Raw genomic sequence first — 288,358 nt, forward strand, 5'->3', positions numbered from 1 at the left:
CCGAAGACCCAGAAGCCCACCTGAAGATAGGACCCTGGACCCCAAGCCCCGCCGTCCTTATAAGGGCCGGGGCTCAGTGAGGCCAGTGATCAATAGGCTAGGACCCTGAGGATCCCCCGACCCGACGCCCTTCTCAGGGCCGGGTCTGTGTGGGCCAGCGGTCGAGACCCGAGGACCTTGGCTGGCTCGGGTCAGCCTCCCCAAGGTCCCGCTAGCCGGAGGGCTAAGGAGTGGTTAGCCCCAGTAGTTAGGGCACGTTAGCCCGGAGGCCGTACCTCCTTAGGTGGTGGGTAGAAGGGGCCATTACCCCTCCGTGTTAGGGACCTAAGTGTTACTGTTATTGTTGTCATAAATAAATACGTGTTGCCTCCTACGAAGACTCAGTCTCCATACAAACCCACTACATATGCAAAAGAAGGCAGCTGTGATTTATTTTTTTAAAGGCCTAAATTAATTTGAAGAAATAATAAATTCGTCCATCGTGCATTAATGTAAATAGATGTAAGTTTTAACGTTTATTAAACAAATCAAATAAAGCTCTGTTATCTGTTGAAATAAACATGATAGCTCTATGTGGCATGACTTGTGGGCCACGCTTTATAGGCGACGTTATGAAGAGCCAACTGTGATGTGCTCTGAGGAAGGGGCATTGACTGAAACGTCGTTTTTCTATATTTAATAATAATTTATATATGTATTGCACGTTATTATCAGAGTCAGAATATTTATACTGGAGGAATCCGATGAGCTATAAAGCTATTTTTCACATGTCCAATTGGCACGGGTCAGAAGGTTACAACAACGAACAACACAAACACATAATAGGAGTGCAATTTAACTTAATACTGAAATTACACCGTTCTCATTATTCTTAAAGTAACTATTATCATTATTAATATCGATAACAAATCCTGTGACTTGTTCAAATAAATACGATACCTGTGTCCTAACTTTTGGGCAACCTTCTATAGGCGACGTTATGAAAATGGAAAAAACTGATGTACTCTGCAGAAGGGACATTGCCTGAAACGTCGCCTATCATTTTCCTGTAACAATTCCCCCACCCCCGTGCACTCCTAGAGTTGTGATTGGCTGAGCGACGCCAGCAGGCCCCGCCTGCCACCCGGGGCTCCTCCCCCTCACCTGAGGATCCGCCGTCAGACGCGGCCCCGCCGCCGCCTGCGCGGCTCCCGTCAGCTCCGGCACGGCGACCCGCGCCGTGCCTCGGGCTTCATCCGGGGAGGGGGTCCCGGGCACAGCCCCGCGGGATCCCTCGGGGGGGTCGCCAACTGCAACAAGAAGCACAGCGATCACATTTTACACTGCGGATAAACACACGGCTCTACATTTCCCACTGAAGATAAACATGGCACTGGATTCAGTGGCCCCATCCAGCACCCGTGCTGCTACTCTTAACCAGACATTTTGCCCCACATTGAAGTGTAAGACTCAAGTTAGCGACAAATGTGATGTGCCTGTCACGTGGGCCGCTGGGTGTTTTGAGCTCCCCGTGTTACTCGTGAAGGGCAACAGCAGTGGCTCCAACGCGGCCCTTGCGTTGGTGGCTGCCACCCTAACGAGAGGTCACGAGGTCACGTGGTCGCACGCTCACCTTGGGGTGCAGGCAGCACAGACACGCCGATGTTCTCGCGTGCTGTGGCTGTCACCGGGGAGGGTTCAGGCCGGCCATGGGGAAGGCAGCTGGGTTGGGTGCAATGCCTCTCGTCGGCCGCCACCGGCACCTCGTTGGACGAGGTGGGGGCCAAGACCGTGAGGTCGTTACCCGACGAGGTGCCCTCCGCTCCAGCTGCCACAGTCGTGGTTGGGTCCTGCCACAGCAACGCAGTCAACACATCCACAATTACTCCTCCCATCCGGACAGGGATCCCAACAAACGTTGGACTGTTTTATCACCAAAAGAAATACAATTTTAGTCCATGAACCGATAATCGATCTGCATAAAATGTCTCAGAAATATATATAGACTATTGATTTTTAGAGGAACCCACAACTCACAAAATATTCTAAGAAGGGGCCATTGACTAAAGACGAACGAGTTCAGTTCGTTGTTATGCATGCAGAAAAAGGTAGCTGTAATTTTAAAAAGGTGCTAAATGCATTTCAAAAGAGTCATGGATATCAGTTTTAACATTTGTTAAAATTAAACAAAATAACCCTTTGTGATTACTTAAGAAACATACAATAACTTTGCGTGTCCTGACTTTTGGGCCACCCTCTGTAGTCCACGTTATGAAAGGGTCTAACAACTGTTGACGTGCTCTGCACAAGGAACATTGCCCGAAACGTCGCCGATCATGATCCAATAACAATTTCCCCACACCCGTGCATTCCCAGCGTTGTGATTAGCGCCAGCGGGCCCCGCCCACCACCCGGGGCTCCTCCCCCTCACCTGAGGCTCCGCCCTGAGACGCGGCCCCGCTATCGCCGCCTGCGCGGCTCCCGTCAGCTCCGGCACGGCGACCCGCGCCGTGCCTCGGGCTTCATCCGGGGAGGGGGTCCCGGGCACAGCCCCGCGGGATCCCTCGGGGGGGTCGCGAACTGCAACAAGAAGGAGGAACACCGATCACATTTTACACTGCGGACAAACACACGGCTCTACATTTCACACTGTAGACAGACATGGGCCTGTCTATCGCTTCTGAAGAACTCAATAGCTCAGTGGGCTTCATCTGGTTTAATAAAAAAAAGTGTAATTAATTTCGTTTTCGGGATTTGCTTACCTCTCTTATACTTTTCACGTGTATCGTTTTTTTGGTATTGGTGCAACTTTCTGAACCCGTCTCTACTGGACATTTGTGCAAAAAGAGCTTCATAGCTCATCGGATTTTTCCACGAAAAATAAAGTTTATGGTTTTGAATTGATGAGTGACTGAAGATTGGTAACTCACGGGGGTTCATTGCCCCCCCCCCGTGAGTGACGGTTGGTCACTCACGGGTGTCCATTGCCCCCCCCCCCCCGTGAGTGACGGTTGGTCACTCACGGGGGGTCCATTGCCCCCCCCCCCCGTGAGTGACGGTTGGTCACTCACGGGGGGTCCACTACCCCGTGAGTGATGGTGGTCAAAGCGACCGCATAACCCCGACACGAACCACGACCTAAAATGACCACTTGGCCGAACCCAACCACACCCACGCAGAGGGATCTTTAGAAGTTGCTGTTAGTTGCTGACCGCTCGGCGTTTCGGGCCTTTTGAGTGCTTATTTATCGTGATATTGGTTATTTAAAGCGACCAATCACGCAATTAAACCATACGGGTGGTGCTGCTGCGTCGGCAGTGGTGAACAGGTTGGACCAGAACACAACCACTCGGCACTCTCCGTGTCGATAGCGACACTGCGGCCTCCATAGGTGCAGGTGGACGTCTGTCATGGCCCGACTTCAACAGCCCCATCTATTGTATTTGTTTCCCTTCGCAGCGGTGCTGTTGACGTGGTGTAGATTTATTTGCACGGCGTCTTTTGACCAAATATGGACGAATAAACACATTCACGACCGCGTTCCCTCATCTCTCTCTATATAAAAGGGAAATTTGTGAATATGTGTCTGTTCAAAATGTTTAACATACTTCCCGACATGCAACCTACTTGAAATTTGGCATGTGGGTAACTTCCAGATTGTACACAATTTAATAAGTATGAAAATAGAGTGTTGTATTTTGGGGGGGGGGGGGGGGGGCGCAATAATGGATATATTTTGCACAAGTGAGCGGGGTAGTAAAGCTAGTACAATATAATTTAAGTCACGTAGGTATAAAATGTAATAAATTAAATCACGACGTTTCGGGCGCAACACAAGCGTCCGTCATCAGGTGGGACAACCACAGCAAGGAACAATTGCTGAAGTACGTGACTTTACCGACAGAACCAAAGAGTATGGATCCCTGCAGTCACGAAAACTTCAAATCTAGAATATAATTAAACATTGAGCTTATTCTACTGTGCTGCCTGTCTCGTATGTGTTGTGCGTGTGTAGGGATGAAATTGACATTTTTGGGGTAAAAATGTTGATAATTTCCCTTTAAAAGTCCGACGCTCACCTTGGAGAAGCTCTCCTGGCATAATCGGTCGATGGGATTCTCAGCTTGTTGAAAGTGTCACCGCTGTTCACGTTAAAGAGAGCAGGGACGACGCAGAATCACACAAACACGTCTGGTCTTCTCGCCGTGCTGGAGTTCTGTGACCGTTACGGGCCTCACGTGACCATTGTGTCACCTTGACAACGCCCACGCTCATCATCTTGGCGACATTCAAACTCGGCACGTGGTCCCTCGTCATCGTTACGACGTTGGAGACGCGAGAGGCACGTGGGGGGCACGAGGGGTGAGGGGCTCGTGGGGGCACGAGAGGGGAGGGGCTAGGGCAACCCCGTGAGTGACGGTTGGTCACTCACGGGGGGTCCACTACCCCGTGAGTGACGGTTGGTCACTCACGGGGGGTCCACTACCCCGTGAGTGATGGTGGTCAACGCGACCGCTTAACCCCGACACGAATCACGACCTAAAATGACCACTTGGCCGAACCCAACCACACACGCAGAGGGATCTTGAGCAGTGCTCTGAGTTGTTGGCCGCTCGGCGTTTTGGGCCTCTCCGCTCAGCAGCTGCGACCCAAATCGACGTGGATCGGGGGCTCAGGGGACGCGTGGTGAGGTTGGAACGAGAGGCCTCGAGAGTGAAGAAGAAGAAGCGAGGGGAGAGCGAGGCGAGCTTGGGGTGAGACTCTGAGCGGCAGAAGGCGAAGAAGACGTGGAGTGGGGAACACGTGCAGGGTGAGGACATCACCATCATTCACTTAATCATCATCATCAACATGATCATCATCCACATCATCATCATCTACATCATCATCATCATCCACATCTACATATTCTTGGTTCTTTCGGTAAAGTCACGAAGATTAAAAAAAATAAGAATAAAATGACAATAAATTAAAATTAAATTTTAAAAATAAAAATTCTCAATTGAAAATAATAAAAGCAAAAAACCCACGACGTTTCCATGACAACACAAGTGGTCTTCATCGCTTCATTGCCTGATGAAGACGGCTTGTGTTGCGATCGAAACGTCGTGGGTTTTTTGCTTTTATTATTTTCTATTTATTTGTACTTTTTATTTTAGGGGTAGGCCCTCATCCAGCAGTTGATTCATCCACGCGTGGCCGGCGTGACGAGGTATGGTCACACAGCCACACCCACACGGTGCGTGAGAGGCGTTCATCCAGCAGTGGATTGAACAAGCCGCGTAGATGGCAATGTATGGGGTGCGTCATGAGGTGTCCGTGTGTGCACCTGTGTGTGTGTGTGCGTTGGTGTTTGATTGACGTTTCTCTCAAAGCTGATGTTGCAACAATCTTCCTGCTGAATATTTGACCATCTGGTCATACGGGATTCGGATTATCCCAATCGTACGGTGTTGTCTGTACGATACCCCTTGAATCAAAGTAGAGTACAAAGTATGTGGCCGCTGTCAATGCCCACACGATGATAAGCCACGTGGGTGAGCTCTCATTTGTGATGGCCAAAGTCGCTTCCGACAAAAGAGCTACGCAGCTCAGAGCGCCTTACCTGGCGGAATAAAAAATAGTTTAATAAGTTGAGTGTGATGACGCAGCAGCAGCTGCTGCAGGCGCAGCCCTGCAATTGCTTGCTCGCTCCACTGTGGACGCACCGGCCTCCACCTACAGCGAGCTCTCTAGAGTCTCACCTCTCGAGGGATGTCTTTGTCCGGCTCTCCCACCACGGACACACCGACTTCGAAGAGGCGGCGGTACCCACACTTTACCCCACCGCGCCTTGGCGCACTGCTGGGTGGACAGAGGCGGCCGGGGGGAGGAGGGAGAGTTAATAGACGTGGCCCCATCGTCTCAACTGTCAGCGAGTACCTCTGATTATTATTATTATTCTTATTACTATTCCCACGGTGGTCAATAGTAGCTCTGTATCCTATAATGCTGCTCTGTGTGTGTGTGTGTCAAGTGCAAGGTTGGCAGAAGTGTGTAACTCTGTGCAGTGTGCTCCAATGTGCATTCACGTGTGCATTGGAGAAGCTTCGCCCCTTGTGAATGCGTGTCGGTGTTTTTGTCTCCTGGAAGATTAGATGTTATCTGAGAATCAAGCAGCACTCGAGTATTTGTTTGTGACATTTTATAGACGATACCTTTTATTTCAAACCACTGTTTACTTCAACGGCTTCAATATAATTTAATTATGATGATGATGATGATGATTAAAATATAAAAGTCTTCATACACTTTCCGGCAGTAACACAGGAGGTGTTAAGATGCGCAAACACCAAATAGGCACCCCGACTGCAAGGCATCGAGTCTGCATTGACCACACGTCGTGCTCGTGGTCAAGCATCCAAACCGACGTGCTCTGATGATGCACGCCTTGTCCCTGAAACGACATTGGCCTCCAGCAGAGACGTCCTCCGTCATGGCCTTGACCCACCCACAAGTTGTCAGGCCAGAGAACAACGACACGAGGAGGCGAACGGCAGCACAGAGGCGATGCAAACACCAATCCGTGAATGTGCGGCTAATGCAGACTCGATGCCTTGCAATCGGTGAGTCCATTTTGGGCGTCTTAACACCTCCTGCGTTATTGCCGGAAAGGGTAAAACGCCTCTCTTCTGTCTACATCGCCATGTCGATACCGGCAACACAACTGGTGCCGTGGATGTGTAGCTCGTGATGTATGTACAGTAGTGTGTGTGCGGAGAGACAGATATGAAAGAGTCAGTGCCACTTGATCTGTTTCTATTCGATAACCTCCTACCAGTGTGAGACAGGCGAGGGGTTCACTTCCGTGGGGTGCCACGGGGTGGCGAGATGTTAACTTCCTCGCCTGGTATACAGGAGGTCGTGGGTTCGGTTCCGATGCTGACGCCTGCTGCTGTATATTTGGAGTTTGCGGTGTCTCTCTCCCCGTGGTCGCGTGGATTTGTCTCCAGGTCCTCCGCGTTTTCCCTCCACATTTAAACAACACGCGTCTAGAGTATTTGTGTCTGCCATGCATGTCTCCGTGACGAGCCACTTCGTTGAGCTATCATTTGTGATAGCCAGGTCGCTGCTGAAAAAAAATCTACATCACTCAGTGGGGCCTTACCTGGTAATATAAAATATAATTATTTTTAGTTTGTAATCTCAACCAGCACTGCTTCGCATTGAGCTGCATGCCATTGCACTGGCAATGATCTCTCTACAGACACAGGACTCACGAGATGGCTTTGCAGTCACGTCAGCTCATTTTCCCTCGAGCAAGAGACGACAGTGGTGGACTGCACGGTCCATAGCTTGAGTCACGCTGTGGCTGGTCTTGAATGTGCCTCTATCTCTGCGAGTCTCTTATGGGTCTCTACGAGTCTCCATGTATCACAACGTGTGTGTGGGTTTACTCTGCGGTCCCAAGCTTGAGTTGCATGGCCACAGTCGCACTACTGCTGCTGCTGCATGTTGCAGCTCGTCTTTAATTTAGCATTCGTTAAAACGTGCACATCGTTCCGTTGATGTTCTGGTGCGGTTCATGGTGACAGCGGTGTATTTGCAAAGAATTGTCCATGTCAGGAGGTGTGCGGTGGTTGATGTTTGGGTCTCGAACGAGGCGTTCATTCCGGACGTCCGTGCTGTTCCACCGTTCGCTGGCGATCTTCCAGATCTGTGCGAGAGCCACAGCCCCGATGGATCCGAGGTTCATCCACGTACTCGATAGCAGCGATTTCTCAACCCCTTTCGTTCCAACGGGACACTTTCGAGCCCGCTCGATCTTCACGGCGCACCGAACCAAAGAGTCGGTCCTGCTAATGAGCACAACTTTGCGGCGGCACACCGCTCGAGATGCCACGAGGAGGTTGGGGCAGCTCAGAGGTCCTAGCGCCGAGCCGGCGCCACTGACACCCTGGGTTGGAGTGAGGGCTGCAACCACTGCGTGTGATTGAACCAGGTTCTCGAGTTTAACGAGTGGATGGCTTTGGCCCAGCTAAGAATGACTGCACCCATGAAATGTATGTATACATAGAATCAGAATTTCACTTCATTCGGATAAATTCCACCGAAACATGCGATAAACGCCAATGTCATTACGAGGGCCCTTAGGCAGGATAGAGCTGTGGATGAAGAGGAGAGAGCTGTGGATGAAGAGGAGAGAGTTGTGTGTGAAGGAGGGAGCTGTGTGTGAAGGTGGAAACAATTGACTGGACCCCTTCCCTGTCTCCGCGTGTTGGCGAGGGGAGCGTTGGCTACACCTTGCAGAAGTCTCCGACGTTGCCCCCCTGTAATGGGGGATCAGCCGTCAACATTCGTGTGTCCCCCTCTTGAAAGCCTTTCTGGGAACGTGTATTGCTCGTTTTCTTCCATGCAAGGGAGTTGCGAGGTCATATTCGTCTACGTCAGGGGTCGGGCAAACCTGCGGCTCTTTAAGCGACCGCTTCGTGACGTTGTTTATTAAGGACCCACCGTCTCGTATTCACGTGGCATGGTGGCTCTTGAAATTTAGAGAGATATTTTTCAATATAATATACCAAATTAGAAAAAAACAACGGCCCGTCTTGTTATTTTGGCTGCCGATGCCTGGTCCGTGTAGAAAGCGGCGTCCTCTCCTCGCATGTTAAAAATAAATTGCCCGTGAATTCAGAATTGGTTCCACGACTCGTGACGGCCAAAGAGCAGCGTGCTGCCACGCCTGGGAATGACCATCAAGGAGGAGTGAGCAACAGGAGCCTTGCGATGCGACCGTGTCAGCCACCACCACGACGACAGACTCTGCGGGACGCGTGTGTACTTTTTATTCGAAAAAGATTATGTACAAAACAAAGATGAGAGAACACGCCGGTTTTGGAAGGGCATGTCCATAATCATCTCGATGGTCATCTCCATAATCATCTCAATGATCATATCGATGATCATCTCGAAGGTCATCTCGATGGTTATCTCCATGTTCATCTCCATAATCATCTCGATGGTTATCGCCATGGTCATCTCCATAGTCATCTCCATGATCATATCGAAGATAATCTCGATGGTCATCTCCATAATCATCTCCACGATCATCTTTATGGTCATCTCAATGGTCATCTCCATGATCATCTCGATGGTCATCTCCATTATCATCTCAATGATAATTTCCACGGTCATCTTCATGGTCATCTCCATGATCATTTCCATCGTCATTTCTATGATTATCTCGATGGTGATCTCCATGATCATCTCGATGATGATCTCCATGATCTCAGAATGGAATCGTAGTCACGTGCATCTTCAAAATTAGCGGACGGTGTACATCCCTTATGTTTTTCTTCCAATAACTGAAAAATAAAGAGATCGTTTAAATCATCATCATCATCAAAGTTACTTGTGATCTATGTCTCGTGAACGCCTTTTCCAATATACAGGAGCATCCGAGCGTAATTGTGTTAGAGAGTACAATATTATAAATACACGATGGGTAGCCGAGTTGACCCCGACACTGAAGGAAAGTTGTGAACATCGATCGGAGGCCGCGCGGCCCCTTTTAAGAACATGCATGAGTTTTGTGAACTTTAAACACAACCACCCCCACCCCACCCCTTACCCCTCCCCTGTACCGTCAAACGAACACAAAAAAACCGCGTCAAAAACACCCACGAACGAACGAACAAACGGCGAGTGTACAAGTGAGTGAGTGAACAAGTGAGTGAGTGTACAATTGAGTGAGTGTACAAGTGAGTGAGTGTACAAGTGAGTGAGTGTACAAGTGATTGAGCGTGGAGGCGAGTGTACATGTGTGTGAGTGTCACAGGTGAGTGTACAGGTGAGTGTACAGGTCAGTGTACAGGTGAGCGTGCAGGTGAGTGTACATGTGAGTGAGTGTCACAGGTGAGTGTATAGGTGAGTGTACAGGCGAGTGTACAGGTGAGCGTGCAGGTGAGTGTACATGTGAGTGAGTGTCACGGGTGAGTGTACAGGTGAGTGTACAGGCGAGTGTACAGGTAAGCGTGCAGGTGAGTGTACATGTGAGTGAGTGTCACAGGTGAGTGTACAGGTGAGTGTACAGGCGAGTGTACAGGTAAGCGTGCAGGTGAGTGTACATGTGAGTGAGTGTCAGAGGTGAGTGTACAGGTGAGTGTACAGGCGAGTGTACAGGTGAGCGTGCAGGTGAGTGTACATGTGATTGAATGTCACAGGTGAGTGTACAGGTGAGTGTACAGGTGAGTGAGTGTACAGGTGAGTGTACAGGTGAGTGAGTGTACATGTGAGTATACAGGTGAGTGTACAGGTGAGTGTACAGGTCAGCGTGCGGGGGAGCACCTGGAACGCGTCGTTGGCGCACTTGCGGCACGGGTTATGCTGGCAGGGCAGGATGACCACGGGCTTGGAGGACATCTCCAGGCAGAGGGGGCACAGCAGCTGGCGCGCTCCAGCTCCTCGTAGCGCGCCTGGGACTCGCGCAGCAGCAGCGACACACAGGCGGACAGCCTCGTCGCTGCTACAGCTGTCACGCACAGGCGGACAGCCTCGTCGCTGCTACAGCTGTCACGCACAGGCGGAGAGCCTCGTCGCTGCTACAGCTGTCACGTACAGGCGGACAGCCTCGTCGCTGCTACAGCTGTCACGCACAGGCGGACAGCCTCGTCGGCACAACTGTCACGCACAGGCGGACAGCCTCGTCGACACAGCTGTCACGTACAGGCGGACAGCCTCGTCTGCACAGCTGTCACGTACAGGCGGACAGCCTCGTCTGCACAGCTGTCACGCACAGGCGGACAGCCTCGTCTGCACAGCTGTCACGCACAGGCGGACAGCCTCGTCGACACAGCTGTCACGTACAGGCGGACAGCCTCGTCGCTGCTACAGCTGTCACCCACAGGCGGACAGCCTCGTCGCTGCTACAGCTGTCACGCACAGGCGGACAGCCTCGTCGCTGCTACAGCTGTCACGTTCCCGGGCTCCCTATCCTCCTCTTCCCCATGTCACGTGGAGACAGAGACAGAGAGAGAGAGGGCATTCACACCACGAGGTCACGTGGCCCACCCTCCAAGAAGAACGGAGCACAGAGCAGTGACCCTCACAACAACGAGCCAAGTGCCGGGCGACTAAAATACGGCAGTTGACAAGTGGGGAGCGCAGGTGTTGCATCTTCCAGTCTCCCCAGTCAGTCAACCTTTGACACCTGGGCCTGACCCCTGACCTCCTGTTAGCAAGCTTTCGACAATTCACAAGGCCTCAAAGTGCACCGAGTCTTGTACAAGCTCTGTGTTAATTATTATTATTCTTCCCTAAAGGTGAAATAATTTTAGTGGGTGATCTAAATTGGAATTGGCTAAACCCGCCGGCCGTGGCCACAAATTTTACAGATGAATTTAACTTGTTTCAATTAATAAATGTCCCCACAAGACCCAACCTAAAAAATCCGGGACAGTCAACTCTGCTTGACGTCCTATTGACAAATGCCCCTCACAATTTCGCACTGACTGGTGTTCTGGGTAATAACCTTAGTGATCACTCCTTCATTTTTGGTGTGAGATCATCAGCCAGACCCAAAGCCCCCCCTAAAATTGTTGAGAAGCACTCTTTGAGGCACTTCAGCACTCAGGCATTTACAAATGATGTGCTTCACTTGGATATTGATAAGGTCTGTGATATCCCCAACCTGACTATGGCTTCGGAGACTTTCAGGTACGCGTTTCTCCAAATTCTTAACAAACATGCTCCGTTGGTTAGATTTAAAACTAAAGGCAACCGCCCACCATGGTATGATCCTTTGATTAAAAAGCTCATGAAAACTAGGGACAAGGCTTGGGCATGTGCTCAGAAAAGTAATTTGGTAAATGACTGGCTAGAATACAGGATTTTAAGGAATAGATGCGTAAAAAAAATACGGCATGCAAAAAATGCCTATTTTTCCTCCACTCTCCTGGAATGACATGGAAATGCCAGGATTTTTTGGAAAACAATCAAATCTATCGAAAAGGCATCCAAAACAGAAAATCTGCCCGTTGAGCTTCACCGAAATGGGGAATATTTTTCAGATCCCAAAAAAATAGTTGACAATTTTAACCTTCATTTTTCTGAAGCTGGTAATCTTTTCGATAATGTATTGGGAGTCACCCCTGCTCCTGCAAATTCCTACACCCCTGTCCAAACATTAAACGAATTTAGTTTCCAACCAATCCACGAAAGTAATGTTCTGAAACAACTGTCCTACCTCTAAGGGTCCTCCTCTACCGGAGCAGATAGTTTTCCCGTCTTTGCTCTACTAACTGTTGGTCACCTAATATACAAACCTATAGCCCATATTTTCAACCTGTCCATCAAAGAAGCATCAGTTCCTCTAGAATGGAAACATTCCTATGTCCGTCCACTTCACAAAGGGGGCCCTAAAGATGATCCCAATAACTACCGACCTATCTCAATTTTGTCCCCATTGATGAAAATCTTTGAAAAATTAGTGAACTACCAAATTAGCAGTTTCCTGTCCACCAACAATTTACTACATCTAAAACAATCTGGGTTCCGGAAAAAATACAGCACCACATCTGCTGCATTAGACTCTTTGAATCAAATTTACAATAGCCTTGATAATAAGCAGTACTGTGCTGTCTTTTTCTTGACCTGTCCAAAGCTTTTGATACAGTTGACCACAACACCCTGCTTAGTAAACTAAGTTGCCTCGGTTTTTCCGAGAACACAGTACAATGGTTAAAAAAATACCTCTTTTCTCGCACCCAAACTGTATTCACAGATGGTTGGAGGTCAAACAGTGTTAAGATAACAAAAGGGGTTCCACAGGGTTCCATCCTCGGCCCCCTCTTGTTCTCTCTTCATGTCAATGACTTGGGCACTGAACTGGATCATTCCAGGGTAAATCTTTTTGCAGATGACACGACACTGATTACTGCTGGCCGCTCTCCAGATGACGTGATTGCTAAGCTCCAGGTTGATTTCAACAAACTACAACATCAGCTAGTTTCTCTTAAACTAGTCCTGAATACCTCCAAAACCAAGGTGCTATGCTTCTCTCCGGGACTAAAGCAGGAAGTTATTTTATTCACGATGTACTTACAAAAAATTCCGCAGACTACCTACTGGATCTCCTCTCTGTTTCAAAGAACAAATTTGACCTCAGGTCTTCGCTCATTTACCAGCTTCACATTCCCTATTGCCGTACAAAAACCGGAGGAAGGGCCTTTGCTATTGATGCCCCCAGGGTCTGGAATACTATTGCCAATAAACTGCAACTTCAATCACTACCTATGAGATCTTCACTCAAAACTGCTCTAGAGGAGTTGTACAACCCTAGCTGCCACTGCTATTCAGTGGCCTAAAATATGGCTCTGGATTTTGGTGTTATAATTTATTTATGTAGTTTATTGTTAAAAATTCGGTGACAGTCCCTATGATCACTGTTACATTGGATTTATGGCTTTAATTTTGGTAATTTTCGAAAAGTTTTTTGTTTTGGCCATGTTTTTGTTTATTGTAGTACAGAGTTAGACTGATGGCTTTAATCTTAGTTGTCTTGTGGTTGTTGTTTGTTGTTATTTGACTTGCATCCCACTGGGATTTTTGCACACAGCGTTGGTGTACGGTGCTATTTCAGGAATATTTTGATATTTTTCTCCTGGATTTTCTGTTTGCACAGTCACATAATCACTTTAAGATGTTTTCATGTTCATATATTTTGTTTGTTGCGGTTGCACCCGATTCAAGAGCCGAATGGCTCACAGGGCTATACCAAATAAATAAACTATGAACTATGTGGTAATGTTACTGTCACTTATTGGCGAACGACGGTCGTTATCGATGTTAGAGTTGGTCGGTGTTGGTGCGTGTGTACGTTTCGTGTCTGTGTCAGCATTTTTGAGGTGCGTGTGCGTGCGCGGGTGTGTTAATTGGTATTCAAATCGGTCGGGTGGGGTGCGTGTGTACCTCTTTATCGTGAGTGTGCACACGTGTGCATTAGAGGTACGGGGCTCTAGCATATAGCGCCACCCCGTGGTCACGTTATGTAACTGAACACAACTGTCAACGAATACGCGGTGGGGTTAAAGGAAACAACTGAACCGGCTTTAGAGTGAGAAGGTGAGTGTTTCAACTCGAGCGAGGTCAAGTAGATACACAAGTGCAGCCGCCAGGGGGGGCAAGCCGAGTCCAGTGCTGGCACGTACCACCAGATGCTGTGGCACCAATAAATAACCCCCAAGGGGCTTCGAATGTATGTTGAACTTATTTCGCGGCGTACGTAGCCAACAAAGTAAACACAAAAAGCAGTTCGAAAGAAATTTAGTTTGTCATCTAGATTTAAAAGTACATAGCTCCCAGTGGCTTCCTAGAGCGTTCCAGACGGCCACAGAAGCGCATCTGAAACCGCGCGATGCGGTGACCGTCTTTGTTCGATGGCTCAGCCAAAAGCCGCTGCTGCGAGGATGGTCGGAGTTCGCGTGATTGTTTATGCTCTTTGACGAGATCAGCAAGGCATTATGGTTCATTTGTGGCAGGCCCTTTGTTGCATATATAGGTGTTATGAAAATTGATGAAAATAATGAAAATTAAATGAAATTTGTAATTTTCATAATTTATCCGAAATTATGTTAATTGATGTAATTATGCGTATACATTATGCTGATTCGAGAGATAATCTTATTAATTTATGCGAGTGGGCGTGGTTATGATAATCCAGGTCGTTATGGATTATGTGGTCGAGCCTCGGTGACGAGGTTTGGTTATTAATTGGAACAACGCGATTAATCGTATGCAGTGACGCAGGCGTTGTGAGCGTAAATAAGAGAGAGTCGATTCGACTCTGCTCTTTAATTCCGTATTATCGATAAGGATACGATTACTCTCGATTGAACATTATGAATTATGTGTGTTATGGATTATGTGTGGTGATAGGTCCCCTCAAGGTTCAGATCTCATACGCAGAACAATATTATGCAGAATTTCAGAAAGAATCACACACAAACCTTCTGCTTCAATCAATTTTATTTTCTAGCTAACTTTAATTTTTGGATAATATGAAAACTCAATCTCGAGATTTTGGAATTTCAACACAGCGTTAACATGATACCATCACGATTGCGTTGTTTCACTTTGATAACGGCACCTGTGGTTAATTCCCGACGCGTAACGCAATCGATCGGTTGTTGAGAGAGAGATTAAAAACATGCGAACTATTCTATCAAAACCTTAACCTTATAATATGCAAACTCGTATACTTTAATTGTTACACAACACGGCACTCGGTCTTTGATTCGTATCCAATCTTTAACACATTCTGATATGCGAAGTTATTATGCTTGAAATCGTCAGCACAGTACCACGTCGATGTTCGTTCATTGATTCATAACGATTATGCAATTAAAGCGTTCGACTGAAATACTTCTAATTGCCTTATCAACACCACTCAATAGCCGCAATGTTTTCGTCACTTGAATTGTCACACAACACAGCATTCGGTCATTGATCATGCGCGGCCCTTAATGCAATTATTGTCACGTTGTTAACAATATGATGACTGATTATTATGCAACGCTACTCGTTGAAAGGGCACTCCAACCAGTATTATTCTTGAAGGCACAAATATGCGTTTGAATTCGTTATTTCATTCATGGATACCAGCAAGATTATGCAGAAAGAAAAATATTAACGAACGACTCAAGTATTCTTCTTTGGTTCTTTCGGTAAAGTCACGTACAATGAGATTAAAATAATAAATTGATAAAATAAAATAACGAGACTGTCTGGTAGGACAGCGCTGTCCCTTCACCTGATGAAGGCCGCTTGTGTTGTGGCCGAAACGTCGTGAGAATATTATTGTGTTATTTTATTTTATCAATTTATTATTTTAATCTCATTCTACGTGACTTTACCGACAGAACCAAAGAAGAATACTTGAGTCGTTCGTTAATATTAATCATTGCAGTCACGAAAGCTTTTAATCGAGACTCAAGTATTTCTAATTGACTTTCTCAACGCAACTCAATGGGTGGCGATGTTTCCCTTTGAGATCCTTATCTCGGGCCAATCTTTTAATTAATTGTGGCCAGACCCCTGACAGGGAACCGGTTGAACACGCTCTTCACCCCCTACGAGCGGCGCTCCGTGGTGAGGTGCCAAGAATTAATCCTTATTAATGGTTCAGTTGGTAATTTATGCGGTTAGAAGTACAGCCTCAACACAATATTAAAGAGGAAAATTATGAACACTCTTAAAAACGACGGATTATTCACTCGGTCGTTGCGATGTTTCCACAATCACGGATGGTTCAATGGCTTGAAGTTTTAGGCTTTTGTTAATGACCCGTGTGTGTGTGTTGAATGGTATGAGTGGTGAAAGAGTAGGCCAATGTTCAGAATCGATTCTTTGCGTCAAGCAGACGTCTGGATTGTCGTGTAGTGGGGGGCAGTGTATCATACGTATCAGTTGATTCTTCTTTCAGTAGTTGGTTCGGACTCGGCGGACGTTGGTGAACGAGTTGATACGTTCATCTTCTTTGGTTCTTTCGGTAAAGTCACGTAGAATGAGAATAAAATAATAAATTGATAAAATAAAATAACACAATAATATTCTCACGACGTTTCGGCCACAACACAAGCGACCTTCATCAGGTGAAGGGGCGAGACTGTCTGGTAGGACAGCGCTGGAGTGAAAGAGCCACGTTCAGATCACGGCCTTTAAGCTGTGTGAGAGGAACAAAGCGCCTTGACAAAAGAATTAGCATATAATTTAGCATTGAAATGGCTGAATTATCAGCTTGTGACTGGTCACAGAAATAGCTATGTTAATAGTTAAAGCATACACATCCGCAGAGGCACCCCTTGACAATGGAATTAGCATAGAATTTAGCATTGAAATAGCTGAGTGATTAGCTTGTAACTTCTACAGAAATAGCTACGTTAAAGTCAGAGCATACACATTCACCAAGGCACTTAGTACAAATCAAACAGGATAATTTAGCATTGAAATAACTAGGCGAATTTAGCATTGAAATAACTGAGTGATTAGCTAGTGACTGGTCACAGAAATGACTACACATCTGAGCTATTCACAGTACTATATAGTGAACCAACAAAAACTAAAATATAAATTACCTTCATGTTATCAATACACTCTATATTCTCCAATCAGCTAAGCTACCAACAATAAGTCGTTATATATCACAATGCTATATGGCGAAAAAATGGGTGGATTCTTACCCTCAAATTTCAGCACCACGGATAGCTACGGGCCCCGTTCAGACGGACGAGTTCGTTGTTGTAGTTGCGATGACCGTCCGGTAGATGGCGGTAGAAGCACGCCCGCAGCGGCGCGTTGTACGCGGACGCTAGGTAATGCGCGCAGTGCGTTTGCGAGCAGCTGGCACGCTGGTGCTCCGTCGTCGGCGGTTGTAGATTGCAGGCTCACGATTCGCTCGTGGTGGCGCTGGCCGCTAACAGCGGCAGCGGGTCGCCAATCGGCGACACTCGCCAATTCGGCGAGTTTGTAGAGGCGTCTCCGGCGTCGGTGATGGCTGGTCTTCTGCTGAGACGAGTTGAGCGGGTCTTCTGCTGAGATGAGTTGAGATGAGTCTTCTTCTGTTGAGCTGGCCCCGAGGGCTGATGAGTTGAATTCAATGCTGAAACGGCTCCTTTTTATGCCAAAAATCTCTCTCCTTCTTGGCTCCTCCTCCCGAGGCGGAGCTATCTTTGATCTGATCGTGTGTCGGCTGGTAGACCAAGACCTCTCAGCATGGGAGGAGGAATTGGAGGAATTAACAAGTGAAATTCAGGGGAATAGTAACCATGATAGGAGTGACAGAAGAGTGATATGAAGGTGACTGACCACCGGTGAGCAAGAAGCCAGAGTGAATCAGAATCTTTATTTAGACTAGAGGAATCCGATGAGCCATGAAGCTCGTTTTCACAGATGTCCATTTGGGGCAGTTGAGCAAGTTCCAACAGAAAGTCAGTGAGTGCTGGATCATCAATCACCCTGCTTTATGTTGAATTCTATCAAGTGCAGTGAGGTAGAAAATGGGTACTCCACCCCAGATGTGACAACAGTTTTCCAATTGCATGAGTGGTGACACCCTGGGTTGGAGTGAGGGCTGCAACCACTGCGTGTGATTGAACCGGGTTCTCGAGTTTAACGAGTGGATGGCTTTGACCCAGCTAACAATGACTGCACCCATCAAATGTGTGCACACATTTTAGAGTCAGGATTTCACTTCATTCGGATAAATTCCACCGAAACATGCGATTAACGCCAATGTCATCACGAGGGCCCTTAGGCAGGATAGAGCTGTGGATGAAGGAAAGAGTTGTGGATGAAGAGGAGAGAGAGTTGTGTGTGAAGGAGGGAGCTGTGTGTGACGGTGGAAACAATTGACTGGAACCCTTCCCTGTCTCCGCGTGTTGGCGAGGGGAGCGTTGGCTACACCGTGCAGAAGTCTCCGATGTTGCCCCCCTGTAATGGGGGATCAGCCGTCAACATTCTTGTGACCCCCTCTTGAAAGCCTTTCTGGGAACGTGTATTGCTCGTTTTATTCCATGCAAGGAAGTTGCGAGGTCATATTCGTCTACGTCAGGGGTCGGGCAAACCTGCGGTTCTTTAAGCGACCGCTTCGTAACGTTATTTATTAAGGACCCACCGTCTCGTATTCACGTGGCATGGTGGCTCTTGAAATTTAGATAGATGTTTTTCAATATAATATACCAAATTAGAAAAAAACAACGGGCCGTCTTGTTATTTTGGCTGCCGACGCCTGGTCCGTGTAGAAAGTGGCGTCCTCTCCTCGCGTGTTAAAAATAAATTGCCCGTGAATTCAGAATTGGTTCCACGACTCGTGACGGTCAAACAGCAGCGTGCTGCCATGCCTGGGAATGACCATCAAGGAGGAGTGAGCAACAGGAGCCTTGCGATGCGACCGTGTCAGCCACCACCACGACGACAGACTCTGCGGGACACGTGTGTACTTTTTATTCGAAAAAGATTATGTACACAACACAGATGAGAGAACACGCCGGTTTTGGAAGGGCATCTCCATAATCATCTCGATCGACATCTCCATAATCATCTCAATGATCATATCGATGATCATCTCGATGGGCATCTCCATGGTCATCTCCATAATCATCTCCATAATCATCTCGATCGTCTTCTCCATAATCATCTCAATGATCATATTGATGATCATCTCGATAGGCATCTCGATGGTCATCTCCATAATCATCTCGATGGTCATCTCCATGATCATCTCCACGATCATCTCCACGATCATCTCGATGGTCATCTCGATGGTCATCTCCATGATCATCTCGATGGTCATCTCGATGGTCATCTCCATGATCATATCGATGGGCATCTCCATGGTCATCTCCATGGTCATTTCTATGATTATCTTGATGTCATCTCGGTGGTCATCTCATTGGTCATCTGCATGGTCATCTCGATGGTCAACTCGATGGTCATCTCCAATATCATCACCATGATCATCTCCATGATCATCTCGATAGTCATCGCCATGATCATCTCCATGGTCATCTCCATGATCATATCGAAGATAATCTCGATGGTCATCTCCATAATCATCTCCACGATCATCTCGATGGTCATCTCCATGGTCATCTCCATGATCATATTGATGGTCATATCGATATTCATCTCCATGGTCATCTCCATGATCATTTCTATCGTCATTTCCATGATTATCTCGATGGTGATCTCCATGATCATCTCGATGATGATCTCCATGATCTCAGAATGGAATCGTAGTCACGTACATCTTCAAAATTAGCGGCCGGTGTACATCCTTTATGTTTTTCTTCCAATAACTAATATTTTAAATACACGATGCGTAGCCGAGTTGACCCCGACACTGAAGGAAAGTTGTGAACATCGATCGGAGGCCGCGCGGCCCCTTTTAAGAACATGCACGAGTTTTGTGAACTTTAAACACAACCACCCCCACCCCACCCTTACCCCTCCCCTGTACCGTCAAACGAACACAAAAAAAACGCGTCAAAAACACCCACGAACGAACGAACAAACGGCGAGTGTACAAGTGAGTGAGTGTACAAGTGAGTGAGTGTACAAGTGAGTGAGTGTACAAGTGAGTGAGTGTACAAGTGAGTGAGCGTGGAGGCGAGTGTTCAGGTGGGAGTGCAGGTGAGTGTACAGGTGAGCGTGCAGGTGAGTGTACATGTGAGTGAGTGTCACAGGTGAGTGTACAGGTGAGTGTACAGGTGAGTGTGCAGGTGACTGTACATGTGAGTGAGTGTCACAGGTGAGTGTCACAGGTGAGTGTACAGGTGAGTGTACAGGTGAGTGAGTGTACAGGTGAGTGTCACAGGTGAGTGTACAGGTGAGTGTCACAGGTGAGTGTACATGTGAGTGAGTGTACAGGTGAGTGTACAGGTGAGTGTACAGGTGAGCGTGCGGGCGAGCACCTGGAACGCGTCGTTGGCGCACTTGCGGCACGGGTTGTGCTGGCAGGGCAGGATGACCACGGGCTTGGAGGACATCTCCAGGCAGAGGGGGCACAGCAGCTGGCGCGCTCCAGCTCCTCGTAGCGCGCCTGGGACTCGCTCAGCAGCAGCAGCGACCCACAGGCGGACAGCCTCGTTGACACAGCTGTCACGTACAGACGGACAGCCTCGTCGCTGCTACAGCTGTCACGTACAGGCGGACAGCCTCGTCGCTGCTACAGCTGTCACGTACAGGCGGACAGCCTCGTCGCTGCTACAGCTGTCACGTTCACGGGCTCCCTATCCTCCTCTTCCCCATGTCACGTGGAGACAGAGAGAGAGAGAGGGCATTCACACCACGAGGTCACGTGGCCCAGGAAATAACAAATCCCCCCCCCCCTCTAAACCAACTCCCAACATGGACTGGTCCGTCCAAGTCAAACTCCCTCGCCCCCTGTCAAACACCAACTATGGACTCGTCCATCACTGGTCCCACCTCCCTCACGGAAAATCATCGAAGTCAACGTACAGTAGGACAGTCCACAGAAGCGGCATCGACAACAACAACAGCCGTCACCATTCGCCACTAAGTGGCGGTGACGTCCCCACGGCGTTTGTGCCAGGCTAGGTGCACTCTTAGGCCACGCGAAGTGTCGAATGCTCGCTGACAGGAGGTCACGGGACAGAACCCTGCAGGTGCCATGGGTTGACGGACTCGAGATGGCTGGCAGACGCCACCAGCTGTGCCAACTCGACGCATTTTAGCCGCCCGCCTCTCCGCTCGTTGTTGTGAGCGTCGCTCCTTTGCCCCTCCGTCGTCGTTGTTGCTGGAGGGCGACTGCCTCCAACTGCCCGGGAGCGTCCCTCACGAGCCTCCTCCTCCTCCACAGAGGCCGATCTTGACACTGCCGGTACCGCTCATCGGCAAGTCCACTCGGCTCCACATCCTCCAACCAGGTACCTTTGTAGACCCGCAATGATGCCGTGCCGTGTTGGCAGTCCACTGCTGGATGAAGGCTTCGGGTCACCACGGTGGCTAGGAGATGTTAACTACCTCGCCCGGTGTGCAGGAGGTCGTGGGTTCGATCCCGACCCCGACGCCTGCTGCTGCTGCTGTATATTTGGAGTCTGCGGTGTCTCTCTCCCCGGGGTCGCGTGGATTTTTGCTCCGGGTGCTGCGGTGTTTCCATTCCACATTGAGAATCGACGTGTTTCCAATATTTGGCTGCTCTAAATGTCCACACGATAAGCCACTTTGTTGAGCTATCATCTGTGGCCAGGTCGCTTCTTATAAAAGCGGTATGTAGCTCAGTGTGACTTAGGTGGTTAAAATAACTAAAAATAGTAAAAATAAAAGCACCACCACTTCACGCACACAGAACATCTGTCGTGATCCTGACTGCAGTGCTCATCTCGATATGGTCGATGAAAGTGAATTACGTGACGGCCGCTACGTTCAAAGGTTTCGTCACCTTTGGGTGGCATCAGTTGCTGCTCTGGCCCATCGGGAAATACAATAATGCCTTGATGGAGGCTCCATTGAAGATGCGTGCGACCCTCTCAACTGGCCGTCTGACCCGAATGTTCGGTCCAACCCGAGCTGAATATCGAGTGGAACTGTGTGACCCTGGGGCTATTAGCTACAAAGCAACACTTTATTTTTTACTGCCCACGGTCAATCCACTGCTGGATGAAGGCCTTCCCACCATTGTGGTTCTTTGACCATATCCCACCACGGGTGCTCGATGCTGGTCGGTGAAGGTAGCGGGCAACCAGCCCTGACATCGCTCGCCAGTCGTGTCGTTGTTAGCCCTGGACAGGAATTGAACTCGGGTGGAGCCGGTTCGTAGCGTGGCGCGCTACCCATCTGTGCCACTTCTCGTCACCCTCTTTGGCTGTTTACTCAACGACCCCAACATCCGTCAATGATGACCGATTCCATTCATAAAGTGCGCTCTTGCCGCCGTGTGCGCTGAGTAGTACTCAGTATTAAACACGCGTTGACTACTCTATACAGGGTGGGATAGAGATCTCTACTCAACCCTGCAGGGTGACCACTCTCATAGTGAAGGCGTTCACACTCGAGCTGCGGTTGCCCTGTGTCAGTGGTTGCATCATTAACTGTGCGAAATCATTATCAAACCATTACTTTAAAAATGCAGAATTTGCCATTAAGTTACTCTTCTTGGATTTAGCAGAATTCCACAATAGCTCTCTCAATAGCTGTAGCGATTGAGTAATGATTTTTAAAAATTTTTCGTTGTTTAATTGAACGCTATTTAAATGACCCCTTAAGTGTAGAAAAATCATTGAATGTTGTAGTATAAAACTCTGCAATGTTAATTTAATGCTGAGGGTGTTGACAAGAAAAGTAACGGATGTGTGGGGTTGAAATTGTCAACTCGTGTCCGCACTGCATCGTGCGGCGGGTTTCTGACAGCAGCAGCATCGCCACGACGCTCTCATTGCCGCTTGGTGAATATCTGTGGCGGGTTCCTTTTCGTTTTTTATTCATTGAATGAGGACGTCACCCTCCCTGCACCTGGCCACCCACTTGTGTTGTTTGTGTGCCTTCAGGTGTCACTGCAGAGCTATTGCAGAGGGATGCTGCGATTATACTGGCGTGGGGCTCAGCATAGACGGCGGCCCTCTGTCAATCCACAGCGGAGGTAAGAGCCCCCCTCTCTGTCTCAGTAAATGGGGGGGGGGGGGGGGTGTTTGATCATACTTCACCAGGCTGGTCAGTATGAGTTGGTGTGAAGGTGAGGCAGCCCAGAGATCTGTTCAGATGTCACTCAACACCGACGTTAGCCGTGGCCGGGAATCGAACTTAGCTGGCAGTGGTCAGTGTGCGCTAACGGCCGGGCCACCGCTTCACGGGTGAACGGGTTGATTAGGTGAGACGATGGCGTTGCGTTTCATATCAGTGGCTACTCCTCCACGTGGCTGGGCGACTGAGTAACCACACCCACAGCAGTGTCCCAGTGTACCGGCACCCCCCCAGTGCTGGAGTCAACATTCTCTGGGCCCCGTTTATCTTCGCACGCCGCCCTGCATTTGAGCCCAGCAAGAAGCGTGTCCCCACCGAACGCGTTACGGTCAAATGTTGTAAGCGGCAGGTAAATCTAACTTTATATTTGACGACCTCCTCGTCAAAGATATCATGGCCAGTGTGGAGGAGTAGGCCAATGACCCTCACAGGGGCTCTCTGGAGCTCCCGCTCGTGGAGGCCCTATTTGACCTCTTACCCACAAACATTTCTGAGAAGTACAACAAGTGCACGTGTATACAAGTGGACTTGTGTGCTAGTTGCACGCCACTTCTGCTTTTTGTGTTTAGTTTGTTGTCGTTCCCCCATAACTCAGATTAGCACGGTTGGATGTGTGCTGTGCTAAAGAAGTTCAACAAACACACACACACGCATCCACACACACAAACACGTACACAGCCATCAACACACAGACATACAAAGACAAAGATCCCCCGTAGAGCCTGAACAGGCTGTTGGGGCAAATGCTGTTAGCGAGCACACGCACATACATGCACACATACATACACACATACACATATAAACACATTCACACACACATAAACAAACACATACACACACATACACCCACACACAACAACAACCACCATTCGCCACTAAGTGGCGGTGACGTCACCTCGACGCTTGTGCCAGGCCACACACACCGACAAAGACACATACATACACACACATACACCCACACACACCCACAAAGATACATACATACACACACACTGCGATGGCAAAGTAAGAAATGGAAGCGAGACCAGTTTTGTCACGACAAGTATATATTGATGTCAAGTGCAAATACAAAACGAGGTAGACAAAATCTCTGGAAAACATTAATCTCGCTTTCCCTTCCCACACTTTGAGCTGCTTTTGTACAAACGATAAAAACCCCGAGGAGACCGAAGTGTCACCGATCTACATTCACGAGTTCAGAAACCGCTGTTTCTGGAGGCATCATGGAAGATGGAAATGAAGTGCTTGGCGAAGTTCATCATTTATCGTACATTTCACGTGGTATGGATTCCTCATGACTGCAGGAATCCATACTCTTTGGTTCTTTCGGTAAAGTCACGTATTTTATTTTACTTTATAAGCAGCCTGCCTCGGCAGATTTTCCCCTCTTTTTCACCTGAAGACGATTGCTTGTGTTGCGATCGAAACGTCGTGATATTGTTATTATTTTTATAATTTTTTTCTATCTTCGTGGCTTTACCGAAAGACCCAAAGAATATTAATTCCCGCAGTCACAAAATCTTTAAGTAAAGATTTAACAGATATGTAGTTTAAAAAAGTGCCGACGTATTCACAGTTAAATAAATACATTGCAACAGCGGTGACTTTTTAAATCCCCGACACAACGCAAAATAAAAGCCCCGCATTTTAAATTAACGGAGACAAGAACCGTAGAGAATACCTTGCACGACCTCACTGAGACTGCACTCAGGCCTCGCGTTGCGGAGGACACAACCTCTGTCTTCATTTGTTATGGGACGGTTCATTTTACGGTCACCATCACAATAACGTTCCTGGTGCCAACTCTCTTGACGATTGACTTCGGAATAAACAGAAACTCCAAGCCGTAATGGGTTGGTGTCGGCTGCATGGATCTTGGCTCTTGTTTCCCAGAATCATGGCGTAATTTTAAGTGCTTTTGTGCTGGGTTTTTCAAGTCTTTGTGGATTGTGAGTTTAGAGTTGCTTTAAATGTTTTCCATCTCAGCATTTGACAGGTGTGCCATAAGGCCCTGAGGTAGTAATTGCAACTCTTTATTTCTTTAGAGAATGTAGTCGTCGAGTGAGAATGTAGAGTCCAAGGTGATTCCAATGATGTTCAAGTGATTTCCGGGGCTGATGGTGGAGCTGGCGATGAGTACATTTTGGGGCGCCGGCGACGCCATGGTGAGCCGCTGCCTGGTGCCTTTGTAAAATGTCTCTCAAAATTAGTTTGAATTTGAGAGGAAGGAAGGGGTTAGCCACTTGATCGTGTGGAATTCAGGCACCAACCACTATCGGTGGGGCGAGTGCCAGTTGTTACACCGGTGGTGGCTGCTGTGAGACCAGAGTGGCGGTGGCTGCTGTTGGACTGGCGTTGGAAGTGGCTGCTGTGGGATAGGCGGTGGCGGCAGCTGCTGTGGTATTGACTGCAGCTTCTTCCAGACAGGCGGTGGCTGATGTGAATCTGGCGACAGCAGTGGTTTCTGTTGGACTGGCGACAACTGGTATAAGATTTGGGGGTGGTGGCGGCTGCTGTTGGACTGGCAGCGGCTGCTAGGAGAGCGGGGTGGTGGTGGTGGTTGCTGTGGGACTAGCGACGGCTTCTTCGAAACAGGCTGTAGTGGTGTTGGCTGCTGCAGGACTGGCGGTGGCAGTAGCTGCTGTGGTGCTGATGGCATCTTCTCCAAGACAGGCGGTGGCTGCTGTGGATCTGGCGACAGCAGTGGTTGCTGTTGGACTGGCAGTGGCTGCTGTGAGATCAGGGTGGTGGCGACTGCTGCGGAACTTGCGGTGGTTGCTGTTGGACTGGCAGTGAATGCTTGGAGATTGGGGTGGTGGTGGTGGTGGTGGCGGATGCTCTTGGACTAGTGGTGGCGGCCGCGGCTGTTGCGTGCCTGGCGTTGCCGGTAGCAGCTGCTGCTGCTGCTGTTTCTGCTGTCGCCCTTGCAGTTGCTCCGGCAGTTGTTCCCGTTGGGGCGGTTCGCCATCTTGAGTTTCTGGAGATAAATAAGATGAGGGTGCTCAAGTCCAAACCGCTCGACACTGAGTGAATGAAACAAAACTGATCTAAAGTAGAAACAAGAAGATTGCTGTACTTCACCATTCCTCTAATGTAAAATGATGCACTGTCAGGGTTTACATTCTCCCCGGGCAGTTCCACGCACGCGGGGTAACGTTTCAAACCATCCTTTACCTTGCACGCCGGTGAAGAGAGCTGCTGTTCAGTGACGAGGTCCTGGGTCTCCATCACCGAGCGGGAACGTTTGATGCACAACCTAGACTTCGCCTTGACGTGCTCCAGCGGGCGGTAGCTGTCCGCTGGTGGCGCATTCAATTCTGGGGACCTGAATGCCGGCACCACACATCGCAAACTGCGGTTAACACCACCGCTCGCTCCACCGCTGAGCTGTCTGGCCGGACACCCATCGCGGCGCTCAGCTCCAAATTAGTCGGAACAACTCAACTGCCTTTCAAGGAGACACTGCTGCTGCGGCTCGCGCAAGACAATATCTGTGCAGCGAGCTGGTCTGGGGGACGGTTGTAAGCGGAGGTCAAAGCGGATGGGAGAGAAGGGCAACTTACCGAATATAGAAGAGCATGTAGGCCTGCTCATTCATCACAGCCTTGGTGTCGACGAGCCGCACGATGGAGTCGTTCATACGGCACCATTTTCCATCGCTGATCTGTGCACATTTAAAGCACGGCTACACTTGGTTACAATGTTTACAAAACCGCACCCAACATTCTCCGCTCATGTAATAACAACGCACGATACCCTCGAGACAACAAGTTCCTCAAGAGCATCGCCCCAACGTCAGAGCTCCAGAGCGTACTACGGTTGTTATGATGGTGTTGAAGTTACGGTACGGTCTGCCTGAACACATCACTGCATCGATAACCTTGCACAAATTTAATCAAAATCTGAATTTTTATTGAGACTGGAAGAATCTGAGCTACGATGCTCTTTGTCACAGATGTCCAGTAGGGGCGGGTCAGAAAGTTACAACAAACAATACATAAACCGGTAGGAGTGAAGAGTGTAGGAAAGCTAAGCAAGTCACTAAATACAAATAAATAAAGTATATACTGTAAGTAGAAATTGCAGAAATACATCAAAACGCAAGAACAGTTGCAAGACTGGTGGGTTTTATTTATTTAATTAACTTTATTTTTATTATTTTTCTATCTACGTGACTTTACCGAAAGAACAGAAGAATATGAATTCCTGCAGTCACGAAAGTTTGAAGTAAAAATTTTGTTGCAAGACTGTTTAATTTCTTCCTCCCTATTAGACATTTGTAACATTATGGGCGCATTTGCAGATGTGCGTTGTTATTGTTTGATGGTAACAAATGTAATTACCTTATTGTAGCAATAATAATGGCCGCTGTTGGAGTCGGCTCCCTTGTGCACCAGCACCGAGTACAGGGAGTAGATTGCGGGCTCGCCCTGAGACGTTGAGGTGAAGGGTTGCATGTCCAGGTGCTCCGGGTAGGTGATGTTCTACAGGCAGCGCACAGAGACAAACGTTAGAAGAGGAAACGGCAGGGGTGGTGGGGTGGGCAGCAGAGATGGGCACCATCTAAGTTACACGTCAACGTGATGACGTCATGTCTCGCTCATTTGAGCGTTGAAGACGGTGCTCATCTCCTGTTGATAGCCCTGAGCAAGTGGTGGAAATTCTACAGTCATATGACGGGGGGCGAGTCTTTCCGTAGCACTTATTCCAACATGGAGAGGCATTTTCTCCAGCGTTGAACTGACAAGGGCTGTAATAAAATAAATTAATTAGAACTATGTGGAGGGGCAGAATCATTACCCGGTTGATCTTGACGCCGTAGAGGTTGTACCGCTTGATGGAGACGGTGAGGACGTTGGGCAGGCGGTGGAGAGCCATCGTCTTCGTCGCTTCCCCCTTGTGACAGCACCTGCACGACAACAACGCCAGCCATTGCACGCATTCCCCAACCGATGAGGGCAACTTTTAAACGACAAGTCTTCTCATTTTTTCTTTACTATTATTTTAATTAACAGAGAAAACGTATTCTTTATTCAATGTTTTTTGTACAACAATAATTCTGCGTAGTAATGCATTATGTTCTAATTATTTCTCATAATTAATATTCTTCTGTTTATATTATTGTGAGATATATATTTAATCTGCAGACTTTTGAAGCGACAAATGTTTTCAGGGTCACGACACCCGACGGCCCGCTCACCTTGCACAGGTGTATTCATCCAGAATCTCCTCGTTGAAAAACTCCCCAAACGCCTCCACCAGATCCGATGAGTTCTGTTGCCCAACAGAGTGAAAGACAAATGATGACTCTTAAGAAGCATTCCATGAACATCTGCAGAATTATATTGTGACGGCTTCTCCGAAAACCCACATCTTGTATTAAATCGTACGACCGCAATAAACGAGATGACGCACGCTACTGGCAGTGTGTTTGGATGTTAAGTGACTAATTGATGTATGTGTCTGCGTGATGTATGTTGGCACAGAAGGGGGCACAGGTGGTACATCGGCCAGTCATCTCAGTCAACCCATGGCACCTGGGTCTGTCCCGTGACCTCCTGCCAGCGGGCGTTCGACACTTCACGTGGCCTTAAAGTGCACTCAGCCTGGCACAAGCACCGTGGTGACGTCACCGCCATTTAGTGGCGAATGGCGGTTGTTGTTGATGTATGCATGTTGAACCTCCTTCGCACCGTACGTACATGTATAACTGTGAAGCGATGGCTTTCTCATTGCTTACATTAATATGGAGTGCAATGTCCAGGCATGTGTCGTAGGTGTCGGAGTGGTTGCAGCACTGCATGCACTCCACTGCAAAACACAAGCACACATTAGGAAGGGACGTCACATGTTACTTAGTCAAACTAAATGCACGCTTCCCACTGACATAGGTAATTGGTACTTTTCACCAACTGGTAAAAGGTTATTCCGTGGGGGGCACGAGGGGGGAGGGGCTCGTGGGGGAACGAGGGGGGAGGGGCTAGTGCCACCCCCCCCCCCCCCGTGAGTGACGGTTGGTCACTCACGGGGGGTCCACTACCCCGTGAGTGATGGTGGTCAACGCGACCGCTTAACCCCGACACGAATCACGACCTAAAATGACCACTTGGCCGAACCCAACCACACACACGCAGAGGGATCTTGAGCAGTGCTCTGAGTTGTTGGCCGCTCGGCGTTTTGGGCCTCTCCGCTCAGCAGCTGCGACCCAAATCGACGTGGATCGGGGGCTCAGGGGACGCGTGGCGAGGTTGGAACGAGAGGCCTCGAGAGTGAAGAAGAAGAAGAAGCGAGGGGAGAGCGAGGCGAGCTTGGGGTGAGACTCTGAGCGGCAGAAGGCGAAGAAGACGTGGAGTGGGGAACACGTGCAGGGTGAGGACATCAGCATCAGTCACTTAATCATCATCATTCACATGATCATCATCCACATCATCATCATCTACATCATCATCATCATCCACATCTTCGTATTCTTGGTTCTTTCGGTAAAGTCACGAAGATTAAAAAAAATAAGAATAAAATGACAATAAATTAAAATTACATTTTAAAAATAAAAATTCTCAATTGAAAATAATAAAAGCAAAAAACCCACGACGTTTCCATGACAACACAAGTGGTCTTCATCGCTTCATTGCCTGATGAAGACGGCTTGTGTTGCGATCGAAACGTCGTGGGTTTTTTGCTTTTATTATTTTCTATTTGTTTTTACTTTTTATTTTAGGGGTAGGCCCTCATCCAGCAGTTGATTCATCCACGCGTGGCCGGCGTGACGAGGTATGGTCACACAGCCACACCCACACGGTGCGTGAGAGGCGTTCATCCAGCAGTGGATTGAACAAGCCGCGTAGATGGCAATGTATGGGGTGCGTCATGAGGTGTCCGTGTGTGCACCTGTGTGTGTGTGTGCGTTGGTGTTTGATTGACGTTTCTCTCAAAGCTGATGTTGCAACAATCTTCCTGCTGAATATTTGACCATCTGGTCATACGGGATTCGGATTATCCCAATCGTACGGTGTTGTCTGTACGATACCCGTTGAATCAAAGTAGAGTACAAAGTATGTGGCCGCTGTGAATGTCCACACGATGATAAGCCACGTGGGTGAGCTCTCATTTGTGATGGCCAAAGTCGCTTCCGACAAAAGAGCTACGCAGCTCAGAGCGCCTTACCTGGCGGAATAAAAAATAGTTTAATAAGTTGAGTGTGATGACGCAGCAGCAGCTGCTGCAGGCGCAGCCCTGCAATTGCTTGCTCGCTCCACTGTGGACGCACCGGCCTCCACCTACAGCGAGCTCTCTAGAGTCTCACCTCTCGAGGGATGTCTTTGTCCGGCTCTCCCACCACGGACACACCGACTTCGAAGAGGCGGCGGTACCCACACTTTACCCCACCGCGCCTTGGCGCACTGCTGGGTGGACAGAGGCGGCCGGGGGGAGGAGGGAGAGTTAATAGACGTGGCCCCATCGTCTCAACTGTCAGCGAGTACCTCTGATTATTCTTATTCTTATTACTATTCCCACGGTGGTCAATAGTAGCTCTGTATCCCGTAATGCTGCTCTGTGTGTGTGTGTGTGTCAAGTGCAAGGTTGGCAGAAGTGTGTAACTCTGTGCAGTGTGCTCAAATGTGCATTCACGTGTGCATTGGAGAAGCTTCGCTCCTTGTGAATGCGTGTCGGTGCTTCTGTCTCCTGGAAGTGATATATTGAATGTCACAGACGGTCCCTTTCATTTTAAACCACTGTTTACTTCAACGGCTTCAATAAAATTTAATTATTATCATCATGGTGATGATTAAAATATAAAAGTCTTCATACACTTTCCGGCAGTAACACAGGAGGTGTTAAGATGCGCAAACACCAAATAGGCACCCCGACTGCAAGGCATCGAGTCTGCATTGACCACACGTCGTGCTCGTGGTCAAGCATCCAAACCGACGTGCTCTGATGATGCACGCCTTGTCCCTGAAACGACATTGGCCTCCAGCAGAGACGTCCTCCGTCATGGCCTTGACCCACCCACAAGTTGTCAGGCCAGAGAACAACGACACGAGGAGGCGAACGGCAGCACAGAGGCGATGCAAACACCAATCCGTGAATGTGCGGCTAATGCAGACTCGATGCCTTGCAATCGGTGAGTCCATTTTGGGCGTCTTAACACCTCCTGCGTTATTGCCGGAAAGGGTAAAACGCCTCTCTTCTGTCTACATCGCCACGTCGATACCGGCAACACAACTGGTGCCGTGGATGTGTAGCTCGTGATGAATATACAGTAGTGTGTGTGGGGAGAGACAGATATGAAAGAGACAGTGCCACTTGATCTGTTTCTATTCGATAACCTCTTACCACTGTGAGACAGGCGAGGCGTTCACTTCCGTGGGGTGCCACGGGGTGGCGAGATGTTAACTTCCTCGCCCGGTATACAGGAGGTCGTGGGTTCGGTTCCGATGCTGACGCCTGCTGCTGTATATTTGGAGTCTGCGGTGTCTCTCTCCCCGTGGTCGCGTGGATTTGTCTCCAGGTCCTCCGCGTTTTCCCTCCACATTTAAACAACACGCGTCTAGAGTATTTGTGTCTGCCATACATGTCTCCGTGACGAGCCACTTCGTTGAGCTATCATTTGTGATAGCCAGGTCGATGCTCAAAAAAAATCTACATCACACAGTGGGGCCTTACCTGGTAATATAAAATATAAATATTTTAGTTTGCAATGTCAACCAGCACTGCTTCGCATTGAGCTGCATGCGATTGCACTGGCAATGATCTCTCTACAGACACAGGACTCACGAGGTGGCTTTGCAGTCACGTCAGCTCATTTTCCCTCGAGCAAGAGACGACAGTGGTGGACTGTACGGTCCATAGCTTGAGTCGCACTGTGGCTGGTCTTGAATGTGCCTCTATCTCTGCGAGTCTTTTATGGGTCTCTACGAGTCTCCATGTATCACAACGTGTGTGTGGGTTTACTATACGGTCCATAGCTTGAGTTGCAGCACCACAGTCACACTGTGGCTGGTCTTTAATTTGCCTCTATCTCTGCGAGTCTCTTATGGGTCTCTACGAGTCTCCATGTATCACAACGTGTGTGTGGGTTTTCTCTACGGTCCTTAGCTTGAGTTGCATGGCCACAGTCGCACTGCTGCTGCTGCATGTTGCAGCTCGTCTCTAATTTTCCATTCGTGAAAACGTGCACATCGTTCCGTTGATGTTCTGGTGCGGTTCATGGTGACAGCGGTGTATTTGCAGAGAATTGTCCATGCCAGGAGGTGTGCGGTGGTTGATGTTTGGGTCCCGAACGAGGCGTTCATTCCGGACGTCCGCGCTGTTCCACCGTTCGCCGGCGATCTTCCAGAACTGTGCGAGAGCCACAGCCCGGATGGATCCGAGGTTCATCCACGTACTCGATAGCAGCGATTTCTCAACCCCTTTCGTTCCAACGGGACACTTTCGAGCTCGCTCGATCTTCACGGCGCACCGAACCAAAGAGTCGGTCCTGCTAATGAGCACAACTTTGCGGCGGCACACCGCTCGAGATGCCACGAGGAGGTTGGGGCAGCTCAGAGGTCCTAGCGCCGAGCCGGCGCCACTGACACCCTGGGTTGGAGTGAGGGCTGCAACCACTGCCTGTGATTGAACCGGGTTCATCTTCTTTGGTTCTTTCGGTAAAGTCACGTAGAATGAGAATAGAATAATACATTATTAATATAAAATAACACAATAAAATTCTCACGACGTTTCGGCCACAACACAAGCGGCCTTCTTCAGGTGAAAGGAACAGACCCGTCGGGATGACAGAGCTTCAATGAACGTTGTTAAGATTCGTAGCGTCTTTTTAAGCTGGTTTAGAGAAGAGAGGCACCTTGACAAAGGGGTTTACATATAAAACAGGAGAATTTAGCATTGAAATAGCTGAGTGATTAGCTTGTGACTGGTCACAGAAATGGCTATGTTAAAGTCAAAGCATACACATTCACAGAGGCACCTAGTATAAATCAAACAAGAGAATTTAGCATTGAAATAACTGAGGGATTAGCTTGTGACTGGTCATAGAAATAGCTATGTTAAAGTCAAAGCCTACACATCTACAGAGGCACCTAGTACATGGACGCCAAAGGGGCTGCAACAACTCGACTATCATATAGTAAAACGATGTGAAAAAACCTAAGTCTAAATCACATCAATATAATAAATGTACTCAATATATTCTTCAATAAGCTGAGCTATTAACAGTAACTGGGTATACACTACACTATATAATGAATACCATATAGTAAACCAATAAAAATTAAAATATAAACTACCTCAATGTTATCAATCAACTCTATATATTCTCCAATCAGCTAAGCTGCCAACAATAAGTCGTTATATATGACAATGCTATATGGCGAAAAAATGGGTGGATTCTTACCCTCAACTTCAGCACCACGGATAGCTACGAGCCCCGTTTAGACGGACGAGTTCATCCATGGTCGGAACGGAGGAGGGGGAGAGAGCTGCGAGGCGCTGTTATACTCCATGTTGTAAACCATACCATTAACCGTGGTGTGAGAGGTATTAAGAGTCAATGCCAGCAAAAGAGCTGCGGTCTGAAGGTCATCGTAAAATACAATTAATTAAGAACCGAAATGGTTTAAAACATCTTTCCAATGGTTATTAAGCCAGAATCCATCTTCTCGGTTGAAATTGTCTCTGTGCATGTATATGTGAATGGCCTTATGAACGAATCTCTCATGGTAGCCGGTTGGTTTGCAAAGAACCTCCGTCTTGGAGAAGTCAATGTCATGTGTAACCATTGTGTTATTTTATTTTATTAATTTATTAATTTATTCTCATTCTACGTGACTTTACCGAAAAAACCAAAGAAGATGAATCCTTGCAGTCACGAAAGCTTTAAATCGAAATTGAACCGGGTTCTCGAGTTTAACGAGTGGATGGCTTTGGCCCAGCTAACAATGACTTTGCCCATGAAATGTGTGTATACATATTAGAATCAGAATTTCACTTCATTCGGATAAATTCCACTGAAACATGCGATAAACGCCAATGTCATTACGAGGGCCCTTAGACAGGATAGAGCTGTGGATGAAGGAGAGAGTTGTGGATGAAGAGGAGAGAGTTGTGTGTGAAGGAGGGAGCTGTGTGTGACAGGGAAGGTGGAAACAATTGACTGGAACCCTTCCCTGTCTCCGCGTGTTGGCGAGGGGAGCGTTGGCTACACCGTGCAGAAGTCTCCAATGTTGCCCCCCTGTAATGGGGGATCAGCCGTCAACATTCGTGTGTCCCCCTCTTGAAAGCCATTTTGGGAATGTGTATTGCTCGTTTTCTTCCATGCAAGGGAGGTGCGAGGTCATATTCGTCTACGTCAGGGGTCGCGCAAACCTGCGGCTCTTTAAGCGACCGCTTCGTGACGTTATTTATTAAGGACCCACCGTCTCGTATTCACGTGGCATGGTGGCTCTTGAAATTTAGATAGATATTTTTCAATATAATATACCAAATTAGAAAAAAACAACGGCCCGTCTTGTTATTTTGGCTGCCGACGCCTGGTCCGTGTAGAAAGCGGCGTCCTCTCCTCGCGTGTTAAAAATAAATTGCCCGTGAATTCAGAATTGGTTCCACCACTCGTGACGGCCAAACAGCAGCGTGCTGCCACGCCTGGGAATGACCATCAAGGAGGAGTGAGCAACAGGAGCCTTGCGATGCGACCGTGTCAGCCACCACCACGACGACAGACTCTGCGGGACGCGTGTGTACTTTTTATTCGAAAAAGATTATGTACAAAACACAGATGAGAGAACATGCCGGTTTTGGAAGGGCATCTCCATAATCATCTCGATGGTCATCTCTATAATCATCTCAATGATCATATCGATGATCATCTCGATGGGCATCTCCATGGTCATCTCCATAATCATCTCCATAATCATCTCGATGGTCATCTCCATAATCATCTCAATGATCATATTGATGATCATATCGATAGGCATCTCCATGGTCATCTCCATAATCATCTCGATGGTCATCTCCATGATCATCTCCACGATTATCTCGACGGTCATTTCGATGGTCATCTCCATGAGCATATCGATGGGCATCTCCATGGTCATCTCCATGGTCATTTCTATGATTATCTTGATGTCATCTCGGTGGTCATCTCATTGGTCATCTGCATGGTCATCTCGATGGTCAACTCGATGGTAATCTCCAATATCATCTCCATGATCATCTCCATGATCATCTCGATAGTCATCGCCATGATCATCTCCATGGTCATCTCCATGATCATATCGAAGATAATCTCGATGGTCATCTCCATAATCATCTCCACGATCATCTCGATGGTCATCTCAATGGTCATCTCCATGATTATCTCCATAATCATCTCGATGGTCATCTCCATAATCATCTCCATGATCATTTCCACGATCATCTCGATGGTCATCTCCATGATCATCTCGATGGTCATCTCCATGATCATATTGATGGTCATATCGATGTTCATCTCCATGGTCATCTCCATGATCATTTCGATGATGATCTCCATGATCTCAGAATGGAATCGTAGTCACGTCCATCTTCAAAATTAGCGGCCGGTGTACATCCCTTGTGTTTTTCGTCCAATAACTGAAAAATAAAGAGATAGTTTAAATCATCATCATCAAAGCTACTTGTGATCTATATCTCGTGAACGCCTTTTCCAATATACAGGAGCATCCGAGCGTAATTGTGTTAGAGAGTACAATATTTTAAATACACGATGCGTAGCCAAGTTGACCCCGACACTGAAGGAAAGTTGTGAAAATCGATCGGAGGCCGCGCGGCCCCTTTAAAGAACATGCACGAGTTTTGTGAACTTTAAACACAACCACCCCCACCCCACCCCTTACCCCTCCCCTGTACCGTCAAACGAACACAAAAAAACGCGTCAAAAACACCCACGAACGAACGAACAAAACGGCGAGTGTACAAGTGAGTGAGTGTACAAGTGAGTGAGTGTACAAGTGAGTGAGTGTACAAGTGAGTGAGTGTACAACTGAGTGAGTGTACAAGTGAGTGAGTGTACAAGTGAGTGAGTGTACAAATGAGTGAGCGTGGAGGCGAGTGTTCAGGCGGGAGTGCAGATGAGTGTACAGGTGAGTGTACAGGTGAGTGTACATGTGAGTGAGTGTCACAGGTGAGTGTACAGGTGAGTGTACAGGTCAGTGTACAGGTGAGCGTGCATGTGAGTGTACATGTGAGTGAGTGTCACAGGTGAGTGTACAGGTGAGTGTACAGGTCAGTGTACAGGTGAGCGTGCAGGCGAGTGTACATGTGAGTGAGTGTCACAGGTGAGTGTACAGGTGAGTGTACATGTGAGTGAGTGTCACAGGTGAGTGTACAATTGAGTGTACAGGCGAGTGTACATGTGAGCGTGCAGGTGAGTGTACATGTGAGTGAGTTTCACAGGTGAGTGTACAGATGAGTGTACAGGTGAGTGTACATGTGAGTGAGTGTCACAGGTGAGTGTACAGGTGAGTGTACAGGTGTGTGTACAGGTGAGTGAGTGTCACAGGTGAGTGCACATGTGAGTGACTGTACAGGTGAGTGTACAGGTGAGTATACAGGTGAGTGTACAGGTGAGTGAGTGTACAGGTGAGTGTACATGTGAGTGAGTGTCATAGCTGAGTGTCACAGGTGAGTGTCCATGTGATTGAGTGTCACAGGTGAGTGTCACAGGTGAGTGTACAGGTGAGTGTACAGGTGAGCGTGCAGGTGAGTGTACAGGTGAGTGTACAGGTGAGTGAGTGTCACAGGTGAGTGTCACAGGTGAGTGTACAGGTGAGTGTACAGGTGAGTGAGTGTCACAGGTGAGTGTACAGGTGAGTGTACAGGTGAGCACCTGGAACGCGTCGTTGGCGCACTTGCGGCACGGGTTGTGCTGGCAGGGCAGGATGACCACGGGCTTGGAGGACATCTCCAGGCAGAGGGGGCACAGCAGCTGGCGCGCTCCAGCTCCTCGTAGCGCGCCTGGGACTCGCGCAGCAGCAGCAGCGACCCACAGGCGGACAGCCTCGTCGGCACAGCTGTCACGCACAGGCGGACAGCCTCGTCGGCACAGCTGTCACGCACAGGCGGACAGCCTCGTCGAAAAACAGCTGTCACGCACAGGCGGACAGCCTCGTCGGCACAGCTGTCACGTCCAGGCGGACAACCTCGTCGAAAAACAGCTGTCACGCACAGGCGGACAGCCTCGTCGAAAAACAGCTGTCACGCACAGGCGGACAGCCTCGTCGGCATAGCTGTCACGCACAGGCGGACAGCCTCGTCGACACAGCTGTCACGCACAGGCGGACAGCCTCGTCGCTGCTACAGCTGTCACGTACAGGCGGACAGCCTCGTCGCTGCTACAGCTGTCACGTTCCCGGGCTCCCTATCCTCCTCTTCCCCATGTCACGTGGAGACAGAGAGAGAGAGAGGGCATTCACACCACGAGGTCACGTGGCCCACCCTCCAAGAAGAACGGAGCACAGAGCAGTGACCCTCACAACAACGAGCCAAGTGCCGGGCGACTAAAATGCAGCAAGTTGACAAGTGGGGAGCGCAGGTGTTGCATCTTCCAGTCTCCCCAGTCAGTCAACCTATGACACCTGGGCCTGACCCCTGACCTCCTGTTAGCAAGCTTTCGACAATTCACAAGGCCTCAAGGTGCACCGAGTCTTGTACAAGCTCTGTGTTAATTATTATTATTCCTCCCTAAAGGTGAAATAATTTTAGTGGGTGATCTAAATTGGAATTGGCTAGACCCCCGGCCGTGGCCACAAATTTTACAGATTTATTTAACTTGTTTCAATTAATAAATGTCCCCACAAGACCCAACCTAAAAAATCCGGGACAGTCAACTCTTCTTGACGTCCTATTGACAAATGCCCCTCACAATTTCGCACTGACTGGTGTTCTGGGTAATAACCTTAGTGATCACTCCTTCATTTTTGGTGTGAGATCATCAGCCAGACCCAAAGCCCCCCCTAAAATTGTTGAGAAGCACTCTTTGAGGCACTTCAGCACTCAGGGATTTACAAATGATGTGCTTCACTCGGATATTGATAAGGTCTGTGATATCCCCAACCTGACTATGGCTTCGGAGACTTTCAGGTACACGTTTCTCCAAATTCTTAACAAACATGCTCCGTTGGTTAGATTTAAAACTAAAGGCAACCGCCCACCATGGTATGATCCTTTGATTAAAAAGCTCATGAAAACTAGGGACAAGGCTTGGGCATGTGCTCAGAAAAGTAATTTGGTAAATGACTGGCTAGAATACAGAATTTTAAGGAATAGATGCGTAAAAAAAATACGGCATGCAAAAAATGCCTATTTTTCCTCCACTCTCCTTGAATCACATGGAAATGCCAGGATTTTTTGGAAAACAATCAAATCTATCGAAAAGGCATTCAAAACAGAAAATCTGCCCGTTGAGCTTCACCGAAATGGGGAATATTTTTCAGATCCCAAAAAAATAGTTGACAATTTTAACCTTCATTTTTCTGAAGCTGGTAATCTTTTTGATAATGTATTGGGAGTCACCCCTGCTCCTGCAAATTCCTACACCCCTGTCCAAACATTAAACGAATTTAGTTTCCAACCAATCCACGAGAGTAATGTTCTGAAACAACTGTCCTACCTCAAAGGGTCCTCCTCTACCGGAGCAGATAGTTTTCCCGTCTTTGCTCTACTAACTGTTGGTAACCTAATATACAAACCTATAGCCCATATTTTCAACCTGTCCATCAAAGAAGCATCAGTTCCTCTAGAATGGAAACATTCCTATGTTCGTGCACTTCACAAAGGGGGCCCTAAAGATGATCCCAATAACTACCGACCTATCTCAATTTTGTCCCCATTGATGAAAATTTTTGAAAAATTAGTGAACTACCAAATTAGCAGTTTCCTGTCCACCAACAATTTACTACATCTAAAACAATCTGGGTTCTGGAAAAAATACAGCACCACATCTGCTGCATTAGACTCTTTGAATCAAATTTACAATAGCCTTGATAATAAGCAGTACTGTGCTGTCTTTTTCTTGACCTGTCCAAAGCTTTTGATACAGTTGACCACAACACCCTGCTTAGTAAACTAAGTTGCCTCGGTTTTTCCGAGAACACAGTACAATGGTTAAAAAATTACCTCTTTTCTCGCACCCAAACTGTATTCACAGATGGTTGGAAGTCAAACAGTGTTAAGATAACAAAAGGGGTTCCACAGGGTTCCATCCTCGGCCCCCTCTTGTTCTCTCTTCATGTCAATGACTTGGGCACTGAACTGGATCATTCCAGGGTAAATCTTTTTGCAGATGACACGATACTGATTACTGCTGGCCGCTCTCCGGATGACGTGATTGCTAAGCTCCAGGTTTATTTCAACAAACTACAACATCAGTTAGTTTCTCTTAAACTAGTCCTGAATACCTCCAAAACCAAGGTGCTATGCTTCTCTCCGGGACTAAAGCAGGAAGTTATTTTTCCCCAATTACATTCCTTGAATAATTATCAAATAGAGCAAGTCGAGATCTATAAGTATCTTGGGGTCATCCTGGATTCAAAACTTAGTTTTGAAGATCACATTGATTATATTGGTAAAAAGACAAAAATAAAAATTGGTTTTCTGTATCGACACAAGCACTGCTTCCCCCCAATGTTCCGTTTGGAATTGATAAAAGCTACCATATTGCCTCTACTTGACTACTGTGACATCGTGTATAAATCAGCCCCAAGTACTGTACTGAAGAAGCTTGATTCCATCTATCACTCGGCCTTAAGATTTGCATTGAACTGTCCATATAGGACTCACCACTGTGATCTCTACATTGGGTCAAACTTAACATCTCTTAATGTTCGACGGCTTGTGCACCAGATCTTATTTATTCACGATGTACTTACAAAAAATTCCGCAGACTACCTACTGGATCTCCTCTCTGTTTCAAAGAACAAATTTGACCTCAGGTCTTCGCTCATTTACCAGCTTCACATTCCCTATTGCCGTACAAAAACTGGAGGAAGGGCCTTTGCTATTGATGCCCCCAGGGTCTGGAATGCTATTGCCAATAAACTGCAACTTGAATCACTACCTATGAGATCTTCACTCAAAACTGCTCTAGAGGAGTTGTACAACCCTAGCTGCCACTGCTATTCAGTGGCCTAAAATATGGCTCTAGATTTTGGTGTTATAATTTATTTATGTAGTTTATTGTTAAAAATTCGGTGACAGTCCCTATGATCACTGTTACATTGGATTTATGGCTTTTATTTTGGTGATTTTCGAAAAGTTTTTTTTTGTTTTGGCCATGTTTTTGTTTATTTTAGTACGGAGTTAGACTGATGGCTTTAATCTTAGTTGTCTTGTGGTTGTTGTTGTTTGTTGTTATTTGACTTGCATCCCACTGGGATTTTTGCACACAGCGTTGGTGTACGGTGCTATTTCAGGAATATTTTGATATTTTTTTCCTGGATTTTCTGTTTGCACAGTCACATAGTCACTTTAAGATGTTTTCTTGTTCAGATTTTTTTGTTTGTTGCGGTTGCACCCGATTCAAGAGCCGAATGGCTCACAGGGCTATACCAAATAAATAAACTATGAACTATGTACTATGTGGTAATGTTACTGTCACTTATTGGCGAACGACGGTCGTTATCGATGTTAGAGTTGGTCGGTGTTGGTGCGTGTGTACCTCTTTATCGTGAGCGTGCACACGTGTGCATTAGAGGTACGGGGCTCTAGCATATAGCGCCACCCCGTGGTCACGTTGTGTAACTGAACACAACTGTCAAAGAATACGCGGTGGGGTCAAAGGAAACAACTGAACCGGCTTTAGAGTGAGAAGGCGAGTGTTTGAACTCGAGCGAGGTCAAGTAGATACACAAGTGCAGCCGCCAGGGGGGGCAAGCCGAGTCCAGCGCTGGCACGTACCACCAGATGCTGTGGCACCAATAACGAACCCCCAGGGGGCTTCGAATGTATGTTGAACTTATTTCGCGGCGTACGTAGCCAACAAAGTAAACACAAAAAGCAGTTCTAAAGAAATGTAGTTTGTCATCTAGATTTAAAAGTACATAGCTCCCAGTGGCTTCCTAGAGCGTTCCAGACGGCCACAGAAGCGCATCTGAAACCGCGCGATGCGGTGACCGTCTTTGTTCGATGGCTCAGCCAAAAGCCGCTGCTGCGAGGATGGTCGGAGTTCGCGTGATTGTTTATGCTCCTTGACGAGATCAGCAAGGCATTATGGTTCATTTGTGGCAGGCCCTTTGTTGCATATATAGGTGTTATGAAAATTGATGAAAATAATGAAAATTAAATGAAATTTGAAATGTTCATAATTTATCCGAAATTATGTTAATTGGTGTAATTATGCGTATACATTACGCTGATTCGAGAGATAATCGTATTATTTTATGCGAGTGGGCGTGGTTATAATAATCCAGGTCGTTATGGATTATGTGGTCGAGCCTCGGTGACGAGGTTTGGTTATTAATTGGAACAACGCGATTAATCGTATGCAGTGACGCAGGCGTTGTGAGCGTAAATGAGAGAGAGTCGATTCGACTCTGCTCTTTAATTCCGTATTATCGATAAGGATACGATTACTCTCGATTGAACATCATGAATTATGTGTGTTATGGATTATGTGTGGTGATAGGTCCCCTCAAAGTTCAGATCTCATACGCAGAACAATATTATGCAGAATTTCAGAAAGAATCACACACAAACCTTCTGCTTCAATCAATTTTATTTTCTAGCTAACTTAAATTTTTGGATAATATGAAAACTAAATCTCGAGATTTTGGAATTTCAACACAGCGTTAACATGATACCATCACGATTGCGGTGTTTCACTTTGATAACGGCACCTGTGGTTAATTCCCGACGCGTAACACAATCGATCGGTTGTTGAGAGAGAGATTAAAAACATGCGAACTATTCTATCAAAACCTTAACCTTATAATATGCAAACTCGTATACTTGAATTGTTACACAACACGGCACTCGGTCTTTGATTCGTATCCAATCTTTAACACATTCTGATATGCGAAGTTATTATGCTTGAAATCGTCAGCACAGTACCACGTCGATGTTCGTTCATTGATTCATAACGATTATGCAATTAAAGCGTTCGACTGAAATACTTCTAATTGCCTTATCAACACCACTCAATGGCCGCAATGTTTTCGTCACTTGAATTGTCACACAACACAGCATTCGGTCATTGATCATGCGCGGCCCTTAATGCAATTATTGTCACGTTGTTAACAATAGGATGACTGATTATTATGCAACGCTACTCGTTGAAAGGGCACTCCAACCAGTATTATTCTTGAAGGCACAAATATGCGTTTGAATTCGTTATTTCATTCATGGATACCAGCAAGATTATGCAGAAAGAAAAATATTAACGAACGATTCAAGTATTCTTCTTTGGTTCTTTCGGTAAAGTCACGTAGAATGAGATTAAAATAATAAATTGATAAAATAAAATAACGAGACTGTCTGGTAGGACAGCGCTGTCCCTTCACCTGATGAAGGCCGCTTGTGTTGTGGCCGAAACGTCGTGAGAATATTATTGTGTTATTTTATTTTATCAATTTATTATTTTAATCTCATTCTACGTGACTTTACCGAAAGAACCAAAGAAGAATACTTGAGTCGTTCGTTAATATTAATCATTGCAGTCACGAAAGCTTTAAATCGAGACTCAAGCATTTCTAATTGACTTTCTCAACGCAACTCAATGGGTGGCGATGTTTCCCTTTGAGATCCTTATCTCGGGCCAATCTTTTAATTAATTGTGGCCAGACCCCTGACAGGGAACCGGTTGAACACGCTCTTCACCCCCTACGAGCGGCGCTCCGTGGTGAGGTGCCAAGAATTAATCCTTATTAATGGTTCAGTTGGTAATTTATGCGGTTAGAAGTACAGCCTCAACACAATATTAAAGAGGAAAATTATGAACACTCTTAAAAACGACGGATTATTCACTCGGTCGTTGCGATGTTTCCACAATCACGGATGGTTCAATGGCTTGAGGTTTTAGGCTTTTGTTAATGACCCGTGTGTGTGTGTGTTGAATGGTATGAGTGGTGAAAGAGTAGGCCAATGTTCAGAATCGATTCTTTGCGTCAAGCAGACGTCTGGATTGTCGTGTAGTAGGGGGCAGTGTATCATACGTATCAGTTGATTCTTCTTTCAGTAGTTGGTTCGGACTCGGCGGACGTTGGTGAACGAGTTGATACGTTCATCTTCTTTGGTTCTTTCGGTAAAGTCACGTAGAATGAGAATAAAATAATCAATTGATAAAATAAAATAACACAATAATATTCTCACGACGTTTCGGCCACAACACAAGCGGCCTTCATCAGGTGAAGGGGTGAGACTGTCTGGTAGGACAGCGCTGGAGTGAAAGAGCCACGTTCAGATCACGGCCTTTAAGCTGTGTGAGAGGAACAAAGCGCCTTGACAAAAGAATTAGCATATAATTTAGCATTGAAATGGCTGAATTATCAGCTTGTGACTGGTCACAGAAATAGCTATGTTAAAAGTTAAAGCATACACATCCGCAGAGGCACCCATTGTTAAAGGAATTAGCATAGAATTTAGCATTGAAATAGCTAAGTTAAGGCATACACATCCGCAGAGGCACCCCTTGACAATGGAATTAGCATAGAATTTAGCATTGAAATAGCTGAGTGATTAGCTTGTAACTTCTACAGAAATAGCTACGTTAAAGTCAGAGCATACACATTCACCGAGGCACTTAGTACAAATCAAACAGGATAATTTAGCATTGAAATAACTAGGCGAATTTAGCATTGAAATAACTGAGTGATTAGCTAGTGACTGGTCACAGAAATGACTACACATCTGAGCTATTCACAGTACTATATAGTGAACCAACAAAAACTAAAATATAAATTACCTTCATGTTATCAATACACTCTATATTCTCCAATCAGCTAAGCTACCAACAATAAGTCGTTATATATCACAATGCTATATGGCGAAAAAATGGGTGGATTCTTACCCTCAAATTTCAGCACCACGGATAGCTACGGGCCCCGTTCAGACGGACGAGTTCGTTGTTGTAGTTGCGATGACCGTCCGGTAGATGGCGGTAGAAGCACGCCCGCAGCGGCGCGTTGTACGCGGACGCTAGGTAATGCGCGCAGTGCGTTTGCGAGCAGCTGGCACGCTGGTGCTCCGTCTTCGGCGGTTGTAGATTGCAGGCTCACGATTCGCTCGTGGTGGCGCTGGCCGCTAACAGCGGCAGCGGGTCGCCAATCGGCGACACTCGCCAATTCGGCGAGTTTGTAGAGGCGTCTCCGGCGTCGGTGATGGCTGGTCTTCTGCTGAGACGAGTTGAGCGGGTCTTCTGCTGAGATGAGTTGAGATGAGTCTTCTTCTGTTGAGCTGGCCCCGAGGGCTGATGAGTTGAATTCAATGCTGAAACGGCTCCTTTTTATGCCAAAAATCTCTCTCCTTCTTGGCTCCTCCTCCCGAGGCGGAGCTATCTTTGATCTGATCGTGTGTCGGCTGGTAGACCAAGACCTCTCAGCATGGAAGGAGGAATTGGAGGAATTAACAAGTGAAATTCAGGGGAATAGTAACCATGATAGGAGTGACAGAAGAGTGATATGGAGGTGACTGACCACCGGTGAGCAAGAAGCCAGAGTGAATCAGAATCTTTATTTAGACTAGAGGAATCCGATGAGCCATGAAGCTCGTTTTCACAGATGTCCATTTGGGGCAGTTGAGCAAGTTCCAACAGAAAGTCAGTGAGTGCTGGATCATCAATCACCCTGCTTTATGTTGAATTCTATCAAGTGCAGTGAGGTAGAAAATGGGTACTCCACCCCAGATGTGACAACAGTTTTCCAATTGCATGAGTGGTGACACCCTGGGTTGGAGTGAGGGCTGCAACCACTGCGTGTGATTGAAACGGGTTCTCGAGTTTAACGAGTGGATGGCTTTGACCCAGCTAACAATGACTGCACCCATCAAATGTGTGCACACATTTTAGAGTCAGGATTTCACTTCATTCGGATAAATTCCACCGAAACATGCGATTAACGCCAATGTCATCACGAGGGCCCTTAGGCAGGATAGAGCTGTGGATGAAGGAAAGAGTTGTGGATGAAGAGGAGAGAGAGTTGTGTGTGAAGGAGGGAGCTGTGTGTGACGGTGGAAACAATTGACTGGAACCCTTCCCTGTCTCCGCGTGTTGGCGAGGGGAGCGTTGGCTACACCGTGCAGAAGTCTCCGATGTTGCCCCCCTGTAATGGGGGATCAGCCGTCAACATTCTTGTGACCCCCTCTTGAAAGCCTTTCTGGGAACGTGTATTGCTCGTTTTATTCCATGCAAGGAAGTTGCGAGGTCATATTCGTCTACGTCAGGGGTCGGGCAAACCTGCGGCTCTTTAAGCGACCGCTTCGTAACGTTATTTATTAAGGACCCACCGTCTCGTATTCACGTGGCATGGTGGCTCTTGAAATTTAGATAGATGTTTTTCAATAGAATATACCAAATTAGAAAAAAACAACGGCCCGTCTTGTTATTTTGGCTGCCGACGCCTGGTCCGTGTAGAATGCGGCGTCCTCTCCTCGCGTGTTAGAAATAAATTGCCCGTGAATTCAGAATTGGTTCCACGACTCGTGACGGTCAAACAGCAGCGTGCTGCCACGCCTGGGAATGACCATCAAGGAGGAGTGAGCAACAGGAGCCTTGCGATGCGACCGTGTCAGCCACCACCACGACGACAGACTCTGCGGGACACGTGTGTACTTTTTATTCGAAAAAGATTATGTACAAAACACAGATGAGAGAACACGCCGGTTTTGGAAGGGCATCTCCATAATCATCTCGATCGACATCTCCATAATCATCTCAATGATCATATCGATGATCATCTCGATGGGCATCTCCATGGTCATCTCCATAATCATCTCCATAATCATCTCGATCGTCTTCTCCATAATCATCTCAATGATCATATTGATGATCATCTCGATAGGCATCTCCATGGTCATCTCCATAATCATCTCGATGGTCATCTCCATGATCATCTCCACGATCATCTCCACGATCATCTCGATGGTCATCTCGATGGTCATCTCCATGATCATCTCGATGGTCATCTCCATGATCATATCGATGGGCATCTCCATGGTCATCTCCATGGTCATTTCTATGATTATCTTGATGTCATCTCGGTGGTCATCTCATTGGTCATCTGCATGGTCATCTCGATGGTCAACTCGATGGTCATCTCCAATATCATCACCATGATCATCTCCATGATCATCTCGATAGTCATCGCCATGATCATCTCCATGGTCATCTCCATGATCATATCGAAGATAATCTCGATGGTCATCTCCATAATCATCTCCACGATCATCTCGATGGTCATCTCCATGGTCATCTCCATGATCATATTGATAGTCATATCGATATTCATCTCCATGGTCATCTCCATGATCATTTCTATCGTCATTTCCATGATTATCTCGATGGTGATCTCCATGATCATCTCGATGATGATCTCCATGATCTCAGAATGGAATCGTAGTCACGTACATCTTCAAAATTAGCGGCCGGTGTACATCCTTTATGTTTTTCTTCCAATAACTAATATTTTAAATACACGATGCGTAGCCGAGTTGACCCCGACACTGAAGAAAAGTTGTGAACATCGATCGGAGGCCGCGCGGCCCCTTTTAAGAACATGCACGAGTTTTGTGAACTTTAAACACAACCACCCCCACCCCACCCTTACCCCTCCCCTGTACCGTCAAACGAACACAAAAAAACCGCGTCAAAAACACCCACGAACGAACGAACAAACGGCGAGTGTACAAGTGAGTGAGTGTACAAGTGAGTGAGTGTACAAGTGAGTGAGTGTACAAGTGAGTGAGTGTACAAGTGAATGAGCGTGGAGGCGAGTGTTCAGGCGGGAGTGCAGGTGAGTGTACAGGTGAGCGTGCAGGTGAGTGTACATGTGAGTGAGTGTCACAGGTGAGTGTACAGGTGAGTGTACAGGTGAGCGTGCAGGTGACTGTACATGTGAGTGAGTGTCACAGGTGAGTGTCACGGGTGAGTGTACAGGTGAGTGTACAGGTGAGTGCACAGGTGAGTGAGTGTACAGGTGAGTGTCACAGGTGAGTGTACAGGTGAGTGTCACAGGTGAGTGTACATGTGAGTGAGTGTACAGGTGAGTGTACAGGTGAGTGTACAGGAGAGTGTACATGTGAGTGTACAGGTGTGTATACAGGTGAGTGAGTGTCACAGGTGAGTGTACAGGTGAGTGTACATGTGAGCGTGCGGGCGAGCACCTGGAACGCGTCGTTGGCGCACTTGCGGCACGGGTTGTGCTGGCAGGGCAGGATGACCACGGGCTTGGAGGACATCTCCAGGCAGAGGGGGCACAGCAGCTGGCGCGCTCCAGCTCCTCGTAGCGCGCCTGGGACTCGCGCAGCAGCAGCAGCGACCCACAGGCGGACAGCCTCGTCGCTGCTACAGCTGTCACGTACAGGCGGACAGCCTCGTCGCTGCTACAGCTGTCACGTACAGGCGGACAGCCTCGTCGCTGCTACAGCTGTCACGCACAGGCGGACAGCCTCGTCGCTGCTACAGCTGTCACGTTCCCGGGCTCCCTATCCTCTTCCCCATGTCACGTGGAGACAGCCAGAGAGGGAGGGCATTCACACCACGAGGTCACGTGGCCCAGGAGAGAACAAATCCCCCCCCCCCCTCTAAACCAACTCCCAACAGGGGGCGAGGGAGTTTGTCCAAGTCAAACTCCCTCGCCCCCTGTCAAACACCAACTATGGACTCGTCCATCACTGGTCCCACCTCCCTCACGGAAAATCATCGAAGTCAACGTACAGTAGGACAGTCCACAGAAGCGGCATCGACAACAACAACAGCCGTCACCATTCGCCACTAAGTGGCGGTGACGTCCCCACGGCGTTTGTGCCAGGCTAGGTGCACTCTTAGGCCACGCGAAGTGTCGAATGCTCGCTGACAGGAGGTCACGGGACAGAACCCTGCAGGTGCCATGGGTTGACGGACTCGAGATGGCTGGCAGACGCCACCAGCTGTGCCAACTCGCCGCATTTTAGCCGCCCGCCTCTCCGCTCGTTGTTGTGAGCGTCGCTCCTTTGCCCCTCCGTCGTCGTTGTTGCTGGAGGGCGACTGCCTCCAACTGCCCGGGAGCGTCCCTCACGAGCCTCCTCCACAGAGGCCGATCTTGACACTGCCGGTACCGCTCATCGGCAAGTCCACTCGGCTCCACATCCTCCAACCAGGTACCTTTGTAGACCCGCAATGATGCCGTGCCGTGTTGGCAGTCCACTGCTGGATGAAGGCTTCGGGTCGCCACGGTGGCTAGGAGATGTTAACTACCTCGCCCGGTGTGCAGGAGGTCGTGGGTTCGATCCCGACCCCGACGCCTGCTGCTGCTGCTGTATATTTGGAGTCTGCGGTGTCTCTCTCCCCGGGGTCGCGTGGATTTTTGCTCCGGGTGCTGCGGTGTTTCCATTCCACATTGAGAATCGACGTGTTTCCAATATTTGGCTGCTCTAAATGACCACACGATAAGCCACTTTGTTGAGCTATCATCTGTGGCCAGGTCGCTTCTTATAAAAGCGCTATGTAGCTCAGTGTGACTTAGGTGGTTAAAATAAATAAAAATAGTAAAAATAACAACACCACCACTCCACGCACACAGAACATCTGTCGTGATCCTGACTGCAGTGCTCATCTCGATATGGTCGATGAAAGTGAATTACGTGACGGCCGCTACGTTCAAAGGTTTCGTCACCTTTGGGTGGCATCAGTTGCTGCTCTGGCCCATCGGGAAATACAATAATGCCTTGATGGAGGCTCCATTGAAGATGCGTGCGACCCTCTCAACTGGCCGTCTGACCCGAATGTTCGGTCCAACCCGAGCTGAATATCGAGTGGAACTGTGTGACCCTGGGGCTATTAGCTACAAAGCAACACTTTATTTTTTACTGCCCACGGTAAATCCACTGCTGGATGAAGGCCTTCCCACCATTGTGGTTCTTTGACCATATCCCACCACGGGTGCTCGATGCTGGTCGGTGAAGGTAGCGGGCAACCAGCCCTGACATCACTCGCCAGTCGTGTCGTTGTTAGCCCTGGACAGGAATTGAACTCGGGTGGAGCCGGTTCGTAGCGTGGCGCGCTACCCATCTGTGCCACTTCTCGTCACCCTCTTTGGCTGTTTACTCAACGACCCCAACATCCGTCAATGATGACCGATTCCATTCATAAAGTGCGCTCTTGCCGCCGTGTGCGCTGAGTAGTACTCAGTATTAAACACGCCTTGACTACTCTATACAGGGTGGGATAGAGATCTCTACTCAACCCTGCAGGGTGACCACTCTCATAGTGAAGGCGTTCACACTCGAGCTGCGGTTGCCCTGTGTCAGTGGTTGCATCATTAACTGTGCGAAATCATTATCAAACCATTACTTTAAAAATGCAGAATTTGCCATTAAGTTACTCTCCTTGGATTTAGCAGAATTCCACAATAGCTCTCTCAATAGCTGTAGCGATTGAGTAATGATTTTTAAAAATTTTTCGTTGTTCAATTGAACGCTATTTAAATGACCCCTTAAGTGTAGAAAAATCATTGAATGTTGTAGTATAAAACTCTGCAATGTTAATTTAATGCTGAGGGTGTTGACAAGAAAAGTAACGGATGTGTGGGGTTGAAATTGTCAACTCGTGTCCGCACTGCATCGTGCAGCGGGTTTCTGACAGCAGCAGCATCGCCACGACGCTCTCATTGCCGCTTGGTGAATATCTGTGGCGGGTTCCTTTTCGTTTTTTATTCATTGAATGAGGACGTCACCCTCCCTGCACCTGGCCACCCACTTGTGTTGTTTGTGTGCCTTCAGGTGTCACAGCAGAGCTATTGCAGAGGGATGCTGCGACTATACTGGCGTGGGGCTCAGCATAGACGGCGGCCCTCTGTCAATCCACAGCGGAGGTAAGAGCCCCCCTCTCTGTCTCAGTAAATGGGGGGGGGGGGGTGTTTGATCATACTTCACCAGGCTGGTCAGTATGAGTTGGTGTGAAGGTGAGGCAGCCCAGAGATCTGTTCAGATGTCACTCAGCACCGACGTTAGCCGTGGCCGGGAATCGAACTTAGCTGGCAGTGGTCAGTGTGCGCTAACGGCCGGGCCACCGCTTCACGGGTGAACGGGTTGATTAGGTGAGACGATGGCGTTGCGTTTCATAGCAGTGGCTACTCTTCCACGTGGCTGGGCGACTGAGTAACCACACCCACAGCAGTGTCCCAGTGTACCGGCACCCCCCCAGTGCTGGAGTCAACATTCTCTGGGCCCCGTTTATCTTCGCACGCCGCCCTGCATTTGAGCCCAGCAAGAAGCGTGTCCCCACCGAACGCGTTACGGTCAAATGTTGTAAGCGGCAGGTAAATCTAACTTTATATTTGACGACCTCCTCGTCAAAGATATCATGGCCAGTGTGGAGGAGTAGGCCAATGACCCTCACAGGGGCTCTCTGGAGCTCCCGCTCGTGGAGGCCCTATTTGACCTCTTACCCACAAACATTTCTGAGAAGTACAACAAGTGCACGTGTATACAAGTGGACTTGTGTGCTAGTTGCACGCCACTTCTGCTTTTTGTGTTTAGTTTGTTGTCGTTCCCCCATAACTCAGATTAGCACGGTTGGATGTGTGCTGTGCTAAAGAAGTTCAACAAACACACACACACGCATCCACATACACAAACACGTACACAGCCATCAACACACAGACATACAAAGACAAAGATCCCCCGTAGAGCCTGAACAGGCTGTTGGGGCAAATGCTGTTAGCGAGCACACGCACATACATGCACACATACATACACACATACACATATAAACACATTCACACACACATAAACAAACACATACACACACATACACCCACACACAACAACAACCACCATTCGCCACTAAGTGGCGGTGACGTCACCTCGACGCTTGTGCCAGGCCACACACACCGACAAAGACACATACATACACACACATACACCCACACACAACCACAAAGACACATACATACACACACACTGCGATGGCAAAGTAAGAAATGGAAGCGAGACCAGTTTTGTCACGACAAGTATATATTGATGTCAAGTGCAAATACAAAACGAGGTAGACAAAATCTCTGGAAAACATTAATCTCGCTTTCCCTTCCCACACTTTGAGCTGCTTTTGTACAAACGATAAAAACCCCGAGGAGACCGAAGTGTCACCGATCTACATTCACGAGTTCAGAAACCGCTGTTTCTGGAGGCATCATGGAAGATGGAAATGAAGTGCTTGGCGAAGTTCATCATTTATCGTACATTTCACGTGGTATGGATTCCTCATGACTGCAGGAATCCATACTCTTTGGTTCTTTCGGTAAAGTCACGTATTTTATTTTACTTTATAAGCAGCCTGCCTCGGCAAGATTTTCCCCTCTTTTTCACCTGAAGACGATTGCTTGTGTTGCGATCGAAACGTCGTGATATTGTTATTATTTTTATAATTTTTTTCTATCTTCGTGGCTTTACCGAAAGACCCAAAGAATATTAATTCCCGCAGTCACAAAATCTTTAAGTAAAGATTTAACAGATATGTAGTTTAAAAAAGTGCCGACGTATTCACAGTTAAATAAATACATTGCAACAGCGGTGACTTTTTAAATCCCCGACACAACGCGAAATAAAAGTCCCCCATTTTAAATTAACGGAGACAAGAACCGTACGGGAATACCTTGCACGACCTCACTGAGACCGCACTCCGACCTCGCGTTGCGGAGGACACAACCTCTGTCTTCATTTGTAATGAGACAGTTAATTTTACGGTCACCATCACAATAACGTTCCTGGTGCCAACTCTCTTGACGATTGACTTCGGAATAAACAGAAACTCCAAGCCGTAATGGGTTGGTGTCGGCTGCATGGATCTTGGCTCTTGTTTCCCAGAATGCTGGCGTAATTTTAAGCACTTTTGTGCTGGGTTTTTCAAGTCTTTGTGGATTGTGAGTTTAGAGTTGCTTTAAATGTTTTCCATCTCAGCATTGGACAGGTGTGCCATAAGGCCCTGAGGTAGTAATTCTAACTCTTTATTTCTTTAGAGAATGTAGTCGTCGAGTGAGAATGTAGAGTCCAAGGTGATTCCAATGATGTTCAAGTGATTTCCAGGGCTGATGGTGGAGCTGGCGATGAGTACATTTTGGGGAGCGGGCGACGCCATGGTGAGCCGCTGCCTGGTGCCTTTGTAAAATGTCTCTCAAAATTAGTTTGAATTTGAGAGGAAGGAAAGGGTTAGCCACTTGATCGTGTGGAATTCAGGCACCAACCACTATCGGTGGGGCGACTGCCAGTTGTTACACCGGTGGTGGCTGCTGTGAGACCAGAGTGGCGGTGGCTGCTGTTGGACTGGCGTTGGAAGTGGCTGCTGTGGGATAGGCGGTGGCGGCAGCTGCTGTGGTACTGACTGCAGCTTCTTCCAGACAGGCGGTGGCTGCTGTGGATCTGGCGACAGCAGTGGTTTCTGTTGGACTGGCGACAACTGCTATAAGATTGGGGGGTGGTGGCGGCTGCTGTTGGACTGGCAGCGGCTGCTAGGAGAGCGGGGTGGTGGTGGTGGTTGTTGTCGGACTGGCGACGGCTTCTTCGAAACAAGCTGTAGTGGTGTTGGCTGCTGCAGGACTGGCGGTGGCAGTAGCTGCTGTGGTGCTGATGGCAGCTTCTCCAAGACAGGCGGTGGCTGCTGTGGATCTGGCGACAGCAGTGGTTGCTGTTGGACTGGAAGTGGCTGCTAGGAGATCATGGTGGTGGCGACTGCTGCGGAACTTGCGGTGGTTGCTGTTGGACTGGCAGTGGCTGCTTGGAGATTGGGGTGGTGGTGGTGGTGGCGGATGCTCTGGGACTAGTGGTGGCGGCCGCGGCTGTTGCGTGCCTGGCGTTGCCGGTAGCAGCTGCTGCTGCTGCTGTTTCTGCTGTCGCCCTTGCAGTTGCTCCGGCAGTTGTTCCCGTTGGGGCGGTTCGCCATCTTGGGTTTCTGGAGATAAATAAGATGAGGGTGCTCAAGTCCAAACCGCTCGACACTGAGTGAATGAAACAAAACTGGTCTCAAGTAGAAACAAGAAGATTGCTGTACTTCACCATTCCTCTAATGTAAAATGATGCACTGTCAGGGTTTACAGTCTCCCCGGGCAGTTCCACGCACACGGGGTAACGTTTCAAAACCATCCTTTACCTTGCACGCCGGTGAAGAGAGCTGCTGTTCAGTGACGAGGTCCTGGGTCTCCATCACCGAGCGGGAACGTTTGATGCACAACCTAGACTTCGCCTTGACGTGTTCCAGCGGGCGGTAGCTGTCCGCTGGTGGCGCATTCAATTCTGGGGACCTGAATGCCGGCACCACACATCGCAAACTGTGGTTAACACCACCGCTCGCTCCACCGCTGAGCTGCCTGGCCGGACACCCATCGCGGCGCTCAGCTCCAAATTAGTCGGAACAACTCAACTGCCTTTCAAGGAGACACTGCTGCTGCGGCTCGCGCAAGACAATATCTGTGCAGCGAGCCGGTTTGGGGGCGGTTGTAAGCGGAGGTCAAAGCGGATGGGAGAGAAGGGCAACTTACCGAATATAGAAGAGCATGTAGGCCTGCTCGTTCATAACAGCCTTGGTGTCGACGAGCCGCACGATGGAGTCGTTCATACGGCACCATTTTCCATCGCTGATCTGTGCACAGTTAAAGCACAGCTGCACTTGGTTACAATGTTTACAAAACCGCACCCAACATTCTCCGCTCATGTAATAACAACGAACGATACCCTCGAGACAACAAGTTCCTCAAGAGCATCGCCCCAACGTCAGAGCTGCAGAGCGTGCGACGGTTGCTATGATGGTGTTGAAGTTACGGTACGGTCTGCCTGAACACATCACTGCATCGATAACCTTGGACAAGTTTAATCAAAATCTGAATTTTTATTGAGACTGGAAGAATCTGAGCTACGATGCTCTTTGTCACAGATGTCCAGTAGGGGCGGGTCAGAAAGTTACAACAAACAATACATAAACTGATAGTAGTGAAAAGTGTAGGAAAGCTAAGCAAGTCAATAAATACAAGTAAATAAAGTATATACTGTAAGTAGAAATTGCATAAATACATCAAAACCCAAGAACAGTTGCAAGACTGGCGGTTTTTATTTATTTTATTCACTTTATTTTTATTATTTTTCTATCTACGTGACTTTACCGAAATAACAGAAGAATATGAATTCCTCCAGTCACGAAAGTTTTAAGTAAAAATTTAGTTGCAAGACTGTTTAATTGATTCCTTCCTATTCGACATTTGTAACATTATGGGCGCATTGCAGATGTGCGTTGTTATTGTTTGATGGTAACAAATGTAATTACCTTATTGTAGCAATAATAATGGCCGCTGTTGGAGTCGGCTCCCTTGTGCACCAGCACCGAGTACAGGGAGTAGATTGCCGGCTCGCCCTGAGACGTTGAGGTGAAGGGTTGCATGTCCAGGTGCTCCGGGTAGGTGATGTTCTACAGGCAGCGCACAGAGACAAACGTTAGAAGAGGAAACGGCAGGGGTGGTGGGGTGGGCAGCAGAGATGGGCACCATCTAAGTTACACGTCAACGTGATGACGTGATGTCTCGCTCATTTGAGCGTTGAAGACGGTGCTCATTTCCTGTTGATAGCCCTGAGCAAGTGGTGGAAATTCTACAGTCATATGACGGGGGGCGAGTCTTTCCGTAGCACTTATTCCAACATGGAGAGGCATTTTCTCCAGCGTTGAACTGACAAGGGCTGTAATAAAATAAATTAATTAGAGCGATGTGGAGGGGCAGAATCGTTACCCGGTTGATCTTGACGCCGTAGAGGTTGTACCGCTTGATGGAGACGGTGAGGACGTTGGGCAGGCGGTGGAGAGCCATCGTCTTCGTCGCTTCCCCCTTGCAACAGCACCTGCACGACAACAACGCCAGACATTGCACGTGTTCCCCAACCGATGAGGGCAAATTTCAAACGAGAAGTCTTCTCATTTTTTCTTTACTATTATTTTAGTAAAAAAAACAATACTTATTATTTATTAAATATTTTTTTGTAAAACAAAAATTCTGCGTAGTAATGCATTATTTTGTAATTATTTATCATAATTAATATTCTTCTTTTTATATTATTGTGAGATATATATTTAATCTGCAGACTTTTGAAGGGACAAATGTTTTCAGGGTCTCGACACCCGACGGCCCGCTCACCTTGCACAGGTGTATTCATCCAGAATCTCCTCGTTGAAAAACTCCCCAAACGCCTCCACCAGATCCGATGAGTTCTGTTGCCCAACAGAGTGAAAGGCAAATGATGACTCTTAAGAAGCATTCCATGAACATCTGCAGAATTATATTGTGACGGCTTCTCCGAAAACCCACATCTTGTATTAAATCGTACGACCGTAATAAACGAGATGACGCACGCTACTGGCAGTGTTTGGATGTTAAGTGACTAATTGATGTATGTGTCTGCGTGATGTATGTTGGCACAGAAGGGGGCACAGGTGGTACATCGGCCAGTCATCTCAGTCAACCCATGGCACCTGGGTGTGCCCCGTGACCTCCTGCCAGCGGGCGTTCGACACTTCACGTGGCCTTAAAGTGCACTCAGCCTGGCACAAGCACCGTGGTGACATCACCGCCATTTAGTGGCGAATGGCGGTTGTTGTTGATGTATGCATGTTGAACCTCCTTCGCACCGTACGTACATGTATAACTGTTAAGCGATGGCTTTCTCATTGCTTACATTAATATGGAGTGCAATGTCCAGGCACGTGTCGTAGGTGTCGGAGTGGTTGCAGCACTGCATGCACTCCACTGCAAAACACAAGCACACATTAGGAAGGGACGTCACATGTTACTTAGTAAAACCAAATGCACGCTTCCCACTGACATAGGTAATTGGTACTTTTCACCAACTGGTAAAAGGTTATTCCGTGTGGCACGTGCGTGAGAGTATGTAAACGCTGCAACGCGAGCGCGTCTACACGGTGATGATGCGCTTGCTGCTCACGGTTTACAAGTTGGTAGAGGAGTGCGCACATCTTACCACGTGATCGAAGGTAACCCCCGAAGATCTGGTAAATGAGGGTGGTAGCCTCCGTGTATCTGTCCAGCCTGCCACGTTACAGAGAACGACACCACACGGTGGTTACAGCGGCAACAGCAGTAGCACCTTTACCGGATACACACGCGTGTGTGAGAGTTACACCATTGCCCGAGCTGTCGATTCACTCTTTCCCTTCAGCACTGCAACGCGTGCTCTGTAGCAACCAAACGTGGTAGCGTCTGCACAGGGCAGCCACATTCACGGCACAGCCACAGAGCTGGGGGCAAGCTGGCAGCCGACACGCGGTGCTGTTGCCCGGCAGTTTTGTAATGCCCAGCGTGCCAGGTGCCACCCGTCAACACGAGCAATGATGTCACGGGGCCACCGACGTCGAGACATCGACCCCCCGGTATTTATCGGCAAAGTGAAATGCACAAACAAAAGACGGCCCACGTCAGGGCCAATGTGAAAGAACCGTGGTGCCAGCAGGGCCGGTCCTCTGCATCTCCCAGGTGTTCACACAAAAGTGTGAGTAGCTTCTCACAGACGTCGAAGGACAATCGTGCAGAAAACCAAGAGGGAGCTGTGAGGTACCGAACTGCAGAACGACTGCCGCAAGTTGACTGGCGCGCGGTACTCACTCGCTGTGGCCATGGAGGCATGAGGCTTGCATGGCATCTACCACGTATCGCAGAAACTCGTGGGCATCTTCCTGCCTCCCAATGCGCAGGTGTTTGGCGATGCCTGTAGAGAAATGGACATGGGGACAAAGTGACAGGTACAGGATCTGATGACATCCTTCAAGAGCTCCCCAACAGTCATTTCAAAAGGAGCGGTGCAAAGGATTTGGAACAGACGGCGAAGGATCGCGGCGATGGCTTCTCCTCCTTCGAGTCCAAGTGTGAACGTAGTTGTGGGACTCACGCGTGATGTTTTTAGTGATGCCGCTGGGTGTCAGCACTCTCTGCGAGTTGTTGAATGTGCTGACAACGTGACGCTCCATGACGCACATTAGGCAAAAGTCGCTCCGTTCGCCTGCGAACGAGGGCACAGGTGGCACAATCCGTCAGCGCACGCCACTCGCACTCAGCCCAGCTGGGGAGTAACAACAAATGCTAGGAAACCTGGCACCAGCAGCAAACGCAATTAATGATGCGTCTAAGTACCAATTGCATCACAAGATGATTTATAACCCCAAGTTAAATCTGTGCAGCCTATTAAACACATGTTGGCCACGTGTGAATGTGCTTATCAAAAACACAATATTGATTTATGCTTGAGGAATCCGATGAGCTATGAAGTTCTTTATTTGCAGATGTCCAATAATGGTGCGGCGTGAGAACATTACAACAACAAACAACAAAAACACGATAGGAGTGGAAAATATAGGAAAGGTGAACAAACCACTTAAAAACAATTACAAATAAAACTAATCTATGTTTGTATTTTACCAGGCAAAGTCGACTGAGCTATTAGCTGCTTCTTCAGAAGCGATCTGACCACGAATGATAGCTCAACGAAGTGGCTTATCAAGTGTGAAATTCATAGCAGCCAAATTAACCGTGACAATAACCTAGCCCATGGGTAAACGAGAGTGCCAGGGGGGTACTTACAGGTGCTGCAGTGCTCTTGCAGCAGCAGGTAGTTCACGAGCGGCGGCGTGTAGGCGAGGCACTGCAGCGTGGCGTTGAGGAAGCAGGTGTTCCCCAGGTTGCGCAGGCCGGCACCCTTGCCCACGTCCTTCTCCCACCTGAGGCTCAGCCGCTCCGGCGCAAACAGCGAGAGCCGTGCCGCCGGAATGCCGTCGTCCTCCTCTGCACAAAGGGAACGGTGGTGGCGGAAGCCGGCGTCATCGCAGAGCGCTGCACTGCCGATGGGGCTGGCGTGGATATTCAGTGGCCCCAGCCAGCACCCGTGCTGCTCTTAACCAGAAATATTTTGCTCCACATTTCAGTGTAAGGGTAAAGTTCGCGACAAATGTGATGCGCCTCTCACGTTGACCGATAGGTGTTTTGAGTTCCTCGTGTTACTGTTGAATGGCAAAAGTTGTGGTTGCAAAGCGGCCTTGCTTTGGTGGCTACCACCCTAACAAGATGCCTCGAGGCTGCGTAACCGCACGCTCACCTTGGGTTGCAGGCAGCACAGACAGGTTGATGTTTTGGCGTTCTGTGGCTGGCACCGGGGAGGGTTCCGGCCGGCCATGGGGAAGGCAGCTGGGTTGGGTGGAGAGCCTCTCGTCGGCCGCCACCAGCACCTCGTTGGACGAGGTGGGGGCCAAGACCGTGAGGTCGTTACCGGACGAGGTGCCCTCCGCTCCAGCTGCCACAGTCGTGGTTGGGTCCTGCCACAGCAACGCAGTCAACACATCCACAATTACTCCTCCCATCCGGACTGGGATCCCAACACACGTGGGACTGTTTTATCACCAAAAGAAATACAATTTTCGTCCATGAACCGATGGGCAATCTGCATCAAACTCTCTTTAACTCGTAAAATAGTCTATGAAGAAGGTGCCATTGACTAAAGACGAACGAGTTCAGTTCATTGTTACGTATGCTAAAGAAGGCAATAGAAGAAGGCAATAACAAGGTCCTAAATATATTTAAAAATGGTAATGGGAGTAAGTTTTAACATTTGTTGAAATTCAACGAAATATCCCTCCGTTATCTGTTAAGATAAATATAATAATTGCGTGTCCTGACTTGTGGGCCACCCTCTGTAGGCCACGTTATGAAAGGGACCAACAACTGTTGATGTGCTCTGTAGATGGGCCATTGCCTGAAACGGTGCCTGTTATATATTTAATCTTGCATTATATATTTACTTCACATTATTATACAGGGTGGCCCAAATGTTAGGACAGAGGGATATTTCCTTTATCGTGCCACTGACATTACAACGTTTTGATTACGTATTATTGAAGTAAAAAGTGTATCTATTGTTTCTGTCTATAACAAAATAATCCTGTTTGTTCAAATGAACATAATAACTCCATGTATCCTGACTTGTGGGCCAGCCTCTATAGGCGACGTTATGAAAAGAACAACAGCTATTAATGTGCTCTTCAGAAAGGCCATTGCCTGAAACGTCGCTTTTTTATGTAATCATACATTATATATTTATTACACATTATCGGAATCAGAATATATTTAGACTGGAGGAATCCGATGAGCTATAAAGCTCTTTCGTATAGATGTCCAGTTGGGTCGGGTAAGAACGTTACAACAACGAACAATATCAGCACGTGATAGGAGTGCAAAATGCAGGTTGGCCCAAAAGTTTCATTTATCATGCCACTAAAATTGCAACGTTTTAATCATTTAGTCTAAAAGTTAACGTATTTTTGTTATCATTATTAATACCATAACAAAATAATCCTCTGTGATTTGTTTAAACAAATAAATACAATAACTCTGTGTGTCCTAACTTGTGGGCCACCCTCTATCGGCGACGTTATGAAAGGGCAAACAACTGTGATGTGCTCTGCAGATGGACCATGGCCTGAAACGTCGCCTATCCAATTCCCACCCCAGTATACTCCCAGCATTGTGATTGGCTGAGCGGCACTAGTTGGCCCCGCCCCACCCACCACCCGGGGCTCCTCCCCCTCACCTGGGGCTCCGCCCTCAAACACGGCTCCGCTATCGCCTGCGCGGCTCCCGTCAGCTCCGGCACGGCGACCCGCGCCGTGCCTCGGGCTTCATCCGGGGAGGGGGTCCCGGGCACAGCCCCGCGGGATCCCTCGGGGGGGTCGCCAACTGCAAGAAGAAGGAGGAGGAGGAGCACGGCGATCACATTTTGTACTTCTGGGTCTAATTTCCCATTATAGATAAACATGGCCCCAGCCAGCACCCGTGGTGCCACCCTTAACCAGAAAGATTTTACTCCACATTGAAGTGTTAAGCTCAAATTAGAAAATAATGTGATGTGCCTGTCACGTTGGCTGCTGGGTGTTTTGAGCTCCTCGTGTTACTCATGAAGGGCAACAGCAGTGGCTCCAACGCGGCCCTTGCGTTGGTGGCTGCCACCCTAACGAGAGGTCACGTGGTCGCACGCTCACCTTGGGGTGCAGGCAGCACAGACACGCCGATGTTCTCGCGTGCTGTGGCTGTCACCGGGGAGGGTTCAGGCCGGCCGTGGGGAAGGCAGCTGGGTTGGGTGCAATGCCTCTCGTCGGCCGCCACCGGCACCTCGTTGGACGAGGTGGGGGCCAAGACCGTGAGGTCGTTACCGGACGAGGTGCCCTCCGCTCCAGCTGCCACAGTCGTGGTTGGTTCCTGCCACAGCAACGCAGTCAACACATCCACAATTACTCCTCCCATCTGGAATGGGAACACACGTGGGACTGGTTTATCAAATTTAGTCTATGAACCGATAATCGATCTGCATAAAATGTCTCAGAAATATATATAGACAGTATTGATTTTTAGAGGAACCCCAAACTCACAAAATATTCTAAGAAGGGGCCATTGACTAAAGACGAACGAGTTCATTTCGTTGTTATGCATGCAGAAAAAGGTAGCTGTAATTGAAAAAAGGTGCTAAATGCATTTCAAAAGAGTCATGGATATCAGTTTTAACATTTGTTAAAATTAAACTAATAACCCTTTGTGATTACTTAAGATAAATACAATAACTTTGCGTCTCCTGACTTTTGGGCCACCCTGTGTAGGTCACGTTATGAAAGGGTCTAACAACTGTTGATGTGCTCTGCACAAGGAACATTGCCCGAAACGTCGCCGATCATGATCCAATATTTTCCCTACACCCGTGGATTCCCAGCGTTGTGATTGGCTGAGCGGCGCCAGCGGGCCCCGCCCCCCGCCACCTGGGGCTCCTCCCCCTCACCTGAGGCTCCGCCCTCAGACGCGGCCCCGCTATCGCCGCCTGCGCGGCTCCCGTCAGCTCCGGCACGGCGACCCGCGCCGTGCCTCGGGCTTCATCCGGGGAGGGGGTCCCGGGCACAGCCCCGCGGGATCCCTCGGGGGGGTCGCCAACTGGAAAAGAAGGAGGAACACAGCGATCACATTTTACACTACGGATAAACACACGGCTCTACATTTCCCACTGTAGACAGACATGGGCCTGTCTATCGCTTCTGAAGAACTCAATAGCTCAGTGGGCTTCATCTGGTTTAATAAAAAAAAGTGTAATTAATTTCGTTTTCGGGATTTGCTTACCTCTCTTATACTTTTCACGTGTATCGGTTTTTTTGTATTGGTGCAACTTTCTGAACCCGGCTCTACTGGACATTTGTACAAAAAGAGCTTCATAGCTCATCGGATTTTTCCACGAATATTGAAGTTCATGATCTTGAATTGGTGAGTGACGGTTGGTAACTCACGGGGGGTCCTTTGCCCTCCCCCCCCCCTTGAGTGACGGTTGGTCACTCACGGGGGGTCCATTGCCCCCCCCCCGCTTCCCGTGAGTGACGGTTGGTCGCTCACGGGGGGTCCATTGCCCCCCCGCTTCCCGTGAGTGACGGTTGGTCACTCACGGGGGGTCCTTTGCCCCCCCCCCCCGTGAGTGACGGTTGGTCACTCACGGGGGGTCCACTACCCCGTGAGTGACGGTTGGTCACTCACGGGGGGTCCACTACCCCGTGAGTGATGGTGGTCAACGCGACTGCTTAACCCCGACACGAATCACGACCTAAAATGACCACTTGGCCGAACCCAACCACACACACGCAGAGCGATCTTTAGAAGTTGCTGTTAGTTCCTGACCGCTCGGCGTTTCGGGCCTTTTGAGTGACTATTTATGGCGATATTGGTTATTTAAAGCGACCAATCACGCAATTAAACCATACGGGTGGTGCTACTGCTGCGTCGGCAGTGGTGAACAGGTTGGACCAGAACACAACCACTCGGCACTCTCCGTGTCGATAGCGACACTGCGGCCTCCATAGGTGCAGGTGGACGTCTGTCATGGCCCGACTTCAACAGCCCCATCTATTGTATTTGTTTCCCTTCGCAGCAGTGCTGTTGACGTAGTGTCGATTTATTATCACGGCGTCTTCTGACCAAATATGGACGAATAAACACATTCACGATCGTGTTCCCTCATCTCTCTCTATATAAAAGGGAAATTTGTGAATGTGTCTGTTCAATATGTTTAGCATAATTCTCAACATGGAACAAACTTATAATTTGGCATGTGGGTAGTTTCCAGATTGTACACACTACAATACTTTACCGCCTGTCTCATATGTGTCGTGAGTGTGTGCGTGTGCAGGGAATAAATCCACATTTTTGAGGTAAAAATCTGGATAATTTCCCTTTAAAAGTCCGACGCTCACCTTGGAGAAGCTCTCCTGGCATAATCGGTCGATGGGATTCTCAGCTTGTTGAAAGTGTCGCCGCTGTTCACGTTAAAGAGAGCAGGGACGACGCAGAATCACACAAACACGTCTGGTCTTCTCGCCGTGCTGGAGTTCTGTGACCGTTACGGGCCTCACGTGACCATTGTGTCACCTTGACAACGACCACGATCATCATCTTGGCGACATTCAAACTCGGCACGTGGTCCCTCGTCATCGTTACGACGTTGGAGACGCGAGAGGCACGTGGGGGGCACGAGGGGGGAGGGGCTCGTGGGGGCACGAGGGGGGAGGGGCTAGTGCCACCCCCCCCCCCCCTCCCGTGAGTGACGGTTGGTCACTCACGGGGGGTCCACTACCCCGTGAGTGATGGTGGTCAACGCGACCGCTTAACCCCGACACGAATCACGACCTAAAATGACCACTTGGCCGAACCCAACCACACACACGCAGAGGGATCTTGAGCAGTGCTCTGAGTTGTTGGCCGCTCGGCGTTTTGGGCCTCTCCGCTCAGCAGCTGCGACCCAAATCGACGTGGATCGGGGGCTCAGGGGACGCGTGGCGAGGTTGGAACGAGAGGCCTCGAGAGTGAAGAAGAAGAAGCGAGGGGAGAGCGAGGCGAGCTTGGGGTGAGACTCTGAGCGGCAGAAGGTGAAGCAGACGTGGAGTGGGGAACACGTGCAGGGTGAGGACATCAGCATCAGTCACTTAATCATCATCATTCACATGATCATCATCCATATCATCATCAGCATCATCATTGTCCACATCTACATCATCATCCAATTCATGATCCGCATCAACATCATCAACATCATCATCCATATCATTATCCACATCCACATCATCATTATCATCTGCATCATCCACATCATCATAGTCTACATCATCATCATCTACCACATCATCATCATCTACCACATCATCATCATCGCTGCGGGATGTTCAGTGGGCCTCGGACTGGCCGCGTCCCGGCCACGAAGGCCGATGGCCAGGACGGGCGAGGCGAGTGGCTACCAAGGGAAGGGAACGCGTCCGGGATTGACCACCCCCGGGGAGACGGTTTAGGGGTAGGCCCTCATCCAGCAGTAGATTCATCCACGCGTGGCCGGCGTGACGAGGTATGGTCACACAGCCACACCCACACGGTGCGTGAGAGGCGTTCATCCAGCAGTGGATTGAACAAGCCGCGTAGATGGCAATGTATGGGGTGCGTCATGCAGGTGACCGTGTGTGCGCCTGTGTGTGTGTGTGCGTTGGTGTTTGATTGACGTGTCTCTCAAAGCTGATGTTGCAACAATCTTCCTGCTGAATATTTGACCATCTGGTCATACGGGATTCGGATTATCCCCATAGTGCGGTGTTGTCTATAAGAAACACGTTTAATCAAAGTGCAGTACAGAGATGATGTGGCTTCTATGAATGTCCACACGATGATAAGACACTTGGGTTGAGGTCTCATTTGTGATGGCCAGAGGGAAGGTTCGAGAATGGGGGCGTGGCCTCGGACCGTAGAAAAGGGAGATGCGCGGGAGACTCGGGGCTTTTGCAGTGGGGGTCTCCATCTGTCCGAGTGTGAGCACGTGACTCCTTAATAAAGAAAAGCATCTCAAGACAAGTGCGTCCAAGTCGTCTTTACAAATGTAATAGGCAGCAGAGAGATCGACCGTTGCCCCCCCGATTTTCTATTTAAGCTGTAAACCAGGCATCTTTGAAGGCAACGATTTATTGTCAGCAGCAGCCTACAACCAGTTCGAAATTCGGCTTGATCGGGGGGCAGTTGGGGGTCGATAATGGGGGAAAGTCTGGCAAGCAATGGCTCGTTCCTTTAGCTTGGAGAGGGAGGACAAGATGGATACTGGTCTGTAGCTGTAAGGTGAGTCTTGCGGCTTTTTGGGTTTCAGGAGGGAGAGGGTCGCTCCTTCTCACGGTGGATCTACTTGTCAGGTGTTTTCGTGTCACCTTAAACACATCTAATTCCATCATCTGGGAAAAAAATTGACATCGTTAATTCAAATCCAGATTTGATCAGTAGAGTTAAACTCCGAAAAAGACGCCTTTGAAGGCCAGAAACCTGATCATACTTGGTCTGATGCGCGGCGACGCAGCCACAAGGCGACAGTGGCAGCTGGGGGCTTGACGAACGACGCAGGGATGATGCCGTCGTGACACCGGTCATCCCTGCGGCAGCGGTGCTGTCAGCGCACGAACTCTGCCCAAGTGCAGGAACGCACGCTCTCCTCCTGGGTGTCTACAGTGACAGCACTCACTCTGTCCATCAGGTGAGAGACGGATAGATATCTTCGCCAGCATGATAGTGCACGGACCTGTAGTTATAACAGTCACTGCAGGCGGTTTTTTCTCTCCTCCGCGTGGATGTTCACCTCGAGTCCCACTTGTCTCTCCTGGTCACTCAACAACGACAATAATCGTCAGAGGCCTTCTTTGGGGCCGTCCATAAATGACGTCACGCGAGTTTGGACGATTTTTGACCCCCCCCCCCTTCGTCACACGGCGTCACAAAAAGTCAGACCCCCCCCTCAAATATGACGTCACAAAGCTCTGCCCCCCCCCCCCAAAATAAAACGTACTTCAAATCGCTTTAAACTATTGTCATTGTAGTGTGTATGTAATGTGCCGCTGCACTCTGAGGTTGTAGGAGAAAACATTTATTAAAAAGTATTTTTAATTAAGTAGAACGTGTTGTCTATATTTATTTAAAGTTGCGCATTTTGATGTGACGTCACATTTCCCAAACCCCCCCCCCCCTCGTCACACACCGTCACAAATGTCTGACCCCCCCCCACCAGGTGCGTGACGTCATATATGGACGGCCCCTTTAAACAGCGCAACTGCTGTTTGACTCCAGCTTCTGAACTCCTGAAGCTCCCTCTGTAGCTTGTCGCTCTCAACGTATGAGAGCTGTGTTAGACCACCTACTCCTCTTCTGCTGCTGCTTCTCCACTCCACGTTCACTGGTAGCTCTTCATCTTGATGGCGTAAGGCCCGGGTCACGTGGCGATGGGGCCGGCTTCCCAATGGCACGAGCTATCGTGCTCGTGCCCACGTGGACCACACAATGCCGAAGCCACTGGGGCCGTGCACTTTTACATCTACATTGAAAACTCATTCTTCTTTAGAACTTGCTATTTGTATTATGGTTGTTGCCCTTTCCACCGCACCTCCAATTAGCACGGTTGGCTACACAGGGTGCGAGAGAAGTTCAACTTACATAATGCACCGTTGGTCTGCCCACAGTTTAGCGGTGGCACGTGTGGATACACTCACATCATGAATTGACCAACGCATCCACATTTTTTTTCCTGCCATTTATTATCTGGCCCTTCTCATGGGAGAGAAGCGCCACTCTCTCTCTCGTGAGGCAATGAAAAGCGTGCCAATGTAATTGGAACCTCTACAGCTTGGCCACCAATCTGTCCTCCTTTTGTGCAGGTAAAGGTTACTGAAGCTTGTTCTCGCGTTGTACGCTTGATGCGGCCCAGCTGATTAGTATCATGAGGATCTGGAGTCAGGGATGTCTCCGGCACATTGTGAGCCAACCTCAACGCCTTCCTACAGGGTTCTCATTGTTCCATTGCTCTCAATTCAAATTAGACTCATGTCTGTGGAGACCAGTTCCTTTCAATTAACACACTTATATATAACAATCAACACGTTTTGTATGCTGAACTTCTTTCACACCGTCCATAGCCAACCATGTTAATCAGAGGTGCAACCACTTCCAATGCATTATTATACTCAACTAACGTTCACTGGTTTTCCCACAATAGCGTGCAGCTGTGTACAGCCAGACCTCGCTTAGCGCTCAAGATTGGTTCTTGGAAAAGTGATCGCTAATCGAATCGGGGCTAAAAGGGGTCATTATATCATTGCATGAATGGGGATGTGTTCCTGACAGCGTGATTTTTTTCGTATGAGGAACATATGAGTGCTTCCAGTATAGCGCTAATAATACAGGTGGTAGATATAATGTAATAAATAAAACATTATAATTTATTACAACTTCATCATTATGTGCTGTACTCAGCAGCGGGAGGAAGACGAGGTTGGAGCTGCTCCCAATCCGGGTCTTCGCGATGCTGCCCTCACTCAAAATGTCCGTGGTGAGGTTTCTTCCAGGTGGAGCCTGGGACTCTCTCCCGGTCTCATGAGAACTCGCCCGGCTAAACACTGTCATCATATTTGGAGGCACGTTTTATTATTATTATTTTTAATTTGACAACGAATCGTGGTAATTGAATCGTGGGGGGTGGGGTTTGGTTAGCTCAGCATACGCCACTCTCATTGGCTGAGCAAATAATTGTGGCAGGTCCGTTTCTTCAGCCAGCACCGCCGCCTGTTCTCACCTGAAAGCACGGGACAAAGAACGCGATCACGAGTCAGCGTTTTATGGGGTCGCGCTAAGCATTGATATTCGGTGCTTTTTCTGGAAGACTTTGCTGCTTCTTCCTGGATTTACATCTGTTGCGCGTAGTCACTTTAAGATGATTTCTTGTTCATGTTTTTGTTTGTTGTGGTTGCACCGATTCAAGAGCCGAATGGCTCACAGGGCTATACCAAATAAATGAAACTGAAACTGTGTCGTCACGTGTAACAGCATTCGCTGAATACATTGTCGGTCTACACATGGAGTTACCACGACTGTCAAAGCATCAGGTGACATTTTTAAGTCGATGAACTCACAATTTGAATCTCATGGTTATAGCTGTGATTTTTATTTATTGTAATTGTACTTTTGTCCCATTTCGCTACATAACGAATTGGTGTATTTTCTACAACGGCGATAATTCATGCTTCGTGTTGTTATATGGTAAACTATTTCTACTGATTTAAAAGTTATTGTCGAACTCGCTGTTTTCCCCGTCGCCGCGTGCATAGACATACACAAAACAAAGATGCCCAGTATAGCGTGAACAAACTGTTAGGGCAAGTGCTGTTAGCGAGCATCTATGAAGGCTGGCACGGCACACAAGGGGGTGGGTGGCCAACACCACGCCCGGCCGCCTTTGTTTCCCTAGTGGCAATATTTTACACACCGCACCAGGTAGTCATTTGAGGCTGAGTCGGCCTAGGAGAGGCCCAGGACCGGTTGAGATCATCGTCACTGGTGGTGTCCGTGAGCGGGAATCGAACTCGGGTCACCAAGTTCGTAGCGCAGCGCGCAAACCGCTACACTACTGCTCCCCATAGGCAAACACAGATCATAACACCACACACAAACTGATACCCATGAATGTGTTTATTTTAAAATAGTTTTTGGTCAGCCTGGCACGTCAACGTTTACTAAAAAATACAGCATTGAGTGAAATGTAAAGGTGGCCCCGTACACAACCAATGGGCATTGCATAACTATGATTTAAAATGACACCTCAACAAAAGCCAAATGAAATACGATATTATGAATCAGACTACTGCTTGAATAGAGCTAGGGTTGTTTAAAGTATTTTGTGTTGCAGGTAACCACTTTAAAAAGCAGTAAAAATATTTGGTAAACTGGTTCACTACACATAGAATGTCCAGCAACACAAAAGTTTCACCTTTAGAGCAGAAAATTAAAGGAAGCTGCTGTGGTGTAACGGTTACCACAGTGAACTTGTAACCCAGAGGTCTCCAATTTCATTTCCAGGCGCGGCATTTGAAGCAACGGGGCCAGTTTCTTACATCGCACGTGGCTTATCACGTGGAAATTTATAGCGGCCAAATGACTCGAAAAGCATGTTTCTAAATTTTAAGGGAAAAACCAGAGGACCCGGAAAAAAAATCCACGCGACCACGGGGAGAACATGCAAACTCCAAATATACAGCAGGTGTTACGGTCGGGATCAAACCCACGACCTCCTGCATACCAGGCGAGGTAGTAAACATCTCCTAGCCACCGTGGCACCCTCTCACCACAGTGGCGCCTCCACAATGGGTCCACAATGGGCAGATCACCTTTGATGGGATCAAGTTGGGGCGTGCCCACCGCTTCCAAAACTATCTGCAAGAGTGGAGCAAAAATACCCTCCAGAGCTCTCTCAGTGGAGGCCCTGTCGTCAGCAGCGGCCGAGTAAGCGAGCAAGTGCAGGGCCGCCGCACCTTTACCTGTTCACCGAAACATTTGACAAATGCACCTCGAGGTGACTTTGGTCCACCACCGTTCCGTTTTGTACGTTCACATGTACCACATGTACGTTCACATGTACCACATGTACGTTCACATGTACCACATGTACATTCACATGTACCACATTTACGTTCACATGTACCACATGTACGTTCACATGTACCACATGTACGTTCACATGTACCACATGTACGTTCACATGTACCACATGTACCACATGTACATTCACATGTACCACATGTACATTCACATGTACCACATGTACATTCACATGTACCACATGTACCACATGTACCACATGTACATTCACATGTACCAAACGGAGCGTTCACTGTGAATATGCCACTGGAATCAATTCATGGCTCCTGACTTTTGGAAGTGGTAATTGATTCTGACAGCATTTACCGCTTTACCGGTTACCATTCAACAACCTTATAAAGGAGTATGTATCAAACTGAGATGACTGGTATTTATACTATAACTCATACGTTTTTCACATTGCTATATTACAACCTTTATGCAATGTGTATGCAGCAAGTATGAATGGGCATCATATCATGGCAGTTAATAACAACCCTGCAGCATTTACATTAGCCCTATCAGAGTTTACCTCGTACAAGTACTGTATTAATACACAATCATTCTACAGGCACGTTGAAACACAATAAACATACATAATACAGAACCATATTGGAGTGTTAGTACACAGTAAACCCATAGCAGTGTTAATCCTATCAGTGTTAATATGTAATGTTCTACCAAAATTATAGTTCATCTATCTATAGCATTAGCGCACAATAATATCCATACATGACCCATGCAGTATCAGTCCATTACAGTTGCAGTAGCGTTACATAGCGTCAATGTCCTACACAATTGCTGGGGCTTAGCAACATGAAATCATCAACAACCTTGGCCTCTTAAACCGTCCCCTAAATAATGTCAAGACAAATAATCAGACAAAGATGCCTCCTTTCCATATCTGTACCTCCACATGAGGTTTTATTTTTTAACATCCCATCAGTCACACAGCCTTCTGGGATGGCATGCATTTCAGCAGGATTGGTTTCAACGCACGCAAAACTCTGCACTGATTTCCACGTTCAGTCTCTCATTACCAGTCACGCTTGCATATAAACACATGGCAGATCCTCAGCATTGCTTCGAGCAAGCCCGACTCTGCCGATGAGACGTTCAATGTAAAACCGGTCCAAAATGTGCTTACATTAAACCAATGCTGCAATGAAATTCAATCCCAGAAGGGACGTGTAGTTCATGGATTGTGCAATTACTTTGATGCTTTCACGTGGAGGGAGAGATACGTGATGGAGGTGTATTGTCCACTAATTTATCTTATTAAAACAAAATCTTATCTGGTTATGGAGTTGCAAAAGGTAACTTTAGGTCGTTTAGGTTAGGCCTCTTAGGTAGCTTAGTTAGGTAGCTGGGTTACATAGCTTGAAATGCAGTTAGGCAAAACAACTTTCAAACCATTGGAAACATAACGAATAAATGTAACATGTACGTTTGTAGCTTTGGGGATATTTTCCACGTGTGCCTGAAACAAACATTTAAGGCAGACCCGGATAAAAAAAACAGATCAAATAAAGTGAAGGGCAAGAGCAGGTCTAAGTGTTCTAGGAAGGCTGAACTCGATAATAATAAAAACAACAGCAATGTGCCTCGACGGGAATGTTTTGCAATCTGTGCATACTCCCTGCCACGATATGCGTCAGAAACACCTCAGGAATCTAAACTGCTTAAAATTGTGCAAAGAAGCACGGGGAGATGCATGCTGGCAATCACAATGAGAAACAGGGAAAGGAGCAAATTGGATTAGAGAATATTAGATGATGTTATTGAGACGCTTCAGTATTAAGTAGGCTTTGCGCAGGGCACATCGTGGCTGGCAGCACGGGCCACGGTGACGAACAATAAGTGGGCAGTCAAGGGAATGGAACGTATCCGTGAAGACATCCACCAGTGAGATGGAGTGATGGGATAACCAAATGATCCACTGGAAACGCATTTCTCTTCCTTCGTGTCAAAATCGGATGGTAAATAATGAAAAGAACCAGAAGTAGGACCGATATCTAAGAGACAGAGCCTGTGCCTGTACACAACTAGTAGTTCACTCGCGTTGATTCAAGCAAGCAAGCAAGCCTGACTTGCTGATGAGACCCTATAAATTGAACCAATGCCGCTTAAATGTATGCATTCCAAGAAGGCGACGAGGCTGATGCGAGCTATGAAATACCTTTATGTTGACGTGGAGGGACGTATACGGGAAGGAGGAATTTTGCCTGATAATCTATTTTGTTAGAAATTTTCACCGTGTTGGTTAGGGAGTTTTAAATGCCGTTTTAGTTAGTTTAGGTGAGCTTAGTTAGGTACCTTTGAACGCATTTAGGGAACCAATGTTGCCCGATGGGAAACATAAGTGATAGATGTAGCATCTATAAAGTCCTGTGGTTCTTTCACCATACCTCACCACAGTGGTCAGTGGGGGTCAGTGAAGACGGGGAGCATTTACTTGGGAGCAGAGAGGGAGAGTCCAACAATGTGGTTTGCTGGACTGCCCCTTTGCTACCTACCACACACGTATGCATGCATGTGTATGGTGGTCACCCATCCGAGCACTATTCCAGGCTCCATTCCGCTTTGCTTCCGAGCTCCAATGAGATCGGGAACATTCCGGTTGACTTGACTGTAGGGCCCCAGGAACAAGATGAGGTGAGATGACGTTGGGAAGAGGGACAAGGGGAAGATTCCAAAGTGGAGCAGTGCGAGGGAAGAAGGAGAAATGTTGTAACCTGCAGTGAAGCGAGCGGGTGAATGGTTGGTTAGGTTTTTGTTTTTGCGATGATTTCTATATATATTCTATGATTTCTATATTTCACGATACAAGGTTGCGATATGTTAACAACCTCACCTGGTATACAGGAGGCCGTGGGTTCGATCCCGACCCTGACCCCTGTATGTCTGTGTTTGCGTGTTCTCCCCGAGGTCGCGTGGATTTTTCTCTGGGTCCTTCGGTTTTTCCCTCCACATTTAGAATCAACGTGCGTTTAGAGTATTAGGCTACTATAGATTTTCACGTGACAAGCCACGTGGTTGAACTATCATGTGGCCAGGTTGCTGCTGAAAAAGAGCTACATAGCTCAGTGGGCCATACCTGGTAAAATAAATGATTGTTTTGCTCTGATGTCTATTAGTTTCATTGGTGTACTTTATTTTATGTTTTTGCTTTTGTCAATTTGGCGACCCAGGTAAGTCGCTCTTGCAAATGAGACTTTTCTCTTTATGGTCTCACCTGGTTGAAGAAAATAAGCTTGATATTTGAATATTATGGCAATTGCAGAGCTTGAATGATGCGGGCACATGTGGAAAGGACAGAGATATGCAGGTGAGGTACAAGGCACTGGAATGATGGGTGAACAAAGTTACTGAGCACAGACCCAAATGCCCAAAACATCATGCGGAAAGAAATAAAGAGCACGATCAAGAGTTGTAATAGATACCAGTTAAGACTTTCTTGAATTGAGCATGGTGATTATTGAAGCTTGGAAAAATAAAATGGGAAGAAATTCCAATGTCAAACCTCACTAGGGATGAAGCAGAAAGAGAAGTGTGGTTGATGGGTGGGCTGGTTTGGGTGGGTTGGGTCGGTGGGTGGGTAGGTGGGTTGGTTTGAGTGGGTGGGTTGGTGTGGGTGGGTTGGTGTGGATGGGTTGGTTTGGGTGGGTGGATGAGTGGGTGGGTTGGTTGCTTGCTTAGTTTGGGTGAGTTGTATGTATCTTGAACTTCTTTTGCACCGTTCATAGCCAACCGTGCTCATTGGAGGTGCGGGGAAAGGTTTGGGTGAGTGGGTTGGTGTGGGTGGGTTGGTTTGGGTGAGTGGGTTGGTGTGGGTGGGTTGGTTTGCGTGGTTGGTTAGTTAGTTGGTTTGGTTCAGTAGTTGCTGGTGGGCTTTTATGGGTCGGTTTTTTGAGTGGGTAATTTTTGATGGGTGGGTGGGTTGGTTTGGGCAGGTGGATTGGGTGGTTAACAGAGTGGATGGGTGAGCGAGACACTGGATGAGTGAGAGGCTGAATCAGTGGGTGGTTAGGTTTGTGAGTGGGTGTGGTGTTGTGATCTATAGTGCGGTGGTTGAACCCTGTGTGGAGTTTTCAACATGGCAGGAGGAATCCAAGAGTTAAGTTCACGGGATAGTGGTTTTATGGATGGCACTGGTTAACATTGGCATGCGAAAGCCTACACTGTGTTGGCGGTGGTTGTGTGTTCTACACAGCAGTGAGCAAAGCTAGCCCAGATGGCCCAGTTACAGTGGCACATTTTCCACTGTTCTATCAGTGGCACCAGGTCCCCCAGTTCCTACTGGCACCACGGGGAGCTTCAGACCCTCCTCCTCCGCTTCCTCCGCCTCTTGAATGATATCAGTGGCCCCAAGGCCCTCTGAGATGCTGCCACTGCGGCTTGAACTGCGGCTCACCCGAGCCTGTGTGTACAGGATGCGAGAGAGGAGACACGTTGAACATGAAACATAATCAAGATCGAGATGTCATTATAGCCAATGACATTGCTACTACTATGGGCAAGATGACCAGAGTGAGACATCTAAGAATCTGGACGATAAATTTGGCTTCTATCATTGTGTATAACGTATCAACCATTCATTAGATAAATAAAATATTAATATAAACGGCAGATACCTTCCAGAACTACAAAAATAGTGCCCAGCCACAACACCGAAGACACCCAACAAAAGTACGGTTGCAGCCAGACCTAGCCAATACACCTCCATACTCCAAGTGTAGTACATTTTAGATTTTTAGAATCCATTTATTTCGGAAGGGCACAATGACCTGAATACTAAATCAAGCAGAAGACAAACTACAGCCGTGACAAACACCTTTGCGAACATACCTGTTTTACATCTCACATTCTACTCCGAGCAAATGGCGAATACACAGGACACGAGATACATGGGCAATAAACACTTGTTTGTCTGTTTACATGTTAGTGCAATAATCCCAGGAACGTGGAGGAGCATGTCCTCACACACAAAAGACAAAGATCCCCCATATATAGCCTTGACAGGCTGTTGGGGAAAGTGCTGTTAGCTAGCACCTATGAAGGCCGGCACGGCACACGAGGGGGTGGGTGGCCAACACCACGCCCGACTGCCTTTGTCTCCCCAGTGGCCATGTTTACGGCACACTGCACTGGGTACTCATTTGAGGCCGAGTCGACCTAGGGGAGGCCCAGGAAGGGTGCAGATATCCGTCACTGGTCGTGACGGTGAGCGGGAATCGAACTCGGGCCGCCGGGTTCATAGCGCAGCGTAGCGCTAACCGCTACACTCCCACTAACCGCTCCCCATAGATTACCAGTCATCGAATATCACCCTCTTACACACACCTTCCACAGTCTCACCTTGATTGTTGACACCGTACTCTCCACCTTCTCCTCCAGTGACTTGAATGTTGGCGAGTTCCTAACAGGACACAGAGGAATTCAGTCAACACCCTGCTTTATTCTCCCAGGCAGGTGGCTCAGTGGTAGTATGAGAGGCTCACAATCGGAAGGTCACAAGTTCAAATCCTGATTGGCAGGGCTGACTCTCTACCATTGCCTGACTGCCTTTGTTTCACCAGTGGTAATGTTTACACACTGCTCCAAATACTTATTTCAGGCTGAGTTGATCTCAGGGAGGCCCAGGACCGGTTAAGATGTTCGTCACTGATGTTGGCCGCGAGTAGGAGTCGAACTCTGGTCGCCGGGTTTATAGTGCAGTGCCCTCACCACTACACTACCGTTTGCCACACACACACATATATGTAGGGTACTGTACATGGCAAGGATTATAGTAGGATCAGTGGAGATCGGTGGAAACAGGTGCAGGGAACTGTACGAGGGAAGGTTCGAGAAGGGAAATAGAGGACGGTAGAGTCTGCTGGAAGAATCTTCGGGGGGGAAAGTGCTGCAAGTTACCAGGGTGTGGCCGAGCGGGTATATAAGGGGGAGCGAGGCCCGCGATTGGGGCGCTCCCTCGGGGACTGAAGGGCGACAGCAGGTGGACGACAGTGGGGCTGACTGTCCGAGATCTACATGGTGGAAACCATCAAGGACTTCTCGAGATTAACCCGGTGGGGAACCCCCGGGGCTGCAGATAGTCATAGCCTTGTGAAACATGCTAGTCGTACTCTCGCCTTGTAAATACGTTCTCGTGAAATCAATAATCTAGAAAATGGAACAATGCGAGGGAGCTTTACACATATATACACATGCACCTTCAAATACGCCTTCAGAATTATTAGGATGCAAGTACCAGGGCATGCCAGGACATGCGGGGGGGCATAGGGCCATGCGTGCGTGCTTTACCTGATAGCTGGCATGCTTATGGACGGCCGGATTGTGTAGCTTAGCCACAGAGAAGCATTGGGGGAGGAAGAGATAAACAGAATAAGTGTTGCAGGATGGGGAGTGGGGTGCAAAGCTAAGGAAGCAGAGATAATGAACATTATGGTGAAAATAATCGTTAACCTAAGTGTGGAGAAAATAAATAACAAAATAAATGACCAGACAACATGCCTCAGTTCCTCTATGGCAGGGGTGGGGAGCGCCCGGCCCGCGGGCCGTCTAGGGCCCGCAAAATCATTTGGTCTGGCCCTGCCAAGGCAACCGCACGACTCGAAATTCAATCAATCTAGGCGCTTTTTTCATAGCAACATAAATATAATTTTGTATGGCCCACGAATGATGTTATAAATATCCAAACGGCCCTTGGCAGAAAAAGGGTTCCCCACCTCTGCTCTACGGTAATGTTACCCCGACTACCAAAATTAATGGGTGCTGCATTTAAATGGAAGAGCGGCCGATTTCATCGATACTCTACCTGCGCGCAACCAGGGAAAGTGGGCCGAGTTGGTTTGTCAACTTTTAAAACGTTTAGGCCCAGGAGATATCGAAAACACAGCTGAGGCGCAGTGGCATTTCGTCAGTGTGATAAGGCGATGGTCAACTACTTCGTGGGGCAGTGAGCGAGCTTATATTTGTGCACCACGTGTTGGTGGCAGGAGGATGTGGTCTGTCAACGACGGGGCTTTAACATGCTGGTGATAGAAAGCGTGCGTGCGAGAAAATTTCTCGTGAGCAGAAGAATAATTGATCATCGGTTTTTCCCCTTTTTTCTGGCAACAAAACAGCTGTGTTAAGATGTTAAAACACCAAACTGAGATCTTTTACAAGGAATCATATCTGCATTAACCACAATGCTTGTGGTCAGAATGCAAACAAAAAACACTCTGAAACTGATTGTTCCACACCAGAGACAGCTTTTTGAGCCTCGTCTCAAAACGGTGTGAGACCAGAGGACGCTAAAAGGCGAATATAATAATTGGTTTTACCCTTTCTGGCAACGAAACAGGTGTTACGATTGATTTGAAGCTTTCGTGACTGCAGGAATCCATACTCTTTGGTTCTTTCGGTAAAGTCACGTTGGTACAGGTGTTAAGATGTTAAAACACCAAACTGAAACCTTTTGCAAGGAATCCTGTTTGCATTGACCACACGCACAGTGCTTGTGGTGAACATGCAAACAAAAACACGCTCTGGTAATATAAGCGTCGTCTTTGAACCTGATTGGTCCACACCAGAGACAGCTTCCTTGAGAGCCAGCAAGAGAGTGCTTGAGTGCCACTCATTTAAGCTGAGATGCCCTCCACCACCACGCCAGCCTAGGTGGCTGTCCTGACCTCCATCGTCATTCCCCAGATGGGAGGCCTATGAACCGAGATCAGGGACAGACTCTGGAAGGTAAACTGAACTACTGTTATTTTCTTGGTTCTTTCGGTAAAGTCGCGTAGAAGGGAAACAATGAAATAATAAAAATATAAAACAATCAGAAACACTGAAACTGATTGTTCCACACCAGAAACAGATACCGAAAGAACCAAGAATATGAATCCCTGCAGTCACGAAGGCTTTAAATCAAAATTGAACTACTGTTATTTTACTAAGTAAGGCCTACTGAGCTATGTAGCTCTTTTTCAGAAGTGACCTGGCCACAAATGATAGCTCAACAAAGTGGCTTATCACGTGGAAATGTATAGGGAATCAAATAATCAAAGGGCATGTTTCTAAATGTGGAGGGAAAAACTGGAGGGTCCGAAAAACAAAAACCGACTGCGACCATGGGGAGAACATTTAAACTCCAAATATACAGCAGGCGTCAGGGTCAGAATCGAACCCACGACCTCCTGCACACCAGGCGAGGGAGTTAACATCTCCTAGCCACCGCAGCGCAATGCAAGATGAGCTATGGGAGGTCCATCACGATGTGGGTGTGTATTCATGTGTTTGTGTTTATGTGTGTGTGTTTCATTTGGGGGAGCGGTAGTGTAGCGGTTAGCGCGCTGTGCTTTGAACCTGGCGACCCGGGTTCGATTCCCGCTCACGGCCAACACCGGTGACGATTATTTGAACCGGTCCCGGGCCTCCCCGAGGTCGACTCAGCCTCAAATGAGTACCTGGTGCGATGTGTAAACACTGTCACTAGGGAGACAAAGGCGGCCGTGCGTGGTGTTGGCCATCCACCCCCTCGTGTGCCGTGCCGGCCTTCATAGGTGCTCGCGAACAGCACTTGCCCCTACAGTCTGTTAAGGCTAAATGGCGGATCTTTTGCCTTGTGTTTCATGTGTGGCGTACTGCACACTATAGTAGTGTATAGTAGTTTGAGTAGTGCAGTGTAGTGTGTAGTAAATATTGTAGTGTGTGATGTTATATAGTGGAGTATTTAGTGGAGTGTGTGATGAATAGAAGAACGTATGAGTGTGAGGTGTCGTGTAGCGTGAGGGTGAATGTGGTGAGGTTGACCTGTGAGTAGGGGGTGAGTGTGAGCAGGGGATGTGTGTGCCCCATCAGGTTTCATCAGTGCTTACTAACAGTACTTGCCCCAAAAGTCTGTTTCGGCTTTGCAGCAAGGTTAGTGTGTGCGAATGGCAAGTAACCCCTCCACCTGGCACTAATCTTAACAAATACCGGTTAAGCGGCATTATCTCTACCTGCGTAATGCTGTGTGGAAGCTACCTGGCCTATCACTCCATAGGAAGCTCCAGGTCTTCTCGGCCAGTTATTCCCTCCCTTCTCTAGAATTGAAAAACATGAAGCACTATTAAAGGAACATCTACGCCAGTTTAATATATTTAGGCTGACCTGTCTATGTTTAAACAGAGATTGGATTGTGTGAGGAGCTCCCAAATCCTTGAAATATCTGGACATTTCCACCAGTGAGCTCGTTTGGCTGGGTCATGTAGCTCGCATGCCCAGCCATCACATGCCAAATAAACTTTTATGCGTCTGGATAGAGGGGCAGAATGGGCGAGGCAGGGGTTAGAGAAGAGATGGACTGATGCGGTACAGAAAGATGTGGAGCTGATTGGACTTCCAGATGACCAGTACTAGCGGTGTCAAGATCGGCCTCTTTTGGGGGAAACTCGTGAAGGACGCTCCTGGGCAATTGGAGGCAGCCACCCTCCAAGAAGAACGGAGCACAGAGCAGTGACCCTCACAACAACGAGCCAAGTGCCGGGCGACTATAATGCAGCAAGTTGACAAGTGGGGAGCGCAGGTGTTGCATCTTCCAGTCTCCCCAGTCAGTCAACCTATGACACCTGGGCCTGACCCTTGACCTCCTGTTAGCAAGCTTTCGACAATTCACAAGGCCTCAAAGTGCACCGAGTCTTGTACAAGCTCTGTGGTAATGTTACTGTCACTTATTGGCGAACGACGGTCGTTATCGATGTTAGAGTTGGTCGGTGTTGGTGCGTGTGTACGTTTCGTGTCTGTGTCAGCATTTTTGAGGTGCGTGTGCGTGCGCGGGTGTGTTAATTGGTATTCAAATCGGTCGGGTGGGGTGCGTGTGTACCTCTTTACCGTGAGTGTGCACACGTGTGCATTAGAGGTACGGGGCTCTAGCATATAGCGCCACCCCGTGGTCACGTTGTGTAACTGAACACAACTGTCAACGAATACGCGGTGGGGTTAAAGGAAACAACTGAACCGGCTTTAGAGTGAGAAGGCGAGTGTTTGAACTCGAGCGAGGTCAAGTAGATACACAAGTGCAGCCGCCAGGGGGGGCAAGCCGAGTCCAGCGCTGGCATGTACCACCAGATGCTGTGGCACCAATAACGAACCCCCAGGGGGCTTCGAATGTATGTTGAACTTATTTCGCAGCGTACGTAGCCAACAAAGTAAACACAAAAAGCAGTTCTAAAGAAATTTAGTTTGTCATCTAGATTTAAAAGTACATAGCTCCCAGTGGCTTCCTAGAGCGTTCCAGACGGCCACAGAAGCGCATCTGAAACCGCGCGATGCGGTGACCGTCTTTGTTCGATGGCTCAGCCAAAAGCCGCTGCTGCGAGGATGGTCGGAGTTGGCGTGATTGTTTATGCTCCTTGACGAGATCAGCAAGGCATTATGGTTCATTTGTGGCAGGCCCTTTGTAAAGTGTAAACCGGACCGGTTTTGACCTTAAATTTCTCATAATCAAGAGCAGATAAATATGGGAAGCAGGCATATTGTCCGCCTGTTAATTTTTCTAGAGTGAAAAGGTGATGGAGAGAGAGATAGAGAGGGGTTGGATATATGGAAATAAGCATCAAATGAATGAGAAATATTAATCTCAAATGTGCAATTCATAACTTGAAAGCCTCCAGGCAAAAACATTTCCAGTTGTATGTGCGATAAACTAGTGGCATAATTTACAAGACTAAACATGCATACTGTAAAATTAATCACCTCAAGAGAATGAAAGTCATACACATGTGCATTCTGCATATAACGATTAGATATACAGTAAACCCTCTCCATCCACGAGAGTTACGTTCTTAAAAACGCTTGCAAATGTAGAATGCGCAAATGCAAAAAGCTTTGTTCCAATGGGAAAAAATGGGGTTACGTTCCTGGTACGAGTGAACATAGGGGGGAAATGTAAAATTTTTAATAACAATCACTACAATACATAAATAAACCATTATTAAGAACAATGTGTATTTTAATTACCTATGATGATGATGATTGTCGATTTGACGACGATGGAGGTGGTGGTGATGGTGAGGAATTCAGGAGGTGCAGATATTTAATAACATTTTTCACTTGTTATCATTTTACCACTGTGGGGAGTGCGAGCCACAACACTTTCCCCGATTACATTCGCGTTTGTTTTAATGTACCTCACAGTCGACTGCAACTACATCTCCATATATATAAAAGGCAAAGTTGTGAATGTGTGTCTGTTCAAAATGTTTAGCGTACTTCCCGACATGCAACAAACTGGAAATTTGCCATGTGGGTACTTTCCAGACTGTACACCATGCAAAAATTATAAAAATACACTTTTGTGTTTTTTAGGGGGGGAGCTCAATAATGCATCAATTTTTTGCACGGCAAGTGAGCTGTGATGTCAAATCTGTCACGTGACCCGCGCATGTGGAAGCGTAACGCATTGTAGTGTAGCGGTTAGCGCGCTGCGCTACGAACCCAGCGACCCGAGTTCGATTCCCGCTCACGGCCACCACCAATGACGATTATTTCAACCGCTCCTGGGCCTCCCCTAGGCCGACTCAGCCTCAAACGAGTAACTGGTGTGGTGTGTCAACATCGCCACGGGGGAGACAATGGCGGCCGGGCGTGGCGAATCCAAGTCCCGGGCGAAGCCGGGTAGTAAAGCTAGTTACGTATAAAGTAAAAATGCAAAATAGTGAGTTCACAGCAGGATTACTGCGAGACTGAGGACTAAGCGGGCAGCCGAGGGGGCATGATTAATCTATTCGTGCACTTCCGCAAAACTCGCGAGTCCAAAACTCACGCATAGCGAGGGTTTACTGTAAATATTATACACGAGCAGTACATGTAGACAAATGTAAGCAGAGGCACGGTGCAAGGCATCCTGCTGAACAAGTAAAAGTTAAAGGTGAAGTGCGGAAATTGCTTGCCGAGTCATGCCACTGTTGACGGCAGAGCCTCCCCACTTGAGGGGATTCTAGAACAGTGGTTCTTAATCTTTACTGCAGCCTGCACCGCTGTGGTTCTCAGAAAGGGCATCTCGCACCCCAGGTGATTCATGCACCCCAGCTTATAAACCACTGCTCTAGAGGGTGCAAAGGCCTACTCTTCCACGCTGACCAGACATCTTTGACTGAGAATGGAGGGCAAAAAAATGTGCGATGCAGAGACTTCGGCCTTCCATCGTGCCGTTTTTACGTTCATGCATGCCAATCGGTGCATTCGTAACCAACATTCCAATGCAACCTATGAGACTGGGGGTTCATGCAGGACACGGTCCCGATGAGGTCTTACCTGAAGGGCATGGCCCGAAAGATGCTGGTGGCATGTACGGAGGACAGAACGACGTCAAAAAGTGGAGCAACGCACATGACAACACAGTGAGGGATAGTGCTGAGCCAAGACCAGCAATCGGTGGGGATTTTGTATTTTACATAGCTTCTGATCACAGACCCAAAAGCCAAAAATATGTATCAAACGGCCAGTGATAAAGAGCACTGTGACAGTTGTAAGAAGAGTTAACAGAATTGAGCGAGGTTATAAGAGCTTGAGAAACGAAATAATAGAACAGAATTCCAAATTGGAGCAGTTAGAGGGAAGAGGTAAAGACAAAAGTGTTGTGACTTCAGTATGGCGAGTGAGTGGGTAAAATGAGCGAGTGAATGGGTAGATGAGTGCATCAGGGAGTGTCTGAGTAGGTGGGTCTTGGGGAAAGCGAAATCCCTCTGCCCAGATAACATCAAGAGGCAAGGTGGGGATGACCCTGCTGGGGCTGCGGTGCCTCAAATTTTGCAATAATTAGTCACCCACTTTGAGTGGCTGGCTGGGGTGCCATCTGTTGAGGAGGTTCAGGAAGCGATCCAGAGCCGAAGACCAGGAAAAGCGATGGGAAGAGATGATCTCCCAAGCAAACTGTTGAGAGGCGTTTGTGTATAGACTGCCCTATAGAACATCATTACAACAGTCTGGACCACAGGACAGGTTCCACAGGATTGGAAGGACACCCTGGTGGTCCCCCTCTTTAAGAAAAGGGACTGCACAGATTGTAACAATGACAGGGAAAGGCCCTGGCAAGGATTATTCAACATCGTCTTGCCAGGCACACTGAGGAGAGGTTTGCAGAGCCCAAATGTGGTTTCAGGCCAGGGAGGTCCTGCACGGATGCCATATTCTCTGTCCGCCTGCTACAGTAGAGGTGTAGGGAATACCAACAGAACCTATATCTCTGCTTTATTCCCCTGATCAAGGCCTATGATAACATCAATAGGCCGGGCTCTGTGTTGTTGTTCGTGTTTTCGGATTCCCCGACTCTGCTCACAATCATTATGGACCTTCATGATGGTGGGCAGGCCCGGGTAATACTACATGGCTGGGAGTCAGAGCCATTTCCTGTTCACCTTGGAGTGCGACAGGGATATCCTCTATCTCCTACATTATTTAACACATTTTCGACCAAGTATTTTGAGAAGCTTTCCATGGCTGTACTAGAGGAATGTCCATCTGGTACAAATACAATGGGAGGCTGATTGATGCCCAGGTGCGGTCGAGGGATGGCAAGATCGGCCTCTGCGAAGGAGGCATGTGAAGGAAGCTACTGGGCAATTGGAGGTAGTAGTCATCCTCAAACAATAGTGGAGGGCAGAGGAGCGACGCTCACAGGTGGTGCATCTGCCAGTCATCTCACTCAGTCAACCCATGGTACCTGGGTCTGTCCTATGACCTCCTGCCAGCGAGCTTTCAACATTTCACGTGGCCTCAAAGTGCATATAGCCTGGCACAAGTCCACTGGTGATGTCACCGCCACTTCGTTGGGAATGGAGGTTGTTGTTGTGACATACAGTATTGTGGTTGAACACGATATGAATGACATGAAAGAGTTGGGCTGGTAGACCAAGACCTCTCAGCATGGGAGGAGGAATTGGAGGAATTAACAAGTGAAATTCATGGGAATAGTAACCATGATAGGAGTGACAGAAGAGTGATATGGAGGTGACTGACCACCGGTGAGCAAGAAGCCAGAGTGAATCAGAATCTTTATTTAGACTGGAGGAATCCGATGAGCCATGAAGCTCGTTTTCACAGATGTCCATTTGGGGCAGGTGAGCAAGTTCCAACAGAAAGTCAGTGAGTGTTGGATCATCAATCACCCTGCTTTATGTTGAATTCTATCAAGTGCAGTGAGGTAGAAAATAGGTACTCCACCCCAGGTGTGACAACAGTTTTCCACCTTGCATGAGTGGTGAGTGATGAATCAGTTGTGAATAAGTGTTGCCTGCTTGAATGGCGAGGAATGAGCGGTGAGCGAGAGATGACAGCGAGTGGATAGCGAGTAATTAATGTGTACATGCTCAAGCGGTAAGGGAGACGTTCTGGGAGTGCATTTTTTTCCAGCAGAATTTGTTCAATACACTCAAGCTTCGCCCATCGCGGGTTGTCTCATCACCGACCGTGCCACTGTGGCTCAACCGTTTGCGGCTGACTGCGAGATTCCTGTATGCAATGTAAAGAAGTACTGTGCTCCAACTGCACTCGCAATTATGCTACCACGGAAGAACACACACGGCATCATCTTCAATTTCGGAAAGTAAACGCATTTTTAGGTTGTGTTTTAACTGCATAATATTTACCGTACATGTTATTCACCTGTGCATGTATACGTAAAAGTCTACTTTTACGTATACATGCACAGTGTACAGTACACTGCTTTTTAAAAATTATAAACATTTACTATACAAGTTACATCATCACGATCCATGGGCAGATAGCCCGTAGGTGTCCACTGCACAGTTAGTAATTTGTTTCCACTTTCCTCTGTCCAATGCCAATATGCTCAAGTCGTGCCGCATCTTCCATGCACCAGTCTCTCGTGTCGTCATCAAGCCATTCTCTGTCAGGTCCTTCCATTAAAAAAAAACACGATTAAAATTGTCCTGTTGTTGCCCATCCTACACGAGTGTCCAACTAGTCCCAGTTTCCTTCTCATCACCGCCTGCATCATCAGAGTCTTCTTATTTGTGCAACCTTCATCTTACTTCTACGTTGGCGACTCTAGTGGGTCCAGTTTAGATGCAGCATCCTTCTGGAAACAATACATTTCAAATGCCAATATCTTACCTCTGTCGGTCTGGCAGGCATAAAAAAAGCTGTACCGAACACGCATGCTCTAAAGATGCTTAATTTGGTCTTGTAGCCGATTTGCATGCTTCTCCAGATGTTATCGAATCCTGCCATTACTCATTTTGCCTTTGTGATCCTCGCTCTTATGTCTCCCATGCAGTAACTGTCCCATGTCAGTAGACTTTCGAAGTATACAAATTCCTTTACATTCTCAAATTTGCTGCTTTCTATTACTTCTTCTTTCTCAACACTGTCGGCTTCATCTTTTCCACGTTAATCCTCAGTCCTGCTTTCTTTCCCGACTTATTCGGTGTACGGACAATTTCCTACGGCGCTATGCAGCTTTCTTCCATCAGATCCAAATCGTCCACGAATCTCAGGTCATTTATTATTTCTCCTTGCATAGACAATCCTGTGCCGTTGTCCTTAATGGCGTCCATCAATCTATTTAATGCTACAGAAAATATTTATCATGTTTTAAATCGTTTTTGTTTCATGTTAATGTAGGGTAACATAAAGGAAAAGGAGGGGTTGGTGTCGTATTATGGACAGTGAACCAAACCCGGTGTTATCCATTTGAGTTTGCGTTGTCACCGATTTTCAAAAACGTAACTTCCACCGCGATGGGAAAGCGCTTAGTGTACAAAAAAATTCTGAACCAGTTATGACATTCAGCGTTTCATTAGGAGAGTCAAGTTTGCTTCAACCACTATTGATGAACTGCCAGATGTTTACAGGCACGGACTCTCTGTTAGTAATGTGTTCTAGTTCAACTCAAAACTATATATAATCACACAATAATAATTAGCTTTGTTGTGAAGAATATAAGGAGGAAAATAAATAAGCAGACAACACATCACCTTCCCAAATTTGCCTCTCCAAATTAAAAATACAAGTTTTTTACTTTCATGCATCCCATCGGCTCCTCGGTCTTCTGGGAGTGCTTTCTAGCAGCAATGCTTCATCACAAACTCTGGATTGGTTTCAATAATTAAGTGTCTCATCAGCAGACTTCGGTCTGCTTAAACCAACGCTGGTAAAACGCCAGATATTTATGGGCATTGGGTTTAGCAACCGTGACTGTTAGTGGCCCAAAGTTTTCTTGTGCTGAACTAATGCTACTGGAAGAAAAACATGACTTCCAGAAGGCAGTGTCGGCTGACGGGATGTATATATAAAAAAAAAACACTTTAAAATGTTGTTTAGGGACAGATATGTCAAATAGAACATATTGTCTGCTTATTCATTTCGTTGCTTCCAATTCTCCACAATGATGACCGTAAACATGTTGCGATGTTCCTCTCTGAGGAATTGCGGGGCGAGGGTCCGGCGAGCCGACTCACTTGACATCACCGAGCCTGCGCGTGAGTGCCGAGCCCACAGTGGAAATGGCCGACGTGGTTTTCTGTCCGGCTGTGCTGAGCGTCTCCGTTGTGCGCTTATACCTACGTCAACAAAACGGGCAAACATTAGACAACACAATAAAAATACTTAGCTAGCACAAGAGGCAAAGTCACGTGTTTGCTACGTGCGAGTGTACAGTGAGGGAAGAAAGTATTTGATCCCCAGCTGATTTTGTACGTTTGCCCACTGATTTCTATTTGCGAATAATCGCACCAACTGTTGTCACCTTCTCACCAAGCTGCTTGGCAATGGTCTTGTAGCCCATTCCAGCCTTGTGTAGGTCTACAATCTTGTCCCTGACATCCTTGGAGAGCTCTTTGGTCTTGGCCATGGTGGAGAGTTTGGAATCTGATTGATTGATTGCTTCTGTGGACTCCTTTTAAGAGTGTGCTCCTAATCTCAGCTCGTTACCTGTATAAAAGACACCTGGGAGCCAGAAATCTTTCTGATTGAGAGGGGGTCAAATACTTATTTCCCTCATTAAAATGCAAATCAATTTTTTACATTTTTGACATGCGTTTTATCTGGATTTTTTTGTTGTTATTCTGTCTCTCACTGTTCAAATAAACCTACCATTAAAATTATAGACTGATCATTTCTTTGTCAGTGGGCAAACGTACAAAATCAGCAGGGGATCAAATACTTTTTTCTCTCACTGTACATGTGTGTATGAGCATATGTGTATGTATGTGTTTTGGTGTATATGTGTATGCTAGTTACCCGCGCTTCAATACGTAGGCTTTAGCGACCAATATTATTCATAATAAAGGTTTTTTGGGTTAGATCGCATAAGTATAAATATGTTATTAACCTGCCACCACCCGACACAGCCAACTAGTAAGGTTTGTCATGTAAACAAAACGTGCCAATTAGTTACTACTTCAGCCAATCACTTACAACTACTATTACGAAATGACTTGCAGTTGAGTTATTTAATAATATATATTATTATTATTTGTTGTAAGTTAATGATATCCCTCCTCTCTTTTTTTCAAGTAACAGTGTTAATATGTGTGTGGGTTTGTCTAAATGGACGGGTTTCGCACGATTGGAAGGATGCCCTGGTGGTCCCCATTTTTAAGAAAAAAAGACCACACTGAATGCAACAACTACCCGGGCATTCCCCCCTCCTAAGTGTGCCGGGAAAGGTCCTGCCAAGGATTATTCTCCATAGCCTTGCTAGACATGCTGAGGAGAGGCCTGCGGGGCCCCAATGTGGCTTTCGACCGGAGTGGTCCTACATTAACGCCATTTTCTCTGTCAGTCTGCTACAGCAGAAACGTACAGAATGTCAACAGGACCTACATCTCTGCTTTATTGACCTCGCCAAGGCCTATGATACCATCAATAGGCCAGGGCTCTGGGTTATTCTTCATGCTCTCAGAGTCCCAGACCCTCTGTTCACAACCATTAAGGACCTTCATGATGGTGGGCAGGCTTGGGTAACGTTTGGTGGCTGGCTGTCAGAGACATTTTTTTTCACCTTGGGGTCAGACAGGGATGTCCTCTGGCACTGACACTATTTAACATCTTCTTTGGATATGTAGTTTGAGATGTACCAGTGGAATTTCCATCTGGTATATCCACAATAGGAGGCTGATCGATGCCCGAGTGCGGTCAAGGGATGACTCCCTATTGGTCAACCATATTATGTATGTGGATAATCTGGTGATTGCTGCCAACTCTGAGGAGTTGCACCTGGAGCATGCTACTAAGAGATGGGACTTTAAAATCAGCCTCACAAAAAAACAAAGCACCTGCCTGGGTATTTGATGCCATACAATGCTCCCCTCCCTCAACTCGCTATGAGTGTTGGGTCTGATGTGGACAGAGTTGAGAAGTTTCCATACTTGAGCAATGTGCTTATGACCAGCTCCAGTTTTACAGCAGAGGTCTCACTCCAAATTAGTTGAGTGCCATTATATTTTCATCAGCTGCATAACACTGCGTGAAAGCCACCTGATCTATCACTCCATAAAATGCTCCAGGTTTTCTCAACCAAAGGCATGGGCTAGGGAAGAGATGGAATGATGTTACAGAAGAATGTGGAGCTCAATGCACCTAGCATGGCACAATAACCACGGTGACGTCACTTATTGGTGAACGGCGGTTGTTGTTGTTTTATTTGTATGTATATATGTGTGTGTGTGTATGTTTGTATACGTGTCATCACGTCTGCTATGTACATGTGTGAGTAAATGTGTGTATGTATGTGTACGCATTATTACAGTATGTGTTTGTTTATATACGTGTCAACTGACATCAAGGGATCAATTATGCAGCCAAAATATTTTTTTATATCAATCCAAATGATGAAATTTCTTTTTTCACCACCGGCACAGACAGCGGTGCATCGGCGCACAAAACTTACGCGGTGGAGGCTTGTACGTCCTGCATGAGGCCCGACACTGTCTGCCAGGACAGCGGTGTCATGCCCAACGATCGTTTGATGCTCCACACACGCTGCTCTTTTGCCAATAGCACTTGGCGCAGAGTAGCCACCTCCTCTTCCACCTGCCCATGTAAAAAGGAGCACACGGGTTATCATATATGGTAAAATCTCGGTTAGCCAGAATTTGCACCGGACCACAATTTGCACTTAACCGGACCAGGCTGTCTAATCATAACAAACGTTATAGAGTGTATTAAAAATTCTTTTTTTTTTACAACACAGTTGCTGTTGACAGGTCAAAAGGCCAAACACGTCAAGCGCCGAGCAACAAAAAGCACTATCAAAGTTGTAACAGGTAAGAAAGATACTCTTCGATTCTTTCGGTAGTCACGTAGGTAGAAAAAAATAATATATCACGACGTTTCGATCGCAAGACAAACGGTCGTCCTCAGGCGGAAAAAATAATCCAGCAGTGGAACTGGTGAACCAGGAAGAACACAGCGAGAGAGCTGTTACAACAAGGAGGTTATATACGTGGCGAAGGGCAAACAGGCGGGGTCTGAGCTGGAAAAGAATTCCATCCCCGCACGCAAGCACATCAGTTGTGTTAATGGGGGAGATTAGGGAGAGAGCGATTAGGGAGAGAGATTAGCATGAAATGAGCTTCCGTCGCCGCAAAACAGTATCGTCTCAGCATATGCGCACAACAGCAGTGTTCATGGGAGATGAGCACTATGTTGACGGGAGAGATTAGCAAGTTAATGTCATGTCTATGTGTAACACAATCTGCGGCGCTGCCAACTGCGCTGTGAGACGCAAGCGCGTCAACGCAAGAGAGCCACCGGAACGGTGGTCGCGCCAGTGAGACACACAGCCCATCACACAGCCAGAACCGTCGATACATCGAGGCTAAGGGAGCAGAGGTGGCCATGTTAGTGAGAACCCAGCCCGTTAATGCAGAGGCTCCCAACAGGGCAATGCAACTCAGAGAGTCGGAGATAACAGCCAGGTAAGAGTTCAACACATCTCTTCAATCGAGCAAGGTTCTAAAAAACTTGGGGAAAAAGGGATGATGGGAGGGAATTCCAAAGTGGAGCAGATCAAGATAAGTGGCAGAATGAGAAGTGTTTTTGTCTGCAGTGTGGTGAATTTAGTCAGACGAGTCAGTGGGTGAGTGGTTGAGTTCTGTTTAGGTCTGCAATATGGCGGTTGAACACAGGATGGATGAGACAAAGCAGTTAGTCGAGTAGGCCAAGCCCTCTACATGGGTGGAGGAATCAACAAGTAAAGTTCACTGGAACAGTAACCATTATAGTAACGACATAAGAATGATAAGGAGGTGAATGACTGCCAGCGAGTGTGTGAGTGAGCGACTGGAGTAAATAAGCCAGTGCTGGATCATCAATAAACCCGACTGCTTTACGTAAATTAAATGAATTAAATTAAATACAGTGAAGTAGGAACTGGGTGCTCTATTGCAGATATGTATGCATTCATAATAAACGTTTTTGGGTTAGATCGCGTTATTTATAAATGTGTCGTAACCCTCCACCACCCGACACGGCCAATGAGCATAAAAAGTGTCACGTTGACAAAAGACAAATAGTTCACTACTTTAGCCCACCGGTGTGTTAAAGAGTGAATCCACAACATTTACAGTTTGAGTACGACATTTCGCTGGTAATTACATCCAGCATCATTGGGCAATTCGCCAGAATGGTGAAGCCCTCACTTGCTCCCGGTCTTAAATAGAAGAGCAGCAGCAGGGTGACGTCATCATTTAACTCATTCAGATGCAGTGATTTGAGGCGGGGGGGGTATTGTAATTAGTTAGTATGCGTTTCCCCTATAAGCCTGTAGCTATCAGAGATAATATGTATGCATGTTGAACTTATTTCGCAGCGAACGTAGCCTACTGTGCTAATGGGAGAGCTTCGACCGAATTTGTGCTTTGTATGAAAGCAGCAATAATTATTCGGAATTAAAGGGCGACTTTGACACAGAAAATAAAACCAAGGTTCTTTGATGCCCTATTTGCAAGATGAGTAATATAGCCATTCCATAGTAATAGGTTTTTACCCTTTTATCTGGCACAAAAACTGACACCTTTATACAAGGGATCATGTTTGCAATAACCACAACACAAGCAGTCAAAATGCAAACAAAAAGAGACAACTCTGACAATGATATGCACTGTCCTTGAAATTGATTGGTCCACACCCGAGACAGCTTTTCTTAGAGCCTAGTCTCCACTGGTGTTGGACCAGAAGACGCCAAAAGGCGTACTTCTTCAGCTTTTCTTAGAGCCTAGTCTCCACTGGTGTTGGACCAGAAGACGCCAAAAGGCATACTTCTTCTGGTCCAACACCAGTGGAGACTAGGCTCTAAGAAAAGCCGTCTCGGGTGTGGACCAATCAATTTCAAGGACAGTGCATATCATTATCAGTTGTCTCTTTTTGTTTGCATTTTGACTGCTTGTGTTGTGGTTATTGCAAACATGATCCCTTGTATAAAGGTGTCAGTTTTTGTGCGAGATAAAAGGGTAAAAACATATTACTATATCTTGCTACTGGCAAAGGAGGTCTCATAGTGTAAATAGCCATTCCATGTCAGGTCAAAAATCGTGTTGTACTAAGCAGATGAATGTTTAAACTATTTATAAGAATATCATTAAATATAATGGGATTAAATGTGGTATGACAGTCTGTGATATTATGATGAACTAGATTTTTGTTGTTGAATGTCACCAGATTTTTGCAATCCCAATAGAAAGAAATGTATGCAGGCAGTGACTGACAGTAGAATAAGTATCTGAGAATTCGGCGGCGAAATGTCTTTTACATCCAGCTTGTGATTTAACTTAGAATTATGCATGAAGTGCACTGCAAAGGAGTGCAGGGGGGGGAGATATAAGGGGGGGGAGGGGAAGCAAATCTCTCCAGTGCTGCCACGGTGGTCCACTCTACTCCAGTGACCCGGGTGCTGAGGCGGGGTCCACTTTCTGCCCCGCCTCCTCCCTCCCCCCTTCTCTCCCCCCCCCCCTACTGCCGAGGCCTACTATATAACCTCGTGCCACGGCAGATCTCTCGCCTACTTCATCAGTTTTAGATTTAAAGCTTTCGTGACTGCAAGGATCCATACTCTTTGGTTCTATTGGGTAAAGTCACGTAGGTAAAAAAGAAAATAACAAAAATCACGACGTTTCGACCACAACACAAGTGGCCTTCATCAGGTGAAGGAAGGAGGCGACCTGCGCTTGACTTTTTTCACTCCAACGCTGTCCTCCGGACAGGTTGGTCCCTTCACCTGATCAAGGCCACTTGTTTTGTGGTCGAAACGTCGTGATTTTTGTCATTTTATTTTTTACCTACGTGACTTTACCCAATAGAACCAAAGAGCATTCATCGGTTTTCTCTTGCTGTGGTCGTCCCACCTGATGACGTTTGCTTGTGTTGCGATCGAAACGTCGGGATCTATGATTTTTCTACCTACGTGACTTTTACCGAAATAGCCGAAGAGTGCGGAACTTATTTCAATTGTGGTGCATCTATTTTTGGTTGCTGTGTACCTAACCCCATTATTTAGGTAATGCGTGAGCATTGAATATCGCTCTTTTGGCTTTCGCGGGACTTTCCAAAAATGTAACCCCCACGGATATTCAAGGGTCTCCTGTATAGCTCTTTGTCAGAAGCGGCCTGGCCACAGATGATAGCTAAAAGAATTGGCTTACCACGTGGACATTTATCATAGCAAAAATACTCTAAAAGCATGTTTCTAAATGTGCAGGGAAAAAAAACGGATAACCCGGAGAAAGGACCACGCAACCACAGGGAGAACATGCAAAACTCCAATAAACAAAATACAATAAGTAGAGAAATCAGAGAAAATGTAAAAAAAAACAATGCCCATATATAAATCGATATTAAATACATTTCCTCAAATGGCAGTTGGCTTGGTGTTTTAAAAACCATTCATAATAAAGTTCAATAAAGTTAAGTTACAGACACAGAAAAAAATGTTGGGACGTTTATTGCACAAGTATATAAACAGAAAATGACATTATGGCAAGTAATATAATTAATGAAGAAAACAAACACACCGTTGTGAAACGCTAAATGATGAAGATAGATTGATTACCATCTACTACTGTACGTAGTCTTTAATTCATAATGAAGTTTTTTGGGTTATATCACGTAAATATAAATGTGCCACAAACTCACCTACACCCGAAACAGCCAATTAGTAAGGGTTGTCACGTGAACAAAACGTGCCGAATTAAATCTTGACTTAGAGCTTTCGTAACTGCAGCAATTCATATTCTTTGCGTCTTTCGGTAAACTCACGTAGATAGAAAAAGATATATAACAATAGAATAATAATAAAAATAAAGTGAATAAAAAAGAATAAAAATATCAGGACGTTTCGATCGCTACACAAGCAATCGTCATCAGGAGAAATAAGAGGGGGAAACCGCTGTGGCAGGCTGTTTTTAAAGGTTTGAAATGGGTAGAGCCCAAGGGTCATAAACAAAGTGGGCAGGGCTAGTGATGTGAAAGTGAGAAATTTGCGCTATCATTTGTGGCCAGGCTGCTTCTGAAAAAGAGCTATATAGCACGTTGGTCCTTGTCTGGTAAAATAAAAATGTCATGGAACCTCCTTTGACAGTACCAAAATATGAGAATAGGTTTTCCCCTTTTTTTCTGGCAACAAAACAGGTGTACAGCACAAAGACAATGCACTATCAGAGTAATGAGGGCTCGGAGTGATAGTGGTTAATGCAGACGTGATTCCTTGTAAAAGGTTTCAGTTTGGTGTTTTAACATCTTAACACAGCTGTTTTATTGCCAGAAAAAAGGGGGAAAACCTATTCTCAAAATAAAAATAGTTTTAGTTTTAATAGTTTTTACAATCAGCTTCATCTTCACGAAAATGTGAAGAAGTCTCATTTTTTTCCAGTCTTAAATATAGTAAGATGATGTCATCACTGCGCACCTACAAGTATGAAGCATGGAGGTTAATTTTGCCCTTAATCATGGACCCGAAGCGTGCGGCGAGTGGTGAAGGTGAATATTAAAGGTATGCAAAAAGTTAATTTCATGTTTATTTATGCTTTATTATGTTGTTGTGTAATGTACTGCATTTTAGTCGGTGTTTAGTAAATACACAGGCAAGTTTGTTATGCTCTGACTAGCCGTGGCTGTGGTTCCCCTATTTCCCGTAGGCCCTGTGCTAAACCAACCATGGATTTGCCTGCCATGGCATTTTCCAGAAACCTAACCTTCTACGGTTGGCGAGGGATTGCTGTATGCGTGTTTTGTGTAATTATCTTGGTGTTGTGTACATGGCCCATGGTCTGGTGTGTTTTTTTATATAAAGTAAGGGTGTTGTGTGCAGGGCACGTGCTGTGTGTCGTTTGTAAGATACTACATGGTCCCTGGTGTTATATTACAGCGATGTCCATTTCAAATAAGGTGCATTAACAATTGTCGGCCGTCATTACGTAATAATATACGCTTCCAAGCAGCACTCAGCCTATTTTTGGAAAAAACAAAAATCCGATTGGGATTTGGCAAAGTACATAAACTATAAAAACCGATATCTGGTACTAAAGATGAACTCGCGAAGCTATCAACAGAAGGTGTTTACTGGATTATTCGCTCCTTTTGGCAAATGCTATGTTGGTCAGACAGGATGAAAGAATTGCACAAGACTAAAAAAAACACCTGATAAATGTCAAATTTTTACAAACACAACTGTCAGCATTTTGATTTAAAGCTTTCGTGACTGCAGTAATTCATATTCTTAGTTCTTTCGGTAAAGTCACGTTGAAGGGAAACAATAAAATAATAAAATATATATAAAACAATAAAAATTCTCACGACGTTTCGACCATAACACAAACGGTCGTCATCAGGTGTGTCGGTTTGCATAAATGTATTTATTTTTAAACGGTGTATTTATTTATTTATAAAAAACGTTAGCGCCACGCGCAGCGATTTTGCAGTTTATTTAGAAGGACTAGTCCAACTATGTTCTGAAAAAAGGAGGGGGGAGACGAAAAATTTAATGTATGCTGTCTGAAAGCCACTGTAAGCGTGAACAATCAATTAAGACCTGAAATGGTTTATCAAATCTTTCCAATGATTGCTAAGCCAGAATCCATCTTCTCGGTTGAAATTGTCTCTGTGCTTGTATATGTGGATAGCCTCATGAACGAATCTCTCATGGTAGCCAGATGGCTTACAAAGAACCTCTGTCTTGGAAAAGTCAATGTCATGTGAGCCTACTGAATTATAACAATGATCTGCCACGGCCGAGGTGTTGGTCCTACCGTGTTTAAGGTCTGCTTTGGGTTCACGAATGCGGTCCGAGACAATGTAACTACTACCACTGAGGCAACTTAGTTTGTAGACACCAGGGTATTGTATGTCCAGAATCACATCTTTTACAGACGGAACCAGATCACGGATTTTATGTAATGTGTACACCGTTTAAAAATAAATAAATTCATGCAAACCGACACACCTGATGACGACCGTTTGTGTTATGGTCGAAACGTCGTGAGAATTTTTTTATTGTTTTATATATTTTTATTATTTTATTGTTTACCTTCAACGTGACTTTACCGAAAGAACTAAGATTACAACTGTCAGCAGTTGCAGAACATGCCTGCCAACAAGGATATTCAATTGATTTTGATAACATTGATGTTTTGTGTAACACATCATTATTTATGGTCAAGACTAATTAGATAATCTGTTGAAATTGAGAGAAAAAAATATATGTTTAACCGTTCTCATAGCTATAGCCTTAGTACTGTTTGGAAGCATATTATTACGTAATAACAGAAACAATCATGAAAGTACTTTTTTTTAATAGACGTAGCTGTAATAGAACACCACAAACCATTTATTTAACAATCATGAAAGTACTTTTTTTTAAATAGACGTAGCTGTAATAGAACACCACAAACCATTTATTATCTTGCAAACAATACACAGCACGTGCCCTACACACAACACCCTTACTTTATATAACAACAAACCAGACCATGAGCCATGTACACAATGCTACACTGAAATAAAAAAAGCAAACAAAACGCGTTTTGTGTCGTTTGTTAAACAACACAAAACCACACCAACACGCACACTGGTTCCTGCACGTGACACAAACCCCACCAATTCCACGCCTATTTATGTAATAGTATTTGGGTCTTTCGGTAAAGTCACGTAGATAGGTTCAAAGAAAATAACCAAAAACTACGACGTTTCGATCGCAACACAAGCGGTCGTCTTCAGGAAAAGGGGGCTTTAGCTTCCAAAGGCAAACAATTTATAAGGGTTTGAAATGGGCGTAGCCCAAATGTCAGCAGCCAATGTTAATGCAAGTGGTGGGCAGTCAACCCGACGGTGGTTGGTTTTCCACCAATCAATGGGCTGTCAGGTGAAAATTAGCATGTTCATGGCAAAAATCGCAGAGCTACAACCGAGGGGTAGTTGGCACACAAAGTGGCTGTGTTGGTGTGAAGCTTGTGAAATGGGCGTAAAAGGTGGTAGGATGGGAACATCAAAGCCAGTTATGATTTAAACTGGTTGATAACGTCCTTGCAATGATTGCTCAGTTTGTACCCATCTTCTCGGTTGAAATTGTGTCTATATCTTTGTTGATGGCTAGTGAGTTTGCAAAGTACCCTCGTCTTAGAGAAATAAATTTCGTGTGAGCCCACCGCATTAAAACAAATTTAGGTAATTATATTGATTAACATGCACTGTATAATTGAATCTTAAGATAATCTATTATAAATTATATGAACACTTCACATTAACACCCCTGAGTGTGGGAGGCAGGCGACGACTTCGCTTACCTTGGCCAGCTCCAGCGTGAGCTGCTCTCGCTCCTCTTCGGTGAGCGTCATGGTAGTCGCCACCTCACCACCAGAGAGAGCATCGCCTCTGCCCTCATCACAGACCTGCGGCCCCCTCTCACCCTCCTTTCCTTCCGGAGAAACGAATTTATTTGGCGAGCCGAGACTCACATCTATGGAAAGGTCACATACACACAAACAAACACACATACACAGTCACATATCTGTGAGCACATTTATACACGTGTATGCCCAAGAATGGTCAGATGGCTCAATCAAAAGATCAACTACCAAACAAATTCTACTTTCGAGTTAATTCAGCCCAACTGGACACCTATATTAATTTATTTTCAGTAACATGGAATCTTTCTTTCCAGTATCAAAGTATAAGAATAAGTTTTACTGTTTCTGGCAATAATACAGGTGTTAAAATATGTTCAAACAACAAAATAAACCTTTTGCAAAGAATCATGTCTGCATTAACCACACATACCAGTGGTGAACATGCAAACAAAGACATGCTCTGATAATTATATATATGCATGGTCTTTGAAACTGATTGGTCTACACCAGAGACAAGTCTTCTTTAGGGCCTAGTATCAACCAGTGTTAGACCAGAGAACGTCAAAAGGCGAAAGCAAAAACGCCTTTTTGTCCTATGGATATGTCAAGTTTCACGTTAACTTGTTCATTCAGTAAAATAAACTTACGATTAACCTGGGTCACCAAAATGACACAAGTGGAAAACTTAAATATGGAGTACAACATTGAATCAGAGCAAAGACAACCAAACAGCGATGAGAGCAACAACAACAAAACACACCCAAGTGCGAATCAATCAGTCCAAAAATAACCGCATGACGGAGGAAATCGAAAACAGCAAACAGTATAACACGACGCATAAAACACGTTCCTTCGGAGTGGGCAGGTAGGAACTTGGTTGGACAGCGCATTCGTGCGATCCGTGTTGGATACCCTAGTCGTGTTGGAGGTTGTAGCTGTTACTATCGCATCTGATGATGATTCTTCATTTATTGCTGATGTTGGATCTTTAAGTTCATGCAGCTGCTGCAGCAGCATGTCGCTACCCCTGTGCTGTGACGTCGCCTCCTGCGTGCACCACGCGCGCCAATCCACCCGACCTGGTCCTTGGACGGCCACGATGCCGTCGTCATCGCGCACCACGGTGCACGATGTTGAGCAGGGCGTAGACTCCGCAGTCTCCGCAGTCGAAGCCGTTCGGTTGTTGCGGCACACAAGCACCGCGGACGATCGCCACCCGGCGTGCTCGCCGGCTCGGCGCGCACGACCTGGGCCACCACCGCGCTGGCGAAGGCCGCGGTGCTCTTGGCGTTGCGCAACTGCGCCCCGCGCGCAGCCATTGAGTCTAACAGCATGGCAGTCGACCTTGGTGGGCACGTGGCGTTGGCGATGACCATATGATTTGCGTATTTGCGTGCGGTGGATATCATACTTTGTTCAAGCTAAAAACAACACTCACCAAATACGGGTAAAAATTAGTGCCGAAAACAATTATGCGGATGGAATTCCGGATATGCACGACTGACAGACAAATAATCCCTGGTGGGCAGTGTGGAACCTGTTGTTCCTACCTGTATAATCCAGTATTGTATATACGAAGTGTGTATTTCGTGGGTTATTTGACTGCCATCTAGCGGGTAACGACAGTATTGTGCTCTATAACAGTAAAATACGACTGATGATTATGAGCACATACGTACATCAACAAACACTTGTATCAGTGACTTCAAACTTTCGTTGACTGCAGGAATTCATATTCTTTGGTTATTTCGGTAAGTGGAGTTCTGACATTACCGGTACGGTACATTTCATTAAAGAGCGTATTTTTTTAAAATATTATTATTTTTATCTCATTGCCGCTCATGGCGTCATTGTCGTGACAATAAGTAGTCATTCGCTACTCTCGCAGCTGCGCATGAACCCCGTGTTAAACGGACATCACCAAACTATTCCGTGAAAAAAAAACAAATTACCTCATATCCGCAATAGGGGGCACCATAGATGGCATTTAACCAAACTTGCCATCCCCTACTACACGTACTTGTTATGGCTTTTGTTTACGTGGAGCCATCGGTGACCGTATTGGGACGATATAAAGAGAATAATTGTTGGTTTATACACGGCGGATTATAACGAACTGTATCACAAAACGCTTTCGCAATCCGCGAAATAACCGGGAGGCGCATTATAGTGAGACGTTGTCAACGGAATCACGATTCAGGACTGACCGCCCGCACTCCAGCGTACGACGCAGCACAGCATATCATCACCATACATCATCACCATCACAGCACATCATCACCATCACAGCACATCATCACAGCACATCATCACCATCACAGCACATCATCACAGCACATCATCACCATCACAGCACATCATCACAGCACATCATCACCATCACAGCACATCATCACCATCACAGCACATCATCACAGCACATCATCACCATCACCGCCGCACATCACCATCACAGCACACCATAACCATCACAGCACATCATCACCATCATCGCCACACATCATCACCATCGCCACACATCATCACCATCACCATACATCACCACCATCACCGCCGAACATCATCACCATCACAGCACATCATCACCATCACCGCCCATCACCATCATCGCCACACATCATCACCATCACCGCACATCATCACCATCACCGCCCATCACCATCATCGCCACACATCATCACCATCACCGCCCATCACCATCATCGCCACACATCATCACCATCACCGCACATCATCACCGCACATCATCACCATCACAGCACATCATCACCATCACCGCCCATCACCATCATCGCCACACATCATCACCATCGCCACACATCATCACCATCACAGCACATCATCACCATCACAGCACATCTTCACCATCACAGCACATCATCACCATCACCGCACATCATCACCATCACCGCACATCATCACCATCACAGCACATCATCACCATCACAGCACATCATCACCACACATCATCACCATCACAGCACATCATCACCACACATCATCACCATCACAGCAAATCATCACCATCACCGCACATCACCGCCGCCCCTCACCATCGCCGCCCATCACCGCCGCCCATCACCATCATCGCCACACATCATCACCACCATCACCATCACATCATCACCATCACCGCCCCTCACCATCACAGCACATCATCACCGTCACAGCACATCATCACCATCACCGCCCATCATCACCACCATCACATCATCACCACCATCACCACACATCATCACCACACATCATCACCATCACCACACATCATCACCACACATCATCACCACACATCATCACCATCACCGCACATCATCACCACACATCATTACCATCACAGCACATCACCACCATCATCGCCACACATCATCACCACACATCATCACCATCACATCATCACCACACATCATCACCATCACCACACATCATCACCATCACCACACATCATCACAGCACATCATCACCATCACATCATCACCATCACCACACATCACCACACATCATCACCATCACAGCACATCATCACCATCACATCATCACCATCACAACACATCATCACAGCACATCATCACCATCACATCATCACCATCACCACACATCATCACCATCACCATCATCACCACACATCATCACCATCACCGTACATCATCACCACACATCATCACCATCACAGCACATCACCACCATCATCGCCACACATCATCACCACACATCATCACCATCACAGCACATCATCACATCATCACCATCACCACATATCATCACCATCACCACACATCATCACCACACATCATCACCATCACCACACATCATCACCATCACCACACATCATCACCACACATCACCATCACCACACATCATCACCATCACCACACATCATCACCATCACAGCACATCATCACCACACACCATCACCACACATCATCACCATCACCACACATCACCACCATCACCGCCCATCATCACCACCATCACCGCCCATCATCACCACACATCATCACCATCACCACCATCACATCATCACCACACATCACCACCATCACAGCACACGCCACGTCCCACCACCCCGCGCCTTTGGCCTCCCACCCCACTTTGCGTCGCATCTTCACCACGCCGCGCTCGCCACCGATGTCTCTACAGAAGTAGCAGTGGTTAGTGCCTCGTGTTACAATTCCACCTGCAGCTGGTCAAGGTGGTCAGTGGTTAGTGCCTCGTGTTACAATTCCACCTGCAGCTGGTCAAGGTGGTCAGTGGTTAGTGCCTCGTGTTACAATTCCACCTGCAGGTGGTCAAGGTGGTCAGTGGTTAGTGACTCGTGTTACAATTCCACCTGCAGGTGGTCAAGGTGGTCAGTGGTTAGTGCCTCGTGTTACAATTCCACCTGCAGGTGGTCAAGGTGGTCAGTGGTTAGTGCCTCGTGTTACAATTCCACCTGCAGGTGGTCAAGGTGGCCAGTGGTTAGTGCCTCGTGTTACAATTCCACCTGCAGGTGGTCAAGGTGGTCAGTGGTTAGTGCCTCGTGTTACAATTCCACCTGCAGCTGGTCAAGGTGGTCAGTGGTTAGTGCCTCGTGTTACAATTCCACCTGCAGGTGGTCAAGCCAACAATACTGCTGCTGCTGCCGACGCCTGCTGGCTGTGACCACCTGGACGTGAGATTGTAGCTGCTGCTCTTGCTATCGACATCAGCAACCGTACAAAATAACAAGAGATACCTTAGGTCCTTATTTTTTGCCCTTTCTGGCAATAAAACAGTTTGCTCGAGTATCTTAACACTTCTTTTATTGCCAGTATAAGGGTAAAACGTATTATTATTATTGTGTTTCTACAAGAGGTACCTTGTTCGGCGGCTTCCATACCAGGCCACTCTTCTCTCTGTCGCTCGTCGCAGTTTAATCACCGCCTGTTTATATTGAATATTGACTAACGATGTGCGCGCGTGCGTGCGTGTGTGTATCTATTCGTGCTGCTGAACTTTTAAGAAAATTATCTCCCCTCCGATCACCCAACACAGCTGCTACGAGTACAGTAGCGTACAGTGCAGGTGCAACGCGATGTACACATCCGCATAGCCGGCGATATGACGTCAGCCGCGCGCATCTCACGACATTGCGTCGTCACGGGCAAAACCCGGCGACGTGACGTCACCACAATCGCCTCGTGACGTCATTACGCACGCGCTTCAGCTTACCCCACGAGGGGCCGCCAAGGCGGTCGCCGGTTCGATTCCACGGCGCGGCAGCTGAACCAATGGTGCGAGTTTCCTGCCGGACGTCTGCGGAGAAAGAGCTTCATAGCTCATCGGATTCCTCCGGTCTTAATGAAAGATTCTGATTATACATCTCACCCGCTGCCTCTGTGCCTGCCCATCCCCCCGCAGCAATATTAGAAATGTGTCCACCGCCGGTGAGCCGATCGGCAGGAAGCGTGGGAATGGCCCAATTCCCACACGTACGGTCCAGTGTGGAGGAGACCAAATAGCCTCTAGCGCTCCATCTAGCGGGAGGTCCTCGCCAGCAGTGGCATGAGCAAGGCCGTTATCCGTAGGACTTCAAAATACGAAGTTCTTTCCAGTGCAATACGGTGTTTGTTATTTTCCTCTAAAGCCCAAGCAGTTCTGGAGGTGCGCCACGTGACGCCAAACACCCTGGGGGCACGGGATAAATGGAGTGTTGGGTAGGATCAATAATCATTAATAGTTTTCTCGTATGCCGGCTTTCCATGTACGGTAAGTTCCAGACGACCGCGAGGAGGGTTCTGTTCTTGCAAATCTGCGCCACAGAATTCGCGAATGTTGGAAGACGGTGTTATTTAGAGTGTTTAGCTGCTATAAATTTCCACGTGATAAGCCACTTGAATTCGGCCATCATTTTTGGCCAGGTCACTTATGCAAAAGAGATGTACAGTATTAGCTCAGTGGGCCTTACCTGGTAAAACAAAAAAAAACATCCATAAGAGTTTTTTTTGGGTTCGATCCCGTAAGTATGAATGTGTCGTGAAACCCACCACCACCCGATACGGCCGATTAATTAAGGTTTGTCACGTAAACAAAACTTGCCCAATTAGTTACTAGTTCAGCACATTGGCGTGTTGGAAAGTAAACCCACAACATTTGCAATTCGAGTACGACATTTCGCCGCTGATTGCAACCAACTTCATCAGGCGTTTATCCGGAATATATTTTTATTTTTTAATTTGGAAAAAGGGGGGTTAAGTTCCCGTATCCGACTGAATAAGGGAGAAAATTTAAAAAAAATCATAATAGTACTGTACTAAATTTTGATTTAAAGCTTTCGTGACTGCAGTAATTCATATTCTTAGTTTTTTCGGTAAAGTCACGTGACTTTACCGAAAAAACTAAGAATATGAAGTACTGTACTAGTCACAAGTAAACTGTACAATAATACAAATATAATAGCGCAATCCAACTGAATAAAATAGATACATTATCCTGTAAATTTGGAAGTTGAATTTACCGTGGATGATGGGAGTGCGATGGTGATGGTGTTTCCTCCACTCACTTTGCACAAACGTTAACGGCACTTGAACATGTGGATCGTGGGACAACTGATACAATGGCTTTGGTAATCACATGGACCACTGAGCTATGTTGCTCTTTTTCAGAAGCCACCTGGCTGAAAATGATGGCTCAGCAAAGTGGCTTATCACGTGGACATTTATAGCAGCCGAATACTGTAAACGCGTGTTTTGATTCTAAATGTGGAAGAAAAAACTGGAAAACCCGGAGAAAAATAGACACGGCCAAGGGGAGAGAGAAATGCAAACTCCAAATATACAGCAGCAGGCGTCAGGGTCAGGATCGAACCCACGCGCTCCTGTATACCAGGCGAGGTAGTCAACATCTCCTAGCCACCGTGTCACCCTGTACTAGTATCCCTCTAGCATGATGCGTTGTTGCCCAATTGCGAATGGTCGAATGAAAAAGGCATGAAATCTAAACTGGGAAAAAAGTATAAAATCTCGAAAAATGAAGGTTTTTACTGTAAAATTCCACAAGATATAGATGATGACTGATAATATAGTTAATATTAAAAAAACACAATTGGATTCCTATACAGAAACAAACGCTATATTCCACCTCCATTCCGTATGAATATAGTTAATGACACTATCCTGTCCATATTGCATTATTGTGACACCATCTACCGCCTAGCTTCTAAATCTATCTTAAAATGTATTTTCCAAGATAAAGGAATCTCTGCTATGCAAAGGGATGCGTTCCTGTGAAATTCCTCTAATTTACAATAGACATGTCGACATTTGTGGAAAAAAGAGATGTTTGACTAAATTTCAGGAAGTGTACAAAAATGCATGTGATTATCAGTTTATGTGCATTGTCATTTATAATAAAAACTATTAGTTCAAACTTACCAGAGATGGCTGAAGAACTTTGCTGATCGAGGCTTATTGGGGTAAGCAGTAGTGGAATTATGCAGACGAAGGGGCAGGATCTCCTGCCTCTTCATATGATGATGAAGCTGGAGCCACAGGAATGTTCACCAGAGGAAGCTGCTTCTCTTCTGGGCTCTTTTACAGACCTTCTGGCTCAATTGCGGACAATTTAAAAATCTGTTCAAAGACAGCTGGACAGCATTTTCTTCTGCTGGTACATCTCCTTTTAGCAGTGAATGCCACTGGTCAATGTCCTGTTAACTCAAGAGCTGCGTCCTCTGTTTGGGTCATCCTCTCTGAAGATGTATATTTGTTTTTCCCAATGAATGAAACCCTCCGATAATCTTTTTAAAGTTAATATTCCTGGTGGTGGTGGTGGGATTGTTTCATCGGCCTCTTCCTCAAATCGTTGTTCCAGCTGCATCAGATCCTTATTTGACAGGTCCTCACCACGAGATAACAGCAACCCCACCAAGTCTGACTCCTCCACATTGTCGAGGCCAGGCAGCTTCTTTTGGCCACTCCCACAATGTCACTTTGAATTTCTGGCACTGTCTCCTCGAATGCCTTGGAGTTGGTGACACATTTGAGCCGTACTCTTCGCCACACACCATATTTGACACGTGTTTCCTGCTACGACTCCCCTAATGCTGCCCATGGCCGACAGGACATTGTAGCCACGCTTAAAGTCCCTTGCTCACCTTTTTTTACCACACGTCATTTCCCTGATGAGCTGGGAGAAGGTGCGGTATAGAAAATAAGCCTTAGATATGGCGAGAACACTTTGATCCGTAGGTTACAGCGATGACGTCGTGTTGGGTGGCAGAATTATTATCACCTGAACAAGTTCGGATAAGTCGTCACGGTGAAATGACCTGGGACAGGGGTCGGCAACCTGCTTGCTCCGGAGCCGCATGCGGCCCTTCAAGGACTGCTTCGTGCCGTTATTTTATTAAGGACCAGAGTTCTCGTATTCACATTAATTCGACAAAAATGTCACTTCTTGTTATTTTGGTTGCCTCGCCCTGACCTGGGGCATTGTCCAGGAGAAGCAATGCCTTGTGTGTCCAGTTGTTTCGTCGCAATATTCCTTAATAGCTGGGCAGAAATGCGAATTAAACCATTCTTGAAAAACTTACCTTGTGACCCAGGTTTGTTTCGTTCGATCGCCAAATAACACGGAGATGTTCTTTTATATTAAAAAACTATATAATACTATAAACATTTTTTTTATTTTACCAGGTAAGGCCCTCTGAGCTGTAGAGCACTCTTTCAGAAGCGGCCTGGCCACAAACGATAGCTCAACGAAGTAGCTGATCATGTGGGAATGTATAGCAGCCAAATACTCTCAATGCATGTTTCTAAATGTGGAGGGAAAACCCCGAGGGCCCGGAGAAAAAAATCCACGCGACCACAGGGAGAACATACAAACTCCAAATATACAGCAGGCGTCAGGGTCTGGAACGAACCTTGGTGTCTCCAAGTGGTAATCGAAAAAAAGGGTTGAGCTTTAATTCGGAAGTTTTTCCACCCAGCAGAAGAGTGAGGTGATCTTTGGCTGCGTATAAACCTGGAGCAATCACCTCTTCTGCCCAAATAAACGTTCTTGCTGGCATCCGCTTCCAGTAAAGCACACATTCTAGAGATTTCCCTTCATTAACTCGAATAGTTATCACTGAGATTGGGGGGTCGGCCAAGCATTCTGGCAATTTCGACAACTTTTCACCTGTTTCAAGAAACTTTGATACTTCTGATTTGACCTCCAGATTAATACCGCAGGCGGAGTATGGAGGAGCATGGTGGGCGATGCCCCGCCCAAAATTAACACCTTTATTAATTTACTTTTAGGAGTTTACAATAAAGATTAAAATAAATTAATTAATTGTACGCACCCTCCATTCCTAATGTGAGGGACAAAGTGAACTCCTGCCCCCCCCCCCTCAAATATAAAAGTCAAACTCCGCCTATGATGAATACTTCGTCTTTGCGTTCTCTTGCCAATTGCACGACAATAATTCACCGTGCGTTTGGAACTCATCTTTCTCAGCCCGTTTGTCCTTTTTTGTTGTAAACCATCACCTTCCGCGATGCAATGTTTATTCCTACCGCACACGGGCGAGACCATCACACAACATGGGGATTTCATTGCAGAAGTGTGGTCCGTTTTTTTTTTACCGCGTGCCTTCCACAAGCCTGATGCAGAAGATTCGTAATGGATACAGCCACATTTGCAAATGTCACTTGTGACTTTGATTCTTGCGTGTCGATAGTTAAATTGTAGTGTGGCCATTTTTTAATGAACTGTGTGCTGTCTTTCTGTGTGGTTTGGGATTGCTTTTGTTGTTGTGTTGCCTTAACCAAACTTAGACTGATGGCCTTAATCTAAGTTGTCTTGTGGTTGTTGTTGTTTCACTTGCATCCCACTGGGATTTTTGTTCACACAGCGTTGGTGTACGGTGCTTTTTTCAGGAATATTTTTGCTGGGTTTTTTCATGGATTTTCTGTTTGCGCAGTCACATAGTCACTTTAAGATGTTTTTATTGTTGCGGTTGCACCCGATTCAAGAGCCGTATGGCTCTCACAGGGCTATACCAAAATAAATTAAAACTGAAAAAATGAAACTGCATTTAGTGTTTAAAAAAAAATCGGACTTAAATACACTGTACATTATTTGCATGTATTTTTATTCAGTGACTTGCTTATATTTTTATCTATTTTGCACTGCGCTCGTTTTGTTGTTGTTGTTAAATATTGTTTGTTGTTGCAACTTTCTTACCCGCCCCTCCTCGACATACATGAAAAGAGCTTCATTGCTCATCGGATTCCCTCCAGGATCAATACAGAGTCTAATGGGCGATGACGTACGTGCCCACCTGGCGTCCCCTCCCCCACCCCCCGGACGTCCTACGCGATGACGTCACCAACACCTTGCGACCCCCCCCTCCCGCCGCCGCCATCCACACGGACGTCTCGCGGGGTCCTCGTACGCGACGACGTCATCGCGTCGCAAAGCAATACGCGATGACGTCGCGCGCGTCCTCTCCACCCACCCGGCCCGCCCTCCCGCCGTCCAACTTCCGGTCGGAGCCGGAAGTGAGCAGAGTCCGTGTTGGAAGTGGCGCGGGGGGAGCGCGGCGCGAAGGTGACGAGAGAGGGAGACGGCGCGCCTCGGACTCCCCGCGCTCCCCTGGACTCCTGCCGGCTCTCGGCTGCTCCTCGTCGACTCCCCCTCATCAACGCCTCCTCCTGCCGCCCTCATCAGCCCTCATTTGCCACGGGCCCCCCACCCCACCCCCCCCCCACAACCAGCTGCCGAGGGGGAACACGCGGTGAGTGAGGCCACCGATGGCGGTCGGTGTTGGGGGTGCAGCGGCGGTTACGGGAGACGAGAGAGGGGCGCGTGCGAGTGAGAAGCGAGAAGGGGGGGGGGTGGTGCGAGTGAGACTCAGGCGGCGGCGGCGGGGGGGTTGGTTGGTAGTCGGGCGAGGGCCCGCGTGGCCCCGTAATGGCCGCGGGTAGTGGCGGCTACGGGTGGTGGGTAGGGGGGTGCGGTGGGTGGTGGTGGGGGGGGGACCCTCCCCCGCATTCCTGGCGCTGACGTGGCCGAGGGCGCGACTCCCGCACCCCCCCCCCCCCTCCTCTCGCAGCAGCAGCAGCAGCCCCCTCCTCCCTCCCCGGGCGAGTGAGGGAGAGAGCACCGCCCCCCCCCCCAGAATCACCCCCCGAGTGAGTGAGGGGAGTGAGAGGAGGAGGTGGGTTGAAGGGGGGGGGGGGTGTGAGCGCCCCCCTCCCTCCCCCTGACTTCTCGGCATCGCACCCTCCTCCGTAGCCGACTCGACTCCTCCTCGCACATGGGGGTCGCCTCCCCCCCCCCCACCACCACCACCACCACGCCGCTGGGACGGCCCCGAGAGACTTGAGTATGGGAGTTGAAGCCGCGTGGTGTGATGCGAAGTGAGATGATACTGCGCGAGTTTGTGTGTTGAGTGGGATGAGGCCTGTGTGTGTGTGTGGACGCAAGCCTGCTCGTTGGTATACTTTGTGTAAGGCTGAGTGTGAGCCTGAGTGAAACATAAGTTGTTGTGAGCCACTTATACACAAAAGATCCGCCATGTAGCCTTTTAACAGACTGTCGGGGACAAGTGCTGTTAGCGAGCACCTGTGAAGTCCCAACGCGGCACGCGAATGGGTGTGCGGCTCGCATCACGCCCGGCCGCCTTTGTCTCCATAGTGGCGATGTTTAAACACTCATTTGAGGCTGAGTCGACCTAGGGGAGGCCCAGGAACCGGTGCAGGTAATCGTCACTGGTATAGACCGTGAGTGGGACTCGAACTAGGATTGCCGGGTTCGTGGCGCAGCGCTCGAACCGCGACACCACAGCTCCCCTACACGTACACCCCCACTCACCCACTCACCATTAACACATTTTACTAACGTAGAGGGGCCTTGCGGATACATATCAGGCAGTTTATGTAGGCTTTGGCGATCAATATTATTCTGACGAGGCTAGTTGTAATTGGCGACGAAGCGTACTACTCGAATTGTAAATGTGCTTTGGTTTACTCTCCCAACACACCGGTGTGCTGAACTGACGAATTGTTTACGTGGCTAATTGGCTGTGTCGGGTGGTGGCGCGTTGAACGACACATTTTAATTTACGCGATTAAACCCCCACCCCTCCCCCCCCAAAAAAAACCAAACATCTACTATGGAAATATATGGCAGTGTGCCAACATTGGCTCAAGTAGTCGTCGTGGTCCTGCCGCTGAGACACTGAATAATAACGTCAAGGCCATCCAGAATCTGCACTCATCAATTTTCGTTGGGAAAAATAAAACCGTTGAAAAGGAAGTTTTATTTTTTTATTTCTCTCAACGGTTGTATTCACAACTTCGTTTAATTCACCCTCGGGAAGTACGTCAATGATGGCGGCGGCGCCTGCTCCCGGCATCAAACGCTTACTTGAAAAAATTTGTTATTTTATAAATGCATCTTCAATGTACTCCACTCGTTCACACGGAGCAGGCGCGCCTGAGACACGCGGCGCCTGGCTTTTTTTTTGTGCGAGGCGATTCCACGGTTGAGGGACCGCGGCGTTTTTGACCCGCACGAAAATATACGATTAATAAGGCGTCCATACTAAAATTGTACTTGCTCGAAAGGAGCCAGTTAATTGATGAATCGATGCCGCTTTTGATGCAGGCATGCATTGTCACCGGATCTGAGTACGTGTGCAAAATTTCGAATTGATTTGGACAACAGGAAGTAGACTAACTTTTGATTACAAGATTTGACCAGGACAAACAGGAGTCAAGTTAAATAAAACCGTTGAAAAACACTCCTTAAAGGCTGTGCGGCTAATGGAATATGTAAAAAATATGTTTTTACGTAGAGGGACGGATATGAGAAAAAGCATAATGAAGTTAATTAATCGTGTTACTTATTAGCCAACATGCACCATCAATCAATTATTTCGCCTCTCAACTCACAACCTACCCACGCTGCCCATGTGCCCGTCATTCTATCGCTACTTACCATGGTTACCGGTCTGTGAACTTCACTCATTGATTCCTCGCACTCACCGACTCTCACCCATTCATCCCACTCACATCCCCACTCAAACACCGCACTGCAGGTCACAACACTTGTCACACGTCTTCACGTTGGAATTCCCTCAATGTGTTTTATTTTACCAAACTCTTAGAATAATTTTGCTCAATTCAGGGAACGTGGTAACTTGCCTGTCGCAAGTTAGGTAGTGATGTTGGTTGCTGGCCACTTGGTATTTTGGACCTTTGGGCCTGTGCTCAGCAACTTTGTAAAAATAAAGCATGCCACAGACCTGCAATCAGTTCTAATTGTGTACTATACAGTAAATTAACCTGATTGCTTTTTGAATAATTATTTGTGGTTATGCTGTGTTTATACTGTGGTTGAAACCAATGTAAATGCTGTTTCCAAAATGTCTGCAGTCCTCCAGTTGGTGGTGGAGGGTGTGCAAGATGATCTGCAACAGGAGGTGATGAGATTCTGGGACATCGCAAGATACTGGAACATCACAGGACACACCTGTACATTACAGCAGGTGTCGGGGTGTTGTGAAAGTTGCTCGCGTGTGGGATTGAAATGGCTGAGGAGCCCGAATTATGCTACCTGCGAGCGCTAGCCAGCGAGCTGAACCTGCAACGCAAGAACGGCACGCACTGTGATTGCCATGTCGTTGTTCAAGGCAGTACCTTCAAGGTGAGACCATTGCTTGCCACACTCACGACACCGCGCTCGCCAAACCCACCCTGTCGATGCACTTTTCTCAACGGTACAACACAGGAATCTCCCACTTATACGTAAGGGAAGCGTTCATGGGATATGCTACTTGACTCGAAATTGCTTGATGCGATTTCTAATACGCCATAGATCCTATGTAAAATCTGGGGGTTGCGTCCCGAGCTGGTGTATCTGGAGAGAAAAAAATGCGTGACTACATTTCATGAAGTATAGAAAAAAATCATAATAGTAATAAAGAATTACGTGACTTTACCGAAAAACCAATGAGTAATGAGTATCATAATAGTAATATAATAGTAATAAGTTAACATACATTTTAACTAATAATTAAATATGCATAATTTGATCAAACCTACTAGAGATGTTTGAAGAGCTATGCCGATTTTGATCTTCAATCCAGACACTTAAAAGTCGTGACACGCTTTCTAGAATTCCACAACTGCTATACGAGTTAGTTTAGTGGCAGTTAAAGGTGCCAGATTTTGAGCACATTCTAGATTTTTTTCTGTATTAGCTCCCAATAGTTCTCATCGAGGTCGTGGGTAGCCGAAGTATTCTGGAAATATAGACTGCCCATTTCACCTGCTCCAAAATACTTTAAAACGTCTAATTTAACCTCTCAATTAATACTTCTGCTTCTCATTTGGCTGCTTCTCCTTTGCGTTTTATTGCCAGTGGCACGATCGCCATTGACTGCGCATTTTGGAAACCATCTTACTCAGCCCTTTGTACTTTTTTTTTTAAACCTCACGCTATATTTCTACCTAAACCTCACGCTATGTTTCTACCTAATGTACGCAACGACCACACAAAATGGCAGGCTGGGAGACAGAGGCAGAGCACGTGGCGGAGGGATTTTCGACAGTCCACACTACGTGCGCGCGGTCCTGTGTTACATCGTAAAAGAATCCGTGTTCACCATGTGCGCTGCTAAAGTAAAATATTTTTTGTTGCACACTTGTTTTAAACGAAGCATATGCGGAACATTACACTTATAAGGACATATGTTCCCTGATTGATCAGCAGTGTATATGCAAAACAACGCATACTGAGGATACCTATAGCGAGGGATTCCTGTACTTGATTGGGGTTGCAAAAACCTGGTCTCATTCAGCCATAAAAACTCAGTCAATGATATTATTACATAAGGCCACCAACACCACAGTTCCTCAATGATAATTATGCAAGGCTGGCTATTCCACAGTTCCTCCCATCGCATTTAAAGATGCTATTCTTATCCGTAGCAACACCATTCATCTAATTGGCACAACAATCTTTTCTCACCTGTCAATTGATTACAATTACTAATCTCTCTAAGGACACATCAAAGCTTGGTTTTCCATTCTTTCCCAAGCCGCCTGTAATTCCAAACAATTATTACTGTTGCCATACAAAGCACACATTTGTCCAAAGCTGGAATACTGTTCTCTTTGGTTCTTTCGGTAAAGTCATGTAGGTATAAAAGAAAATTAATTATACCTACGTGACTTTATACCTACGTGACTTTACCGAAAGAACCAAAGAGTATGGATCCCTGCAGTCGCGAAAACTTCAAATCTAGATGGAATACTGTTGTGATATCTGGCGTGGAGCACCCAGTTCCTACTTCCCTGCATGTGGCCTCCACAGTGGCGAGATGTTATCTACCTTGCCTGGTATACAGGAGATCGTGGGTTCGATCCCGACACCTGTATATTTGGAGTTTGCGTGTTCTCCCCGTGGTCGCATGGATTTCTCCTCCGGGCTCCTCCGGTTCTGTAAATTTCCGCGTAATAAGCCACTTCGTTGAGCTTTCATTTGTGGCCAGGTCACTTCTGAAAAAAGAGCTATATAGCTTAGTGGGTCTTACGTGGTAAGATGCAGAATAGTTAAAATAATTAATGTTAAGCAGTTGGATCGATTGATGATTCACTGATTCACTCCAGCCACTGGTGTCCCTTGCTCACCCGCCGTTATTTACTTCCTTATGACTTTTATCGCTACTACAATTATTACTGTTCCCATGAACACTTATTTCTCCATTCCTCCACCCAAGTTGAGGACTCTTGTCTCTAACACACTGACTGCTTCATCTCGTCCAAGAACGATACGGAGGTAACTCAACATCACAAAATTACACTCCCATGGACCTACCCATCTCCCTCTAACCCCAGCAACCCTGTGAGTACTGCTTGTTGCTGTTCGGCTTGAAGTAAAGCAAAATAAAACAGAAACAAATCCCAGATGACATCTCTCTCTGTCCCGGTTTGACAGGCCCACCGCAACGTGCTGTTTGCGGCGAGTCCGCACGTGCGTGCCCTCCTGCGGGGCCAGGCAGAGCGCCCTGGCCAGGTTGTGGTCATCCACCTGGACATCGTGACGGCTGCTGGGTTCGCTGCCATCCTTGACTACATGTACTCGGGGCGTGTCATACTCTCCTCGCGCAACATGATCGAGGTGATGTCGGCCGCCAGCTACCTGCAGATGACCGAGCTAGTGCGTCTGTGCGACCACTACATCCGCACCTCCTTCAAGGTACGCGCGCACCGGTATACACAGACGCGTAGGTACACAGGTACGCAAGCATGTGCGTGCATTTTTATTTTCATGCACGGATATGCACATGCGTATGTAGTCGTGGGCGTACATACATGCACACACGTACACTCAATTACACCCACACACAAATAGGCATTCACGCATACACTGGTATACCACGCCCCCCTGTATAGCCTCCACCACACTAGCCAACCTCTTCTCGAGCTAGAGTTTAACCCCCTCTATCCTGCAAAAGAGAAACTCGTTGGGCATGCAGTGGCTGGGCATGCGTGCTACATGACCCAGCCAACGCAACCTTGCCCACTGGAGGAGCTCACTGATGGGAATGTATCCAGATCTTTTAAGAATTTGTGAGCTGCTCACACAATCCAGACTGGTTAAACTCAGGATGGATCATAGGCAGGCCAGCCTGAAAGTTTCAAACTGGCGCAGATGATTCATTAGAGGGTCCACGTTTTCACAAGCAAAGAGAAGGCATAAGGGCATGACTATTGCCAAGAAGACCCAGAGTTTTGTGTAGGCGATAGACCAGGTAGCCTCCACGCAGTGATACGCAGACAATGCCGCTTGGCTGATTCAGAGTGAAATCTCTGCTGCCAAACCGGAGTTGGTCATGAGCACACTACCCAGGTACATAAAGTTATCTACTCTTTCGACAACTGCCCCATCTTTTTATATTCTTAGCTCTTTCGGTAAAGTCACGTTGAAGGGAAACAATAAAATAATAATATATATAAAAACAATATATTTCATTATTTTCTTGTTTCCCTTCAACGTGACTTTACCGAAAGAGCTAAGAATATGAATTACTGCAGTCACGAAATCTTTAAATCAAAATTTAACTGCCCCATCATTCATGGGGAGTTGAGGGGTGGAGTATTGGAGGATCCAAAATACCCAGGCAGGTGCTTAGTTTTGGCGGGGCTGATGGTAAAGCTCCACCTCTTAGTAGTACACTCCAGGTTCAGCAGCAGAATCTCCTACTCTTAGAATGAGCAGCAACCACCAGATCATCAGAGTACATGTGTGTATGTTGAACTTCTTTCGCACCGTACGTAGCCAACCGTGCTAATCGGAGGTGCGAGGTAAGAACAACAAACTAAATACGCAAAAGTAGTTCCTTACATGGTTGAACCAGTAATGAGCTCACACACACACACACACGTACACACACAGCTAGCTTGCAGTTCACCAACATTGTGTCGATAAACCCGACTTGTTGATGAGACGTTGAATATCAAAACTCATGTAAAAACTGGTTCAGAGTTTGCAAGTGTTAAACGAATGCTGCTGAATAATGGGAAGCAGGCATATGTCTGCTTATTAATGTATTGCTGCTCTTATTCAAATTGTACTAATGCTTATTCATGTTTTACTATTCGCCCAAAATCCACAACCACCCAACATACTAATCACCCAACATCTACCACCATCAAGACTTTAGCCTCATCGCTCCCAACCCGCACGCACTGTCCATCTGGCAGTCTCTTTACCATTACAACTCCATATTTTTCTATCACTCTACGACTGTACCATGGTTACTTTACCCGTGAACTGTGCTCGTTGATTCATTCACCAATGTTGAGGAATCTGTTTATCTGACTGACTGTGTTTGTTTCGTCCATGTTGTTTTTAACCACCAAACTTGCAGAACTAACCCAGTCGCACACTCGCCCACTCACCCACCCACATGCAGCTTACCCACTCACTTTACCCCAATGTATTTTGTCCGATTGTTCTCCGCTGCTCTCTATTGTTTTCGTCTCTCAGGACGGCAGCGTGCCGACGGAGCAGCCCCTTGGACTGTCGGTCGTTGCCCCGGTGTTGCCGAATGCCGAGCTGCCCGAGGGGGTCAGTGCCGATGGCGGTGCTGGCGCCGAGGGCGACGCCGAAGCCGTGGGGCCCGAGCCGGCGCCCGCCCCGCCCGTGCGGAAGGGCAGGGGGCGGCCACGCAAGTCACGGCACAGCGTGCGCGTCACCAAGCATACGCCCGCCCACTCCTCCGACAACGACGAGAGCGAGCACGGTACGGGGGGGGGGGGGAACCTTAGGGCGAGAGAGGGAGGGGCGAGACGGCATGAGCATCGCCGAACATGCCCGCCGACGACTCTGACGAAGATGCGCTCAATCCACGCGTTCACTCTTTGTCTCTTCTCGGCCCGCTCACTGGAAAATCTTCCCCTCCACATTAAGCAGTCGCCTTCGCTCACTAGTTTCCGCTCCTCACTCAAAACTCACTTATTTTCCTGAGCTCACCCCACGACCCCTTAATCTCCTGTTCATAACCACCACCGCCACTGTTCCTTCTTCATATTCTTATCATCTCATTGTTTGGCTATCACTCATTCCCCATTCATTGCATCCATTCATCATGTACTGTCATCAATTTACGTGTCACAGATTCGCCCATTGCTTCCCCATTTATTTTATTTACCTCTTCTCCACCATTACATTCACACATTTGGACCATTCTGAATTCTCTGTAAAGTGCCGCCGTGGTTAAGGCACTGTATTGATTACGTTGAGATATTATGATGGGAGCGAGGAGAGGGCGTGACTAGAACAGCTCAGCTTTGTGAGTTGGTGGATTGCTTCGGTGCCATCCCATTTCACTTGTCTTGATGGCCACTCAGCCAGGTGACCATGTGCTCTGTTGCTTATTTCCACTCCACGGTTGCCCCCCCCCCCCGTGTAACTGTCTTTTTCCATCCACTTTTGTGGAAGGTGAGCAAATCAGCAATTTTTCCACTGTGGTCCACAATATGCGGGGTAGCGGGAAGCCTATAAGGGGTTTAGTTGAGTCGCCAATGAGGTCTCTGTTGGTCACTTGTACGTCCCTCCCTCCATTCTGTTTGCCATCAGTGTGAAGGTTGTTGGCCATACCCGGCATCTTGAGTCGCTAACCTGAAAGGGTTGTCGGATATCAGGCGAGTATGGGAGGGACGGGGGTTGACTTGGCCCTGTCATGATTTGCGTCCTTGCTGCTTGGTGTAGTGCCCGACAGCACTGGGAGCTGCGATTTTGGCGCAGATCTCAGTGCTCCGGTGACGGTATGCATTTCGGCGTTCAGTTTCACGTCCAGGATTTTGTACGTGCACCGCGATTCCGTGTTGCCGCCATAATATTCAGCTGCGGAGTATACGAGGGAGAGCATCGCCACCGTCTGTAGGACTAGCATGTAGCACTGCACATGTGGATGATGCTCGTGCCACGGTGGCGAGATGGTAACTACCTCGCCTGATATGCAGGAGGTCGTGGGTTCAATCCCAACCCTGACGCCCTGTACATTTGGAGTTTGCATGTTCTCCCCCTGGTTGTGTGGATTTTTCTCCGATTTCTCCCCTCCACGTTTAGAATCTTATTTGGCTGTTGGTATACATTTCCACGTGATTAGCCACTTGGTTGTTCTAGCATCTGTGACCAGTCGCTTCTGAAAAAGAGCTGTATAGCTCAGTAGGCTTTACCTGGTAAAATAAAGAATAGTTTAGTTTTAGTTTAATACGCCATTCTCCAACCTGGTGGATGTAGTCAGCGGGAATAAAAGGCTGCGTGTGGGCTTTAGTGAGCGCTCATGAGTGAATGGACAAGTGTCCAAGGAGAGGTGATTGAGCTAGTATGTAAACAGACTGACATTATGGCAAATAATGTAAAAAATTAAGAAAACGCATACTGTGAGAGACAAAAACAGATTGTTGTGAAACGCCAAAATGATATCAGATTGATTGCCATCAACTGCGCTATGTAGTCTTGAGTTCATAATCAAGTGTTTTGTGTTAGATTGCATACGTGTAAATGTGTCTATAATGTGTCATAAAGCCACCTCCACTCTGCACACAGCCAATTAACAAAACGTGCCAATTAGTTACAACTTCAGCACACCAGTGTGTTGGAGAGCAAACCCACAACATTTACAATTTGATCTTGATTTGAAGCTTTCGTGACTGCAGGAATCCATACGACGTTTCGCAAGCTTTCACAAGCTTGTGTTGCGCCCGAAACGTCGTGATTTATTGTATTTTATACCTACGTGACTTTGCCGAAAGAACCAAAGAGTTTTTACAATTTGAGTATGACGCTTAGGGTCGTTGGCTGCTATAAATGTCCACACGATGATAAGCCACCTCGTTGAGCTCTCACTTGTGGCCAAGGTCTTTCCTGAAAAAGAGGTTCACAGCACGGTGGGCCTTACCTGGTAGAATAAAAAAAAATAGTGTTAAATCTCGACTGAAAGCTTTCGTGACTGCAGGAATTCATACTTTTTGGGTCTTTCGGTAAAGCCACGTAGATAGAAAAATAATTTAAAAAAATAAAAATAGCACGACGTTTCGATCGCAACACAAGCAAATCGTCATCAGGTGAAAAAAAGATAGCGGGAGAGCTGCTGAGGCAGTAAAATATACATTATATTTTTTCACCTGATGCTTGTGTTGCGATCGAAACATCGTGATATATTTTGATTTATTATTTTTCTATCTACGTGGCCTTACCGAAAGACCCAAAGAATAAAAATAGTATTAGTTAATCTGGTCGCTCATCCTTCTTGGGACGTTCTTGGAAAGCCAGACTCGTGTCGTGCTTGATGCCAAAGTATGTGTCGGTTTTCGCCTCGGACCGCTGCCACGGAAATAAACTTTTGGTGATCCCTGTGCGAGTGGATTGCTTATGAAGAAGATTGGGGTCACAGTTTGTTGTAGTATGGGACAGAGGTGCTTCTAATGTCTTCAGGTCTTCTAAACTGTATCTGGGCCTCTTGCTAGGTCGACTCGGCCTTAAATGGGTACCTGGTGCGGTGTGTAAACATCACCGCTGGGGAGACAGAGGCAGTCGGGTGTTGCTCTGGCCACACCATCCTTTTGTCTTGTGTTCGGGGGATCTTTGTTTTGTGTGACCACCCGTGTATGTGTCTCCTCAGCAGTGGCATATGATCCCAACCGCGTGAAGATGGAACCTCAGGATAGGGACGGGCTGCTGGACAGCGAACAGGACAGGATCATTGACGCGTCTGGAAACACGATCGATTTCTACCCTGGTAAGGAGCGAGGGCGTGATGTCATATCTAATGATAAAGGAATAATGTTATGCAGTGGATCATTGATTATCCCGGAGCTTCGGGGGGAAGGGGGTGCTAAATTTTCAAAAACGCTGGATAATCACATCATTATTAAAAATAGATTATTTTTGCACATTCTTGCATAACATTGTTTTTATATGTTGCGTAAATGTTGTTTTAGTGTTTAAAATTTAGTTTCCGATATGAAAGTCTCATAAATAAAACATACAAAATAGGCAAAATATCCTCCCGTAAAAAGTTATTGAATTTACTGTAGTGTACTTATCACTCCAATCTCGAAGACTCAGCATGAGGTAATGTACGTACGACGCTCTTGTTTCAACAACGATGTGTTTAGCGATCACCGGATTGATGCCAACGCCGAATATGCGTTTTTCGCCGGATCACACTGTATATTTTTTGTTTTTACGACTGTCGTTATCAGTCATGAAAATTGTATATACCTGCAGCCTTCTCACATTTTTGAAAGTTATTTTACGTAGTGTATAATGCACTGTGCATAATATTTGACACTGAAATCAAGCGTGGCTACTTTTTTGTCACGCACGTGGTGCCGATGGCCGGACTGGTAAAGCCTTTAAAGCGGTTTTGCCAGATCGGCCCGGGACTGCAGAATAATGTTGGAAGCCGGATAATCCTACACCGGATAATTGATTATCAACTGTGCTTCGATATAGCCTTGCGGTTGCACCCGATTCAGGAGCCGAATGGCTCACAGGGCTATACCAAATGAATGAAACTGAAACTGAGCCTAATTCATGAAAACGGCATCTGAAAACGCTGAAGAGTTGAAACTGCACAGAGACGCAAGGAACACAAGCAGGAAGGTACCCACAAGCGGCACCGACAGTTGTCAAAGCTCTGTTAGCGCTACTTTTGAGGTGTTCGGCCAACTCCCTTGAGTATTTACACACGTGGGAAGCAACAGGAATTCCCAGAGGAAAACCAATGCTTGCGAGGGGAGTGACAATCCTCGAACAGAGGCAAATTCATCGCTTTATGTACTGCCATACCCTGGCCAGCCAGGTGTAGCGACCTCAATGCCCACAGGTAGAGTTTTATGAAGCTTTGTGATCCATTCACCCTGACAGAGAGGGTCCTTGCCTCTAAAAATCTGGTAGTTCATGGGCATTGTGTATGGAAGCCTGACTGCTGATGTCAAAACCAGTCGAGAGATATGCTTGCTTTAAACCAATTCTGTTGAATGTGTACATTCCCAGAAGGTCGCGTGGCCAATGGGATGTGTAAAGTAATACATTTATCTTTTACGTGGAGAGACGGATATGGGAAGGTGTTTTATTTTGCGTCACTGTGTGGATCGTAAAGCTGAAAGCTAAGCATCTTGAGCATAAATTGCTGGCAATTGTGTACAGGTGTCTGCGACCAATGCTAGAAATGTAATGGCAACAAACGGGGTAACCAACTTGTTGGTTCGGGAATACAACACGGCAGGTGCACGGTGCCGTTCATGATTAGGCAGGCTGATGGAGGTCCTGTTGCCGACACGGGCATTCGAGTGGTCTCCACGAGTGTTGGCGACCAAGGGGAAGAGAAGACCTCAAATCTTTGGGAGGTGGCGCCTAACCCCCCGACCTCCGGTGCGTTTCCGCCCTTAGGGGCCGAGTTTGGTAGCCCCGGTGGCGGCTATGACGATGGACCTTCCTCAGGCTACCACGACTCGGGCGCCGGCTACGGGGGCTGCACGCCAGGCTATGACGACGCGGCACCGGGCTACGGCGACGCCACGCAGGACTACGGCGAGGAGGAAGCCGCCCCAGACTACGAGGACCCCACGGTGGACTACGACGGCTCGGCGCCGGACTACGACGACGGAGCGGCAGCCCCGGACTACGACGACGGAGCGCCCCCGCTCCACGGCTACGGCGACGTGGACGGCATGGACGCCTCCGGCATCGCGGTGCCGCTCGACGGAGGAGTTGGAGACGAGGAGGAGGAGGACGGGGGAGAGGACGGTGAGGAGGGAGACGGCGCCGGGGCCCACGCCGGACACGCCGGTGGCAGCCCCGGCTGCTTCACCTACACCATCCTGACGGAGAACCTAACCGCCGCCGGAGAGGGGGGCGGCACCGGCAGGATGTTCGGTACGGGGTGGGGGTAGGGCTGCCGGCACAGCCATAGTCTCGCCAGACAATGTGTGGGTCAGATTTTATTTCTTTTTTTCATTTTGGCCGGCAACAAAACAGCATTGTCAAAGCGGTACCAGATAATAGTTAACAGGTTTCTTGGATTGAGCCACAGCTATGAGTAGAGCCTAGGAAAATAGGTGATGGGAGGGAAATCTAAATGCCCAAAATGCCAAGTGACTGGCAACAAACAGCACTTTCTAAGATGTAAGAGGTAAGGACGCCATTGCAGCTTGAAACGGAGACCGTTTGGAGGGGATTTGAAATGCTCTCCTCTCCGTCCCCCACAGGCAAGCGGCGGCTGCTGCAATGCAACTACTGCAACTTCGCCGCGATGCGCAAGTACAAGCTCGTGCGGCACATCCGCACACACACGGGCGAGCGGCCCTTCGGCTGCGACGCTTGCGGCAAGCGCTTCATCCGCAGGGAGCACCTGCAGCGGCACACGCAGGTACACGCAAGGCGCGGGCTCACGCGCGCACACACGCACGCATAGGTGCACGCACGCGCGCACAGATACGCTTACACATACGCATATGCAGGTACACGCAGGTACACGCACGCACACCGGCGAGCGGCCCTTCGGTTGCGAGGCTTGCGGGAAACGGTTCATCCGCAGAGAGCACCTGCAGCGGCATACGCAGGTACACGCAGTGCACGGGCACACACACACACACACACGCGCGCTCACAGGTGCATACACACAAGCATGCTGGTATACGCAGGTACATGCAAGCACGGGTGCACATGCAGGTACATAAGCACGTGGGCATGGGTACACACACAGACAAGTATGCATGAATCATTCGCACGCACACAGTTTACACTCGTGCAAGCAGGCACACAATTGCGAGGTCATTTACACATGCAGGTTCACACGCACACTCGCAGGCATGCGTGATAATTCATGCACACACAGGGGCATGCAAAGGTTCACGTCCAGGTACAAGATCATAATAGTTTATTTTGCAATCAGCTTTTTTATGTAGTGTTATGCTTCACTGTACTTACCATTGAGGTGTGTTCATACTGTCCAAAAAACAAGCTATATCGAGACAGCTACAAGTACCATTGAGGTGTGTTCATACTGTCCAAAAAACAAGCTATATCGAGACAGCTACAAGTAGCTATAGAGAGAGAGATGGGGCTACATGGAGCTATAGAGAGAGAGAGACGGGGCTACATGGAGCTATAGAGAGAGATGGGGCTACATGGAGCTATAGAGAAAGACGGGGCTACATGGAGCTATAGAGAGAGACGGGGCTACATGGAGCTATAGAGAGAGACGGGGCTACATGGAGCTATAGAGAGAGACGGCTACTTGGAGCTATAGAGAGACGGGGCTCCATGGAGCTATAGAGAAAGACGGGGCTACATGGAGCTATAGAGAGAGAGACGGGGCTACATGGAGCTATAGAGAGAGACGGGGCTACATGGAGCTATAGAGAGAGACGGGGCTACATGGAGCTATAGAGAGAGACGGGGCTACATGGCGTTATAGAGAGAGACGGGGCTCCATGGAGCTATAGAGAGAGACGGGGCTACATGGAGCTATAGAGAGAGAGACGGGGCTACATGGAGCTATAGAGAGAGATGGGGCTACATGGAGCTATAGAGAGAGATGGGGCTACATGGAGCTATAGAGAGAGAGACGGGGCTACATGGAGCTATAGAGAGAGACGGGGCTACATGGAGCTATAGAGAGAGACGGGGCTACATGAAGCTACAGAGAGAGACGGCTACATGGAGCTATAGAGAGAGACGGGGCGCCATGGAGCTGTAGAGAGAGACGGGGCTACATGGAGCTATAGAGAGAGACGGGGCTACATGAAGCTACAGAGAGAGACGGCTACATGGAGCTATAGAGAGAGACGGGGCTCCATGGAGCTATAGAGAAAGACGGGGCTACATGGAGCTATAGAGAGAGACGGGGCTACATGGAGCTATATAGAGAGACTGGGCTACATGGAGCTATAGAGAGAGAGACGGGGCTACATGGAGCTATAGAGAGAGAGACGGGGCTCCATGGAGCTATAGAGAGAGAGAGACGGCTCCATGGAGCTATAGAGAGAGAGAGACGGGGCTCCATGGAGCTATAGAGAGAGACGGGGCTACATGGAGCTATAGAGAGAGAGACGGGGCTACATGGAGCTATAGAGAGAGACGGGGCTACATGGAGCTATAGAGAAAGACGGGGCTACATGGAGCTGTAGAGAGAGACGGGGCTCCATGGAGCTATAGAGAGAGACGGGGCTACATGGAGCTATAGAGAGAGAGACGGGGCTACATGGAGCTATAGAGAGAGACGGGGCTCCATGGAGCTATAGAGAGAGACGGGGCTACATGGAGCTATAGAGAGAGAGATGGGGCTACATGGAGCTATAGAGAGAGACGGGGCTACATGGAGCTATAGAGAGAGACAGGGCTACATGGAGCTGTAGAGAGAGACGGGGCTACATGGAGCTGTAGAGAGAGACGGGGCTACATGGAGCTATAGAGAGAGAGACGGGGCTACATGGAGCTATAGAGAGAGACGGGGCTACACGGAGCTGTAGAGAGAGACGGGGCTACATGGAGCTATAGAGAGAGACGGCTACATGGAGCTATAGAGACGGCTACATGGAGCCAGATGTAGCTACAGACCGCACGGCCACCTCTTGTGCGCTAGGTGGCGCTGGAGGATGCACATTTTTTCGGCTACGTTTTAAGCGGCAAAATCTAAATAAATGTCACATTTAAACTTTCGGACTGAATAAATAACACCATAAGTAATTTTCTCAAAAAAATCCCTGAAATTGCCAAAAAAATTACATTTTTTAAAATGTCAAAGCCAGAACGTGTCGGCACTGAGATACACGAATAACATCTTCACGAATAATGATACATTACAATTGTCAAATAAATAAGTAGACAATATATAGAAACATATAATTACTTATTTTGTCCACATACCATAAGTGCATGATTTCCAAATCGTTGGCTTAACACAAGTAGCTTGATCAATATGCATCCTAGTTTGATGCAAAACTATCAATTCAAATGAATGAAACTATTTTTGAATTGATGCTGTCTATTTGACGTGAACACATTGCATGCAGTTGACTTAACTACGAAGCCATTTATTCAAACTAAAATGAATTCAAAACTTAACAAAACCCCATCAGGATGGTCTCATTTGCAAGAGCGAGCAGAGTCACCCAAAGTAACAAAAAGCACAACATGATTACACAAAGTACCGCAAGGAAGCAAAAATACAGAATTGAGTAAAGCAACAAAAGTCGGCTCCGACCAATTACGTTTAAGTGACATTTTAAAAACCAGTTCTAGAAACATCAGTGTGGGTTTAGGGTGATTATTGCAACCATAGTGCATGAGTATTGCTCAGGTATTGTGCTGGTAGTTACCGAGCTTTGTGCTATTTCATTATTTCTCGTGTGCGTTCGAGAGCGATATTCGTGGAGTTGGATTTTGTGGAATTTGATCGCCGCCGGCTGGATTATTAGCTTCCCCAGGGGGTGCGACGTGAAAGATGAATCCATTGCCTACCTCAGCCTTGTCTAGTATTGCTCTGCTATTGCCCTAGATTTGCTCTAGTATTGCACTAGTATTGCACTGGTATTGCACTGGTATTCCGCTAGTATTGCTCTAGTATTGCACTGCTATTGCACTGGTATTGCTCTAATATTGCACTAGTATTGCACTGGTATTGCACTAGTATTGCACTAGTATTGCTCTAGTATTGCACTAGTATTGCACTGGTATTGCACTAGTATTGCTCTAGTATTGCACTAGTATTGCACTGGTATTGCTCTGGTATTGCACTGGTATTGCTCTAGTATTGCACTAGTATTGCTCTGGTATTGCACTGGTATTGCTCTAGTATTGCTCTGGTATTGCACTAGTATTGCACTAGTATTACTCTAGTATTGCACTAGTATTGCTCTAGTATTGCACTGGTATTGCTCTGGTATTGCACTGGTATTGCTCTGGTATTGCACTAGTATTGCACTGGTATTGCACTAGTATTGCACTAGTATTGCTCTAGTATTGCTCTCGTATTGCTCTAGTATTGCTCTAGTATTGCTCTCGTATTGCTCTAGTATTGCACTGGTATTGCTCTAGTATTGCACTGGTATTGCACTAATATTGCACTGGTATTGCTCTGGTATTGCACTAGTATTGCACTGGTATTGCACTAGTATTGCACTAGTATTGCATCAGTATTGCTCTAGTATTGCTCTAGTATTGCTCTGGTATTGCACTAGTATTGCTCTAGTATTGCACTAGTATTGATCTGGTATTGCACTGGTATTGCACTAGTATTGCACTAGTATTGCTCTAGTATTGCACTAGTATTGATCTGGTATTGCACCTGTATTGCACTAGTATTGCACTAGTATTGCACTAGTATTGCTCTAGTATTGCTCTAGTATTGCACTGGTATTGCTCTAGTATTGCACTAGTATTACTCTAGTATTGCTCTAGTATTGCACTAGTATTGCTCTAGTATTGCACTAGTATTACACTAGTATTGCACTAGTATTGCACTAGTATTGCACTGGTATTGCTCCAGTATTGCACTGGTATTGCACTAGTATTGCACTAGTATTGCACTGGTATTGCACTAGTATTGCACTGGTATTGCACTGGTATTGCACTAGTATTGCTCTGGTATTGCTCTAGTATTACTCTAGTATTGCACTAGTACTGCTCTGGTATTGCACTAGTATTGCACTAGTATTGCACTGGTATTGCACTGGTATTGCACTAGTATTGCTCTAGTATTGCTCTAGTATTGCACTGGTATTGCTCCAGTATTGCACTGGTATTGCACTAGTATTGCACTAGTATTGCACTGGTATTGCACTGGTATTGCACTAGTATTGCACTGGTATTGCACTGGTATTGCACTGGTATTGCTCTAGTATTGCTCTGGTATTGCACTAGTATTGCACTGGTATTGCACTGGTATTTCTCTAGTATTGCACTAGTATTGCACTAGTATTGCACTGGTATTGCTCTAGTATTGCACTAGTATTGCACTGGTATTGCACTGGTATTGCACTGGTATTGCTCTAGTATTGCACTAGTATTGCTCTAGTATTGCACTAGTATTGCTCTAGTATTGCTCTAGTATTGCACTAGTATTGCACTGGTATTGCACTGGTATTGCACTAGTATTGCTCTAGTATTGCTCTAGTATTGCACTGGTATTGCTCCAGTATTGCACTGGTATTGCACTAGTATTGCACTAGTATTGCACTGGTATTGCACTGGTATTGCTCTAGTATTGCTCTGGTATTGCACTAGTATTGCACTGGTATTGCACTGGTATTGCTCTAGTATTGCACTGGTATTGCACTGGTATTGCTCTAGTATTGCTCTAGTATTGCTCTAGTATTGCACTAGTATTGCACTGGTATTGCACTGGTATTGCTCTAGTATTGCACTGATATTGCTCTACTATTGCACTGGTATTGCTCTAGTATTGCACTAGTATTGCACTGGTATTGCACTGGTATTGCTCTAGTATTGCACTGGTATTGCACTGGTATTGCTCTAGTATTGCACTGGTATTGCACTGGTATTGCGCTGGTATTGCACTAGTATTGCACTGGTATTGCACTGGTATTGCACTGGTATTGCTCTAGTATTGCACTAGCATTGCTCTGGTATTGCTCTAGTATTGCACTAGCATTGCTCTGGTATTGCACTAGTTTATGCACTAGTATTGCACTAGTATTGCTCTAGTATTGCACTGGTATTGCACTGGTATTGCACTGGTATTGCTCTAGTATTGCACTGGTATTGCACTGGTATTGCACTGGTATTGCACTGGTATTGCACTGGTATTGCACTGGTATTGCTCTGGTATTGCTCTAGTATTGCACTGGTATTGCACTAGTATCCACTGATATTGTTCTAGTATTCCGCTAGTATTCCTCTAGTATTGCTCTAGTATTGGACTGTTATTGCTTTAGTATTGCACTGGCATTGCACTAGCATTGCTGTCGTATTTAAATAGTATTGCTCTGTTATTGCACTGGTATTGCTCTAGTATTGAACTGGTATTGCACTGGAATAGGACCTCTATGTAAAGAAACAAGGATATACGTCAAATACAATTGGCAGTAAAGTTACCACACAGAAAACACACACAACTGACAAATCAACCTCGCACACGCAAACACACGTCACACACCACATCACACACGTCACACACCACATCACACACAGACGTCACACACATACAACGTCACACCCACACAAACGTCACACGCACGCAAACGAGCAGGGGAGAGCATTGTGGCTGTGTGACCATGTGACCATGTGACCCTCGTTACCGGCGGGGGCGGCAGGTTCACCAGAAGGAACGCCGGTTCGTGTGCCGCCGCTGCCGCCGCCTCTTCGTCTTCGCCAACTCGGTGGGCATCGAGTTTGGCACTCGGCGGTACGGCGTGTGCGAGGAGTGCTCCGTGCTCGGCCTGCGCGACCCCCCCCTGAAGAAGGAGGGGGGCGGGCGGGGGGGCGGCCGTGGCAGGGGGGGAGGGCGTGGAAGCAGGGGGGGCAGCCGCATCGGCGGGGGGGGCAGCGCGGCGGAGAAGCGGGCGGCGATGGCAGCGGCGGTGGAGGCGGTGGTGGCGGGGAGAGGAGGGGGCGGGGCCGGAGAAGAAGGGGAAGGCGATGGAGACGGAGACATGGCGGCTGTGCCGGACGGAGGAGCCAGCCTGGAACGCGTTGTTTTCAAAATGGAACCAGATGCGGGTTCGGAGGAGGACTGGAGCCAGAGGGGGGGCGACCCCCCACTCAGCTGCGACAAACCGGCAGGGGCCTTCTGATAGCAGCCTCTTCCTCCCCCCCCCTCCCTCATTCCCACCCCCTGCCATCTCCCCGAATGTGCCCGCCCCGCCCCCCCCCCCCCCCACCTCTTCATTCCTTTCTCAATTATTTTGAATTATTCTCCTTTCTTTTTCGGAGCCGTGTGTGGTTGGACACGTGGATTTGAGAGAGATGGTCACACCCAAGAGTCGCACGGATTTGGTGACACCAGCATAGTCGGCCGATGCTGCCGTCTCACTGCAGCGTCAACGGAAAACCCGTCGGCTCGTGTGGTCAACCCCCTGACACATTCCAGGAGCACGCGATGAGAAGCCACCTTTGCCTCCTCCTCCCACGCAGCCCTCTAGAACACCGCCACCTCCCGCAATTAGACGCCGATTGTGCGCGGCGACGCGACGTGCTTGTTCGCTGGGGACTCTGGCTGCCACTTGCAGGAATTGGCATCTGTGTTCAGGCAGCAGGAATTTGATTCGTTATTGGGTATTGTGTTGAACTTTATAGCATTGTACCGCTCAGTTTTGATAGACTTCGGCTGACTGAATAGTATGCCCCGGATTTAGTCTACAGTGGAAAAGGTGGCAACCCCGTTTGGGATGAAATCCTTGTTTCATGTGTTGTACGCAGAGAAGGGTTTACCGGTCGTAAGTTTTTATACAAAAATAATTTTGTCTTTTTTTTTGTTGTTGTTGTGCTGATCATTTTAATTAAAATTAATCTGTGCTAGGAAAAAGTGGGGGTCACCCAGTTATTCTGGCATGCAGCAGAACGAACTGGTGTTTGGTTGCTCAGGGGAAAAACTTATCAATTTTACCAATGTCTCATTCAATACTTGACAACAAACATCCCCAGGAGCTCGCTGGTTTTGAGGCAACACTTTCACGACCATTATTTTGCTTATGCCTGATATCGTACAGACCCAGGATTCACGAGCCTACTCCTACCACCAGGGTCATGCCTGTAGTCTTGTCGAATAAATTTGCCTTGTTAAGGGAGCTACATTATTAACTGTGGCTTGAAACCACGTTCCAGGAGACTATAAAGGTATTTTGACAGTGAAAACAAATGCGTCACCAAAAATCGTACCGCCCATTCATTCCTTGTGTGTCTAGGGTTGAGTTCCTGGTGAAGTGATTTCAATTGTACGCAATGGATGGTGAAGGCTGACGGACACCTTTTTAAGAGATTGTACTGTACAGGCACACCTCGCTTCGCACTCAAGATGCGTTGTTCCCGGAGAAGTTAGCGCTAATAGAATTAGCGTTAAAGGCGGGGGTGGAGGTGGTGGGGGGGGGATCATTCTAACCATTGTACATATGGGGATGCGTTCCGGACAGAATTTATTCTTTCGTACGAGCAATATCATGGGAGCTTAATTGGGGTAATCGGTAATAGCGCTGATAATAATGCGGATGGTAAAGATTATTTCATACGTAAAAGAATATAATTTATTATATCAGTAAAGTATTATGTACTGTACTGATGAGTGCATTCTACTGTACTCCCTACAAGGCAGTGGATGGGAGACGAGGTTGGGAGCTGCTGCTGCGCTTTCAATCCGCGTCACTCTCACAGAAGAGCTCCAGGACCTCCGTGATCGGAGTGATATCCTCAAGTCTAAATTCCTGTGGTGAGGTTTCTTTGAGGTAGAGCCCTGAGAGACTCTATCCTGGTCTCGCGAATTCTCACCTGGCTATCTGAAAAAAAAAAACTTTTTTTTCTTCTTCAAAATTTGGATACGGCTACGAATTATGATAATGACATCACGGGGGGGATGGTGGGGTCTGGTTGGCTCAGGCATGCATCGCTCTTATTGGCTGAGCAAACATTGGGGGGGGCGGGTCGTTTTTTGGGCCAATGCTGCTGAATGTGGGTTGTCACTCGCAAGGGCTGCTTTTAGATTATTTTATTTCATTTTATCTTTGCTTTCTCCAGGACAGAGGTTCTGTCATCACGAATGGACGTTCTCACGAGGTCACGCTAAGCGAGGTCTGCCTGTGTTACAAACAATGACCTGACCATTTTTAGCTGTTAACACTGCCCCCCTCAACTGAATTTTACGTACGATAAGTGACGTCTTCAAACTGCAACTCAAGTAAGCATTGAGAGGCTCTCCAGCCCCTGAGCCAGTGGTGGAAATTTCAAGCTCCTTTGGAAGAATCTCTGCATAGGACTACCAAAGATAACATCAAGTGTGAGGAAATGCCCTTGAACTTGGAGTAATTGTCGCAATGTTGGAATATTACCAAATGTCCTTCTCACTGATGCACCAGATTCAATGCAGGATCATTTTTCTATTTAAATAGTTGTGAGTGTAGTGCCTCTAGTGGCTGGAGGAGACGATCTATCACATGTGAATGTTTAGATTGAGAAAAAACCATTTCAAAATCATTTCGAATCGATGCATAATCCTAAAATGACTGGTATTCACATGTTTGTCGGAAGCAGTATATATATCTCTAGCAAGCCCGTCCTCAATTCTCTTGACATTGAGAAATTATATCACAAGGTCACCCCACAACATTGCTAATTGGCTGGTGGTGTAATGCACATTTCATACATTAAGTTTTTATGTTCCATCTGAAACGATTGAACACACTTTCTGAGTCGGTATAAAAAGATGACATTGCATGCAGGCAATTGACAATGCTGGTGGGCACCACTTGTGATGTGTGGCCACGTGTTTGGATCGGTACTGAACATATTCTTTCAAAATGTTGCTTCCTGTCCATTGCCTAAAACCCAAGCAGGCTCCTGGAACTGAAGGTGATTTGACCTCGGGTTGTTAAAAGTGTATTTTTTTTGCATCATCATTATTCTCGTGAAATAACTGTTACCAGTTTTCTGCACATATACAGATGGTCAGCAACAAAGCATAACAATTGTTTAATTTTTAACTGAGAATTGAAGGGAGCTGCCGTGACAATGGTTGGCACACTGGACTTGCAATCCATAGGTCTCTGGTTCACTTCCTGGTGGGGCAGTTGAAACATTCGGTAAGTTTCTTAACCCTCCCTGTGTCCCCCCCCCCCCCCTTCGTCTCTGTCCACCTGCCAGTATAAATGGGCACATCAGTCAATCGGCAGATCGCGTGCGGTGGAACGGAGCGTGGGCACACCCACAATCACCATCTGGAGCTCCCTCTAGTTGGAGGCCCTTCCACACCAGCAGTGGGCATGAGCCGGCGAGAAATTTCCGGGCTGCACCATTTGAATTTGAGAAAGGACGAGGGCAAATGTAGAGCGTACGCGGCGGTGGCTTTGGCCGCCTTGCCGTTCGTACGTTCGTGCCCGCTGATTGGTGCACTTCTAAAATTCCGCTGGGATCGAATCGACTTTTTTTTAATCGTTAATTGCCCGTTTTTTTCCTTTCAAAAACTCGATAATACTTACCGCAAACTCTTAAGAAAGTAAATGGGCTTAGGCAGGACACTTCACCGCTAGAAAGGACAATGGCTGGATAATGAAGGAAATTCATCTGTAATTACGTCCGACCAACGAGATGGAGCGATTAAATAAGATCATCGTGACCAGATGGTGGCATCTTGGGGAGACCATCAGGCAGTGGATTGATCACGGCTGATGGCAATGCCAATATAAAAATGCTTGTAGCAATAATTATTGATATCTCCAGTTGGATGAAAGGCTTGTAAATTGCTGCGGTAGTGTTAGAAAATGTTAAAGGGTACCACGTTTGTGTAAGTTTTGTTTTTGTCAATGTGTTTTTTTTAATGATTGCTGAGCACAGACCCCAAGCCCCAAAACGTGCAGCGGCCAGTAACAGACCAGAGTTAACGCGTTTCTTGAATTGAGCAAAGGTTATTTCTTTGAATTGAGAAAATAAAGGCAGGGAATTCCTATGTTGATCAGTCCTGAGTGAAGAAGTAGAAAAGTGATGTGACTTGCATGTGGTGAATTGAGTGAGTGAGCTGGTGAATGGATGTGTGGGTGAGTGGGCTGGTGAATGGATGTGTGGGTGAGTGGGCTGGTGAATGGATGTGTGGGTGAGTGGGCTGGTGAATGAGTGTCGTCACCTGCAGTAAGGTAGTTGAACACTGTGGATGAGACGAAAGTCTGGTGGGAGTTCTCAACGTGGGTGAGAAGGAACCAATATGTGAAGTTCGCAGTAAGCATAAAAAAAAACATGGGATTGGTAGAAGCAGAAGAGTGATAAGGAGGCGACTGGACCACCATCGATTGAACGAGTGATTGGAGTGAGTTCTGGATCCTCGATCAACCCCCCGACTGCTTTGCCTTGAAGTATGTTGCGGCACAATTCAGTTTTCTACATTGAAAATTTTATTTTTCTGTCAGTTTTGATGTTGGTTTGATGTTGCATATGCAGTGCAATTCCCAGCCAAGGGTGGAAGAAGGTTAATGCGAAACAGTTTGGGCTTATTATTTAGATAAGTTGGTGAATGGATTTCCTTCAAATTAATACCATTAAAATACATTATACTATTTCTAACTTAACAATCAATATTTTTGGCGTTACCGCAGATTATAGCCAATGACCAACATAGATCTACAGATGAAGAATCGGACGATATCTCCTTCACGTCGTTGTCCTAACAACTATAAAAGTATTGCACATCACATTGGCTACATCTCGGTAGCATTGGTTCAACAAAAGCAAACTGGATCGGTTTCGACTTTGCAGTGTAGCCTGGATAAATATCTCAATACAGAGCATGTAATCCACGACTCGTGTGTGATAATTCTGAATGAACTATTCATCTCAAGTCCAGTTAATATCAGCAGGCCACTGCCCAGTTTGGTCGGTCATTATGGCTGTGTCCAGAGCCAACCAACTATTTTGGTCCCTCGGTGCATTGTAAGTATGCACCCCTATCCACAATGTTAGAGTCAAGTCAAAATTCACAGTAATTTCCTGCTTAAATGAGCATTGAGGCAGTGCTCATCTTCAGCCAGCGGTGGAAAAATTCCACATTCCTGTGGCGTATGCGAGTGTGGCCATGGGACAACTGCTCGCAAAGCAACACTTTTATTTGTCATGATGGCCGAGTGAACCACCTAGATAACATCTTGCTGCATACACACAGGATTGTTATTATTCGGGCTGCCTGTACATCCTCAGCTCTTCCACTGCTGCATGGAGGGTCTCCCCAATGCCATATAAATTGCAGGCGGTTGACTGGTCTTGATTCGCCAAACCATTCAATATGGGTCGGTGTGAAGTGGGACATGAAAAGCGTGGCTACTGATGTTAGCCGTGTCCAGGACTCAAACCTACGTCACCGATATTTTAATTGCTGTAAAACGGACTGATTAACTCTTGTGAAATGTGTGGCATTTGATGTAATAGAGCTCTTTTGACATGAACAGAGGTATGTTGGAATTGGAGCGCTGTCAATATTAACCGAGCGCTGTTGCATTGAACGCCATGGTGTATGGATGCACTACCATCGGTTTTACAGCTTTGGCATTGCTTATTTCACAGTAACATGTTTGGAACAAAATTCGGCGATAACGAGGACAGCTTAAATACTCAATGTCCAGTTAACATTGTGTGTTGCAGCCTTGTCGCATGAAGAGAGGCAGTACACAGTGAACTGGAGTGATTCACCAGCACTGATTCTAGACCCTCAATGCCCAAGTCATTGATTTCCTACTCAATGGACATTGAGGTGGTGCTCATCTCCCCATTTACAGCCCAAAGCCATTGGTGGAAATTCCACATTCCAATGTTAGGTGCGAGTCAACATAGAACAACTACCGGTGACAACCCACAACGTGGTAATCAACGTGTCGACTTTGAAGAGGGATGTAACGGGGTTGAGTCCACCCTCACCCAGGATTTGAACTGGCCACCTGATTTTGAGAAACTCTTCCGTTGCTCAAGCAACCTGGTTCCGAAAGATGTTGCCTCAAATAAACTTGAGGCTGGGCCCCTCAATAAGTGAGGCCCCCCCGCCCTGCCAGCCATCCCCAACGACGCTCTCTTGAGCGAATGAGCTCGCAGTGTACAGGATAATCTATTTAAACTTTAGTTTGTTATCCAAGTCTTTTATTGTAGTCTGACAGGTAACAGCTGTTCGGGGAGTGTTTTTTTTAAACGAATGAATGAAACTCTGAGATGTTTATTTTTTATTTTGAGGTTTTGGTTTTCGTTGGGCGTGTGGGTTTTGATGGCGTCGTGTGAGTTTTTTTTTGTACCAGAGTCACCGTTTGCCGCGAATCATTCTCAAATTAATGCGATGTTTCGGGGGGAATTGTCGAATGGTAAAAATTGTAAAAAAAAAATCTTAATTTCGCAGGAGCATGAAAGATGAATTGGCCGACTCGTTTATTATTTCTCTTTCTTTGTGATTGAATTCAAAATATGAATTAAAACCACCGATGAATGATTGTGCAGCTGCACGGCCTCAATTCCTCTCCCCTCATTACACCCACGACAATTCTAGATTTTAAGCTTTCGTGACTGCAAGGATCCATACTCTTTGGTTCTATTCGGTAAAGTCACGTAGGTAAAAAATAAAATAACAAAAATCACGACGTTTCGGCCACAACACAAGTGGCCTTCATCAGGTGAAGGGGCCGTGCTGTCATGAGGACAGCGTTGGAGTGAAAACAGCCAAGCCCAGGTCGCCTCCTTTAAGCTGTGTGGGAGGAAACAAAACGCTTGACAAAGGAATTAGCATAAAAATGAGCACGATGTACGTAGGAGGTGCATGGGCCATGATGGACCAGGGGCGGGTGTGGACCATGACGGACCAGCTCACTCATTCCACTCACTCCACTCACTTCACTCACTCCACTCACTCCACTCCACTCACTCCACTCCACTCACTCACTCCACTCACTCTACTTCCCCCCTCGCCCCGCTGCTGGTCCGTCATGGTCCCCACCCGCCCCTGGTCCATCATGGCCCATGCACCTCCTACGTACATCGTGCTCATTTTTATGCTAATTCCTCTGTCAAGCGTTTTGCTTCCACACAGCTTAAAGGACGCGACCTGGGCTTGGCTGTTTTCACTCCAACGCTGTCCTCATGACAGCACGGTCCCTTCACCTGATGAAGGCCACTTGTGTTGTGGCCGAAACGTCGTGATTTTTGTTATTTTATTTTTTACCTACGTGACTTTACCGAATAGAACCAAAGAGTATACACCCACAACACCCCACTAATGATAAATTAATATACTAATTCAAACATGGATACCAATAATCAACTACCCCTTCGGACATACCTAATTTCTTTAGAACTGCTTTTTGTGTTTCGTTGTCCTTTCCCCGCACCTCTGATTAGCCATATATGGTGCGAAAGAAGTTCAACACGTAACAATAAAAACCGGCTGCATTGTGGAGTAATCGTTAATGGCCAATGCACAAACGCAGTAATAACCAGGGCGGCCTCCATGATTCGAGCGTCTCCAACACGTGTTCAAGGCCCTATTGCTGAGCCCCGCCAACACGCCACGTCCACCAGCCAGCCACAAGTGCAAAAGAACCTTGGCAATCGATCCACCCCCCGCATTAAACGGGTGGGGTGGAAACTATTTGAAGAAACAGAGTAGTAAGGCAGAGGAATGTGGGAGGCAGTGTTGGGTTCTGTGTGTCCTCGAGGGGACAACCATGCCTCCAGATTCATCCAAATGGGTTCGCATTGCAACACGTGTAAATAGCGTGAGCGGCAATTGGGTGAAGCGACGGCTTATACAAATAACGCACGGTAATTATATATCGGTTGCGACGAGCGTGCAGTGAGAATTTAATTAACAGCCCTTTTCAATCCACTGCTAAATGAAGGCTTTGCAACATTTGCCAATTTTGGTTCAAAGGACAGGTTAGTATGTAGATTTGTTATTGTAAAAATGCCCTAAGTTTTATTTGACATTCAACATACTAAGCCCAAAGACAATGGAGGAATTCACTTTTTTTTTATTAAGGCTGAAATTTTGACCATTTATGGCAAAAATTACATCGGTGAGTGACAGCAGCTATGAGATCCACTACAAAGCTATGACCAACAAATTATCCAGATTCAACCCTGTAAAGCCCAATAATGTTGATAAGAGAAGCTACTTTATGTCATGAGATTTCGTGTTTTTTACGAAACACTTGGTCTCCAGTCCGTCCACAATGCACTGCGTACATAAAGAAAGCCGCTAAATTAAATCATACATCATTAGACCTCTTTTGGTAGTACCAAAATATAATAATAGGGTTTTTCCCCTTTTTTTCTGGAAACAAAACTGAAACCTTTTTACAAGTATTCATGTCTGCATTAACCACAATACCTGCAGTCAAAATGCAAACAAAAACCATACTATGATAATATATGCATTGTCCTTGAAACTGATTGGTCCACACCAAGGGACGACTTAGTGTGGACCAAAGAAAGCCGTCCCTTGGTGTGGACAATCAGTTTCAAGGACAATGCATATATTATCATAGTATGTTTTTGTTTGCATTTTGACTGCAGGTATTGTGGTTAATGCAGACATGAATCCTTGAAAAAAAGGTTTCAGTTTTTTTTGCCAGAAAAAAGGGGAAAACCCCTATTATTATTCAATCATCCACTTAGAAACTTGCCATGATTCTTGCAGAGTCTTGAAACATGGTAACAAGTTGCCCAGTAAAATTCCATAACAGCTTTCTTCAAAATAAACTCAGTCAAGTTAACAAGTATCCTGTTTTTTGCATTCTTAAAAAACGTAAGAAAAAAATCAAAATGTTGTTCACGTTCAGTGCATCACTTGGCCCAACTTCGCAGGCTGCACCATTTGTGTGACCTCCATCCTCATTGAGGACTCGACTGCGCATGCAGCTAGCTAAGCCTCATCCCGAGATTTAACGATGCGTGCGATTGACCAAAGCCCAACTGAGGCCCTGCCATTTGCGAATGTCCATACACATAATTCTCAAAAAGCAATGTTTGTCAAGTTCGGGGAAATGTATATGCGTTCATGACGTTTTGTGTTTCGACTTAAAGATACAGCCAGCGCACCTTTCCCGTTCCAAAACAAAGGACCACGTCCCATGTTGATTGATTTTTATACTGTTCTACGTACTTAATCGTTATCAAATTCTTCTGTTGATATGTAAATTCCTTTGTCAAGGCGCTCTGCTCCTCCCACCCAGCTTAAAATACGCTGCCAAGCTTAGCAGTGTTCATTGGAGCGCTGTCTTTCCGACAGTTATGTTTCTTCACCTGAGGAAGGCTACTTGTGTTGCGGCCGAAACGTCGTGAGAATTTGATTTTGTTTAATTTTTATTATTTCCCTTCCACGTGGTGACTTTACCGAAAGAACCAAAGAGGATGCTATTAACCAGGTAAAGCCTTAACTGGTTGTGGTTGTTTCCATTGTACCTGCCAGGTACTAGCCCGCAGCAGCAGAAATAGCGCGTCACAGACCGAATCAACAAATTCGGGCCACCCGTCCCTCTCGGAAGCAATGTGCCTGAACTACAAGGCTGTCACTCCCGGGTAGGCCCTCGTCAGCCAAATTCGGATGCACAGGTAAGATACTGATGGAAGACAATCGTCCTCAACTGCGAGGAATTGCACAAGAAGAACTGCGGATGGCTATCGATGAAATATATTTGTGTTGTAAACACAACCACAACCAGTTACAACCACAACCAGTTAAGTTGTAAACAACACAAATACTCCGACTCAGCGCACCGCGTGCTACAGGGTCATGTGACCGCCAACCGTGTCCGGATTAAATGGGCGGGGCCTAATGTACCGCCCCATCCGCCCTTAAGCCAATCGCGACTCGCGCTTTATGCACCGTTTGATATGCTTATGTTAAGCGTCCGTTCTAGATCACGACGTTTCGATCGCAACACAAGCGACCGTCATCAGGTGAGACAATCACAAACTGCAGTTTCCCTGCTGTGTTCGTCTCGCCTGATGACGGACGCTTGTGTTGCGATCGAAACGTCGTGATTTAATTTATTCTCCAGCTACGTGACTTTTACCGAAAGAACCAAAGAGTATGGATCGCTGCAGTCACGAAAACTTCAAAGCTTCAGACACGTTCTAATTTGCCATGAGATCCACAAACAAAAACCCCTTTTACTACCCATCTTTGGATCGCGATAACCGTCTTGACCACCACGGTCCAAAGCTCTGACAATGTCCTTCCTCAATTGAAGAAATGTGCTGACGCTCTCGTCCATTATAACCTTGCTCATGCTGTTTGCTCCTCGGTCGCTGGACATTCTGGGCCATTTGACCTGCGCTCGGCAACTGTGTTTAAAATAATAGTTCCCGAAGAGCTCGCTAAACATTAACAAACATACTTGGCTTGCCAGCCTGAGACCCAAATGACGCATTCCTGCACAATGAGTGAGTGGACTGTGTGGCACAGACGAAATTGGCGGTCGTGTTTGTCGACATCCCGAATTAAAACCCAGTTCACGTCTGGCCCTGTGACCTCTTGCCTCGCCATCTGCCTTCAATTATGCTCGATGAATATGAAGCTATGTCATCACTGCCAACACCAACTCCCACCCACAACTCCCATCACCCACGTCTCAACTCTGATCCATATCCAACAAACGTGGGCCGTTGCCTCCAAACTGTTTGGCCAGCATTGGTTGAAGCAAGCCTGACTGCTCACGATCCACTGAATGTCAAAGTTGGTCCGGATTTTTCTCGTGTTGGAACAACATTCTGCTATTATGCACGAGGTCGTGTGGCCGATGGATATGTAAAAAAAAAAGATTTATTTACGTGGAGTTTCAGTCATGAGCGGCTGTCCATAAATGACGTCACGCGATTTGGGACTATTCAGACCCCCCCTCAAATATGACGTCACAAAGCTCTGCCCCCCCCCCCCAAATAAAACATGCTTCAAATCGCTTTAAACTATTGTCATTGTAGTGCGTATTTAATGTGGCGCTGCACTCTGATGTTGTAGGAGAAAACATTTATTAAAACGTCTATTTAATTAAGTAGAACGTGTTTGTCTATATTTATTTAAAGTTGCGCATTTTGATGTGACGTCACATTTCTCAAACGCCCCCCCCCCCTCGTCACACACCGTCACAAATGTCTGACCCCCCCCCCCCCCCAGGTGCGTGACGTCATTTATGGACGGCCCCTGAGATGAAAAAAGCACCGTACACCAACGCTGTGAGCAAAAAATCCTAGTGGGATGCAAGTCAAATAACAACAACCACAAGACAACTTAGATTAAGGCCGTCAGTCTAACTCCGTACTACAACAAAACAAACATGTCCAAACCAAAGAACGTTTTCGTGTTTTTGAATTTTTGAGTGACGCACTGGAATACATTGATGCTGTGGGTGGTGTCTATAGAGCTGGCATTTTCACCATGTGTTGGCCAATAAGGGGGGGTTGTGGTATCATATGTGGGAGGGAGGGCATGCCACACGAATATAAATCACAGAATCATGCCCGCAAAACCTTGCAGATTTATCAAAAACTCAGACGCGACTGTCCTCTGCTCTCCTCGTCCCTCCTATTTCCTCTCTCATCTCCGTTGCTCGTGAGACGATGGCTGAGCAATTCTTCGGGACGTGGGATCTCGACGAAAGCCGAAACTTCGACGAATACATGAAGGCAATCGGTGAGGGCTTGTCGCCGTGCGGTTCTGGGTGTGAAGCGTTCGGCTATCCATGTCGGTCGGTTGCCCGAGCAGTTGGAGGGCACAAGCCTCTCAGTGCCGGATTGCCGTGGTAGCAAAATATATCACGGGCCCCGCACTTTCAAGGGCCCCGCGCTAAATGCTTTCAAGCTATCAATTCCGGTTCCGTGATTCTGCACTTGCTCTATTACTATAGTACTAGACCGCCTTCAACTTTTATGAAAGACTGGGTGTTTAAGGTTAGCGATTTATCGTATCGTCTGGCTTTACAGCAAATGAAAAAAATACAATTGCTTTGCTATGCAAGTAAAAAATTCGAGTTTTAATATTGACTCTTTATTTTATTTGATTTAGGGCCACTTTATAACATATGCTACAGGCCCCGGAGGAACAGATATTTATGGATGTATTGTATGTCGAACTTCTTACGCACCCAACCGTGCTAACCGGATGAGCTCGGGAAGGGCAACACACTTTGGAGACGAATTGTTTGATTATTTATCCCACTTATATTCTTCCCAACGACGCTCACGATTATATGTCTATATATCGCAGCAGTATTCGCTGGTACATGGTTAAACGTGTGTGTGTGTGTAACGATTAGCACACTACACTCTAAAGCCGTCTCCCTGCCACTGCGGTGGCAGGTCATGTCACTGGACTCTCACCCTGCAAATTTGTAATTTGGCCAATTTGGGACCCTTTCGACCGCACACATTGGCCTGTACGCTTGCGAATGTCGTCAGGGTGGATTATGTAATGCGTACCTGGTGGTGAAGCAGATGATGACAATAATAAGTTGCGCTACCCCGAGACGCCGGTTCAGCCACAGCCCTGCGGATGCTCGCTCGTGCTACCTGCTGGCAGGAGGCCCTCATCCACTCGCTCGAAAGCCTTGATGGCTGTTTGGTCTCCTCTTCCCACGTGGAACAGACGGTGTTAAAAAAAACACAGGGGCCGTCCATAAATGACGTCACGCACCTAGGGGGAGGGTCAGACATTTGTGACGATGTGACGAGGGGGGCGGAGGGGGGGTGGTGAGGAATGTGACGTCACGTAAAAAAATGCGCAACTTTAAATAAATATAGGTAACACGTTTTACTTAATTAAATAGGCTTTTAAAGAAATTTTGATTTAAAGCTTTCGTGACTGCAGGAATTCATATTCTTGGTTCTTTCGGTAACTTTTAAAGAAATGTTTTCTCCTACAACATCAGAGTGCAGCGCCACATTAAATACGCACTACAATGACAATAGTTTAAAGCGATTTTAAGCATGTTTTATATATTTTGGGGGGGGGGGGCAGAGCTTTTTGACGTCATATTTGAGGGGGGGTCTAACTTTTTGTGATGCCGTGTGACGAGGGGGGGGGGGTCAAAATCGTTCAAAATCGCGTGACGTCATTTATGGACGGCCCCAAAGGTGTATGTGTGGGCACACCCACACTTTACTCCACCACACGTGATCTGGTGAATCCATTTATTGTGATGGGTGGACAGAGGCGGGGGGGAGGGGGCCGGAGGGGATTTGAGAAACTTGCTCCGTTGTTTAAATTGTCGCGCCGAGAGGTAAAAAAAAGTTTAGTTTTCAATTTGTAAATTGAAAACTAAAAAAAAAACTCATTTCTTTCGAACTGCTCGTTGTTGTGTTTAGTTGTGTGTTCTTGCCCGCACCTCTTATTAGCGCGGTTGGCTAACATACGGTGCAAAAGAACTTTAACATACATTCAATCAAACCCCGTGGACTCTGGATTGCAAGTTCCGTGTGCTTAACACCACGGCAGCCTCCACCCTTGCTCGCGCGTGGTTTCTCGAGCGGTTTGTTCGCTCAACCAGGACCCGTTTGCGTGCAGGTGTGGGATTTGCCACTCGCCACGTGGCCGGGATGAGCAAACCCACGACCATCATCGGCGGCAGCGGTGACCGCATCTGCCTGAAGACTCTGAGCACCTTCAAGAACACGGAGGTGGAGCTCCGGCTTGGGGAGCCGTTCGAGGAGACCACGGCCGATGAGAGGAAGGTGCAGGTGAGTTCTCTGTGCTGCACATGGGCCCACGACCCGTTGCCAATGCTGATGATTTTGTAGTGTCAGAGCATCTTCGACGGCTGCCGCCAATCGCCACTGAAGTGGCGGAGACGTCACCACGGCGCCTGTGCCAGGCCAGGTGCACTTTTGAGGCCACGTGGAGTGCCGAACGCCCGCTGACAAGTCAGGGGACAGACCCAGGCACCATGGGTAAACTAACCGAGATGACGGGCAGATGCACCACCTGTGCTCCTCACTGTGCCGACCTGCTGCGTTTGAACCGCCCGGCACTCCACTCGCCGCTGCGAGCGCCGCTCCAATGCCCTCCGTTGTCGTTGGAGAGCGACCGCCTGCAACTTTCCCGTAGCAGCGTCCTTCACGAGCCTTCCTCATGCGCTGTCACACCCTGCCCACATTGCGCTGTCCGCAACGCTGACCGCAGTCCCACGGTTAGCTTCGGCAGCAACCGCACGCCCCCTCTGGAAGCCGGCTTGACAGTGGGAAATTTCCAATCATCAGCCATCTCAGATATGAGCCGGCCAACGATATTCGACAAGGCACCGAAGGGAGCAGGATTGGGGGAACGTTTGAAGAAGGATGAAAATTTAGGCCAATGGAAAAGGAGAAGGATTTTGGTAAAATGTGAGGAGTTGCTTTGAATAAATAATTTCGTCTCTTCACTCTTTGCGTCGTCCCCAGCGATGGAAATGGAATGACATCACGAGGGAGGCGTGGGATATTTTTATTTATTAGGAAGCCACTGGAAGCTATGCACTAGATTGAAATTAATTTTAGAACAGTTTTTTGTGCTTAGTTTTTTGTCCTTCCACCGCACCTCCGATTAGCATGGTTGGCGACGTACGGTACGAAAGAAGTTCAACACGTACACGCATTCGGCTTGAAATCCTGAAATCACCACTTGAAGGCCACCTTCTGGTGCTGCAGTCGAAATGGGGCACGTCTTTTTCAAATTCACCCTGCTCCTCCGACCTCCGTTCACACAGCAGTGGAGATGGGAGCACCCACCGTAATCATTTATTGAAAAAAATTCAACCCGGAAAATGAATCCCTTGGGATGGACATGTCTCGCTCGCAAACAGTGTCCAGGGTGTCAGTTCACACACATAGCGAACATGTAATGACACCTAACGGCACGTACACAACAGTGCACACACATAGCGAACGTGTAAATGACACCTAATGGCACGTATACAACAGTTCACACACATAGCGAATGTGTAAATGACACCTAACGGCACGTATACAACAGCTCACACACATAGCGAACATGTAATGACACCTAACGGCACGTATACAACAGTTCACACACATAGCGAATGTGTAAATGACACCTAACGGCACGTATACAACAGTTCACACACATAGCGAACGTGTAAATGACACCTAATGGCACGTATACAACAGTTCACACACATAGCGAATGTGTAAATGACACCTAATGGCACGTATACAACAGTTCACACACATAGCGAACGTGTAAATGACACGTACACAACATACTCTTACTTTTGTCATTTTGATGACCCACGTCACTCTCGCAAATAAGAATATCCTGGTCCCTTTTGAGTGCTGGTGGCGCCGTGGTTAGCGCACTGAGCTACAACCCTGACGACTCGCGTTTGAATTCTCGCTCACGGTTAAAGTCGGTGGCCAATTTTTTTAAGAATTTATTTTACCAGGTAAGGCCCACTGAGGTTCATAGCTCTCTTTCAGAAGCGACCTGACCACAAATGCTAGCTCAACGAAGTGGCTTATCACGTGAAAATGTATAGCAGCCAAATACTGTACTCGAAATGCATGTTGATTCTAAATGTGGAGGGAAAAACTGGGGGACCCGGAGAAAAATCCATACGACCACAGGAAGAACGTGCAAACTATACATATACAGGCGTCAGGGTCAGGATCGAACCCACGACCTCCTGCATATGAAGCTATGTCATCACTGCCAACACCAACTCCCACCCACAACTCCCATCACCCACCGCTCAACTCTGACCCATATCCAACAAACGTGGGCCCGTTGCCTCCAAACTGTTTGGCCAGCATTGGTTGAAGCAAGCCTGACTGCTCACGATCCACTGAATGTCAAAGTCGGTCCGGATTTTTCTCGTGTTGGAACATTCTGCTATTATGCTCGAGGTCGTGTGGCCGATGGATATGCAAAACATTTTTTTTTTTATTTACGTGGAGTTTCAGTCATGAGCGGCCGGAGGTGCGCGTGAAGAGAAAGGAGCCAGACAGGGGGGGGGGGGGGTTCGCCCAACTCACGTGTGGCTGGGGAACGCGAAAACTGGGACTCGAGTCCTCCAGACGCGCACTGAGCGGTCGCGCCTGCCCCGCCATCACGCGCCGCTCCCGCGCCTGTGCTGTGTGCTACCTCCCAGAGTGTGGTCACCGTGGAGGAGGGGAAACTCGTGCAGGTGCAGAAGTGGGACGGCAAGGAGACGCGCCTTGTGAGGGAGCTCTCAGGACCTGACAAGCTGATCCTGGTACCATATTCCCACCCACAAATCCCACACACAGACATACGCACATACCCACAAACCTAGCCACACCCAACTCACCACAAATCTACCTAGCTATTCACGCCCATTCCTGAGATGCATACTTACATTCATGAATGTGTGATGGGAGTTCAACTCAGGTTATAGTCGACAATAATGCACACTTATAAAAAAACATCCCAATATAGGTTTTGACTTAAAACTTTCGTGACTGCAGGAATTCATATTCTCGGTTCTTTCGGTAAAGGCACGTAAATAAGAAACAAAAATCAAAAGCCAGAAGACCGCTTGTGTTGCGATGCTTTTCATTTAGAGTTTTGTTTTCTATCTATGTGACTTTACCAAAAGAAACAAGAATATCCCAATATAGGACCCCAGAACTTGGGCGGTTGTTGGCACCCGTTTTGGCTGCGTTCCCGCTTGCCTGGTGTCCCGGAATCCTGTGCAAAATAAAATCTGCGATGTTTCGGAATGCAGTTTTCATAAATAAGATACTTTTTTTTATATATTGAGATGTTGTATTTCTCGTTACAGACGTGCACCATGGGCAACGTGGTGGCATCGCGTATCTACCACAGGGCAGCGTAGCTGCTGCACCAGCCAATCACCAACAAGACGCCTGCCCGACCTACCCGAATAGCTATAACCTGCTTACCGCAATCATCCCAATATCGGAGCAGAGGTTTGGGCGACCTTTGTAAATTGAGTGTTACCTTCCCCCCACCCCCTCTCTCTGACGCGAGAGTTTGCTCAGGGTGCTCTTGATTTGGACACCGTTAACATGTTAAATAACAAAATAATCACGTGTCATTCCGGAAAATATTAAATAAGGGGACAATACGCTTCCTGCACGTCCCTCCAGATAAAAAAAAAATTGTAACCAAAGAGGGTTCTTGCCTGTAAACGTTTTACGGTTCACCAAAATATGTTCGAGTAAGCCCGACTGCTGATGAGACATTGCGTGTCGAAACCAGTCCAGAGTTTGTTGAATCAATGCCGCTGAAATGACCGCACTCACAGAAGACCGTGTCGATGATGGAATCTGTAAAAAATAGAATTTTTAAGTGGAGGGGACGCATATGAGGAGGCGGCGAATCGTGAGTTTAGTAATTGTGCCCGGTTAGTAAAGCACTCGTACCCAATCGAGCACAAACTTGAGGAATCCTGCTGCGTAGCATGAACAGAAAATCAAGCTCTGGACAATGCCCTGAAGCCGTCAAAGCCGCAACACCTCGCTATCCTCCGCCGGATCCCAGAAGGACTTCACACCAACAAGGAAACTTAAGTAAAGTGGATACATATGAGACGGTTTTCATGCAATACCAATAGCTCCATTAAACTAACAAACACACTTGCCAGGTTACTGCACACACACACACACGTCTGGCAATGCGTACTGCTGTGGGTGGACGGAAGGAGCGGTTTTTGAGAGATTTTTAGAAACTTTCCCCATTGTTTCAACTGTCAGGCCAGGGGATGGAGTCAAACCACAGACCTCTGAGTGGCAGGTCCAAGTGTGCCGCTAACCACGTCTGACGCATGTGGCAAACCGGTAACCCTTTGTCATTCATGCAGGTTCCATGCAGAAATGCTAAAACAACAAACACTTGAACAACCCTAAATAATTGTCGTTCCTTTAAAAAAAAAAGGTTTTGTGATTTAATTCAAACCAATCGGAGTGTCGTTTGCAAATACAAATGCGAAAATAAGCGATTTGAACAGCGTCTGCAAATGCAACTTTATTATCCCAGTACTGCAGCCCAAAAGCAAATGCAGAACTTATCAAATTAAAATGTTGCACGCGATATTGCAGGAGAATTGCACTGAATGCATTTTTAAAATTCCGGCCACCCCAAAAAATGTTACAGAACAAAATGGCCATAATTTAACACAATATATACCCAACTTATTTCTGCTCTGCACACAATCATTACCCATATCATTAATTGTGGTATCAAATATAACATCTTGCTTACAATAAATTATGTTGGTGTATAAAGACCTGCCAGTCTATAATCGTAGTGTCTGCTTATTTATTCTTACTTATGATCTTCACAAAGGCGCTAATGGTCATCTGCGGTATTGTATATTTATACAAAGTTGCACCGAACTAGGACCCATAACAGAGGATGGTTTGCCAATACACATCTGGCAGTTCACCAGCATTGGTGCAGGCAAAGCCTGACCTACATTTCGATTTAAAGCTTTCGTGACTGCAATGATTCATCTTCTTTGGTTCTTTCGGTAAAGTCACGTAGAATGAGAATAAAATAATAAATCGATAAAATAAAATAACACAATAATATTCTCACGACGTTTCGGCCACAACACAAGCGGCCTTCATCAGGTGAAGGGACGAGACCGCTTGTGTTGTGGCCGAAACGTCGTGAGAATATTATTGTGTTACTTTATTTTATCAATTTATTATTTTATTCTCATTCTACGTGGTGACTTTACCGAAAGAACCAAAGAAGAAGAAAGCCTGACCTGCTGATGTGGACACGGAATGTCAACGCCCGGCCCAGAGCTTGCTTTTTGCGTGGAGCCAATGCTGCCGAAATAATGCACTGCCAAAAAGGGCACATTGGCTAATGGAATGTGCACATTTTATATCTGTTGTATATGGAGACGCGCGTTTATACGTGGAGGAGGAGGTGTACTGACTGCTTATTGACATTCACCAAATGCACCGTTCTGGTCGTAAGTGCAACCTTTCCACAGGAGAAAAAAAAAATAATTCAAAGCAAAAAGGGACGTTTAGAAAGGCAGGCCTGCTTGTTGGACTCAGCTGCTCAGATTGTTGACCAGCTAAAGCCCTCAGTGTGCGCTAATTCAGGAAGCCTTGCCAAGCTCCATCTTCTGTTGGATGGCACGTGTTGAGTGGTAGATGAAGCTGTCGATCAACCCAGCCACTGGATAGGAAGACGGGAGGGGAAGAGACACGGAGGTCAGAAACGAGATGTTAATGTACGAGCCACTGGAGTGTAAGAAATGCTGGGCACGCATAGCACATCATGGCAGAGGTGTCTTAGGAAACGTAAAGTGAAAATTACTGACAGACACCTTAACGTAGAACTGCCGTGGTGCCACGGTTATTGCACCTGAATCGTGATGCAGACGTTGACGATAAAGTCCTATCTCCCGGTACAGCAGTTGAAACAATGGGGTAAAGTGTGGGTATGCCTTCGAGTGGTAGACTAAACACCCGACAGTGTTCGCTCGAATTGGGAGGCCCTTGTCCCAGCAACTGTCCGAGCGAGTATTTGCAGGGCTGCACCTCAGGGTTTTTCTTTTTGCATGCAAAACATTGGCTTGAATGCTGTGATGATATTTAAACGGAACAATGTGCAACTAGCTTTGTTGGTATGCAGCCCGCTAACTCACTCCAGGTCAGTTTGCTCGCTGGCAGGCAGGCAGTCACTTTCTTATCACTCTTGCATTGCCATGGTTACCGTTCCTGTGAAATTCACTCATTGATTCCGCCACTCACGTTGAGGACTCAGTCTACCAGACTGTTTCATCTCATCCGTACTCCGTTCACCCACCGTAATATGCAGGTTGCAACAGCACACTCCCTGACCCACCTACTCACTCCCTCCCTCAACCAATCAGCCAACCGCCCACCCACTCCCTCATTCACCCACTCACTCCCTCATTCCTTCCGTCACCCACCCACTGACTCACTCATTTCCTCACCCACCCACCACACTGCAGGTCACCTCACTTCTCTTTCGGCCTCTTCCCTCGCACCGCTCCCCTTTGGCATTCAATCGGCCACCATCTGGTTACCCGAATCTCTTACACTAGCCTTGCTCAAACCAAGACCTACGTCGGCTCTGCACCCTGCTGCAACTTTGATAGAACGATTTGTTTGTTGCTGGCCGCGTGACACTTTGAACCTGTTCTCAGCAACTAAGTAACAAAAAATTACGTCAAAAACAATCTTCGTTTTGAGTGGGGCTATTGTGAGTGTTTGATGGTGTGTGGGGGGGGGGGCTATTGTTGAGTGTTTGAGTGGGGAGTGAGCAGCACCTGTAAATACGCCCCCCACGATGGCACAGACACCAGTCAGGAAGTGGAGAAACGACCTAGGACGGCACCAGACAGATCATCAGGCAATGCACCTCCTTCCCACACCGGGGAATGTCCACATGTACGCGTGCATCGTCACGTGTCGTCACGTCTCCGCTACGCAAGTGCCAACCGACACCTCCGTGCACCATTGCAAGTTCGACGTTCCCGAACACATCGGGGGATTCATGTTTCAGGCGAAAAACATTTTTTTTGGTTCAAAAATCGCTTCTGACGACGGTGACGACAGAGATGCTGATGTCGCGCCGTGCCCCGAACCGGTTCCTTACCGGTGCTTCTCGGTGAGCCGAACCATCATGGGTGAGAGCTCATATTGGACGAACACGCCGGGCAGCCCCGACTCCACCGATCCACTGCCGATGGCCTTTACATGCTGTGTCACCGAGAACTGATTCGTCCGCACAACCTACCGTGCCACGCACATCACCAACAGCGTCACCCATCACCACCTAGTGCTCCAGAGACCACCAACAGCATCACCCATCAAGACAGGCAGGCATTGTTAACTCGAAACAAGGCGAGTTTTACAACCGAATGTTTAACATGAGATAGTCAAAAGTTATTTTCTGCTCAAATGAGCATTTCATAACCCTGCAGAACCGGTGGTGGATGCTACATATTCCTATGGCAGGGGCAAGTTTACCCATAGGACAACCACTTTGATCTTCCCCACATGAGTTACTCGTGCTATTGAACCCACAGGGAGGGATGTTATGTTGAGTCGATACCAATGCTGCTGAAATTATGCGCTCCCAAAAGGCCATGTGGCCGATGGGATGTGAAAAAAATACATATGTGTAGGGTGAGATGGAAACGATGTGTATGGTTTGCTAATGTATTTTGAATATACAGTATATATGGCATCACTCACCTCCCCATTCACTCGTACATACACAGTTGGAACAATCTTCACGAAATACTGAAACATCATGGAGCCTGCACAGCGCTCACACACAAAGACAAAGACACACCGCAAAGCCTTCATAGATTGTTGGGGCATGTGCCGAGTTAGTTCATAATAACATTGGCACAGTGCAAAATGGGGATGGGTGGCGTGGCCAGGACCATGCAGAGATGCCTTTAATGTGTCCCCAATGTTTATGTATACACGTGGCACAATATACTCATTTAGGGTTAAATCAATCTAGGCGATGTAAATTACTGGTTCAGACACCCTTACTGTTGGGAGTCAGCCACGGCTGGGATGTAATCTCATAGCACAGTGTGCTAACCACTGCACTATCGCTCCCATACACACATTTGTATACATACATACATGCAACAGCCTACCGCATTGCCACGATGCTTGCAACAGGTTAAAACCCATTGAGGCAATCACACGATGTGTGGAAGGCTCACTGACAGGAGATCCCAGAACAGAGCCAGGTGTTATGGGTTAACAGAGTTTGACTTTGCTAACTTTCGGCGTTCCGTTGTGAGCATCGCTGCTCTGCCATCCGTTTCTGTCCGAGAGTCCGACACGTCACATGGACATGCAGAGCATATTGAAGTACGTTTATAAAGCTGAACTGATAATGAAAAGTAACAGAGCAATGTGCATAAAAAATAATGTTTTGAATCAATAGGTACTCCCTCATATGACATGGTTCAGAAACAGCATGGTCATGGACGAAACATGCAAAACAAAAACTGAAAAGTATGCAAAGCATCGAGAGACATGCTTGGAATTACACTGAGAGAGGGACACGTGGACTAAAGAACGTACGCAGGTGAATCACATCGTCCAAAATATTTGTCAAGGTCAGTGGGCTTGGGCAAGGCAAGTCACGGCTAGACGGAACGATGGCAGGTGGTCTAGAAAAATGACGGAGTGCCAGCCGAGGATCGGAACGCGTCCGTGCAGAAGTCCACCGAGGACATGGAGCGATGACATCAGGTCATATATATTTATACAGTTGCTGAGCACAGACCTAAAGGCCAAAAACTTGGGAGACAAATTCAGCCGGGCGTGGTGCTGGCCACCCAAATCCTCATGTGCCGTTCTGGCCTTCATAGGTGCTACTCGCTAACAGCACTTACCCCCTATGGTCTGTTAAGGTCAAAGGGAAGTCCTTGTGTGTGTCCTTGTGTGTTTGTGTTTGTCAAAGCGTGCGCGTGTGTCTTTGTGCGTGAGTAATGGTGGACTTACAGGTGGTCTAAACCTCCCCAACACTTACACGATTAATGTTGCATAAATGCCGTTTGGAGTCTTAGCTCATTTAATTTCTAGAACTGTGTACGCTGTTTTGTACTCAGACCCCTGGCCCCTAAGCAGCTCATATAAATATCAACAGAGAATGCACCTCCTTTACATATCTCCGCACATAAAAAAACACTTTTTTTCCACTTCCCATCGGTCAGATTTTCATAGGCATGGGCGTTCCCCTGCGAGAAATGGGCGCAAAAAGTAGTCACTGGCATTTGAGCGCAGGTTTTATTCCGAGAAGGATACTGGGAATTTCGTGACAAGGTAGGAAAAGCAACTTGGGGGTTGGGAAGAGAGTGTATGTGGGTGAGTGCTGTAAATATGAACAGACAGGATGGGAGTGGTGTCGACTGTCGAGACAAGCACCGGATTGGTCTTTCCGAGTCCGACAAGCAAAGGGAAGAGAAGACCTAAAACCATAATGTGGGACACTGTTACAGGGCAGATATTGCGGGTTGTGCGTTTCCGCACAATAGCTGGGAAATCTTGACCGAGCATAGAACCGTTGGTAGAGAGCTTTTCGCTATGACATCTTGAACTTGCCACTGGAACCTTACCATCCCACTACAATGTCTACGGCCCGATACAAGTAAACTACCTTGCAGTGTAATACTCCCCACCAGGATGAACCATTACTCTAGTGTCTAGATCTCAAGAGGTAGGCAGCAGAGAGCGGGTACACACCACCACCATGCTGATCGATAATTAATGTTCATGTAGGCCTGGCTTCACAACCCAAACCTTATTCCTCCCGTTACAAGTCAACGACCTTCCAGTGTAATTGCTCCCCGCCGGCATGAACCCACCTTCCACCGCAGCCGCGCTCGTCCCATCAAGGGGGTTGACTATGCCTGGATACTCTTGGCCGAAGGACAGATGCTTGATGTGATGCGTCAGGTTGAACTGCACGGGTGAAGCGGTGACGACCTCAGTTAAGTTACGAACAGTGAAAAACTGTGATTGAGCAACGCGGGTAACACAGCGGCACTGCGTTCACCGCTCGCTGCAGAGATTTGTGGTTTGAAGCTGGTATGCCGCCACAGTTAATAGTACGGTGTACGTCAGGGTTGTTGTTAAACTGCAACCGGTAAACAGGTAAGAGCTCTCAAGAGTTACCGGTGCTCAAAGTTAAATATGGGATTACCGTTTCCGGTGGAACTGTTCACAATAAAGGCACCGGTTGGTGACACGTGAACGTACAAACGGCACAGTGGCTTACGTCACCGCACGGCACGTTCAACCTTGCTTCTCGGTTGGAAAGTAAACGGTGCAACCCTTCCAACGCTTGCTTGCTCACACAACTGCTGGAAGCAGGGCCTGCACAAGAGAGAGTTCTAGAATATAATTGGCCTGTGCTTCCTTGTAGGACCATGGCAAGCCTGATGATTTCTCAATTGAATAGGTAAAGATATCGTTTATTGGCAGACATTTTTGTAAATGTGTGTCAATCTACTGAGGTTAGTTTTATTTCATTTTATGCGGTTACCGTTGATGCAAAAACACCAACATTAACCACTCCAGTGTCTAGAATTCAAGAGGTTGGCAGCAGAGAGTGGGGACACACTACCACCATGCTGGTCAATGGGTAATGTGCATGCAGGCCTGGCTCCAACCCTACTTCTTTACTTGACTCAAGGTAAGTTCGGACATTTATGGGAAAACGCCAACCCAAACCTCGCCACAACTTACCTTCTCAGAGCCAAATGTCTGGAGGTCATGGACTGAAAGAAGGGAAACACAAAGGCATCATTACCATTAAAGCAACTGACACAGAGACTTTAATTAGGTTTGTAATGGCAATGCATCACAACTTACAATATAAAAAAACGTGGCCCCTTCTGGAAGTCCACAATTTCAGCAGCAATGGTTCAACACAAGCAAACTCTGGCCCGGTTTTGACTTTCAGTGTCTCGCCAGCAGAGCCAGGCTTTCTTGAACCCATGCTGGTGAACTGCTGATGGACAAAGAAGGCTAAAACATTCTGTTTCCTGAGTTTGTTACACGAGAATGGGACACTGTGAAACAAGATAAAAAGAGGTTTGTCAAAGTGAAAAAAGTGATTTCCTGCACAGCTGACAAGGTGACGATGAATTTTGATTTAAAGCTTTCGTGACTGCAGTAATTCATATTCTTAGTTCTTTCGGTAAAGTCACGTTGAAGGGAAACACAAAGCAGACCTTAAACACGGTAGGACCAACACCTTGGCCGTGGCAGATCATTGTTATAATTCAGTAGGCTCACATGACATTGACTTTTCCAAGACAGAGGTTCTTTGTAAGCCATCTGGCTACCATGAGAGATTCGTTCATGAGGCTATCCACATATACAAGCACAGAGACAATTTCAACCGGGAATATGGATTCTGGCTTAGCAATCATTGGAAAGATTTGATAAACCATTTCAGGTCTTAATTGATTGTTCACGCTTACGGTGGCTTTCAGACAGCATACATTAATTTTTCGTCTCCCCCCTCCTCTTTTCAGAACATAGATGGACTAGTCCTTCTAAATAAACTGCCAAATCGCTGCGCGTGGCGCTAACGTTTTTTTATAAATAAATACATCGTTTAAAAATAAATAAATTTATGCAAACTGACACACCTGATGACGACCGTTTGTGTTATGGTCGAAACGTCGTGAGAATTTGTATTGTTTTATATATATTTTATTATTTCATTGTTTCCCATCAACGTGACTTTACCGAAAGAACTAAGAATAAGGTGACGATGCTCATCTTCCATTTACAGCCCATCACAGTTGTGGAAATTCCATATTCCTTTCGGTAAAGTCACCACCAATGTAGTACTTAGTTTATTAACTGAGAAGGGATGATGTGCTGGGTCAAACCGCCCCAACAAGTATATGGGCTTGATACCTTCCAATTGCGATCCAATTTCTCTGCCGTTGAGCCACCTGGCCCGGATTTAGATACTAATGAGAAATGTAATTAATTTGCATATTTAAATTACGTGTAAGATACAGGATGGATGGATACAGTGATGGTGACGGGTAGGTGAGGGTGGGGGGGGGTGTCTCACCATGTACGTGAGCCTGCTGGAAACTCTTTCCCGGAGCAAAGTGGAAGTTCCCGGCAACCTGTGGAAAAGATGTTGCACAGTTTTTAACATCACTTGACCTGGACCGAAGGTTATACGTACACTTTCCATTGCAATGGGGGCCTAAGAAGCCACGCAAAAAAATTAAGGACTTAATCCAATTTTGGCTCGTAGGAAGAGCGAGCGGCTCGCAGCAACTGGAGGGACTCGGCTGACCAGATTGACCGATTGAGCTGTGTTCAACCACCACAATGCAGGTCACAACAACTGCCATTCACCACTTCTTCTTCTTTCGTATGGCTGATTCAGATGAATAGCAACATCTACAATTTTACATTGATGTGGTCAAGTCAGATAACCGTGTCAGGAGCAGCGGAGTGTATCGCTGTCAAATCTCATTTGTATTTGTGGATCAGGCATTGTGTCGCTTAATGATGTATGGTCTCATATTCTTGGTTCTTTCGGTAAAGTCACGTAGAAGGGAAACAATAAAATAATAAAAATATTAAACAATATTATTTTATTATTATTATTTTATTGTTTCCCTTCTACGTGACTTTACCGAAAGAACCAAGAATATGAATCCCTGCAGTCACGAAAGCTTAAATCAAGATGTATGGTCTGTTCTGGATGACCAGTCGCACATTGAACAGTTTCTAATTTTCCATTTGTGCCAACATCTGCGATAGTTTACGCAAATGCAGTTTAGGGTGGACCATGAGCTTTGTGGAAGGTCAAAATCAGGGATCTTCTGCGTTGGGTCTTTCACAAAGTGTTAGTTTGTGAGTTGGGCATCAACAAGCCGAGTGTGACTATTCCTGGTGCATTCACCACTAAGTGGTGGTGACATCACCAAGGGCCACATGAAGCGTCAAAGGCTTGCGAGCCGGTCATGGATACACACCCAGGGGCCATGAGTTTGCTGACCACTGTGCCAATTGTGCTGAGTTTTAGCCGCCTGGCGCTCCGCTCCCTTGTTGTTGTTGTTGGAGGGTAACTGCTTCCAACTGCCCAGTAGCGTCCTTCACGAGCCTCCTTCACAGCCCGAGCTGCACTCGTTTAGCCCCCTCTATCCGGACAAACAAAAGCTGCTCAAGCTGCTTGGGCATAAGTGGCTGGGCATGCAGGCCAGGTGACTCAGCTAATGCACCCTTGACTGCTCACTGATGGGAATGTGCCCAGATCATTCAAGGATTTGGGAGCTCTTCACACAATCCAGCCTCGTTAAACCCAGGAATATCCGTAGGCAGGCCAGCCTGAATGTTTCAAACCAGCGCAGATGTTCCATTACAGAGGTTCACATTTCGCAAGCCTAAAAGGTAAGGCATAACTGTGGCCAAGAAGACCCGAAGCTTCGTGTGGAGCGACAGACCAGGTCACTTCCACACAGCATCACGTAGCTGATGAAAAGGAAATGCCACTCGACTAATTTTAAGCGAGACATCTGATGCCAAACCAGAGCTGTTCATAAGCACACTACCTAGGTACAGTAACTTAGATTTTGGTTCTCTTTGGTAAAGCCACAAAAGAACCAAAGAGTAATTCCTGCAGTCACGAAAGTTTCTAAACAAGTTTGTACAGGAACTTCTCCACTCTTTCCATCACTCATGGGGAGTTGAAGGGGTGGAGTGTTTAATAACACAAAGTACCCAGGCAGGTGCTTAGTTTTGGTGGGGCAGATGGTAAGGCCCCACCTCTTCTTGGCAAGCTCCAGGTTCAGCAGCAGCGCCTCCAACTCCTCCTCTGAGTGAGCAGCAATTACCAGATCATCGGCATACATAACACTGTTGACCAATAGGGAGCCATACCTTCACTGCACCCAGGCATCGATCAGCCTCCCATTGTATCTGTGCCACATGGAAATTCCTACGGTACAGCTATTGAAGGCTTCACGAACTACGTGGTCGAAATAGATGTTAAATAATATGAGAGCCAGAGGATATCCCTGTCGAACCCCAAAGTGAACAGGGAATGGCTCCGACTCCCGGCCACGTAGTTTTACCCGGGCCTACTCACCATCACAAAGGTCCTTAATTATTGCGAGCAGAGAGTCAGGGACTCGAAAAACAACCCAGAGCCGAGGCCTACTGATAGTATCATAGGTCAATAGCTGAACCTCCAACTCCTTATAAGCAGCCTTTCACAAACCCTTCTCTCTCGTTCTGCCCTCACACTGCTGTCACTTCAGAATTCCCTCCTATCGTCTCTTTCTTCCCAAAGCTATTATAATAATAGCTTTGCTCAATTCAAGAAAAGCATGAACCCTTATTATCTATTGCAACATGACAAGTGCTGTTTGATGTAGGCCTCTTGAAAATGTTGGCTTTTGGGCCTGGTGCTCAGCAACTGTATTTATATGCACAGTAGACTCTCGGTTATCCGCGTGTGGTTTATCCGATTTGCGGATTCACTGGGCACCTGAGATTTTGACGTAAATTAATAACTCATGGATTTTCCCTTAAGCCCAAATTAATAATCTAAAAACAGTTATACATTGCTATTCTTGGAAATGTTTATTACAAGTCACGTGCTTCGATTAATCCAAAATCCACGTGATCGCCTCTACAGTACAGTAGTTGCCATATATTTACAACAGAGTTTGATTGATGTTGATTGGCGTGGCTCTGCTATCATCCACTTAGTAGGCCAAGTCTTCTGTACAGCAGCAGGGAAGTGTTATCGCGTGCATCGATCAGTCGATCGTTGTATTTGTTCTTAATTTATACCTATATTAATGGTTTTTAGCATAGACATCTGTGTAAAATGGATATTATTGGATTATCCGCGATTGTGAATTATCCGCGGCTGTTTTCACCATCATTATCACGGATAATCTTGGGACTGTGTTTATTATTTTAAAAAAATAAAATTAAAACTGTCTCTGGGTAGCTGACCTTGTTGACCTCCAGGAAGCCGTAGATGCGGCAGCCCTCCCCAGCCTGCTCCTTCATCTTGTCCGTGAAGCCCTCGCGCCGGCACTGCTCGATGGAGTCCGGGTTCTTGAAGGCCCAGCCCTTGAGTCGGTACGCCTCCCGCACGTCGTCGCACGAGTTGCAGCAGCTACACACGCAGCCACAGACAGCCGACCCCACCCCCATGTGTAGCCCCAGCAACACCAATCTATGGGAGGCCCTCGGCCGGTTGTTGGTCGCGAGCGGGAATCTGGAACTTGGCTCGATGGGTCTGCGGCAAAGTTGTGCTAGCCACTGTGCCACCACTCCCCACACGCACATGCAAACGTGTTTGTGTCCCCACAAGAATATGCATAGAAAAGACAAAGCTCACCTGAGGAGCTGCCATGGTGTAATGGTTAGCACAATGGAGTTGCAATCCAGTGGTCGACTGTTCGATCCCATGTCGGTGAGAGCTGATGAGGCGTGTGTGCAGGTGTGTGCACGTTGAGGCTGACACTTCACGTGGCCTCAGGGTGCACATAGCCTGGCACAAGCGTCGTGGTGACGTCACCGCCACTTAGTGGTGAATGGCGGTTGTTGTTGTTGTTGCATGTTGAGGCGTGGGGAGCAGTGGTGTCGCGGTTATAGCGTGCTGCACTATGAACCTGGCAACCCGTGTTCGATTCCCCGCTCACGGTCTACAGTTACGATTATCTGAACCAGTGGTGGGCCTCCCCCTAGGTCGACTCAGCCTCAAATGAGTACCTGGTGCAATGTGTAAACATTGCCACTTGGGGAGACAAAGGCAGTTGAGCGTGGAGCCGGCCACCCACCCACCTCACGTACCGTGCCGGCCCTTCATAGGTGCCACTCGCTAACAGCAAATGCCCCAACAGCTTGTTAAAGCTAAGGTGGTGGGGCAGGATGTTTGTCTTTGGCGAGGCGCAGTGACGAGGGGGTGAGTGGTGACGAGGCGAGTGCGCCGACGCCGTTCCCTCACAGCATGGCTGGCGTCTCGGCCCCGTAGCAGCTCTCGCACCGATCCGGGTCCAGTTCGCCCGTCTCCACTGGCGGCGCCTCCTCCAGCTTCCCCACCTCTGCAGTATCGACAAACACGATGGAACTGTCGACGGTTATGCCAAGCTGTCTCCCCGTTGTTCATGTGAACTGTGGCTCTTCGGCACACCCCCCCTCCCCACTATAAACGACTCGCGCGTACGACTCGTGTGTACGTATTGGAGGAGCGGGGGGAAGGACAGCAAACTAAACACAAAAAGCAGTTTAAACGAAATTACGTTTTCAATCTTGATGATTTAAACGTTGCGTATCTCCAGTGGCGTCGTGGCGATCAGCAAGGTATTCTGGTTCATTTGTAGCAAGCACTTTGTGTTTGTAGTGACTCCGACCTAGTCTCAGTTGCGTTGGGATGCTTCTCGATTCCCGGATTTGCGAGCTGCGCGACGGGCTCTAACGGGCTCGCGTTTTGTTAAAATAAAATAAAAAAAAAACCTGCGATCTTCAGTCCAAAGAAAATAGCTGCCTAACGGCCCCCCTTGCGTGAAGAGCAGAAGAGGCGCGCTCTCGCTCGGACGCAGCTGCTTCAACGTGGAACCGTCTCCCAGACAGACACACACCCTACACAATGTGCCGCCAGTCTCAACTGATTTACACTTTCAATAAAAAAATCTCACTCCCCACAACATTTAGAGCTGTTACAGCTAGAGTATATTGTACATGAACCGGCGGTGTACACCGCTTAATTACGTATTTTTTTTGACTGGGTGTGATATTCACTGAATGCATTCCATATAAGAAATCGAATAGAAGTGTTAGTACGTGTTATTACCTATTTGCTATATCGACACCCTGGACACCCTTGCCAATGAGATGTTTAATCTCAAGACATTTTACAAATGAAACACGATTTAAAATGTTGACCACGCCACTTCACGATATAGTCACCCATGTCGCGCTAGGGGTCAAAGCACAGTGTGGTAAACATGACATATTTCAAGAACATTTTTTTTGACCAGATGAGAACTTATGAGACCAGGATGAGTCTGATTGGCCAGTGACTACTGGCCACCCTGACACATACAATCAGAGGGTAATCGTTGAATCACTACCACGGTTACCTGCAGATTAGGGAGGGTAGTCCAAAACGTGGGACTCTTGCCATGTACAAAAGACTCCTCTGCGGTGGTGACGGTGGTGACGGTGGCTCACTGTGCTTCTCTTTCGACGTGAGTGAGGGGCTGGCTTTCTGGGTGGTGGGGGTGGCTCAACGTGTCTCTCTGCACCATTACAGGCTGGCTGTCTGGGTGGTAAGGGTAGTATCACCGTGTCTCTCTGTACAGTGAGGGGCAGGCTGTCTGGGTGGTAAGGGTAGTATCACCATGTCTCTCTGTACAGTGAGGGGCAGGCTGTCTGGGTGGTGAGGGTGGTATCACCGTGTCTCTCTGTACAGTGAGGGGCAGGCTGTCTGGGTGGTAAGGGTGGTATCACCGTGTCTCTCTGTACAGTGAGGGGCAGGCTGTCTGGGTGGTGAGGGTGGTATCACCGTGTCTCTCTGCACAGTGAGGGGCTGGCTGTCTGGGTGGTAAGGGTGGTATCACCGTGTCTCTCTGCACAGTGAGGGGTTGACTGTCTGGGTGGTAAGGGTGGTATCACCGTGTCTCTCTGTACAGTGAGGGGCAGGCTGTCTGGGTGGTAAGGGTGGTATCACCGTGTCTCTCTGCACAGTGAGGGGCAGGCTGTCTGGGTGGTGGGGGTAGCTCACCGTGTCTCTCTGCACAGTGAGGGGCAGGCTGTCTGGGTGGTGGGGGTAGCTCACCGTGTTTCTCTGCACCTTGAGCGACAGGCTGGCCATCTGGGCTCAGTCGCTGCTTGTACACGTTGTGCGAGACGTCAATCTGCTGCTCCCCGGACACATCCATCGAGTCGATGCTCAAGACTGCGAATGTGACAAACACAAATGGAACGTTTCCTTGTCAAATGACAATTTCAGCCGTCTCATGGTCTGCCTGGCATGTTGATAATATGTGGGTGTTATGGTGGCGAGTGGGCGCTACGGTGGCGAGATGTTAACTACTTAACCTGGTATGCAGGAAGTCGTGGATTCGATCCCAACTCTTGACGCCTGTATACCTTGAGTTTGCATGTTCTCCCTCCACAATTCGAAACATGTGCTCAGGGTACTTTGCAGCTATATACATTTGTGGCCAGGACACTTCTGAAAAATGAGCTATATAGCTCAGTAGGCCTTAACCTGGTAAAATAACAAGTTTAGTTCAAAGTTTAGTTTCATGTCGCGATACAGTGAGACAGTTAGGGCAGGTTGATACGCAAATGCGTCGCTTTGAATAATGCAGGGAACTGTGAGGAGGTCAAGAGGTGTATTGCTTTGCTAAGGCAGGTTTTTTTTTGTTATGGGCTACGAACACCGCTATCGAAGAGAATAGAGGTAAGTGTGAGCGTAAAGAAAAGCGCATTTGAGGTGGGAGTATAGATCAGAGCTGGACCCTAAGCAGCTTAAAAAAAAAGAGATGATGGCATTTGAGCATAGGTGCCCCGAGACAGACGCTGGGGAACTTTGCGGCGAGACAGGATGAGGAGCCACGCACAGGTCCAGAAGAGAGCGTGGCACCATGAGTGCTGGAGATGTGATGGGGGGAGAGCCAATTGCCGAGGTAGGCATTGGAGCACCCTCCACGAGCCTGGCAACTAACGGAGGCGATGATTGTGATGATCGCGTGGCCAATGAAGAGCAACTACTGCGACGGAGTTGTAATTGAGCCATTCAATCGCTTTTTCTGAGAGTTGGTGAACTGCAGATACACTGCCTTAAAATGTACATCTGAGGCAGTGGCAAGTTATATGGAACATGGCTTGGTGCTCGTCGTTGCAGTCACGCAAAGGAGAATCTTTTATCGTCCAATTGTGCATTAGGCATCCGTACCGTGGGGAAGATAAGACCTAAAGCCAGATGCGGGGATACTGTCACAGCATATATTGTGCGTTGCATGTCTACTGTGCAGCATCTGCTATAACTGCTGAAGAGAAGTGTTGGTAGCAAAGTGTAGTGGCATTAAGGGCTTTGGCCAAATGACTGATGGATTAATGATGGCTTTGGTGGTGAATTGCTTGGTGACGAGGAGCATATGTTTTACAGGATGTTAATGTATGAAGTACCTAATCTGCAGAACTCGCGGTGGCTAGGAGATGTTAACTACCTCGCCTGGCATACAGGAGGTCGTGGGCTCGATCCCGACCCCGACGCCTGATGGATATTTTCAGTTTCCACGCTCTCCCCATGGTTGTGTGAATTTTTCTCCGGGTCCTCTGGTGTTTCCCTCCATGTTTAGAAACAAGCGTTTTAGAGTATAAATTTCTACATGATAGCCCAATTGGTTGTTGTGTCATCTGTGGCCAGGTCGCTTCTGAAAAAGAGCTGTATAAGCTCAATGGACTTTACCTGGTAAAATAAAATATAGTTTAGTTTTAGTTTATAATGCCACTCGCCAACCTGATGGATGCAGTCAGCGGGAGTGAAAGGCTGCGTGTGGCCTTGAGTGAGCACTCATGAGTCAATGGACAAAGTGGCCAAGGAGATGCTTACAGGCACAGGCCATGTGTGGAAACGTGATGTCCATATTAATTCGGAGCTTCTCCCCACGCGTCGTGTCCACGAACAACTCCGGATAAACCTGCAGGCAGCCGCAAGGCAGTGGACAAACACAACACAAGTCAATAGGAGGCCTGGACATGGAGCGTAAACCCCGGTTAGCTGAACTAATTGGGAGAGCCCTGGTCCAGCTGGCAGAAAGAGATGTTAATTGGGATTTCAATTAATCTCTTAACAACAAAAAAACACAACAGCAACCCTGTGAACTGTACAATATGAGTGTGGCTAAATAATATATTGTGTGTGGTGTGTTATGGTATGCTGTATACTGTCGTGAAGTACGTCGATTAAAGGATACGCCGCTCTCCCCCCATCCCCTTGAACTCGACCACTCCTCCCCTATTCCCCAAAACCCTCCCCTACCACTCCACCCGGACATCCCCCACAACCCCTCCCCCACTACAGGAATCCCCCGCTATAAGTTACCGCAGTACGCAACGTTTGGTATATACGTTGTTGATTAATTAGGGAACATATTTCCTTACATGTGTAATGTTTTGCAAAAGCGTTCTTTAAAAAAAAATAGCATTTCTTTTTGCAGGAACACACGCTATGAAAGCAGACTATTTTTCAACATAATATCGTAATGTCGTACTGTGCACGTATAGTGCGTAACACCGTAAATCCCTCCACCCAGTGGAGGGATTTACCTCCTCGTGGAGGACAGAAGTTGGACTCGACAGTGTGGAGGAGTCGAACATATTAGAGTTGCTTGATTCTAATAGTGAGGGATCTGTCAAATGAGGACCTAACGTAGCTGGAACAACAACGAATATGAGGAAGAGAATAATGAAAAAATCCCACCCCCACCATGAACATTAACTTCAATAAGATTGTCAAGAGGCTTTTATTCATCGGGAAGCAGCAATGGACATCCTCAGAGAGGATGACCCAAACAGAGGATGCAGCTCTAGAGTTAACAGGACATTAAACGGTGGCCATCACTACTACAAGGAGCTGTACCAGCAGAGGAAGAAAAATGCTGGCCAGCTGTCTTTGAACAGGTTTTAAATGCTCTGCATTCCTGTGGCTCCAGCTTCATCGTTGGATGAAGAGGCAGGTGATCCTGCCCCTTCGTCTGCTTAACTCAACCACTGTTCACTCAAAGAGGGCTCGATCAGCAAAGTTATTCAAGAAACTCTGATAAGTTTGAACAAATTATTCGTATTTATTATTCGTTAAAATTTATTTAAACTTATAATATGTATTTTTTTTACACTTTAAGATAGTCACACATTTTTTTTCTAAAAATGTCAGCTAGGTACGCAACCCCTGATTTTAACATTATGTCTATGGGAAATTAGAATTGGCTTTAAGTTATTTAGAGTTATGTACAATTTCCCAGGAACGCATCCATTGTGCATTACAGGAAATTCCTGTACTAATGTATTACTTTAAATGTATTTGATACCACTTCAACACGATGTTTTCCACACTGTATACAATTTAACAGGTTCTAGTGTGTTGTATCATATATTTTATTTTCATATGCAATTTACTTTATTATATGTACACTATATTCTTACATTTAAAAGACATTCTAGAATGTTTTTTTAATTCGCCTAAAACCTTGTCCGGCTCAGTGTGAATTTCAACTCGGCAGAATTTTCTGTATATTAGGCCTGTGCACTGGGTGGGCTATCCCTGTTTGATGTTACAGTACTATACTGCTTGTTATCCATTCAGGATGCACAGATTGTAGCAGCTAGTTGTAGTCACGGTAAAAGTGTCTTCATACGAAACTGGTGACTAAACTTCGTGCTAGGTTAAATTGGTTCAAAGTAAAAACATGATTTCCTGCTCAAATGAGCAGCATTAAGGTGGTGCTCATATTCTGTTTACAGCCCTGAGCCATTTGTGGACGTTTGACATTACTATGGCGGGGGCAAGTATATTCATAACACAACCACTGTTCTTGATTTAATTTCCCCCAAACAAACTGGGACTCATTTTATCGACTCCATCCACAACCAGGATTTGAACTCAAACTTTTAATTGAAAGCCGCTCACCCTACCATTGAGTTGGATTTGCTAGTTTACTTTATGCAAGGAAAATGCTGTAGTCATACTGAAACCACAGCATAGTGGAAAATGTGTGAAAGGAGCTGTGAGGGATCTAAGAACGCGAAGAGTCAAGGAGATATGATGACACCTTGGCAGTTTTCCTGCACGTCTCACCTCCTTGCTCATGTAGAACTGAAGCTCCGACACGAACAGCAGCAGGATGATTACGGCACTCACCAACGTCACTGCCAACACAGAGACAAAGATTCCCTGTGTGGCCGACACAAGCTGTTGCCGCAAGTGCTATTAGCGAGCGCCTATAAAGGTTAACGCAGCACACGAGGAGGTGGTGTGCCCAGTAAAATTGCCTAAACACCTTTCTCTCCCAGGTCATGATGTTTACACCCTGTACAAGGTATTCCTTCAGATGTTCATCACTGATGTTGGCCGTGGACGGGAATCAAACTCGGGTGGCCGAGCTCATTGCGCAGACTACTGCGCCACCGCTCCCCACTGCCATGAAAATCACAATATCGGTATGCATCAGGCAGGGCCAATTAACTCATTGATCCCTGCAGCTGTTGAATAACCCTATGAGAAATCTTATATAGCAGGATTCCCCTTTATATCATGTTAACAATATATCAAACTATCCAGCAGTGAACCATCCTATTTAATGTACAAAAATTGTTACTGTTTTAAGGTCAATCATGTAAAAAAAAATTAACAGAACATGCCTCCTTCCAAATTTGCCAATCCACAAAAAAAACGATTCACATCTTCCACCAGCCTTGTTGGGAGTGCATTATTTCAGCAGCATTGGCTCAACACAAACAAACTCTGGAGTTGTTCTGACATTGTCTAGTCAGCAATCTTGCTTGAACCAATTCTTGTGTATAGACACCAGCATTAGTTAGACATGGGTCCTAGTTCATACCTGGTTATGTCCAGGTCCCCTAACTCTTAAACTGAATATCACCAGCCATGATCTACCCACTGCGAGCTGAATTTTTCTTCAAACCATCGTCATCAATCATGGTCACTCACATATTTGTTGTTCCATTTAATCAATTCATATTGTCCCAGTGTGGTGAAGTGTGGTCAAAAGCACCCCCACGACTGATAGATACACAGCGTGCGGAGGGCCTTCACCGAGTAGTGGATCGAAAAAGGGCCGTCAAAAGTCAGTGACATCCTGCTCACGTGGGCGTTGAGGCTTTATTCATCTGCATTCATCTCCTGTTTAAAGCCCCAAGACAGTAGTGGCTCTGAGGCGAGTCTATCCACGGATCATGCACGGCCGAAATCCTCCGGCAGTAGGGGACATCCATTTAGTACGTACGCATGGAGGGGGGAGGTTAACCCAAATGCGTACGCTACTGACAATGTACATACGCATAGGAAACGGGGGTGAAGCCTCGATAATATAATTTGTCTACATTGGCCTTCAAATGAGCCACAGTTCAGTGTCTCCAGCTGTCAGACAACAAGTACTAGCGTGAGAAGTGGGACTGTGAGAGAGGTGTCACTCATATGTCACCGTACCCCTGACTGCAGCTATCACGCAGCTCAACAAAATCAGTGGCCAAGGTACACCAACTTAATTATTTAATGCAGCCGGCGGTGAACTATCTGTTTGCTTACACGCGTTAATATTATTCATCCTTCATCGTTTCTGCGTGGATTAAATATCGACCGTTATATAGGCGGTGGGAAGGGGTCAAGATTTGAGATTTTTTTTTTGCTTACGAACTCAATGGATGGCCCCTGGATGCCACCAATTGTGCTCGCCACTGTGCCAACTCGCTGCGTTTTAACCGCCCGGTGCTCTGCTCGTTGTTGTGAGCGTCGCCCCTCTGCCCACCGCTGTTGACACGGTCATGTAAATACTTTGTTATTTCACTACACTTGTAATTGATACCTAAATTACATTGGCCAGGTGGCTCTGCATGGCTTCTGTACTGAAATTAGGCGCTGCATCAACGCTCAAAAGCGAACAGGAAACCGCTTTGCCTTGATATTTCAAATGTTTGTGTCACTACGTCGTTTCTACGTGTCGGTGGATACCCTGAACACCCTTGCAAACGAGATAGTCCATCTCACGACATCCGTGATGCAGGTGAAAGCATTTAATTACAAAAAAATATTTTAATATTAAAAGCGCGAGGGCCCATGTTCCGGGGAGTCCCTGCCCCGCCGCCCAGGAGGCGCCCTCGCGGGCAGCGCGCTCAGGCGAGCCAGGAGGCTCCGCGGACTCACCCGCGGCCCTCCCTGCCCCGCCGCCCAGGAGGCGCCCTCGCGGGCAGCGCGCTCAGGCGAGCCAGGAGGCTCCGCGGACTTACCCGCGGCCCCGCCGCTCGTCTTCACGCGGAAATCCTCGAGCGGCTTCGCGTACGCGTCCAGGTGGCGCAGCCGCGACAACATGGCGAGGCCCAAACGACAGCCGCCCGGCTTTCTCTCGGTCTTTACCGACAGCCGCGAGCTGAGCCCTTGCCCCTCACGAACGAATACCACACGAGCCCAAGGAGCCTTGATGACACCAACACCACCACTACCACCAACTACCGCCACCACCACAAAGATCCCCCGTGTAGCCTCAACAGCACTTGCCCCTACAGACTGTAGGGGCAAGTGCTGTTAGCGAGCAGCACCTATGAAGGCCGGTAACGGTACACGAGGGGGTGGGTGGCCGTGACCACGCACAGTCACTGTTGTCTCCCCAGTGGCGATGTTTACACACCGCACCAAGTACTCATTTGAGGCTGAGTCGACCTAGGGGAGGCCCGGTTCAGATAATCGTCACCGGTGTTGGTCGTGAGCGGGAATCGAACCCGGGTCGCCAGGTTCATAGCGCAGCACAGCGCTAACCGCTACACTATCGCTCCCCACTACAACCACTACCACAACAACAACCACTACCACAACAACAACCACCACAACAACCACTACAACAACCACTACCACCACCACTACAACAACCACTACCACAACCACTACCACCACCACTACAACAACCACAACCACTACCACCACAACCACCACTACCACCACAACAACCACTACCACAACAACATCCACCACAACAACCACCACAACAACCACCACCACTACAACAACCACTACCACCACAACAACCACAACAACAACCACTACAACAACCACCACAACAACCACCACCACTACAACTACTACCACCACTACAAGAACCACCACAACAACCACTACCACCACCACTACAACAACCACTACCACCACAACAACCACTACCACCACCACTACCACCACAACAACCACTACCACTACAACAACCACTACCACCACCACAACAACAACCACCACCACAACAACCACCACCACTACAACAACCACTACCACCACTACAACCACTACCACAACCACCACAACAACCACTACAACAACCACAACAACCACCACAACAACAACAACCACTACCACCACAACAACCACCACCACCACACGTGAGGACGTCCTCGCTTCGTGTTGGTGGTGGTGATGATGATGGTGGTGATGATGGTGGTGGTGCGAGGCGCCTCGCTCCCTGTTGAGGTGCTCGGCTCTCACCACCACCCACCCCAACTATCGAACACGCGAGGTTGCTTCTACATGCGAAGTTTGCCGTGACTGCAAGGATCCATACTCTTTGGTTCTTTCGGTAAAGTCGCGTAGGTAGAACAAATGAAATACAAATAAAGAACAAAAGAATTGAAATAAATCACGACGTTTCGATTGCAACACAAGCAATCATCATCATCACGGGTGGTCACGAGTTGACGCAGTGATGATGTCGCCGCCAACTTAGTGGCGAATGTCGATTGTTGTTACTGTTGTTGGTTGTAGGGGTGTCGTGCAGCGGTGCATCTGTCATTGTGGTGGAGTGAAATTGCTGAGTTTCAGGAGAGTAGTGTCTGGTGAGTGTCAACCCAGCGGTCCTGGGCCTCCCCTAGGTCGACTCAGCCTCAAAAAACTAGTAACTGCTGTGGTTGTTGTGTGGACATCGCCACTGGGGAGACAAAGGCGGCCGGGCGTGGTTAAAGTCCCGGGCGAAGCCGGCTAGTACACAGCTAGTACAGTGTATACACACAAAAAACATCACCACAGTACATTTATTAATACTCGGACCGATGCTTTTCTGTTTTCTTCTTTGGTTCTTTCGGTAAAGTCACCACCACGTAGAATGAGAATAAAATAATTAATTGATAAAAAATAACGCGATAAAATTCTCACGACGTTTCGGCCACAACACAAGCGGCCTTCATCAGGTGAAGGGACGAGACTGTGAAGGGACGAGACAGCTGAATTTTATCGTGTTACTTTATTTTATCAATTTATTATTTTATTCTCGTTCTACGTGGTGGTGACTTTACCGAAAGAACCAAAGGAGATGAATCCTTGCAGTCACGAAAGCTTTAAATCGAAAGATGCTCCTGTTGTTTGTGGAGTAACTCGTGCAGCCCAGCTATTGGCTCTAGGATTTGGTGTTACATGTTATTTATGTAGTTTATTGTAAAAATTCGGTCACAGTCCTTGTGATCACTGTTACGTTGCAATTATGGCTTTATTTTCTTTTGTGATTTGGAAAACGTTTTTTGGTTTGGACACGTTTGTTTTGTTGTAGTACGGAGTTAGACTGATGGCCTTAATCTAAGTTGTCTTGTGGTTGTTGTTGTTTGACTTGCATCCCACTGGGATTTTTTTCACACAGCGTTGGTGGTGTACGGTGCTATTTTTTCCGGGAATATTTTTGCTGTTTTTTTTTCCCCATGGATTTTCTGTTTGCACAGTCACACATAGTCACTTTAAGTTATCTTTCTTGTTCGTGTTTTTTTGTGTTTGTTTGTTGTGGTTGCACCCGATTCAAGAGCCGAATGGCTCACAGGGCTATACCACAATAAACTGAACTGAATTTATAAATATTTGTCACTGCCCTTAATGCAATGATGGATGCGGACCTTCCCATGCCGTGTCGATCACGGGCGTGGTTGTTTGACCGTTAGGATGCTTCGTGGGTGAAGTCCAGGAGGATGGCCACAGATCTTCTGGCTGCAGCACAATTGGCAAGCTGATCCTTGTCAGCAGCTAGGTCATGGGGAAGGAAACGCCACTTGTGGAAGCGCCACGGGTTGGTGTCAGCGGCTGGATGCATGCTGCTCGTGTTGCTGCTGCTGCCTTTGCTTGATCTCTGCGCTAGCCGTGAACGATTTGCAGACGTTCAAAATGTGTACGGCGAGAATGAGTGTAAGCAAAGACACAATAACCGCTCTAGACTGCGCTGGATAACAATGGTGTGCTTTTGATTTAAAGCTTTCGTGATTGCAGTAATTCATATTCTTAGTTCTTTCGGTAAAGTCACGTTGAAGGGAAACAACAAAATAATAAAAAAATATATATAAAACAATAAAAATTCTCACGACGTTTCGACCATAACACACCTGAAGACGACCGTTTGTGTTATGGTCGAAACGTCGTGAGAATTTTTATTGTTTTATATATATTTTTTATTATTTTGTTGTTTCCCTTCAACGTGACTTTACCAAAAGAACTAAGAAAAATGGTGTACTTTATTTTGATTTAAAGCTTTCGTGACTGCAGGGATTCATATTCTTGGTTCTTTCGGTAAGGTCACCACGTAGAAGGGAAACAATAAAATAATAAAAAATATAAAACAAATTTTCTTGTTGTGGGTTTCACACCTGTTGATGATTGCTTGTGTTGCAGTCGAAACGTCGTGAGAATTTTGTTTTATATTTTTATTATTTTATTGTTTCCCTTCTACGTGACTTTACCGAAAGAACCAAGAATATGGTGTACTTTATCTTACAGTTACATGCTAATTTCTCACTTTAACATCACCAGCCCCGGCCACTTCTTTATGACCCATGAGCTACACCCATTTCAAACTTTTTAAAACAGTCTGCCTCAGCAGCAAACCATGCTTTCCCACCTGATGTTGGACGCTTGTGTTGCGCCCGAAACGTTGTGAATTTATCTTATTTTATACCTACGTGACTTTACCGAAATAACCAAAGGGTATGGATTCCTGCAGTCGCGAAAGCTTCAAATCAAGGGTGTACTTTAATGTTGATATTCCTGAGGTGACCCTGGCCTGAACGTTTGCCCTCATTCTCGCGAAAGGACAAATCAACGCCACTGCAACACTCCCATAACTCATTGCCAGACATTACCATTGGATAGAGCCACTTAATAATCACAAATGACGATGTATTGATCATTGAAAAAATACCCTCTGTTGGATTCTGACGGAGGGTAGAAAGAAAAGTGTGGCGGTATCAATGGCTTTGGCCACACGATGATATCTTCGTTTTGAAAACTAAACCAGCCCAACCCTTGGACGAATGTGGCTCGAGCTGAACCAGCCCTACGCATGTGTAGTGTTTGTGGATTCAGGAGACGTCGGAGATGGTTCTTGGAGGCAACACTATTTATTAACACCACACTTCGGCAGTGCAGTCCCAGATCACTCAGGGCTACACCACTGTCTAGGGAGGGTACTGCCTCCGGGCGAACGTGCCCTAACACAGGGCTACACTCAGGGCTACACCACTGTCTGGGAGGGTACTGCCTCCGGGTTAACGTGCCCTAACACAGGGCTACACTCAGGGCTACACCACTGTCTAGGGAGGGTACTGCCTCCGGGCTAACGTGCCCTAACACAGGGCTACACTCAGGATCCTCCTACACCACTGTCTAGGGAGGTACTGCCTCCAGGCTAACGTGCCCTATAACACAGGGCTACACTCAGGGTCCTCCTACACCACTGTCTAGGGAGGGTACTGCCTCTGGGCTAACGTGCCCTAACACAGGGCTACACTCAGGGTCCTCCTACACCACTGTCTAGGGAGGTACTGCCTCTCGGCTAACGTGCCCTAACACAGGGCTACACTCAGGGTCCTCCTACACCACTGTCTAGGGAGGTACTGCTTCCGGGCTAACGTGCCCTAACACAGGGCTACACTCAGGGCTACACCACTGTCTGGGAGGGTACTGCCTCCGGGCTAACGTGCCCTAACACAGGGCTACACTCAGGGTCCTCCTACACCACTGTCTAGGGAGGTACTGCCTCTGGGCTAACGTGCTCTAACACAGGGCTACACTCAGGGCTACACCACTGTCTAGGGAGGGTACTGCCTCCGGGCTAACGTGCCCTAACACAGGGCTACACTCAGGGCTACACCACTGTCTAGGGAGGTACTGCCTCTAGGCTAACGTGCCCTATAACACAGGGCTACACTCAGGGTCCTCCGGCTATGGGTGCCTAGGGGGAGGCTAGTCTAACTCGGCCCTAGCCAGGGTGCGAGTTCCCACCACTGACCCACTGGACCCGGCCCTTACAAGGACGTCGGGCCAGGGGTTCTCAGGGTCTCACCGCTGAGCCGCACAAAGTCCCGGTCCTGACAAGGGCAGCGGGACTAGGGGATCTCAGGGTCCTATCTCGCTGCTCTTCGGCTTCGGCCTATAACTGGTCCAGATCGGCTGGGGAGGTCCCCTTTTATGCCCCTTGCCCATCGAGGGGTGGGGCTGCGTGGGATCCCAGAACCCCCGCAGCCCCCTCCGTTGGGGGCGCCGAGGGGCTTAGCTGTCTGGGATCCTGAGCCCCCAGCAGCCCCTCCCCTGGCGGTACGAAGTACCGCTGCTGATGGGCCCCGTCCACCATTGCAGATAAGTTTGGCCCATCTATGGCGCTACACATGCATACTCCCAGTTGCTACCTCGATATGGCCAACACCACAAAAGCCACAACCACGGGTTACTTTTTTATGTTTTTATTTTTGTCATCAACAGCTCCCGGCACAGTGTGTGCACCTCAATATTTTTTGCCAAAATTATCAGCAACAAATATGAAAGAACTCTTGTTTTTACCCGTAACTATATAAAGGTCACTTATTATAATTGTTGGCCTTCTAAGATTCCCGAATAACCTCCAGAACTCGTTAATAATGCCCCTTGCTTCAATGTGCGCTTATACTCTTACACCTGAATGCCACATCCATAACCCACGTTTACAAAAGCCAAACAGGAAATCGAATTCTCATGCAAAGGTTAAAGTGGGATGATGAATGAGACTGGAATAAGTGATATCAATTCTGTATGAACAAACCAAACTAAATAATGAACAAAATACACATCGTCTAAAACCTCCTTCGTCCTATCATCATTTTTGATAATTTAAAAGTGTTTTTTTGTTATTAGGATATTCACGTGAAATATTGTAAGACATGAAACATCCCCAACTTCAAAATCATGTCCACGTTAAAAGAGACTCAGCAAAATTGGCCCCTTGCATTGAATCTTGCAACGGGTCCATGTCACAAGTCCTGAATGGGTATCTATCGGACCATTTTGCCATTGTCCAAGATGATGAAAAACAGGATAAGGTTTTACCCTTTCTGGCATTAAAAGAGGTGTTAAGAAGTTCAAACTCCAAATAGAAGATATCTTTTTGCAAGGTGTCAAGTCTGAAATAAATACATCCACTTGTGGAAAAAACATGCAAACATTCTCTGATAATATACGCAGTCTTTGAAACTGATTGCATGCAATGCATAATTATCAGAGCATGTTTGTTTGCATGTTTTACCACAAGTCTGTGTGGTTAATACAGACTTGATGCTTTGCAAAATGGATCTATTTGGTGTTTAAAACCTAGTGTTATTTTTCATAATCTTGAATGGGTAGTCCACCATCTCCCATTATATTTCTGGCCTAATCAACCTGACACACAGCAGGTGCCCATATCAGACTGAGTCAACTCAGTAAAGACCCGCTGGGTAGAGCCAATTGAAATCATGAAAACGATCATTCAGTAGATACGATAGGCTTTGGGTTCCTGACTTGGAGCCAGCGAACACGATGCCGAGATACAAGTAAAAATTATGCTGTGGAAAATGAGGATGTACAGTGAGGGAAAAAAGTATTTGATCCTCTGCTGATTTTGTACGTTTGCCCACTGACAAAGAAATGATCAGTCTATAATTTTAATGGTAGGTTTATTTTAACAGTGAGAGACAGAATAACAACAAAATCCAGAAAAACGCATGTCAAAAATGTTATAAATTGATTTGCATTTTAATGAGGGAAATAAGTATTTGACCCCCTCTCAATCGGAAGGATTTCTGGCTCCCAGGTGTCTTTTATACAGGTAACGAGCTCAGATTAGGAGCACACTCTTAAAGGGAGCTAATCTCAGCTTGTTACCTGTATAAAAGGCACCTGTCCACAGAATCAATCAGATTCCAAACTCTCCACCATGGCCAAGACCAAAGAGCTCTCCAAGGATGTCAGGGACAAGATTGTAGACCTACACAAGGCTGGAATGGGCTACAAGACCATTGCCAAGCAGCTTGGTGAGAAGGTGACAACAGTTGGTGCGATTATTTGCAAATGGAAGAAACACAAAAGAACTGTCAATCTCCCTCAGCCTGGGGCTCCATGCAAGATCTTACCTCGTGGAGTTGCAATGATCATGAGAACGGTGAGGAATCAGCCCAGAACTACACGGGAGGATCTTGTTAATGATCTCAAGGCAGATGGGACCATAGTCACCAAGAAAACAATTGGTAACAGACTACGCCGTGAAGGACTGAAATCCTGTAGCACCCGCAAGGTCCCCCTGCTCAAGATAGCACATATACATGCCTGTCTGAAGTTTGCCAATGAACATCTGAATGATTCAGAGGACAACTGGGTGAAAGTGTTGTGGTCAGATGAGACCAAAATGGAGCTCTTTGGCATCAACTCAACTCGCTGTGTTTGGAGGAGGAGGAATGCTGCCTATGACCCCAAGAACACCATCCCCACCGTCAAACATGGAGGTGGAAACATTATGCTTTGGGGGTGTTTTTCTGCTAAGGGGACAGGACAACTTCACCGCATCAAAGGAACGATGGACAGTGCCATGTACCGTCAAATCTTGGGTGAGAACCTCCTTCCCTCAGCCAGGGCATTGAAAATGGGTCGTGGATGGGTATTCCAGCATGACAATGACCCAAAACACACGGCCAAGACAACAAAGGAGTGGCTCAAGAAGAAGCACATTAAGGTCCTGGAGTGGCCTAGCCAGTCTCCAGACCTTAATCCCATAGAAAATCTGTGGAGGGAGCTGAAGGTTGCCAAACGTCAGCCTCGAAACCTTAATGACTTGGAGAAGATCTGTAAAGAGGAGTGAGACAAAATCCCTCCTGAGATGTGTGCAAACCTGGTGGCCAACTACAAGAAACGTCTGACCTCTGTGATTGCCAACAAGGGTTTTGCCACCAAGTAGTACGTCATATTTTGCAGAGGGGTCAAATACTTATTTCCCTCATTAAAATGCAAATCAATTCATAACATTTTTGACATGCGTTTTTCTGGATTTTGTTGTTATTCTGTCTCTCACTGTTCAAATAAACCTACCATTAAAATTATAGACTGATCATTTCTTTGTCAGTGGGAAAAAGTACAAAATCAGCAGGGGATCAAGTACTTTTTTCCCTCACTGTATAAGTTGTGGTCGTTAGCCCGCGCGAAAACTATAACGTTAGCCCTGACCTCTAGTCCTTACTCTGATCATTACCCTAACCTGTCAAATATATCTCTGACCACTAGCTTGGCTTCAATACTAGTCTTAACCTTAATCATCATGCTAAAGTTATGTTGAATGGACCAACCTCACTAACTATAATTCCAACAGTAGCTGCTAGCCCTGACTAATAACTATAGCCCTTATCCGTAGATTTCACCATCTCTGAACCTACACCTAGGGGTGCACCAATTACCACTTTTATATCCTGTTGAATACCAACTAGCTGAATTAGATGTTCAAATGCATCAGGATTCAAACCGAATAGTAAAGTCTAGGCAATGTAATGAGAGTAGAGAGCTGCAGATAAGGCACGTGTGGTGAGATATTAGATACATAAACTTGCGAGAAGTCACAGTGAGAGATGCAGATGAAATAGATGGAGACAAAGGGAGTTACATTGGTGAAGAGAGATGAGTAGAGGTGTCAATGGCGAGAAACATAAAATATAGATACGCAATGATTGAATACTGATAAAGAGCGAAAATAAGCTTTCTAATGAGATGCGAGGTGAAATATCAGAAAAAGTATAAGCATGAGAAAAATGGCAGTGATACATTCAGATGATGCTAAGGTGCAGACAAACAGAGATAATAGGCACTTGGATTGAAACATTTTCAAGCATTCAATATTCGGTCAGATCCAAATTTGGGATGGCTATTCGGCACAATGGTAGCTCTAGCCTGAGCCCTAATTCTACCCCTCACTTGAGCCCTACTTTAACTAAAAAAAAACCTTTTGTATTTTACCAGGTAAGGCCAAATGAGCAACATGTTTTTTTCACAAGCGGCCTGGCCACAAATGATAGCTCAATGAAGTGGCTTATCATGTGGCAATTTATAGCAGCCAAATACTATAAAAGCATGTTTCTAAATGTGGAGGGAAAAACCGGAGGATCCGGATAAAAATCCACGCGACCACGGGGAGACACATGCAAACTCCAAATATGCAGACGTCAGCGTCGGAATCGAAACCACGACCTGAAAATCAGGCGAGGTAGTTAACATCTCGTCACCATGGCGCCCTGAGGTCACACTCGACTCTTCCCAATTGTGAACTGATGTTCATGTTGACGTGACACCAGTGTCCATGCCAAGAACAGCAAATACAAGGTGCCACGTAATTTTGCCTTTGCATGACGACACCAGCCCCCGTGTACAATGGGTTGTGTCGTCCACTTCTAATGACTCATGGGTCAATACCCTCAGCTGGAGAGATGGTTGATCATCTCACCTTGGTCCGCTCTGTGAAGCATACAATTGTCAGCAGACTTGACGAGATGCAGAGTTTTCCTACAGAGCGCCGTGATCAATTTCGGTACATTCCACCATGCGGCTAAACTCTGTTCCAAATTCTCCTCCTCTCTTTTACCCTATCCCTCGAGGCCTAAATCACATGCGCTTCATAACACGCGAGACGTTGTGAAGCGCACGTAAAGTAATAAATGATGGTGATGACGTCAAATCTGGGAAGGGGAGCGCATTCTTGTGGCAGGAATATTGTTGGGTCCGCTTGGGAGAGGTAGTGGTTGGAAAGTGGATGTGATGTTTTACAATTACATTTACCGTAAAAGGCACATAGATTATGATTTACAGGCAAACCTCATGGATTCACATACCAACTACTGTGAAATCTGACTTTGCACTTTTTCACTTTACAGTAATGTTACGTATCTGTGTAGATATAAGAAAATATAAAATGCTAAATATAAAATATAGCCATGTATCCCCTTGCATTTGCATATTACACAATATTACATTTTGTAAAAAGAATGCACTTTGTGTTGTGTTAAGACTTTATCAGTCACAGTGCTAACATATCCATATGTCTGGGTGCATTCAAGTGTAAAACAAACATTCAACTACTTGAAAAAAAAGGTCAGCTTCCTAATATTTGCAAAGGCCCCAGGCATTAGTGCAAATAGATGAGGTTTGCTTGTAAATACACATCAATATGTATGAGAACTTTCTCCAGTGTTGCAATAAAATATGGTTTAGTGATCGGCAGGGGTATTAATGTCATGGCCTGCAAGTCTCCACCTGACGGTGGCCTGTAATACGGTGACGTTCATGGACTTGGCTCTTGGTTGGCCAAGCTGAACGCAGCTGAACGCAGCTGAACAGAGCTGAACAGAGCTGGCCAGGCCCAGGGTCAGCTCTGCTTACCACTCGTGGCCGTGCGAATGCATTGCCGGTCACCATCCTTCTGGCTTAAAACTCGTCACGGAAATGACACGGTCTTGTTCGACCTCTAGTTTTGTTCTTTAGAACTCGTTTAAACGCATTGTCCCTCGGAGACAACAATATTGGATTCACCACTACCCCCACCGCGGGTTACATGTGGTGGGGATCTATGACTCCAATCATAACCAAGCCGCCCTGGCCAGCATCAGAACGCTCACTCTTCCGCACAGACCTCTCTCCCGTTCGCGCTTCACGAGAGAAATTACCGTGCGATTGGGAGTGAATCGCGTTCAAGATTGTTAATGGTGTACATAAGTCAATTAGTGATATATCTTAGCCACTAGAAGTAAACACTAAAAAGCAGGCTCATAATGTCATGTCATCACTGTCGATTGGGTGTTGTTCATCTACTACATTTGAAATCACGATGTGAATCAATCAAAATATAACGTTTTTGTTCATTATTCACACTCATCTGGTAGCCAGAGCGAGGCATTGGCAGAAGTGTCAAAGGGAGGCCGCGTTGGTTGATGCGTTTGCGAAAGAAGTGGGGTGATGGTATAGCAAGGTGTGATCTGACAGGAGGCGGGCGAGGGGTCATGGCAGGAGACAAACGTGGATCATTGTCCATTACAGCTGGGTGTCAATTACAGCAGTACCGCATGCTACGAAGAGGCACTGTCTATCATGGGCGGCTGCAGCCCATTATAGCAAAGCGTCCTCTGCTAGCGAGGTGCTGCATACTGAAGGAACGCAGCGTCCGTTACAGGGGAGTATTTTTTAGGCTTCGCCCTGCTACAGCGAGACATCACCGTTGGGTGGGGAAAGCGCCCTCCGCTAAATAGTATCGAAGTTTCATCACACGGAGGCAGCTGCCATCGTTTGTTCGTTCGTTAGAGGAAGGTGTCGTCAGCCGACGGGGCGTACGAGAAGCCCAGGAAGGCGTCCCCAGCGGCCACGACGCTGCTGCTGACGATGGCTGGATCGGGCGACCGTCCCACGGAGTTGGGCACCGGTTCCCGCACAAACTCCGGGTCGAAGTGGCGCAGATCCGATGGCCCCGCCTGAAGCACATGGGCAGCACAAATGCGCGCATCGTCACGTTACAAGTTAAACATTAAAATAATGAAAACAATCTCTTAAGACGTTAAACGAAACAGCAAAAAAGAACCACAGAGGAGAGTCCGTTTGTTGTTTTGCTCCAGGTGGATAAACAGGGTCGTGAACCCGAAGGCTCGGCGGCTATGGCTGGGTGTTAAGACGCGCAAAGATATTCACCAGCTGCGGAACTCCGTGCATCGTCATCTCTTGCATCTTTACACACGAGACCAACATCCTCACTTCCAATTACCTCCTCCTTGGCATTTATTCGGAAGATTACAGCAATATTTCTACATATAACGCACATTCCAAAACTTCACCGTTCAAGTTGGCAAGTATTACATAAATAACTAAGGGGAATGCCGATGTGGCAGTATAGCAACGAGTACTTGAATGCGTCTGTGCAGATTTTAGAGGGTTATCACCTCTCGTCTACATGGGTTCTTTCTGGGTACGACCGTTTCCTCCCAGAGGCAAAACACTCATGAACCGACAAGGCCAAACATCTCAATGGAGGACCATCCTGAAAAGTCACAACGAGACTTGCCTGAATGAATAAAGAGATTTATAGATATTATTACGAGCATAAATTATGATATTGGGCATCACGGTGGCGAGATGTTAATTACCTCGCCGGGAAAACAGGAGGACGTAGGTTCGATCCCGACACAAACGCCTGCATATTTGGACTTTGCGTGTCTCTCTCTCCCCGTAGTCACGTGGATTTTTCCTCCGGGATTTCCGGTTTTTCCATCCACATACAGAAACATGCGCTTAGAGTATTTGGCTGCTATACATTTGCACGTGATAAGCCACTCCGTTGAGCTACCATCTGTGATAGCCAGGTCGCTTCTAGAAAAGAGCTATACAGCTCAGTCGGTCTTACCTGGTAACATAATAACAGTTGAGTTTTATAGTTTTTTTTTTTATTTAACACCAATGCGCTCCATAAGGTGACCGATAGGAAACGTGGCGGTTGCAAACAGCAGGAGACTGAGGGCAAAACCCTGACGGACTCCGTACGAGAGAACTTTGGTTTATGCGGATGAAGAACCCCCCCCCCCCCATACTCTGACCGAGAAACTACTGGGAGATCAGACGGTTGTCATCCGTTGTGGAGCTGGGACATTTCTCTCGGGGTCAGATTCCAGAAAGCCAATGAGGACGAAAAAAAAGTACTCGCCATGAACTCGTGACGCCTATCCGAGGCATTCGTCACGAAAGCAGCGCGCGCTAACACCGAGTTAGATAACGACGCCGCAGAGTTACAGTGAGAAAAATAAAATAAACATTCTAACGCTGTCGCTGTCACCGAGCTGCGGAGGAGCTGTAACTACTCTGTGGACCACGGTGGGCACAGCTGGGGAGGGGGCGGCGGGCGACGGCTTCCACACGCATGGAGTTGTTCTCTCGTTCAGCCCGAGACCTGGTCCGGCTGGATAAAAGAAAAAAAAAACCCGCTAGCCTGACGTTTCTCGCGCTCGCTCGTGCTGGGACATACCACGTCCGGATTGTACGGGGGCGTGATGCGCCTGGCGTAGAGGTCGTCCCAGTTGATGGAGGAGAAAAATGCGTGGTTCTTGATCTCCAGCTGCATCGACAAAAATAAAACGAGAGAGTGAGAGAGAGAGAAAGAATGGGCATTGAGGGCAAGCCGCAAGCAACAGCAGCAACGTCGGAGCCAGCAAACGGAGGGGATAGTCGGTAAGAATACCCAGGTGTTTATGTGGTGGTGGTGATGATGTGGAAGAGGTACTGAGGATTTAATGAGAAGAGGTGTTGGTGAAGTGGTAGATGTTATGAATGGAGGTGGTGGTGGTGGTGGTGGTGAAGTGGAAGTAAAGATGTCGTAGAAATATGGTAATGGTGAGAGGAGGATGTTGTGATCATGTGAATGGTGAGGCGGTGGTATAGATGTAAATGGTGAGGTGTAATCTGGTGAGGTGTAGCTGGTGAGGTGTAGCTGGTGAGGTGTAAATGGTGAGATGTTGATGGTGAGGTGTAGATGCTGGTGAGGTGTAGATGGTGAGGTGTAGATGGTGAGGTGTAGGTGAGGTGTAGCTGGTGAGGTGTAGCTGGTGAGGTGTAGACGCTGGTGAGGTGTAGCTGGTGAGGTGTAGGTGCTGGTGAGGTGTAGCTGGTGAGGTGTAGATGGTGAGGTGTAGGTGGTGAGGTGTAGATGGTGAGGTGTAGGTGAGGTGTAGATGGTGAGGTGTAGATGGTGAGGTGTAGGTGAGGTGTAGCTGGTGAGGTGTAGCTGGTGAGGTGTAGACGCTGGTGAGGTGTAGCTGGTGAGGTGTAGGTGCTGGTGAGGTGTAGCTGGTGAGGTGTAGCTGGTGAGGTGTAGGTGGTGAGGTGTAGGTGCTGGTGAGGTGTAGCTGGTGAGGTGTAGCTGGTGAGGTGTAGGTGGTGAGGTGTAGGTGCTGGTGAGGTGTAGCTGGTGAGGTGTAGCTGGTGCGGTGTAGCTGGTGAGGTGTAAGTGAGGTGTAGCTGGTGAGGTGTAGCTGGTGAGGTGTAGCTGGTGAGGTGTAGATGAGGTGTAGCTGGTGAGGTGTAGCTGGTGCAGTGTAGCTGGTGCGGTGTAGCTGGTGAGGTGTAGGTGAGGTGTAGCTGGTGCGGTGTAGCTAGTGAGGTGTAGCTGGTGAGGTGTAGGTGAGGTGTAGCTGGTGAGGTGTAGCTGGTGCAGTGTAGCTGGTGAGGTGTAGCTGGTGAGGTGTAGGTGAGGTGTAGCTGGTGCGGTGTAGCTAGTGAGGTGTAGCTGGTGAGGTGTAGGTGAGGTGTAGCTGGTGCGGTGTAGCTAGTGAGGTGTAGCTGGTGAGGTGTAGGTGAGGTGTAGCTGGTGAGGTGTAGCTGGTGCAGTGTAGCTGGTGCGGTGTAGCTGGTGAGGTGTAGGTGAGGTGTAGCTGGTGCGGTGTAGCTAGTGAGGTGTAGCTGGTGAGGTGTAGGTGAGGTGTAGCTGGTGAGGTGTAGCTGGTGCAGTGTAGCTGGTGAGGTGTAGCTGGTGAGGTGTAGGTGAGGTGTAGCTGGTGCGGTGTAGCTAGTGAGGTGTAGCTGGTGAGGTGTAGGTGAGGTGTAGCTGGTGAGGTGTAGCTGGTGAGGTGTAGGTGAGGTGTAGCTGGTGAGGTGTAGCTGGTGAGGTGTAGGTGGTAAGGTGTAGCTGGTGAGGTGTAGATGCTGGTGCGGTGTAGATGGTGAGGTGTAGCTGGTGAGGTGTAGCTGGTGAGGTGTAGCTGGTGCGGTGTAGCTGGTGAGGCGTAGGTGCTGGTGAGGTGTAGCTGGTGAGGTGTAGGTGAGGTGTAGATGGTGAGGTATAGCTGGTGAGTTGTAGATGGTGAGGTGTAGGTGAGGTGTAGCTGGTGCGGTGTAGCTGGTAAGGTGTAGCTGGTGAGGTGTAGGTGAAGTGTAGCTGGTGCGGTGTAGATGGTGAGGTGTAGCTGTCGAGGCGTAGGCGCTGGCTAGGAGCTGTGGAGCGGGACGTACAAAGTCTGCGACGGCGCCCAGCCGCAGGTGCTTCTCCTTGTGCAGGAGACGCTCCAGGACGTCGCGGGCGGGCGCTGCGAGACCCGGCCGGAAGCGCACCGGCCGGTGCAGGATGCTGTCGTACATCTCCGCAGTGTTCCGGCTGTAGAATGGGGGCTACGGGGAGGGGGGGGGGCGAAGGGGTAGAGGGGGGCGCACGGCAGGGATGGAAGGGACGTTAGACGAAGGGTCCGGGAGTTAGAGAGAAGCAGCGGAGGGATGCGAGCGACCGAAAGCGAGCGGAGGATTCCTGCACGCGGAGAGAAGGGTGGTTCAAGGCGGGTCCCCGCTATATACGTCGTCTCGATATGCGCCGCCCATTGGCGGTTTTACAGATTTCGGGCACGACTTAGCTTCAAGAGCGTAAAAATAGAGGGAGAGTCACCTTCTCCAATCAAGCACAACTCATCCACTCCTCAAGGTGAGATCATAAAAATTATGGGTTATGGTGAATTTTTTTTAAAATGCTGTTTAAGATTGTTTCACAAGTGTAAATTGCTGTCTGAAGGTTCTTGAACTCAGAATTGGTTATACATGCGTATGTGTGTACATTACGTGTTGTACAATATAGCATGTAAAGTACCTGCTTTTCTGTACATGTACAGTACGTATTGTGGTTGCTAGGTATGAAACACAACGTTTCCCCAAAGTTGCGGTCCCCATCCCTACCTTATTCCATTGTTTCTAATGGGAGAAACTTCCCCACTTTGCGTTGCAAAGGCAATGTTTACGCATTTTGCGGTCCCTATCCCCACCTGTTAACATGTATCCCTATGGGGGAAAAGTCCCCGTTATACGTCATTTTGGTATGCGTCACAACTTTCCGGTGCCTGACCCCGACGTATATCGGGGCCCCCATGACAGAGAGGATGAGAGAATTACGAGCAGTGGTGAGAGACAGAGAGAGAGAGAGGGACGTCGAATACAACGTTAGAAATGACGAAGAGTGTCCGGTTTAGGATGTGTGTGAGTGCACTAGGAAAGGAATAGGGTGCTTGGTGTTAAACAGAAGAAACGCTTTAGGGAGGCTTCTGGTGACTCGGGGGACTATGACGGCGGGCTCTAGTCTGTGTTCAACTCTGCACTCCCATCCGCGGTGGAGCCGGCCGGGTTCTCCTGTCTCGAGAGTTTTGTGGCCTCAGCCTGGTCACCAGTCGTGCACACAAAAATGTTTTAAAAAAAAAAAGGTGTAATGTTTGAATAAAGTGAACAAAGACGTTTTTATTGACATGGTGTGGCCGCTTGATATTATATTTGATTACACAAACGAATACCATTCAATTACTGCCAGTGGTTTTAAACTTGATGACATTTAAATATCACGGCCGCTGATTCAAAAGCACAACATGCCTGAGAAGATGTGTTGACAAGGTTGTGCAATTCAGCCACGTTTTGTGCAGGAACAGTGGATTATTGTGAAGATGATGACGATGATGAAGAATATGCAATTCAGATATGACAAAGAGCACTGCGTTGAGCACTTGCAGTGATTGCACAGGAAATGCAAACCGTGCTTTGAGCGACTCATTGCGCAGGTACAATGTGATACCAGAATTCTTTCTGTGCCGTCATCATCAGCCTCGTCATCATTCATTGTCAGCGCTGCCATCGCTACGTGGTAAAATGCCTCTCTGCGGCCAGCACGAAGTTCGTAGCGAGGCCTGTGACTCGACTCGCGTAAACGGGACGTGGTTGATACACCGATGATTGCTGGGTTAGGCCAGGCAGTGATCTGACCGAATCTGCGTGATAGACCCTCCACCGCCCGATTTTGATTGTGTCAGCTGTTGCTCGACAACCAAGCCTATTCATTAGATGCGCAGCGTTTTGCTTGAGCAAGCGGAAAAGCATCTTTAGGAGGAGATCCGGGAAGTCAGAGTCGCCGTGTCAACTGACTCGGCTTCCCGAATAGGTTCCATGACCCCCACAGGAATAACCGATCACAATTAAACCCGATATTAAGCATTACAGATCAATGTATTCTAATTTAATCAGAATTTATCGGGGCCGATGATGGACATTGCATGCATCACATAATTGTCGATAAAACAAAACTAGACCAAAAACTATTTTCATTCTACCACGCAAGGCCCATCGAGCTATGTAGCTCTTTTTCATAAGCGACCTGGCGGCAAATGATAGCTCAGCGAAGTGGCTTATCACGTGGAAATTCATAACGGGCAAATACTCTAAACGCACGTTGCTTCTAAATGTGGAGGGAAAAAACTGGAGGACCAGGAGAAAAATCCACGTGACCAAGGAGAGAACACGCAAACTCCAAATATACAGCAGGCATCGTCGGGGTCGGGATCGAACCCACGACCTCCTGCGTACCTGGCGAGGGAGTTAACATCTCCTAGGCACCGTAGTGGCCCCTAAACAAACTGGTTGAGGTTGCGAAAGGTGCGGAGGGCGACGGTGTGGGAAGTTCTCACCAGGCCATGGATCATCTCGTAGAGTACCGAGCCCAGGCACCACCAGTCCACCGTGCGGTCGTACGGCAGCTTCTGTAGAACCTCCGGGGCGAGGTACTGCAACCATCACCAGGCCCAGAAATAAGTCACACGCTGCGCCGGCAAATGCCACTGCCGACGTGCGGTGTTCCGAGGGATGCGTTCGGATTTAAACATTTCGGATTTTAGGGAACAATTTCCGATGTTTTTGTATACTTGCGTAACATGTCTGCGTGCTAACAGCGGGGACCTCACCCGATGCCAGGTGACGGAAAAATCGTCTTCGGGTCAAACCGACGCGATATTTATTTTGTGGATCGTCCAAAACTTGATATCTAGGCCAGACTTTTCCAACTTTTCACATTCATCTGAAAATCAGGAGCACATCCCTCACGGCGTCGTGTATGGTGTGTGGCGTATGGTTTTATCTGGCATTCTAGATTTGAAGTTTCCGTGACTGCAGGGATCCATACTCTTTGGTTCTTTCGGTAAAGTCACGTAGGTAGAAAAATAAAATTAATTAAATTAAATCACGACGTTTCGGGCGCAACGCAAGTGCCCGTCATCAGGTGGGACATCCACAGCAATAAACAATTGCTGAAGTGGGCAAGAGGAGGCTGCTGTAACAACAAGCTATATATAAGTAAGAGGTGGGGGGGGAGCCAGGGAGGAGAGCTAGAGAGGGTGGGGGTGTGGGGTAGGGGGAGTGTTTGAGTGGGGGAGTGCCTGAACAGCTACTCCCCCACTCCACCTCTTGCTCACTTCAGCAATTGTTTATTTTTTTATTTAAAGCTTTCGTGACTGCAGTGATTCATATTCTTGGTTCTTTCGGTAAAGTGACGTAGAAGGGAAACAATAAAATTGTTGTGGTTTTTCACACCTGATGATGATTGCTTGTGTTGCAGTCGAAACGTCGTGAGAATTTTATTGTTTTATATTTTTATTATTTTATTGTTTCTCTTCTACGTGACTTTACCGAAAGAACCAAGAATATCAATTGTTTATTGCTGTGGTTGTTCCACCTGATGACGGGCGCTTGTGTTGCACCCGAAAGGTCGAGATTTAATTTATTTTATTTTTATACCCACGTGACTTTACCGAAAGAACCAAAGAGTATTCATCTGGCATGTAGAGAAAGCTAAGACATCCATAAAATTGCCTTTTAACTATCCAAAGAAGCAGAAGATTGGTGCTGGATACAGCCACAGTTACGAATGGGATTCGTGACTTTGATTCTTACCCGTGTAGTATCGATAGGTCAATGTCAAGGTGCCGTTTTATTGAGGGACCACAACTGCCGTGGTGTGTTGTTATCTTGCTGTGGTCTGGGACTGTTGTTATTCTTTAGCTGCCTTGCCCAAGCTTGCATTTATTGTTGAGAAATCGGCAGGAATTGATCAACTTTTGCGATGTGTACTGATAGGCTTTCTTGATTTTTATTTGTTTACTTTTAGTGACTTTCTTACATTTCTTACACTTTGCGCTACTATTGGTTTTTGTATCATTGTAACGATCTGACCCGCCCCTGCTGGACATCTGTGAAAAAAGAGCTTTGTAGCTCATCCGATTCCTCCTGCAGTATAAATTAAAGATTCTGGTACGGCACAGCGTGTGATGCTCAGTGTGTTGTGTGTGCGTGGGGAGCGGTGGTGCAGTGGTTAACGAACTGCGCTACGAATCCGGCGACCCAAGTGCGATTCCCGCTCACGGCCAACAACACAAGTGACGATAACACTGTGTAACAAGATATAGGAATAGGTGTAACAATTTTAGTATTTTTTCTATTTACTAATTGCTTATGCCTCAAAAGTACAGAACATGGATATTATTCCCCACAAACTTTGCTTTTGTGACCAGGACAGTGATATTTAGAATTTTACCTATTTTCAATGAGAAAACGGGCGAGTTTGTGTCTTTTCGTTCACATGAAGTCAGAAAAAAAGTAAATATGAATAAAAATTTACATGTATTTATATTAAAGTAATACAAAAATTACTACAAAAGATTTAGACACCAAGGCGCACTACCACAGGCGGGACTGGCCACAGCGGCCCGAGTTCTCTGTGAGGAGGAACAACGTCAAGTGGGAGCCACTGGTGGACCCCCGGAAGGTGCTGATGCCACCACTGCACATCAAATTGGGCCTTATGAAACAATTTGTCAGAGCTGTAGATAAGGAGTCGGCAGCCTTCAAGTACCTTCAAGACTTCTTCCCTAAGCTGCCTGAGGCAAAGGTCAAAGCCGGTGTCTTCGTCGGACCACAGATAAATAAGATCCTGGAGTGCAATGACTTCCCCAAGAAGCTCACTAGTAAGGAGAAAGTGCCTTGGGACAGCTTTGTCGCAGTGGTTCGTGGCTTCCAGGGCAATCACAAAGTCGAAAACTATGTGGAGCTGGTTGAGACTTTGGTGAAGGACTACGGCACAATGGGCAGTAGGATGTCCCTCAAAGTCCATATCCTTGATGCTCATCTTGATAAATTCAAGAACATGGGAGTGTACTCGGAGGAGCAAGGCGAGCGCTTCCACCAGGATATACTGGACTTTGAACGACGCTACCAAGGACAGTATAATGAGAACATGATGGGAGACTACATTTGGGGGCTGATTCGTGAAAGTGATTTACAGTATAATCGTAAATCTCGAAAAACTACTCACTTCTAATTTTTTTGTGGTCATTTTGGTATCGCTTTCGTATAAATATACGTAAATTCTGATTAATATGTTGTTTTTTTCTGACTTTATGTGAACGAAAAGACACAGATTTGCCCGTTTTCTCATTGAAAATAGGTAAATTTCTAAATATCACTGTCCTGGTCACAAAAGCAAAGTTTGTGGGGAATAATAGCCATTTTCTATACTTTTTAGGCATAAGTAATTAAGAAATAACACTTACTACCACTGATTAGGACCCGCTGACTAGTGCAAGCTGACTAGCACGCGCTGACTAGGGCCCACTGACTAGAGCCCACTGACTAGGGCCCACTGACTAGGGCCCACTGACTAGGGCCCACTGACTAGGGCCCACTGACTAGGGCCTACTGACTAGGGCCCACTGACTAGAGCCCACTGACTAGGGCCCACTGACTAGGGCTCACTGACTAGGGCCCACTGACTAGGGCCCACTGACTAGGGCCCACTGACTAGGGCCCACTGACTAGGGCCCACTGACTAGGGTGCACTGACTAGCGCAAGCTGACTAGCGCGCATCAGAGTTTTAAACACGCAGCTGTGTTGTGTCCAGTGCGGTAGACGATGCGGTGCACGATGTGGTACATTGGGTGCTCGGTACGTGTTTGTCATGTGCTTGCGATGGCTGGTATATACGGTAGTCTGTTCTGCTGTAAAGCCCCGTGTTGTTTTCATGATAGAACGTGAGGCTGAATGTATTAGGGAACACATTTTTTTCATAACGCGGACGCGAATTGGATGTAATGTGATTGAGTGAATGGATCTACGTCGCGCGAGTAGGGATAAGCGGTTGTAACGGCTGCCTCGGCGTAGCATCGCACAAGGCATTGGGATGCTGCTGGATGCTTCGAGATGCTGCCCACGTGCCTCGGTCTTTGTTCAGCCTGCGTACGCATCTCACGCATTATCGCGGGCTGTGCTTTACCCTCAGTTTAACAACTAGGTTTTCGCGGCCAATATTATTTATAATCTAGTTTTTTTTGGGTTAGATTTCTGTCAAAATCGCCCAATGATGCTGGATGTAATTACCAGCAAAATATCACAGCACTGAAATTGTAAATATTGTGGATTTACTCTCCAATACACCGGTGGTCTCAAGTCGTAACTGATTGACACGTGTTGTTTGTGTGACAAACCTAACTAATTGGCTGTGTCGGGTGGTGGCGGGTTTAACTACACATTTATATTTGTGCTTTACCCTACATTATTTATTAAAACGCGATTTCTGTTTTTTTATATATATATATAACGCGGTGTTCTTCAGGAAGGCAACTACAACTACCGCCGCGTTGTAGGAGAACAACGGAGACTGTACAAAGTTGGGGCGACGAGGCGCTTACACAAACCTCTGGAGTGCCACAGAAGGTGGAGGTGGTGTCCTTGGGCTCGATGCCTTCTTTGCACAGCCCAAAGTCCGTGAGCACGATGTGGCCCTGAGCAGGACAGGGAGAAAACACGGAGCCACGAGCCTCCACCTCAACCGTAGGCACACATCCCGGCCAGCAGACACGCAACGCTGTGGTACCAATCATCAATAATCCGGCGGCTTTGGGGGGGTAAAGGGAGCGGCAGATTTTCAAAAATGCTACTTATTATTTAAAATAGCTTATCTTTGCAAATTCTTGGATGACATTATGTCTTTGGGTGTTGTGCACACGTTATTTTAGTGAAATAAATAAACGTAAAAATTTTTACGAGAACAAATATCCTGTAAAAAGTTATTGTAATCACTGTACTGTACTTGCCACTCCAATCTTGAAGACTATGCATGGAGTGATGATAGGGTGTGTATAACTGGACCCTGAAATCAAGCATAACTACTTTTTTGACATGCACGTGGTGCCGATCACAGGATTGGTACAGCCTTTGGAGCGGTTTTTGGCAGTTTCGCCAGATTGGCCCGGGAACCGCCGGATAATGTTGTAAGCCGAATAATCGCGCGCCGGAAAATAAGAATCGATGGTCGACTGTATGTAGAACTTCTTTCACACGACCTGCACGTAGTCAACCAGCCGCTGCTAATTGGAGGTAAGGGGGAAGGACGTAAAGCTAGACACCAAAAAGCCGTTGATAAAGAAATACATTTTCAATTTAGATACAACGGCCCAGCCCCGGCAAAGTCTCGGCGAATGGTGGCGCCCTCACCGTGCAATGGAAACATTCAATGAGGAAACTGGGTGTGTTTGCAAAATAGAAATTGCCCCTGGTTCAGCTTCCACCGCACGTCACTATTACGTCGTATTCTAGGTTATGTTTTTGGGTTTTTCAGGTAATTTGTTAGCCGTGCTTACGAGTCACTCTTAAGGGCATCTGCTCTGACATTTGTTGTAAAGCAGCTGTCATCCCTCCATCGCCACGCAGTCGCCATTAAAATCGAGACTCTTAAGTCTCAATTAGTTATCAGGCTGGTTGAGCGGAGGATATGTCTGTAACGTGTTTGCTGTCCTGCCCTCGCACCACTGTGAGACACTGGGTAGTGCTTATCCACATATACGAACTATTTTGACGATTTTTTATTTTAAATAGGTAAGGCCTACCAACTGGGCTGTATAGCTCTTTTTCAGAAGCGTCTGGCCAAAAATGTTAGCCCAATGAAGTGGCTTTCCATGTGGATATTTATAGCAGCCAAATACTCTAAACGCATTATGTTGTTTCTAAATGTGTAGGGGAAAAACCGGAGGACCTGGAGAAAAATCTATGCGCCCACGGGGAGAATATATGCAAACACCAAATATACATGCAAAAGGGTCAGGATCGAACCAACAACCTCCTGTGTACCAGGTGAGGTAGTTAACATCTCGCCATCATGGCGTTCCACAGCTCAAAGTGGAAATTGCACATTCCTTTGGCAGGTTCTGTCCCATCCTTAACAAATCCTGGGAGGGATGGGATAGCAATTATGATGATTCAATGTGTCGTAGTGAAGTTTTTTATTGGTCTGAGGGGATTTGTCCATTTAATAGATCAAACTGAAAACATACCTTTGAGTCAAGAAGGATGTTCTCTGGCTTCAGATCTCTGTGGAAGTCAAGGGTGTCAGATGCGATGTATTTAATATAAAAAAATAAAATAATCAATACAAAGGTGCACATTCATCAAGGCTACAAAATGTATTTAGTCACTTGCTAGAAAGCGTTTTTGTCATTCTACGTTTGGGTTCGCCACGTGTGCGGTTCATCTGAGAGTAGTTGAGCGCTGTGCAAGTCAATGTTGCCAGGAGTTGTGTCATCAGCTTTGCGTGGTGTTACTGTGATCTCTGTGCCTACGTGCAGTTCGTTTACGCGTCTCCATCACCCCCATGCCAGCGGCGGGCCTCCGAACAGCACACAATTCACGTTGCAGCAGTCTGCGTGTAGGCCATTCGTGCGTAAATCACAGTGGAACAATCAACAGCCCTTTGTCAGTCCACTGCTGTGCGGGTCACGGGCTGGTGCGGATCAGGGAGGGACTACTGTGTGTTGTTGTCTTGGTGTGTTCCGAGACTGTTGTTGGTGTTGTTGTTTTGCTCCCTTGCCCGAGACTTAAATTACGTATTTATGTTTAGTGACTTGCTTTCCTTAACGCTGCTTTGCACCCTTGCTGTGCTTTGGTATTGTTTGTTGTAATTCTCGAACCCTGCTCCCCTACTGGACGTCTGTGAAAAAAAGAGCTTCACAGCTCATCGGATTTCCCCAGGATAAATCAAGGTGACGATTCTGAGGTTGCGTTCCAGCCTCTTTGCTCGGGGACCGGATTCCTCTGCGCCTCAGCCGGCACCGTGGAATGGGCGTAAGTAGGCGAGGTTGGACCGCTGACGGCGTTTTCCTGCATCCTGGAGGCATGGCCACAGCCAGGCCTCCTGTAAACGGTGGCCTGGGCGAATACTTCACTTGGCGAGTAATCCTCTGCTATAACCACGTCATTAATATTCTTAGCTCTTTCGGCAAAGTCACGTTGAAGGGGAACAATAAAATAATGAAATATATATAAAACAATAAAAATTGTTTTGGATATATTTTATTATTTTATTAAATAAAGTCATGCTGAAGGGAAACAATAAAATAATAAAATATATATAAAACAATAAAAATTGTTTTGTATATATTTTATTAAATAAAGTCACGTTGAAGGGAAACAATAAAATATATATAAAACAATAAAAAAATGTGTATATATTTTATTATTTTATTGTTTCCCTTCAACGTGACTTTACCGAAAGAGCTAAGAATATGAATTGCTGCAGTCACGAAAGCTTTAAATCAAAACCTCCGTCATTTGTCAACTTTGCTTGATTTGCTCGTCTAACTTTTGCCCATTATTGGCACAAATACTAATTTAGGCTGATTCTAGTGAAATGCTAAGAGGGGGGAGGCGGGGGGGGGTGGGGGGAGTTTGGCAGCATCGGTTCAGAAATCACTCGCCACCGATGTTAAATGCGGCCCGGAATCAAACTCAGAGGGTTGCCCGCGTAGTGGCGTGGTGTGTCAACCACCGTGATGCCGCTCCCCCCACCCCGCATCATTAGCAACTGCCCCTCGTAGAAGGTGTCGCACTCGTCAGCTGCGACGTGACCACCCTGCAAGTCACGCTGAACGTCCATCGCGCAGCACGCTGCAAGCACCTGTAGACGATGTTGAGCGAGTGCAAGTGGCCGATGGCGCTGGCGATCTCCGCTGCGTAGAAGCGAGCCCGCTGCTCCGAGAAGCATCGCTCCCTTTGTAGGTGCAGGAACAGCTGGTTGCCGCAGACACGCGCAGGTTCACACACACACACACACAGTTATACAGTCATTCAGGTGCACAAAAACGGAGGTCCCCCAAATTGCCTATAACAGACTGTTGTTGGGGCAAGTGCCGTATGAAGGCCGGGATGGCACACGAGGGGGTATGGGGCAGGCACGACGCCTGGCCGCCTTTGTCTCCCCAGTGCTGATGCTTACACACTGCACCAGGTACCCATTCGAGGCTGAGCCGACCTAGGAGATGCCCAGGACCGGTTCAGATAATCGTCACTAATGTTGGCCGTGAGCGGGAATCAAACTCCGGCCGCCGGGTTCGTAGCGCAGTGCGCTAACCGCTACACTACTGCTCACCCACGCCCACACAAGCAGATATGTGGACGCACGCACATTCCTATAGACATTCAGGAACACGCAGGCATGCAGGCACACACAGGCCAAAGACAAACATCCCCCGTATAGCCTTAACAGACTGGTTGGGCAAGTGCTGTTAGTGAGCACCTATGAAAGCTGAAATGGCACATGAGGGGGCTTGCATGGCCTGCACCATGCCTGGCTGCTTTTATTTCCCCAGTGTTCCTTTTTTTCCCCACCACGCTAGCTCCTGATATCAAGCTAAGTGGGGGAGGACGAGATATCATTCGGCAATGATGTCAGCCTTGGCCGGGAATCGAACTCAGGCCACCGGGATCGTAACCGCAGTGCGCTAACCAGTGTGCCACCGTTCTCACAGGGGCACTGGCACGCACGTGCAGATGTCCACGCACAAACGGGCCCGTGCTGTTTGTTTCTTGCAGTGAGTCTGTTTTGCTTTTGTTACCATTCGTGTTCCGACTGTGCCACGTAAAATGAGTTTCCCGAGGCGGAGGAACGTTGCAGAACTCGCAACGACTCCGACGATGGCATCACTGCGAATCTATTTCTAGAGCCACTTCCAATGGCATCTCTTTCTGCAAAAGAATGTTGGCCTTACAAGAATGTGTGCCACATCACTTCAAAAGGTATGTCAACTTTACCCAGCGGAGGTGAACAAGATTCATTAATAAGTCACCTTTCTTTCCATATGGCCACGTAAAAATGACCATGCCTGTTGCTCTTAGCCTGGCCAATGTTAATCGGAAGCATTTGTGTTGGCGGGCAAAATTCCTGGAGCCGTTTCACCCTTCTTGGGCTCAAATGTTGCCGGAGTTTGCATTGTTATTGGCATATGTACTACCAACGGATGCTCCACTGCAGTGCATGGTAAACTAGTTTGGGAAAAGTGAGAAAGTTAATTTAGCCGATTGGATGTTTTGCAGTCTGATAAGAAGGTTTAAACCATCCAACTCCTCCCTGCAACGTGAAAACTGATTCTGTCAAGGTGGCTGGAATCGAGCCCAGAGCCCAGGATCTTGAGCTGTGCCCCCACCCTCCTCCACCACTGTTGTAATCTTTTTTTAAGTATTTTTTGTTTTAACAAGACATTTCACATACCTGTCAACCCATATGGTTTACCCCGTATTCTTGTACAGGGAAATTGAGTTTTCAGGTCCACACGGCGTACAGACGTTTCAATACGAGCAAAACAGAATGTCTATTTGTGTTTCTCCCTTGTGATGAGACTTTGTAGGGTGAACGTTGGGATTTATAAGGGGCACGGGGTGACCAATAGGGTCTGAATTGGTCTGTAATAAGGTAGGGCACTGGCAAGAGATTGACAGGTATGGATTCAGGTACATAACAGAGGATATGAAAGGAGGTTGACACCAGCACAATCACGGATTACAGTGCAATAGAAACCTGTCCAAAAACCGCATGTTTCAATAACCTCTTCAACCCTGGTGTCTTCCTAAGCTCTGGTACCCCTGTTGTGACCTTAACGAGCCGCGCAGCTGCCTTCACGCGCGTGCACACAGCTCCGCTGACGCACTGCCACCAATTCCTGTGGGACAGTGATGCCTCCACCCGCCTGGGTGAGCAGCGTGCGCTGGGCAGCCATCTCGTCACAGCACGGGCGCGCGCTTCGTTCGGTTACCAAATTATCCAGCTCTCGGGATTAAATGTGACCACAGTCTGACCGATACGTGCGACGAACCTCGCTCTCATGCACAATGCGAGTGAGCAGTGCCACCCCCCTCTGCTCTGCGTTTTGACTGTAAGTCACTTGAAGAGGGTATGTCAAGGGCAGCTCTGTGAAATCCACTTCAGTGGGCAGCTCTCTCACACGGAGGGACCGCACTGCTGTGCAAATGTTCCGAATTGGGGCTGCCTCTGTCGTGGCGCATCGCCGATTGCGCTTGCTGGGACACAACTGTGGATAGAGACACATCGATTGTTTGGTAACAAAGGGCACGAACGCAATGGCGAGCGCGTGCCTTGCAGCTGTGCGAGTCAGGGTTCCAGGTAGGCACAGGTGTGGGGGCGAGCTTGTGCTTCGCGTGCGCAATTGACGGCACTCAACTGCGCGCCCGCGTGTGTAATGCGACACTGCTGCAAAAGTTGTGCCTTCCCGTGGGTGGGCGCCGGCGTTGCGTGTTCACGCGAGCGTCTGAGCGGCAGCGTCTGTGGGCGTGACGTGTGGGCGAGCCAACGGGCGGACGCGCGAGCACGTGCGAGCGTGACGTACCGCGCCGGCGAGTGAGCGAGCGAGCGAGCGAGCGCATACCTCTCCGCCGTTGACGTAGTCCAGGATGAAGTAGAGCTTGTCGGCCGTCTGAAAGGAGAAATGGAGCCCCACCAGGAAGGGATGCTTCACGTTCTTCAGCAGGACGTTGCGCTCCGCCATGATGTGCTTTTGCTGCGAAGGCACAAGGCGTCGAGGGAGATGGTCAATGGCGACCTCACGGTGGTTGGGCACGGGCGCCCCGTGCCCACGCGCCTGCGCAGCGAGGCCCAGGCGGGACGAGGTCGGGGGTTGTAAACGACACCGACTGTCCGTGCATGGGTGCGTGCGCGAGCTCTCACCTCTCTGCGCTTGAGGATGGCCGACTTCTGCAGGACTTTGACCGCGTAAAATTTCCCATCGGTTTTGTGCTTTGCGAGCAGCACCTGAGTGACAATGCAACCGCGTGGGGCAAAAGTGAAACAATCTCGATTTGAAGCTTTCGTTACTGCAGGAATCCACGCTCTTTGGTTCCTTCGGTAAAGTCACCACGTGGGTGGAAAATAAAATAGATCACGGCGTTTCGGTCGCAACACAAGCGTCCGTCGTCAGGTGGGACATTGTGATCTGTTAATTTTCTATCTACGTGACTTCACCGAAAGAACCAAAGCGTAAGAAGTGAAATGCACGGCGCACGGGGTGGCGGCAACGAGAGCTCAACAGGAGAGAAACGACGGGCCGGACGCGACCACGGGACACGCGGATACGGCGGCGAATAACCCCAAGTCACAGAAAGCCTCTTCCCTAGATGAGACGATAATTCTCTGCTGGATGGACACTGATTAGCGGCTCTTTTAACTTCACTCTTGACTCCATACATCTGGGACAAGCTCGCGTCGGAGTTGAATGCATCCCCTACACTTGTTGAGCTCCTGTTGCGGTGCTGGACAGCGGTGACGCGCAAAAACTTTCGGCACTCACCTTTCCAAAGCTGCCTTTCCCAATCACTTTCAAGAAATCAAAGTCCGTGGTTTTGGCTCTGCAAGGTGAAAAATCAAGGGACATTACCGTCTTTGTCAGAAGGCACGCCAATAAAAATGGCTGCTGCGTTCAACAAAGCTATTGCCTCCTTGTTGTCTCGTCGCATGTACGTGTGTAGAACGTCTTTCGCACCATACAAAGCCAACTGTGCTAGTCGCAGGAGCGGGGGAAGGACAACAAACTGAACGCAAAAAGTAGTTCGAAATTTACTGTATGGGTGTCTGTGTCAGTCTTTGGGCATTTATGCGAGTCTACGGATCTCTGTGGGAGTCTATGTATGTATGTATGTTAAACTTCTTTTGCACCGTACGTAGCCAACCGTGCTAATCGGAGGTGTCGGGGTAAGGACAACAAATTAAAAACAAAATCAGTTTTTTCAAAATGAGTATTCAATCTAAATGTAAACGTGCATAGCTCTGTGTCAGTGGGATGGGTACTTGGCTGTCCGGGTGAGTGTCTGTGTCAGTCGGATGAGTGTCTGTGTCAGTGGGGTGAGTGTCTGTGTCAGCGGGATGAGTGTCTGTGTCACTGGGGTGAGTGTCTGTGTCAGTGGGGTGAGTGTCTGTGTCAGTGGGGTGAGTGCTCTGTGTCAGTGGGGTGAGTGTCTGTGTCAGTGGGGTGAGTGTCTGTGTCACTGGGGTGAGTGTCTGTGTCACTGGGGTGAGTGTCTGTGTCAGTGGGGTGAGTGTGTGTGTCAGTGGGGTGAGTGTCAGTGGGGTGAGTGTCTGTGTCAGTGGGGTGAGTGTCTGTGTCAGTGGGGTGAGTGTCTGTGTCAGTGGGGTGAGTGTCTGTGTCACTGGGGTGAGTGTCTGTGTGAGTGGGGTGAGTGTCTGTGTGAGTGGGGTGAGTGTCTGTGTCAGTGGGGTGAGTGTCTGTGTCACTGGGGTGAGTGTCTGTGTGAGTGGGGTGAGTGTCTGTGTGAGTGGGGTGAGTGTCTGTGTCAGTGGGATGGGTGCTCGACTGTCTGGGTGAGTGTCTGTGTCAGTGGGGTGAGTGTTTGTGTCAGTGGGTGAGTGTCTGTGTCAGTAGAATGGGTACTTGACCGTCCGGGTGAGTGTCTGTGTCAGTGGGATGGGTACTTAACTCTCCACGTGAGTGTCTGTGTCAGTGGGTGAGTGTCTGTGTCAGTGGGATGGGTACTTGACTCTCCACGTGAGTGTCTGTGTCAGTGGGTGAGTGTCTGTGTCAGTGGGATGGGTACTTGACTGTCCGGGTGAGTGTCTGTGTCAGTGGGGTGAGTGTCTGCGTCAGTGGGTGAGTGTCTGTGTCAGTAGAATGGGTACTTGACTGTCCGGGTGAGTCTGTGTCAGTGGGGTGAGTGTCTGTGTCAGTGGGGTGAGTGTCTGTGTCAGTAGAATGGGTACTTGACTGTCCGTGTGAGTGTCTTTGTCAGTGAGGTGAGTGTCTGTGTCAGTGGGGTGAGTGTCTGTGTCAGTGGGGTGAGTGTCTGTGTCAGTGGGGTGAGTGTCTGTGTCAGTGGGGTGAGTGTCTGTGTCAGTGGGGTGAGTGTCTGTGTCAGTGGGGTGAGTGTCTGTGTCAGTAGAATGGGTACTTGACTGTCCACGTGAGTCTGTGTCAGTGGGGTGTGTGTCTGTGTCAGTGGGATGGGTGCTCGACTGTCCGGGTGAGTGTCTGTGTCAGTGGGGTGAGTGTTTGTGTCAGAGGGGTGAATGCTCCACTGGATTGAGTGTTTTCACGTGGGCCAGTTGGTGTCCATGTTTATTGGGTTCGTGTTGAGTTCACATTGTATTTTTGTTTAACTGGTAAACACTCACTGTGGGTTTGCAGACGGACCGAGGTTTATCGTGTCAGAGTCATTATTCTGCAAAAAAAGAAAAAAAAGTAATTCAGGTTTTTTCACCACGCACCCCGTCACACTTGGTGGGAGGGAAATTTCCAGACGTACCGGCAGTGCTGAGTTGTGCATGTTTACAAGTTTAGAGGTCATCTAAATGGGCTGTCACTGAAGCCTGTTCACTGTGACCCTGGCTCCTAATACTCTGTAGAGAGGCAGAGTTCGTTTTCCCGAGTTTAGATTTCAGTTCTTGAGTGAGAGGATACTGTTATCCCATCTGTTGTGTTTATATGCCACGTATGAACATCTGTATCTCGAGAGGCTACTTAACAACAAATGATAGCGATGAATGGAAACCCCCCGATTTAAAATGCTCCATATGAAGCTCTTCTCACAAAGATGGGGAAATGGAGTGGAATGTTAAGAACACATGGGGCCCGATTCGCGTACGCTTGTTGTTCTGACTCCCAGAAATATTGTACAATTTCTACAGCAGCCGTTCCTGCAAATTCTTATACAACATTTTGGTGTCATACCTCTGTGCGCACTCTAATGTCACCGTGAAGTATCAAAGGCTCACTTGAAAGGGAAATAAGGGACAGGTGTTCTGGGTTGACTAACTGTGATGACTGGCAGACGCACCCCACTTGTGCCAACCTTCTGCGTTTTAGCTGCCTGGTGCGCCTTTCATTGTGAGGGTCGCTCCTCCACCTCCCTTTGTTGCTGGAGGGCGACTGCCTCCAACTGCCCAGTAGCATCCTTCACGAGCCTCCTCCACAGAGGCCGATCCTGACACGACTGGTACCAGTCATCGGCAAGTCCACTTAGTTCCACATCCTCCTGCACTACACCAGCCCACCTCTTCCCTAGCCCGTGTCTAACCGCCTCTTATCCAGAAAAACAGAAACTGCTTGGGCATCCGGTGGCTGGGCATGTGGGCTACGTGACCCAGCCAATGCAGCCTCATGCCAGAATTCCACAAAAGTGTGATCTACGTATGGCACCACGTCTCAGAAGTATGGGACTCAAAACAAAAACATTAGGTTGACCACCTCTTTAAATCATCCCATTGGCCCAACCGTCCAGCCTAGCCTGCAGTGACAAGTGTAGCGAAGTGGCATCCAGCAGGGCTTACGCTGAGGGTGGAATATCGACGAGGAATTCATTTAACTTTATCATCATCATCACGAGAGTACAGTGCATACGCTGGGTGGAGGCGTTAGGGTTAGTTAAGCACGTGCTTTAAAGGCACTAAAATGTTGATAAAAGCTTTCTCTGAGAATCGACAATTTAATGTCCTTGTTATGAGTGGGAGGGAGGACGGAAACGAGGTTAAGCCGTACGCTCGTGCTGCGACTCTCAAAGTATCGAACGTGCCCTTGGCCAAACTACGCAAAGAAAACAACTCAGGACACCGGCCCCACCTGAGTCCTGTTCGATTGTCTATTATGCTCCAGTCACCGTGAATGAGAATGAAAACGTTCATGACTTACAGACACCACTAATCACCGTCCCAAATTTGAAACCTTCAGCACCAGAAGGTTCCTGAATGACCTCTGGTGTTTTTTTTTTTCAAAAGGCTTCGTGTCAGGGATGTTTGTTTTTAAATCAATGCCAACAAAAAATAAAGCACCAAACTCCAGAGGTAGCTTATTAAATAAAAAAGTAAATCTTACTTGTACTATCTCCTAAAGACATCCGGTATGTGTCTCTAAACTACACTATTTTTATTTTAAACAAACTCTAAACTCTTTTTTTTTATTTTACAAGGCAAGGCCCACTGAGCTTTTTCAGAAGTGACCTGGCCACAAATGACATTTCAACGAAGTGGCATACGATGTGGAAATGTATAGCAGCCACATACTCTAAACGCATGTTCCTAAATGTAGAGGGAAAACCCAGAGGTCCTGAAAAAAAAATCCACGTGACCATAGGGAGAGAGACATGCAAACTCCAAATATAGCGGCATCGTCAGGATCGGGATCGAGTTAACATCTCGCCACCGTGGCGCATACATCACTATCATCGCCCTCGCTCCTGCGTGATCCACGAATATCCATCTTTCGCACCTGACGTCGCCTAGTAACCAACTACACACGAAGCAGCCAGCGCCGTCCCTTCCCAGGTGGGACGGCTGCGTGCAGTGGCTTGCAGCCTGCACGCAAGCGCACGTGAGCGCGATCGACACTCACCAGATTGTGGTTCGAGTTGGTCTGCGCAGCCGGCTGAGAGCGCTTCTTGCCGCGGTGGTCCATTTGTAAGAAGGCTTGCACGTCGGGGCTGTGCACCGCACACAAAGGCAAAGGTCCCACCCCCCCCGTGTAGCCTTAACAGACTGTTGGGGCAAGTGCTGTTAGCAAGTAGTAGTGCCTATGAAGGCTGGCATGGCACACGAGGGGGTGGGTGGCCAACACCACGCCCGGCCGCCTTTGTCTCCCAAGTGGTGATGTTTACGCACTGCCACCAGCACCGATTCAAATAGTTGTCACTGGTGTTGGCCGTGAGCGGGAATTGAACTCGGGTCGCCAGGTTCGCACCGCACACACGCTCACTTGCACACAGGCAAAGACAAAGACATTCCGCACAGCCATACAGACTGATGGAGCGAATGCTGTTAGCGAGCACCATTGATATAAGCCGTGACCAGAAATCAAACTCAGGTGGCTGGGTTTGTCGCACAATACACTCACCACCACCACTACCACCACTACGCTACTACGTGCTCAGCAACAACAACCACCGCCAATTGCCATAATGTGGTGGTGACGTCACAACGGCTCTTGTGCCAGGCTAAAGCCACGTGAAGTGTTAACACCCGCTGGCACATATACACATGGGTACGCACGGACACACGTGCACACAAAGTATCGGCAAAAAATGTAGAAGAAACCATTGCTTATATACTTGGATCTCTAACAAAAGTTTATCTGTGTTCAAATGAACATAACTGGGAGACAAGTTAAGGGATGGAGACTATGGGAATAACCAACAGGTTCAAAGATACGCAACAAACTAAAATACGTCGTAAATATTCACCAGCGTCGCTGTGGAGAATAGGAGTAACAAAATAACTACGCAGGCAACATCCTTCCCTTCGCACGAAGTCGAGGACACTCATCGCAAACCAGCGGCAGACATTCAGCGCGAGGCAAGTCAACGGGCGACAGCGCCTCACTCGCTTGGCCACGGCTGGCCACAAATCTCCCCGTGGCTGCTGGGCCCTCTCCTCGTGGAGCAGTGAGGGAGAGGGCAGGGCGCGGGGCTGTGACCGGCGTTGGCCACCCACGGGTGGTGGAAGGGCAGCCGCCACCAAAACCGGGGTGGGTGGGCGGGCACGGGAGGTGCATGTGAGGGGGGGGGTTGGGGTTAATAGCGTGGGCTGACTTGGCGAGGGCAGAGGACCATGCCGGGCAGAGCGGGGGTGCCAGTAGCTACCGGGTCGGCGGGTTCATGGCGGTTCCCGTGAACTGCGCAGGCAATATGGCGACGCTGGTCTTGATGTGTGAGCATCTTTTGTTCATTTACAGTGCTCATCAGCCTGTGTTTGTGTGTTGCTGTTGTGTGGGGAGCGGTGGCTTAGCGGTTAGCGCACTGCACTATGAACCCGGCAGCCTGAGTTCCATTACCGCTCATGACCAACACCGGTGACGATGATCTGAGCCGGTCCTGGGCCTCCCCTAGGTCGACTCAGTCTCAAATGAGTACCTGGTGCGATGTGTAAACATCGCCACTTGGGAGACAAAGGCGTCCGGGAGTGGTGCTGGCCACCCACCCCTTCATGTGCCGTGTCGGCCTTCAGAGGTGATCGCAAACAGCACTTGCCCCAACAGTCTGTTTAGGCTATAGAGGGGATCTTTATCTATGTGTGGGCATTACCTCGTTTGTGTTGTGTGGAAAGAGTTCGCACACTGTGCTTCCTTACCCGGCCTACTCGGTTCAAATCCCAACCAGGACAAACAATGTGGCTAATCCTATATGAACTGGTTTGTATCTACATAAAACCATTTGCGTCTGAAATTCTCAAACTAGTTTTGGCCTATCTAAGTCAACTGGGACCATAATGGGCAACACGTGGTGCATCGATTGTCGCGCTCATCACAATCATCAGCAGTCGGTTTGAAACAAAGGCCCCAGTACCAATCTTTTTACCACTCAGGTCTCAGCAGAATCTTTCACGCTCGATTTCACCCCAGCATTTAACCATGGGACGATGTCTGGGGAATTTTGATAGCTCAGTAACACCCCCGGTTTACGTCGCGGATGCGTTTCTGAAAGTTGCGACGACAGATATCGAAACAACGTCAGTCAATCAAAGCGATTGCCAGGGTAGTAGTCGTGGTTGGTTGGTGGAGGCGAAGGCTGAGAGGCGAAGGATTATGAGAGAGGAGCGATGATGCTGTCCTGTGAGTGACGTGGGCGTGGGGTCGAGGCGACGCAAACCGGCTAGCGGTGTTCATAACAAAGCGACGACGTACCTGCGAAACAGTGTAAAAAGGGGGGAGGCGTAAATCGGAATGCTGATGTATTTGTATGAGTCAGTCAGTGAGTGAGCCGGTTCGTTTTCAGGGAAAGCCCATTGAGCCAAGGAGCTCTGTTTCAATGTCGACTCAGCCAAAGCAGTTGACACGGCAGCAAGTTTAAATGGGAAGGGATGGTTTACAGGAGCTGCGTAGAACACAGTCATGGGCACTTCATAAACATGATCATTATTAAATAACAAAATAATAAACAACAAGAACTATGTACAATGTGAATCTAGAAAGCCAATTCCGCAACAACCACATTGTGTATGACAGCAGTGAGAGGAACTCTCGCACAAGGCATCTTAAAATGGCATGCCGGCGAGGTTTTACAAAGTGGCGTTTCTTAACTTGAATTTAGAGTCTTTACAAAAATGACATTTTCAAGTTCCGGTCGCAATCGTATTGCCTGGCGGCATTCGCGAGTGCGCCGCCAGTAGAAATCATGGAGCAATGCCCACAATGCAGGTAAAGACGGTCGGGTTTGGAGATGAGTGACGAGATTCAATCCGTGCCAGGGCTCATGGCTAATGTTTAGCTCTACAAATTGCGTGGATGGGCGACAAAATGATCAGAGACCCAGTGTTGAACTTCTGGAGATTGCTAGAGGAGCCACCCAAGTTCGAGATGCGTACGCCTGTGCGTGCATGTGCGCGCGCGCGTGTGTGCGTACATGTGTGTATAATTACATACACAAGCATGAAAACAGGAGCAAAGCAAACCCCCCCCCACCCCCCTCGGCCGTGTCTGGGGTGAGCGTGGAATGTTATTACAAACCGACGCTAATTAACGCCATGACCACGGCCAGTCCAAGCCCGTGCCGGTCTAGACCCATCTCGCCGGACAAAGGGACCCCATTGTGAGGAGCGCCCCGTGTTTGTGGCGCTCTCGGTGGGTGTCGCATGGCCTGAGCCTGGGTCCTTCCCTGCCCGAGATCGCCACCACTGCCTGCAGCGGCTCAACTGGGCGGCATCGTAGACCAGTGGCGAGCACTAGGGGCGCACAAAGACAACGATCCCCCCCCTCCCCCGTATAGCCTTAATAGACTGTTGGGGCAAGTGCTGTTAGCGAGTACCTACGAAGGCCGGCACGGCGCACGAGAGGGGGTGGGTGGCCAATACCACGCCCGGCCATCTTTGTCTCCCGAGTGGCGATGTTTTACACACCACGCCGGATACTCATTTGAGGCTGAGTCGACCTAGGAGAGGCCCAGGAACGGTTCAGATAATTGTCACTCGTGTCGGCCGTGAGCGGGGATTCGAACTCGGGGTGCTGGGTTTGTAGCGCAGCGCGCCAACCGCTACACTACTGGCTTGGACACGTGCTCACATGCTTTCCGGTCCAGAAAGATTGACGGGAGATTGACGATTTTTCTTTTTAACCTTTTTGGATCTTTTGTTCACCGATTCCATCCGAATTCCGCAATTGTTCGTCACGACGTTGGGGTAACTCAATGGGTTCCGGATCTCACTTCATTTGGCCTCTTTTACCCATCACCAAGTCGGGGCTTTGTTACGGCGTCATCCATATCTCCTGAAACATAAAAATAACTACATTTCCTCTCGTGCGTTTTTATTTAGGTAGGGCATCATTGGCCTCGTGTGGAACGTACCGAATGGAGGCGTTCGCCTCAATTAGTAGTTGCGGCCAATAATGGGAAAGCGTTAGACGACCGAATCAAGTTGTGCTAAATAAATGACAGGGTTATTACCGGAGGATTACTCACCTAGTTCAGTACTTGCCCAGGCCACCATTTACATGAAGAAAACGCCGTCGTGTTTTGGGGCCGCTCTATCTAAGGTCCAAGCCGGCTGGACCTCAGATAGATTTATTGAGGGGCGATTCCACGGTGCCAGCTGAGGCACGGAGGAATCCGGTCACCAACAAAGAGGCTGAACCGCAACCTCAGCATTGGAATCATAATCTTGATTTATCATGGATAAATCTGATGAGCTATGAAGCTCTTTTATTTCCACAGATGTCCAGTAGGGGTTGGGTCAGAAAGTTACAACAACAACAACAAACAATACAAAGACACGATAGGAGTGCAAAGTATAGGAAAGGAAATAAAATCACTAAAAATAAATACGTAAATTAGATCAAGTATGTAAGTAAACATTTCATAAGTTCACCCAAGCTTGGGCAAGGCAACAAAACAACAGGCCACGCCAAGACAACACACAGTCAGTCCCTCAATATAATTGCACATTAACACTGAACTATCGTTGCAAGGGTGTATGTAACCTGTCAGATACGCCACCAGACTTTTCACAAAAGCGGCGATTATTCTGCCAAAACGGCGTGGATCGTCGGCGTAAACGCGCCGCACAAACGGGTCCCGAGGGGGTGTCGGTGTGACGGGAGCAGGTGTGGCGCCGCGTACTCACTGTTGACAGACGTGCGGGTCCGAGACTACCCTCTGGATGAAGCTGTTGAGTCCGTTCCTCCTCTGCTTAATGAAAACTGGAACGAGACAAACGCGCCCAATGTCACGCAGCACCACCGCCGCCGTCGCCCTCAATGGCGGTCATAAACTCGTGTCACAATAGCTGCGTGCGAGTGAGGCTGTGACTTTACAGGTAACGTTACTGCTGCGTCGGGGCAGAAGCCTTAACTAACCGAAGAGAGCCCCAAACACACCCGGCGATTCAGAGCGAGCTTCATCACAATCCGCGTCCCCTCCCACTGTCACCATGACCAGCCCCCCCCCACCCGCCCCCCACCCCGCTCTCCAGACCAGCTCCCCTCCCTCGAACTTATCGGGAGTCCACCAAACAATGTTTCGCAAAGTCAAGTCCACGAAGACAAAAAAAATCTTGTTGACAGAAACACACAGATGAACCTCAATATTTGCTGCTGCTGCTGCTGCTGTCTGTGAAGCGCGACACTCGCTACACCTGTTACCCATCCCCTGGCCGCCCACCCACCCCCCACGTGTCGCCCAGGTGTGCGTGCGTGACGGAAGCGCGGGACGTTACCAGGACCCAGCTGAAACCGGCCGAACACACGGGGGTAGGGGGCTGGGGGGGGAAACGCGTGGCAGGGAGTTCCCGTGACCCGCCAGAGACGAGACTGCGGTCGGAACCGGTAAACCAGCTGTGCTCTGCTATCGCCAGTCACGGTGGAAATTGGGCCGCTGGGGACCTCAGGACAGGCGAGGAATTTACCCAGCCCAGGATCGTTCACCCGAAGATCGACGCTGGGGGCGGTTGGGTGGGGGGGGGGGGCGAATCCTTCTTGAGAGCAGTCCCCAAGCCATTGGCTCGCCGCCACCCCGCGTGCCGGCCTGCCACCGGACGTCCGAAACGTGCCGAAGCGTCCCGTGATTTCGCGGTCTGCGCAAGACGCGTCGACTCGACCTCGCCTTGCCATGAAATCGTAACATTGAAGGAGGTGGGGGGGGAGGGGGGGCCCTGTTTCTTTACTGAAAATTTATTTCATTTACTACTTAGTTTTGTTATGCTACTCGTTCCTGTTGCTCCGTGCGCTCCCCCCCCCCCCCCCCCCCCACGCTGTGAAGCGCACCGATGCGCTACTTTATTGAGGGGCGATATTGGCACGTAAAGTGAAGAGACGTTTGATTGAACCTTGCCTCAAGCTCAACACTCCACAAAAGCAGCACGCTACATCGCAAAGGCCTCAAGGGCAAATTGTGATCTTTGTTGAAACGTCTAAAATGAAACAGCACCCGATGCAATGCTTATAGAGCAGGGCTTTCGAGGGGGCCTCCATCCAGCAACAAAATGAATACATCATACGTTGACTGGGGCTCGGTATTATAGACAGAGAAGCCCTTGCCAAAATCTGGCTAACGAGCAGCATTTGATTAACGAGTTTGACTCTGCCGATTACACCCAGAAGGTCAAAACCGGGCCAGAGTTTGGTTGTTTAAACAAATGCAGCTGGATAATGTTGGTCTGAGGAGCCCACAGGCTGATGGACTAACACATATGTCGTCTGTCCCCGCACCTCCGATTAGCGCGGTCGGCTACGTACGGCACGAAAGGAGCTCAACGTGTGTACGTACAGTTCGTTCTTCGTGGAGCGACAAACATTGGTCTCGCGGTGGTAACACTAACGCGCTCACAGCAAGGAGGGCCTTGCGTTCGATTCCTGACTCGGGCGATTTCTGAGTGGAGTTTGATCTCCCCCCTGTTCTGCGTCGGTTCCCTCCGGGTTCTCCGATTGTTCCTCCCACAACTGAGACTACGCAACGTTATTGGTGTTGGCCAAACACCTCAACGCAGGACCCTCCTGAAAAAAAAATTATCTTTGTACTTATTGCAGCTATCCTCAGTATGCATGTATGTTGAACTCCTTTCGCACCCTACGTAGCCAGCTAATCGGAGGTGTGGGTAAATAAATAGTTCGTTATTATTTTTGTATGAGCGAGAAGAGTGAAATGAGGATCAAGTTCATTGGAGGTAGTTGAGAAAAGTCTTGACCAGTAGCAGAGGGCCACCGGTAGAGAAGGGGAGCGGCCGAAGGTATCAAGAGGCCCTGAAGTGAGCGGAGCACAAGACGTGGGCGAGAAGAGCAGAGCAACACGAGGTGGCAGAGGCAGGAAGGGGAAACCCAATTACAGGATCTTGGGGTTTGGTGTTTTTGTTGTAGGTAGCATTAATCTATCTGAGTAACGTGTGCTTAGAAGAATACAATCTTGGACAAGTTCTGAATGAACGGTGTGGTTACACCTGGATCGCCCACAGTTGCTTTCCTGTTTTAAGAACAACAAAAAACTACCCACAGGAAGCTTTTTGTATCCACCAATGCAACGGAAGACTGTGGGTGACAACACTTGTAGGGGGGGAAAAAAAAGCAAATGCGATTATTCGTTCAAAAGAGACGAGGAGGGTGATTTGCTTCAATTAAATGGGAGTGATGTCAACATCGTTCATTTATATAATTTATTTATTGCAAGTTTCCCCAAACTGTATGATGTCCACCATCCACTGAAGGTAATCCTGGCATCAACACAGGGGCTTTTGTCACGCCTCCCTGCTATGGGTAGAAATGATCAAATTGATGATTCAATCGTCGTGGAACCGTAGGTAATGGGACAGATAATTGGTGCCCTCGCCTTACAGATAATAGAGAATGAACACGAGAGAATGACCGCAGGAGGTGCACGACACAATTTAGAACTGGAAAATAACATACTCGGGCAATGGAAAGTAATTTGCTGCGCTCACGGATTGTGTGAACACTACAGGAAGTTGGATAAGTCACCGGAACAATGCCGCCATTGGACAAAACCTGGAATGTCTGTGCCGATGAGTGAGGAACTAACTCAATGTCTCCACAGGTGTAGGCTATGGTGTTGTAGAGTGTATGGGCAATGCATGACGGAGATCGCTGAGAGCACCACTGCTCACCTGCCCTGCAGGTGGGTGGGTCTCGTGTACCTGGAGGTTCTTGTGTTTGCGTGATCAACCAGCGGCACCTTTAAGGGTTGTTGCTGGATTACGGATGCGTCTCAGTGCCACTACAGCCGGGGCTCTGACTTGACCATCAGCTACATCCTACTCAGTTTGGCACGTAGACTTTTGCGACCAGTATTATTCAGAAAATAAGTTTTTTGGTTTGGTGAAATCGCCCGATGATGCTGGATGTAATTACCAGCGAAACATCATGGTGCTTAAATTATAAATGTCGGTGGGTTTACTCTCCAACACACAACCGGTGGGGCTAAACTATGAACGAATATATATTCTTGGTTCGTTCGGTAAAGTCACGTAGAAGGGAAACAATAAAATAATAAAAATATACAACAATAAAATTCTCACGGCGTTTCGACTGCAACACAAGCAATCATCATCAGGTGTGAAAACCACAACAAGAAAATTTGAAAAAAGTGGCTGTTTTTTAACGTTAGCACCACGGAGAGCGATTTGACAGTTTGTTCAGATGGACGAGTCCATCTATGTTCGGAAAAGAGGAGGGGGGGAGACGAAAATAATGGATGCGGTCTGAAAGCCACCGTAAGCGTGATCAATCAATTAAGACCCGAAATGGTTTATCAAATCCTTCCAATGATTGCTAAGCCAGAATCCATCTTCTCGGTTGAAATTGTCTCTGTGTTTGTATATGTGGATAGCCTCATGAAGGAATCTCTCATGGTAGCCAGATGGCTTGCAAATAACCTCTGTCTTGGAGAAGTCAATGTCATGAACGAATGTTTTGTTTACGTGACAAACCTTACCGATTGGCAGGTTAGTGACACATTTATACTTACGCCATCGAACCCCCCAAAAAAACCTTTGTTATTAAATCCTATCCAGCAGGAAAAGAAGCCTGACCCAGTGTTCAAAGCCAATGGGTTACGATGAATAGCAATGCGCGTACACCTCTTGAACCTATTACATTGCTAGATTTGAAGTTTTCGTGACTGCAATGATCCATACTCTTTGGTTCTTTCGGTAAAGTCACGTAGGTAAACATAAAAAACGAAAGTCAACCAAATCGCGACGTTTCGGAGGCAACACGAGCTTCCGTCATCAGGTGTAAAACTTGCGCAGCAAAATTACTGTAAAAATACATTGCGTTACATATTTCACTCAAGTACGGAATTTTATGCAACGTAACAAATTCCGTCACGCGATTATTTACTTTCAAGTCGCTGCTGAGCAAATTGTAGATTCTTAAGCACGGCCAATCGTTCATCTCAAGAAGGTGGTAAAACTAAAATATCAACTGGATTTAACATCCTGCTGTCTTACTGCGCAGCCTGTGTTTTCGTTTAGCACTCTACGCCCTGATTAATGCTGTCGGGTCATCGGGGGGGGGGGGGGGGAAGAAACATCGAAAACTCCTTCAGTCGGCAGAAACGGAGAACAAACGTGGATAAGAATGCAGAAGTAAATTCTGCAGCCTGCAGCCACTTCCACACGTCGTGGAAGCCATTCCTCATTGCTGTGCAAATACAAAAAAACATCTTCCATACGCCAATTGACAAAAATCACTCACCCCCCCCCCCCCCCCCGAGAGCTAATACAGAGCCTGAATTGAGCAAAACCATCGTAATTACCGTGCACAGGTGTTGCGAAGCCCTAGACAAAACGAACAGGGAGAATCCGACGTTCGGCACTCGAGAATTTTTTTATTTTTTTAACCTCCTGCTGACTGACCCGAGTGGGTGGAACTTCGATTCGAATCTCTGATCGGTGGCGCTCAATCGGCAACCTCTCCTGGAGACACCATCAGCCTTCTGAGCCACCAATACATTCGGTTCCTCATTACGTCTTTTTTGTCAACGTAAGCCAAAAGAAGAAAAAAAAAAACTTCAATGTAAATAGATTTGGGAACTCGGGCTACAAACAAATTTGTCCGCCAACTGAGTAAACAGGTCCAACAGTAACTCACGAGCGCGGTGAGATATCCGCCTTACGTAACTGCGCCGGTCGCGCTGACTGAAAGCACAAAGCGCTCAGTAGCAAAAGTAAACCCCGGTCAACCCCCCCCCACCCACCCCCCCCAGAGACTTACCCAGAGCAGCGGTTGTGCGCGACAAAGGACAATCGCTTCGCTGTGCCGAAGGAGCACGAAACGTTCTCAAGGGGGCTGCCCGTGGTGGAACAGAGACGCGAAGGTTTGTCGACACCCGTGGAGATTTTTTTTTTAAAGCAAGCTGCGAACTGCTCCGATCCGAGCGGCAAAGTAGCGCGGAGTGGAATGTGCAGATTTCAAAGGGCTCTGTTATCGGGATCACGCAATAATGTAATGGCGCAACGCGATTAAAAACAGCACCCCCACCCTCCCCAGCCATCCGACACAGCACAACACGGCCAACGCCAACCCCAGCTCAATCTGCCAATGTCCCTGGCGCACCCCAGACAAGCAAACGCACGCTGCGTTAATCATTAGCTGTTCCCAAATGAGGCTCGCATTAAGTAGAGCCCCCCCCGCCGCCCCTGACCTCTGTTGATGGGTCACGCGTAGCGGACCGCAAGCGACGACGTGCCCTGCAGCGGTAGGGCCCTCACGGCTGAGCAGCTGACCCCGGGCATTTCCTACAAACACTGCTGAAGGGTTGCCAGCCCAATAATGTTTGCTCTGCCTCTCTCCGTACAATCCCAGGTTAGCTGTTCCTCTGTCCGTAGCCGGCGCCCCTGAGTGGCACTGTGAACAAAAATACATTCTCTAGCACGCGAATTGGCGATTGAAGCTTCTCCGGGGTGCATTGTGCAATACGTGCCGTGCTACTGTGATGCGGTGGGTCTCTTGTGTAGGTGGCGGCATGCTGTGATAAAAGCCAGGCACAGAGTCGCTCCCAAAAATCGTTCGGCCTAATCGCCCTTCAACTACTTTGTCCCACGTCTGAGCGAGCAGTTGAGGAGGTGTCTAGCCACGCCCCTTTTGGCACAACCCCGCCCCTTTTCTGGTTAATCTCCACCACCCCCCCCCCCACCAACATCAGGATCATAATGGGCAATCGTTATTTAAAAATGAGAGCGATGGTGAAATTCCTCACAACAAAATCGCCGCTTGAAGGTTGGAGCCTGCCGCCGATGTGAGCAACCGGTTGTGCGACTGATCACTCATCAGGTGCGGACCAAGCTTGAGCAAAACATCTAAGGCTTGGTCTTAATCGATGAAGCATGAGGTCTTCTGTATCGACTGGTGGGCTTCCAATGGACAGCAGCGTTTTGACTTCGTTAACACTTTGAAAGCCTCACCACCACCACCACCACCATCATCATCGTCGTCAATTGGGATTGCACACATCAGCGATCATTGCCTCTCGCTGGCCCCGCTTAATGCCCGACGAAGGCCAGGTGCTGAATCCCACCTTGCGACCGACGCAACGGCTGCCACGGTGGGCACCCTTCCAACCGAGTTGAAATGGGATGCGAAAACCATTCGCTTTTCGTGGTGTCACGCGCCCCGAGACGTTAAGGTGCTCCATCAAAAACAAATCGTTGTCACTGTAACCGTCGGTTGTTGGTAGAACTCCCCGCGTGAAACAGCATCTTGGCCTCAGTCACTGCACTAATGACGAACATCGCCACTTCCAAACCCATTCCAGCACACCTTACGAGTGCCACCGCGGGTACCAAACGTGACCCTGAAAAATCGACAATAGATTAAAAAAAAATATCCCTGCTCCCCCCTCTCGTCACTAATTAACAACTCTCTGTCCCTCTCTCTCTCTCCCACTCAGCCAACTCCCCTCATCTTTTTTTACAGTTGTCCACTGTGAGACGTGGGCACAATTTCGGTCTCCCCGGGCTCAAATGACACATCCGACGATGCTCTGTCTCTTATCAGCAGAATTCTCATCCCACTCCACTCACTGCGCCGGCGCTCCAGAAATGGCAGAAGCAACGCTACTCTGGTGGAGGCCGATGCCGATCATGGGCCATGATCGAGAGTCTGGCTTTTCCACCGGTAGGCCGAACAATGTAAATAACGACTCCTTCCCACGTTTGTCTCTCTACAACAACAACAAAAAAACTATATTTTGACACAAGCCATTAGCTGCAAGGCCTCCTGGGAGTCCATGTTATCCGCAGCATCAGTTCAACACGAGCAAATTCTGGACCGGTATCGACATTCAGTGGTATCTCATTAGTAGCCAGGCTTTACTGGAACCATTGTAGGGTTTAAACTTTACGCTCCTCAGAGGAGGTACCTACGACCCTCCCAGCCTCGGCTCTTCCGCTCGACGCTGGGGAGGTTGGGTCCTCCCAAGCGTTGCCCCAAGGATCTGGAATGCCTTGCCGGCGGCGATCCGGCACGCTGCGGGCCTTGGTGTTTTGAGGAGGGGGTGCAAGACTCACGATTTTCTCACGGCTTTTACTTAGACATGATTTAAATTTCTTTGCATTTTATTTTCGCGCGCAAATATGTTCATACCCCCTTCAGTGGAGGTGATATTACATTTAAAATAAATACGGTTTGCGGAGGATAACAACAAGAAAATCAATCACAGCTCTTTCCCACATTTATCTCCCCACATTAAAAAAAGTAAATTTTATACAAGCCATCGGCCAGAATGAAACTACTGCTCAGGCGTTTAGATGCGAAAATCGTCATATTACGTGTGTGCTTATGTGTGTCTTTCGAACTAACGAGGAATGCTATCCTACAACAGTTGAATTCAGTGAGTTCAGTGTTGGCACGACTCAGCCCTCGTTCCCATCTGGATGCCTTCATTAGCAAAGCCGTGCCTGCAATGCAACCGTTCATTCTTGCTCAAACAATTACATCGATGGAGTCTTAAGAATTGTTCTTGAGAGTTCTGCTTTGGCAAGTCTGGATAACTTGCTTTCTTAACAATTTTTTTTGCCGTACGTGGGAAGAAACACAAGGGGAGAACACTCAACTTATACAGTTTGGAGCCTATTTGCTGTACTGCACTGTATTCTACACACAATTTGCTGCCTCTGCAGGTTTGGTGTCTCGTGCATGATTAGAAAGATCTTTGTGGAAAATCCCTCCACCAATCCATCCTCAGAGTTGTCGAATAACAGGTGGCGAGATGTTGACTACCTCGCCCGGTATACAGGAGATCATGGGTTCGATCCGACTCTGACGCCTGTATATTTAAAAGTTTGCCCCTCCACATTTAGAAACATGCGTTTAGAGTATTTGGCTGTTTAAATTTTCCACGTGATGATAAGCCACTCTGTTGCGTTATCATTTGTGGCCAGGTCACTTTTGTAAAAGGGCTACATAGCTCAGTGGGCCTTACCTGGAAAAATAACAAGTTTAGTTTAGTTAGTATATCGACACAGCAGACAGTCGAACAAATATCCGAACCACACACACGCACGTGTAGGAGAAAAGTGGTCTCCTCACCTCCGTCCAGAGTGTTTCCAAAGATGCTTTTCGATGGAAGTTTCACATTCAGCTCTGGAAACTGCTTCTTCAGCTGTGTCGGGAAGAGAGGGAGAAGACAATCAATACCGAAGCAAGGCAATGGACAAAGATGAAACCATACAGTGCCTGAGTAAACACGTGGCATATTGAACAGTGCCAAAGACTGAAGGTCACTGTTAACCGCATTGGCACGATTATACCGGCTGCAGATAGCAATAATATAAACATCGGGCATCTTGGCGGGCTTCGTTGAGACGTCAGCATCTAAACGAAGTACTGACAACACCGTGTAGTTTTGTGTTCATCTGTCCAGCGAGTCGTTTTGTGTTCATCTGTCCAGTGAGTCGTTTTGTGTTCATCTGTCCAGTGAGTCGTTTTGTGTTCATCTGTCCAGCGAGTCGTTTTGTGTTCATCTGTCTAGTTAGTCGATTTGTGTCCATCTGTCCAGCGAGTCGATTTGTGTTCATCTGTCCAGTGAATCGTTTTGTGTTCATCTGTCCAGCGAGTAGTTTTGTGTTCATCAGTCCAGCGAGTAGTTTTGTGTTCATCTGTCCAGTGAGTAGATTTGTGTTCATCTGTCCAGCGAGTAGATTCGTGTTCATCTGTCCAGTGAGTCGTTTTGTGTTCATCTGTCCAGTGAGTCGTTTTGTGTTCATCTGTCCAGCGAGTAGATTTGTGTTCATCTGTCCAGTGAGTCGTTTTGTGTTCATCTGTCCAGCGAGTAGTTTTGTGTTCATCTGTCCAGCGAGTCGTTTTGTGTTCATCAGTCCAGCGAGTCGATTTGTGTTCATCAGTCCAGCGAGTCGTTTTGTGTTCATCTGTCCAGTGAGTCGTTTTGTGTTCATCTGTCCAGCGAGTAGATTTGTGTTCATCTGTCCAGCGAGTCGTTTTGTGTCCATCAGTCCAGCGAGTCGTTTTGCTGTGCAATTCTGAAACTCTTCGTCGGCCACAAATTGTTCTCAGCACCCGCAACGTGCACACTCCCCCCGTCGTATTTCAGAAGCTCCGCAGGGCTTCTTGAGCCTGCAGTGCTTGGGTGGGCCAACTACCATCCACAGCAGGTGTTGACAGCCGCAGGGCCCATGCTGTGGGCAGCAAAATACACCGCTGCATTGTACTTCTATGTTCCCCACATCCATGCTGTCCTTGCCGCATTCACCAGCCCACAGGACTGACCGGTGATGTGAAGTTCACCCTCCAGCGGCTGTTTCGCTCCCTCGACCCCGGTGCTAATGGGAGTCGCTCATCCGCAGTGAGGTGGGCGCGGTGTGGGAAGCACAGGTGGTGCGTCCGCCAGCCACCTCCACCGATGAAATCCATAACACCTGGATCTCTCCCGTGACGTCTATCCAACCGAGGAATCGATTGAACGCAGAATCGATGCTTTGGATTGATCCACCTGCCTGGTGGCCGCATGCTGTATATCATCAACCATGATCAATCCGCTGATGGATGAAGGCCTAGCAAGTGACCGCCATCTGCCTCAATCCGGCAAATACAATGATCCACCCGCACATTCAATTACTGAATCGCTCTGTCTCCGCAGTGTACGGCCCCTTCGACGTCTTCCATTCAACGGCTGCAACTCCGAATTTGTTTGTACTAACCATAGTCATCATCCCTTTATGATAGCCAACACATACCCTGCCCACGCCTGCTTTTATTTAAGCTTGGACAACCTTTATTGACCTGCGTCACCACCCATGTCCCCGCCGCTGTCTCTCAATGCGATTCAAAGCACGGATCTCTCGACACTGCCATGGTGTTGGGCGGTGCGGCGCGTACCACAGTGTGGAGGCGGCTGAACTCTCTGTGCTTGTGGAGGACGGACCAGGAGGAGCCCTCTTGTGTCACCACCACTTTGAACGCCTGCCACCACACGCACACACAAAGACAAAAGATCCCCCGTGTGGCCTGCAACAGGCCGTTGGGGCAAGCGCTGCTAGCGAGCAGCACCTGTGAAGGCCGGCACGGCACACGAGGGGGTGCGGGTGGCCAGCACCACGCCCGGCCGCCTTTGTCTCCCCAGCGGCGATGTTTACACACCGTAACGGGTACTAATTTGAGGCTGAGTGGACCTAGTGAAGGCCCAGGACCAGTTCAGATACCGCTCCCCACACACACGCACGCACCCACACAGATGAACGTGCGCACGCACGCACCACACGCACCACACACACACACGTGCAGTTTCTACAGCTCTCGCCCGATAGCATGATCCACATCGCGACGGGTCAGGCCAACACCATCCCACCCCATCCGGCCTTTGTCTCTCCAGTTCTGCGGACCTGTCACTCATTTCATGCTGATCTGACGACAAAAGGGAGATGCAGGCAAGGTTTTAGTCCCAGATACCAACGTTGACAATATCTAACGGCCAGGAATGCAACTCGGGTAACACAAGTTGAAACAATAATTACACCAAATATAGACCCCCGTCGTGAATGGTGAAGAGCCAAATGGGCGAAAGCATTCAGCGCCGATCCAGATTCATTTTCACTGCAGCTCCTGGGTAACTTCCAATGTAATGAGGTTTTGCAACTCACACAAAGCACTTTGGTTGGGAGGAGTGCTGTGGCAATTACCGACTGGCAAATACGAATCGACGTACACCGCATAAACCCAGCGAGTGGCTCTAATGGCAACTGAACTGCAAACGCTGTGTAAGCCCACGAATAGAAGCTCAAGTTCTTGCCCCCAGGTGAGGCACGGGGCGGTGCTTTTACGGCGTCACGAAGGCAAGGGGCCCGAGGAAGACCACAGGGCCCATGGCAAAGTTTTACGGCCGCACTCCGCCACGTTTAACAGCTTCAATCGTCTCGCAGAACTCACGAAGGGGGGACAGTTTAGTGCCCACGCACACACACACACGCCACGCCACTCAACCACTGAGCAGCCATTCGCCACGACGTGGATGGTGACGTCACAGCGGCGCCTGCGGTGCCAGGCTAGGTGCACTTTGAGCAGCAGGCGCCTGCATGGCCCGCACGCAGAAAGCGGGTATAGCGGCCATGGCGACCGCTCACCAGCACCACACGTTACTCACCAGCACCACGCGTTACTCACCAGCACCACGCGTTACTCACCAGCACCACGCGTTACTCACCAGCACCACGCGTTACTCACCAGCACCACACGTTACTCACCAGCACCACACGTTACTCACCAGCACCACACGTTACTCACCAGCACCACACGTTACTCACCAGCACCACGCGTTACTCACCAGCACCACACGTTACTCACCAGCACCACACGTTACTCACCAGCACCACGCGTTACTCACCAGCACCACACGTTACTCAGCAGCACCACACGTTACTCACCAGCACCACACGTTACTCACCAGCACCACACGTTACTCACCAGCACCACGCGTTACTCACCAGCACCACACGTTACTCACCAGCACCACACGTTACTCACCAGCACCACACGTTACTCACCAGCACCACACGTTACTCACCAGCACCACGCGTTACTCACCAGCACCACGCGTTACTCACCAGCACCACGCGTTACTCACCAGCACCACGCGTTACTCACCAGCACCACACGTTACTCACCAGCACCACACGTTACTCACCAGCACCACACGTTACTCACCAGCACCACACGTTACTCACCAGCACCACACGTTACTCACCAGCACCACACGCTACTCACCAGCACCACGCGTTACTCACCAGCACCACACGTTACTCAGCAGCACCACACGTTACTCACCAGCACCACACGTTACTCTCCAGCACCACACGTTACTCACCAGCACCACGCGTTACTCACCAGCACCACACGTTACTCACCAGCACCACACGTTACTCACCAGCACCACACGTTACTCACCAGCACCACACGTTACTCACCAGCACCACACGTTACTCACCAGCATCACACGTTACTCACCAGCACCACACGTTACTCACCAGCACCACACGTTACTCACCAGCACCACACGTTACTCACCAGCACCACACGTTACTCACCAGCACCACGCGTTACTCACCAGCACCACACGTTACTCACCAGCACCACACGTTACTCACCAGCACCACACATTACTCACCAGCACCACACGCTACTCACCAGCACCACACGTTACTCACCAGCACCACACATTACTCACCAGCACCACACGCTACTCACCAGCACCACACGCTACTCACCAGCACCACACATTACTCACCAGCACCACACGCTACTCACCAGCACCACACGCTACTCACCAGCACCACACGTTACTCACCAGCACCACGCGTTACTCACCAGCACCACACGTTACTCACCAGCACCACACGCTACTCACCAGCACCACACGTTACTCACCAGCACCACGCGTTACTCACCAGCACCACACGTTACTCACCAGCACCACGCGCTACTCACCAGCACCACACGCTACTCACCAGCACCACGCGTTACTCACCAGCACCACGCGTTACTCACCAGCACCACACGTTACTCACCAGCACCACGCGCTACTCACCAGCACCACACGCTACTCACCAGCACCACGCGTTACTCACCAGCGGGGCGGTCTGCTCACCAGCACCACACGCTACTCGTCAGCCGTGCTAAGAGGTATTTACTGTATGTGCGTTGAACTTATTTCGCACCGTAGGTAACCAACCGTGCTAATCGGAGGTGCGGAGGAAGGGGAATAACCAAAACACAAAAAGCATTTCTAAAGAAATTAGTTTGTCCATCTAGATGTAAACGTGCACAGCTCCCAATAGCTTCCTAATATGAGAACGAAGAGCGTTCCAGACGGCCGCAGAAGCACATCTGAAAGCGCGCAATGATGACTAAATACAGAGATGTGACAGAGAGCTTTTGCTAACTTCCTGACCTTTTTGGCGCAGGCTGGGACACGTTTAAGCGGCGACTTATTCCCGGCGACGAGACCTGAGATGGATGATTTTTGGAGACAATATTTCGCCTGGTAAACCCCTTTCGAGATGGAACATCAAGAATATTAATAGTTACGTGCGTGAATGGTGTTCGCACCATCCTAGAGTGCAAGGCGATCACCGCAAAGTAAGGCGCTGCTGTGTTTCACAGTCGTCGGACGTTGCTGCTGTGTGCAATGGCTACTTTAGTCATGTGTGACCCCGAGTCTCAGACGGCAGCCGCTGAAGTGGAAACGTCGAACCTCTGGAACTCTCAAGAGATTCAAAGGCGAGGAGCGCCTGCCACGCAAGATAGCGTGCACCGCTTTGCCGAGAGCGTGTAGCAAACACACACGCACACGTGCTTACTTCATGCTACGCAAGGAGATGGTCGCAGTTCCATGTCGCAGGTGGGGGGCTCAGCCCCCCCACCCCCCTGTGGCTCCGCCCCTGATGACAATGCCCCCCCCCACCCCGGCCCTGCGCGAGTCACCGAGTGGCCCAAATCGCCGTCGAGTACCGTCCAGTGTGAGGGATCGCCGCTGCGCCGCTGTCCATTCTGCAGATTCTGGCACCCAGCCACTTTCAAACCCGTTCCCTGCATTGAAGGGGAAGTCTGCTGTGGACAGCAGTGGAGGATGCCTCCACAAATATGGATGTCGCCTGATACGGCTGGTTGTAATTGCCGGTGAAATGTCACGGTGCTCCAATGGTAAGTGTGGTGGGTTCACTCTCCAACACACCGGCGTGCTGTACCAGTAACGAATTAACCATGTTTTGTTGACGTGACGAGCCCGACTAATTGGCTGTGTCGGGTGGTGGCGGGTTCTCACGACACATTTATATATTTACGTGATTTAACCCCCCCCCCCTATTACGGCTTCACGAGTCAATCGGCGGAGAGCGCCACGGACAGGGCGAGAGGCAACCCGCTCCTACATGACAATCACGAGCGGAGCCAGGATTTTGACTTTGGGGGGGCTGACTTCTTCAATATTCTGAGATGTCTCAGTGTGTGCATGTTTTCCAATGGGCGCCACAAATGTATAAAATAAATTTTATTGGATTTGAACGCGGAGTTTATTAACAGGTCGGAGCCGCTGATGTGGCTAATAAGTTCGATAAGTTCGAAAGGCTGCCGCTAAAGCAGCCTGCAGGGCAGCACACAAGGTGGCAGCCTGCAGGGCAGCACACAAGGTGGCAGCCTGCAGGGCAGCACACAAGGTGGCAGCCTGCAGGGCAGCACGAGGTGGCAGCCTGCAGGGCAGCACAAGGTGGTAGCCTGCAGGGCAGCACACAAGGTGGCAGCCTGCAGGGCAGCACACGGTAGCAGCCTGCAGGGCAACACGAGGTGGCAGCCTGCAGGGCAGCACGAGGTGGCAGCCTGCAGGGCAGCACACAAGGTGGCAGCCTGCAGGGCAGCACAAGGTGGCAGCCTACAGGGCAGCACACAAGGTGGCAGCCTGCAGGGCAGCACACAAGGTGGCAGCACAAGGTGGTAACCTGCAGGGCAGCACGAGGTGACAGCCTGCAGGGCAGCACACAAGGTGGCAGCCTGCAGGGCAGCACAAGGTGGCAGCCTACAGGGCAGCACACAAGGTGGCAGCCTGCAGGGCAGCACACAAGGTGGCAGCACAAGGTGGTAGCCTGCAGGGCAGCACGAGGTGACAGCCTGCAGGGCAGCACAAGGTGGCAGCCTGCAGCATTTTGCAGCAGCTGGATATCCGGTTATCCCGATTACCGACTTTCCCAAAATTTCAGGGGGGGGCTGAGCCCCTCCCAGCCCCCCCTTTCCCCCCCGTGGCTCCACCCCTAATGACAATGCCCCCCCCCCCGGCCCTGCGCACTGCACGAGTCACCGAGTGGCCCAAATCGCCGTCGAGTACCGTCCAGTGTGAGGAACTGTCGCTGCGTCGCTGTCCATTCTGCAGATTCTGGCACCCAGCCACTTTCAAACCCGTTCCCTGCATTGAAGGGGAAGTTTGCTGTGGACAGCATTGGGACAAAAGTTGCCTCCTGTGAGGAAATCCAAAAGCTGCGGGATCATTATGAGGATCGCATTGTCAAAGAGGGTGACCGTTGAAAAAAGAATGATGTTCTCAATAATGGGACCCATTTTTGCCAGTATCAAAGTATGAAAAAGAAGTAATATTTAAAAAAAAACTTTATTTAAAACACGCTTTCATGAAATGTACCGTACTAGTAATGTCAGAACTCCACGACTCCAGGAAGTGGCCCAGAAGCTTGGCCACAACGTAACGGGGACCCGTGGGCAATTACAGCCAACGTGAGTTGAGCGTGGACAATTATACCCAAGCCGAAACATTACATATACAAAAAAAATGTTTAAAAATATATTTTTTTATTTGTAATAATATAATATAGTATTGTCATCAGTATGACATAAGTATACCAAGTTTCCAGTCGATACCACATTGGGAAGTTGGTTAAAATTTCGTTACAAGATTTGAGTTAATAAAAAGCGTGTAATAAGAACAGATTGACCCTTTCTGGCAATAAAACAGGTGTTAAGATGTTCAAACACCAAACAGGAATCAAGTTGGCATTTAACCACACGTACTTGTTGTGAACATGCAAAACAAACACGCTCTGATACTAGATGGCATTGTCTTTGAACCTGATTGTGCCTACACCAGAGACATCGGCCTTATTTAGGGCCCAATCTCACCACCGGTGTCAGGCCAAAGAACACCAAAAAAGAATTTCGCAGATACGGCGTCACTTTGCTATTAACACCGCGAGCCGATTTGTGTCGCCTCGAGCCCCACGCCATCGCTGACGGCATCATCCGCCCTTTTTCGTTGTCCGCCGTCTCTCAGCCTTCACCCCCAAGCCCCTCCCTGTAAAGAAACTACTCCGTATGAAGAAATATACCGTGCCGCACAGCACAATATATTATTAACGTACAGTATTTTGGTGATTCTAGATTTGAAGCTTTCGTGACTGCAAGGATCCATATACTCTTTGGTTCTATTCGGTAAAGTGACGTAGGTAAAAAATAAAACAACAAAAATCACGACGTTTCGGCCACAACACAAGTGGCCTTCATCAGGTGAAGGGACCGTGCTGTCACGAAGACAGCGTTGGAATTAAAGTAAGAGCTTTCAACAGACAACGGGACAAGAAGTCACAGCTCATCGAGACGCTGACCTTGCTCAAAAGATGCCGCGATCACAAGGTAATACCCATCGCGTTCACACTCACATCTGCTGCTGTATCCTCACCGAATTCTAAAAAAGATTATCTTTAAGGCCAGCCTATGTTTAATCTCAGAGAGGATAAGACTACTCCGTTTTGAACTCGATACTTTAGACACTCTCCTACAAGCTCATTTAATGTTAACACAAAAAATGTCACCTTCTGATTGGAACCACGTAGACAACATGACTGCTTCTTCTGCTGATTCACTTTCAGTCAAATGCAAAGCTAACCTGATTTCTAAATTCAACCACTTATCGAAGAAGAACCCAGTCCCACATATAACAAAACCAGACGTTAACAAAATCGTCATTAATCAGAGTAACACCCCGATTTCGGACAATCTGAAAACAGTACTGGCTAGAGGGCTAAATTTTGCTGTCACCCCGAAACATATTCCTGTAGATGATATCATCTCTCAGGTCGATGTAGCTCTCAAAGGCATAGGACACATCCAAGCAGACGTTGCGAGAGCTGAAATAGCCACTATTCTTAAGAATGCTAAGAAACCCATTAGCAACATCAGCAAAAATGAATGCTCTGAACTCGCGAATTTAAAAAAACAAGTGATATAGTCATCCTCTCAGCCGACAAAGGCAACGCCACTGTAATTATGGATAAAGATTCGTACAACAACAAAATCCAGAACCTACTCAACGATGGAAGTTACTCAAAAATAAAAAAATGACCCTACTAATAGCCTAGCGATAAAAACCAACAAGATCATCACAAGTTCGACCTCCCTAATCGAACCAACTAAACGTCCCTCCCTAAAATCTTCTGCTGCAAGACCCCCTAGATTCTATGGTCTCCCCAAGATTAATAAAGAAGGCACTCCACTACGACCCATCGTATCCACGATCAACTTCCCTACCTATAAGCTAGCACGTTTTCTATCAGATACCTTGCTACCTTTCACTGGCAAGACCTCCTCAGCAGTACTTAACTCAGCCCAATTGGTCTCTATGGTCAAAGACGTTGTACTGTCCCCTGACGATATCCTTGTCAGCTTCGATGTGGTCTCTCTGTTCACCAAGGTCCCAGTACCTGATACCATTGAAATAATTGAAAATTTGGTACAACATGGACTAGACCCCGATACACCTGCGCTGGTTAGACACTGCCTCACCAATACATATTTTACTTGGAACGGCACCTTCTACAAACAAAATGAGGGTACCCCCATGGGTTCTCCCTTATCACCAGTGATAGCCAATGTTTTCATGGAGAAATTTGAATCAGACGCCATCCAGACTTCCACCCACAGACCTTCGCTGTGGAAGAGATATGTGGATGACACTTTCGTCATTTGGCCACATGGCCTCCCAGCTTTGAACCTTTTCCTACACCACATCAATTCCAGACATCCCGCCATCAAATTCACCATGGAAGTGGAGAAAGATGGCAAGCTACCATTCTTAGATGATCTGTTTGAGAGGAGACCTGATGGCTCATTTGAGCATTCTGTCTACAGGAAACCCACCCACACAGATTCCTACTTGAAACCTAATTCCCACCACCACCCAGCTCAAAAGAATTCTCTCATCAAAACGTTATACCACAGGGCTCATTGCATTTCGGACCAACACCAACTGACCAGTGAATTAAAACATGTACACCTGGCCCTCAAGAGAAACGGATACTCTGACCGTACCATCCGCTAAGCTGTTTCTCCCTCCATACAGAAACAACCACTTGATACTCCGGTCAAAACCATCACACTACCATATATGGCAGGCATTACTAAAAAGATCTCCAAAATTCTAAACAAACACAAGATCCTGGTCCGGTTCAATACAGTACACAAAATCCGTGACCTGATCCCATCCATGAAGGATGTCATTCCTGACTTACAGTACCCCGGGGTTTACAAATTGAGCTGCACTTGTGGTGATTGCTATATCGGGGAGACGAAGCAACATGTCTCTGACCGAATTCGCGAGCACAAATCAAATTTAAAACACGGCAGAACGAATTCTTCTGCCGTAGCTGACCACTGTTACAACGCTGTTGGTGATCACGATATAATTTTCTCCGATACCAAGGTCCTTTGCAAACCCACAGGTTATCATCAGAGATTTGTCCAAGAGGCAATTCAAGATTTACAAACACAGACACAATTTCAACCGAGAAGATGGCTTCAAATTAAGCAACCATTGGAAAGATGTTCTAAATAGAACCAAACGTTAAAGGATTTTTTAATGGTACAGTATGTTCATTCAATTAGTGGCATCCCAAACTCTCACGGTGGTGCTAATGTATCTTTGATTCTATTTGCGAGCTTGCACAGCTTTACATTGTATGCTAATTCCTTTGTCAAGGCGTCTTTTCTGTTTACCCACTCACAGCTTAAAGGAGGCGACCTGCGCTTGACTTTTTTCACTCCAGCGCTGTCCTCCGGACAGGTTGGTCCCTTCACCTGATGAAGGCCACTTGTGTTGTGGTCGAAACGTCGTGATTTTTGTTATTTTATTTTTTACCTACGTGACTTTACCCAATAGAACCAAAGAGTATGGATCCTTGCAGTCACGAAAGCTTTAAATCTAGAGCTGTGGGTGATCACGATATAGTGTTCTCCGATACCAAGGTCCTTTGCAAACCCATAGGTTATCATCAGAGATTTGTCCACGAGGCAATTCAAGATTTACAAACACAGACACAATTTCAACCGAGAAGATGGTTTCAAATTAAGCAATCATTGGAAAGATGTGCTAAATCATACCAAACATTAAACAAATTTTCAATGGTACAGTATATTTATCCAAGTAGTGATATACCAAACTTTCATGGCAGCTTATTTCTCTTCAAAACAACGTTTGCATTGTCAAATTCCCCTCCCCCCCGTGTTAAGTGTTCTATCAGCACTTTAAGTGTTCTATCAGCACTTTATGCTAATTCCCTTGTCGAAGCGTTTGGTTTCCTCCCACACAGCTTAAAGGACGCGACCTGGGCCTGACTTTCTTAATTCCAACGCTGTCTTCGTGACAGCACGGTCCCTTCACCTGATGAAGGCCACTTGTGTTGTGGCCGAAACGTCGTGATTTTTTTTTTAAACCTACGTGACTTTACCGAATAGAACCAAAGAGTACAGTATTTTGGTGATTGCTTTGATTGACGGCGTTTTGATATTCGTCATCGCACCTTTTAGGAACGCATCCCTGAACGTAAACCGGGGGGGGGGGGGGGGGGGGGGTATTGCTGCATTGTTGTAGTTTTATTCCATCAATTTGGCTAATCTCTCTCATCAAATAGTCGATACAGGCAATGAAATCATCGGACTCTTCATTTCAACGTGAAATGACCCAGGAAAAGCGCATTCGCCGATTGCTGCAGAGGTTCCCAGTTCAGACCCCGGCAGGCCTCCCTGGTTAATATTTGCACGTTCACTAGCAGTAAAATACACGCCGGCTGCCTCACAGTGGGTGTTAAAAGATCCTGCGATGTGGTTCAAAAGGGAGTAGGCCATTTTTGTGCCAGCGTCATGGTCCACATTTGAACAATGACCTGCAATTACCCGGTTGGGAATGCATTGCTGTGTGACGGCTGCAGACAATGATGATCGCCTTGGTCTATGAGAAAAGCACGAACACCAAATCTATTCAAATAATATTATTATTGGTGGCCTCTCACTTGATATGAAATCAGCCTGTGAATTGTGAATGTCAAAAGGTTTATGACATTGGCATTTTCAAGTCTGCTATCATTTTACCCCGTACATTTAAGTGTGCTAAAGTTATGCAATGCAAATAATTGTCACTGTTGCAGTTTTGCATGAGACAGCTGATTATAGGTGGGTTGCTGACTAGGTAACTGAACCTGCAATTCTTGGCCTGCCTCGAGTCGTGACACTTTGTACTCTTGGCTTTTGTGAGTTGCTGAGCCCAAAAAAACCACATCGGCCTTTTCACAACCGACCTCGTGCCCGCGGTCACCCACGGCAGACAAGAGTGTGCGGATTCGCACGAAGGAATGTTTGTGGTCACACACAAGTTACCTTGTTTAGAGTCAGCCCGGTCAAAGGCAGGGCAAGCGTAAATGATATACCCTGGGTCATTCCGGCCTGCCATTATGATCTTGCGAATTGCAAGTTGTCGGATGATTATGACCATGTTTTGAGGAGGCAGGCAGCGGGGCAGTGGTTAGACCACCGTACTTTGAACCCGGCGACCCGAGGTCGATTCCTGTCCCGCGGCTAAACATCAGTGGTGATATCTGAACTGGTCCTGGGCTTCCCCAAACTCCCCCCCGCCCATCACCAACCCGCATGAAACAGCGTGGTAAAGTATGGGGGGGGGGGGGAGGGGGAGAGGCATTCATCCAGCAGTAGATTGACAGATGGTTGTAAATTACGTTATGTTTTAGATTTGAAGCTTTCGTGACCGCAAGGATCCATACTCTTTGGTTCTAAAACAACAAAAATCACGACGTTTCGGCCACAACACAAGTGGCCTTCTTCAGGTGAAGGAACAGAACTGTCAATTGAAGTGCTGTCGTCCCGACAGTTCTGTTCCTTCACCTGAAGAAGGCCACTTGTGCTGTGGCCGAAACGTCGTGATTTTTGTTGTTTGATGTTTTTACCTACGTGACTTTACCGAATAGAACCAAAGGTTACGTAATATTATTAAATGTTACTATTATTGTGATATTTTATTACCCACCTCAGCAAGTGCTCCATCGTGCTCTGTAGGGTGAGTCACCATATCAACCACCTGAACAATTGTAGCCCTTGAAGTAGGGCAATATTGAATTAAGCTAAACAGGCAACATTAACGCGGTGTTTATTGAGTACGCATATACCGATGACGGGGGCTGACGTGGTCGAGCATCTTGTTTTGTCAGAGATGGACTCAAACCTCGGTCACATTGCAGGATCTTGCTGGGCCCCAGCACAGTGCTGGGGATACACGGCCACTATGAGGCCTCCGATTCAGCCAACATTCACAAGAAAATTCAATGCGACAAGCGCCGTTGAGATTTGGGGATTTAACGACCATCAGTTTACTTCGAGGGCCCTTTCTGTCAAAATCTTAGGTCAATGAAAATCAATGATGTGTGCTGGGTTTCAGCCAGGGCGGTGCTCACATGCATATATTATCACCCCGCCCCCCATCAATGCTAGACCCATCTATCGTATGACACGTGCTGAGCTATTGCCAATAGAAAACAGCAGATAAGCAAGCCAGCACGTGGGCCGATGAGCTCAATTAGGCAAATTATTGGGTCAGACATATGAATAAAAGAATCAGAATGTTAACCTCATTCGCTTAACGACACATCATAAGCAATAAAATGACTCTGATTAGCGTACGGTGCAAAAGAAGTTCGACAAACAGAGGTGGTTTTTCGTACTCACTGCATGCAAACCCGCAAATATTTGACACAGGTCAGCCACCTTTTGAGAAGACAAGTCAGGGCCAACTTTCACCCGTGTCTGTCCCGGATCAGCAACCCGGAAAACATTTCCACGCCCGGCACACCACCACCACCACCACATCCAGTATACCTATTGCTGTGGCTGCGGCTGCTGGTCACGTGCCCACTCCAGCCAACCGGCGGCCCGAAATACACTTTGGTGAGAAATACGAGCTGCGAAACAAGGAGCGTGGAAAACCAACGGGGCTCACCTCACCTCACCTCGCCTCGCATCATCACCTGAAAGTGGCGACGCCAGTGAGGAGGCACTGCGGTGACCTACCGTGTAGCGCTTGGTGCCTTCGCACACCTCCTCTGTGCTGTGGATTTCGGCGGCGAGGCCCATGGCGCCTGTGGTCCCGGCGACCGGCGGCGGCGGCGGCGGCGGTGTGCGTCGCGGTGTCGGTCCGCCTCCCCGAGGTCGTGGAGAAGGAGGTGGCGGTGGGTCGCAGGAGCAAAGGGGCCGCTCTGTCATTCACCCGCCCGCCACCCCACCCACCCCCAATGGTGATGTCGAGGAGCGACCTTTGGCCGGTTGAGGTAGCCACACCATTGCCTTATCGGAGAGCATGCGGCGTGCTCCACCCGCTCTCCGTGGCACCCGCCCAGCTCTTTTATGTACAACTTGGTGCTGAACTTGACACGGGATTGACAACAGTAAAAAAAGAAAACTAGACGTAACGTTTTTTTACAATGCGCCACCTCCAGTGTCGTGAGCCCGTGATCTATCCGCTGCGGGATGAAGGCCTCCCAAAGCCAATGCCTACCCTCGCGCTATCACAAACAAGCCATTTAGCTCCTGCACATGAGCAGATTTCACTTCTCCATCTCTTTTTTGTCAATGTCCTCTCAAGCAGGCATTCTTTATTTGGCTGCCATTCCACAGGTTAGCTTCTCTGTCTGCTCGGGACTCCTAGTCTGTCTCATTGACCTGGACATCGAGATGCCCGAACCTTGCATTTTTCTCCACGCTTTGAGGATCCCTGTGCACTGCTCACGGTCAATGAAGATCTTAATGATAGTGGGCAAACCTCGGCAAAGTTACATGGGCAGAGCATTCAAGGAAATACCTGTTGACATCGTGGTGGGACAGGGGTGTTCTCTGTCCCGAGCCTTATTAGGCATTTTTTTTATTTTATTACTACGTAGTTTGAAAAAGCGTAACAAGGATTTACAAGTGAATTCCATTGGTAGATTGATAAAATGCGTGGCCAATTTATGTGCTTAGTGCGGCGACGGTACGGCTCCTTACTGGACAGCCATGTTACGTACGCTGATAACCTGCTAATTGCTGCTCACTCTGAGGCGCTGGAGCCTCTGCATCCGAATGTAGAAGAGTTAGTGCCTTGCCGTCAGCACGATTAAAACAAAGCACCTGCTTGGGTACTTTGTGGCATCAAACACCCCACTCCTCAACTCTCCATGAGTTATTCGGCAGTGTAAAGAAGGCTGGAGGAGTTTCCGCACATGGCAAAGGTGCTCATGGGATTTGCTTTCATCCTCATGAGGCTTCAGGATATAATGTCCTCTCTACTCTATGCTTGACACCACTGTGGTGACATCACTGCCACTCAGTGGAAAACACTGGTTGTTGTTGCTGTTGTTGTGTGTGTGCGTATGGGTTTGTGAGTACAGCAAGCATGCATTGGCATCATCATTTTGTTGCATCATCAACATTATCGACCTCAATATTGTCATTGGCACCATTTACCCTAGAAGGGAAATAAATGTGCCCGTTCAGCATATGTAAACTTTACTCATTGGTTCTATTGGGTAAAGTCACGTAGGTAAAAAAACGTGACTTTACCCAATAGAACCAAAGAGTATGGATCCTTGCAGTCACGAAAGCTTTAAATCTATGTAAACTTTGTTTAAAATGTATTTCATAGAAATTAGCTTTAAATAAGATGGTGCCTTTAATGATAATTGTCATTCACCTTCATAAAAGGGTGATTCACCGGCTTCGTCCTGCGCAGCTGTGCACCTTCACAAAACACACCAAGAGTCCAAATTATTTTCTGTTCCAATGCGCACTGGGGCAGTGCTCATATCCTATTTTCAGCTCTGAGCCAGCGGTGCCAATTCCACATTACTATGGCGGGGGAAAGTTTAACCACTGAGGTCATCACAGCTAAATGCTGTTCATGAGATCACACCATCACTTCCTTCGTTCTGCTAGATCTCACGGTCGGTGAAAAAGTCTCATCTCGAGATTAATTTGGCACCTGTCCATAACTCCATTTGTTTTCCCCTATTATCCACACCATCATGGATAACTGAAAGGTGCTCATGTGCAGAGGACATAATCGTGGATAGCAAGTCACGAAAAAAATGGACTGTAAATGTGAGAGATTTCCTTCCACATGAAACGATGTATGGACATTCACTCTTCAAAACGTGAAGAGAATGCCATCTAGCATTAAGTAACAGATGCTCGGTGAGACTGGCAGTTTTGTGTTCCGAGACCATTCCCTGATATGGTGCGATGCTCTGCCGAGTTCTAGGACATGTATTTGTTCTCATCACGATGATGACACGGTTAGGATATCATTGGTGAAAAACATCCACAAAACATTTTTTCAGAGTGGGCAAGCCCAAAGGGTCAAATGGGGTTTCCAGGGCCACAGGAATCCACTGCAGATGCGAGAGAATTTGCTGACTACAGAAAACGCTGTGTTCTACAGCTCACGCGCAGCCATGGGTTCACGGCAGCATGGAGACAGACTTTGTCACGTGTTTTTTTATTTCTCTCTAAATTCAAAGGTCACCCTGTTTTGATTATTGGCCCATGAATGTGCCAGGTTTTGTTCAGTCTGTCTCAATCAAGGGCACAGTCTGGAAAAAAAAAGTGCCGTACGGTTTGTGTACAATTACATTCTGACTCGCCCCTCGCTGAACGTCTGTGAAAAAGGGCTCTATAGCTCATCGGATTCCTCCAATATAAATATTCTGATCATGTGTTGCAGTGCCAAATGCGGCCGTCAGTGTGGTTGCATTGCCTGTGGAATACTTTAACCACCAAGCATGAACTTCTTGGCTTTTACTTCTGCATGAACTGCACAATCACGACATAAGTCAGTATCCTTTGTCCTACCAGATAAATTATGCCAGGCTGAGTTTACTTTGAAGCAATCACGGGAAGTGTCAAAGACTTGTTAGATTAGGTTTTCCCATTTTTTTCTGGCAACAAAACAGGTGTTAAGATGTTAAAACACCAAAATAAAAGCTTTTACAAGGAATCACGTCTGCATTAACCACAATACTTGTATTTTGGTGTGGACGAATCAGTTTCAAAGACAATGCATATATTATAAGAGTATGTTTTTTGTTTGCATTCTGACCACAAGTATTGTGGTTAATGCAGACATGATTCCGTTTCAGTTTGGTGTTTTAACATCTTAACACAGCTGTTTTGGGTGTTTTAACATCTTAACACAGCTGTTTTGTTGCCAGAAAAAAAGGGGAAAACCTATTCTCATATTTTGGCACTGGCAAAGGAGGTGCCATGATGTCAGAGACTTGCTCGTTGGGGGTCATGTACGTACGTATGTTGAACTTCTTTAGCACCGTACGTAGCCAACCATGCTAATCGGAAGAAGGAGGGAAGGACAACAAACTAAAGATAAAATGCAATTCTAAAGAATTACATTTTCAATTTAGAGGAATGGGACAGACCCAGGTCCTATGGATTGACTGACTGAGATGATTCGGCAGACGCACCAGCTGTGCCCCCTACTGTGCCAATTAGCTGCATTTTAGTCACCCAGGGCTCCGCTCGTTGTTGTGAGCACTCTTCCCTCCGCTGTTGTTGGAGGGCGACTGCCTCCATATCCATGAAGGCTGCTCTTGACACCGCTGGTACCACCAGTCTTCGGCAAGGCCACTCATCTCCACATCCTTCTGTACCACATAAGCCCACCTCTTCTCTAGATCGTGCCGCACCCGTTTAGCCCCCTCAATCTGGCCAATCAGATGCTGCTTGGGCATGCGGTGGCTGGGCATGCGGGCTACATGACCCAGCCAACGCAGCCTCGCGTGTCAGAGGAGCGCACCAATGAGACAGTTTCCAGATATGTCAAGGACCTTTGAGCTCCTCACACAATCCAGCCTGGTGGCACACACACACACGTGCATGAATGTGTTGCCAAGCAGGATCCTGCACTATCAAGGTGAACTGTCCATGCAGTGGAACACACAGGCATGTGATTGCCAGTCTCCACCAACTTTGCCTCAGACAGTGCTAGCAGTGAGTTTCCGAAGCTCCAGGCTCCACCTCGGCTGCTCGCTGTGCCCTCGCTGAGCGGCTTCGGAAAGAGTTACGGGATTTCTCGGCACTGCTGGGTGAGGTGATCCTGTGCTCATGGGTTTCTCATCATTTACAGAAAGTGTTGCCTATAGGAGGGGTTCCCATAGTGTGTCGAGGTAAGCCCTCTCCATTGATGGGCTCTCAATAGGAATAGAGTGGCAGTGATGTGGTGAGGCCTAATGAGGGTAAAACTAAGTCTACGGTTGTCTGTTTCACTGCTGCTTGTGGGAACGGCCACATTGTCAACTCTTCTTTATCTGGTGGCCTCAAACATCAAGACGGCCACTCGTACAACTCCATTGAGTTGGTGCTGTGGACAAGGCCTTAGAACATTGTACAGGTACTCCTTGGCATAAGCGATAGATGCGTTCCTGGAAAAAGTGCGTGTATCTCAAAATTGCGTGACGTCAAAAGCAATTTTCCCATAAGAAATAATGGTGAAGGAGGGAGTTAGGGGATTTCATTCACACCCGCAGACATAATTGCCTATATTACCCTAGCCTCTATGAATACACGTGTGTGCACGTGTTCCGCGCGTGTGTGTACATGTTCCGTGCGTGTGTGTACACATGTTCTGCGTGTGTGTACATGTGTACACACACACAGGGAAAACGTGTACACACATGCGCGTGGAACACGTGTACACACACGCGCAACACGTGTACATGTACACAACAGCACAATGAGAGACGCGGGACAAAGGGAAGAAATGCTGTGCAATATAGCACACGAGTTATCGTACCCCACTGGCTGCTGGCAACGCCATTGAGTGGCGGTGCCAGGCTAGGGTGGCATATGTCACGTTGCGGATTGTGTTATTCCGAAAATTGCCTCGCGAATGTCAACAAAAGGTCTAAATCCAAATCGCGTGTCATTCCTAAATTGGCGTCCCGCAAAGGTGCGTAAACCGAGGATTGCTCGTCCCTGTAACAGAGGTACCAGGGACGAGCGGCCAGGGGAGGCAGGGGAGGCAGGGGAGGCAGAGCCCCAGCTGTCATGCTCCAATGGAAATAGCGGTTACGAATTTTTTTTAATAATCAAATTAACAAAAAATATTAAGATGTTTCCACTGATCTGTGTTTAAATGTCATTTCTGTACGATGCCAATCATTTTTGTAGTCAAAATCGCCAAATTTGCGGAGCTCCGCTGCAAATACAGCGAGAGACGAGAGGTGAGGCAGCGACGAGCTCAGCCTCCCCTCTGATTGCGCAACCCCTCAGTAACTGGATGGAGCGCGGGCAGTAAGCGCGTGCCTGTTACTATCTCTCTGTGTGTCACCAATGTAATGTTTGTAGACTCCTTCATTTCATGTCCTCGCCTTCCATACTCCAGGTAACTTATTTCACGTACGTGTATAAAGATATTTAGGCTCGCTGGTCTCGTCATGAAACTGCAATGAAAAAGCACCAGGGGAGGCAGCTATCACATCTGCCTCACTGAGGGGGATGTGTCTAGCACGCCCCCCTCAGTGAGGACACGCCCCCTCCTTGAGCCCACGCCCCCTCAGTGAGGCCACGCCCCTCGGTGAGGACACGCCCCCTCCTTGAGGCCACGCCCCCCTCAGTGTGTGAATCTGGCTCTGACACTCGCCAGTGCCTCCCCAGCCATTGACCTCAACGCACGAGGTAATGCGGTGGTCACGTGACACGCATGCAAGGCAGAATGGGAGTGGGGACTTCCTGCCATTTGTGGGCCGCACACCTCCCTGTGTGTTTTGAAGTCTGTACAATTTCAAGGTGTTGGCTCTTCATCATGCTTCCAGTATCTGATGGCTCAAACCTACAGCCAGGCTATTCAACGGGGTCCCATGCTCACGAAATATCCCACTCTTGAGAAAATTATCTGAAATTACATCACTTTATTGTTTGAGCATCCCCTTTGCACAGGAATCACGTCGGTTATGATGTCACCGAGTCTTAAACACAAGTTACGCACGGCGATCTCCGCGTCACCACGTTGGGCATTAGCCTTTTGATCCTGTGCAAAATGTTTCAGTGTCAATCACGCCAACGTATTTGTATTCTCTCATCAGCCGAGTGGGTCCAAAGCTCTCCGGTACCTGGGCAGATGGGGTGTCGCTCATGAGGCCTGTGGGTGGGTGGGTGGGCGGGCAGTGCCACCAGGAACCATGCCAGAGGATGAAGATTTGGAGGCCCCCCTCCCCCCACCGCCCCCACATCTGTGTGGAAAATGAAAGCTGGGTCATGAACCGTGTGGCTATATACTACCTCTGAACAGCATGCCACGACAGTCACAGCTGATATGTCGTGGCCTTGGCAAAGAGATTGTAAATGCAGACTTGGGCACACTGCGGGGCCGATAGCTATGGAGGTTGAGCAACACATTGGCTGAGCGAGCTCCTCTATGGGGCGTATAAAAACATCATTAGGTAAGACATTTATTGCTTGCTCAGACCAAAAAAAAAACATCAGCATCTGATCTGATAAATTTAGTGGCTTTTGAATAATTAAAGTGTCAAGGTGATTTGAAGATCATAAACGAGATTGACTTGATCCTATAAAACATAGCATTGCTGCAAGGCTTGCAATGGTTTTTATTGGAGCTAAACTTAGCGAACTTTATTATCCGTGAGCTGTACGGTCAGCAAAAACACAATCTCCAAGCAAGATTATTGCCACTACCTGGAGACGCACGTAATTTTGGCTATTCACGAGCTCCAGAGTATTTTTTGCTCTCCTCTTTCACTCTGACCAGACGTGTTGGAAGAGGTGGGCGTACCCACACATTACCCCACCACACACGGCCGGCTGATCGACTTAACGAGGTCCACCGCCATTGGCGTAGTGGCGACATTATCAGCTCAGGGGGTACGGCAATCGGGTCAGGTGGGGCCCCAATTTTTTTTATTTGTCTCGCTAATCACATTATTAAGCATTTTCATACAAATACATTGAAAACCGCGTTTTAAATAACATTTTTATTTTACACTGTTGTTGAAAGTATATCTTATGGTGGTTGACAAAGGGGCCCCAAACTCGTAGCTTTGGCCACCAGGGTGGGGGGGGGGTGCAAGGCAGCCCCTGTCTGCCCCAAACTCCTTATGCTACTCCTGGTGTGCCCATTTACACTGGGGCACACCGCCGAGAAAGAAGGACTTCAGAAACTTTCCCGGTGAGAATCGTGTTGCTTGTTACTACGGCCAAGTCCAGACATCGAACTCAGGATCGCGAGCCCAGCGGCACGCCACACAAAACCAACGGCGTCTCCCCTATCACACAGCCCATGTATGCATGTTGAACTTCTTTCCCACCGTACGTGGCCAACCGTGCTAACTTTGCGCCCTGCCGGATTTCTCTTTGAATTGCCGCAGGGCCTCCGCTGAATAAGTCGCATCTCCACAGCCTCTCACGAAGATCACGAGGGCGACAGGGTGGGGTCAGCTTACTGTGTTAAGAACAGAATCCCGTGTCCCATTAAGCAACAACAAAAAAACCAGCTCAGACCAACTCACACGCGGCAAACACAAACGGCAGAGGTCAACGCACCGCTCTTGAACGTCACGAGCATGCCGGCGCTGCTGGCCGTCTGACCGGGCGGTCGGGCATGCGGGCGTGCGGGCGTGCGGGGCCGGCCAGCGGGCGGGTGGGTGGGCACATCGATGGTTTTGGCACCGTCTGGTCCCGACCAAATTGGAACGAGGGGAACCCGAGTGTGCCTGCTTGCTCCCACCGCTGCATGCGTCGGCACGTGGCGGCGTGCGGCAGAAGCGCGTCTTACGCAACCTATCTGGAGCACAAGGCAGGCCAAAACAAAAACCAATGCCCTTCAGCTTAGAGGGCTTGGTTCAGCACTGCCACTCCCCCCACCCACCCACCCCCCACCAAATACTGCACTGACATCTTTGCGCAGCCAGTCTGCTTGGCGGTTACAGTTTTCAAACATGTAACAAAAACACTGCCATCGTGATGATGTTGATGATGACGATGATGATTCACCCGCCTCTACTACAAACCTATTTAGGGTCGGCTATTGTCTTCGGCAGTGGCCTTTAAGAATAGAACACAAATTTACAAGAGGCATACTATTTATTTAAATATTTGCCTATCATTTCTTGTTCCTTAGAAGGCAACGTTATGTCAAAACAACAACAGCCAGAATAATTGCAGTGAGATAGCTGAAGACAATATTTTACAATGGGTAACCTAAATTGTGGGAAGAAAATATAAATATTATGGGCATATATTTGCACGGTTGGCTACATATGCTGTGAATGAAGTTCAACATACATACATCAATATAATGCATTCCACAAATAGTCACGACTGTGGCTGTGGAAAATATAACAAGTAACATAAATAAGCGGACAACCTGCATCCTTCCCTCATCTCTCTCCACATCAAAAACAAAAACATGTTTTACACATCACAATGCCACAAAAGCAAACTGTGTCATCAGCAGTGGCTGATCCAGTAATACCAATTAAACACCTTATCAATACAAACAATTATTTTGATTTGAAGCTTTCGTGACTGCAGGAATCCATACTCTTTGCTTCTTTCGGTAAAGCCACGTAGGTAGAAAAAATATTTTTCAACCTACGTGACCTTACCGAAAGAACCAAAGAGTATATTTACTTAAATTGTTTACGTTGCAAGATTTATACAGTGAGGGAAAAAAGTATTTGATCCCCTGCTAATTTTGTACGTTTGCCCACTGACAAAAAAATGATCAGTCTATAATGTTAATGGTAGGTTTATTTGAACAGTGAGAGACAGAATAACAACAACAAAATCCAGAAAAACGCATGTCAAAAATTTTATGAATTGATTTGCATTTTAATGAGGGAGATAAGTATTTGACCCCTCTGCAAAACATGACTTAGTACTTGGTGACAAAACCCTTGTTGGCAATCACAGAGGTCAGACGTTTCTTGCAGTTGGCCACCAGGTTTGCACACATCTCAGGAGGGATTTTGTCCCACTCCTCTTTGCAGATCTTCTCCAAGTCATTAAGGTTTCGAGGCTGACGTTTGACAACTCGAACCTTCAGCTCCCTCCACAGATTTTCCATGGGATTAAGGTCTGGAGACTGGCTAGGCCACTCCAGGACCTTAATATGCTTCTTCTTGAGCCACTCCTTTGTTGCCTTGGCCGTGTGTTTTGGGTCATTGTCATGCTGGAATACCCATCCACGACCCATTTTCAATGCCCTGGCTGAGGGAAGGAGGTTCTCACCCAAGATTTGACGGTACATGGCCCCGTCCATCGTCCCTTTGATGCGGTGAAGTTGTCCTGTCCCCTTAGCAGAAAAACACCCCCAAAGAATAATGTTTCCACCTCCATGTTTGACGGTGGGGATGGTGTCCTTGGGGTCATAGGCAACATTCCTCCTCCTCCAAACACGGGCGAGTTGAGTCGATGCCAAAGAGCTCCATTTTGGTCTCATCTAACCACAATACTTTCACCCAGTTGTCCTCTGAATCATTCAGATGTTCATTGGCAAACTTCAGACGGGCATGTATATGTGCTTTCTTGAGCAGGGGGACCTTGCGGGCGCTGTAGGATTTCAGTCTACGGCGTAGTGTGTTACCAATTGTTTTCTTGGTGACTATGGTCCCAGCTGCCTTGAGATCATTGACAAGATCCTCCCGTGTAGTTCTGGGCTGATTTCTCACCGTTCTCATGATCATTGCAACTCCACGAGGTGAGATCTTCCATGGAGCCCCAGGCCGAGGGAGATTGACAGTTCTTTTGTGTTTCTTCCATTTGCGAATAATCGCACCAACTGTTGTCACCTTCTCACCAAGCTGCTTGGCAATGGTCTTGTAGCCCATTCCAGCCTTGTGTTGGTCTACAATCTTGTCCCTGACATCCTTGGAGAGCTCTTTGGTCTTGGCCATGGTGGAGAGTTTGAAATCTGATTGATTGCTTCTGTGGACAGGTGTCTTTTATACAGGTTACAAGCTGAGATTAGGAGCACTCCCTTTAAGAGTGTGCTCCTAAACTCAGCTCGTTACCTGTATAAAAGACACCTGGGAGCCAGAAATCTTTCTGATTGAGAGGGGGTCAAATACTTATTTCCCTCATTAAAATGCAAATCAATTTATAACATATTTGACATGCGTTTTTCTGGATTTTTTTGTTGTTATTCTGTCTCTCAATGTTCAAATAAACCTACCATTAAAATGATAGACTGATCATTTCTTTGTCAGTGGGAAAACGTACAAAATTAGCAGGGGATCAAATACTTTTTTCCCTCACTGTATACTAAATTTTCCAATGTTAATGCAATACTCAATTTGTGCAATGGTCCAGGGACACTGTAGAAGGGATGTCGCGAACAGGGTGAGCCGTGTGATTCGCTGCTGCGGGTTCTGGCCAGTGCCGGGTGATGTCAGGGGGTGTGTCTTGTTTGTTTACCTGTTGCTGGAAGGTGATGCCCCACATTTAATAGCACATACTTCTTTACATTATCCCCATGTCCAGCTTGAGCCAGTCTGCATGGATTTGCTATTTGAATCTTAACCCAGGAAGGCATCTTTAAGAGCCGTTTCAATCGACTTGGGATGTTTTGGAGAACAGCTGTGTTTGTTAATGTTCGTGTTGGGAGGAGAACACGTGCAGATTGGAAGGCCAGCTTCACGTGAAGGTCTGTACGATGCATTCGATGGTGCCAATTTGTAGGGAAGCTCCTCAAGAGTTTCACACACATGCCATGTGCATCATCTTGTTGCGATATTCCACCCTGTCATGAGGAATGACCATTGCCCTAAACGTTTCCCATTTCACTTTTCCTTTATGTTTTCGATTTAAAGCCAGAGTGGCTCTGACGAACATGCCCCGCTGTTGTTGATATCTGTGCCTTCTGTTATGTTTTGTATCGTATTTCCTTCAACACAACTAATACTGTGACCTCGACTAAATGGAATGAGTTCATTCGAATCCAGATTTCATCAGTAGAGCTAAATGCCCAAAAAAATACCCTTTTAACGGCCAGAAACTGATGGGACAACATTTTCGAGTGAACCAACTAAACAATGAAGGACTCTCAAGACCTAAATGTCGTCATTGCATCACAAGTTACAGCATAAATGGTTACGCTTGAGTTGCAGCAATCGACCACATGAAACATGGCCGCCTCGCCACCTTCATCAGTCAAGGCATAATGCGACAACCGGCACAGCTGGTCATATGTTGTATATAATCCCTCGAATTATGAATGGCCATCACTGCCAGCAGCCACCCACATGGCTTGTAATGAGGGTGACTTCAATAGCCACCACCCACACTGTAGATAAGTAACACTGAGTTGTATACAGCGACACTCACACAAGGCCTCACAGCACTTGACAACACAATCCCAGTAAAAAGCCTTAACATTAAAACTAAGCGTAAAACAACCCTACACTGACGGATATGCAAGATAAAAATAAATGTGTTTTCAGACGAGCCTTAAAAACTAACTAACGGACTGGGGCAAGAAAATGATGAAGCCGGGGAATTGAATTGTCGTTGGCACAAGGCACATTCCTTATATTTGACCATAAACGGCCAGGCACATTTTAGCCCAATGGAAAAAGGACAATAACCCAGACTTTTGCTTCATTTCAAAAGACAAGAATGGACAGCTCCAAAGATCCGAGACAGGCCGGCAGTCACACATATTGATTGGATTACTGATACCGGTGGTCATGACCTTAAAACCATGGGCGCATTGTAACTTTCAGAAGACCAACTGGACCGGCTACGAAAAAACTAACCGAAGCTCTATTGAAGAACCTGAAAACTTTGACAAATTCATAACAATTCTGACATCTGCCGAAAAAGACAACATCCCGAGGGGGCATCGGAAAAAGCTCTTCACCATGTTGGCAACCAGAAACAGAACTCTTGAAAAAGTTCATTAGAACCAGTGACCAGGGTAAGGGCACCACACTGCTGACTCCCTGAACTCTGCATTAAGAAAACGTTGGGAACACATCGCTGCAGACTTGGACTTTACTCACTCCATCCTGAGCTGCTGAAGAATCTGGGACTGTGTGGACAACAATGGCATATACACTTCTTCACCATCATACGCGGGACACGCAAAATCCCAAATTAATGGAAGCAAGTCTGAGTCATCATTAATCTGAAATACAGAAAGCCTCAAGAATATCCCATCATGCTACAGGCCAGTATCCCTCTTGTCCTCCACCTGCAAGCTGATGGAATGTGCCATGCTTGCTAGATATTCCCCCATTATCAGCCCCTAACGTCCTCCCAAACAAGCCAGATTTCCAACTGGCCACAGCTGCTGCGAACAGATCGTTGCCTTCACGACCCTGAATGAAACTGGTTGCCAGCATCAACAGAAAAACTGGCACAGCAACGATCATCGTCTCTGGTGCCTATGACACTGTTTGGCATCATGGCCTGCTGCTGAAGTTATCCAAACCCACCAGATGCCATTCTACTCTACACCTAATCAATGTGATGCTTAGCAAAACTGTACTTCCAGGCTACACCTCGCTGACAAACACAGCCACAAAATAATTACGAATAATGGCCTCCCTCAAGGCTTGGTACTGGCACCACCACTATTAAACATACACATGAGTGACCTGCCATGCACGTCATTACGCAAAATCACATATGGAGATGACATAGCTCTTGCTGGACAGCCCACATACCTCGAGGACATTGACACAACACTCCAACAGCTGATCGCTCTTCAGGGATCGTCCTTGCAGCATTCTAAAATCTCACCGAGATCCGGAAGAACGCCGGCGGACAGTCGAACAGCGTGCACGTCCAGACATAAACACCTCAATGGAGACCGTGACATCGCACCTCCTGGCTTTGACATTGATCTAAGAAACCGGGTGTAACCATCAGACACCATCAGAACATCAACAGGGCGCTGCAGACATAAATATATGGCCATCACAACCCAAACTATGGACCACAAAGCAAACCACTGTAGTCTGCGCTCCTTCAACGAACAGCGAAACTACAAAAACTCTCTCCTGAAGTCATTAAGATGTTTTTGGGTTATATTGCTAAATATAAATGTATCGTTAAACCCGCCACCACCTGACACAGCCGATTAATGAGGTTTATCACGTGAAGAAAACATGCCAATTCGTGACTAGTTCAGCACACCGGTTGTGTGTTGGAGAGTAAACCCACGTTTCGCCGGTAACGATAACCAGCCTCATCAGGCGACAGCCACAGTTGTGGTGAAATCCTCCTCCTGTGTCGGTCTTAAATAGACGGGGGATAAGTGTGATGTCATCACTTGTGAGCCAATCAGGTGCGAAGAGAAGGGGGGTGGGGGGTTAATCTCTCCTGAAGCCCTTTCGTGGATAGCAGACCTCGATATTGGCATTTAGCTCCTGAACATAATGCCATCATGTGCAAGAATAGAACTACCAACTTGGTAGCACAAAATATGCTTGGTTTATATTCTCATTTGTGGCCATTGCTGGCATTTTGGAACAACCCCGTTTACTTCCCTTAACATCGTAAATCTTTTTTTTTATTATTTTAATGTCTCCCTTCTACGTGACTTTACCGAAAGAACCAAGAATATCGTAAAATCTTCCTCAAAAAATATCCTAAAGCTGAAGATTACTGCTGGATACAGCCACATTTTCAAATGTTAACTTTTATCCTTACCATGTGTATTAATATCTTCTTTGGTTTTATATTCTTAGTTTTTTCGGTAAAGTCACATTGAAGGGAAACAACAAAATAATAAAATATATATAAAACAATAAAAAATTCTCACGACGTTTCGACCATAACTCAAACGGTCGTCTTCAGGTGTGTTGGTTTGCATAAATTTATTTTTAAACGGGGCATTTATTTATTTATTAAAAAACGTTAGCGGCACGCGCAACGATTTGACAGTTTATTTAGGACTAGTCCATCTATATTCTGAAAAGAGGAGGGGGGAGACGAAATTTTTTATAATGCATGCTGTCTGTAAGCCACTGTAAGCGTGAACAATCAATTAAGACCTGAAATGGTTTATCAAATCTTTCCAATGATTGCTAAGATAGAATCCATCTTCTCGGTTGAAATTGTCTCTGTGCTTGTATATGTGGATAGCCTCATGAACGAAACTCTCATGGAAGCCAGATGGCTTACAAAGAACCTCTGTCTTGGAAAAGTCAATGGCATGTGAGCCTACTGAATTAGAACAGTGATCTGCCACGGCCGAGGTGTTGGTCCTACCGTGTTTAAGGTCTGCTTTGTGTTCACGAATGCGGTCCGAGACATGGCGTTTGGTTTCTCCAATGTAACTACTACCACAGAGGCAACTTAGTTTGTAGACACCAGGGTATTGTATGTCCGGAATCACATCTTTTACAGACGGAACCAGATCACGGATTTTATGTAATGTGTTGAAACGGACCTGGATCTTGTGTTTATTCAAGATTTTGGAGATCTTTTTTGTGATGGTTTTGAAAGGCTCCTCAAGAGGGTTCTTCTTCATGGTTTGAGTGATAGCTTTGCGGATTGTATAGTCGGAGTAACCATTAGCCCTAAGAGCTTGGTGTACGTGCTTGAGTTCACTGCTTATGTGTTCCTGGTCGGATATGCATTGGGCTCTATGATACAGAGTCTTGATGAGATAATTCTTCTGTGATGGATGGTGGTGGGAATCCGGTTTCAGATAAGCATCCGTATGGGTAGCTTTCCTGTAGACAGAGTGGCTCATTGAACCATCAGGTCTCTTTTTAATTAGGACATCCATCTTGCCATCTATTTCGACTTCCATGGTAAATCTGATGGCTGGGTGTATGGAATTGATGTGGTCGAAGAATTGGTCTAGAGCAGGCCGGCCATGTGGCCAGATGACAAAAGTGTCATCCACGTACCGAAAAAACTAAGAATATGAATTACTGCAGTCACGAAAGCTTTAAATCAAAAATCTTCTTTGGTTCTTTCGGTAAAGTCACGTACACAAGTGGCCACTTGTGTTGTGGCCGAAACGTCGTGAGAATTTTTGTTTGTGTTATTTTATTGTATGAATATATTATTTTATTCTCATTCTACGTGACTTTACCGAAAGAACCAAAGAAGATGAATCCTTGCAGTCACGAAAGCTTTAAATCGAAATGTGTATTAATAGTTCAAAGTTAATGTGCCATTAACGTGTGGACCGTGTATTATCTTGTTGTGGTCTGGGACTGTTTTTGTTTATACTGCCCTACCCAAGCCCGATAAATCGGACGTATGCATTACTTATTAATATTTATTAATATTTAGTGACTCGCTTACCTCTCTCTCCATTTTGCACTGTTAGTTGTTGTAACTTGCTGACGCGGATTATACTGGACATCTGTGAAAAAAGAGCTTATTCGCTCATTGGATTTCTCCAGCCCGAATTAAGTTTCTGATTCCTTAACATTGCCTCCCATATATCCACTCTACCCCTCGTGCAAGCTTCAGCAATGTAATCCGCTGTAGGGCCTTTGTCTCTTGGCTACTCAATGGGTATTGGACCCAGGGGTGCATCATTGATGGAATATCCTTGCCAGCAACATTTTAGAATTATTTGTTTAATATAACCACGTTTATTTCATGGTAAATACATTGAGGTCGCAGAGTATTTCTGTTACTCGAAAACTACTAATTGGCGTGTCCATACGCCGATTTTAAAACTATTAATCATGGGTACAAATAAAATTGCACCATTATCAGGCCCCATGTTGTAAAGTGAAGTCTCTAACTATTATCATATATCCACTCGGTCTCTCGAGCCACTCTGTGTTGGGATATTGATCAAAACGTCGCCCGTTATGGTTTGTTATTAGTGCACTACTGCCAAATCAGCAGCAGCAGTGGCATCATCACCATCGCATACTTTGACGTAAACACTGCGAACAGGCGCAGCAAGGTACAGGGATGGCCGATTCCAAGATGTTTTGAAGTCGTATCCAAAATTAATTCCTGATTTTGGAATTGACCGATACGATTTCGACCTCGATTAAAAATAAAACTGTGTTCTTACAATACATTTTATTTGTTGAATGTATTGCTGCCATATTGAAACAGTACAAACAATTTTAGAATTAAGTTAGAAAAACTATATACAGAAACATAATGAACGTTAACTTAAGGTTCTGCATTTTTTATGGTGCCTGAATGTTAAAATACTTTAGGATACCTACATATAAAAACATACTTTCTTTTGAGAAAACAAGTGTTAAAATAATAACTATTATATAATCACAACACACGCAAAAAGAACTACTGTACTTCATTAAACACCATGTAACTCAATAATCATAGTTCACACAATAACTATTTAATACTAACCGCCTCACGCCAATAACGTAATCCTTCAACTCTGATTTCGGTGCAATGGGCTCTCCTCCAGGCAGAGCCGTCCCTGGGGTACAGCAAATAAACTAAAATTGTTGCTAAATTGTTTTGTATTTTACCAGGTAAGGCCCCACTGAGCTGTATAGCTCTTTTGCAGAAGTGACGAGGCCATCACAAATGATAGCTCAACCAAGTGGCTATTGACGTGAATATTAAACACTCTCAACGCGTGATGTTGATTCTAGATGGGGAGGGGGAAAACCGGAGGACCCGGAGAGAAATCCCCGCGATCACGGGGAGAGAGACACGCAAACTCCAAATATACAGCAGCAGGCGTCAGGGTCGTGATCGAACCCACGACCTCCTGTAGACCAAGCGAGGTAGTTAACATCTCATAGCCACCGTGATGATGATGAGAGAGAGACACGCAACCTCCAAATATACAGCAGCAGGCGTCAGAGTCGTGATCGAACCCACGACCTCCTGTAAACCAGGCGAGGTAGTCAACATCTCATAGGCACCGTGATGATGATGAGAGAGAGACACGCAAACTCCAAATATACAGCAGCAGGCGTCAGGGTCGGGCTCGAACCCACGACCTCCTGTACACCAGGCGAGGTAGTTAACATCTCATAGCCACCGTGATGATGATGAGAGAGAGACACCGCAGACTCCAAATATACAGCAGCAGCAGGCGTCAGGGTCGTGATCGAACCCACGACCTCCTGTAGGCCAGGCGAGGTAGTCAACATCTCATAGCCACCGTGATGATGATGAGAGAGAGAGACACGCAAACTCAAAATCTACAGCAGCAGGCGTCAGGGTCGTGATCGAACCCACGACCTCCTGTATGCCAGGCGAGGTAGTCAACATCTCGCGACCTGTTATCCAACAACAACTCTCAGGATGGGTTGGTGGAGGGATTTTCCACAAAGATCTTTCTAATCATGCACGAGCCACCAAACCTGCAGAGGCAACAAGTTGCAGTACAGCAAATAGGTTCTAAACGGTACAGGTTGAGTTGTTCTACCCTTGTTTGCTCCCACGTACGGCAACAAATAATTCACAAAGGAATCATCCAGACTTTCCAAAGCAGAACCCTGAGGGGGCGAGATGTTAACCGTATCGAATCGGGGCGTTCGCCTCGGGCCCCGCGCTTTGGGAGGAGGGGGGTGTCAGATGTAATACTTCCCCTGCAGCTTGAAGGCGTTGGGGTGGGTTCTGTTCCCTGCCACGCCAGCTTCGCCATCAGATTTTGGGGAATCTCTCTTCCTTGCGGGGGGTGGCGGGGGGTGAGGGGCGGGTGGTGAGGGGGGGTGAGGGGGGGTGAGGGGCGGGTGGCGGGGGGTGAGGGGGGTGAGGGGGGGGGTGTGGCGGGGGGGTGAGGGGGGGGCGGCGGGGGGTAAGGGGGGGGTAAGGGGGGTGTGGCGGGGGGGGTAAAGGGGGGATGTGGCGGGGGGGTAAGGGGGGTGTGGACGGGGGGGGGGTAAGGGGGGGGGGTAAGGGGGGGGGGACGTGTGGCAGGGGGTAAGGGGGGGGTGAGGGGGGAGGTGAGGGGGGGTGAGGGGGGGGGGTGTGGCAGGGGGGGTGAGGGGGGGGGTCACTGCCCTCCGCGGGGGAGGAGCCGTGACCTCACCGCGAAGCCCGCGACCCTCACGCGCGGCCCCGGGGAGAGGAGTCGAGCTGAGCGCGGACACTCACACGGACACGGACACCCACCACCATCACCATGTCCCGGCGACTCGTGGAGATTTTCTACGACGTCGTCTCGCCATACTCGTGGCTGGGCTTCGAGGTGACCACTTCCACAGCCGGATCGCTCCCCGAGGAGCCTCGGCCAGGCCTCGCCTCGCCGCCGAGTGCCCCTCTCGAGCGCGATCATGGGCGAGTCGTCTTCTCCTCGTCCTGAGCTGCTGCTGCTGCTGCTGATGTGGCTGTGTGTGTGTGCAGATTCTGTGCAGGTACAGGAGTGTGTGGAACATCGATGTCCGCCTACGGCCAGCCTTCCTGGGCGGCGTCATGGCAGCATCGGGTAGGAAACTTTAACGTCTCGCACCAACAACAACATCAACACCAACACCACCAACAACACTACCACCAACATCAACACCACCAACATCACCAACATCAACACCATCACCAACACCAACACCATCACCAACAACATCAACACCACCAACACCACCATCAACATCAACAACATCAACACCACCACCAACATCAACACCACCAACACCATCAACACCACCAACACCAACATCAACACCACCAACACCATCAACACCACCAACATCAACACCACCAACAACACCACCATCAACACCACCATCAACACCACCACCAACACCACCACCAACACCATCAACACCACCAACATCAACACCACCAACAACACCACCATCAACACCACCACCAACACCATCAACACCACCAACACCAACACCACCATCAACAGCAACAACACCAACACCACCAACACCAACAACACCACCACCAACAACACCAACAACACCACCACCAACACCACCAACACCACCACCAACAACACCACCAACACCACCACCAACACCACCAACAATGTGGCGAAGTCTTCAGTGGGTGTGCGGCTGGGGATCTCGCGGTGCCCAGGGAACCGAGAGGGCATTTGGGCTCAAAATCACGCCTTGACAAGCCAGCGGGTGGAAATTCCACATTCACGTGACGGAGACGAAGAATTGCAATTAGGACAACAGCTGTTTACGAATCTCCCCCCCCGCGGCGTTCACACGCGCACGTCATGCATCGTGGTCGTGCCATACGAGCCACTACACACACAAACATATCAAACAACACAGGGGGTGACACGCGTGTACGGTGACACGCGTGTACGGTGACACGCGTGTACGGTGACACGCGTGTACGGTGACAGGGGTGTACGGTGACAGGGGTGTACAGTAACAGGGGTGTACAGTAACAGGGGTGTACAGTAACACGGGCGCAGACGCGTGTACAGTGACAGTGGTGCATGCACGTGTATAGTCACACCGTGGTACGGACACGTGTACAGTAACAGGGGTGCATGCACGTGTATAGTCATACAGTGGTACAGACGCGTCTACAGTAACGGGTGTACAGTAACAGGAGTACAGTAACAGGAGTACATGCACGTGTATAGTCATACAGTGGTACAGACGCGCGTACAGTAACGGGTGAAGGCGCGTGTACAGTAACAGGGGTGCAGGTACAGTAACACGCATGTACTTGCATGTATGTGAGCATTTCTAAGTACAGTACCACTGAAAGACATACCGACTCGCATATCAATGCATGTGCAGTACTAGCACAAACCATACCCATGTGTACTGTATCACCTTGGCGAGCCTTACCCAGCCCCTAAGCCTGATAATCAGTGTGTCCTGACCCCAGGCCTCGTGCTTATCTTATCCCCTACCCATAAATTCCTTACTCCGACCTTACCGCCGCATAAAGCTCCCCAGTAAACATGCGACGTTCACCCAACGTTACAGTCAGCCTGCGTCTATTAAATCCACGCGGTACATTTCAATACAGTTTAAGCACTATAGCAGTACCAGATCTCGACGCAAGTGTGTCCCTGGCGCCTGAACAGACGCCAAAGCCTGGGCTGTCCGGGTCAAACGCAAGACGGGTGCCAACCCGAACGGAGATGGATCGTTTGATGTTAATGCCAAGATCTAATATTGATTAAATATATATATTTTTTTACGCGTGCTCGTAATGTTTCATCCGCTTCTCACCCCCCGTCACTGCACATTCTGTTATTTTTACACGCTTTCTATTAACTCACTCTGTCTGTTGTTGTATCCTCAAATCTTGTAACTCAATTTGAACCCACTTTCCAATGTGGCATCGACTGTAAACTTGGTATACTTATGTCATACTGATGACAATACTATATTCTAGCATTAAAAATTAAATGAAAATATTTTAAAACATTCTTTTTTCTTATATGTAATGTTTCGGCTTGGGTCTAATTGTCCACGCTCAACTCACGTTGGCTGTAAATCACCACGGCCCCCTTACGTTGTGGCCAAGCTTCTGGGCCACTTCCTGGAGTCGTGGAGTTCTGCCATTACCAGTACGGTACATTTCATTAAGAGCGTGTTTTTAAAAAATATATATTTTTAAATATTACCTATTTATTACCTTGAATGAGTGATGCTTAATTTAGTGGTCATTGACACACTGCGCGTGTCCCTTGGCAGGAAACAAGCCGCCGGGTTTGGTGCCAAACAAGGCGCGGTACATGGCCAAGGACCTGGAACGTCTCAGGGACTACTTCCAACTGCCCATTGCCTTACCCAGGAATCCTGCTGAAGCCATGTTCCAGAAAGGTGGGGTGTGTTTGGCAGCCTTTTGACACACGTGTTTTATTTTTTACACGTGGCTTGCGAGTCAACCATCTGCATAGCTGCGGGGAAACCAGATGATTAGAGGCGGCAGTACAGCAACTGTGCTAACCTCTGGGATTTTTTTTTTATATATCCTGGCCACTGGTTATCTTCCACATGAATAGAAAAAAAACACCGAAGGAATCAAGAACGCGGGTTTCCCTCGCTTTATGCGGGTTCGGTTCCTGCGATTTCCGCGCATGTATGTGGAGAACGTATCTCTACCCAAAATTCGCCACTTGCAGTTTGAATTCACGCGCATGTGTAGAGGTGTTACGGGAGGGTGACACGCGGTTGTTGGGCGGTGGCCACAACCACGTCCGCTACGGCCACCACCCTGAGGGGGCTGTGGGGGGACGCTGTGATCCCTCCCGGCCCCGCCCCTCAGCGAGGGACAGTGTAAAAGTTGGAACCCGGGGAGCTGAGGGGCAGTTCGACTCAAGTCAAGATGAAGAGCCAGTTGAAGAAAGATGACCGACTAGCCAGACCCTGGAACTCCTTTGGCCTGCTGTCCTTTTGAGGGCCGGGCAAAGCAAGCCAGGGGGTGCGACACCGGAGCCGAGAGGCCCGATGTCCTTCCGAGGGCCGGACTCGTGTGGCTGGTGGTCGGGACCTGGGCCAGGTCAGACAGCCTCCTGAGAGAGGACCAGGATAGAGGGAACCAGGGAGCTGGCGAGGGCTAAAGCTCGGGGCACGTTCCCTCTGTAGAGCGCGGGTGAAGAGGCCGTTACCTCTTCAAGTATCAGATTCGCCACTGTAATTGAAGCGTCTGTAATAAATACGTGCTGCCTCAAGTGAACAGTCTCCGACGTCAATAAGGCCACTACACATGCAGCTATGCAGTCAGACGTGGGACAACATTGTGTGTACTGTATGTGCTACTCGGCAGACAGCTGTCTTGTGCAGTTGTTCTCTGTGGGCCCTGCTCGAGTGCCACGGTGGCTAGGCGATGTTGACTACCTCGCCCGGTATACAGGAGGTCGTGGGTTGGATCCCGACCCTGACGCCTGCATATTTGGAGTTTGCATGTTCTCCCCGTGGTCACGTGGATTTTTCTCCCTCCACATTTATAAATGTGTTTTAAGAGTATTTGACTCGTATAAAGTCCACATGATAAACCACTTCGTTGAGCTATCATTTGTGGCCAGGTCAGTTCTGAAAAAGAGCTATCTAGCTCTTACCTCGTAAAATAAATAAAAAAACTGTTTCATTTTTAGTTTAGTTTTTTTTTTAATGCATCTACTGCATGAAGTGAGGGAAACCTGTGTATCCAAATTAGGTTTCTCATTAAAATTGTTTTCAAGTGAGGCTTTCTAAGATGAATCAAACTATATGTATAATCAAGAAATGTCTCGGGACTCCTCACATAATTTTTACATGAACCGTGATACATCAAATACACACCGTGTTTGAGATACTCCCCTCTCGTGTGATACGTGTGCGTCCGAGGTGCTCTCAATATTATTTGAAAATTCGAAAATGTATTTTGAATGCGCCTGAATTGATAACATTTGTGTAATTTGTTTACGTGAAATTTGTCTTCACTTCGCATCGTTTTACAAGATTTTGAGGTCAATTGGCATCCTTCAATGTAAAATGTTCCGACGCAGGAAACCCAGAACGTATTCACAATAACACTTGATTGATTTATGATTGAAAGCTTCAGCTCATACTTGGGGTGCCACCACAGTGGTGAGATGTTAACTACCTCGCCTGGTACACACGAGGTCGTGGGTTCGATACCGACCCTGACACCTGTATATGTGGAGTTTGCGGTGTCGCCCTGTAGTCGCGTGGATTTTTCCCAATGTGCGTTTTAAGAGTATTTGGCAGCTATCGGCTATCATTTGTGATGGCCAGGTCGCTTCTGAAATAGAGCTACATAGCTTAGTGAGGGGCCTTACCTGGTAAAATAAAAAATAGCTTTGTTTTGTACACCGTTATGTTCTTGTACCAACTTGAAGCTGTCACCCCTTTGCCCTGTGGTGGCACGTCTGCTGCTTGAGCCGTGGACTTAATCCTCTCTGCACCCTGGCCCGTGCTGCGTGCAGGCTCGCTGGCAGCCCAGCGGTTTCTCACGGCTGTGGACATGGAGTGCCCTGCTCAACTGGAGGAGGCATCCCGGCAGCTGTGGATGCGCATTTGGTCACGGGTGATGCAGACACTGTGTTTCGGGCTGCACTCCCATTGGGGGAAGGGACGATGGTGGATGTTGGTCAAGGATAATGACGGAATGGCAGCCAAGTTGGGGAACGTACCCAAGAGGACATCTACTAAGAAATGGATCAATTAAATGGCCTAGTGTGTAAGTGCTAGATGGATTCTTACCAAGTAGGAGCCAGTTGTGGATTGTGGCTGATAATGAAGCAGACCCCTACGCCTCGCATCATCCCCAATGGCTGCTTTGAAAGCATGCAATGGGGGGGGGGAGTATTGCGTATTCGTACAGGTGGTGCTTAGAGCAGGCAGTTTTGCAAAAATTGGATCTTGAATCTTGGTGATTTTTTCATGATTTAAAAGTGGATTCTGTTTTATAGTCCTGTGTGAGTGCACCAGTAAGATAAACGCAGTCTGCTCGTATTATTTTATTGTTTCCCTTCAACGTGACTTTACCGAAAGAACCAAGAATAATAACATGCATAACTTAACATTTACATTTGTTTTGTGTTTTGTAGGATGAAGACATCACCTTACCTGAGAGTATTGCAGCTGTAAGTTGCTTTAGATCTTATCTGAAACTGGCTTTTTGATGAACAAAATGAAAATAGTTTTTAAATTGTGTTTTTTGCTATTGTGTACAGATTACTTGAACACTTTATTACCATCCTACTACAATACTGTATTACTCTTGGTCTATGCAAGACAAAGATCCCCCTGCATAGCCTTAACAGACTGTTGGGACAAGTGCTGTTAGCGAGTAGCACCAATGAAGGCCGGCACGGCACACGAGGGATTGGGTGGCCAGCACCACGCCCGGCTGCCTTTGTCTCCCTCGTGGCAATGTTTACACACTACACCAGGTACTCATTTGAGGCTGAGTTGACCTAGGGGAGACCCAGGACCCGTTCAGATAATCGTCACTAGTGTTGGCCGTAAGCGGGAATTGAACCTGGGTTGCCGCTTTCCTAGCACAGCGCGCTAACCACTACACTACTGCTCCCCACACACACACACACAATGTACTCGCACAAAACACTCACTCCCAACGTGAGGCTTACTCATTACATCTCAAGGAGGATCGCTCAGCTGAACAAAACAGTTCCACTGTTCGATTTGCCAGTTCGCGTTTTAAGTCAATATGTTAAAACAAATATATATTTCATGGAAGCTAGTTCGTAAGTGCCGGTGTTCGTAAGTCAACGACTGTGCATGTACAATATTACTCTGGGTTTGTACTCACACTCGGTCACATTCACCAGCAGCCTAGGCCTGAATCCACGAGATGCTCCCCTTCAAACCAACGCAAAGAGCTTAATTTCGCCCTTGCCATCAATTAAATAACCTCCCCTCTTTCCCCACCATAATTACCTTTTCACCTCACAAACCTCATCTCCCCCCACACGATTGCCACCTGCACCGACATTCACAACAGTTCAGTTCATTTCTGAAAGCAAGCATGGTTAAACTCAAACAATTACCCGTGAAAAGAAAATCTCCTGGAATGTACGAGATCTTAAGCTGAGCAGGTCTTGAGCCTTGAACAGTGGTTGAATGGGTGACAACCGTGCATTGGAGGTGGACCCCCCTAATGGAGCATCTTCATTGGTTAGAAACATTTAAGCTGGCCTGCCTACGATCCATCCTGGGTTTAACCAGGCTGGATTGTGTGAGGAGCTCACAAATCCTTGAAAGATCTGGGCAAAGTCCCATCGGTGAGCTCCTCCGGCAGGCAAGGCTGCGTTGGCTGGGTCATGTAGCCCGCATGCCCAGCCACCGCATGCCTAAGCAGCTTTTGTTCGGCCGGATCGAGGGGGCTAAACGGGCGCGGCACGGGCTAGAGAAGAGATGGAGTGATGTGGTACGGGAGGACGTGGAGCTGAGTAGACTTGCCGATGACTGGTACCAGCGGTGTCAAGATCGGCCTCTGTGGAGGAGGCTCGTGAAGGAAGCTACTGGGCAGTTGGAGGCAGTCGCCCTCCAACACCATCGGAGGGCGGAGGAGCGACGCTCACAACAACGAGCGGAGCGCCGGGTGGCTAAAGCACAGCAAGTTGACACAGTAGGGGGCACAGGTGGTGCATCAGCCAGTCATCTCAGTCATCTGGGTCTGCCCCGTGACCTGCCAGCGAGCGTTCGACACTTCACGTGGCCTCAAGGTGCACATGGCCTGGCACAAGCGTCTTGTTGACGTCACCGCCACTTAGTGGCGAATGGCGGTTGTTGTTGTTGCAGTGCAGGTCAGTGCAGGAAGATGTTGTCCTGTACTTTTATGCTCCATTGATGCTTCCTGTGCAATTGCATATGCAGTGATTGCCACCTGCACGATCAGACACTCGTGATTCCCGACAATTGAGTCCTTTCCACATTTGCATTGACAGCAATGACATTTGAGATTGTAACGAGTTTCAATTTCTGCGAACGTTGTGTTGCTTTGTCGCCTACTCCCAATAACGTCTCCTCCTGTTCAACCAGGCTGCCGCACGGGCTGGGCTACAGGAAGAGCTCATCCAGAAGCTGCTCGCCATGGCGACGTCACAGCCGGTGAAGGACCGGCTGAAGAGCACAACCGAAGATCTCATGCAGCACGCGGTCAGTGCTCATGCCTCCTCGTAACTTCTCGCTTAAGCAGGTGGTGCTTGTGCTCCTCCGGGGATCCGTCCACAGTCAACACAGTCCCAATGTTTCACAGCGCTTCATACACGTAGCCGCCCCCTCCCCCCCTCCCCCCCATGGCTGCTGTAATGGCCGTTTGGAAGTTGCATTGGTCGTCGATATTAAACATTTTGTGAGCAGAGACAGCCGGGAGATTCGGCATGGCTGATGATGCCCTGCCCGCATCGGACAGCAGTTGGCCTACACCACCATCGCAGGTGATGCGTGGGAACTAAGGAAAAAAAAAGTGTTGCCGTTGTTGAATTTGGTTTGCTTGGCACAGCGTAGTGAGTGGACTTGTATACATTCACGTGACTGATATTGGGTTCCATGGTGTTTGTGGATGTCTTGAAGTAGTTCTTTGACGTCATCTTCCAGAGATTTTTCTGTGACGCAAGGTAGCAACGTATTGCCTACAGACGATGTGGATAGCACTATTGCAATATCGTTTTAGATGAACAAATTTGTTTAAAAGATGAGTACCCAGACAGAGTCCACGTATGAGGGCAAAACACAAAATCCCCCGAGGTCAAGAGCCTACTTGCTGTACTACCACTCACCGGTTGCCGCTTTGCTCGCCTGTAGCACACAATGGATTCGTCATGCGCCGCCGTGTATAGTAACTGACATTTCTACGTTCAGTGAACACCGCATTAAGCTTCTGGTTCGTTTATTGCATCCTTGCCCATTAAATTATCATTCACCCGGCGTGTTGTTTACTCAGGAACGCCTCGGTGAGCCTCAAGACTTTCAAGAAGGTCCTACTAAATTTGGCACTAAGAGGCGACAATTGCTGTGTGCGTCTCCTAATTTATTTTCGAGTCATTTTTGGACCATGACACTGGCACACGAAAGCCTAATCTTTCTTTGAATGGCGTCCCCGTATCCGTAACGTCCACCGTCAAGCCTGACGGCATGCATTATTTTATGGTTAATACACCTGCAGCATTAGCTTTGGAAGGCCTTCCGGATTCAAACAGTGAACCTCTGCAACAAACAGCAATTATGTAAAATGGTACTTGCCATTCCTTCCTGCCCCAATAAAAAAAAATCAAAATTTGTCGTCCAAAAAAAGTTACAGTAAAACCTTGGGACTGCGAGGAGCATAATTCGTTCCGGAAACGTGTTTGTAATCCAAAGCACTCGTATATCAAAGCACTCGTTAATCAGTTGTGATCACATGACACTCGGCAGACAAAGCGTATACGTACACTGCTCGTATTGCAAGACCCTCGCTCGTTTATCAAATTAATATTTAATTACAATTTTTGCTCGTCTTGCAAAACACTCGCAGACCAAGTTACTCGCAGTCCAAGGTTTTACTGTAACACCATCAGTAACCAGCACTGCAGGAGCATTGACACACCTGCATCAATTCTATCCAAAACTTTGGATTTGTCTCGCAGACTAAGGGATGTATTGTTTAAAAACGTAGGCTTTCGCGACCAATATCATCCATAATACAGTTTGTTTTTTTTGGGTTAGATCGCGTAAATAAGGGATTTATTCTTCGGTCCCTTTCTATGACTTCTTGATGTAGGTGTAGACGACATTTCTGAGAGGGTTGGCTTGCACCAAGTGCTTAAACAAGGTCAAGTCCGAAGCAACGGGTCTGCACTAACGCTCACCACGCGCGCCGCCACTAGGCTGAGCCGTTGTTTTGCTCGAGACGCAACGTCGCTCCACGTGTATGCCGAAATTGGACCATTCGGTACGGCATTTCGGCGCGTGCCGAATTACTAATACTGTGTGTATGTACCGACAGCGCAGCCGTGCCGAATTATCCCCAATTGCGAATGATCAAATGCCGAAATAACGAGGTTTTACTGTGGTAGGCTTTTGCGATCAATACCCATAAGAGTTTTTTTTGCGGGATAAATCGCGTAAATACAAATGCGTCGTTAAACCCGCCACTACCCGACACAGCCGATTAGTAAGGATTGTCGCACCGGTGTGTTGGAGAGTAAACCCGCATTGTAAATATATCGGATTTACTCTCACCGGTGTGCTGAACTGGTAACGAATTGGCACGTTTTTGTTTACGTGACAAACATTAATAATCGGCTGTGTCGGATGGTGGCGGGTTTAATGCCACATTTATATTTACGCTATCTCACCCAAAACACCTCTTATGGGATAGCAAGCAGCAAATTCGCTACCACTGGACCGTGTCTGAAACTAAGGGGCCGCCCATAAATGACGTCACGCACCGGGGGGGAGGGGGGGAGGGAGGTCAGACATTTGTGACGATGTGTGACGAGGGGGGTTGGGTGGGTTTGAGAAATGTGACGTCACATCAAAATGCGCAACTTTTAATAGATACTAATTAAATCAAATTGTTATAACACTAATTTTGATTCATTTTCATGATTAACTATTTGATTATAAAAAATTTACTAAGGTCATCTTTTATTTAATCCATAAAGGAGCATTTTGTAAAAATTTTGAATGATTGTTATTAAACATTTTGATTCGAATGATTCTACCAGGGCTTTTCATTCTGGCAAATGAATATGTGATTGTTATAATTGTACTCTCCATTTGGCTTCGTTCTACTACAAAGTTTAAAGTATTTTTTAATAGTTATAATTACTTTTAATATTTTTATTTAAAGCTTTCGTGACTGCAGGGATTCATATTCTTGGTTCTTTCGGTAAAGTCACGTAGAAGGGAAGCAATAAAATAATAAAAATAAAAAAACAATACAATTCTCATGACGTTTCGACTGCAACACAAGCAATCATCATCAGGTGTGAAAACCACAGCAAGAAAATTTGAAAAAAGTGGCGGTTATGTTTAACATTAGCACCACGGAGAGCGATTTGACAGTTTGTTCAGATGGACGAGTCCATCTATGTTCGGAAAAGAGGAGGGGGGAGACGAATTCGTGAACACAAAGCAGACCTAAAACACGGTAGGACCAACACCTCGGCCGTGGCAGATCACTGTTATAATTCAGTAGGCTCACATGACTTTACCGAAAGAACCAAGAATATACTTTTAATATTTTAGAATTATGAGAATTTCACTATAATATTCTGAACATCTGCAGTTTTAGTTAGACGTTGAATATTTTCAGCTTTTAAACGCCTCCTATTTTTAATACGTTTTCTCCTACAACATCAGAGTGCAGCACCACATTAAATAGTACTACAATGACAATAGTTTTAGTTTAAAGTGATTTGAAGCATGTTTTATTGTCAAAATGGAAATATGGTCAAAAATCGGCCAAAATCGCGTGACATTTATGGACAGCCCCTAAACGATTTTTATTTTACCAGGTAAGGCCCATTGAGCACTGAACATCTCTTCTTCAGAAGCGACCGGGCCACAAAGAATAGCTCAACGAGAAGCGGCTTATCACGTGGGAATGCATAGCAGCCAAATGCCCGCTCCCTTGACTCTCTTAACGTGAAAGGGTGTGACATGTGGGAGGCGTAGATGGGGCGAGAATCGAGGCGGCATGGACTGGCTATCGGCAGGGTGCATCCCGAGCGGAGCAGCCAGCACCATCCTGTCTCGTCTGCATCCCCTGGCACATGTTGTTTTTCTGAACCCGTGTTTACGCATGACTGCACAATATATGCCGCACGAGTGTTCACATGGGCATCGCACAAATTAAAAAAAAAAATTCCACATCGTCAGAATATTCCACTGTCATAAATGTACCCCCTCGGCCTTTACACCCCCAGCACTACAAACCTCAAGAAATAAAATTAATAATAGAATAGGACGTTTCGATTGCAACACAAGCAACTGTCATCAGGTGTGAATGAATGCAAGCTCGGAGAGAGACACATACAGAGAGAGAGACAAACACAGACACGGAGAGAGACACATACACAGAGAGAGAGACACAGAGAGAGACACATACACAGAGAGACAAACACAGACACGGAGAGAGACAGAGAGACAAACACAGACACGGAGAGAGACACATACACAGAGAGACACATGGGAGAGAGACAATAGAGAGACAGAGAGAGAGACACACATGGGGGAGAGACATAGAGACACATAGAGAGACACATACACAGAGAGAGACAGAGAGAGACAGAGAGAGACACACACATGAGGGAGAGACAGAGAGAGAGACACACATGGGGGAGAGACACACAGAGAGAGACACGCAGAGAGAGACGCGTACAGAGACAGAGAAACAACGCCTCTGTGACGAGGCATTATATATATAGAGAGGGGGGGGACAGAGAAATGAGCATGTCAATGAGAGCGGCAGGGGGAGAGAAATTTGAAGTTTGAGAAAACAAACCGAGTAAACTTAGAAGTGTAATGCAATGCAACACAGAGAGTCGGCTAACACAACAGTTAACACTTTACCTGGTTGATTACGCTCTTCCAAAGATTGCTAAATTTGAAGTTTAAGTATGAGTTGTGTGGAAATCCTCTCAGTAGAGGTGGTTCAAACTTGATTTGAAGCTTTCGCGACTGCAGGAATTACTCTTTGGTTCTTTCGGTAAAGTCTCGTAGAAATAAAATTAATAATAGAATACGACGTTTCGATTGCAACACAAGCAAGCGTCATCAGCTGTGAATGAATGCAAGCTCGGAGCTGTGTTGCATTGCATTACATTTCTAAGTTTACTAAGTTTGTCTTCTCAAACTTCCAACTTCTCTACCCCCTGCCGCTCTCTAAATTTGACTAGATTTGTCAACTTCAAATTTGTCTCCCCCTGCCACTCTCATTGACATGCTCATTTCTCTACCCCCCACCCCCCTCTATATATAATGCCTCGTCACAGAGATGTTGTTTCTCTGTGTGTCTCTGTGTGTGTATCTCTCTGCGTGTGTCTTATGTGTCTCTCCCCCATGTGGTTCTCCATGTGTCTCTCTCTGTATGTGTCTCTCTCCGTGTCTGTGTTTGTCTCTCTCTCTGTGTATGTCTCTCTCCGTGTCTGTGTTTGTCTCTCTCTGTCTCTCTGTGTATGTGTCTCTCTCCGTGTCTGTGTTTGTCTCTCTCTCTCTGTATGTGTCTCTCTCCGTGTCTGTGTTTGTCTCTCTCTGTATGTGTCTCTCTCCGTGTCTGTCTCTTTCTGTATATGTGTCTCTCTCCATGTCTGTGTTTGTCTCTCTCTCTCTCTGTATGTCTCTCTCCGTGTCTGTGTTTGTCTCTCTCTGTCTCTCTGTGTATGTCTCTCTCCGTGTCTGTGTTGGTCTCTCTCTATGTGTCTCTCCGTGTCTGTGTTTGTCTCTCTCTGTATGTGTCTCTCTCCGTGTCTGTCTCTTTCTGTATATGTGTCTCTCTCCGTGTCTGTGTTTGTCTCTCTCTGTATATGTGTCTCCATGTCTGTGTTTGTCTCTCTCTCTTTGTATGTGTCTCTCTCCGTGTCTGTGTTTGTCTCTCTCTATGTGTCTCTCTCCGAGCTTGCATTCATTGACATCTGATGACGGTTGCTTGTGTTGCAATCGAAACGTCCTATTCTATTATTAATTTTATTTTCTTTCTCGCGACTTTACCGAAAGAACCAAATAGTACTTCCTGCAGTCACGAAAGCTTCAAATCAAGTTTAAACCTCAAGGGGTTATTTCATTTTCCAGCGTAATCCCATACTCTTTAAGTTCTAGCATGCGCTCATCTTCATTATTGATGTTGATCCAGTGGGAGAAATTACAAGCCATCTCTGGATAGCCTGTGGAAGATGTTTCTCTGGCAGTTGGCAGCAGCCACCTTTCAGCAACAGAAGCAAAGCGCCCGGTGACTAAAATAAAGAACCATTGGCAGAGTGGGCAGCACAGGTGGTGCATTTGCAAGGAATATAAGTCGGTTAACTCAAAACACCTGGATCTGTCTCATGACCTTCCAGAGAGTGTGTCACTGCATGTGGCCTGGCACAAACAGAGCGATGTCAGCGTCACTTAATGTTGAATGACCGTTTCATTTTTAAACTGAAGCAGCAACTATTAAGTGGCAGCATAATTTATTGAGGGTGTTCTATTTAAACCGGCCACTCGCTCACCAATGAGTTGTTTGGTGCATCTGCATTGGTGTGGGCTAATCGGGCATATTATACGTGCAGAGAAACTCGTGGGGAATGTAGCGTCACGCGTTCAGGTCTCAGGTGTGATGTGCAAACTGGGGTGCAACTGAATACGTTAACCCCCCACCTTCCCCTCTGGTCTTTGCACCTGATTGGCTCAAAAGTGACACATTTTACCCTCTTAAGACCTGAAACGAGACGATTTCTCCACAACTGTGACTGTTGCCCGACGAGGCTGGTCGCAGTTACCGGCGAAACGTTAACGGTACTTGAATTGTAAATGTGGTGCTGGGCTTACTCTTCAACACACCGGGTGTGCTGAGCTCGTAACGAATTGGTGTGTTTTCTGTGCATGTCGGGCGGTGGCGTGTTTCACCACACGTTTATAATTCCTCGACGCGAAAAAAAAAAAACCTCCGTTGTGGTGTACACCTGCGTGTACGTGCATACGTACGTACGTACGCACACACGCACACATAGCTTTAAGTGCCCGCGTGAAACGTGCAGAGCACAAGCCTGAACGAGCACTCGCCACTGTTCATGTCTGACCATGCGTGTGGCTGCAGGCATTTGGGATGCCCGCCATCGTGGCTCACGTGAACGGGAAGCAGCACCTCTACTTTGGCTCTGACCGCTTCGAACTGCTCGCGCACCTGCTGGGTGGGTGGGTGGCAGGCACCGCACCTCCCCAGGCCGCCCGGGACGCCTCGGTGACGGCCGTGTTTCAGTTTGTTGGGCGCGTCATTCGCGCAAATCGCTGTGGGATGAACTGGGCATAATTTGTAGCACGCATGGTTTTTCGCACTCCGGGGGCACAATGGGAGACCGCAGGCGGATAGGCAAGCTCAAATGGAGCCGTCAATTTCCCAAGCTCTGTTGGTCTGATATTGAGATATTTGGCCAAAGCGTGTGGGAGGAAAGCGGAGTAACTGCAGCCATACCCTGGCAGGCCAGGAGATGGCGACTCGACGCCTTTTGGAAGCTTCACAAATGTGTGCGCTCCACCATCCTCGGCCTCCGCAGCCACCAGTGTTCCAGTATGTGCCATTAAATCCTCCCAACTTGAAGGTGACAGCACAAAACAAGTATGTGCATTATCTTGCAGTGTAGACATCAGCTGTGTAATGTGGCACATCCAACACGAGATGAATTCATCTTTGCGTGGAGAGTATATTCAGTTGGACTTTTACGGTGTGAAGGTCACAGCACCTTGTCTGCAGTGATGTCTATGACGTGCGACTTATCTAAAGGGAATTGGGTGGAAATTGAAGAATGGAACTTGCTGATATTGTACCCATCCGCTGCACAGTGGCAAGGCATGGCCTTTTCTTGTTGTGTACATTCCATCAATGGGCTAGCAGTGGTCTGCGCACTGAAACCAGAACCTGAGTTTGATTATAACAGCCTACCTCAGCATTTTCTTGCTGTGGGTGTTCCACCTGATGAGGATCGCTTGTGTTGCGATCGAAACGTCGTGATTTGTTTAATTTAATTTTATTTCTACCTACGTGACTTTACCGAAAGAACCAAAGAGTATAGCCATGGCTAAGTTTCAAGCGATAACTAAATCGGTTCTTAGCTGCCCAACCTTCAACCAACACTGACCAGCAAGGTAAAGTACGATCAATCTACTGGACATCTGTGAAAATTGTATTTATAGCTCATCAGATTCCTCCAGTATAAAGATTCTGATTCAATCATCCCCCACAACAACCGTAATCTTGCAGTGGATAACAAAGAGCTTTACGTTTTTTTCATTGTGTGACCACAAATCTACAAACCTTTTCCATCGGCACCATCTATTCGACGTGCAGGTTTACTTCAAATTTTGCCCATGCTTTCTGGAATCCTCTTTTGTACCTCACTATGCCGACTTGCTCCGTAAACTCCAGTCACCACCGCTGGCCTCTCCACTCCATCTCACGTATAACACTCAATGGCAACTTGCCCAACTCCGCATTCACCTGTGCTGCCCCAAAGTAAAGACTCCCTCAGCCATTGACTGTGCCACCTTGCATGCTTCGTTTAATCTACCCTGAAGGTCACCAGGACTCCTCGTTGCTTCAGTGATTATAATTTTCTACACGTGCATAAACCCAATATTAACTTGGCTCTTGCTCCTTTTGTCGTGCAGTGTGTCGATCCAAGTGCATATAGCGGCTATATAAAATAAAAATAACAATCCAAGTGACTGTATTACTCTCTTTCCACTCAGGAGAGAAATGGTACGGACCTCTTCCTTCCCAAGCCAAGTTGTGAAGTCAGATCTAATCTTTTGACAGCAGCCGAAAGGTTTAAGTATCAGGCCTGTCATCTCACACGTGTGAACCACTAAGCTAAATGACCACCATTGTCCATTAAATCAATCTAATTACTGTTTGGGATTTTCAGATGCCTTTAATATTTTATATGATGTGAATGAATGATGTGATGTTTGTCTAATAAAGCTTGAATGAGTATCATTAGCAGCATTGTAGTCTGGGTTTTCTTTCGGTGGGTCAGTCCAGTCAGTTTCACCATCTTCTACCCAATGGTTCCCAAAGACACCCGGACTCATGGACACAGTCAACCCTTAATATTTTCGTTGACCATGCAGTGTAAAAAAGAAGTTGTGAAACAAAGAATAAATGTCTTCTTGGTTCTTTCGGTAAAGTCACGTAGAATGGAAACAAAGTAATACAAATAAAACAAAATAAAATTCTCACGACGTTTCGGCCACAACACAAGTAAGCCTTCTACGTGACTTCCATTCTACGTGGTGACTTTACCGAAAGAACCAAGAAGATGAATCCCTGCAGTCACGAAAGCTTTAAATCGAAAAAAATAAATGGTTGTCTGCAAGAGTTCTGCGGATCCCTTCACACTTGGGCCTGGCAGACCACTAGTTGGGGCCCCACTAAAGCTCCCCAATTCCTCTGCCCCATGAGACAGCAGCACCGAGAGCACAGCTTCACAGTGGCATTACAGTATTCCCTCGTTATTCACAAGCTTGCTGTCCGCACATCGCGTCTGAAACTCTACGTGATGAGAAAGTGATGAGATGGAGAACCTCTCGAAGCATCTGCAGTCGTTGCACGTACGAGATAGGACTAGAAACATCTGTAGACGTTGCCTCCATGCTCATTTATTCCAACAAATGTTATATTTTTTTTGTTATACTTTTTATGTATTTAATAGCTTAAGTATTTAAGATAATTTCTGTAGGCAAATCACCAAATTTGCTATTCATGAGCATCTCTGAAACGTGTCCCTTGCGAATCACAAGGGAATATTGTACCTCCCCACAGCACTAGCCCGACACGAAGGCCACCTCATGCACACGTGAAAACAAAACTGTTTCTGTGGAAGGTTCATGCACTCTCTTCTATGGACATTTTCACGTGCAAACGATTGCTCGTGCACAGGTACAATTGCCTTTCATGAAGGGTTGCAGGCAGGGCTTAATTTCTCACCAAATATTTTCCTGTTTGCCGGTGGACTGGAGTAGGCACGTGAATAACTAGTCGTGTGCTGGATATGGAGAATGTATTCTGGGTCACCAAACCAGACTGGCTGACATTAAAGCCGTACTTACAGGTGAACAATATTTTGTACACACGTTTAACAATCGTGGGTAGGTCGCTTGTCTAATGCAGACCCGTTGTTAGACGCTGCCATTTGTAGAAATGTAGAGACGTGAATGCAGAAGACATGAAACAACAGGTTGTGCACACAATCACTCGTGCTGGAGAGACGTCCACATTCAAACGGACACTGGTGCTAATGACCTCTTAGAAATGCCGACAAACTTTTACGCAAATGGGCATGGACTGTTGGCCGGATGCACAGACAGTAAAACTCATTCTTTTATTTTTACATGACAGTTCTTTGAGTTTGGTCAATACATACAATGTGAATGTAAAAAAATATACAATACCCATAGATGAATTGTGCTGAATGCGATACTTTCTTGGAACAAAAAAAATTGTTCTTGCCCAAGGTATAGGGACAAATATACTGCATTCGCACGATCTTCAGAACATGTTCAAGTACTAACCTGCCACAGCACATGTGTTAAACTCCATGTCACGGCCTGGTATTTCCTACCAACACACTGCTCACTACTCTGCTCACTGTTTAGACATCCGTGTGTGGGCGCTAAGAAACCCGGCATCCTTGGCCCCACTGCAGAGTTTGTGCTAAACCTAAAGATATGTTTTGATGAGGCCAATATTACCCGTTACTTGCTCTAAAGCCCAGTGCTCACAACATATGCATTGGTGAAGTCTTGGGTCAAGTGTCATTTCTAATTAATCCCAGGCATCACTGGCTTCACAGTAATTGTTCTTTTGTATAAAATTGTTGTGTTTGTAAGCGTTAAATCACAGATTTCTGTGACAATGCGTTTCCTGCCGAGTCTTGTAAAAATCACTTGTTAAGCCGCCTGAAATGTTCATGGTAACGTGATTTCATCATTTATAAGCCACAAATCAACAATGTTACCAACGCCATCAGCGAGAAGTGTGCTTTACACCAAACACTTCTGAAGTTGGCTCAACAAATGTGGTTGCAACCGTTATGCTGAGCCCAGATTACAAATGTCCTAATGGTAGGGGAGTCTCTTTCAACTCAGTCAATACAGATGATTCTGAGTAGATTAGCACAGAACTTGCATCTGAAATCACCGCATGTCAGACTTGAGTATTATTGGAAAAATCAGCCTATAGAATTATAAGAGGATGCAGCAGAGACCACTGATAATTTTATGAAGTGGTCAGCAATAACTGAACAAAAACAATCTGCATTTAATTTTGCTGTTCAATCAATTTAGTCTGGCTCAGACACAAGAGCGAAAATTTGTAATGATATCGAACACATGACATACTACCACTCTTTACGCAGCATGATACCTTGCCGTTCTAATCAAGGAACACAAACCATCATCACGCGAACTCGCAGCGGCTTTTGGCTACCCATCGAACAAACAAGGTCCCCGTATCGCGCGCATTCAGATGCGCTTCTGCGGCCGTCTGGAACGATCTTCCGATATTAGGAAGCCACTGGAGCTATGCACGTTTAAATCATCTCGATTGAAAACTCATTTTTTTAGAACTGCTTTTTTGTGTTTAGATTGTCCTTCCCCTGCACCTCCGATTCACACGGTTGGCCACGTACGATACGGAAGAAAGTTCAACATACATACATCAACGTTCTCTGCAACAGCTGTAATCTTACATAGGCAGCTTCAAAGGTTTGTTGCTTGACTACAAGAGTGGAAGAAAAACAAGTTCAAATGATGCCTTGCTCAAGAGCATTAAGTTGGTCATCATATCCTGTTTACAGCCATGAGCCAGTGATAGAAATGCCACATTCCCATGGTAGGAGGGAGTGAGCATATCCACACTCTTGATTGACCTAAGATGCATGATGGGCTGAGTCAACCCCGAACCAGGGTTTGAAATGAAAACCTTCACATTGAAATCTGCTCACTCTGCTGCTGATTCCACCTGGCCAGGTCCAGTGGAAGATAATAATAATAAAATCGAAATAACATCTTTAAAAAAAGAACAACGCTAGAAAAGCTATGCCGGGCCAATGGCGGCCAATGTCAAGTTCGGAGAGAGCCGCTAAATGGTTGTGTCTGCTCGTTAGCGTGTAAGGCAAGCGGGCGTGCGCCATCCGCCCGTTCACTCGCTCACTCGGTAGCGGCGCGGCGGTACCAGAAGCGCGCGCGGTAATCGTCGCTGCAGGTCATGAAGCCGGCGCTGGTGGGCGAGTGGACGAGGCAGCGGACGGCATTGTTGTGGCCCAGCGAGAGGAGGTTCTTGCGCTCCGTGGTGCGGGAATCCCAGCAGCAGAGGCTGACTGTCCACTCGTCGGGGAAGAGCACGTAATCCTCCGTGTGGTTGAACACGGCCTGTGTGCGGTGAGTCTGCTTCCCGCTGAGGCCAGCGCCTTACGGATGGGGTGCGTCGGGGGTCGGGGGTTGTCAGGAGAAAGGTATTTGTATGTTCAAAATTATTGTATAAAGCCATTAAACTTCACATACACATTGCCGTGCCAAAGAAACGGCCACGGTAACATGTAAGTGGGCGATGCGAGGCTACGGCATGAGCATTTTGAAAGTTAAAAGCGGATTATTTTCGTCTTGCATTTTACGCCGTACGAAAAACAAGCCAAATTGTTTCGCGGCTTGCGCAAGTGCGACAAAAAATGCCTTCACAGGTAAAACGACAGAATGAGCAATCGAGCACCAAAAGCATTCCGCGCACACGTGCGCGCCGACACACGTACCGGTGTAGGTGAGCAGTGCGCGCCCTGCGGACAGCTCCCAGAGGCGCACCATCGAGTCCTTGCCACTTGAGAGCACGTACTTGGCATTGCGCGAGAAGACCACGGAGCAGACGGGCGCCCCGCCGTGCGCGCGGTCGTACGTGGCCACGCAGCGGCTGGACACGCCGTCCCACAGCTTTATGGTGCCGTCGCGACTGCACGACACGTACGAGTTGGCTGTCGGGTTGTAGGCGACACCCGTGACGGCGTCCGTGTGCTGGTCCGCGGGGTTGGGCGACACGTAGCACTCGCACGTCGTGACGTCGTACATCCGCAGCGTCGGGTGCCGTGTGCCCACCAGGAGGAAGTCGCCCGCTGGGTGGAAGGCCAGGCAACGAAGCACCTCCGCCTCCTGGAGGGCAGGAAACATCAGCAAGGAGGAGGCCATCACGTGAGCTTCGGTCATCCTGGCGGCAGCGGCAGGTTTTGGGCTGGTCATCGACCAAAGACGGTACACCGCATCGGACGCTTTCAGATGCGCTTCTGCGGCCGTCTGGAATGCTCTTCCTGCCGGTAATGGAAAGCCACTGGAGCTATGCACTTTTTAATAATATAGATTGATAAACAAATTTCTTTAGAACTGCTTTCTGTGTCAAGTTTGTTGTCCTGCCCCCGCACCTCCGATTCGCACGGCTGGCTATGTACGGTGCGAAAGAAGTTCAACATACATACATGGACTCACAGAGACCCATAGACTCGCACAGAAACCCAGACTTACAGAGAGACCCATAGATTCACACAGAGAAACCATAGACTCATGCAGAGACCCACCGAGATACAGACAGGCAAAGCTCAACGGCTGCTTGTGAAGCCACCACTCATGGGAAGTAACGGCAAGCGGGGTGCTACACAACGTGAGACTGAGCTATGATGTATAGCGCATTTCCATCTGTTGTGTCGGTCAGCATTGTCCCATGTGCCGAAGACCCTACCCAGTAGAGCGTTGTACGGAGATGCAGTGAGGTGCAGTGCCGCTTGCCTGCAGCGACTTGTACGCCCGTTTGACGGACGGCTTGGAGAAGTCGAAGAGCTTGAGCGAATAATCGCGTGAGCCGGAGGCCAGGATCTGCTCGGTGGGGTGGAAGGCGAGACAGGTCACCTCATCCGTGTGGTCGTAAAGCGTGCGGATCACCGGGTGATTCTCCATGTTCTGCTGGGCTGTCTCGTTCATCATCACCTGCGTCCGCACCACACCAACACGGTCGACGCCATTCACAATGAGAATGTTTATTCAGACTGGAGAAATCTTACGAGCTATGAAGCTGTTTTTTTCACATATGTCCAGGATGGGTGGGTCAGCAAGAGCATGGGCGGGTCAACAAATTACAAACACAGGCACGGCTATCGCCATTATCGGTACCACCATTCATACCAACCGCACCACTCGTTACCAAACATCAACATTAATAACCCTATGACCAAATGATAAAGAATGCGCCGTGTCTTGTTACGTGTCTGAAGCGAGGCAGGTATCAGCATGCACAACGCTTGTGTTTAACACACACACAACCGCAATCTCGACCTCGATGGGCGTCGCACTCTTGGCCAGCATTCGCTCGGTGTCGAGGATCTTGATGGAGGCGTCGGCCGAGCCCGTGGCGATGAGCTGCCCATCGCGGCTGTAGGTGGCGGAGCGGCAGGGCCCCTTGTGCGACGTCACGTAGCACGTCTCGTACTCGCACGCCTCCGGCGAGGACGTCTGCACATCCGCGTCGAACTCCAGGTCCACCCCCGTCCCCGGTGCCACCATGTCCGAACGCCCCACCGGCCGGCTAGGGTTGGTGTCCTCTTGCTCCTTCCCTGCACCAGTCAATTATAACAAATGAGCACGAGTGCCTGAGGTCAACTTGGTAGAGACATTCACCAGGAGAGGTCCTTTGAGGGCCTGCAAGAATGAACAATTGTTCTAGACCCAGTGCGAAAGAAATGCCATGAGTAGATCTGCGTCCTTTATTTGAGGTTATCGCGGAATAAGATGACAAATTATTTTAAAATTTTGACTTCAAGGTTTCGTGACTGCAGGAATTCATATTCTTTGGGTCTTTCGGTAAAGTCACGTAGATAGGTTCAAAGAAATTAACAAAAAAACCACGCTTGTGTTGCGATCGAAACGTCGTAGTTTTTTGTTATTTTCTTTAAACCTATCTTACGTGATTTTACCGAAAGACCCAAAGAATATTTTTTAAATTGTTCCCTTTTAATCTCAAATTTTAGTTGTTGCATATCATTACATAATTTACATCTTTAAAAAATGATCCTCAAGCTTTCCAAATTTAAAGCACAAAATATTTGATATTTTTCTTCGGTCTAATTATTTTTCTACATAACTGACCGAGCCTATTTTGAACGACTAAATGCACAAATTCGATTAAATGTAGCCATTTCACAACCGTGATTCTATTCATGAATCGATTCTAATGTCTCATTTGTGCACTTTGGCTCAATTATCTTTCAGAAAAACAGCATGTAATTTTCATATTATATACATATCAACAAATCACAATTATGCAATTTAATACACGAGGGATATTCATCCATATTCATCCATGAGTAAGCATCCTTGTGAATGTAGTAACATTCCAATGAACATAATACTTGTACGTATGTCTTCTCTACCTCTTGACAAGCCGGAATCTACTCCTGCCAGGCTACAAAAACAAAGATCGCCTATATAGCCTTAACAGACTGTTGGGACAAGAGCTGTGAGTACCTATGAAGGCCGGCACAACACACGAGGGTGGGTGGCCAGCACCAGGCTGGACCGCCTTTGTCTCCCCAGTGGTGATGTTTATACACTGCACCAGGTACTCATTTGAGGCTCGGTCGACCTAGGGGTGGCCCAGGACAGGTTCAGATAATCGTCACTGGTATTGGATGGGAGCGGGAATCGAAGTCGGGTCGCCGGGTTTGTAGCGCAGCACGCGAACCGCTACACCACCGCTCCCCACACACACACACATCTACAGGCATCTCTGCAAGAGGAGTACAGCAGCAGGGCCGTGCGAGCCTCCCAGCGTTGAGCCTACCGATCCGGGCGAGGTGGAGCAGCCTCTCGGAGGGCGGCACGGCGGGGCCCAGGTTCACGGCGCCGATGAGGGTGGCGGCGATGGCGGCGTGGCCGTCGTACAGCAGCTGGCTGATGATGAGGCGGTAGAGCTCCTCGCGGTCCCGCACCGTCGCCTTGTAGCCTCGCGTGGACATCGTGGCTCTGGCACGCACACGCAGTCAAGACCGCAAACGCCGTGAGACCACGGCCACGTGGAGTTGTGACGGGTACCGCAAGGTCCGTCCGATGCTCGCCGAGTTGCATTGGCTTCCGGTTTGCCGAACGAATACATTATTATAAGGAGTCGCGCTCATTACACGCAAAGTGTTCGCACAAATGAACCACAATACGTCACTGATCTCAAGGAGCATAAACCATCAAGCGAATTCGGGCCATCCTCGGAGCAGCTTTTAGATGGCCATCAAACAAAGACGCATCAGGCTCTTTCAGATGTGTTTCTGCGGCCGTCTGGAACGCTCTCCCTTCCGATATTGGGAAGCCACTGGAGTTTTAAAATCTAGATTGAAAACTAATTTCTTTAGACCTGATTTTTGTTTAGTTTGTCCTTCCAGTGCACTGTGCCTATCCTTGCCTACAGTACATACATAGAACCCACCGACCGACCTGCCCTCCTTCACTGACTTCCGCCGACATCTGCAAACACGAGTTCGACCTCATCGCACACTTGGGCGCGCTCACTCTCTCCGTCTCTCTGTCTTGTCTGCCTCTTGGTGTCAGGGCCGTATTATCCAATAGGCCAGGGTAAGCAGTGTGCCAAGGGCCTCCGAAAACACATTTTGACAATGTTATTTTTTGGTTTAACACGCAAGGCTTTTACCGACACATTTATTTTCACGCGTTCGAACCCAAAAACCTCTTTTACGGATTTTGTTTTGTATGATAAAAAAATGCAATCTAGATCTCTTCTTGAATAAATATTTATATAGCAAGGATAGGCACAGTGTATGCACAAAGGGGCAGAGTCATGTCAATCGGGCTAATTTCAAGAGGTAGGAAATGAACACCGGAGATGGACTTTCCTAGATTTTGTTTTCATTGCAAAATTAGCAGCAACATCTTCAAATTGTGTTTTTCGCAAACAATCTCATTCTCAACAGAGGGTAGCAGTGCAAGGTAAGGCCAGGCAGTGTGTTGCCGTCCTATGGTTGATAGAATAACATTTTTTTTAATCATCTTTAGCTGGGCAGTACCAACTGGAGCGAATTATCAATGAAAGCCTACGAAACATAAATGCTTAAGGCCTTAATCCTGCCATGCTTGGTGTGATAGCAAACAAATCTCTCTCAAATGCGACTTTACTCACTGGGGGGGGAGGGGGGGAAATCACATCTGCATTGAATACACGTGCTGTTTCGCCACACTGATACGCTTGTAATTACACTGTGAAAAACAGGCCACGTGTATGAAGAAAACAAATAAAATGCATCTTTACGAAAGAAAAACTAACGTAGCCTTTCGCCAAAGATGTAACCACACTGGGTTTGTGCAATTCGTGTAGGGGCGCGCAGTCCAATTAAGTCGCCACTGCCCTCTGCTGATCGCGTAACCCACAGCGACCTACAACACCCACGCGGCTTATCCCATAGAAATCCTAAATAAATCCTAAAACAGAATAGAATCCCAGGTTGGATGCCTGCCTTGGCAGCCTCGGGAGCTGTAACGACGAGATGAGGGGCCGCTAGGATACACGCGGCCTAGCTCAGGCTGCACAGCGCCGCCGCCGCTGACTCTCGGCTCAGTGAAAGTCGCCGCACCGCACGACACCCGCACGCAGCCGCCGAGGAGAAAGGAACAACAACAACAGCAGGACAACAACCAAACAACAAGCAACACACCGAGCACACGCCTGGGAACACTTTCACAGGCTCGGGGTTCAACTCACAATGCTGCTGTAGGGGAAGGCCGCCGGGTGGGGGTGGGGTGGGGGTGTGCGCGCGTGACGTCACCCTCATGAATATTCACACCCTCATTAATATTCAAAGACTCGTGAATATGCAAGACCTCATTAATACATTTTGATTTAAAGCTTTCGTGACTGCAGTAATTCATATTCTTAGCTCTTTCGGTAAAGTCACGTTGAAGGGAAACAATAAAATAATCAAATATATATAAAACAATAAACATTCTCACGACGTTTCGACCATAACACAAACGGTCGTCATCAGGGGTGTCGTTTGTGTTATGGTCGAAACGTCGTGAGAATTTTTATTGTTTTATATATTTTATTATTTTATTGTTTCCCTTCAACGTGACTTTACCGAAAGAGCTAAGAATATGAATTACTGCAGTCACGAAAGCTTTAAATCAAGAGTCCATCTATGTTCTGAAAAGAGGAGGGGGGAGACGAAAAATTAATGTATGCTGTCTGAAAGCCACCGTAAGCGTGAACAATCAATTAAGACCCGAAATAGTTAATCAAATCCTTCCAATGATTGCTAAGCCAGAATCCATCTTCTCGGTTGAAATTGTCTCTGTGCTTGTATATGTGGATAGCCTCATGAACGAATCTCTCATGGTAGCCAGATGTCTTGCTAATAACCTCTGTCTTGGAGAAGTCAATGTCATGTGAGCCTACTGAATTATAACAATGATCTGCCACGGCCGAGGTGTTGGTCCTACCGTGTTTCAGGTCTGCTTTGTCTTCACGGATGCGGTCCGAGACATGTCGTTTGGTTTCTCCAATGTAACTACTACCACAGAGGCAACTTAGTTTGTAGACGCCAGGGTACTGTATGTCCGGAATCACATCCTTTACAAGTCGTGGATATTCGCATGTTCACATTCTCCGCCTGATGAAGACCGCTCGTGTTGCGATCGAAGCATCGTGGGGTTTTTTTTGCTTTTATTTTTAAATTTTATTTTATTATTTTTATTTTCCATCTACGTCACTTTACCGAAAGAACTAAGACAATAATATTCACACACCCGTTAATTTTCACGTTAATATTTAATGGCACGCGCGAGCCTCTCGTCATGAATGTGTCTCGTGGATATTTCGTCACGGGGAGCGGTGGCGCAGTGGTTAGGAGATTGGTATCGTTTACCAAGTTTATCCGTGCTAATAGGAGGTATGTACTCCTATATATATAAACCCATTATAATGACAAATCGCCTTTTGCCCGTCCAGGGACGGGTGTATTATAGTAAATCTTAAACTTTCATGCGAAAATCAGAGCGCGACGTGATATATTCATTGCATCCATTCGTGTGCAATTTGTCAGGCCGCGGTGACACACAGACTTATTTATTTTTTAAAGGTTTATAATCCCTTGTTCATCACGACGTCCTTTTTACTTTGATGTCTCAACAGCGTGACGGAGATCACGTGACGTGGGGTTCTTCTGCCTTTGTAGTGAGGATTGTGAGTTGCGCCGAGGAGGGGGGAGGGGCCGCCTCGCCCTCCCCCCCATGTGGAGTGACGTCACCCGCTAATTATTATTAATGAGGTGGGGGGGGTGTCTGGAAGACGTCACCTGCTCATGATTATTAATGAGGGGGACTGGCCGACGTGGAGTGACGTCACGCGCGGGACACAGACATTCTTGGCTCATTATAGTAGTAAATGATCAGTGCCCACCTTATTACAGACCAATTCAAACCTTTGTTGGTCACGCCGTGCCCTAATAAAGTTTAACGTTAATCCTACAAAGGCCCATCACAATGGGGAAACACAACAAATATACACTTTCCTTGCCCGTATTGATACGGCTGTACGCCGTATGGACCTGAACACTCAATTTCCCTGTACAAGAATACGGGTAAACCGTATGGGTTGACAGCTATGGACACGAATGTTGAACTTCTTTAGCACCATACTCTTTGGTTCTATTGGGTAAAGTCACGTAGGTGAAAATAAAATAACAAAAAATCACGACGTTTCGGCCACAACACAAGCGGCCTTCATCAGGTGAAGGGACGAGACTGTCTGGAGGACAGCGCTGGAGTAGGAGAAGCCACGCTTAGATCACGACCTTTAAGCTTGTGATCGCGGTCGTGATCTAAGCGTGGCTTCTCCCACTCCAGCGCTGTCCTCCAGACAGTCTCGTCCCTTCACCTGATGAAGGCCGCTTGTGTTGTGGCCGAAACGTCGTGATTTTTTTGCTATTTTATTTTCACCTACGTGACTTTACCCAATAGAACCAAAGAGTATGGATCCTAGCAGTCACGAAAGCTTTAAATCTAGAATTCTTTAGCACCGTACGTAGCCAACCGTGTTAGTAGGGAGGTGCAGGGGTACGGATAACGAACTAAACACAAAAAGCAATTAACACAAAATGATGTCTCGGTGTAGTTTTAAAGGTGCAATGCTCCCATTGGCTCCCGAATATCGGATGGAAGAACATTCCAGACGGTCGCGGAAGCAAGGCGTCTGAAAGCGCGCGCCACGCAATGCGGTGGTCATCTTTGTTCAATGATTCGCCCAAAGCCGCCACCGCTACTACTGCTGCCGCTGCAGCGAGGATGAGCGGAGTTCGCGTGATGATGGTTGATGCACTTAGACGAAATCGGCCGGGTGTTGTGGTTCGTTTGTGGCGAGCACTTTAGAAGAGTTGAGACCCAGCGAGGCTGCCCTGCACTAACAAGCACTCAAGAGCATGTTAACCGTATTTAATGCCAATTAACGCGAGGCAAAGTCGGGCCACGTGGAGCCTCACAACAATCACGCCCTCTCTTATCGTGGGCTGGGAATAGTGGCCCAACGGTGAGCACTCGGTTATCCGAGTTCGATTCCCGGCCAGCTACGTTTAGCATGGCGCCGCGGTGGAAAGATGTTAATTACCTCGCCTGGTATGCAGGAGTTTGTGGGTTCGATCCAGACCCTGACGATGCCTGCATATTTGGAGTCTGCATGTCTCTCTCTCTCTCTCCACGTGGTCGCATGGATTTTTCTCCCGGTCCTCCGGTTTTCCCCCTCCACATTAATTATCAACATGTATTTAGAGTTTACATTATGAGACCTCCTTTGCCAGTAACAAGATATAGAAATAGGTTTTACCCTTTTAACTGGCACAAAAACTGACACCTCTGTTCAAGGCATCATGTTTGCAATAACCACAGCACAAGCAGTCAAAATGCAAACAAAAGAGACAACGCCGATAATAATATGCACTGTCCCTGAACCCGATTGGTCCACACCCGAGACGGCTTTTCTCAGAGCCTAGTCTCCACTGGTGTTGGACCAGAAGACGCCAAAAGGCAAAGGAGGTCTCATAATGTAAATGCTCACCCCGAGCCCTCAATACTCTGATAGTGCGCTGTTTTTGAGTTGTACGCCTTTTGGCGTCTTCTGGTCCAACACCAGTGGAGACTAGGCTCTGAGAAAAGCCGTCTCGGGTGTGGACCAATCGGGTTCAGGGACAGTGCATATTATTATCAGAGTTGTCTCTTTTGTTTGCATTTTGACTGCTTGTGTTGTGGTTATTGCAAACATGATGCCTTGAATAGAGGTGTCAGTTTTTGTGCCAGTTAAAAGGGTAAAACCTATTTCTATATGTATTTAGAGTATTTGGCTGCTATGAATTTCCACATGATAAGCCACTTCGTTGAGCTATCATTTGTAGCCAGGTCACTTCTGAAAGAGAGCTGCATAGCTCAGTAGCTATATACCCGGTAAAATAAACAAAAACAGTTGTGTAGCTTTAGTTTGAATATTAGTGATAAAAGTGACTCGGTCCTGGATCACCCCAACCTCCATTTTCAGAAATGTTTTTTGGAGGCATTGGATGAACCTTCCTGAAACCACCAGAACTGCCCTGTTCAGAGTGGTGCTGCTGACCCATTGGGGGGGGGGGGGGACCTGAAGCAGAACATCTGTTGGAGCGAGCCCCCTCTTTCATATACAACTCCGAGTGTGATGACAGAGGAGATGTAGACAAGGTGCAGTGGTGCCGTGTGATGGGAGAGAAATGTGGACAAGAGATATAGCTGTAGTGAGACAAGAGATGCAGATGGGACAGTGATGTAATGAGATGCAGACCAGAAGACATGATTTAGATTTGACACAAATGGAGATATAATCATACAATAGACAACTTAAACACAATATTACATGAATGAGATGTTTTAATGTTTAGTAGGATTTGAATTAGAGCTGGAATTTTATTCACAGTAATTTTTCATGCATTTCACGCCCCTCGAACTGCCTGGGTCTTTAAGCGTTTATTTCGCATGATAGATTTTTGTATCAGATCGCGTAAGAAAAAAAATGTGTGTTGTAAAAACACTCCTCCACCCAACACAGCCAATTAACAAAGTGGTCACGTCGCACAAACTTGCCAACTGCTTCAGCACCACCGGTGTGACGGAGAGCAATCTGCACAAATTTCACAATTGTGTACGACGTTTCGGTGGAAGTTAGTAGTTTATTGTAAAAAATTCGGTCACAGTCCCTATGATCACTGTTACATTGCATTGATGGCTTTTATTTTGGTGATTTCGAAAACTTTTTTTTTGTTTTGGCCATGTTTTTGTTTTATTGTAGTACGGAGTTAGACTGATGGCCTTAATCTTAGTTGTCTTGTGGTTGTTGTTGTTATTTGACTTGCATCCCACTGGGATTTTTGCACACAGCGTTGGTGTACGGTGCTATTTCAGGAATATTTTGATGTTTTTTTTTTCCTGGATTTTCTGTTTGCACAGTCACATAATCACTTTAAGATGTTTTCTTGTTCATGTTTTTTGTTTGTTGCGGTTGCACCCGATTCAAGAGCCGAATGGCTCACAGGGCTATACCAAATAAATGAACTATGAACTAACTAACTATAAACTATCAGATGTAGAGATCTTGACAACGCGGGGCCCCTATGTTAAGTGACCCAACCTCAGTGACGGACTGGGCCCCAGGCATTCATAAACACTGTGGGGCCCAAATTGCTATGTGATATTATTGGCCCATTTTGGGCTGGGTCGAAAAAACAAATGGGCCCAGTGAGGAATAATCTTTGGTGCTCCTGAATATGGGGGACTTAATGCCAACTGAGGGCGTAAATAAGCAATGAAAGCGTACACATTAGAGGCAAAAATATTTTAATAAAGAATTAAAGCTTTCGTGACTGCATAAATTACTCATTGTTTTTTTTCGGTAAAGTCACGTATGTAGAAATACCATAAAATTATATTAAAATAAATCAATCACGACGTTTCGACCGCTTATGTTGCGGTAGAAACGTCGTGATTGATTTATTTCAATAAAATTTTATGGTATTTCTACATACGTGACTTTACCGAAAAAAACCAATGAGAGAAAAAATATTTTAATTGAAAACATGTTTTTTTTTTTTGCTTTATTCACATTTGCAATTTCCCCACACAGATCGGCCCACCGGCCCTCGGAATGGACCGGCCCACCGGACATTTGCCCTATGGACTGCTGCCCTATGGTCACTCTGGGCCTGCCCAACGTCACGCGATATCGGGAGTGGACCAGGTCCAATCCAAGTGGAGTGACATCGCGGGATGTCACTGTGCAGCAGTGCCGGCCCGAGAGAGGCACGGCGTGCGGTGTAGCGACATCGCGGACACCGCTATGGTGTGGGTGTAGTACCGGCCCTAGAGGGGCCCGGTCATCGCTGATGGATAGCGCTGGGTGGCACCACGCTTTGCGTGCAGTGACAGCCCTGCAGGACAGGGTGTGGGAGTGCCGGCCGTAGGAATGAGGTTGACCCGAGAAGGACGTTTCAGGCAATGGCCCTTCTGCACCACACCATCACATCATCAAACATGCCACGCCATCACGCCAAACGATCACATCACACCATTAAACATCCCCAACACACCACAACATCACGCCACACCATCACACTACCCTATCACGCTGGGATAGCGCAGGCACCACGCATAGCGTGCAGTCTCTCACGAGGGGGGGGGGGGGAGAGTGTCAGCCCAAGGGCAGGGTTGCCCCGGGCCATGGCACTCTGGTTGACCCCTAGGACACGTGATCTGGAGTGTCCACAGAGAGGCCCCCCAGGTGAGGGGACCAGGGGGCGGTCACGTGTCCGGGGAGAGCTCTCGAGAGGGATCGGGAGGGAGCTAGAAGCCTCCAGAAGGCGGGCGGGGCCAAGGGCGGAGCGGCCCTGACCGTCGGGGGATATAAGGTGGGTCCCTGAGAGGGACCGGGGTCGCTGCATTCTACAAGCTGGAAGCTCTACGTCCTGGAGCTCTACGTCTCAAGCTGGAAGCTCTACAGGCATCGACACGTGGTCGGGACCCGAGTGAGGGTCAGACCCTTCGTAGCTGAAACTCCTCCGTATAGGGTAGCTAGCTGAGTGGCCACCACCCTAGGCTGTATCTGGTGAAGGGGCAGTTACCCCTTTGTGTCACGTGTTACAAATGAATGTGTTGCCTCTAAAAGGAACAACGTCTGCGACTCAGTTGGACTCGCTACACAAGCACCGGAATTATCCAGATTATACGACGCTGCGGAAAATAAGACGCGCTCCAAATGCGTGCGCGGTGTTAATAAAGTTACACAAATCTGGTCCCTTGCACACGCACCCCCACACTGTTTCATCAAAAGACATAAGGAAGGGGGGGGGGGGTGTGTGGAAGTGCGTCTTATAATCCAGATAAAACGGTAGGTGTCTCCCAGCTCAGGTTGCGAAGGGTGGGCTTAACCTGCGAGAGATGAGAGTGTGTGGGGGGGAGGAGATCATGCAAGCTCGTCTCCTCCTCCCTGCGCTGCTGGCTGGCTCGCTCGCTCGCAGCGCTCACTGCACACTCACACTTTGACGGCCCGCGCACACCTGCCTGGCCACAGAGCACTGAGCAGGAGACGGCCACACGGAGGAGACGGACACACGGAGCAGGAGACGGACACACGGAGGAGACGGACACACGGAGAAGGTGACGGCCACGTGGAGCAGGAGACGGCCACACTGAGCAGGAGACGGCCACACGGAGGAGACGGACACACGGAGAAGGTGACGGCCACGTGGAGCAGGAGACGGACACACGGAGCAGGTGACAGCCACACGGAGAAGGTGACGGACACACGGAGCAGGTGACAGCCACACGGAGAAGGTGACGGACACACGGAGCAGGAGACGTCCACGTGGAACAGAAGACGGCCACACGGAGCAGGAGACGGCCACACGGAGGAGACGGCCACGTGGAGCAGGAGACGGTCACACGGAGCAGGAGACAGCCACACGGAGGAGACGGACACACGGAGCAGGAGACGGCCACGTGGAGCAGGAGACGGACACACGGAGCAGGAGACGTCCACGTGGAGCAGGAGACGGCCACGTGGAGCAGGAGACAGCCACACGGAGGAGACAGCCACGTGGAGCAGGAGACAGCCACGTGGAGCAGGAGACGGCCACGTGGAGCAGGAGACAGCCACACGGAGGAGACAGCCACGTGGAGCAGGAGACAGCCACGTGGAGCAGGAGACAGCCACACGGAGGAGACAGCCACGTGGAGCAGGAGACAGCCACGTGGAGCAGGAGACGGCCACGTGGAGCAGGAGACGGCCACGTGGAGGAGGAGACAGCCACACGGAGCAGGAGACGGCCACACGGAGGAGACAGCCACCACGCCGCCGGCGGCTCTGCACGTGTGTGCACGCGGCTTCCATCAACCAGACGGCGCCGCGCCACTGCGAGTCCCGTAAACCCGGACTCATCGCCTTAAAGACGAACCACCCGATACCAATCCGACTAACGGCGATCAGCCCATGGAGCTCCGCGCCATCTGCTGCTGCCTCGCGACGCTCCTGGCCTCGACTCTGTGCGGTCAGTGATGCTGATGAGTCTGATGACGACGATGATGATATTTGCGGTAGATGCCAGCTGGTGCGCAGCCGTTACGACGACGAAGCTTGTGTGTGGTTTTCATCAGATAATTAATTTCTGAGCAAGCAGCTAGGCACGTGATTAGCAGTAGCACCAGCGCATAGCATAGCGAGATTGTGTACTGGATGTGGCGTGCCGGGCGCTGGCATATTTTTTTTTTACAGGGTTACTGAGCCGGCTGAAATGAAGCTCTGGTATTGATGACGATGATGATGATGGCGAAGGCAGTGATGATGGAGACAAGTCGTGGCCATCGTGGCGATGACGATAATATCTCATCTCGAGTGATGCTGGTACCCCTATTGCTTCTTGGATGAGCGACCACCATGCATAACGGGTGCCATGGGCCGTGGATTAGGCGGTGGGCAGCGGAGGACAGTGCAGCAAATTCGCTTGTTGCGCTGTGCGTTACTGCTACACTCCCATGTCAATGCTCTCCTCTTGTACCATTCCTCATTGGCCGGCGTGGTGAAGTATGGTCGAAATAGCCCCTGCACGGCGTGGGACGGTCCTCATCCAGGAGTGGACTGACAAATGACCGCATGTTACTACGGTACTAGCACTGCTGTTTATTACTGCGGGCAAGCATTGGTAAGTGTATCCCTTAGCGGTAACATCGCATGACTAATACAGGAAGACACTAAGTGCGTTGCAGCATTTACGTTCAGTTGAGATCGCTTTGCCGTGATGGTCTCCGTGAGCTGTTGCTGCTGCTGCTGCTGCTGCGCATCGCTGCCGAGTGAACGTAAAAATTGCTGTCGCGTGCCAAGTCGGCATGCTCACCGCCGAGCGGCTCTTGTTCAGATCGGTCAAGAGTTCAAATTCCCAAACCCACCGCCCGGCGGTCTCGTCATCATCAACCACGTGCTTATCCACCGCTGGATGAGGAGCTCGCGACGTTCGTAGCCACTTCCCTGCAACGTTGCGACATCTGCGATCCCGTCCGAACTCCGGCGCGAGTACGAGCTAATCCCATGACTCCATCTCTGCTGTGATCGGCCTCCCAGGTGTGTGGGCTTCTCTCCCCTGGCTCCAGTGTGGCGGGCGTGGTGGCGACCACCCCATGCAGGTGTCCACTCAAAGATGCGCCCCGAGAGATTCATGGGCAGAGGTCGAAATGAAAGGTTTATGAGACTGGATCGGAACAAGGGGCAGGGAGCCAGCAGCACCGGGGGCTGTGAGGAATTGGCGAATTCCAGAGCCCTGGTCACAGCGGAGGAGAACGGGAGAATGAGCGGCCTCCCACTGAGCGAAAACCTTGGTTGCTGGAGCGAAAACGTGCTCGGAGGGGAGTAGAGTGAGATGGGAGGGGGAGGGCTGGACGGCGGCAAGTTCGTGGGTGATCTCGAAGGCAGCGAATCGAGTGATCCGGGATTGGATTGGAAGCCAGTGGAGGGATCTGTGGAGTGTCGGGGTGATGCAGTGAAAGCTCAGGCTGGATCATAATGAGCCCTTTGAACGTGAGGTTTCTAAGACACAAATTGGTCCATTGACTGTGACCATCAACGGCTGCTTTTAACTTGGCATGGCCATGGAAATCAGGAACACTCGCTCACTCACAATCCCGCAACACTCACGCACAGCAACAATAGAGCCACGGGGAGAAGCTACAACTACTCGTACAGAATTTCTAGATATGACCTCTGGTGTAAATCTTGCTGTAGGTGTGTCACGTGCCCTGTAAAGCGCCTTCATCGCCTGGGCTCTGATCCCAAAGGCACGATCGAGCCTCTGGCTGTGGCCGTCTCTGTTAACGGCTCCGAGAGGTCAGTTTGCTCGGAGTTAACTTTATTTTAGTTCAGTTCAAGTTTATTTTTAAGTTCCCTGTGAGCTAAGAAGCTCTTAAGTCGTGTTTCATCAATGAAAACCACACACCGTTTCCGTGACAGAAGTCAACACATTAGAGAAACATAAATGGATAATAAGAATGAATAAATAAATGAAGAAATCGTATAATTTGAAATATAAAATGGATCTTTTAAACGTTTTTAGCAATTAAGGAATTACAAAAAGTTTAACATTAGGCATTAAAATTGGCAGTGGTAAAACACACCTTTTCCAAAGAAAGCAATAAATTTAAATCTCCAATTAAAATTCTAAAAATGGATTGCGTCAACCTGCTGTCTTTACTCTGCGTACGACCTCGTCCCGAGTCATAGTTCATAGTTTCATAGTTCCATTTATTTGGTATAGCCCTGTGAGCCATTCGGCTCTTTAATCGGGTGCAACAGCAACAAACAAAAACATGAACAAGAAAACATCTTAAAGTGATTATGTGACTGTGCAAAACCTAAAATCCAGGAAAAAAACATCAAAATATTCCTGAAAAAAGCACCGTACACCAACTCTGTGTGCAAAAATCCCAGTGGGATGCAAGTCAAACAACAACAACAACAACCACAAGATTAAGGCCATCAGTCTAACTCCATACTACAATAAACAAAAACATGGCCAAACCAAAAAAAGTTTTCGAAATCACCAAAATAAAAGCCATAAATGCAATCTAACAGTGATCATAGGGACTGTGACCGATTTTTTTAAACAATTAACTACATAAATTATAACACCAAACCCTAGAGAGTCGCACCAACAACAGCGTGAGAATCGCTGGCGATTTCACGGTCAGATTTGACAAAAAGCGCTCGGCCTTGCCTCGACCACCAGCTCAATAGAACGGAACGTGTTGTTTAGTTTCGGACGACCGACTCAAAGAGTCGCTTTGACGGACCCACGCTAGGCCAGGGCGACCGTGACGTTGACGGCGAGCTCGGTGCTCTCGGCGAGGCCTCCCAGTGACCTTCAGGGCTCCGTCGGGAGGTGCGGACCCGTTCCGTTTCAAATCGCCTCCACCCACAGTGCGAGTCGTCGACTTCTGATCAGCGCTTCAACTTCTCTCAGGCCCCGTCGCGTCACGCTCCACCCACCCGCCCTGCATACGACGTCACTGGCAAGCCACGCGGAGGCGCATCCGGTATCCTCAGGTCACTCTGCAGCCAGCGTGCACGACTCGGATCCATAGTGGGACCATCTCCGGTCCACGTGACGCAAATGTAACTGGGCCAGGGCGACGTGAACGATAATGCTTCGGGGACTCTGGCCAGTATCTGAACGCAATCTCTCACGATCGGCAGGCCCTGCTTTTCCACCAGCGTAGGTAACCCTATCCTCACAATAGGAGGTACAGAGAGGGGCGGGGGGGGGTGCACTTGGCATGTGTGTGAAATAATCATTAGTCGCGGCTGCACGTGGAACCATGGATCACAATTGCACGGTGTGGCAGAGTTGACCCCGTGCGGCGATGAAGAAGTTCAACTTGCGTGCGTGGTCTTACGACCGTCAATTGCAAGCGGGGTGCTGCCTGTGAAGGTGGCACGGAGGATTCGCGCGTGATCGACGCGACTCTCTGTCCCGCACTGTTCCGATGCAAGCCAACGAGTCCGCGACTTCGGCCCCGTGGAGTGTGTTCCAACACGCATATACGGACAAAAAACGTACACACTCGTGCGCGGTTACGTACAATACGCGATGCCTTCGCACGTTGCATTTTTTTTGTTTGGTTTTGTTATTCCGATTCTTTTTTAACCCAGGAAAACCTCACTTGAGTGAAGACTTTTAATCAGGAGGGTTCTGGCAAAGTTTTTCGCAGGAGGGTGGGGGAGGCGATCTTGCCGCCCTGTGTAATCACCACTTGAGTAATTTAGCTGTTAACTTTTCAAACATTCGGACGTTTGGCCAACACTCGTTACATTGTATGACTGTTATCTATGGGAGGAAACCAGATAATCCGGAGGAAACCCATGCAGAGCAGGGGGGAGAAAATACAACCTCCACTCAATCACACAACAACAACCGCCATTCGCCACTAAGTGGCGGTGACGTCACGACGACGCTTGTGCCAGGCTATGTGCACCTTGAGGCCACGTGAAGTGTCGAACGCCCGCTGGCAGGAGGTCAAGGGGCAGACCCAGGTGCCACGAGTCGACTGACTGATATAACTGGCCGATGCACCACCTGTGCCCCCTGCTGTGCCAATTTGCTGTACTTTATCCACCCGGCGCTCCGCTCGTTCTTGTGAGCGTCGCTCCTCCGCCCTCCATTGTTGTTGGAGGGCGACTGCGTCCTTCACGAGCCTCCTCCACAGAGGCCGATCTTGACACCGTTGGTACCAGTCATCGGCAAGTCCACTCAGCTCCACGTCCTCCTGTACCACATCACTCCATCTCTTCTCTAGCTCCCTCTCACACACTCACTAGAACAGAGGGAGATAATACAAATTCCACTCTATCACACACTCACTCGCACACACTCACTAGAACAGAGGGGGAGAATACAAACTCCACTCTATCACACGCTCACTCTCATACACTCACTAGAATAAACTCCACTCACACGCTCACTCTCATACACTCACTAGAACAAACTCCACTCTATCACACACTCACTCTCACACACTAGAACAGGAGGAGAGATACAAACTCCACTCTTTCAGTTTAACACGTAGGCTTTCGTGACCAATATTATCCATAATAGATGTTTTTGGCGTAAATATAAAGTTGCATTAAACCCGCCACCACGCAAAACAGCCAATTAGTAAGTTTTGTCACTTAAAAAAACATGGCAATTTGTTACTAGTACAGCACACCGGTGTATTAGAGACTAACCCCACAACACTCATCACACACTCACTCTCACACACTCTCTTGAACAAGAGGAGATAATACAAAGTACGCTCACTCTCACACACTCTCACACACTCGCTCACCAGAACAGGGGGACAATATACAAACTCTACGCAAAGTCGTCGGAGTTGGGAGTCGAACCTATGACCTTCTTGCTGTGAGGCACAGATGTTACCACTGGACCACTCTGCAAATTAATCATATACCCAGAGGAGGTGGGAGGACGGGGAGGAGGAGGGATTGGGGAGCAGGAACAAGGAGGAGGAGGAGGATGTTCCAGATGTCACACGTCACAGTGACCGCTGCCCTTCGCAGAATGAACAAAGATGAAGGCTTCGAGACCAGAGGGAATAATTGTGGACATCACAAAAGTGAGACCAGCTGTTGACTCTGCACATAATTTACATCCTTGGTCACGGCTTGACGCCATGATTCAGTGATGAAAGGAGAGAACCGATTCAAGGATTAGAAACCGCGAGATCATATCGCGATGGCTCAGTGGTGAGCGCCCTCCACTACGCACATGCCAACCTTGAGTGTGATACCGGGGCCAAACGTAGCTCGCCACAGACACACATCGTGGCTCCGGACTGGCACCTTATTGAGCAGGCCGACAACTTTAAATATCTCGGCGTCATCCTGGACTCGAACCTGTCTTTAAAGGGCCACATTGAGCACATGGTCAATAACATAAAAGCCAATATTGGATCCCAATACGGAAACAAACGCCGTGTTGCACCTCGACTACTGCGTCTGAAAATAGTTGACGCCACCATTCTGCCCATATTCAATCATTGTGACACCAAACAAGCACCACGCTTCTGAATCCGTGATACTACTCGGCTCTCCGCATCGCCTTTGACGCCCCCCCTATAGAAGTCATCACTACAACCGACACATTCACTCAGATCTGTCCCCCCCCCCCCCCCCCCATCGATATCTGGAGAAAACCATCGCTGTGCTGCCTTCATCCTAAAGGTGCTCGTAAACGAATCTGATAATTACCTAACGGACCACTGGGTTCCTCTAACGGCCTCCTGTAGCATCAGAAGTGCCTCCTGCTTTCCTCCTCAAACATTGAATTTGCTGAAACTTTGTTTGGTAAGAATAAAAAAAAAACTGTTGCCACATTACTGCGCCACATTTCTGGAATCTCGATGGTGCTCATCTCCAGATTGGTTACCTCCCTTCACTCCCCCTCTGTATTTAAACAACCTAAAAGTACTGCGTAAGCAATTTTTTATTTTACCAGGTAAGGCCCACTGAGCTTCTATACAGCTCTTGTTCAGATGCGACCTGGCTATCACAAATGATAGCTTAACGAAGTGGCGTATCGAGTGTAAATTCATAGCAGCCAAATCCTCTAAACGCGTCACGTTCATTCTAAATGTGGAGTGAAACACCGGAGGACCTGGAGAAAAGTCCACGCGACCACGGGGAGAGAGAGAGAGAGACACGCAAACTCCAAATATACAGCACGCATCAGGCTCGGGATCGCACCCAGGCCCTCCCGTATACCAGGCGAGGTAGTCAACATCTCGCCACGGTGATGCCCCATATACCTATGAGACCAACAGACAAAGAATACTCGCATCTCTACCAAACATTTCTGGTGCCACCTGCTCTCATATTTGCAATGGTTTTGCGATTCACAGGTGTTTAGTTCACGGCCATCAAACACCTCGCTGGCTAGTTGTGCAATATTCCTGAAGGACCCTGCAACTCGTTCTCTGCAGGAGTGATATTTTTGTCTTTGTTTGCCCTGTGCTCACGAACCACGGATCTGCCGTGTAAAATAGCCGAGCAACTGGCTGAACGTGACCATCCGTGTAGATATTCAAATGAACTGGAACATCGTTGGCAAGTGAAATTCTACACGTCCCTGTGCTTTTCCCAGCAACCCTGCACTGTACATCATGGCAAAGTGTGGTCAAACAAATCCCCTGGCATGGACAGGCCATCATCCAGCAGTTGAATGACAAAGGGATGTAAATTATTATTGTATTATTATCATCATCATCATAGCTTCCATTAACGTGTCGTTCTTGTTGTTGTTGTTATGCAGTGCCGGAGCCAAAGACCGGGTTCGTGTGGCCCAGGGACCCAGCGGTGCTGCAGGAATCGGAGAAACCTTGGCCTTGGAACCCCACGGGGACCCCACCGCCACCGCCGTCGGCATCGCCACCACCGCTGCGCTCCCATCAGCCAGCGGCACGCCGCAAGCGCTGCTCGTGCGCCTCGGTGCTGGACCGCGAGTGCGTGTTCTTCTGCCACCTCGACATCATCTGGATCGACACGCCCAGGTGAGACGGCGCGACCCTGGCAATGATCCGTTCGCGGCTATGAGATGTTAACTCCCTCGCCTGGTGTACAGGAGGTCGTGGGTTCGATTCTGACCCTTACGCCTGCTGTGTATTTGGAGTTTGCGTGTCTCTCTCTCATCATCATGATCATCACGGTGGCTAGATGTTAACTCCCTCGCCTGGTGTACAGGAGGTCGTGGGTTCGATTCCGACCCTGACACCTGCTGTGTATTTGGAGTCTGCGTGTCTCTCTCTCATCATCATCATCATCACGGTGGCTAGGGAGATGTTAACTACCTCGCCTGGTGTACAGGAGGTCGTGGGTTCGATTCTGACCCTGACGCCTGCTGTGTATTTGGAGTCTGCGTGTCTCTCTCTCATCATCATCACGGTGGCTAGGGAGATGTTAACTACCTCGCCTGGTGTACAGGAGGTCGTGGGTTCGATTCTGACCCTGACGCATGCTGCTGCTGTATATTTGGAGTCTGTGTGTCTCTCTCTCATCATCATCACGGTGGCTAGGGAGATGTTAACTACCTCGCCTGGTATACAGGAGGTCGTGGGTTCGATTCCGACCCTGACGCCTGCTGCTGTATTTGGAGTTTGCATGTTCACTCTCCCCGTTGCCGCGTGGATTTTCTCCGGGTGCTCTGGGTTTTCCTCTCCACATTTAGAATCAACATCACGCGTTTAAGAGTATTTGGGTGCTATACATTTCCACGTGATTAGCCACTTTGTTGAGCTATCATTTGTGATAGCCAGGTCGCTTCTGACAAAGAGCTACGTAGCTCAGTGGGCCTAACCTGGTAAAATATAAAGTTTAATTTAGATCCGAGACTACAACAAAACCAAAGTCAATTCCTCTCTGAAGCAGTACTGCCCCACCCCACCCATTCACCAACTTCGCTGACTAGCGTGGTGAAGTACGGTCAAATGTCCCCGTGAATAGCGAGAAGTATAGTGTTGGGCAGGAGTCGGCAGCCAAAATACCAAGAAGGGACATTTTTAGGAATAGGTTTTACCCTTTTAACTGGCACAAAAACTGACACCTTTATTCAAGGCATCATGTTTGCAATGACCACAACACAAGCAGTCAAAATGCAAACAAAAAAGACAACTCTGATAATAATATGCACTGTCCTTGAATTTAATTGGTCCACACCCGAGACAGCTTTTCTTAGAGCCTAGTCTCCATTGGTGTTGGACCAGAAGACGCCAAAAGGCGTACAACTCAAAAACAGCGCACTATCAGAGCATTGAGGGCTCGGGGTGAGCATAAAGGTGTCAGTTTTTGTGCCAGTTCAAAAGGTAAAACCTATTCCTATATCTTGTTTCTGGCAAAGGAGGTCTCATAAAGGGACATTTTTCTCGAATTAAAAAAAAACCCCGCCATATTTCAAGAGCCTCAATGCCTGTGAACACGAGACGGTGGGTCTAATCAACGACGTGGCGAAGCAGTTCTCAAAGAGACGCACGCGGCTCTGAAGCCGCAGCTTGCCGACCCATGGTGTGGGCGAATTGCCCTACCCTTGGAGCAGGCAGAGAGAGACACACACACAGACACGCAACACGAATGTCGCATTCGCTTAACCATGGGTACCGGGCCCTGCCGAGGGCACACGGGGACAGGGACCGACACCGCTCCTCCTCCTCTCCGTCACGCGCCGCATCCCACGAGCGTGAAATGCGCGACTCCATACGCTGGTGCCGCAGAGACCCCGCAGAGGTGACGGGGAAACTCCGCACGCGGGATCCCTCTGTGACAACGCCAAGACCCAGCAGACCTCCGATTAGCACGCATTTCAGATGCGCTCTTCCTTCCGGTAATGGGAAACCACTGGAGCAATGCACTTTGAAATGATCTCGATTGATGAAGTCATTTCTTTAGAACTGATTTTTTTGCGTGAAGTTCGTTGTCCTTCCCCCGCACCTCCGATTCGCACGGCTGGCTACGTACGGCACGAAAGAAGTTCAACACACATGCGCGTACATTCGTACGTAACGTTCGACAATAGCATTGTGGCCATGTAAAGGGAAATATATGTATTACTTGGTTCTTTCGGTAAAGTCACGTAGGTATAAATGAAATAAGAAAATATTTATGTGCTTAAGGCAGTGCTATTGTCGAACGCGTTGCGTTGTTTTGTTATTGGTGTTTGCGCAACAATCCTATCGCAGGGTCAGAATCGCGGCATAGTTTGAATAAGTAACGTGTATCATTGCAAATGTACACACCCCATTCCATCGGCATTCACACTCCAGCATCTGTTGCCGAGTCTCCTTCGTGTTAAAAGGATTACGCTGCCCTTGTGGGTCCGTTCAATCACAATTCTTTTTGTTTATCTCTGCACCGCCAGGGTTGGACGGAACAACTGGGCAATTCCGGATTAGGCCAGTAAGCCAGCTGCTGCATTTTGGTCATTTCAGCCTCGACTCAGATCGGCGGGCGACCGAATGAATTCGCGCCGAGTGGAACGCACCCGACTCAGCGGTGGGATTTTTCTGGGATCATTCCCCATTGCTCAGTGGCCGAGTCTTAACTCTGCACAAATCCATCCCCCCGTGTGCCGTCAATTACTCCACGCCTGTGCACCCCCCGGATCCCGCCTTGCCCTCCCCACACACGAGAAGACCGCCCAGTTCCCCGTGCTCGTGGGGCAGTGCCAGCTTGACCCAGTCCCCGGTACGTTCAACTTCTTTCGCACCGTACTGTAGCCATCCGTGCTAATTGGAGGTGTGGGGGAGGGAAGGACCACAATATAGACACCAAAAGCAGTTTCAAAGACATTATTTTTCAATCTGGATTATTTAAAAGTGCACAGTTCCGGAGGCTTCATAATGTCGGAAGGAAATTTGTATCGGGATTAGTATGAGAGCCAATTCACACCGCCTGGCCTCGTATGTCTGTGTGTGTGTTGAACTTCTTTCGCACCGTACATTGTCAACCATGGCCTCACCACTTCCTTGTAACCTTGGGCGTATCTGAAGTCATTTACAAGTGAGTCAGAGTGAAGTCTGTACAAGTGAGTCAGAGTGACGTCATATACAAGTGAGTCAGAGTGACGTCACATACAAGTGAGTCAGAGTGACGTCCATACAAGTGAGTCAGAGTGACGTCACATACAAGTGAGTCACATACAAGTGAGTCAGAGTGACGTCATATACAAGTGAGTCAGAGTGACGTCATATACAAGTGAGTCAGAGTGACGTCATATACAAGTGAGTCAGAGTGACGTCATATACAAGTGAGTCAGAGTGACGTCACATACAAGTGAGTCAGAGTGAAGTCATATACAAGTGAGTAAGAGTGACGTCATATACAAGTGAGTCAGAGTGAAGTCATATACAAGTGAGTCAGAGTGACGTCATATACAAGTGAGTCAGAGTGACGTCATATACAAATAAGTCAGGGTGACGTCATATACAAGTGGGTCAGAGTGAAGTCATATACAAGTGAGTCAGAGTGACGTCATATACAAGTGAGTCAGAGTGAAGTCATATACAAGTGAGTCAGAGTGACGTCATATACAAGTGAGTCAGAGTGACGTCATATACAAGTGAGTCAGAGTGAAGTCATATACAAGTGAGTCAGAGTGAAGTAATATACAAGTGAGTCAGAGTGACGTCATATACAAGTGAGTCAGGGTGAAGTCATATACAAGTGAGTCAGGGTGAAGTCATATACAAGTGAGTCAGAGTGACGTCATATACAAGTGAGTCAGAGTGAAGTCATACAAGTGAGTCAGAGTGAAATCATATACACGTGAGTCAGAGTGACGTCATATACAAGTGAGTCAGAGTGATCTGCGCAAATGACCATTGAGGCATTGGTACTCACCTTCCTTCTCTACAGCCCTGCGGAGCAAGTGGCGAACATTCCACATTCCTATGGCGGGGCCGCTGAAGTGGCACTCCCACTTCAGCGGCCCCGGAGGCACGGAGGGGCGAGTCAACCCCCAACCAGGAATTTAACTCGCGACGTTTCGCTTGCGAGCCAGGGAGAGGGGATGGAACTCCTGACACTGAAACGTTGTGGCGAGCACCTGATGACCGTTTCTCCTCGGTGGAGACAAATCCAAACATCGCGTGTACGCTGCATGACCTCTTGTTTTGTATTCTTGGTTCTTTCGGTAAGGTCACCACGTAGAAGGGAAACAATAAAATAATAAAAATATAAAACAATAACATTTTCACGACCTTTCGGCTGCGACACAAGCAATCATCATCAGGTGTGAAAACCACAATCATCATCACACCTGATGATGATTGCTTGTGTTGCAGTCGAAACGTCGTGAGAACTTTATTGTTTTATATTTTTATTATTTTATTGTTTCCCTTCTACGTGGTGACTTTACCGAAAGAACCAAGACTGTGAATCCCTGCAGTCACGAAAGCTTTAAATCAAAATTATTGTTTTGTTTTGGTGACATCAATTCTCTTCCTCGCCCCTCTGTTTCGCTTTCCCCATGAATCTGTCGCGGACGATCATTGCCTCCCACGGTGGTAGGGCAGTGAGCCCAGCGGCCTCCAGACGGACCCCCCCCCCCGCCCCCCCATTTGAGGAGTGCATTGTTTCTGGCTGTTCGTTACACGTTCGCGATTTGCATTTCCCCTATTGCGATGTTTGAGTTTTGGGTTCTGAAATAAAAAAAAAACTAAAATCTTGGAGAGCTACGGTCACAATCTTGATTTGAAGCTTTCGTGACTGCAGTAATCCATAGTCTTTGGTTCTTTCGCTAAAGTCCGAAAAATCCGTGCGGTTCCACCGCTGGATTTATTTATTTTTTTACACCTGAGGACGACCGCTTGTGTTGCGATCGAAACGTCGTGATGTCTATCATTTTTTGGTTTCATTTTATTTGTTTCTTGCCTACGTGACTTCGCCGAGAGAACCAAACACCACGGTCACAATCTCCTTCGCCGCCCCGCACACTCGCTGAACCTCGGCGCTCGCGCATTCATTCCCTGGCAGGAGCCTCGTGCCAACGGGGCTGTCCGAGAAGACGCGGGCGCGGAGGGGCGCAGCCGAGGGGCCGCGTCCGGGCGGCCGGGGCAGGCGCTGCCGGTGCTGCTCCGGCAGCGACGACACCGCCTGCGCTCTGCTCTGCGCGTCAGCGGCTCGGAGTCGCGGCCTCTCCAGGTGAACCGCCGGCGAGGCTGCCACCGTTAGCCGCGGCGTTTCGCCGGTGCTAACGGTGGGGGGGGGGAGATATGTCCGCGGTCTGCTGGGACACATTTCATGGACGCAATGATGAAAATAATAATGATAATAAAAACAAGCTCTGCTTTAGCAAACGCCTTTCGTGTTGGGAGTATCTCAAAGCTCCGTACGTAAAAGTAAAGCCACGCGATCGGAAGCACCGTGGTCGAATTATCTCAAGGATGAGCGTGACAACCCGTTGTTCACTCGCTGCGGGGCGGTGCACTGCTGGCTGCAACCGATGATGCACGCCCGCGATTCCGTCTCTTTTACATACTCCCAATGGCACAGCTGGATTGTCACTATTATTTATCATGGACCCAATCCTGGGAGAGGCTCGTTATTCAGCCGTAAATTGCCTTTTCGGTTTCATTACCAAATGGGTAGTGGCACGGCGCAATCGTTTGACCTGCGTGGTGCGTGCCTGCCCTGGCTTGTCAGCTGCTGCAGCTGCCACCCGAGTTGCCGCGTGGTTCGGGCGCCCTCGATCCTCAATTAAGAGGTGCAGCAGCCCTGCATGCAGTTGCATGCTCACGCTGCTGCCGGCGAAAGAGCTCTCGGCTATTTGGCCTACTCTTCCCACATTGACCAGGCGTGCGTGCATTTACGTGTGCCGAACTTCTTTCGCAACCGTACGTCCCCAACCGTGCTAATGGGAGGTGTGCGGGAAAGAGGTGGGGGACGAACCCACATTTTACACCGCCGCGCCGCGCACGGCCTGCTGATTTGGCCGCGGTGAAGCCACGAACGCCGCAGCTTGGGGGGGACAGAGGCGGCCGTGGGGGGGCTTTCATGAACCTTGCCCCCTTCGCTTCAGCCGCCGCGCCGGCAGATAGAATCTGACCGGCGACCTCAGCACCGCAGTGTCCAGTGCGGTCAGCACGGCACAACAGCCGTTGTGGCTCACTGGACGAGCGACGAACGTGTCGCGTTTTTTTTTTAATTGCGAGATATTAATACACGCCACGACTTGTATTGACATGAACATGGGGCGCCGCGGTGGCTAGGAGATGTTAACTACCTCGCCTGGTATACAGGAGGTCGCGGGTTCGATCCTAACCCTGGCGCCTGCTGCTGTATATTTGAAGTTTTCGTGTTCTCCCCACATTTAGAATCAACATCGCGCGTTTAGAGTATTTGGTTGCTATACATTTCCACGTGATGATGACAAGCCACTTCGTTAAGCTATCATTGTGGCCAGGTCGCTTCTGAGAAAGAGCTATACAGCTCAGTGGACCTTACATGGTAAAATAAAAAAAAATAGTTTAGTTTATATTTTGTTTAGTTTAATACATGCCATGGCTTTTATTGAGATCCATACATGCCACAGTGAACCGGTAAACATTTTTTTGCTCTTACATGATGGCCATAAAGTCAAATAACCCCCCCCGCAAACCCTAACATACTCATTGCTCAGCCAGTGTACAGGGATAGGCTTAAGCAACATAATTCTGTCCACGTAATTGAAGGCATTTTTTTTCAACACTTAACTCTTATCAGATGTGAATCGCACACCACGTACTACAACGCGCCTTCTCAACGGCAAAAGCAAACTGCATTTGATTCAATTCGTTTTTGTTTTGCCGACAGATGATCTTCCCGACCTGCGAACAACAAAACGTGGACCTGCCGACTGGACACCTCACCCCCGGTGGCCACATATTTATTGCGGACGGCGTTCGCGCCGGGGAGCCGAGACGCTGCCGCGTGCGTGCGTGCGTTTCAAAAAAAAATCCGAGGAATTCCCAAAGCCTCCGTCGCAGCCTCCAGCCAAGATCAAAAAGTGTTCCGTGTGAAAGGCTCGCGGCCGCCAGATAAGGCGGGCGGGTGTCTGTGAATGAAAACCACGCAGGCTTTTACAAGAAGAGAATACGGAGCAGGTGTTCCAAGTGAAAACGCAGTTCTCAGAAGGCAGGCCAGTGGGACAAGTGGTAGCACTCGCGACGCACAGCAACGAGGACCAGGGTTCGATTCCAGACTCGGGCGCCCTTCCTCTGTGGCGTTTGTGTGTTCTCTCTCTCTCTCTCTTTAACCCTGTTCTACAAGGAATTCCTCTGGGTTCTCCAATTTCCTCGCATGGCTAAAAAAAACACTCACACACAGTGCCACTGGTATTGGCCAAACGTCCCAATATTGAAACCTTTCCTGCAAATCATTCAGTTGGGATTGTACATTAGCAGCAGCAGCAACAGGAACATCGCCTCTCCCGACTGCGAAAACGTGGCAGGACCTGCACGAACACATCAATGCGCGCAGGTAGACTGCATTACACCCACAATGCATCTTCATAGGATGCACGGGGGATCCCATTATATGAGCAATGCACCCTCTAGCTACGAGTAGTATTTACTGTAGTAGCATTTACCAAGACAAAACACACTTCCGCGGTACCAACAGCATATTTTTTTGGGTTTCCACGTGTATGTGTTTCTCTTAGGATAGTATCATGAGCTGTATCCGAGTTGCGAGCCTTCCAGAACCCTCACCCCCCCCTCCCTCCCCCAATATCGCCCTTAGCAGCAGAGCCTCGCACCGCCCTGGAGGTTATATACGTGTCACGTGTGTACGCTGAACTTCTT

General features: G+C 47.8%; 7 protein-coding genes and 1 long non-coding RNA gene across 20 annotated transcripts; 3 read left to right on the forward strand and 5 right to left on the reverse strand.

Moving 5' to 3' along the window:
- Nucleotides 1–51,658: 51,658 nt before the first annotated feature.
- On the reverse strand, nucleotides 51,659–53,702 carry LOC142930827 (uncharacterized). Its single transcript, XR_012946802.1, has 2 exons — nucleotides 53,519–53,702; nucleotides 51,659–53,320 (listed from the first exon to the last, which is right to left on the reverse strand). It is a non-coding gene; the product is annotated as an uncharacterized LOC142930827 (long non-coding RNA).
- A 14,244-nt stretch (nucleotides 53,703–67,946) lies between these two features.
- Nucleotides 67,947–100,849, reverse strand: LOC116957815 (tumor protein D53 homolog). 4 transcript variants are annotated; one of them, XM_032980202.2, is made up of 8 exons: nucleotides 100,572–100,849; nucleotides 95,675–95,847; nucleotides 87,790–87,932; nucleotides 85,358–85,459; nucleotides 81,192–81,215; nucleotides 75,216–75,254; nucleotides 74,268–74,328; nucleotides 67,947–73,329 (listed from the first exon to the last, which is right to left on the reverse strand). In XM_032980202.2, the coding sequence occupies exons 1-8, from the start codon at nucleotides 100,588–100,590 to the stop codon at nucleotides 73,153–73,155; spliced, it is 738 nt and encodes a 245-aa protein (XP_032836093.1). In that variant the 5' UTR covers nucleotides 100,591–100,849; the 3' UTR covers nucleotides 67,947–73,152. The 4 variants fall into 4 exon arrangements, with proteins under 4 accessions (XP_032836093.1, XP_032836094.1, XP_032836095.1 ...); XM_032980203.2 differs by lacking the exon at nucleotides 81,192–81,215; XM_032980204.2 differs by lacking the exon at nucleotides 75,216–75,254 and having other exon boundaries at nucleotides 100,572–100,848.
- A 5,364-nt stretch (nucleotides 100,850–106,213) lies between these two features.
- LOC116957805 (zinc finger and BTB domain-containing protein 8A-like) lies at nucleotides 106,214–132,390 on the forward strand. Of its 3 annotated transcripts, none has more exons than XM_032980180.2 (9): nucleotides 106,214–106,475; nucleotides 109,120–109,390; nucleotides 111,686–111,946; nucleotides 113,741–113,996; nucleotides 116,883–116,999; nucleotides 118,658–119,014; nucleotides 119,476–119,636; nucleotides 119,728–119,829; nucleotides 125,545–132,390. In XM_032980180.2, the coding sequence occupies exons 2-9, from the start codon at nucleotides 109,274–109,276 to the stop codon at nucleotides 126,022–126,024; spliced, it is 1,851 nt and encodes a 616-aa protein (XP_032836071.1). In that variant the 5' UTR covers nucleotides 106,214–106,475; nucleotides 109,120–109,273; the 3' UTR covers nucleotides 126,025–132,390. The 3 variants fall into 3 exon arrangements, with proteins under 3 accessions (XP_032836071.1, XP_032836072.1, XP_032836073.1); XM_032980181.2 differs by having other exon boundaries at nucleotides 118,709–119,014; XM_032980182.2 differs by lacking the exon at nucleotides 119,728–119,829 and having other exon boundaries at nucleotides 106,215–106,475.
- A 5,016-nt stretch (nucleotides 132,391–137,406) lies between these two features.
- Nucleotides 137,407–144,168, forward strand: LOC116957813 (fatty acid-binding protein, heart-like). Its single transcript, XM_032980201.2, has 4 exons — nucleotides 137,407–137,585; nucleotides 139,455–139,627; nucleotides 142,033–142,137; nucleotides 142,687–144,168. The coding sequence occupies exons 1-4, from the start codon at nucleotides 137,513–137,515 to the stop codon at nucleotides 142,738–142,740; spliced, it is 405 nt and encodes a 134-aa protein (XP_032836092.1). The 5' UTR covers nucleotides 137,407–137,512; the 3' UTR covers nucleotides 142,741–144,168.
- LOC116957812 (endoplasmic reticulum-Golgi intermediate compartment protein 3-like) lies at nucleotides 143,866–164,118 on the reverse strand. Its single transcript, XM_032980200.2, has 13 exons — nucleotides 163,430–164,118; nucleotides 161,262–161,332; nucleotides 159,018–159,105; nucleotides 157,233–157,352; nucleotides 155,400–155,496; nucleotides 154,400–154,565; nucleotides 151,488–151,545; nucleotides 150,140–150,171; nucleotides 149,257–149,353; nucleotides 147,116–147,180; nucleotides 146,514–146,650; nucleotides 146,185–146,240; nucleotides 143,866–145,064 (listed from the first exon to the last, which is right to left on the reverse strand). The coding sequence occupies exons 1-13, from the start codon at nucleotides 163,509–163,511 to the stop codon at nucleotides 144,985–144,987; spliced, it is 1,149 nt and encodes a 382-aa protein (XP_032836091.1). The 5' UTR covers nucleotides 163,512–164,118; the 3' UTR covers nucleotides 143,866–144,984.
- A 4,755-nt stretch (nucleotides 164,119–168,873) lies between these two features.
- LOC116957791 (serine/threonine-protein kinase Sgk1-like) lies at nucleotides 168,874–224,589 on the reverse strand. 7 transcript variants are annotated; one of them, XM_032980159.2, is made up of 17 exons: nucleotides 224,563–224,589; nucleotides 222,909–223,261; nucleotides 210,891–210,974; nucleotides 209,085–209,157; nucleotides 200,672–200,747; nucleotides 195,957–196,044; nucleotides 193,745–193,791; nucleotides 191,910–191,967; nucleotides 191,291–191,374; nucleotides 190,992–191,123; nucleotides 188,231–188,343; nucleotides 186,612–186,648; nucleotides 184,977–185,063; nucleotides 180,923–181,018; nucleotides 178,449–178,604; nucleotides 176,470–176,559; nucleotides 168,874–174,931 (listed from the first exon to the last, which is right to left on the reverse strand). In XM_032980159.2, exons 2-17 carry the CDS (start codon nucleotides 223,098–223,100, stop codon nucleotides 174,761–174,763), a joined length of 1,584 nt encoding a protein of 527 aa, XP_032836050.1. In that variant the 5' UTR covers nucleotides 223,101–223,261; nucleotides 224,563–224,589; the 3' UTR covers nucleotides 168,874–174,760. The 7 variants fall into 7 exon arrangements, with proteins under 7 accessions (XP_032836050.1, XP_075929964.1, XP_032836052.1 ...); XM_076073849.1 differs by lacking the exons at nucleotides 209,085–209,157; nucleotides 210,891–210,974; nucleotides 222,909–223,261; nucleotides 224,563–224,589 and adding an exon at nucleotides 206,479–206,588; XM_032980161.2 differs by lacking the exons at nucleotides 209,085–209,157; nucleotides 210,891–210,974; nucleotides 222,909–223,261; nucleotides 224,563–224,589 and adding an exon at nucleotides 205,770–206,076.
- A 16,241-nt stretch (nucleotides 224,590–240,830) lies between these two features.
- Nucleotides 240,831–256,892, forward strand: GSTK1 (glutathione S-transferase kappa 1). Its single transcript, XM_032980186.2, has 8 exons — nucleotides 240,831–241,005; nucleotides 241,161–241,242; nucleotides 243,434–243,562; nucleotides 245,671–245,771; nucleotides 246,295–246,330; nucleotides 248,252–248,368; nucleotides 254,994–255,087; nucleotides 256,643–256,892. The coding sequence occupies exons 1-8, from the start codon at nucleotides 240,940–240,942 to the stop codon at nucleotides 256,684–256,686; spliced, it is 669 nt and encodes a 222-aa protein (XP_032836077.1). The 5' UTR covers nucleotides 240,831–240,939; the 3' UTR covers nucleotides 256,687–256,892.
- Nucleotides 256,893–259,909: 3,017 nt separating this feature from the next.
- Nucleotides 259,910–265,788, reverse strand: CSTF1 (cleavage stimulation factor subunit 1). Of its 2 annotated transcripts, none has more exons than XM_032980184.2 (6): nucleotides 265,689–265,788; nucleotides 263,766–263,947; nucleotides 262,262–262,539; nucleotides 261,719–261,916; nucleotides 260,701–261,091; nucleotides 259,910–260,361 (listed from the first exon to the last, which is right to left on the reverse strand). In XM_032980184.2, the coding sequence occupies exons 2-6, from the start codon at nucleotides 263,938–263,940 to the stop codon at nucleotides 260,102–260,104; spliced, it is 1,302 nt and encodes a 433-aa protein (XP_032836075.1). In that variant the 5' UTR covers nucleotides 263,941–263,947; nucleotides 265,689–265,788; the 3' UTR covers nucleotides 259,910–260,101. The 2 variants fall into 2 exon arrangements, with proteins under 2 accessions (XP_032836075.1, XP_032836076.1); XM_032980185.2 differs by having other exon boundaries at nucleotides 265,642–265,699.
- Between the last annotated feature and the right edge of the window lie 22,570 nt (nucleotides 265,789–288,358).

The sequence above is a fragment of the Petromyzon marinus genome, chromosome 43 (assembly GCF_048934315.1).
Source record: "Petromyzon marinus isolate PM22_M1 ecotype Great Lakes invasive population chromosome 43, UKy_Petmar_22M1.pri1.0, whole genome shotgun sequence".
NCBI classification, from domain to species: Eukaryota; Metazoa; Chordata; class Hyperoartia; order Petromyzontiformes; family Petromyzontidae; genus Petromyzon; species Petromyzon marinus.

Excerpts from the sequence above, each read along its gene's own strand:
- LOC116957805 (XM_032980180.2), top strand. The coding sequence starts at position 109,274 with ATGGCTGAGGAGCCCGAATTATGCTACCTGCGAGCGCTAGCCAGCGAG. Across the intron at positions 111,947-113,740 it reads ACATCCGCACCTCCTTCAAG|GACGGCAGCGTGCCGACGGA; the intron begins GTACGCGCGCAC and ends TTCGTCTCTCAG. Across the intron at positions 113,997-116,882 it reads CAACGACGAGAGCGAGCACG|CAGTGGCATATGATCCCAAC; the intron begins GTACGGGGGGGG and ends GTGTCTCCTCAG.
- LOC116957791 (XM_032980159.2), bottom strand. The coding sequence starts at position 223,100 with ATGACAGAGCGGCCCCTTTGCTCCTGCGACCCACCGCCACCTCCTTCT. Across the intron at positions 200,748-209,084 it reads TGGAAACACTCTGGACGGAG|TTTTCATTAAGCAGAGGAGG; the intron begins GTGAGGAGACCA and ends GTCTCGTTCCAG. Across the intron at positions 191,124-191,290 it reads CCATCCTCAAGCGCAGAGAG|CAAAAGCACATCATGGCGGA; the intron begins GTGAGAGCTCGC and ends GTGCCTTCGCAG.
- GSTK1 (XM_032980186.2), top strand. The coding sequence starts at position 240,940 with ATGTCCCGGCGACTCGTGGAGATTTTCTACGACGTCGTCTCGCCATAC. Across the intron at positions 245,772-246,294 it reads GGATGCGCATTTGGTCACGG|GATGAAGACATCACCTTACC; the intron begins GTGATGCAGACA and ends TGTGTTTTGTAG. Across the intron at positions 255,088-256,642 it reads ACTGCTCGCGCACCTGCTGG|GAGAGAAATGGTACGGACCT; the intron begins GTGGGTGGGTGG and ends CTTTCCACTCAG.
- LOC116957815 (XM_032980202.2), bottom strand. Across the intron at positions 75,255-81,191 it reads TTTCGGGCCATGCCCTTCAG|CTACACAATCCGGCCGTCCA; the intron begins GTAAGACCTCAT and ends TCTGTGGCTAAG. Across the intron at positions 73,330-74,267 it reads GTACGGTGTCAACAATCAAG|GCTCGGGTGAGCCGCAGTTC; the intron begins GTGAGACTGTGG and ends CTGTACACACAG.
- LOC116957812 (XM_032980200.2), bottom strand. The coding sequence starts at position 163,511 with ATGTTGTCGCGGCTGCGCCACCTGGACGCGTACGCGAAGCCGCTCGAG. Across the intron at positions 154,566-155,399 it reads GCCGAGACGCCAGCCATGCT|CTGCTGCAACTCGTGCGACG; the intron begins GTGAGGGAACGG and ends CTGCGTGTGTAG. Across the intron at positions 149,354-150,139 it reads AGACATTTGGCTCTGAGAAG|TTCAACCTGACGCATCACAT; the intron begins GTAAGTTGTGGC and ends TCACCCGTGCAG.
- CSTF1 (XM_032980184.2), bottom strand. The coding sequence starts at position 263,940 with ATGTCCACGCGAGGCTACAAGGCGACGGTGCGGGACCGCGAGGAGCTC. Across the intron at positions 261,917-262,261 it reads AGAGTGCGACGCCCATCGAG|GTGATGATGAACGAGACAGC; the intron begins GTCGAGATTGCG and ends GTGCGGACGCAG. Across the intron at positions 260,362-260,700 it reads CGCACTGCTCACCTACACCG|GCGCTGGCCTCAGCGGGAAG; the intron begins GTACGTGTGTCG and ends CCCATCCGTAAG.
- LOC116957813 (XM_032980201.2), top strand. The coding sequence starts at position 137,513 with ATGGCTGAGCAATTCTTCGGGACGTGGGATCTCGACGAAAGCCGAAAC. Across the intron at positions 137,586-139,454 it reads CGAATACATGAAGGCAATCG|GTGTGGGATTTGCCACTCGC; the intron begins GTGAGGGCTTGT and ends GTTTGCGTGCAG. Across the intron at positions 139,628-142,032 it reads CCGATGAGAGGAAGGTGCAG|AGTGTGGTCACCGTGGAGGA; the intron begins GTGAGTTCTCTG and ends GCTACCTCCCAG.